The 218,353-nt window shown below is 45.1% G+C and overlaps 6 protein-coding genes across 10 annotated transcripts; 3 read left to right on the top strand and 3 right to left on the bottom strand.

The window, feature by feature from the left end:
* Positions 1-6,181: 6,181 nt before the first annotated feature.
* LOC309516857 (receptor-interacting serine/threonine-protein kinase 3-like) lies at positions 6,182-27,047 on the top strand. The gene is made up of 12 exons (XM_082195806.1): positions 6,182-6,387; positions 7,978-8,335; positions 10,749-10,909; positions 11,299-11,348; positions 12,714-12,887; positions 13,853-13,935; positions 14,842-14,914; positions 16,202-16,287; positions 16,739-16,802; positions 19,920-20,002; positions 21,976-22,057; positions 23,355-27,047. Exons 1-12 carry the CDS (start codon positions 6,242-6,244, stop codon positions 23,462-23,464), a joined length of 1,470 nt encoding a protein of 489 aa, XP_082051932.1. The 5' UTR covers positions 6,182-6,241; the 3' UTR covers positions 23,465-27,047.
* A 12,087-nt stretch (positions 27,048-39,134) lies between these two features.
* On the top strand, positions 39,135-114,034 carry ADCY4 (adenylate cyclase 4). 3 transcript variants are annotated; one of them, XM_082195753.1, is made up of 26 exons: positions 39,135-39,310; positions 66,821-67,294; positions 70,993-71,190; positions 72,422-72,583; positions 73,645-73,794; positions 74,824-74,978; positions 75,134-75,245; positions 75,969-76,096; positions 78,952-79,110; positions 79,961-80,093; positions 81,290-81,472; positions 85,553-85,596; positions 86,730-86,816; positions 87,537-87,606; positions 88,602-88,699; positions 91,012-91,096; positions 92,309-92,446; positions 92,556-92,663; positions 92,905-93,089; positions 93,900-93,984; positions 97,555-97,713; positions 99,529-99,678; positions 102,030-102,137; positions 105,952-106,066; positions 110,229-110,353; positions 111,776-114,034. In XM_082195753.1, the coding sequence occupies exons 2-26, from the start codon at positions 67,124-67,126 to the stop codon at positions 111,926-111,928; spliced, it is 3,261 nt and encodes a 1,086-aa protein (XP_082051879.1). In that variant the 5' UTR covers positions 39,135-39,310; positions 66,821-67,123; the 3' UTR covers positions 111,929-114,034. The 3 variants fall into 3 exon arrangements, with proteins under 3 accessions (XP_082051879.1, XP_082051878.1, XP_082051880.1); XM_082195752.1 differs by lacking the exon at positions 39,135-39,310 and adding an exon at positions 63,678-64,123; XM_082195754.1 differs by lacking the exon at positions 39,135-39,310 and adding an exon at positions 63,679-64,123 and having other exon boundaries at positions 99,532-99,678.
* A 675-nt stretch (positions 114,035-114,709) lies between these two features.
* LOC309516867 (leukotriene B4 receptor 2-like) lies at positions 114,710-140,233 on the bottom strand. 2 transcript variants are annotated; one of them, XR_014213051.1, is made up of 3 exons: positions 123,926-124,217; positions 115,123-117,607; positions 114,710-115,082 (listed from the first exon to the last, which is right to left on the bottom strand). XR_014213051.1 is itself a non-coding variant. In XM_082195816.1 (2 exons), coding segments are annotated over exons 1-2 (1,146 nt in total). In that variant the 5' UTR covers positions 139,738-140,233; the 3' UTR covers positions 135,512-136,070. The 2 variants fall into 2 exon arrangements, 1 of the variants encoding a protein (XP_082051942.1); XM_082195816.1 differs by lacking the exons at positions 114,710-115,082; positions 115,123-117,607; positions 123,926-124,217 and adding exons at positions 135,512-137,214; positions 139,736-140,233.
* A 4,348-nt stretch (positions 140,234-144,581) lies between these two features.
* On the bottom strand, positions 144,582-171,183 carry LOC309516906 (immunoglobulin superfamily member 1-like). 2 transcript variants are annotated; one of them, XM_082195864.1, is made up of 10 exons: positions 170,936-171,183; positions 168,209-168,247; positions 167,322-167,618; positions 157,030-157,326; positions 153,743-153,859; positions 150,982-152,725; positions 148,419-148,715; positions 147,163-147,459; positions 146,054-146,154; positions 144,582-145,020 (listed from the first exon to the last, which is right to left on the bottom strand). In XM_082195864.1, the coding sequence occupies exons 1-5, from the start codon at positions 170,964-170,966 to the stop codon at positions 153,750-153,752; spliced, it is 774 nt and encodes a 257-aa protein (XP_082051990.1). In that variant the 5' UTR covers positions 170,967-171,183; the 3' UTR covers positions 144,582-145,020; positions 146,054-146,154; positions 147,163-147,459; positions 148,419-148,715; positions 150,982-152,725; positions 153,743-153,749. The 2 variants fall into 2 exon arrangements, with proteins under 2 accessions (XP_082051990.1, XP_082051989.1); XM_082195863.1 differs by lacking the exon at positions 170,936-171,183 and adding an exon at positions 168,597-168,664.
* Positions 171,184-173,739: 2,556 nt separating this feature from the next.
* On the bottom strand, positions 173,740-183,782 carry LOC309516472 (vomeronasal type-2 receptor 116-like; the record flags this gene model as incomplete). The annotated part of the gene is made up of 5 exons (XM_082195238.1): positions 173,740-174,893; positions 176,085-176,211; positions 178,292-178,501; positions 181,008-181,299; positions 183,568-183,782. The coding sequence occupies 5 exons, from the start codon at positions 183,780-183,782 to the stop codon at positions 173,992-173,994; spliced, it is 1,746 nt and encodes a 581-aa protein (XP_082051364.1). The 3' UTR covers positions 173,740-173,991.
* A 2,548-nt stretch (positions 183,783-186,330) lies between these two features.
* LOC309516870 (vomeronasal type-2 receptor 26-like) lies at positions 186,331-198,094 on the top strand (the record flags this gene model as incomplete). The annotated part of the gene is made up of 4 exons (XM_082195821.1): positions 186,331-186,469; positions 193,228-193,455; positions 194,134-194,260; positions 197,196-198,094. The coding sequence occupies exons 2-4, from the start codon at positions 193,387-193,389 to the stop codon at positions 198,092-198,094; spliced, it is 1,095 nt and encodes a 364-aa protein (XP_082051947.1). The 5' UTR covers positions 186,331-186,469; positions 193,228-193,386.
* Between the last annotated feature and the right edge of the window lie 20,259 nt (positions 198,095-218,353).

Raw genomic sequence — 218,353 nt, 5'->3', positions numbered from 1 at the left:
AACATGCTCCCAGAGCACCTGCCCAACTCCTGGTTGCCTATGTGCCAATCCTACATGCAAATCGGTTGATTCATGCCACCGGGATGGTTGGTATAGGGAAAGGAGGCAGGGAGTTCTTGCGTAGGAATGCCTGTGGCTCTTCTAGAGTCACGGAGTCATGGAATGATGCTGATTGTGGTGGCAGCCACGACTGCTGTGGCCTGGTTTGGGATGTTTAATTTTTGTGCATGTGCATTTGCTGCCCTGGGCTTCTTTGCGGGGGAAAGGATTGGATATGAATAGTGATAATCAGAACTGGAAATTGCCAGAACTCATCCAGCACCTCTCAGTTGGGCGCCATTGCCATTCTAAGAGAACGAGGGAGGTGTTTGTGGGGAGTTCCGGCATCTGTTTTTCTAGCAAAATAGCACTGATGATGATAGTGGAATCTCAGTCAATTCATCGGGCTTGGAGAGGTGCTCTGGTCTGCAACGCGGCTGAAGGAAGACTAGTTGAGATGATGGGGGTGGGATTCAGGAGATGGACAGTGAGGTCTTCTTCTACAATGTCTATTTCAGGGGTCAGCAAACTTTTTCAGCAGGGGGCCGGTCCACTGTCCCTCAGACCTTGTGGGGGGCCGGACTATATTTTTTGGGGGGGAAATGAATGAATTCCTATGCCCCACAAATAACCCAGAGATGCATTTTAAATAAAAGCACACATTCTACTCATGTAAAAACACACTGATTCCCGGACCATCCGCGGGCCGGATTTAGAAAGCAATTGGGCCAGATCCAGCCCCCATGCCTTAGTTTGCCTACCCATGGTCTATGGGCTGAAGGTGCACAGCACACCTGATGTGGTGTAGTGTTTCACTTGTAACAGACTAGGGAGGCCTGGATTTAAATCCTCACAAAGTCCACTGGGTAGCTCCTGGGCCAATTCGTACCTCTTTGCCCAAGGCAGAACAGCAAATGACATAGCTTTATCTGTGCTCACAAGACACACATCAAAGTTCACAGCTGGTCAGATTTTGGCACCTGTGGCGCACCATGTGTGCCTCTCTTAATATGCATCATCAACAACTTAGATAACTAGCCATTGGCTGCTCTTTCACAGCATCCAAAACCAGCTGCCTGCAATGGGCACCTCTGCCCAATGTTAGGGCCGGCCCTGTGAGCAGACTTGTGGTGATGCTAAAAGTATACTGCCCTGAGCTCTATAGAGGGGCAGATGAGAAAGGACCTCAATGGACAGCCCAGTAGCCTGGGAAAGAGTTTATCCCCTATACATGTTTTGATATCAGCGGATTCATACCTTTGAAAACAAGATGCAAACCAAAACACAGCCGCGTTTTGAAATTTCACTTGTCCAAATTGGGCAGTGTCCTTTTTCAGATAGGTACTGTGCACAAAGGTGTATACATTAATGCAAAGTGAATGTTAGTGAAAATACCACGCAAAAATACATCAGGGAAACACGTTTTGCAAAAAAAAAGTGTATATTAGGGGAATTGCATAGGAAAATGTGTGTTTTAGGAGAAATTAGCAGATGATTTTTCCTGATTTTTTTTTTTTAATAATAAAAATTCAAACTGACGTGGAAATGTGGAGAGCCTGAAAAATGAGAAACTCACGAGGAACCATCACACTGACATATTCACCCATCCCTAGCAATGAGACATGTATTTTCTATGTATGTTCTACGGTTTTGAATTCATGCAGCACAGCACAGTCGTCTTCTGTTGATATGCCGGTGAAGGCTGCGCTGTCTACGAGGAGCGAGGGGGAAGAATTGCTCAGCTGCGCTGCCCAGGCTCTGGCTGAGAAAAGAAAGCGCTCTCTGCACAGGCTCAAAGCCACGCTCTCCTTTCCTACCACCGCCCGGGTGCTGAGCTCCAGCTCTGATTTCAAAGCCTGATCTATTCTGTGCGAATCTTTTTGAGTCGGAAGGTACCCAAGGGGTCAACTAGGGTCCGACCTCTTGCAACGCAAGAGACGAGCAGCACTGGAACCTGGCTTTTAAATACTGGGGTGGAGAGCGGCTGTCCACTGAACGCGCCCTTCCCATTTATTCGCTGCTTGGCGTCATTAGCCGGAGATGGCAGGACTTGAACCTGGGACCTGCTGCGCGCTGAAGCTCGAGGTTGTCTGTCCTGAGAGTATCCTTCACAGCGGGGAGGGGAAGCGGAAAAGGGGGAGAGAACAGCAAAGAGGTTGTGAAACAGAAAGTAAAGGGGAAGCTCCTGGCAGCGCTAAATCTGCTCCTCGCCCGGAAGGGAAGTGGGATTAAGCTTGCAATGTCTGCCGAGGGTGAGGCCTGAAATTGAGAGGTTTCCCTGCCGCAAGGAACGCTTCCAGAAAAGAGAGAGAGAGAGGTAACGGAGGGAAGGGGTTTGAGTTGAGTGGGCTCAGTCTACCTGCAAAAGGAGAGGCAAAAGCGAGAGAGGGGAGGGAGAGAGTTTGGATCCTCAGACTGGTTTCTCCCTGCACCCCCGCCAGCCCATAATGATCGCTGCGACTTGGTCCAGGATTTCCAGTAAACGTGGCTGTCTCATTCTCAGTCCTGGGCAGGTAAGGTCTCCAAAGCCACCGAACACGCCTGTGCCTATATATACCAGGAAATAAGGCACCCACGGGCTTCTCCCGCGTGTTCCCTTACTCTCAGACAGCCCTAGGCCCATTGCACTTGGTCACGGCTCCAGGTGCCACCCAGATAACAAGCATAGGATGCTGCCCTATCCTGAGTCCCCCTTTCGCTCAGGTGCTCATTGTGTGATTGGCACCTTTCTATCCCATTTCTATCCCAGGAGTTCCAGGTGGTGTGCCTGGTTTTCCTCTTCCCCATCCTCACAACAACCCTGTGAAGTGGGTGGAGATGTGAGTGAGTGGCCCTAGGGCAACCAGTGATCTTCATGGCTGATGGGGGGGGAGGGCGGGATTTGAACCCAGGTCTCCCAGGCCCAACCGCTGTCTCCGTTGTGTAAATGCAGCAGAAATCCTAGGGCAGTGTTTCCCAACCGGTGTTCCGCGGCACACTAGTGTGCCGTGAGACACCGGCTGGTGTGCCGTGGGAGGGAGGCGGGCGAGTCGGGCGGCGAGAGGCGGCGGCGGCGAGGATCCGCGTCGAGCCGGGGGCGGCTCCGCGGTGGTGGTGCCGAGCGGCGGGGCAGCGCGCGCAAAAGGGAGGAGCGCGAGACAGCGGAGGAGGAGGAGGCCGGCATGTCCGGGCAGCAGCAGCAACAGCAGCAGCAGCAACTCCCGACGACGGCTCCTCCTCCGCCCGCTATCGCCGCCACCACCACAACAGCCGCCGCCGCCTCAGCTGCCGCCGTCCCTCAGTCCCTCGCTCTGCTGCCTCCTCCCACCCCGGCAAGGGGAAGGGAAAAAACGTTCACTTTTGTGCGTCCCTCTCGGCGTGACGCTGCGCGCTGACGTCACGGGGCGGGGCTTTAATGGTGGTGTGCCGCGAGATTTTTTTCCGGTAAACAGGTGTGCCGTTGCCCAAAAACGTTTGGGAAACACTGTCCTAGGGAAAGTGCCAAAAGAGCTGAGCCCTCTCCAAGGATCTCAAACTGCCAAAAATTCAACAAGCATCCCCAAAAGGTGAAGGAGGGAAAGGGCAGGAAACCTTTTGAAGCTCTAGTTAGAGCAGGGCTGGCCGACGCAGGGTCCTAGAGTCCTCCCACCTAAGTTTTGGGAAGGAGGTGGGAGGCAGTGTTTGAAATTAGCCAGGCGCCAGGTGCATTTCGCGCCTGGCTATTGACCACTTGAGACCAAGTGAGGGATGCCTACACGCTAGGATGGCGCCTGACACCTTCACCATCTGAAGGTGTGTGCCTGGGGATCCTTGAATCTTGACTGTTTTCACACACTAATCCTCGTAGGAATAGAGCAATATGTAAGTGGACTGTCCCTGGATCGAGTGACTTTAAGTTCTCAAAGCTCTTAACCTACCTCAAGGTGTTATTGTCTGAACTAGCCAGACATTTATCTGAGAATCAATCTTACCCCCAAATGGCAACTACACATTCCTTTTTGGCAACTGCAACCTTGGTTTAAGGATCCATTTGGCACATAGATTACACAGTGGTACCTCAGGTTAAGTACTTAATTTGTTCCAGAGGTCCGTTCTTAACCACGAACTGTTCTTAACCTGGAGCACCACTTTAGCTAATGGGGCCTCCTGCTGCCGGAGCACGATTTCTGTTCTCATCCTGAAGCAAAGTTCTTAACTCAACGTACTATTTCTGGGTTAGCGGAGTCTGTAACCTGAAGCGTATGTAACCCGAGGTACCACTGTATATCTGAGTTTCATACACTGGTGGGAGGGCTCTAGGACCATGCTAGAGCCTCACACTTCCCAGTGCCTCTGGGAAGGTAGCGCTATGACTTGGGGTGTGTGTCAAATTTTGGCTTTGGTTCCCCCCATCACCAGCCTGTGCAGCCTGTGGGTTCCATGTCAAAGCAGTGGCGTAGCGTGAGGGGTGCAGGGGGGGCTGGCTGCACCGGCCGCAACATCTGGGGGTTAGGGTTAGGGGGCGCAAATCCACGGGTTAGGGGGCGCAAATCCACGAATTAGGGGGCGCAAATTACTTGCCTTGCCCCGGGTGTTGACAACCCACGCTACGCCACTGTGTCAAAGTACTCTTGCGACTCACTTGGTATGAAAAGTTGGACTGCCTTGGATTAGGGTGTGGGATGAGGTCCTTGTAGACCAGGTTTCAAATCTCCGCTCGGTCATGAAGCTCACTGGGGTGACCTTGGGCCGGTTGCTGCTCCTCAGCCTAAACTACCTCACAGGGTGCATGTGGGGATTGAATTGCACATGCCATCTTGAGCCCCTTGGAGAGGAAGGGTGGGTTGCATATGCAATAAATAAAATATAAAATAAAAATAACCCCACACCATTGAATCGTGGATGGGTAGGGATTCAAACTCACACTTGCCACCTTATCTCCTCTTCATTGCCTGCCTCTGCCTTCCCACTTGCTCTCATGAGGGCTTGGGCTAGACCAGGGGTCAGCAAACATTTTCAGCAGGGGGCCAGTCCACTGTCCCTCAGACCTTGTGAGGGGCCGGACTATATTTTGTGTGGGGGGGGAATAAACAAATTTCCATGCCCCGCAAATAACCCAGAGATGCATTTTAAATAAAAGGGCGCATTCTACTCATGTAAAAACACGCTGATTCCCGGACTGTCCTCGGGCTAGATTGAGAAGGCAATTGGGCCGGATCCGGCTCTCGGGTCTTAGTTTGCCTACCTATGGGCTAGACGGACATGTAAGCACCTGGATGTTTTTAGCCCAGAGCTGGAAAGAAGACAAAGTCCCTACCAGAGAAGAGTGGCAAACCAAGCTAATGGACTATGGCAAGATGGCAAAGCTGACTGGAAAACTCAGAAACCAAGAGGATAAAAACTTTATAAAAAAATTTATAAGTTACTTAGGAGACCACAGTAAGCAGATGGAGACAAAAAGCGGGATTTTGATTCACTTGTAGTGTAAAAATCACTGTGGACAATATCGTTTGATATAAAAACCGGAGTACGGATGAATATGCAGTTGTGGATGTTTAAAATGAGACCCCATGGAGGGATGGGGAGAAGTCTCGAGATTCGGAGAATCTCTTTACAGTGGTGCCTCGCAAGATGAAATTAATTCGTTCCGCAAGTTTTTCCTTCTTGCGAGTTTTTCGTCTTGCGAAGCACGGTTTCCCATAGGAATGCATTGAAAATCAATCAATGCGTTCCTATGGAGACCGTCCGGGGACAGAGGGGACCTGTTTTTAAAGCAAGGGAAGGGGTAGCGGGGAGAATCGCTTCTCCCCGTTGCTGCCCCTTGGTTCAACAGGGGTCCGGGGACAGAGGGGAAGGCGCGCGCGCGCCTTCCCCTCTGTCCCCGGAGATTGCGGGGCTGGCAACGGGGAGAAGTGATCTTCTCCCCACCGCCCCTTGCTTCAAAAGAGGTCCGGGGTGTGGGGGCAAGCTTCGTTTTGCGAAGCAAGCCCATAGGGAAATTCGTCTTGCGAAGCAACTCGAAAACGAAAAAACCTTTCGTCTTGCGAGTTTTTCGTCTCGCGAGGCGTTTGTCTTGCGGGGCACCACTGTATACAGCTATGTTTTTACTAGTTTGTGTTTATTTGTACTTTGTATTTGTAAAACCAACAAAAATGATTTCATTAAAAAATCCCCCTTTGCAGGCCTTATAGCATGAGTCACTGCTGAGTGAGCTTCGCTGCTGGCAGATGACCCTTCGGGAAAGATGGCTGCTCCAAACAAGTTCTATGAGGAGATCACCGACCAGCACCTGAGGGACTGGCAGTGTATTGGCCGAGGAGCCTTTGGGACCATCTACCGAGCTCGACACGAAGACTGGAGGATCGATGTTGCTGTGAAGATTCTCAACAGGTACTGGGAGCAGGTGGAGGTTGGGTGGGTGAGGAGCGAGCGAGTTAGCGAAAGGAGGTACTGTTCCTCTCTCCTCATACGGTGGAACCTTGGTTGTTGAATGTAATCCGTTCCAGAAGACTGTTCAACTTCCAAAATGTCCAACAACCGAGGCGCAATGGGCGGTCAGCAATATCCACTGAGAAAATGGAGACACGCACCTCGGAAACAGTTTGACATCTGAGGTGCATTCAAAAACGGAAGCATTCACTTCCGGGTTGTCGCCGTTCGAAAGCTGAAACGTTGGACATCCGAAGCGTTTGACAACCGAGGTGCCACTGTACATGAATTCTACTACGGTAGATAGAATAAAAGCTTTTACGAATGCAAGTCCTAAATGCTACGGATGAGGAATGTCGGCACTGGGGGGCAAAATGTGCCCCCCCAGCCCTCTCTATGAGGCCCTTGGGACTTTCCCCAGACCACATCCTGTGTGCAAATCCTATTCTAGAAAGATTAAGTTTACATTTGTTTCCCAGGCTACTTTTGCCTCTGTTTCCCACTCCTTCTTTAAAGCAGATATTTCTGAAGGCCGTGCAATAAATAATGGTGGACTGAAATGATGATGGTGATCCATTAGAGAATTCTGATTTGTGACAATGCAATGGACATTCTTTTTTCCTTATCTAAAACCTCTCTCTCTCACACACTACTGTTAGACCTTTTTTGGGGGGGGCGGGGGGTTGGACATATTGGTACTATTCAGATACCTGTGTTTATTTCTCCACTAGGGTTTGGTTGGGGTGGGGTGAAAAAAGATTTTAAATCCAGAAAACGGCATGGGGGAGAGGTATAATTTTCCCCTTCCTCAGATACCGCTGCTCTGATCAAAATCTCCCCACCCCCAATGAATTTTTAAAATAAACAAGGTGGTCTTGCTCCTCAAGAGCAGAATAGGTGGGAAGAGGAAAGAGTTGAAGGTTCTCCCAACCTCGCTTTCTCACCTGAGTCCATTTAACAGTTCAGCAATCACTGGAGAAATGCTTAATTGAAAGAAGACACAACAACAGAGACAGACACACAGACACACACACCACCTTGCAGGGACCACAAAGTCGGTTAAACTAACTCCACAACTGTGGAGCCAGATCATAGCCATTGTGGCTCGTGGGCCCATCAATAGCTCCCTCTCCCATGAATTTGTCCATTCCTCTTATAAAGCCATCTAAGTTGGTTTTTCAATCCAGCCTCCTGTGGGAGCGAGTGCCATAGTTTAGCTTCCTTTTAGCTCCATGCTCAACTTAATTCTAAAGAAACTCTAAACTGCCTTGAGGCAGAGACTGAAAAATTGAGTCCCCTTTTTTTCAGGGGAAGAAGCCTTTCCAGAGATTGTAGGATTGGTTTCATCACAGCACACTGAACAGTCCACAAACAGCCACCCCTCTTGTGACTTCAGTCTGGACAGGTTCAGGGGCTGTGAGATTTATGAGGTCGGTAATCCCAGTTTGAAGCCATTCTCAGAGTAGGTTCAGTCTCCAGACCCTTTCTCCTCTTGCTATTCTACCTTCACTTTTGACTCTTTTACTCCCCCCCCCCCGCCATTTCCTGCAGCAATACATCGTTCACCCAGGAGGAACTCCTGAAAGAAGCCCGGGCCATGGAAGAGGCACGGTTTACCTACGTCCTGCGTCTCTTTGGCCTCTTTGTGGGCAGAGTGGAAGCGGACACAAAGCTGGCGGGCTTCAGCGGTGCTGCTGGTTCGAATCTGGGCCTCGTGATGGAGTTCATGGAGAACGGCACCCTGTCTGCCTTGAGGTACCGGGTCCCTTTTGTGCCTTGGGCCCTGCGAATCCGCATCCTCCACCAGGTAGCCCTGGGGATGAATTTCCTCCACAGCCTCAAACCCCCGCTGTTACACCTGGACCTCAAGCCAAGCAACGTTCTACTGAATGAGGAGCTCCACGTCCGGGTGAGTTGCATCATTCCCATTCCGTAAGTGGAGTGGGCAGTTCAGAGTCATTGCCTGTGTGCACACTTAGAATCATAGAATCATAGAGTTGGAAGAGACCACAAGGGCCATCGAGTCCAACCCCCTGCCAAGCAGGAAACACCATCAGAGCACTCCTGATATATGGTTGTCAAGCCTCTGCTTAAAGACCTCCAAAGTAGGAGACTCCACCACACTCCTTGGCAGCAAATCCCACTGTCGAACAGCTCTTACTGTCAGGAAGTTCTTCCTAATGTTTAGGTGGAATCTTCTTTCTTGTAGTTTGGATCCATTGTTCCGTGTTCGCTTCTCTGGAGCAGCAGAAAACAACCTTTCTCCCTCCTCTATGTGACATCCTTTTATATATTTGAACATGGCTATCATATCACCCCTTAACCTCCTCTTCTCCAGGCTAAACATGCCCAGCTCCCTTAGCTGTTCCTCATAAGGCATCGTTTCCAGGCCTGATATTCTGGGCAGGCTGATATTCTCTGCTACCTCTGAGTGAGTTTCAAACTTTCAGTGAAGCTTACGGAGTGGTACAAAAACAAGGCAGAAGACCTGCATGGAATATAAGGACTAAGAACATGTTTTGTTGCAGCCGAGCCATCCAGTTGTGCTGTTGTAGATGCACCATGGACTGCTTTGGAAAGTGGAAACTGCGACTCATTTCTCATGCCAGAGGAAGACAGATAGGGCGGTTTGCTCTTAGAGAAAGTGATGCTTATAATTGCTACAAACTTTAGCAAAGTGATCCAGACCGGGGATTAGACGTTTACGAGGACCATCAGTTGACTTCCTGTAGGGTGGGGAACTTGTGAACTTCCAGATGTTGTTGGGGTTGTTGGGCCCCAGTCAGCAAGACCCAACAGCTGGGGAACATGGGAGTTGTAGTCAAATGACGTCTTTGGTGGAAGAGGCATGGGTTCCCTGTCCTTGTCTTAAGGGGACAACTGTTTGACATAGAGCAGTGGTTTCCAAAATCCAATCTGCAGAACTCCAAGGTCCCTCAGAGGGTTAGCAAGAGTGCTTCAAATACAGTGGTGCCCCGCAAGATGAATGCCTCGCAAGACGGAAAACTCGCTAGACGAAAGAGTTTTCCGTTTTGGAGGTGCTTCGCAAAACGAAATTCCTATGGGCTTGCTTCACAAGACGACAATGTCTTGCGAGTTCCTGCTGGTTTTTTCCCCTTTCCCCCCTTTTTCTAAGCCGCTAAGCCGCTTATCAGCTGATCCGATCAGCAGATAAGCTGCTAAAAGCTGCTAAAAGCCGCTAATAGCGCTAATAGCGCTAATCCGTCAATGGGCTTGCTTCGCAAGATGAAAAACCGCTAGACGAAGAGAATCACAGAACGGATTCTTTTCGTCTTGCGAGGCACCACTGTATTTTATTTTATTTTAATTACATTTATATCCCATGTTTATATCCCACTTTCCCCAAATGTCATCCTTGTAATGACCATGGCTGGCTGAGTGGGGATTGAAACCTTGGTCTCCTAGGTCCTAGTCCAAACCTCTAACCACTAGACCACACTTAGCTCCCTAAGGTCACTAAAGAGACAAGTAACAGCAGCTTGCTTTAATATATTCAGGTGGGAGCCCTTGCCATTATAAGAGAACAAGGGAGGTGCTCATGGTGTGTTCTTTTTTAAATAGAAAAATAGCACTGAGTATATTGCATTACAGTATATTGCACTATATACTGCACTGGTGGCGCTGTGGGTAAAACCTCAGCGCCTAGGACTTGCCGATCACATGGTCGGTGGTTCGAATCCCCGCCACGGGGTGCGCTCCTGTCGTTTGGTCCCAGTGCCTGCCAACCTAGCAGTTCAAAAGCACCTCTGGGTGCAAGTAGATAAATAGGGACCGCTTACCAGCGGGAAGGTAAACAGCCTTCCGTGTGCTGCGCTGGCTTGCTAGAAGCGGCTTAGTCATGCTGGCCACATGACCCGGAAGTGTCTGCGGACAGCGCTGGCTCCTGGCCTATAGAGTGAGATGAGTGCACAACCCTAGAGTCTGGCAAGACTGGCCCGTACGGGCAGGGGTACCTTTACCTTTACCTTTATATTGCACTACAAAGGCTTTTGTTTAGTTTAAAGCAATATACTAGCCTCATAAATCAAATGTCTTCTTAGCTTTTCAATTGGTGGAAGTGATTAGATTGTTCTTATTTATTTATTTTATTTTATGAATTGCTTCTGCATGAGGCATCCCAGCTATCACGTAACAGAAGGTGGAGTCGGTCTTCTGCAATGTATAATTGCGTGGGTGGATGACTCAGGTTGTTTCCTACAGGTTGGATGACTCAGGTTGTTCCAATTTCTTTCTGTGAAATGGGTGCATCTCATTCTCCAGCCACTGCTTACGTCACCTCCCCCCCTATCTTTTTGGTTCAGGTGGCTGATTTTGGGCTCTCCAAGTTCAAGCGAGGGACCACTCGGAACGCCAGCATCAGATCCAGGGAAGAGGAAGAGTATGGCGGGACTCTGGAGTTCATGCCCCCTGAGGCTTTCACCAATGTGAACTACAAGCCGACCCCAGGCACAGATGTCTACAGGTGAACATGGGTTGCATTGCCTGTGTCGGGCAACAGGGGGCACTGCAATTACGTGAGTGACATAGAGTTGAGGGTCATTTGGCATGACAAGCCAGTTTCTGAATGAAAGCTACTGATATCTACATGGGGTAACCCAGTAGTCCCATAAATTCTACTGTGCTCTTTTCCTTTCTGTCTGGCATTGGCTACCAGCATTCAGTGGTAGAATCTCAGCCTGTTTGACCATAGCCCTTTAGTGTGCGAGCTCCCTGCTCATAAACGCTGGATAAGCTTGTGAGATGGAGCAAGGAATGGGGCTATGGAAAAGGTTGGTCTACACAGGAAGAGGATCTTGTGCAGGGCAGTCTCTCCCGAGTTCCTGATTCTCTTGTTTCTCTCTCTCTCTTCAGCTATGGGATTCTCATGTGGTCGTTGCTCACTGGCGAAGACCCTTACTCAAGTGAGTCTTCTTCCGGTTTCTTTCTACCTGTCAGAGATTTCGCAGACTACTGGGAAATTATATTTATTGGTGGGAACAGGCACCATCGCAAGAAAGGAAAAGAAAGCAGCTGCCTAACAGAGCGCTGCAAAGTGTGTGTGTGATTCAGCCTATCCAGTGATTAGACAGGATTAGCTAAGGCAGCCTTTGCCAGCAACAGTCCATATGTTGCTCACTGTCGTAGGCAATATGTTTCTGTATACCAGTGAGGGGACTCACAAATGGGAAGAGTGCCATTGCGCTCAGGCCAGGCTATCTGACTTCCCATAGGCATCTGGTTGGCCATTGTGAGGATAGGATGATGGACTTGGATGGGCTCCCAGTGTGGTCCTTCTTATGTTCTTCACCTGCATCCCTGAGATGCCAGCTGGATTCAGGGGAACATCCAGATAGGGTCCCCACCCCTGCATTATCATGTGGTGCACTCTACTGAAGAGGACTGTACCACATGCTTTTTTCCTCAGCTGTTAAATTTGGCCCTTGACGGTGTCTGACGAAACCAGGGGAAGCCTTTGGGAAAGAGCAATAACCCAGTAGTAGAGCATCTCCTTTGCATGCACAAGGTCACAGGTTCAATCCCCAACGGGATCTCCAGGTAGGAGAGGACCTTGTCAGAAATCCTGGAGAGCCATTGCCACTCAGTGTAGACAATGCAATGAAGCTTTTTCGTTTCCACACTAAGGTGCCATGTGCCATTTAAATCCCCTCCCTTCAAACTGCTCAAAATTTGGCCTGCCCCCTCCCCAATTAATCCGCAAATTGTCATGTCTTATAAAAGAGCCGGGATGGAGTAGTCAATACTAGTTAAAAGGTAAAAAGGTAAAGGACCCCTGGACGGTTAAGTCCAGTCAAAGGCGACTATGGGGTTGCGGCGCTCATCTCGCTTTCAGGCCGAGGGAGCCGGCGTTTGTCCACAGACAGCTTTCCCGGTCCTGTGGCCAGCATGACTAAACCATTTCTGGCGCAACAGGACACCGTGATGGAAACCAGAGCAGCGCACAGAAACGCCGTTTACCTTCCCACCTCAGCGATACCTATTTATCTACTTGCACTGGTGTGCTTTTGAACTGCTAGGTTGGCAGGAGCTGGGACAGAGCGACAGGAGCTCACCCCGTTGTGGGGATTTGAACTGCTGACCTTCTGATTGGCAAGCCCAAGAGGCTCAGTGGTTTAGACCACAGCGCCACCCATGTCCCTAGTCAATACTACTGGGACTCGGACTCCAGAGAACTGCATATGAATTCCTCTATTATACCGGGCCTTGTGCAAATCTCCATGGCCTATTCAGAATATTTTGCATACAAATGTGTTTCCGTGTCTGATTAGATGTCCCCCCTGGAAATATGAGCTCCATCATCAAGTCACTGATCCCCCAAGGCCAAAGGCCCAGTACTGAGGAGCTGGAGAAGATGGTAAATAGAGTGTTGAAACTAGAAGAATTGATCAGGCTGATGAAACTCTGCTGGCATCACAACCAAGACCAAAGGCCGTCCTTCCGAGGTAATAAATGCGACCCTTTCCCCCCGCCCCACAAGAGTGCTAACATTGTGGAATATAATGTTTACATTTAATTTGAAAAGGTGATAGTGGTTTACGACAGATAACTTAGTCAAAATGGGAAACAGTACCAGAAATCACATCAGTTCATATGTCCCTTTGCAAACAGGAATAGAAATCAGGTATTCGAATACAAGTAGTATTCACTGTTATCAATCCCCCCCCCCCAAGTCCACTATTTGCTGTCATTCCACACCCACCCACCCAGTACATTACTGATGACTTTACTCTCTGCTCCATAAGAATGAATGGTGTGGAATTATATAGCAGTAATGTAATGGATTACATTATTAAAATTGGCCATGGTGAACAAATAACATCTTTGCAGAACCTGAACTGCAGTGGAATGGAAACAGCACTGCATGCATTGGGTACTAGGGAGAGGGCCTTCTCAGTGGGTGCTCCTAGGCTTTGGGGCTCTTTCGCTTGTTCTTCAGCTGGCTGGTAAAGACTTTTGCACTGGCAAAACTAGGGTGCTTGTGCTACTTGTAACTGTGGTGTGATTCTGAATGCACAGCTCCCACCCTACCCGTGGATGCGTAAATGGCTTGAGATCTCTGCAGGTCCTTCTCTCATTCTCTTTTTATTATACATACACACATTATGTTGTTTTTTGCACAAATTTTCCATCGTAACAACTTCATAACAAATCTTTGGCTATCACAGCCTAAGACTTCCCTCAACTCCTTCTAATGGTTTTCTAAATTCCTCTATATTTTTGCATTTTATAACTGTACTTATTGCTCTAAATCCTCTTTTACATCATCTACAGTATTTTTAATCCTTTCCACAATAATTTATAAAGTCCTCCTTACAAAACTTCTTGTAACCCTACAAGCAATGTTGAATAATTACAATTGTCTTTCAAAGTCCTTCCCTCATTCTCACCCCCCCCCCATTTTGCTTAGAGTGCAGCGAAAACACAGAGGATGCATTTTCCCAGTACAAACGTCACATTGTGGCCGCCGTGCGCAAAGTCCAGGATTGCTTGGTAAGCTGCACTTTTTCAGACAGCCACCAGGTGGTAGGAGTCCTCTATTTTTACCTTGCATAGATAATACTGAGGAGAAATAATAGAATCATAGAGCACCGGGGAACACGAGGATTATCTCGTCCATGTCAGGTCGCTGTTGCTTTTAAATTCTCCCTTGTTATATCCCCTCAGTAAGCTGCAACAGACAATCATTTTAAACACACACACACACACACACACACACACACACTGTCTGCCTGGTCTGTGGTAAAACAGCTCCCAGTTGCGACAATGTGGACATTCCCCTTCCTTGGTTAAAAAGTCCATTTAATCAACAAAACAATCATTTTTAAGAATAATTTTATTGAAATTTTCTCAGACAAATGAGAAATACGTAACAACAAACACAACATACATAACAATACTTGGCTGTGAACTTAGTCCTGGCAATACTTGTGCAGAAAAAATAAAAGTGATACAACAAGAGGACAATAATAATACCGAAGGTATAGAAACAGCAATCTGGAAGACCTAAGGAAGTAATTTATACATTTTAAAGGTAAAGGTCGAAAATGGTTAGGTATAATACCAGCCCACAGTGCTTTTTTCTGGGGGGATGCAGGGGTATGCACACCCCTAAGCATTTTGTTAATCTTTGTACTTTTGTCAATTTACTGAATTTATTTCCCCCAATTTGAACTATACAGTGGTGATTTTCTTGAGTCAAAATGAGAGTACTCCTAAACAATTTTTTTTAAAAGAAAAAAAGCACTGCCAGTCCATAATGGGTGATGAAGACTGGGGGGGGGGGACGGGACTGCCCTGTCAGAAACCAAGTATGGTACCTGAGAATGGTGCTTTTGGATTTAAGCCCTTTAAATTGTCTGTCACATGGTGTTTTCTCTCCTCTGGTCCCATTTAAAGATGGCGAGCTCTCCTTCAAATGAGGAGCAGCTTAGGACTTTGAGACTGGAAGAGTTTCCACACAGACAAAATGGTGAGTGGGGTTTGTGAAATGGGTCTGGGAGCATTTTCTACTTCTAAAATAGTAATTGACTAAGGGAAACTTCAGCACAAATCTTGCTGAGGTAATGGGTGTGCAGAAGTGAGAAAGAGTTTTATTTATTATTATTCTCTCTCTCTCTCTCTCTCTCTCTCTCTCTCTCTCTCTCTCACACACACACACACACACACACACACACATTTTCAGGTAGGTAGCCGTGTTGGTCTGACACAACTGGAAAAAATTACAAAATTGTCCCGTAGCACCTTAGAGACCAACTAAGTAGTTCTGGGTATAAGCTTTGGTGTGCATGCACACTTCTTTAGATACACAGGCTTCTTCAGATCTGAAGAAGTATGCATGCTCAAGATAGCTTATACCCAGAACTACTTAGCTGCTCTCTAAGGTGCTACTGGACAATTTTTTTCTATTTTTTTCGACTGCATCAGACCAACATGGCTACCTACCTGAACGTGTGAAAACAGTAAATGCTGTCCTCTTCCTCACCCCCAAGTCAAGGTGAGGGCCAAGGGTAGCCTTCCTGTTTGGGCACCTGGGGTAGTCAATGCAGCAAGTGCCTCTTCCTGGCTGTAAAAAACACAATAATAAGAAAAAGGACAACCTGCTTCCCTTTCATGAGAACAAGTAGCAGCCACCTGAGACATTCACCTCCCTCTTCCTAAAGGAAGGGGGCTAGCAGGTGCCTTTTCCTGCACACAAGGCTTCAGAGCAAAGGCAGAAATAATGGCTCTTGCTCTGAATTGGATTGTTGGTGGCACTGTAGTATGCCCAGGGTTTTGCCTCGTCTCTGCTTGCCCCTCTGTCAAAATTCTCCCTAATTTTGCATCCTGGAGGACAGGAAGTCCTCATAGAAAAAACTGCAATGTGGGGTATGCGTGGGTCAATGGAGATGAAGAGCTGGCACAACAAACCTCAAGTCTCTCCTCAGCCAGCCCCACCTGCCTGCCTTACACCCAGGAGGTAGAACTACCTGCCAGCTTGCTTCTCTTTTGTGATGTTTTCCTTGTAGGGAAAAGGTTGGGGGACAAAACTAGAATTAGGTGTCTGTGCCTGCCATTGTCTGTGGTTCCAGCTACTTCCTTCCTCTCCACCAGCCCCAATGGGCACCAGCCACTGCTGGCCTATGTGTGGATTTAGGCCTCATCAACACTGCCCTTTTGTCACAGGCAAATCATGAGGGAATGTCACCTTGTCCTCTTCAAAATGTACTGTGTTCACTTGCCTTTATTCCCACCCACCCACTTTTCCTTTTCCTTTCAGAGGCTGTACCCATGAGAGACTTTTCCAAAATAAACCGAGAAGGGAAATCTGGGCTTCACCGTAGTCACAGCGCGCGGATCATGAAAGTAAGGCCACTGCTATCAATGTTACCCATCGAGGCTGAGGAGAGTTGGATGGGTTGGGCAAATGGAGTAGAGAGAAGCCATTGGTTGGGGTTGCTGTGGGAACTGTTGGGTGGAAATGGACAGTGAGGGCTCAGTGAGGGACGGTGAAGGGCCACCAGCTCTGAACTGGTTTCTGGCCAAGCTCTTACACAAGCACGAAAGGCTTGTATCCCCTGCACACACATGCAGGGGCTGTGTCACTCATGTTTGATCAAATCCAAAATGGCAGCTGTGCTGGCATCTGCCCTGCCAACTCACCTTGGAAGGATCGACTGGGACACCAGCCTTTTCTTGACTGGGAAAGATAGTTAAAACGATTCAGCAAGTCACTGGTGTGAACAGAATGCTTAGGGGTCTCAAATGTGGGGCCACTTCCAATTACGTTAATGCTTTACTCTTCAAATTTGCTGAGGACCCGAGCTATGGATCGCCTCCTCACGAAGGGGTGAAGATTCGAAACTGGCCCAGGCATGCAGGTAATTTTTCTGCCTTTCTAAAAGGGAGTAGATCTTCTTTCTGCTGTAGCAGGGGTGGGGAACTGTTCTCACCCTAAGGGCCCATTCCCTACAGCAAAACCTTCCAGCGGACAGATGCCAAAGGCAAATGTGTGTGTGGTGGTCAGAATCAAAATGTGGGCCAAGCAAGGGATGCAGTTCTTACCTTTGTATGGTAGCCTGCATTCCAGCTATTCAGGTATTCAAAAGCCCCCCAAAGCTCATACACCCCTCAAACAGGGTTCATCTCACACTATCAAAGTCCCAGGACACATTCTAGCCATGCCAAAGTACTTGAGGTGGTTGAACATTTGGCCCAGTGAGAGGTGCTGCCTCAGGAGGAAGCATCATTTGCAGAGAGCTCCAAGGGCGGTTAGGGAGGCCTGGAGGACCACATTTGGGGCCTGGGCCTGGGGCTCCCCACCCATGTATTACAGGGATACAGAGTGAAGATAAGATACAGACATGCCACCACCTTTGGGCAGCAAATCCACTTCACAACCACACTCACTTCATTTAGGCAGGTATACAGGCTTCCAAAGTGAATCCAACTCGTTATGGGCATCTAATATGTCCTCTCTCCAGGAGTTGTTGTTTTTTAAAATCTATTCTATTAAATTCTCAAAAGTTGAACATTGTACACCCCAAAATAAAATCTCACAAAATGAGAAAGTAATGCAAATCTCTCGAGACCATTGGTAAACTCTGAGAATTGGCCATCTTCCACATGACAAAGACTGCACCAGCAAAAATCACACCAACAAAAACAATCTCTGACATTATTATTGTGGAATATAGCAGGCTGGCAGCATAAAACTGAGGATGCCACTTTTCAGGACTCCAATACATCATGAATTTTTCTTTCATTTTGTTGACCTCTCAACCTATTTTCCATGGGGGTTTTTTCCTCCCCCTTTGCTGCACCCTATCCTTCTATCTTTTATATACCATAACAACAATACAATAATCTCTCATTCCTTCTGTGACTCATAATTTAAATCCTGCTTGCAAGTTCATCATGCTATAGTATATCTTTAAATAACCCCCCCCAAAGCTTCTATTCTTCGACAAAACAATCATAATTGTTCTCTTATTTTGGCTGCTAGCTTTGCCAATTCCGCATAGTCCAAATTGGCAAGTGCTTTTGACCTGCTTGGAGCTCTGACTGCCTGGACTTTCTGACAACTGCGAAGCCATCTCCCTCCCACCAGTCCAGCCATTTGATTCTGGGGGGCTTGTCCAGTGAATGGGAAGGGGTAGAAGTCTGTACTGGAGCCAGAGCAGCCAGATATGTGTGTCATTAGAAGAGTAATGGTGGGAGAGAAGCAAAAGCTCATCCCACTTTTTTTTTGGGGGGGGAGGGGAAAAACACCACACCTGTTCCTAGTGGGAAGTGCATCTGTCATCAGACTAGCTTGGCTGGCTGCTCTCATTTTAATTATCACTTGCAGTCCCCAGGAAGTCTCTGCAGTACCGCTGTGGCTTTTTGCTCCCTTTCAGAAAATTAGGTGCAGCCGAGCGCTTCCTCCTTGTAAAAAAAGGGGATTTTAAAAGGGAAATGCCTTGGGGAATGAAGGTCAAGGTGGATGAGAATTAGAATTGTGTGTAACTGGATGTAGCACTGGCATGTCTGGAAGAGAAATTTGACAGCTCCTTCCAACTTTACCTCCCTGTTCATAAGCTGTGAAGTTGGGAACTGGGACATTTTTTAAAGGGATTGTGTGTGTGTGTGCAAGGGCACGGTGAGGGGCAAAGCATAGGGCAAATTTAGCAGCAGTGATCACATTCCCTGTTGTTGGAAAGCGCTTCCCCACTCCACAATGCCCCACTTGTTCCCCCCCCCTTTTACCCACAATGCTCCACTGCTGCTTCTAGAATCATCTAAAGTGGATTTTAGAACCTACAGCTTACGGCCACCCCCACATTTTGTACTGATGAGTTCCTCAAATTATACACTGCATGGCAAAGCTTGTTCTTGTCCTCCAGCCTTAAAACGTCCCACCCAAAAGTTTCATGAGATGAACCCAAGTTCTAATATGATGAGGGACTTCCTGCTTTAGGCAAAGGAGGGAGAAAGCTTGGAACCAAAATGAGGCACAACATGCTGTGAACTGGGTTTTTCCACACTGGAGAATGGTTTGGGGCTTTGCATCCCATAAGTGGAGGAACCTATCAAGGGAATATAGCAAGTCTTGTAGAAAAACAGGCCAAACTTCACCTTCCAGTTGTAGTTTGTGAACAGTTTGTCCTTGAGAGCATAAGAAGAGCTTTTCTGGATCAGATCAAAGGCCTATCTAGTCCAGAATCCTGTTCTCACAGTGGCCAGTCAGATGCCTGTGGGAAGCAAGTTTCTGCAACAGAACAGAAAAGTTGGCGGGGCTGAGGTTTTCCCCCACTCCAGTTTACACCAGAACCTTTTTTTAATCTTCAATTAATTTGAGCGTCAGGGGATGGGGAGAGGACAAACAAGTTTATCCTTCAAGTCCCGAACCCTTGACTGAAAGTGGGGGGAAGGGGAGTTCCAGAGGAAGCACAGATAAAAGGCTTGTGATGGCTAGCTTGCTGCCATGGTCCCCGCTCAGCCACATATATGGCGTCCATGTAAAGAAGCTGTGTGCCCATAGGGCTCTCCTGTATGAGGGGGAATCCTGAGCGAGTCAGGAACTCCACTCACGTGGAGGAGCACCTACAAATGTGTGTTGTGATGCACATGCAAGCTCTTTATGTGGACACTGAACGTGTGGCCTGGAAGTTTGTGACCTGTTGCTGTGGCCACTAGACACCAGAACCTCGTGAACCCTTCACACAATGCTTTCAGTGTCTGAGGGAGTTTATGTTAATCCCCGTCTTCAGTCAGCTCTCAATGGGGCACTTGCCAAAAGGCCTAATGACGACCTAGCATGACGTGGGCCAACATGGCACCTTCAAGGTGTTTTGGTCTACAACCTCCATCATCCCCCAGCTAGCATAAGCAATAGTTGTGGAGGACGCGAGTTGCAGTCCATACATCTGTGGGATACTGTGTTGGTTGACCCTGGTTAAGCATAGGAAACTACTTTCTTAAAGGGAAAAGTGAATAGCTTTCTTGTCTTTTTAAAGAACCCAAGCGTCGCCCCCTTTCAGACTCGTTTACCGTCCCATCGTATCCACCCTACCTGCCTGGATTCTGGCCACAACCTCAGGTAAGGGAACTGGGCGATATAGGGAGGTAATAAGAGTAGGAGAATGGTTGGAGGGGGGTTGGGGTTGGGAAAGAGATGAAAGGATTCCTTAACCCAGGGGTAGCCAGCGGGTGGCCTCCATATAATAATAATAATATTTTTATTATTTGTACCCCACCCATCTGATTGGGTTGCCCTAGCCACTCTGGGCTGCTTGTGACAAATATTAAAGCTTAATAAAACACCAAACATTAAAAACTTACATGAAAATGTAAAAATAATAATTGTGTACTACAATTCCCATCAGCATCAGCCAGCGGTGGTCATGGGTGATGGGAGTTGGAGTCCACCACATGTTGACTCCTCCTAAACTGCCTCATATGTTGGATCAGTCCATTTCGGCTGGAGCCACTTGGCTTTGAGTGGCAGCATCTCTTTTGGCAGTGAAAATACAATAGTGATAAACTGAATACGTAGCAATCTACTGCTGTTCCCCAGTGCCCACCATCAACTGCTTCGCTCTGCTTAATAGTAGAAATGCCCCTAGTGGACTGTTCTGGGTAAAACATTGGACAGTTGGGACATATGACCTTATGACTCACTTAAGTCCAATGCAGTCGCAGCAGCACCCAGCCAGCCCAACAGAATGATCTCTCCAGGGTGCCAAAACCAGAAGGTTTGATCAAGCCCTTGGCAGGCCACCAGATGTAGGTGGTGAGCCTACTGGTTGTACAGCCATTGCTGACGTCATGTTGCGATTGACCAGGTTTATATGGTTGTCCTTTTTAAGGCAGCCATGACTAATTTAGATAATGAATGGCCTGGTCTGTTTTCAGGGACCACTTTGTTCTCCAGGCACTAGTCCAGGGCTGCAACGTTCCCAGCTATCTCTTGGCCAAGGTCCTTGGACTGTTTTTACGGCATCACTTAAGCAATAAGGGGTTGAGAGGTAGGCAGCTTCTGTACTTGGATGAGGCGAGATCATCGATTGCGTTGGGCTTGGAGAAGAAAGGATGATGATGGATGTGTGCTTCTTGATAAATCCCCTGCGGGAGAGGAAGACTGACAAGCACGCTTCTGGCTTTCCAGAAGACACAGCAGAAAACATTACCATGTTGTTTGGATGGTAGAATATATAACAGATACTTGCAATGGCTTGAAATGGTTTTTTAAAAAACAAATACAAACAAACAAGATTTCAAGTTGGGTGCTGAAGGGGGTGCAGCCCTGAAAACAGCCCTGTGTAGGGAAGCTTTTTAAGGTTTAATGTTTTATTCTGTTTTTATATGTGCTGGAAGCAGACCGTAGTGGCTGGGGCAACGCAGTCAGATCGGCGGGATACAAATAATAAATTACTGTTGTTGTTGTTACATCCTAAAGGTAGTTTGCTCCAAGTTGATTCCCTCTTGACATTTCATGTTTATTTATTTGACAAGCATTATTTATCCCACTCTTCAGCCAAAAAATAAATAAAAAATGGAGGCTCGCAGAGCCAGTGATAAGACAGTCTTTGCCCTCAGTCTTACAGTCTAAAAGATGTAGCAGAAAAGGAAAGGGGATTGGGATGGAGGAGTGGAGGGGAAACAGACTCTTTCCCCCTGTTTTAGATGCACCATACATCTGAAGCACATCCGACAAACGTTCAAACCACATGGCTCCCTCCGAAGTGGGAATTGTAGCTTACTCCTCACAGCTAGGATTTGCAGCAGCCTTAACAAACCGCAGTTCCTGGAATTCTTTGGGGGAAGAATTGTGTGCATTGAGTGTTTGTTGCCTGTGTTTCAAATGCATGGTATTGATCAGCTAGAAATGGAAAGCTTTCAAGGAGGAGGAGCCCTACGGTGCTGGTCTTTCATCAGAGGTGATGGAAACACCCTGCAGGGATATGTTTCCTTCGGGGGGCACTGTTTTCTCTCTTTCCATACTCATATGCCCATTTATTTATCTCTCTCTCTGCCTCTGTCTCTTTTTCTCCTCTTGGCACTGTGTTCCAGTCATTCTACCAACCCCAGCAAGGTGTATCTCAGGGCCACACACTCTTGCCACACGTTATTTCTCCTAGAGCTCCACAGGAATGTGAGTACCTAAAGTAAATGACAAAACCCAACCGCACCATTCAGCAGTACAACCAACTGTGGCCCAGAATAGAGCAGTTCAGCACCTGCCTGAGTGTTCTGAGTATCACAACCTCAAACAACTTGAATCCTGATGTCTCTTTCCATATGCACCTCCCCACAAATTTGAGGTCATCTGACGAGTTCCTGCTTCAGATTCCATCTTAGAAAACGTATTTAGAAGACCTCTGAAGGTAGCCCTGTATCGGGATATTTTTAATGTTTGATGCTTTTTAATGGTTTTTTTTTTTATATGCGTTGGAAATTTGCCTGGAGTGGTTGGGGCAACCCAGCCAGATGGCCAGGGTATAAATCATAAAACTATTTTTTAGTTTTATAAATAATAAAACTGTTATGATCATGAGGATTTCAGTGGTGTCAGAATGCCATTGCTGATAGATGAGTTTCTGCATATAAAGTGGTACCTCGGTTTTCGAACGCAATCCGTTCTGGAAGACCGTTCAACTTCCGAAATGTTCAAAAACTGAAGCAGTTACTTCCTGAAGCATTTACCGTATTTTTCGCTCCATAAGACACACCGCACCATAAGATGCACCTAGTTTTTGGAGGAGGAAAACAAGAAAAAATAATCTGAATCTCAGAAGCCAGAACAGCAAGAGGGATCGCTGCGCAGTGAAAGCAGCAATCCCACTTGCTGTTCTGGCTTCTGGGATAGCTGCGCAGCCTGCATTCGCTCCATAAGACACGCACACATTTCCCCTTACATTTTGGGAGGGAAAAAGTGAGTCTTATAGAGCAAAAAATACAGTACTTCTGGAAAACTCACTACAGAAGTCAAGTGGCACATTTGACTTACGACAAGCATTCGAAAACTGAAGCAGTTACTTCCGAGTTTTCGGCGTTCGAAAACCGAAACGTTCGACTTCCAAAACATTCAAAAACCGAGGTACCGCTGTAATTGAAATCTTTCGGAATACTGCAATTTTTTTGGAAGGATGTAGTTTGAGATGCAGGTTTCTGAATGCATATGTGAGGACTGGAGCAAAGACCCCCCCCTTAAACAGGAAGGAAAAAAGATAATAGGGAATAGACTTAAATCAAGACAGAAAAAGACAGACAGGCAGAGAACTCAAGAAGAGCCGTGCAGGATCAGGCCTGCTGCCCATCTCTTCCGGGTCTCTCACTGGCCCGCCAGTCAGAGATTGTGATCCTCCTCTCTCCCTGCCTTGTTGGAAAGTCACCCCTGTTGTTGTTAAGGTGATAACTAACAGCCTCTTTTTCTCTCTCCCCCCCCCCAGATGGTGGAATCACTATCACAGGCCATGGCATCTCAGGAATCCAAATTGGAACCCATAACACCCTGGTCCTGGAACAGGTTCATGAGAGCAAACCCAGGAATGAGCATTAATCGATGCCTGCTGAGTGTGGGGAAGTTTCTTATGGACAATTCCGTTTCCTCCGCTTCAAGGGACAAATGCGCATTCCAAGCATAAGAGTGATCTTTCTTCTCTACGCAATTCTCATCAGGACGCAAGAACTAGAAGCATGCTGCGAGGCCTATACACACCCTCACCACCTAATCCAGAAGCGGCACTGCTTTTGACTTGGTAGCGTAAACCCAATCTGGGATGGATTGATGAATGAATGAATGTTTATTTGCATCAGCCCATTGGCCATAGCAATAAGACAACAATGCAATATACAAAGAATAGAAATAAACGTCAATTATATAAGATACATTTTGGGATTTTGAATCAATATTCAGATGGTGGCTCTTTTTCTGATTGCCCCAGCTAAAACCTTGCAACCTTTGCTGTCATCTGCTCATCTTGATCTGCCAAGAGAAAGGACACTATGGCAGTGGTTGGGCAACCCGGAATGGACAATAAAAGAGGGACGATAATCTCATTCCTCAAGTCTTTATAAAGAGTGCAAGCCAGCCACCAATTTGGGGCTGCTAAAAGACACCTGAAGCGAGTTTACTGCAAATCTCCCCCCTTATTTACTGCATATGTCTCTCTCAGACAGAAGTATAAACTTCTGAGAAAATGGGAAAAACAGAAAGCAGAAAGAAATGCTTGGAACATCTTAATAAAGGCCTTGCGCAATAAGGACACCTCCCTCTTCTGGCATATTATATCAGGCCTTCTGGAGAATGATCGCAACATGCCAGTCTGTAGTATTGAAACCAATTTGGAAGTTCAATGCCAAACTTCATCTCACCAAAACAGTCTCGCTGGGTCATTGCCCCCATTCACTCAGCATCCTGCCTGGTGTGTGGTAATGCTCAGGGACGGAGGTTTTGGGGAGCCAGGTACCCAAAAACGCAGACGCAAGAATAGAATTGAAATCACTGTATTATTCCAATGCGTGTGGATTCTGGAAGGCAAGCTTATAAATTGGAGTCTTACGTTAAGGGGCAGAGATGCAACAAGAATTAAGGCGGACACTCGTAGGTGTGGAGCCCCTGTTAATTCTGCCGACTCAGCTCTCCCCTGCCTCCTGCGGGGGGCCCAGAATCACAAGAGCAGGCACAGAAAAACCACGAAGCCAGCCAATGACTCCATACTTATTTCATCTTTCTTCTTTGGCGATCACTCATAGCCGAGTAAAATTGTCTTCCATAAACACCGTTTTAAAAATGAGTCCGTAAGTGACTGGGGGCCAATCCTGGATCCACACATCCTTCCACAGTGGGGACATAGGTTTGATCATGGTGAGAGTTTGCCAAGCGTGCCTTCCTCTTAGTGTGTTTCTCCCTTTCGTCCTGAGTTCGAGTGTCTTCAAAACCCATGACACCTTTGGTAAAGGCTGTTCTCCAGTTGGAGCGCTCGCAGGCCAGTGTTTCCCAGTTGTCGGTTTTTATACTACATTTATTTCATATATTGTGATATATTGGTATATTGCGATGTCCCCCCCCCCAATAATATATCACAATGTTGAAAAGCAAATATTATCCAGCCCTAGTGGGTGGGTGTTTTCATCAGATGTTACCCCCCACCCAGTGTCCTAGGATATGGTTACCAGATTTTTTTCAATGAATCCGGGTACACCTTTTTTTTTTTTTTTAAGCTGAGTAGCAACAGGGAGTCAGTAGTGGGGATGGTGAGGCAAAAGACACATGCATATTATATAAAGGTGCAAAGCCCTTCTTTCGCACCCTGTGAAACATAAATGCGCAGAGTTTTTTTTAAAAAAAACTGGGCAATGGCACACCGCCTACCCATGACTCCTGAGCCTTCCCCGATCTCCTTCCCCCTTCCCCCTTTGTTTTGACAGATCAGGGAGGCTTGGGAGTCCCGGGCGGGTGGCTGTTGCCCAGGAGGGGCCAGCCTGGTAGTGAAGTTGGCTCTAGCTGGCTTCAGGAGCTTCTCGCTGCCATGGCACAGGAAATATGGTGGATGCCACGGCAGCGAGCAGCTCCTGAAGTCAGCCAGAGCCAACTGCGCTACCAGGCTGGCTCCGGGCTGCTGAGGCTGCCGCTGCCATGTTTCCTGGGGACACATTTGCAAATCTGGGGACATTCCGGGGACAGCATTTGCAAACCCAGGGACTGTCCCCGGAAACCGGGGACATCTGATAACCCTATCATAGGACATATCAGGAACAGACAGTCCAGTCCCTGTAGCATCTTGGGTGGTATCTGATTAACGATACTCTCCCAGGAAAAGTTTTTGCTGGATGGCTAAGCAACACCTTAAGTCAGGGGGAATTAAGTTTTTATAGCCTGAGGGACTGCATTCCCTTTTTGGGGACCAAATGCCAGGCCATGGTTGCAGCCAGGAGAAAAAATGAGTACAGCAACCAATGCAGATTTTGCCTTTGTACGTTAGGCTTGCTTGACATCCATGCACCCACACACCTCTACCAAGGCAAGAAAGACACATGAGCAGAGTTCGAGGGCACGTTCCAGCCGGCCAGAATCATTCTGCTAAGGTGCAGTGCAGGGCAAGTGAGGGGAGTGGTGAGATTCAGCCACACACAAGCAAATTCAGGTTGCAGTGTTACAGTCACTAGGGTGTCATTGCACCACAGTGCTGCTTCTCCAGAAATCGGACATTTTTTGCAGGAAAGAAAGTGATGGGGAAAAGTGTGGAGTAGCCACTCATTTATCGTAGGTGTTTTATTACTTTTCCAGTTTCTTGCAATTAAGATCCTGGCTGCTACTGTCATGTACATAAGGGGTCTAGTTTCTTTTTTGATTTCTGGTGGCATTATACCTAGGAGGAAGTTTCAGGTTTTTTCTTAAACGAGAACTTAAATAGCTTTTTTAATTCATTGTAGATGTTATTCCAGGCAGGTCCAAATGATAGAATATCTGCAGCTGGCTATGATGACAGGAGAGTCAGAGGTTATCCAAAACAGAAAGTACAGAAAGGATGGAAAATCTTTAAAGAATATCTGAAAATCTATTGTAACAATAAACATCTCCTGGCAGAACTAGAACGATTCTTGTAAAATAAGAAATATAATGTTTTTGGTGTCTGATGAAAACAAAGTAATACAGTAATCTGGAACTGTGTGGGGGGGAAAAATAGAAAAAATAATACAATGAGTCTAATTGGAAGTCAAATGTGTTTATTTTTTCTTTCTTTCTTTCTTCTAATTCTTTCTTTAAATATATCTCCCCCCCTTTCTTCTTTTTCTTTCTACCTTTTTTGGGTCCTTTTTCTTTTTGATCTGCTAAGAAAGAGATAAAAGTTAAATATGAAAATTTGAGCAAGTTAAAGTGATGTTCTGTAATTTTTCAGCTACTGTTAAAGATGGTCAATTGTAATGAACTGATGTAGTCGTTACTGTGGATTTTTTTGTTATCGTTGAATCTTAAATAAAGTATTAAAAGAAAAGGAAAGTGTGGAGTAGCAACGGCTCGATGCAATGTTGTGTAACCTCCCAGCAAACAGTGAATGGAATGAATGCTGGATAAGCAGCCAATGTTGTCTGAAATCCCTGAAAACTCTGTGCTCAATAAAACGGGTTATCTGGAAGCAGCCATTGCCTCCTGTGATTTCGCCGCTTGAAATATCAGGAAAGGATGTTTAAGTGTGCATGCAAGTGTGTGATGTACCTGCTGGCTGGAGCTTCATTTTGCTGTTTGAAATGCCAGGCTGGAGCATCTCTCTGTCATCAGAGTTCCTCTGTTTTGAAATGGCACCTGGGGTGCTTTGTCCTCTTTGTAAATATTTAGTCTACAAATCTGCCAAGAGAAGCACACACTCCCCAGAAAGCCACGGGTGGCACTAACACCTTGTTGCTAGCATCCGTCTGAACCAGGAGAAACATGGCAACCATTGTTTTTGTTCCTTTACCATCTGAAATTTCATTTTTAAATTTTTTTTCAAAGTTTTTTTTTGGGGGGGGGATGGGAGAAAGAACAACATGTTTCACACATTATAAAAAGAACAGTTTTACTTTGGCCACCTCATGAGAAGAGAAGACTCCCTGGAAAAGACCCTGATGTTGGGAAAGATGGAGGGCACAAGGAGAAGGGGACGACAGAGGATGAGATGGTTGGACGGTGTTCTCGAAGCTACCAACATGAGTTTGACCAAACTGTGGGAGGCAGTGGAAGACAGGAGTGCCTGGCGTTCTCTGGTCCATGGGGTCACGAAGAGTCGGACACGACTAAACAACAACCACCACCTCTGGTTAATAACTTAATTCGTTCCAGAGGTTCGTTCTTAACCTGAAACTGTTCTTAACCTGAGGTACCACTTTAGCTAATAGGGCCTCCCGCTGCCGCCGCGTGATTTCTGTTCTCATCCTGAAGCAAAGTTCTTAATCCGAGATACTATTTCTGGGTTAGCGGAGTCTGTAACCTGAAGTGTCTGTAACCTGAAGCGTCTGTAACCAAGGTACCACTGTATGTTGTGGATGTGCCCTGTGGTGGGTCCTGAGTAAACCTCAGCTTAAAAAAAATTAAAAACCTGCTTTTTAAAAAAATATTAATTAAACGAATATAGATTTACAGAAGTATGTAAAAGCCCTGCACTGTGAAACAAGTGCTTTTATGTATACAGTGGTGCCTCGCAAGACGAAATTAATTTGTTCCGCGAGTTTTTTCGTCTAGCGAATTTTTCATCTTGCGAAGCACGAAATCCCATAGGAATGCATTGGAATTCAATTAATGCGTTCCTATGGTCAAAAGAAGTCCAAACAAAGCCAAATTTGGTACAACAAGAGTTTATTAAGTGCTCTTTAAAGTCACACATACTGTAAAGAGCATTTCAAAAATTGAAGGAACAATAAATTAAGTTTCTAAACATGACAGAAAAACATTTAAAAATCAACAAAGTGTACAGTACAATTTCTAAGATTCTGGGGGACAACTCGAAGAAGGTTCCTCTTCCACTCTTTGCTTCTTGCTGAAGAACCCCCTCCTCAACTGTTCCCCCAGCCACCCACCACACAGAAATTCAAATCCAGATTTTTTTAAAAAAACAGCAGAGTGGCCCAATGGTCACAGAAAATCATAAAAATTCAGAAAAAACCACACAAGCTTCCAGATTCTTGCAAACCCCTCCCCAACACCAAGTCCTTGAATTCCAAACACCCCAACCCAAAATCCAAAAACCCCCAAAAAAGTTTTAAAAGTTTAACTTACCAAATGGCTGCAAAAGAAGTTTTGGAAAAGCTTCAGAAATCACCAAAGTCTTCAAAAAACCTCAAAAAAGGCTACCACACCGCCTGCTATGAGTTGCTCCTCGAAGTCAAGTTGCAACTGCACCTCTTCAAGCAATGCACCTTGTATTACTGTAACGGTTTTAAGAAAAAGGAAACAAACTTGCAAGACGTTTTCGTCTTGCGAAGCAAGCCCATAGGGAAATTTGTCTTGTGAAGCAGCTCAAAAAACACAAAACCCTTTCTTCTAGCGAGTTTTTCGTCTTGCGAGGCATTCGTTTTGCGGGGCACCACTGTAATGCAATCCTATGCACACCTCCCCTGTTTCGCTAACTTGAGTGAAGCTTTGGTTATGTGGACACCACAGTTTAAGATTCGTTCATTGCCATCGGTAGGCTGTACACTTGGCACCAACCCCGAACCAGATGTATCCTGGTATACGTTTTTTCGCAAACTAGTTTGGGTGCCAAATGATATTTTAAAACTGGATTCACCCTTCAGCCTAGGTGTGTACAAATGAAGGTACTTGCGAAAAAGAACCTTTCTTGTGAGGTTGTGCACACAGGTAAACAAATACTTGCGCAAATGCCCACAATGGTGTGTGGAAAAGTTGGTCCATTCCAACTCCACAATTCTGTCAGTCCCTGATGTGAATATACCCAGCTGCATGTACTGGTAGCTGCAATATACAGTAGCTCCTCCTTCAGCTATCATTGTGACACACATGTATGAACAACTGCAAACAGGGAAGGCTGCTCTATGGGGGCAAATGGGGCACTGCCCACCGTCCAACCAAAATCTGCTGTCAGCCAATCCCCACTGGCCTGCCATCTTCCTTACAATCAGCCCAGAAGGTAGAACTGCTTGTCAGCTTCCTCCTTGCCCTGTTAAAACTCGTTGTGAGGAAGATCTATAAAAAGCAGCGCCAGTCCTACCATTGGACAGACTGAGGAAGCTGCCTCAGGCCGTAGATGCTGCAGGTGTTGCTGCGCTGAAAATTATCCCGTGTTCCCGCCACCAATTTTCCCACCAATTAATGAGAAAACAAACTCATTTGAAAACTACCATAGGAGAAAGAAAAAAGAATTGTGAAATTCTCATGAGCAGGGGGAAATGATTGGGAATTGTAGTTTGTTAAGGGTGCTGAGCTACCAGAGCTACAATTCCCAGCACTCGCAACAAGCGACAGTTCCCAGAATTCTCTGTGACTATTAAAACGGTATAAGAACAATTTAAATGGATAGTGTGGAAGTGAGCTTCGACTGCAACTTATTGAAATGGTGTGTTGTACCTTTATGGAAAATAGTTTGGGAAAGAGATGGGAGAGGCCATATTTTTCTGTAACTCCCATTATTGTGAAAAAAGAAAGCGACTGGGTTTTCCTTCCCTTCCCTTTTTGCGACACTTTGCAGGAGCAGAGTTTAGTTTGTTGCAAGCACAGCTCTGTCAGTTAATAAAAGAAACCTGTGTTGGAGAATTCAAGCTTCCACAAACCATCATTCCTAGTAAGACAACCTTAAAGGTAAAGGGACCCCTGACCATTAGGTCCAGTCGTGGCCGACTCTGGGGTTGCAGCACTCATCTCGCTTTATTGGCCGAGGGAGCCAGCGTACAGCTTCCAGGTCATGTGGCCAGCATGACTAAGCTGCTTCTGGCGAACCAAAGCATAGCATGGAAACGCCATTTACCTTCCCGCCAGAGTGGTACCTATTTATCTGCTTGCACTTTGACATGCTTTCGAACTGCTAGGTTGGCAGGAGCAGGGACCAAACAACGGGAGCTCACCCCGTCGCGGGGATTCGAATCACCCACCTTCTGATCGGCAAGTCCTAGGCTCTGTGGTTTAACCCACAGCGCCACCCATGTCCAAAGACAACCTTAGGTGTTGCAATAAAACTTGCCAATCTGGTCAGCTTCCCTATGTGGAAAGTCAGTGGGCGGAGAGGATAGAGTCTTGCCTTTTGCTTCAGGCAGCAAAAAAGTGTCCTGGACCAGACTTGACTAGAAGGGAACAGCTTCAGCCTGCTGCACCTGCCTTTGATAAGCAATGATCTGGGGCAGAAAAAAAATCACCCTTCCCATCCTTTGCAAGGAGCAGACATTCAGAGAGGGTGGGTGCTGGATCTGAGTGTACATATGATCTCGATCAGGGGTCAGCAAACTTTTGCAGCAGGGGGCTGGTCCACTGTCCCTCAGACCTTGTCAGGGGCCGGGCTATATTTAGAAAAAAAAAAATAAAACAAATGAATGAATTTCTATGCCCCAAAAATAACCCAGAGATGCATTTTAAATAAAAGCACACATTCTACTCATGTAAAAACATGCTGATTCCCGGACAGCCTGCAGGCCGGATTTAGAAGACAGTTGGGCCAGATCTGGTCCCTGGGTCTTTCTTTACCTATCCATGATCTCAATGATGATGATGGTTGATCCATTAGGGCATTTTGCCCCCAACCAGCCCTCCCCTGCCCACCACCTGAGCAGTCAGGGGTTGTGCTCTGCTTGTCACTGCTGTTGACACTTTACTGCCGGTCTCCCTGCCTTCGCTGCCAGCCCCAATGAGCACCAGCTTCTGCTGCTAAGACATTTGTACCCCACTTTTCTTCCAAGGAGCTTTCCCTCCACTTTTTCTAATTGTCACAGCAACCTTGTGAGGTAGATTGGGCTGAGAGGTTGCAATTAGCCAGATGTCACCCAGGGACGAATTTCGCCAGTGAGCTTCAGCGGGAAATGTGAACCCTGGTCTTCCAGTCCCAGCACTCAAAACCACAACACCACACTGGCATCCACTGTGAGAGGCAGTGTGGTGTAGTGGTTAGGCAAAACACTGGAAAGATAAAAATACACCAACTAAAGATGAATGGGTAGTCAAATTGTGTGAGTACTTGGAGCTTGCGAGGCTGCCAGATGCAATAAGAGATAAACCTAAAAAGATGGTGAAAGAAGAATGGGAATGTTTCAATAATTATCTAGGGGATAAGTGTTCATCAATAAAGACCTGGTTATGTTTAGAATGATACAGCATAGGGAAATGTTCTCTGATACCAAGATGAGGGATTCTAAGGAATGCAGATAGAAAGAATTGATAAGAATAATGATCTGTTGTGACCTTAACGGAAGTGCACAATAGACGAACCTTCTTGTGGTTTGACTCATTTCCCCCTTTTTCTTTTCTCTCTCTTTCTTTCTTTCTTTCTTTCTTTCTTTCTTTCTTTCTTTCTTTCTTTCTTTCTTTCTTTTTCCTTCTTCTTCTTTCCTTTTCCTTTTTTCTTCCCCATAATGGCTTATGTTCTATGCCATGTACTTTGATATTTTTTGTAGCTTTTTCGCCTTTTCCATTATTATTATTAAGGATTTTTCTTTTGTAATTTTGGTTGTTTACATTTATCTGTATTTGTTTAAAGCTGTGTGTGTGTGTGAGAGAGAGACTAGTATGTGGGAGGCGAGGGTTCGAATCCCTGCTTGGCTGTGGGGACCTCGAGCCAGTCACTCGTTCTCAGCCTGACCAACCTCACAAGGTGGCGGCGGAGATTAAATGAGGAGGCAGGGAACCACGTGTGCTGCCTTCAGCTCCACAGAAGAAAAATGTAGGCTTTAATGTAAAAAAATAAATAAATAGGCAGTTCTTCCTCCACTCCTTCCAGGGCTCTTCCCCAACATCTTTCAAAGACCTGAAGAACAGGCGGGAAGAAATCGGAAGCGCAACTGTGCAAATCTCCTGCCTTGGCCCTTGCTGGGGGTCCACTTTTCTTCTTGGTCATTTCAGCCTGCCCCACCCCCTGCGATTTGGCTCTTCAGACAGGAAAGCCTTCATTGTCTCAATTCCTCAGCCCAGGCGCTGGGTCAGCCTGCAGCTTGCCTTGGGCTGGGCTACAGGAAGGAAGTGTGGAGCCTTTGGTCTGTACAGCCCTGGCCGTTCACGCCAGAGCCAAGTGAATGGGAGAGGCCTTATCTTCTGGCGAAGGCTTTCCTGTGATGCAAGCAGGGGGCGGCGGGGAACGCTTCTGTGTTGGCCAGTGAATCTCAGCCCACAAATTCCACACCGCCCGGCTGGCATCCTCCCCTCGCTCCTGAAAGGGAGGGCACACATTGGATCACAGGCAGAAATTCAACGAGTATGGTTCACTTCGGTGGTATCCCGCAGAAACTCTGCACCTGTTGATCTCTCCCTTCACCTGTCAGGCAGGGGTGCCAAAATGAATAAAATATTTGAAGGGGGTAGATAACCCCCACATAATCACACAACACAGTGCATGCACGCCATTTGAATGACAATGCCCATCCGCAAAATACTGGAAGACTCAAGATTTGCCCACTCTGGAAGAATGGCAGATGCAACTGATAGACTACATGGAACTGGCAGAAATGACTGGCAGAATCCGAGACCTGGGAGAAGAGACAGTGGAAGAGGACTGGAAAAAATTTAAGGACTATTTGCATAAGTATTGTAAATTGTATGAATGTTAAATTGATGCAGGATATTAAAATAACATGGCATTAGTAACCTAGCAGAAAAGAGTATGAAAATAACTGAACCATAAGAACAAGGATTTAATCCGAATAATATTATGTCGAGCCTAAACATTTTGAATATTTGATAACAAAAAGTAAAAGTAAGAGACATAATTGTTGAAATGCACAAATTTAAACAAATTTTGAGAGAAGGTGTAGTATTGCAGGACATGATTCTCTAACTAAGAATACAGAAAAGGGTGACGTGAGGGAGTCATGAAAGAAGGCTATGGAAATAATATTTAAGAAAATGAACTATTTTTTCTTTTGTGTTTTTTTAATGTATTTTTTATTTGTATTTGTGTAGGTTTTCTATGTTTTTCCTTTTTTCTTTTTCTATTGTTGTTTTGATTTTAGTGTATTGTTTAAACTGTTTAAAACTTTCAATAAATATTTTATTAAAAAAAATGAATGACAATGCCCATCAACTTTCAGGGGGCCCAGCCCCCTCAAATATTTTATTGGGGGAGTGAAGGGACCTTGGCCCCTAGTAATTGGTTCCTATGCCATCAGGCAGTTGTTTATTCTTATTTTAATTGTCTTCTGAGGAGGTCAAGGCGGCATCCATAGCACCTCCGCTCGCAACAACCCTGTGAGATGGGTAAGCTTGAGTTTTATCAACTGGCCCAAGGTCACCCAGCAAACTTGGTTGCTAAGGATGGAGAGGAATCGGGCTCAGAGCTCTCTGGTCTAAGTCTAACATCCTGATCCACTACAGTTCAACTTCAGACTGTCCAAGATGCATAGAGTCTAGACTAATGGCTAGACTAGACTAATTGGCTAGACATTGGCTAGACATCTAGACATTGGCTAGACTAATGTTGCCTACTCTGATTGCCAGAAGCTCTACACAATCTCAGGCAGAAGAGCTGTGCTCCTCCGGATCTTGGGGTGAACTTCAGTAAGTGACCTTGAACCAGCTGTTTTCTTCCTCTCAGCCTAAAACCCATCACAGGAGAGTTGACAGCATGCAGTGGATGGCAGAGCTGTATTTCCCCACTTACATTTAGCAAAGCTAAGGCCTCTAAAGGGACGCGGGTGGCGCTGTGGGTTAAACCACAGAGCCTAGGGCTTGCCGATCAGAAGGTCAGCGGTTCGAATCCCCACAACGGGGTGAGCTCCCATTGCTCGGTCCCTGCTCCTGCCCACCTAGCAGTTCGAAAGCACATCAAAGTGCAAGTAGATAAATAGGTATGGCTCCAGCGGGAAGGTAAATGGCGTTTCCGTGCACTGCTCTGGTTCGCTAGAAGTGGCTTAGTCATGCTGGCCACATGACCCAGAAGCTGTATGCCGGCTCCCTTGGCCAATAAAGCGAGATGAGCGCCGCAACCCCAGAGTCGGCCACGACTTGACCTAATGGTCAGGGGTCCCTTTACCTTTACCTTTACCTTTAAGGCCTCTAAAACTCAGACGTGGGGGCCCTCCAAGCCTTTTGATCTGGTCCTCAGGACTCATCACGCACTGCACACCTGCTCCCCCGCCACACCCCTCACGGGCCTTTTGCATCATGGGCATTTTTGCCTGGCTGGAATGTGCCATTGAATCCTGATTATGCCTCTTACTTGCCTGGATGGAGGACAGAGTCAGGCTTGTGTGTGTTTGCGTATGAACTAGCCTACTGTACAAAGGTAATGCTTGTGGTCCATGCCCCACCTGATTTTATCTCTGATGCCATCCGCGTGGCCCCTGGAAGAAGGGAATGTGGCTCAAACAGGTTCCTCACCCCTGCCTTAGTCCACACTTTGGATAAGCCTTCCTGAGCTCCTTGGAGGAAAAGTACCAAGAAATAGCATGCAATCATATAGCAAGTCAATAAAGCAAGTCAATAAACTTGAGACTTTTCGTCATACAGCATACAGGCTTTACCTCTGAGCTCCTGTTAAATTCCTGCCAGGGGGAAATAATAATAATAATAATAACCTGGCAAGTCTATTTCTCCTGCCGCTGCCCCCGTGAATGCACAGATGAGCCGTTCTGACGTGTGTCGGTCCTCCTGACCACCGGTCCTGGCGAGCAAAGGGTTAACTCCAGGCCCACTGGGGCTGGTGATACACGCCAGCCTGTGAAGGGCGGTTCATTAGAGAGCCTCATTAGCTCCTGGAAGGGCAGCCAAGGGGAACTCTCTGGGGCCTGTGTGTGGGCAGCGAGGAAGCTAATTAGCGACACAAGAAGATGGGTGATTGATGGGAAAGGAGAGAGCGTGGGTGGGCGCGAGAAAGGAGCAGGCAGGGATGGGTGGGAGGCAAATCTGTTGAGGGGTGAACCCTGCTCCCTACTTTAGCAACTATGCCTTATATTTACATCATTCGTTGAATAATAATAATAATAATAATAATAATAATAATAATAATAATAATCCTGCCTTCTGGGCCAGAGGCGATTTTGACATCCAGCTGGCATGCTTCTTATCGAAAAGTTCATACCAACTAAAGAAGCTGAAGTGGGTATTGTGGGAAGCTGTCTTCGGTACATCTAGCCATTATTGTTTACACTGACTGGCAGCAGCTCTCCAGGGTTTCAGAAGGGGGCAGTCGCAGCCCTACCGGGAGATGCCAGGGATTGAACCTGGGACCTTCTTGCAAGGCTCTACTACCTCATGGAGGCGAGGGCTGTCGATGGCCATTATCCATGATGGTAGAAAAAGGTAAAGGACTCCTGGATGGTCCAGTCAAAGGTGACCATGGAGTGGTGGCACTCACCTCGCTTTCAGGCCGAGGGAGCCGGCATTTGTCCACAGACAGCTCTCCGGGTCATCTGGCCAGCATTACCAAACCGCTTCTGGTGCAACGGAACACCGTGACGGAAACCAGAGTGCATGGAAACGCTGTTTACCTTCCTGCCAGAGTGGTACCTATTTATCTACTAGCACTGGTGTGCTTTTGAACTGCTAGGTTGGCAGGAGCTGAGACAGAGCAACGGGAGCTCACTCCGTAGCGGGGATTTGAACCGCCGACCTTCCAACCAGCAAGCCCAAGAGGCTCAGTGGTTTACACCACAGTGCCACCCGCGTCTCTATATAAGGTGAAGGATCCCCTGGATGGTTAAGTCCAGTCAAAGGCGACTATGGGGTTGCGGCGCTCATCTCGCTTTCAGGCCAAGGGAGCCGGCGTTTGTCCACAGAGCTCATTCTGTCACGGGGATTTGAACCGCTGACCTTCTGATTAGCAAGCCCAAAAGGCTCAGTGGTTTAGTACTTTTCCCAAGAAACCAGAAGCCTTTCTCTTGGGCATTGTCGGCCAATTGGTGCCAAAGAAAGATAGGACTTTTTTTATGTACGCTACCACAGCAGCAAGAATTCTCATCGCAAAGTATTGGAAGACACAGGATCTACCCACTCTGGAAGAATGGCAGATGAAGGTGATAGACTACATGGGACTGGCCGAAATGACTGGCAGAATCCGAGACCAGGGGAAAGAGACGGTGGAAGAAGATTGGAAGAAATTCAAAATTTATCTTAAGAAATATTGTAAAATTAATGAATGCTAAAATGTTGAGGTTATAGAAAAAAGGGGATTACAGCTGTAAAAGAAAAGAAAAGAACAAGGGAAAATTAGTTAAAATCAAGGGGGAGGATTTGCTGAAACAAATTTGGAAATTGGGATGCAGAAAGGGGAGGTACGGGGAAGTCGGTGAAGTAAGGTTTAAGAAAAAAGGACTTGAAATTATACATGTTTGTTTATGTGTTTGTTTGTTTGTATTGTGTATTGTTTGTGTTTATATAAATTGTGAAAAACCAATAAAAATTTTATAAAAAACACACACACAAAAGGCTCAGTGGTTTAGACCACAGTGCCACCTGCGTCCCAACAGGATGACCATGTTCTGTCTCCACAGATGGAGGCAGCAATGTTTCTGAAGACCAGTTGCTGGAAACCACAGGAGAAGAGAGCACCCTTGTGCGCCAGTCCTGCTTGCTGGTTTCCCACAGGCAACTGGTCGGTCACTGAGAGAACTAGAGTCTGGGCCTGATCCAGCAGACTCTTACATTCTTAGGTTCAGGCTAGATACTCCATGCAACCAATGAAATGCTTGGCTCAGGGGCCTCCAAGAGATGGCCAACCGAGTGGCAATTTGCTATGTGCTTTCAGCAACTCGGCAAAGAGCAGCTGCGGCCACCACAGTAGCTGCCGGCCCTATCTTTGACCATTGGTTCTGTCTGTACCAGATAGTTTACTTTAAAATTTTTGCCTCTGAATTTCTTTCTGCGGTGGCACAGGCTCTCTCAGACCCAGAGTGCTTCACCCTGAAAAGGGACACATAGACACACACACTCCTTGGTCTTTCCTAGAGCAAGTCATCCAGGAGGTGGAGGGGCTGGCAAAAAGATTTGCCAGGTGGGATGGGCAGTTGGCAGCAGTGGCAGGCAGTGGTGGCTGGTGCCACAGGGCACTGGCGTAGAGGGGAAGGCCAGGGGCCCAAATGTAGGGGGCACCAGAGCCAATGAAAGAGGGTTCTACAAGGATAATACTGAGGCTAAAGAGGAGGAGTCTGGCAGCAAGGGCCACCCCCTGGAGATGGGCAGGTCGCAGCGGACTGAAGGCAGACTGAAGTTGGTGGAGCTTTGCCCCATTCCTAACAGACCACTCAGCCTGGCAAAACCATGAGGCAAGCAAGGCCTAGGGGCACAAATTGGCCACAGCTCTGCAGTTGCTGCCTGAGGCAATTGCCTCAGCTTGTCTAATGAAAGGGCCAGCCCCACAGCCAGGGACAGAAAAGCCTATGGCCCTCCAAGTTGCTGCTGGACTACAGTTCCCATAATTCCTCCTGCCCATTGGCCACGTTGGCTGGGGCTGATGGGAGCTGGAGTCCAACAACATCTGGAGGGTACCACGGTTGACTGCCCCTCCTTTAGACAATGTTGAGCTAGATGAACCAATCATCTCACTTGGTGGATACAGTGGTACCTTGGTTGGACTCGATGGCCCTTGTGGTCTCTTCCAACTCTATGATTCTATGATTCATTCTAAAACCAATGTGTGCTTTACAAAAGAAAGTAATGCAAAATGGATTCATCTGTTCCAGACTTTTAAAAACAACCCCTGAAACAGCAATTTAACATGAATGTTACTATCTAACGAGACCACCGATCCATAAAATGAAAGCAATAAACAATGTACTGCAGTCACACAATCAATCAATCAGTAGCTGAACTGGGTTCCACACGGTCACGAAAACAAAACAAAAGGAGTCTCAAAAATGCAAAATAAATAGCAAAAATAGACAGCATAACACTCAAAACAGAAGTGTGGCACTCAAAATGGAGCATGTTCAACTTCCGAAAAAAGTTTGCAAATCAGAACACTTACTTCCGGGTTTGCAGTGCTTGGGTTCCAAGTGGTTTGAGTACCAAGGCATTTGAGAACTAAGGTATCACTGTAATGTCAGCTTTCTAATGTCAGAGAAGGTGCAGTAGGAATTTGTGGAGGCACGGTGGTTCTCTGGATATGGCTTGGCAGTGGCGTAGCGTGGGGGGTGCAGGGGTTACTGGTCGCACCGGGCGCAACATCGGGGGGTGCACTCGCACTCACAGCTCTCTGCCCCTACTAAAATCCACGGGTTAGGGCTGCAAATTACTTGCCTTGCCCCGGGTGCTGACAACCCACGCTACGCCACTGTGGCTTGGTATGATGTCCCCATGTCTTCCAGAGTTTATTTCTCTCTTTCACCATTCCACAGCAGAAATCCAGGTTGTGTTTGCTGATCTCCCACTCAGGCACTGATCAGGTCTGAGCCTGCGGAGCTTCTGCAAGTTTGCTATATCCGTTGCTCTCTGACCTTGCCCTGGAGCCAAGTCACCCAATCTCATGTGGTGGTGGTGGTTTCTCTCTGCAGGAATCCTCCAGCCCCTCTCCTCCGTGGGTGGAACTTGCCAAACAAGCTCTCCTCACCTCAAGGCCCCCTTCATAGAACCAGGGCAAGGGCATGAAAGGGAGCCTGCCTCTGCTTCCTACTCCTCCCTCACCCAAACATGCTGCGTTTGTGTTGTCTAGTGAGGGTTACAGCGGAAGCAAAGAGGAAAGGAATTCGAGAGGGAGAATGTGGCTGAACAGAGCTGCTGGAGAAGGCAGGCGTCTCCTGGACTAAAGTCCTAGTGGGAATACAAAAAGCAGGAGAACAGGAGGTAAGAGGCTGTCGTCTGGTGGTCTTTGGGGCAGTAGGGTGGGGGACATGCCCTGAGTGAAAACTCGTTTGAGGGGAAAGGGTGCCTTCTGTCTTCAGGTCACCAGCCTGTCCCCTCCACGCTTGGGGCATCCTGGAAATGCCTGCGTGGGCAAGAGAGAAATACAGTGGTACCTCGGGTTACATATGCTTCAGGTTACATACGTTTCAGGTTACAGACTCCGCTAACACAGAAATAATGCTTCAGGTTAAGAACTTTGCTTCAGGATGAGAACAGAAATCGTGCTCTGGCGGCGCGGTGGTGGAAGCAGCAGGAGGAGGCCCCCATTAGCTAAAGTGGTGCTTCAGGTTAAGAACAGTTTCAGGTTAAGTACGGACCTCCAGAACAAATTAAGTACTTAACCCAAGGTACCACTGTACAGACCTAGAAGAAGCTTGCGGATTTGGCAGAAATTCTCTTATTTGACTCTGCCAACAATCTCGCCGTAGGCAAGGGATTCTGGGAAGCTAGGGAGATGATACAGGAAGGCGAAGAGCAGGTGTTTCACCTTCGCTGTGCTTCTAATTGGTGTTCTGCATTTTGAGCTGGCTGAATCCGATGCAGGTTGCAAAATGAGGACAAACTCTTACCCTGCCAATATACTTCTGCAATGCTTCCAGCCTAAGGCGGCGATGTCTTTTTAGCATAGCACAGCGATGCCCTGAAGGCTCCCAAATTATGAGCTGGCGGAGGGACTGTTGCCTGGCCTTGCTTCATGGAGTGGGGGACCTGTGGCCCTCCAGATATTGCTGAACTCCCATCATCCCCAGCCAGCACAGCCAAAGGTCTGGGATGATGGAAGCTGGAGTCCAGGCACACCTGGAGGACCACGGATTAGGTGCTCCTCATCTACACAAATGAAAGTTCAGGGCTGGGGTTTTCCAGTTTAAAAGGCTATGAGAGCCACGAGCATGCAAGCCAATGTGGGCTTGCTAGTTTTGTCCCTGTTCCTTAGCTGTTTTCATTGTAATTGTGGTTTTTTTTACAGCGCCTTGTGACATTTGTGACTGGGTGGGGCGGGTGATCTCCACAGAAGCCGGTGCCTGGGGGGGGGACTCATAATTTTGCACCCGGAGCCACAGCCCCACCCCCACCCCCATGCTATGCCAAGTGTCCCTATTTTCCAGGGAGATTCCCCGATTTACAGAAGCCATCCCAGTTTCTGATTTCATCCAAGAATGTCCCGCATTTCCTTAGGAGGTCTCTATTTTCACCAGAGAAATACAGGAGGGTATGGAGTACAGTGGTACCTTGGGTTAAGTACTTAATTCGTTCTGGAGGTCCGTTCTTAACATGAAACTGTTCTTAACCTGAAGCACCACTTTAGCTAATGGGGGCCTCCTGCTGCCGCCGCGCCGCTGCAGCACGATTTCTGTTCTCATCCTGAAGCAAAGTTCTTAACCTGAAGCACTATTTCTGGGTTAGCGGAGTCTGTAACCTGAAGCGTATGTAACCTGAAGTGTATGTAACCCAAGGTACCACTGTAATGCAATCCTCAAGCCAAGGAGACAGGTAACTGCAACCTTTAGAAGACATCTGAAGGCAGCCCTGTATAGAAAGTTTTTTAAACGTTTAATGTTTTATTCTGTTTTTATATCTGTTGGAAGCTGCCCGGAGTAGCTGGAGCAACCCAGTCGGATGGGCGGGGTATAAATAATACAATTATTATTATTATTATTATTATTATTATTATTATTATTATTATGGAATTGGTCATCGCTATTGTCATTTGAGAAATTTTGGAGTGTATGGGATCATGAGATCTACTCTGTATGCTGCTACATGTGTGTACACTGAGAGTGCAGAACCTCAGGAATGGAGGCTGAATGTGGCCCTCAAGGCCTGACTATCTGGCCCTCAGAACTGCCCCATTCCCCCCCCGGCTGGAATGTGTCATTGGATTCTGATACTGCCTCTCACTTGTTTGCATGGAGGATAGAAAGAGGTGTGAGACTAGGTGTAGAAACTAGCCTGCTGTACAAAGGTAATGTTTACATTTGCTTCTCAGCCTACTTTTGAGAGCCAGTGTGGTGTTAAAGGTTAAGAGCGGTAGACTCGTAATCTGGTGAACCGGGTTCGCGTCTCCGTTCCTCCACATGCAGCTGCTGGGTGACCTTGGGCTAGTCACACTTCTCTGAAGTCTCTCAGCCCCACTCACCTCACAGAGTGTTTGTTGTGGGGGAGGAAGGGAAAGGAGATTGTTAGCCGCGTTGAGACTTCTTAAAGGTAAAGGTAAAGGGACCCCTGACCGTTAGGTCCAGTCATGAACCTCTGGGGTTGCGGCACTCATCTCGCTTTATTGGCCGAGGGAGCCGGCGTACAGCTTCCGGGTCATGTGGCCAGCATGACTAAGCCGCTTCTGGAAAACCAGAGCAGCACATGGAAACGCCATTTACCTTCCCGCTGGAGCGGTACCTATTTATCTACTTGCACTTTGAGGTGCTTTCGAACTGCTAGGTTGGCAGGAGCAGGGACCGAACAATGGGAGCTCACCCCGTCACGGGGATTTGAACCACCGACCTTCTGATCAGCGAGTCCTAGGCTCTGTGGTTTAACCCACAGCGCCACCCATGTCCCTTATTGAGACTCTTTAGGGTAGCGATAAAGTGGGATATCAAATCCAAACTCCTCGTCCTCCTCCTCCTCTTCTTCTACTACTACTACTTTTGCCTCTGGCCCCGCCTACCACTGGCATGTGGCCCTGGGAAATCTGCCTAGAAAGGATTGTGGCCCTCAGGTGGAAAATGGTTCCCCACCGCTGGTATAGGCTCTTCACCGGAACTTGCTGCATGTAGGCTACAGATCAGATCTTGCAGGAATTGGTTCATAGACCTCAGTAACAATAACCTCTGTTTCGCTCTACTCTTCTGCGTCCTCAACCCGCATTGGCACTTACAGTGTCCAAATTTAGTTCCGATAATTATCTCTTCGGCTATGAGCGATTGACCTTAGGGTGGGATTGCCTGGTTCAACCAGTCGACCCAGCCTACTAGTTTGTTCTGGAACCTGGCCTTATCAGTGGGCACCTTCTAAAAGGTGAAAGGACTTTGCATCGGTATGCCTGTGTCTTTGGGGTACGGAGGGAGGAGGAATTTGAACCCATCTGCATTTGAAGGTGAACCTAACCTGGGGAGAAAAGTAAAGTAAAGACCTGATGAAGAGAGCACAGCTGAAGTTATATTTTCTGAGAAACCTCTGGAAAAATAATCTTGCAAAGGACCTGTTGATAGCATTTTACCATTGTCCTGTCCAGAGTGTGTTAACTTATGGTCTGTGTGTGTGGTTTGGGAGCTGCACGGTCAGGAGGAAAAAAAATGCTGTCCAGGGTTGTAAAGATTGCAGAGAGAATAATTGGGTGCACGCTTCCTACCTTGGATCAAATCTGTGCTTCTAGGTGTCACAAGAAAGCTGCAGAGATAGTGCAGGATAGTGCGCACCCCGGAAATGATCTCTTCCAGGTTCTGCCTTCTGGAAGAAGGTACAGGGTTATAAAGACTAAGACCAGCTGCCTGAGAAACAATTTCTATCCAAATGCGATTTTGGTTTTAAATGCAGTGTAAGGTGCTACAACAGCAGCAAGAATCCTTATTGCTAAGCACTGGAAGACCCAAGATTTGCCCACACTGGAGGACTGGCAGACGCAATTGATGAACTACATGGAACTGGCCGAGATGACTGCAAGGATCCGAGACATGGGAGAAGAGGCAATGGAGGAGGACTGGAAAAAATTTAAAGACTATTTGCAGAAGTATTATAAGTTGTATGAAACATAAGACGTCGTATGATTGGGAACGTTAGCCCCAGCAATGAAATTTTATTATCTATGAAACTGACAATATTTATGAAAGAATCAAAGTTTAAACGGGTAAAAAGGATATTATGTTATATTTTTAGAGTAATTGGAGAATAAGAGATTTAAACTTAAATTGCAACTGAAAATGTAAAGAAACACATGAAATAAGGGTATAATTTGCTGGCAAATTTTATTATCAAGAATGCACTCATGTGGGAGATGTGGGGAAGTCCAAAGGAAATTTGAAATAAGTTGTCGAAATGGTTGAGATTTTCTGTTTTTTCTTCCTTTTTGTCTTTAGCTCTGTCTTTTTTTTTTGTTTTCTATGTAATTTGGAAAAAATGTAATAAAAATTATTATAAAAAAATAAATAAATGCAGTGTAAGGTAGTAAGGGACGCGGGTGGCGCTGTGGGGTAAACCACACAGCCTAGGGCTTGCTGAACAGAAGGTTGGCGGTTCGAATCCCCGCGACAGGGTGAGCTCCCATTGCTCAGTTCCTGTTCCTGCCAACCTAGCAGTTCGGAAGCACATCAAAGTGCAAGTAGATAAATAGGTACTGCTACAGTGGGAAGGTAAACGGTGTTTCCGTGCACTGCTCTGGTTTGCCAGAAGCGGCTTAGTCATGCTGGCCACATGACCCGGAAGCTGTACGCCGGCTCCCTTGGCCAATAAAGCGAGATGAGTGCTGCAACCCCAGAGTTGGCCATGACTGGACCTAATGGTCAGGGGTCCCTTTACCTTTACCTTTAAGGTAGTCTCTATGGAAGTATATTGTATTTAATTATGGGGTATCAGAGTTTCTAGTGGGTTAACCAGGCTGGGATAGCTGAGGCAGCAGGCTTGTTGGTTTTTGAATGTCTGATGTAGATTTTTTCAATTTCATTGTTCTGTATGGGACAATGACAATAAAGTTTATCGTATCGTATCGAACCTGCCTACTCCACACTTTCCAACGCAATGCAAAAACAGAAACACAGCCGTTCTTTGAAATTCTCATTTCTCCAAATTTGGCAATGCCAAAATCTATTTCTGGCCAAGTAATGTATGCAACATTTAATATACTAGGTAGGGTGATGTGTTGGCTAATGCATGTATTGGTGAAAATGACATACCCCCAAATGCATTATTTTAGAGGAAACAGAACATGACGGATCAGGCCAATGGTCCCTGTTCTAACAGGGTCCATTTTGATGACTCTGGGGAACCTGCAAGTGGGACCACTTCCCCATCTGTGTTCTCAAGCAACTGGTATTCAGAGGCATTCCTGACTTCAGCTGCAGAGGTAGATCATAGCCATGATGGTCATTGATAGCCTTCTCCTCCAAGTATTTGTCCAATTGCCTTTTAAAGTCATGCCTCCTGTGGCAGCGAGTTCCGCTGACTATACGCTGCATGAAGAAGTACCTTTATTATCCTGAATTTTCCAACATTCATAGGATGTACATGTTCTCGTGTTATGAGAAGGGGGGGTGGGGTGGGAGGAATCCTCTACACCCATTCTGCATGCCGTGCATAATTTTGAAAACTTCTAATGTGTCACCTCTTACTTAGAGAAAACTAAAAAGTCCCGAAAGCGGCAACTTTTCTTTGCTGAGAAGTTGCTCTGTCCTCTTGATCCAACTTGACAATATCCAATTTGTGGGGAGGTGACCAGATCCGTACACAGCATTCCAAATGCTGTTGCGCCGTAGATTTGTACAATGGCATTATGATAGTAGCAGTTTTATTTAAAATCCCCTTCCTGAGGATACAAGCTTTTCACAACTGCTTTGGGGGGGAAAATCCATGCATTAGGTAAGATTGCGTATGACTCGCACTTTCCACCACCCAGGCCCAGGCCACAGGAGAAGCTGGATAACAGGGAGGACCAAGACTGCATACAGAAATAAGTAACTCAAGAGAGATTCACATTCAAATGCTTGCGAATTTTCACGAGTTTCATTTCCCTCGACGTTGCTGTGGAAATAGAGTGGTACCTTGGGTTAAGAACTTAATTCGTTCCAGAGGTCCGTTCTTAACATGAAACTGTTCTTAACCTGAGGTACCACTTTAGCTAAGGGGCCTCCCGCTGCCACAGCGCCACCAGCGCACAATTTTTGTTCTCATCCTGAGGTAAAGTTCTTAACCTGAAGCACTATTTCTGCGTTAACAGAGTCTGTAACCTGAAGCGTATGTAACCTGAAGCATATGTAACCCAAGGTACCACCGAACAGTCATACCTTGGGATAAATACACTTCAGGATAAGTATTTTCGGGTTGTGTCCGCGGCGACCCAGAAGTACCGGAGTGTGTTACTTCTGGGTTTCGCCGCTCGTGCATGCGCAGTCAAAATGTGCAGATGCGCTGTCGCATCTTACGTTCTCTTCAGGATGCGTTCTGTTCAGATGCGCTGTCGCGTCTTACGTTCTGTTCAGGATGCGTTCTGTTCAGATGCGCTGTCGCGTCTTACGTTCTGTTCAGTAACTCAAGAGAGATTCACATTCAAATGCTTGCGAATTTTCACGAGTTTCATTTCCCTCGACGTTGCTGTGGAAATAGAGTGGTACCTTGGGTTAAGAACTTAATTCGTTCCAGAGGTCCATTCTTAATCTGAAACTGTTCTTAAGTTGAGGTACCACTTTAGCTAATGGGGCCTCCCGCTCCCGCCGCGCCGCAGGAGCACGATTTCTGTTCTCATCCTGAGGTAAAGTTCTTAACCCGAGGTACAATTTCTGGGTTAGCGGAGTCTGTAACCTGAAGCGTCTGTAGCCTGAAGCGTCTGTAACCTGAGGTACCACTGTATGGAGAACTTAACTTCAGATTTGGGAAGAAAACGAGAAACCCACAATTGACGGATTCGCTCACGCCTGGTTGGGGATGTGAGGCCAGTTTCCTCCTCCAGGTTAAAAAAGGAAGGTGATCCAGGATGGGGGCGGCGAAGCAGCATCTTGTTCCATTACGGAATTCCCTGGGCAGCGAATTTCCCATCAGCCCTTTTAGTATAGCTATTCTGCGGTTCCCCTTCTCCGTCGCCTCCAAGCTGGCTGGTTTCTCCGCAGGTCTCCGTCCAAGAGCAAGCAGCTCTGGCGGCCCCGAAGCACTCGGCTACGACTCGGAGTCAACAGTGTAGTAATAATGAGTTTTCTGGGCCTCGGCCAAGAGCCTAATGGCATCTGCACCGTGGCGTCTTTATTGACTGCGATGAGTGCTGCTGACTTATATATAGGAATGGCGGGGAAGGCTGGCAGAGGTGAAGAGAGCTGAGCATTGGGGGAGTTTGGAAGAGGAGAGAGGAGGGCGAGGCTGGAATTATGCAAGGCGGGTGGAAAGGGGTGGAAAGGGGCTGGGATCTTAGCCCTTAAGTTCCTTCTTTGCTCAGTTTAGGCCATAAGAGCATTCTCCATCAGATGTCAAAATACTGCCGTCAATAATCTTTAGTCCCCACTCAGGCCCCATAAACCATCACTGGCAGCAGCAGCAGCAAAGAGTTTTTGGAACCATGAAGACCAAAGCAGAACTGCGGCAATCTCAGGTTAAACGCACTTCTCCAGGCCTCTGTTTCAGCCCTCCAAACTCTCCTCAGGCCGCTACTTTGACAGGCCCTGATTTAAGCCCTTCTTGCATATTTCTGCCAGCCTGGAATGTGTCCTTGAGCCCAGTTCATTCCTCTTGCTTCCTTGGATAGAGGCTCAAGAGGAATACGTGAGTGCGTGGGGAAGCTAACCCACAGTGCAAAGGAAAAATTACATTTGCTGCTCAGCGAGCTTTTGTCTCTGGCCTCATCCAACTGCTGGCATGCAGCTCTCGTAAAAATATACGGCCTTTGGGCTGAAAAATGTTTCCCCGCCCTGGATAACAGCACAAGCGTTTGTGGAAGCAAATAGTCTAGGGACTATATTAAGGGATTTGAATGCGCTATAAACATGTAACACTAGACTGCGCCAGAGAGCAGGAAATTCTAAAACACGATTTTCCATAGGGATTTTTTTTCTTTTGTTAAAGCGATCTAATTTCTGACTTATTTATAGCATTTTACCCACCTGTGTTTAGATCCACCCTAGCTTTAACACATGCATGAATGGCTATTGGGATTGCGTCATATATCTCTGAGGAAGTGGGCTCATGCCCACAAAAAAATGATGCCGTAATACATCACACTTTCTAAGATTTCAGTCTGTGTTAGGAGGATTGCTAGTTTGTGCTTTCAGAAAGCGCTTGTTTAGTATGTAAACCTGGGAGCAGCATGGGAGCTTTCCAGTGGGTGAGGAACCAACCCGGCCCCTGCATTTATCATCTGAGGCCCTTCTCACTGTGTTCCCTCCGAGGGAGGGAGGTGCAGAGTGTGTCAACAGAAGAACATGCCTTCTCAGTGGTGGCTCCTTGCTTATGGAACACTCCCCAAGGAAGCACATCTGGCACTATCACTTTAAGGGCCAGGCAAAAATTTCACCAGGTCTTGGCTCTTAATTATCTGTGGCCTCCTTCAGTGAGTGGGATGCATTAGTCTTGCGTTTTTACAAATACATTTTTAGCTTTTACTCTCTTTTAGTTTTACCTTGGTTTTAATGTATGCACTATTTTTGAGTTACTTTAAATAAAAAGTGCAATAAGTAACAAGAACAACCACATGCCCTCCACCATGTCTCCGATGAAAATAGGGATGTCCTATTCCATAATACTAATAATTTTACTATTTAAACTTCACACATCTGACCGGGCTGCCCCAGCCACTTTGGGCAGCTTCTAACATATAGAAAAACATAATAAAACATTTTAAAAAACCCTACCCTATACAGGACTGCCTTCAGATGGCTAGGGGGTGTGTGTGTCATATAACTCCATACTCTCCAACATTTCTCCAATGAAAATAGAAACGTCCTAAGGAAAAGTGGAACATTCTGGGATCAAACCAGAAATCAGGACAGTTTCTGTAAATCTGGGATTATCACTGGAAAGTAGGGAGAATTGGAGGGTCAGCAACTATCTCAGGCATGGAGACCAAGTGTGACCCTCAGGCCTCTCAATTTGACCCTCCTCCTTAGCCAACCCCACATCTCTCCCAGCCCCACTTTTGCTCACCCTCCTTGCATGTTTTTGCCTGGCTGGAATGTGTCCTTAAACTCTGAGAATGCCTTTTGTTTTCCTGGATAGATGGAGAAGGGCGTGCGAGTGTGAACAGAAGCTACCCCTGCAAAGAGGCACACATCCCAGGGCAGGTGGTGTAATCTTTCTTCTCGGAAGGTTTAGGCTTTGTCACTTTTTGATTTAAAGGCAGAGTCTTGTAGAAGGACCGGACCTAGGGTGAGAGCCAGTGTGGTGTAGTGTGGTGTAGTGGTTAAGAGCGGTAGTCACGTAATCTGGGTAACCGGGTTCGCGTCTCCGTTCCTCCACATGCAGCTGCTGGGTGACCTTGGGCCAGTCACACTTCTGTGAAGTCTCTCAGCCTCACTCACCTCACAGAGTGTTTGTTGTGGGGGAGGAAGGGAAAGGAGAATGTTAGCCGCTTTGAGACTCCTGAAGGGGAGTGAAAGGCGGGATATCAAATCCAAACTCTTCTTCTTCTTCTTCTAGGGTGAGATGTTGATTTCTCCTCCTGCTGCTGCTGTTGTGAATCAGCAAGGAAAAGGAGGGGCAGGAAATATCACAATTTCCTCTCTCATCTCAGGCAGCTTCAGCAGGGAGAGGGGGCTGGGGTCGGAAAACAAGGGGCAAGAGAGTGGGATGCAAGCTTCTTTGGTGTGAGTTTAAATATTATCATTAATTTTTTCCTCAGGAGGGAAGGAGCAGTAGACGCTGCCCCACCACCTACTTGTTTTTTACTCACAACAACCAGCACTGCCTGTCAGTTTCCTCCTCCTCAGGCTGTGTACACACGCCAGAGTGTCAATGCACATGTGAGTCACACAGATCTGATTTTCCCCACGTGGGCTTTTGGGGAAGTTTGTCCACACAGGACCACTTTCCATTGAACTCTGTCTTAATGTATCCAGCCCATGCAAGTAGGCAATGCTTGATGGGTTGCCATCAGTGCTAGATATTATGTATAAGCTAAACCAGTGTTTCCCAACCTTTTTTGGGCAAAGGCACACTTGTCTCATGAAAAAAATCTCGAGGCACACCACGTTACAGCCCCGTGAGGTCAGCGCGCAGCGTCACGCCGGGAGGGACGCACGAAGGAGGGGGGAGGGCGAGCGGAGGCAGCGGCGAGCCCCGTTCCTCCCCATCCGCCCCTTTCCGTGCAAGGAGCGCGAACAGGTGTGAGAAGGGGATCAAACCTGCGGGCCGGCGCCGGGGAACCTCCAAGCTTTGGGGGTGGGGGGGGAGGAGGCAGCAAAGCGAGGCAGGAAGGAGAGCGCGGCTTGGCTGGGTGAGCTTTGGCAGGGGCAGGGAATGAGAGCCGCGAGGCGGGCGCTGCGGACGGAGGTGCTGCCCGCCGAGCTCGCAGGCAGCCAGGCAGGCAGACGGCGAGAGCCCCGCGCTGGGCGGCCTCTCCTCGCCGTCGCCGCCCCGCCTCTCGTCGCCCGACTCGCCCGCCTCCCTCCAGGGACGGCGCCCCAATCGAAAATTTGACTTAAAAAAAAATCTTTCGAATTTTTTAATTTTTCTCACGGCACACCAGGCAACATCTCGCGGCACACTAGTGTGCCGCGGAACAGTGGTTGAAAAACACTGAGCTAAACAAGCTATAGCTTACAGCCCCACTCTCTTGGGGCCCCCAAAAAAATTTAAAGGGGAAAAACATTGGATGTACATTTCCAAAATATAAGATTTTTAAAAAAATACTTTGATAAAATACCGTACATACCTCAGGTTAAGAACTTAATTCGTTCTGGAGGTCTGTTCTTAACCTGAAGCTGTTCTTAACCTGAAGCACCACTTTAGCTAATGGGGTCTCCTGCTGCTGCTGTGCCGCTGCTGCACGATTTCTGTTCTCATCTGAAGCAAAGTTCTTAACCCGAAGTAATATTTCTGGGTTAGCAAAGTCTGTAACCTGAAGCGTATGTAACCTGAAGTGTATGTCACCAAGGATACCACCGAACAGTCATACCTTGGGATAAATACACTTCAGGATAAGTATTTTCGGGTTGTGTCCGTGGCGACCCAGAAGTAACGGAGTGCGTTACTTCTGGGTTTCGCCGCTCGTGCATGCGCAGACAGTCAAAATGCGCAGATGTGCTGTCGCATCTTACGTTCTATTCAGGATGCAAACGGTGCTCCGGAACGGATTCCGTTCGCATCCCGAGGTACCATTGTATTTTGCTATGTGCAAATGGGTTTAGATACCTATTAGGTCCATAAATTACCATTCAACACAAAAAAACAGTGACAATTTGTTGTTGACAAAGGACAGCTGGGCATATAAAGGGCCCCATTAGCTTCAGTGGCTTAGGGCTTCATCAAACCTAAATCCGACCCTGGTTGTGACACCACTTTATGGCTCCCCCCAAGTCATTCTGGGGGCTGTGGTGTGTTAAGGGTGCTGAGAGTTAAGAGGCCTCCATTCCCCTCACAGAGCCACCATTCTCTTTGCCAATTCATTTCTAGGTTGCTAATTCAAGATGCTGACATTAGGGTTTACTGAGGCCCCAAATCTCTGGAAAACCATCTCCTTCCCTACAAACCCTCTAGATGCCTTCAGAGGCTTGGGGTGGAGGCAGCAGAAGAGGGCATTCTCTGTTGTTATAAGGGGGGAAAACTGCTCCTTTTCCCTTATGGGGTATCCAAAGGCCCATACAGAGTCCTTAAGTAGGTTCCCTATTGGTAGGAGACAATAATAGAGGCCAACCAGAGTCTATTGAGAAGCAAAGCAGCGAGTAAGCCTGATCTTTATTGCAATAGAGAAGTACTGTTCAACAGGGTCCCCACTCCCCCCACACAGGAGGGAAGAGAGAACCCAGCGCAATGGTGTGGAAGCCCTTATATAGTCTTTTGAAATTGCCTCCCCTGTAGCCCAAGACTACCCCCCTGAAACATCATACATACATCACAGAATGAGGTGGTCTATAGCAGAAATCCTGTTTGCCAGGATACCTGATAATGGTCACTGATTGCTTTACCTGGGCAGCCTGGCCGTTCTTTTGTGATGGTAAATACTTTAGTTCCTGAATCCAGGTCACAGGCTCACCCTATCCATACACAAATACTCCCTTAAGACAGGATTTGTAAGCAAAAGGCAATGGGGAGGCTTTCCCATTTCCTTCCCCCTTGCAGAGAAATATTTGAGGTCAATTTGGGAGAGTCAAAATGGCTTCAGGATTGCTCTCATGTACAATTTCAGACATGTGGTTCATCTACTTATGTATCTGTTTGCCTTGTACACTTATTGTACGTTGTTTTGAACTGTATTTAATTGTTGCAATCTGCCCTGTGACTTTAGGATGAAGGGCAGGTAAATAATAATAATAATAATAATAATAATAATAATAATAATAATAATAATTCACAAGGGGTCTTAACAATCAATCCCTCTTCCCAGGAGCCTATGGAAATTGTAGCTCTGGGAGAGGAATAGGAGGTCTCCAAACAACTCTCAGCATCTTTAACTAACTGCATCTCCCAGAATTCTTTGGGGGAAGCCATGTCTGCTTAAAGTGGCATCATAGTCCTTTAAATGTATGGTGTGAATTATGCCTCTGTGTTGCTGTGCCCTCTCCTGAATTTGTACTTGTTCACCCTCCCTGAGTTCTGGAAACCTGAGGTCTATTATGAGCACCCACACAGGACTGTTTACCTGTCTGTGTGTCCATTTAAGTGAGGCATAGGCAAACTCGGCCCTCCAGAGGTTTTGAGACTACAATTCCCATCATCCCTGGCCACTGGTCAGGTTAGCTAGGGATGATTGTTGTTGTTTAGTAGTTTAGTCGTGTCTGACTCTTCGTGACCCCATGGACCAGAGCATGCCAGGCACTTCTGTCTTCCACTGCCTCCCACAGTTTGGTCAAACTCATGCTGGTAGCTTCGAGAACACTATCCAACCATCTCGTCCTCTGTCATCCCCTTCTCCTTGTGCCCTCAAATCTTTCCCAACATCAGGGTCTTTTCCAGGGAGTCTTCTCTTCTCATGAGGTGGCCAAAGTATTGGAGTCTCAGCTTCAGGATCTGTCCTTCCAGTGAGCACTCAGGGCTGATTTCCTTCAGAATGGATAGGTGTGATCTTCTTGCAGTCCATGGGACTCTCAAGAGTCTCCTCCAACGCCATAATTCAAAAGCATCAATTCTTCGGCGATCAGCCTTCTTTATGGTCCAGCTTTCACTTCCATACATCACTACTGGGAAAACCATAGCTTTTACTATGTGGACCTTTGTTGGCAAGGTGATGTCTCTACTTTTTAAGATGCTGTCTAAGTTTGTCATTGCTTTCCCCCCAAGAAGCAACCAATTAAGTGCCTGATTAAGTGGGGGTTTTTTATGCCATACCAGGCTTCATGGAATCCAGCTACCAACTGGATGAGGGCAACATTGTGTGGATGAACTAAGCAAGATGCAGACACGAGATGCATCAAATCCACTTTAAACTACTTCATGTACACAGTCTTGGTCTCAGGTTTCCCCCTTGTACAACTCAGCAGGGAGGAAGATGGGAACAAAACTAGAATTAGCTAGCCCTGCGCTTGTGGTTGGTTTTTGGCTCTGCCTGTCACATTCTCGGGCTCCACCTCCTGTTGGCCTCGCAAGCCTTTCCAATTACCTGTCCCAATCCAGCAGCCACCGCCACTGGGAGCTGGCTAGGAATTGTGGTGATTCCTTACCTTGGCTTGTCACCGTGTTCTATTAAGCCCCAGTTCCAGCATCATCAGATGCAAACGAGGGTGACCAGATGCAAAGGAGGCTAGGGCTCTCTCACAATAACCTTTCATTATTGTGCAGAAGAGGGGAAATGTGCCAGGTACGGTTTGCCGTAAAGGTCAAAGGTGAGAGAAGCCTGCTTCTACTACAACCCTTAACCGACTCATATTCTTGTGTATGTATAGGAAGGCTTGGCTTTGTCCCTCTGAGTTTTTTAAAATAGAGTTTCAGGTTTCTAGTTCTCAGGGTTGCAAAGAATGACAAAGACAAAAAAACCCCACAGTCCCCCCCTTTTAAAAATTTCTTTCTTTCTTTCTTTCTTTCTTTCTTTCTTTCTTTCTTTCTTTCTTTCTTTCTTTCTTTCCTTTGTTTTCAGGGAAGATTTATTTATTTATTTATTTATAGTTTTCAAGTTTATACATTTCACTAATTATATACCTTTCACTAATTTTACAATCATTTCGACGTTTCAAAACTTGACTTCCCTTCCCCCTCTTTCTGCAGTTCCTTAAATTTATTTTTTAATATCTTCTGCATATCCAAATTAACTTAATTTACTCATTTATTCATCTTCTTTAAATATATGCTCTTAGAAAACTGCAGGTGCCAATGTTTTCATCTGTTTATAATTTATCTGTAGATATTCAATAAACCATTTCCATTTTTTAAAAAAATGTTATCTGGATCTCTTATTCTTCTGGTAAGTTTCACCATTTCTGCATGTTCCATAAGTTTTTGTATCCACTCCTCCTTTGCTGGGACTTCTGCTTCTTTCCATTTTTGGACAAGTAACATTCTTGCCACTGTAGTAGCATACAGCGGTACCTCGGTTTAAGAATAGTCCAGTTTACGAACGATTCAGTTTTCGAACTCTGCAAAACTGGAAGTAGTGTCCTGCTTTGAGAACTTTACCTCAGTCTAAGAACGGAATCTGAATGGTGGAATGGCACCGACGGCATGAGGCCTCATTAGGGAAAGCTTGCCTCAGTTTAAGAACAGTTTTGGTTTAAGAACGGACTTCTGGAACGGATTAAGTTCATAAACCAAGGTACCATTGTGTACACACACACACACACACACACTCATCCTTCCTCAAAAAATGTCAGAATGGCATAGATGAGGACATGTTCTCATTTTAGCCTCGTAACAGGTTGCTCTAGTGTAACTGAATCCAACCATTACATCCCATCAGCTTCCCTGTTGGTGCCACCTCTGTAGAGAGATGTAACTGCAGTCTTGCAGGATACTCCTTGCCATCGGGGTGCTAAGAAAAGTTTCCTCTGTTGAATTTCTGCTATTACTAGCATTAATTCTTGAAAAATATATATCTAGAATTTGAATGGCAGAGCCCTCTAGATTTGGCGGAGCTCAGAACAGGTCGGGTGGGGGAGGACGCAGGAAACAGAGACTAACCATTTAGGGGCGGATCTGAAGCTAGGATTTGTTCAAGCTTACGTGGTGTAGCTCAGTACAAAATCTGCCTGTTTACCAGCAGTTTTTCTTTTTAAATTCTTTTTTTCAAAGCAGAAACTGCATGGTCACTTTATCAGGGATGCCGCAGTGGTGGGCTTCCTTCATCGGCAATAGCCTGTACCATATGATTTGTGGGTCCCTTTCATCCCTAACTCGAGATTTTTATGTGACTCTAAGCTTGGTGGTATATTTCTAGCGACGCATATAATAAGAATGCAAGAGCGCAGTCACGCGGCAGTAGTTTGCATGGCTGCCAACAGGTGGCGCTGTGAACCATAGCAGCTTTGCTTCTCCTAGCCCTCTGCTGTGGGAGTGCAAATGGCTTCATTGGCCTGAAGTGGTTGATATGAGTTCCGGAAGGAGGAGGGTGGTTTGAGCAAGCTATAAGGGAGGCAGTTGGTAAGGGGGTTGGCCAGGGGAGTGAGCCGGTGTCAACACCTCCCCAATCTCTGAGGAATGAGAGACTCCATGGCTTCCCAGGTTCAGTTTCCTTGGAATGAAGGTCAGCAGATATTGTGAGGTCTTTAGGATATACGTATATAGAACCAGAGCATAAGATGGAGGGGCTCACAGCATCAACACCTCAAAAGGTCTTGCTTCCCCAATAGCTGCAGCTTTAGTTGCAGCACAGATCAATGATGTCTCTGTGTCTCCAGCTTCTAGCATGCTTTAAGCTCAGTTCTCCACACGCACTGCCTATTTTTCTTCTATCTACCCGTCACATGAGGTTGGGCAGCGTGGGAGAAGGCCCACCCACTTGTTCTATGGCACAGAGAAACTCCTTTGGTTATGGAGTCGGCAATATTTTTTGAGGCCAGTCTTGTCCACTCCCTGGCTGACCTCTCGGTGGGCCGGAGCGCGTGTGCCCAAGCTACCGTATTTTTTGCTCTATAAGACTCACTTTTTCCCTCCTAAAAAGTAAGGGGAAATGTGTGTGCGTCTTATGGAGCGAATGCAGGCTGCGCAGCTATCCCAGAAGCCAGAACAGCAAAAGGGATTGCTGCTTTCACTGCACAGTGATCCCTCTTGCTGTTCTGGCTTCTGAAATTCAGCATATATTTTTTCTTGTTTTCCTCCTCCAAAAACTAGGTGTGTCTTGTGGTCTGGTGCGTCTTATAGAGCGAAAAATACGGTATTTCTGGCACACCTTCGGGTTGTAAGAGCGCCAGAAATAGAGTGTGTGTGTGCGCACAGGCGCTCCTCTGTCCCGGAGGTGCGTTGGAAATAGTGTATGGGTGAGGAGCACCTGTGCGCGTGCACATACACTATTTCCGGTGCTCTTCCAACCCAGAAGTTGGTCCCCGATGTGAGAAAAAAAAGGTGTCGCGGAAAAAACCACGGAATTCCCATGCTGATCCATGGAATGGCTGTGGATTGGTTCCAGGAAGCTCATGGGCTGGAACCAGCTCATGGGCCTTTGCTTGCAGACCTCTGTGCTAACTTATGGCACTTAACTAGCCAGCCACAACCTATTGCCTAGTGACAAGCACTGGCTGGGTGACCTTGCTCTCATACCTTCTGCCCTCACAGAAACAGGGCCCCAAGAAGGGATTCAGGACATCATCTGGACCAGGGGTCAGCAAACTTTTTCAGCAGGGGGCCGGTCCACTGTCCCTCAGACCTTGTGGGGGGCCGGACTATTTTTTTTTTGGGGGGGGGAATGAACAAATTCCTATGCCCCACAAATAACCCAGAGATGCATTTTAAACAAAAGCACACATTCTACTCATGTAAAAACATACTGATTCCTGGACTGTCCGTGGGCCGGATTCAGAAGGCGATTGGGCCGGATCTGGCCCCCGGGCCTTAGTTTGCCTACCCATGATCCAGACTGACCCTGCAAACCTACACCAATACTTTTGTAAGACCATCATGGCTATACCTGGAGTTTTAGAAAGCAATGAAAGAACAGAGAGACAAATGATCGAATATGAAAGCCTGGCTGGAGACAATATTAAAAATAACACGAGCCACGGTAAACCGTGTAAGAAAACAGCAGAAGAGAAGAAAGACAGGCTCTAACACGGGGAAGAGCTTCCTGATGGTGCCAGCTGTTTGAGGGTGGAACAGCCTGCCTCGAAAGTGGTAGACTCTCCTTTGTTAAGCTGAGGTTGGATAGCCACTTGCCAAGGGACTCTGTGCTAGATTTCCCTAGCTATGGACATTGGAGCCCTGCGGAAGGAAAGAGGTGGCAGTATTCCTTAAAGCTTAAAGGTTCTTCTGTGAGTTTGCAGGGCATCAGTTGAAGAAGGAGCAAAAAGGGTTTTCTTGTGTGTGTGTGTTTCTTGGTGGCTGATTAGCTGTTTTCCCTGTGTAAAGGTCAGAGGGGGCAGGGTTTCTGTTGAGGCAGGGGATTAGCTGTGGGAGGAGCTTATCAGAGTTTGCAGGGCAGCGGCGCGCGCAGTTAAATCCATCTTTTAGATTTAGGGGAGCTAGTCTCAAACGTTTGTTGGGGGAGATCTAGGTGTTTTTTTGTGTTATTTGTCCTGTCTTCAAGCTTTTTATGATGGAGGACCTCTGTAGCCAACCCCAACGACACGATCTCAAGATGGAAGGGGAGGGAACAGCTGCAGTCGCCTGCGATTCCTGCGCAATGTTTGCCATCTTGCCAAAGGTTGCAGGCAGCTTTACCTGCAGCAATTGCATGTTGATTGCCCTCTTAAAAGACAAAGTCCAGCAACTGGAGGAACGTGTAGCTACGCTCCAAAGAATTAGAGAGCTGGAGCTCTTCTTGGAAGCAACAGAGCACACCGTCTCCACCAAGGAGGAGACAGGGGACTCCCCTGAGAAGGAGTCTAGTTCACCAACACAGGAGCCAGATATATGGAGAAACGTGACTCAAAGAAGTAGGAGGCCCAGGGTTCACTCTGATTGCTTAGAAATACACAATCGCTTTGAGGTCCTCTCCCCTAGCATGGAAGACGAAGAGCAGACTCCATTTGAGGATCTCTCCCTCATTACAGTCGATCAGGTATATGAAGACGAGCAGCAAAGTCAGTCCTCAGGGAATGTGCAGGCGACCTTGGAACGGACAGCTCACAGAAGAACCCCGACCAAACCCAAGAGGAGGCGTGTAGTGGTGATAGGGGATTCCCTACTGAGGGGAACAGAAGCAGTGATCTGTGGGCCTGACAAGATGTCTCGGGAAGTGTGCTGTCTCCCCGGGGCTAAGATCCAAGATGTAACTGAACGACTGCAAGGAATCATAAAACCCACTGACAAATACCCCTTCCTCTTGGTTCGTGTGGGAACCAATGACACTGCAAGCAATAGCCTCCAGAAGATCAAAAGAGACTACGAGGCTCTCGGCAGGAAATTGAAGCAACTAAATGCACAAATTGTCATCTCATCTGTCCTCCCAGTTGAACGACGTGGCCCAGGGAGAGAGGGGAAAATAGTGGAATTGAACAGCTGGCTTCGCAAATGGTGTAAACAGGAACGGTTTGGATTCTTAGATCACGGACTGCAGTTTCTTGAAGATGGACTTCTGGCAAGTGATGGGATGCACCTCACAACGGTTGGGAGAAATGTTTTTGCCAAAAATCTCAGAAACCTCATCAGGAGGGCTTTAAACTGACTAATGTGGGGGAGGGAGACAGTGCTCCTGAAGGTAGGAGTTTATCAATTAATGAAGATGATCATCCAAATGTCATAGACCAAATGGAGCAAACAGCACACGGACCTAGTGGTGGGAGGAAAAAATCCTTAAATAAGAGACACGGGGGAATGATTAATGGTCTTCAATATCTGTACACTAATGCGCAAAGCATGGGAAATAAACAAGATGAGCTTGAGCTCTTGGTACAGCAAACTAAATATGACATAATAGGCATCACTGAAACCTGGTGGGATAAGTCCCACGATTGGAATGTAATAATGGGGGGATACAATCTATTTCAGAGAAACAGACCAGACAAGAAAGGAGGAGGAGTGGCGTTATATGTCAGGGATGTGTATACCTGTGAAGAGATCCAAGATTTAGATCCTCAAAGCCAAAGTGAGAGCATTTGGGTCAAAATTAAGGGAGAGAAGAATAACAGAGACCTCATTGTGGGAGTTTACTATAGATCCCCAAGCCAAACGGAGGACATAGATGATGCCTTCCTGGAACAGATGGCCAAGCATGCAAAAGGAAGGGAGATAGTAGTAATGGGGGACTTCAATTACCCGGATATTTGTTGGACGTCAAACTCAGCCAAGAGCATAAGGTCAAACAGATTCCTCACTGGCCTTGCAGACAACTTCATTGTCCAGAAAGTGGGAGAAGCAACAAGAGGAACAGCCATTTTAGATCTGGTCCTAACCAATGTTGATGACCTGGTTAGTGGGGTAGAAGTGGAAGGATCATTAGGCGCGAGTGATCATGCTCTTCTGAAGTTTACTATACAGCGGAAAGGAGCAGCCAAGCATACTAGGACTCAATTTCTTGACTTTAAGAAAGCCGACTTCATAAAACTTAGGGAAGTGCTGGGTGAGATCCCATGGACAACAATACTAAAAGGAAAGGGAGTTCATGATGGCTGGGAGTTTGTTAAGAGGGAGATACTACAAGCACAACGTCAGGCAATACCAATGAGACGGAAACATGGAAGGTGCCTAAAGAAGCCAGGGTGGCTATCTAAAGAACTTTTAACTGAATTAAGATTAAAAAAGGATGTGTACAAAAAATGGAAAAGGGGGGAAACCACCAAAGAGGAATTCAAACAAATAGCCAGCACGTGTAAACACAAAGTCAGAAAAGCTAAAGCACAGAATGAACTCAGGCTTGCTAGAGAGGTTAAAAGCAACAAAAAAGGCTTTTATGGGTATGTTCGTAGCAAAAGGAAGAACAAAGAAACAATGGGGTCACTCAGAGGAGAAGATGGTGAAATGCAAACAGGGGACACAGAAAGGGCTGAACTACTCAATGCCTTCTTTGCCTCAGTCTTCTCCGATAAAGAAAACAATGCCCGACCTGAAGAATTTGGAGCAAATGATTCAGCAAAGGAAACACAGCCCAGAATAACTAAGGAGATAGTACAAGAATATTTGGCTAGTTTAGATGTATTCAAGTCTCCAGGGCCAGATGAACTGCATCCAAGAGTATTAAAAGAACTGGCAGATGTGATCTCAGAACCACTGGCAGTCATCTTTGAGAATTCCTGGAGAACAGGCGAAGTCCCGGCAGACTGGAGGAGGGCAAATGTTGTCCCTATTTTCAAAAAGGGGAAAAGAGAGGACCCAAATAATTACCGCCCAGTCAGTCTGACATCAATACCAGGGAAGATTCTGGAGCAGATCATTAAGCAAACAGTCTGTGAGCACCTGGAAAGGAATGCTGTGCTCACCAAAAGTCAGCATGGATTTCTGAAAAATAAGTCATGTCAGACTAACCTGATCTCGTTTTTTGACAGAATTACAAGCCTGGTAGATGAAGGGAACGCAGTGGATGTAGCCTACCTTGATTTCAGCAAGGCATTTGACAAGGTACCCCATGATATTCTTGTAAAGAAGCTGGTAAAATGCGGTCTTGACTATGCTACCACTCAGTGGATTTGTAACTGGCTGACTGACCGAACCCAAAGGGTGCTCATCAATGGTTCCTCTTCATCCTGGAGAAGAGTGACTAGTGGGGTGCCACAGGGTTCTGTCTTGGGCCTGGTCTTATTCAACATCTTTATCAACGACTTGGATGATGGACTCAAGGGCATCCTGATCAAATTTGCAGATGACACCAAACTGGGATGGGTGGCTAACACCCCAGAGGACAGGATCACACTTCAAAACGACCTTGACAGATTAGAGAACTGGGCAAAAATAAACAAGATGAATTTTAACAGGGAGAAATGTAAAGTATTGCACTTGGGCAAAAAAAATGAGAGGCACAAATACAAGATGGGTGACACCTGGCTTGAGAGCAGTACATGTGAAAAGGATCTAGGAGTCTTGGTTGACCACAAACTTGACATGAGCCAACAGTGTGACGCGGCAGCTAAAAAAGCCAATGCAATTCTGGGCTGCATCAATAGGAGTATAGCATCTAGATCAAGGGAAGTAATAGTGCCACTGTATTCTGCTCTGGTCAGACCACACCTGGAGTACTGTGTCCAGTTCTGGGCACCACAATTCAAGAAGGACACTGACAAACTGGAACGTGTCCAGAGGAGGGCAACCAAAATGGTCAAAGGCCTGGAAACGATGCCTTATGAGGAACGGCTAAGGGAGCTGGGCATGTTTAGCCTGGAGAAGAGGAGGTTAAGGGGTGATATGATAGCCATGTTCAAATATATAAAAGGATGTCACATAGAGGAGGGAGAAAGGTTGTTTTCTGCTGCTCCGGAGAAGCGGACACGGAGCAATGGATCCAAACTACAAGAAAGAAGATTCCACCTAAACATTAGGAAGAACTTCCTGACAGTAAGAGCTGTTTGACAGTGGAATTTGCTGCCAAGGAGTGTGGTGGAGTCTCCTACTTTGGAGGTCTTTAAGCAGAGGCTTGACAACCATATGTCAGGAGTGCTCTGATGGTGTTTCCTGCTTGGCAGGGGGTTGGACTCGATGGCCCTTGTGGTCTCTTCCAACTCTATGATTCTATGATTCTATGATTCTATGAAACAACTGTTTGTTGGTTGTGTATGGAGAGGGGCCTGTGTTTGGGGAAATTGATGGGCCATCTAAATGGGACGAAACTGTCTTGCGACTGCGAGGGACAGGATGACAAGCGTGAAATGACATTAGCTGGACAGCTCATTAGTGGCTCTAAAGCCGTCAGGAAGCTGCCGGTTCCCTCTGGTCTCATAAGCAGCCTGGTTCATGCAAAGGTTTATTATTATTATTTTGCTTTCCTGTTTCTAGCCTACTTTCCCTTTCTTCTGGCCCCCTTCCTCCTCACCAGCTTCCTGGTGGGATCGTCGCAAGCACACACATACACTACAAAACCTGTTTCAGCAGCTAAAATGGGCTCTGCTATCCAGTATTGGTTTTTCCTTTGTTGCAAAGAACCAAGGCAGGCGGAGGAAACAGATGTTTTTGACGTCTCGGCTCCCAAAGGGGGCTCCAAAATGATGAAGAGGACTAGAATTCTGAGCTGAGAGTAAACAATGGGAATTCCGCAGACGATTCTGTGACTAAGCTTCTGTTGGGTAAATGGGTGCAATTCAAACACTTGATTTCTTTGAAGGACTGAATTGGAAAAGAACAGCTGAGACACTGTGTGACAATTGCGTCATGAGTTACATGGCGGTTACGGACAATACAGCCTCCCTTCTAAGTGTTTTGTCGGAATTGCTTGGTCTTTGATGTGGGACAATGCGGAAAGCTCTAACGGACGTTTGTTTGCTTCTTGGGATGTGAGTCAAACCTGCATTCTATTTCAGGCACGGTGAATGTAGCTCGCAGACACCAGTCCCTGCTCCTTTCTTTCCCTTGGTCTAGGGCAGAGGTGGAGAATCCTTCTCAGCCTGAGAACCATGTTCCCTCATGCAGAATCTTCCAGAGGCCGTATGCCACTGGTGGGTGGAGCCAGAAGCAAAAGTGGGTGGAGCAATAGCTGTGTACAGGAAGCTGCATTCCAGACATGCAAAAGTCAGAGGTCTCTGCACTCAGACCTCACAGCTCTCCAACTGTCGTCCAGAAAAGCGGGAGGTGTTAACACAGTTCAAGGACACATTTCAGCCTCACCCAAATGTTCAAGGAGGGTGTGGAGCAGGACTAATGTAGCCTGGAGAGGGGGGTATCCTGGAAAAGGTGAATGGCCTAGCAAAAATCTCGAGGGCCAGAGAGAGAAAGATCTGAATGGCCACAGTCAGGGCCAGCCCACATGAGGCAAGGTGAGGTGACTGCCTCAGGCGACAAGATCCACCAGGGCAGCAGATGCTGATTGTGATCTCCACCCGCCCCACGTGCTCCTGATGTAAATCTCCCCTCACTCCTTTTTCTTTGGCGGGGAGCGGGGTGCCATTTTGGCATTTTGGTCTGAGATTCCCTCGCACCAACCTAGGCCAAACCCTGCTGCCAGGGAATTGTGATAAACCCTGTTTAATAAGCCTGCTTCGTTAATAACGCCTACACATGGAGCCTGAATGATGAATCTGGGGTCAGAACAGCACAAGAGATACTTATAAGAGGGTGAAGCTGGTTCACCAAGTGGGAAGAGAGTCATGAGGATCCGCCTTGGATTTTGTTCAAAATTAAAGCACCCTCAATTAAAATATGCAATAAAACAACCAAACAAAAATAAGGCGGGATATAAATTAGTGCTGAGAAGAATGTCAGCGTAATAATTTCGGCTGGCCTGATGGAAAAATCTCTCCTCTACAGGGGCTGCTCTGGGGCGGGGTGTGTGTTTTTGTGTGTGTGTTTCTCCCACCCCACAGAGACAATTGCAGGGAGGGAGTATTGCTCTAGTCTAGCAGAACTTGTTGCATTGGTTTGTGGAACTATTTAGTTAAATATGGCTCTTCCCATTAAAACAGGGGGTGAAGGAATGCAGTTTAAATGATAAAACCATAAGTTCATTTTAAAGGTATGCTGATCTAAACGTGTATGTCTTCAGGAGCGAGGAGTAAGTGTTGTTATAAGTCTCCAGTAAAGAGTTGGATGAACGTGTAAAGTAGGCATTGGGGGGGGGGGGAATCCCCTGCTATGTTTTAAGAATTTGAAGGGAACATTTAGAAAGTAAAAGGCTAGGGCTTGTGACAGTTTACTGCTGTGGGTTTTATGAGGTCCAAAGATGGAAAATTAAAACAAAATCAAGTGCTCTTGTTCAATGCAGTGTTCTTCAACCTTGGGCCCCCAGATGAAAAAAGCCTCCACTTGACAACGGCAAAGGCAAGAAAACTGAGCTCCTTTGGATCAAGGTCCTGCATGGGCCATAGTGAATCTCAAAGGGCTCCCAAGGTGTTGCCATTTTGAGGTGGGATTCCATTGCATAAGAGCAAATCCAAGTTGTGCCACTAAAAAGGATTTCACACACTTGTGACACAAACCCTACTCCCCCCCAAAGGTGGGTGACTTCCAGCTGACCTGTTTATTGAGCATTCAACCTGATTTGTTTGCTAGGAGATCAGATGATGTCAGCTATTTTAACAAACATTCAGTCTGTTGTTTTTTTTTTTTTTGCGGGGAGCTTAGATGATGTTGTATCAAGCAAGTGCTATCCCACACTTGCCGGTGCATTTTCTCGTCCCTTTCCTTATTGCAAGAAGTCCAGTCTTTTAAGAAAGCGGGTTTGTTGCAGCCAGCTTTAATTGCACAACCTGGATTTGTCGCTATGTGATTGACTCCCACCCACCCGCAGATTGCGACACTCAGGAAGCACAATCAGACTTTTTACAGATAAGGAAAGCAAGGGGGAAACGCACAGGAAAGTGCCGGGTAGCCAGTCCTTGATGCTTCATCTTTGAACCTCCCTGCAAACATATTTGAAGCAAACATATTCAGTGCATAGCTGCTGGTGTCCAGCCTCTCTGCAAACTTTGCGCAGGCAAATCTGGATGAGTGCTGAATAGAACAGGCCACCTGAAAGCAGCCCAGGAGGACTGTGCCTCCCCTGGCCATTGAATTCCACCCCCTGCCCCTTGGGGATGAAAGTGTTAATCTTGCCGGGGAGTTTCTAATCTCAAGTTGAGCTGGCTGGGCTGTGGGGAGGCAGGCGGACTGACTTCCTGCAGCTGCGTGAGAGAAGTCGGAGCATGGTGAGTAACGGGAGAGATTTCAGGCTGCCTGCTCCGGTGATGGAGCTGCCGGTGGTTGTTGGAGCAGGTAAGAAGCGCCCGCTTCCTTGGCGTTTGGGTACTTTGTGAGGTGGCAGCTGCCTGTTGTGTGTCCAAGGCAGGGAAGGCTGCGCAGGGGAGAGATGGAAGACGGAATGGGTTTTTGCATCTTGCCTTTTAAAAAAACGTGATGATCGGTGGAGAGGCAAGAGGGGGTGGTCAACTAGGCTTGGGAACAGCAACCCATCGTTCTTGGTTATTTCTTCACCTGCACAAAATGAGGGAGGTGAATATTTGTGGCATGGGTGAGTCCTGGATTTTGTGAAATAGCACTTTCTTAGAGGGAACTGTTCAGAAATATATGCGCTCACCAACGAGAGCGTGTGGGAAGTGTTTGCATTTATACTCTACAAAGGAGCACAGCAGAGGTTGACGGATGCTTAATTTGTTGTGGCACTTTGACAGTTTATATCAAAGCTGATTGATTTCCCAAGTGGGCAAGATATCTATCTATCTATCTATCTATCTATCTATCTATCTATCTATCTATCTATCTCTATCTAAAATATTTATTTCTGTGTGTAATGGAGGGAGAGGGGAGAGAGAGATGTATTTCACTTTTTGTTATCATCCTTGAACATCCATCCACCTGAATCGGTTATCATTTTGTATCCCTAGAACTTAGATCTGCCTCATCTATCTCACATGGGCTACGTGAAGAGATAGTCAAGTTTGGTTTCGGCAGAGGTAGCTCTGAATTCAAATTCCAGCCCAGCCAATAAAGCTCTCTCCACTCCTAGCTCCACTTTCATGGGAGTAAGCCCCACTGAATTTAGCAGGACTTGCTTCTGAGTAGGCATGGTTAGGATTTCACCATAATCTACCTCAGAGAGTTGTTGTGAAGCAAAAAATGATAGAGCTCATTAGAGGAAGGTGAGATAAAAATATGGTAGTTCATGTTTTTGAGGGGAAGAATACATAAAATTTCTAGTTGCCAGCCTCATGTCTTTTAGTCAGCCATCTATCTTCTTCTCTTCTCTTCTCTTCTCTTCTCTTCTCTTCTCTTCTCTTCTCTTCTCTTCTCTTCTCTTCTCCTACCCTCCACACTTTATTTTATCTCCAAACAACTTTTCTGACTTTTCTATCCATGCTTTCTATCTGACCATCTCTGCACTCATTCACTGAGGATGTGAATTCACACGAATTCCAGCAAGGCTGTTTTGCATATTATTAATATATCACTTGCCAGAGCTCATAGTTTAGATGATGAGAGGTTCTTTCTTTCTTTGTTTCTCCTTTCCTTTCCTTTCGAGGCAACAATTATCACATCCTTGTGTTCAAAACAGTCCTTACAATAATTAATAATAATGGTTGTGGTAGTGATGATGATGGAATTACATTTATATCCCACCTCTCAAAGCTCAAAGCGAGCCATGGTGCTTCTCAGTCATATCCACACAGTATGTTTAAAGAACATTTGAATCACACAGATTTCCCCAAAGATTCCTGGGAACTGTCGTCTATTCCTCACAGAGCTACAAACCTGAGAATCGTGGCGTGGAGATGACTCCCATTTTTGTCCTCACAGCAACCCAGTGTGACAATTCAGGCTGAGAGAGACCCAATGTCATCTAATGAGCTACATGGCTGAGTGGAAATTGGAACCTTGGTCTCCCAGGTCCTAGACCGACACTCACCACAGCACCATACAGACTTGGCAGATGATGATGATGATAATGATAATAAAAACAAAAGCCGAAGGCACCAACTTTCAGTCCCCAGATGTTGTCAGACTACAGTTCTCATAATCCCCAGCCAATTTAGCTGATGGTCAGGTGTAATGAGAGCTGTAGCCCAATGACATATGTGGTCCTAAGGCTGAAGAATACTGATAACTCCATTGGTAGAGCATAAGACTCTTCATCTCAGCGTGGTGGGTTTGAGTTAAACATTGGGTTAAAAAAATAAATCCTGCATTGCAGTGGGTTAGACTAGATGACCCTCGTGGTCCCTTCCAACTTGACCATTCTATGATTCTATGACAAGATTTGTCTTTTCCCGAATACTTATGCATTGGATGTAGCTAAAGAAACAGATTGTGGAATTATAGAGTTGGAGGAGACCTTGTAAGTCATTTACTCCAACCACTCTGGGGTTCAATATATGAAGTTCAGAGCTAGAGCGCCCCCTACAGATGTCCCTTCAGTTTCTGCCTGAAGACCTCCAACAAGGTGGAACCTTTGTACCCATTATTACTAAGGAGGAATAACCAAGATAACAATTCTCTGGCATTTTCAGTACTAAATTTATATTTCGCATTTTAGAATATTCACTTAAACAGCCTTAACATATCAGTGACTTCCCTCCCTCTCTTTCCATGGTTCATTTTACACAACATAAATCCCTGAATATTTTATATAAACTAAACCCTTCTGTATTCCATTATAACATTCATCAAAACTGATTTACGCTGTTGAATTTATCTTAACGCTGCCCACTTTTTCAAATATACACCATTTTCCTATATTCAATAAACATTTTACAATCTTCTTCTTGTTCTCTTATTCTACATGTTAGGTCTGCAAGCTGCGTATATTCCATCACTCTAAGTTGCCATTCTTCTTTAGTCTGTTCATTTTCCATTTTTGGGCTAACAGAACACGAGCAATACTATTGAAGTATTCCATATTAGGCTATGAGTGTGAATAAGGACCATTTGTTACCTACTTTTAATTTCTTTCCCCAGGGCCTCGTGTTTCAGACTCTCTGCACTGACGATGCCCGCTTCACCTGACTTAGCTGAGAACATCGTTCCACATTGAGATCATCCACCCCAGGTTTCATGCTCCCTGCTCAGTTGGATTGCCCCATGTCCCCTGTCTGGATTAATACACCTATTTTTTCAACAATGGGGCTTTGCATCCTTGAAGTACAAATGGGTACCCTCGACAGCTGCAACAAGAGGTGCTGATTGACTTCCCCTTACTTTCCTTGGGAGGAGTGAGATCTCCTCCCCTCTAAGGCGGGAGTTTGTGGGAGCAGGAAAGCCATGCCCTGCCAGCGTCGCCCGCAGTCAACCAGCAGCGACACCCCACGGGAGGACCTCTACTATCAAACCTATTACAGCTTGAGCCAACAGTACCCCCTCATCCTCTTGCTCCTCTTCATTGTGTTGGGTATCTGCGTGGCTCTCATTGTGACATCCTTTGCCAGTGGCCGGGTAAGCATGTTTGCAAGGAGAGAGAGAGAGAAAGATGGGGTGTCTATGGGAATCAGGACAGAATAAATTTGCTCCCATAAAAGACCACCAGTGGGATGGATTAGACAAATTCACAGAAGATTTAGATATCAACAGCTCTTGGCTCTGATCATTTTGTTGCATGTCCTTTTTCAGATGTATTGTGTTTCTGAATACCAGTTGCTGGAAACCACAGAAAGGGGAGAGTGTTGTTAAATTCAGGTCCTTCTTGTGGGTTTCCTGCTGTTGTCCATGGTGAGACTGTTCGGGACTAGCCTGATCCAGGAGTCCTGTTCTTAGGTTCTAAGAATGTGATGGCCTGGGAATCCGATTCAGAGGCTGAAACGGAGGAATCCCAGCCTGCACAGGAGTCCCCGCCTCCAGGGCCGGCTGAACTGGGGCAGAGGCTTGATTCTGAAGCACCTGCACCTGTGCCAGATCCTCAGGAGCAGGCACCAGGTGAACCCACTCTGGCTCCGGAGGTGTTTGAGGACTCAGTGCCTACAGGTGAGTCTCCCCCTGGGTCCAGTAACCCTTCAGCCTCTCCTGAACTGCAGAGGCTCAGGGCAGAGAGGCGAAGGGAACTGGTTTCTCCCAGGAGGAGTGCTCGCCTTAAGGCCAGGAGAGGCGGGTCTCCTGGGGGCTGGGACCGCCCCTGGCCTCTGAGAAGATAAAGGTCAGTCAGCCCGGTCCCAGGTTGCAGGAGCAACGTCATTGAAGAGCTGTTTCAACCAGCATCCAGTCCTGTTCCCTCAGAGTTCCTGTCCTTGCCCGGCTTCTCGCTGTGGACCCCGCTTCACCCGAGGGGGACTGTCTGCCGACCCTCAACTCAGGTCCTGGACCTTGCCCCATGGTAACCTCCCCCCTGGACCAGCACAAAGAACTTGGTTATGGGTGGGAGAGCTTGTGGCCTTCCAGATGTTGTTTCAACTCCCATCATCCATGCTGATGGGTTTTTGGAGCCCAAGAACATCCAGAGGACTACGCAGGTTCTCCATCCTTAGATGAGGTGGTTGGGAGAATAGTTGAGTTTGGTGGAGGGACCATAGCTCAACAGCAGAAAGTCCTCAGTTCAGTCCCTGGCACCTCCAGTTCAAAGGATCTGGCAGCAGGCAATAGAAAAAGTGGAGTAGATCTTGGTGGGCAGACTTTAGGCTTGCAAGATCTTTTTTGGGTCCCTCCAGACATCCTCTTTATTTTCCATGATTCGTAGTCATGATGGTTCCAGGAAGGATATATGTCATGCTGCTTTCATTTTATTATTATTATTAAGTTTATTTTACAACACATATACACACACACTGATAAAAATGCACAATCAAAAACAAATAATGAAATACAAATAAAACATAATAACATGTGCAAACTTACACAGGTCAAATAATCAACAGAATATATATATATATATATATATATATATATATATATATCATATTTCAATTCTTCTTTTCTTCCAGTTGACTTCCTTCATCCTAAACACGGTTCTCTTTTCGTTTTTGGTAAACTATCTCCTTAGTTTATTATTACCCCTTTTTTTCTTTCTATTTTTAGCTTTTATACTATAATTTATTTCGCAGAAGTTAGTTGAAACAAATCAAAGTATTAATTTGAGGACACTGCTTTTTCAGGTATTCTCTATATTTTCCCCACATTTTTTTTAAATTTTTGCTTGGGCTGACACCTAATGGCTCCTGTCAATCTAGCCAATTCAATATACAGTAGACCCTCCAGATACGGACCCTCCAGATTCATCCTGGGGGTCCGTACTTACCCTGAAAAGTCTGTATCTGGAGGCGCCACTTCTGTGCTCGTGAGCACCTTGATAGAGCTCTTATGTGCACAGGGTGAAATCTGGAAGTATACACTTCCGGGTTTGCCACGTTCGTAACTCAAAATTACGTTACCCGAAGATAACATAACCCAAGGTACTACTGTAGTCAAATAATTTATCCTGCCACACTTTTTTTGTTGCTATGGTTTCTTTTTTCCAATTTTCTCGCAGCCCCTGTAGCGTACAGGAATATTCTCTTGTTTTTTTCTGGCTATATCTGTGTCTAATATCCCCAATAAAAAAAGCTTCTGTTTTCTTAACAAAGTTTTGTTTAGCTCTTCATACACCATGCTGTCATGCTGCTTTCAGTACCATTAGTGCCTGCAAAGGTTTTGAGGCAGACAAACTGCTTTGTTTCCAATTGGTGCATGCCCCCATGACTTCCTGCTGTAATCCTCTAACTCAGGGGTCAGCAAACTTTTTCAGCAGGGGGCTGGTCCACTGTCCCTCAGGCCTTGTGGGGGGGGGGCCAGACTATATTTGAAAATAAATGAATGAATTCCTATGCCGCACAAATAACCCAGAGATGCATTTGAAATAAAAGGACACATTCTACTCATGTAAAAACATGCTGATACCCAGACTGTCTGCGGGCCGGATTGAGAAGGCAATTGGGCTGGATCTGGCCCCCGGGCCTATCCATGCTCTAACTTCTCATATCACGAAAGATCGGGATTGTTGTTGTTCCCAGTTCCACTTTTGTTGCACTACGGCTCTCAGCACTCTTAACATACTGCTCCCAGGATTCTTTGAGGAGAAGCCACGATGCTGCTTTAAATGTGCAATGCATTTGGGGGCCTCGTTTCCCATCAGTGCATGTCCTGTAACTTTCTTCTGAAAGCTTCCTGGGCTTTGGGAAGGATTGTGCCAGTCCTCTGACAGGATGCTGGAGCCCTGCTGCCTCCTTCCTAAAGTCGGGCCAGATTTGGGAAGGTGGAAGAAGGGCTCCTGGCCCTTTAGGGGACTAGCCTAGTCCCCTTAGTCCACAAACCGCACACCCAGGGCCAAATTTTGGTTTGATGAGGCCCTAAGCTACTGAAGGTAATGGGGCCCTCTTATATGTCCAGCTGTCAACAACAAATTGCCACTGTTTTTTATGTTGCATATATGCTATATGGTAATTTATGGACCTAACAGGTATCTAAGGCCATTGCACATAACAAAATATGTATTTTATCAAAGTAATTGTTGAACTGAAATACAATTAAAAACATAGCTGTCAATGTTTCCCTTTTGTTAAGGGAAATTCCCTTATTCCGAATAGGATTCCTCGCAAGAAAAGGGAAAAGTTGACAGCTATGATTAAGAAGAAGTATATATATATTTTTTGGGGGGGGGCAAGAGAGTGGGGCCCTAAGCTATAGCCTGTTTAGCTTGTATGTAAATCAGGCACTGTGCACACCAGTGAGATTAAGAGGAGGAAGCTGACATGTGCTGCCAAACTCTGGACTGTTTGAAAGTACAGGCAGCTGTGGGATGGCAGACTGTGGTGATGGGCACCGTTTCCTTAGCCTCCATTGAGCCGTAGCACAAAGTCCAAACCGCCAGCTGCACCGCTCTGTTTGCTGCTGCGTCGAACATACAGAGCTGCATTATACTGTGCCTGAGCACTCCTGCATCTGCCCGGGAATTCTGTGCTCCATTCAGAGTCTCTAGCACTGATGTTTCCCATCCTGGTGTTCTGACTCTCTGACAGGGGATGCTGGCCTAAATTTGAGATTATTCCTTTTTTGCGTTCAAAGCATTTGCTCTACTATTGAGCGCAGTGCCCCCCTAGTGGTATAACTCAAGCCAATGCTGCAAACCAGCACAAACGGAATTGTTCGTTTAATTCCCCTTTTCTCTCCAGGATTTCTCCTCCAACCTGGGCTTCCTGATTACATTATTCGTTGCCCTGGCAATCTTCAGCCTCATCCTGATCCTCGTGTGCATAGAGAGCTTCTTCCAGCAATGCACCCGGATCTTTTCCGCCATCATCTGGACCTGCCTGATGACCATGGGCTATGTCTTTGTCTTCACCGGAGGGGTGGTCAGCGCCTGGGATCAGGTGAGGGGCCCAGACTGCATCCTGAAAATTAAAATGACGAAGAGGAGGAGCCTTCAGATACCTGAGTGTAGGCTTGAGGGGGCCTCAGCGTAGTGCTCTTTGAACCTATCCCCCCCTTCTGCATTGGCAGCCCTCTTCTGATTGACATCTGTGTAGAGCTGGGAGCATGCTGTTATACCGTACTGGCCTGAATATAAGCCTCACTTTCCCCCCAGATTCTGACCGTGAAAAGTTAAAGTGTGGCTTAAATTCGCGACCTTACAAAAATTGGCTTTTACCATATCACTGCTGAAACAGGCATACGGTAAAACGGAACGGGTGTGAGTGCCTGTGAAATTTTAAGGGCGCGGCTTATACTCAGGTATTACAAGAAAACCAAAACACCAAACCGGCTTGCAGATATAAAGGACAATTTTACTTAGTTCAGCAAATTAAAGTGCAACGTGTATATCAAAGCCTGGAGATACTTATAGACATACAGTCAACTAATAGCACAACTCTGCCAAGAATGTATATAAAAATAGTGTCATAGCACAGTTGAAACAAGCAAATCAGTTAGTTATCTACTGGAAGCACAAAGTCATGTAAGGTTGCAAGAAAGGGTTCTTCACATGGCCATATGTAGAGGCAGGGGCCATGTTCAAAGAACATCTAGACAGGAATTGTGCACCTGGGACTGGGCAACCGGGGGGGGAGGGGCGCCGGGCGGATCTTTACACCCCAGCGCCACATATGCTTAAGACAGCCCTGCCTCCATTTGCAGCCCTGCTTGTAGATTGGTGACTGATATGGAAGAAACAGATGGATATTATGTGTGGAAAAACTGGGAGTAGGCAAGTTCTTTACAATGGGTCTGAGGGATGCTTGTTCCAAAGTCAGCATGAACGTGGCAGAAACCATTTTAGCAGATTCTGGCCCACGTAGGACCAGTCTGGATAGTTAGCCTTGGTGAAGACTTGATGTTTTCATCCCCCCAAAAGTTTTTGAGTTTCTGCTGAAATGAGGTTGTATTTTAACCTTGTTTTTAAGTTGTATTTCAACAAACTTGTTTTATATTTGGTGTTAGCCACCCTGATCCCGGTCTTGGCTGGGGAGGGCGGGGTATAAATAAAATTATTATTATTATTATTCCCTGACCCCCAATTTTCTTTTGCCGACTAGTGGAATTGACACATTCCTAATTTCCCTCCTGTCACGTGGAGAACTGACGCCACATTCTTTTCTCCCAAAGGTCTCATTCTTCCTCTTCATCATCTTCACCGTCTACACCATGTTGCCCGTTGGCATGAAAGATGCCGTGGCTGCCGGCTTGGTCTCCTCCCTCTCCCACATCGTCGTCCTGAGCGTCTACCTCTCTCTGGGGCGCGGCTCACGGTCGGAGCTAGCGCTGCAGGTAAGTGGGGCCTTGTCACCCCATCCGTGCTTCGCATCACAAGGTGGGCCGATGGGATATTCCTGGGAAATCCTGTTGTGTGTGGGGGAATTCCCTTTGAGGGACGCTCACAGCAAATTCAGCATGAGTCTGACCTCATTCAGTAACGCATTACCGGAGTCCAATGGAGTCTGTGAGAGCATTTCCATTAGCACACATCATCCTAGCTGCTTCATCCTCTTAGCTGTACATCATCTTAGCTGTACATCATCTTAGCTGCTTCATCCTCTAGCCAACCAGCTTCTGCCACCCTGGCATCTCGCCATCTCTTCATCCAATCACAGTCTTTGAAATCGCTTATTCAACCCAAGCTTTTTGCTGTACATTCAGTGCCTTCCTTGCACTTTGTCTGGAGTTGCTTTTCACTCTAACAATCAGCGTTGGGCTCCTCTTAAACCAGATCTGTGGTCAGGCTGCACTCTTGCGTGGTGATGCTGGCCTTACTGATAACGGGCCTTGCAGAATTTCTACCCTGAGGTATTATTACATTTGTATCCCACATTCTGTCCAAGGAGCTCTAGGTTGTAGACATGGTTCTCCCCTTAAACCCCACAACAACCATGGAAGGCAGGCTAGGCTGAGAGTCAGTACTGGCCCCGAGGTCACCAAGGGAGTTTTGTGGCTGAATGGGGATTTTAACCTTGGTCTCCCACACTCCTATGTCTCATCCAGACTTCCTTTTGTGCCATGATTTCCATGTCTAAACAGGGTTTTGTTTTGTTTTTTGGTCCCTGTGCTTTCGCTGGGAAAACCCGCATTTTACTGCTGAAAACCTGACTGTGATTAAGCAATGAAATGTGGACTTTCCCAGGGACAGCTTTGGGTCCAAATAAAATAAACACAGAGCTTTAAAGCCCAGATCTGGGCCTAGAAACATGGAACAAGAGGAAGTTGGATGAGCCCCTCGTCTGACACGCAAAAAAGTACACCACACTGGCTTCTCTTACCAGCACTGCACTGTGTCACGATCGCCTCCCAGTCTTTCTTCGCCTTACATCTTCTCTTTTTGTACCTGCCTCCAGCTCCTGGCCAATCTTGTCATCTTTGTCTGCGGGAACCTGGTGGGTGCCTACCATAAGCACTTGATGGAGGTGGCCTTGGGGGAGACCTTCCACGAGACCTTCAACCTCATCCAATCCCGAGTCAAGCTGGAGTCTGAGAAGAGGCACCAGGTGAGTACGGAGAATGGCTTTGCGCACAGAAGGTTCCATTCCAGGTAGGGCAGGGAAAGGATTCCAGCCCAAAGCCTTGGGCAGCAGCTGCCAGTCTGTGAAGACAAGCCTCTCTCAACCTGTGGCCCTCCAGATACTGCTTGACTACAACTCCCATCAACCCTGACCATAGGCTGTGCTTGCTGGGGCTGATGGGATCGTAGTCCAAAACACCTGGAAGCCACCAAGTTGGGGAACATTGTAGATAATATTGAGCAGGATGGACCGACCATCTGACATGGTAGAGTAGCTTCCTATCATCCTATGTCCTGGATCAGGACCTTCTGGCTTGCATCCATTCCGTCAGGCCTTTGATTTACACACAAGAGAGATGTCAAAGCTTAAACCTTCCTGGAGGTTACCAGTAAAGGTTGGACGTTCTTCTGCCCATGCACAGAGGAGCTATTTTCCTCTCTAATCATAGACAAAGAAAGGCCCCTTCGAACTCATTGCACGGGGAACTCCCAGGTTCTGACACTTGTAAAAAGTGTTCAGCAACAAACCAATTAATGCTGAAGGTAGCATAGCATTCATTCAGTTCAGTACTGGAAGTCCCTAAACTGACTTAGGGATACGGGTGGCACTGTGGGTTAAACCACAGAGCCCAGGACTTGCCTATCAGAAGGTCGGCGGTTCGAATCCCCACGACGGGGTGAGCTCCCGTTGCTCGGTCCCTGCTCCTGCCAACCTAGCAGTTCGAAAGCACATCAAAAGTGCAAGTAGATAAATAGGTACCCCTCCAGCAGGAAGGTAAACAGCGTTTCCGTGCGCTGCTCTGGTTCACCAGAAGCGGCTTAGTCATGCTGGCCGCATGACCCGGAAGCTGTACGCCGGCTCCCTCGGCCAATAAAGCGAGATGAGTGCTGCAACCCCAGAGTTGGCCATGACTGGACCTAATGTTCAGGGGTCCCTTTACCTTTACCTTTTTATAAACGGACTTGGTTGTTCCTAATTCCTCCTGCCACCACCTTGCTGTGCTGATCCTCCTAGGAGCATCTGCTTCTCTCCATCCTTCCTGCCTACATTGCCTTGGAAATGAAGGCCGAGATCATCGAGAGGCTCCGGGATGGAGGCCAGGCCCAGCACCATCACGAGGGCACCAATAATTTCCACAACCTCTATGTCAAGCGCCATGAAAACATCAGGTACTTGCTTTTGACTCCATCTGTCATCTACAAGATTGCCCAACCTGATGTATGTGGATTAGGGCTGAACAACTGGGAGGTGGTTGGGTGAATCCCAATCCATCGCATGGTTCCACCGAACATCTTTTGTTTTTCTCTGCCTCGCCCTCTCGCAGCATCCTATACGCCGACATTGTTGGGTTCACGCTCTTGGCCAGCGAATGCTCCCCAAAGGAGCTAGTCCTCATGCTCAACGAACTCTTTGGCAAGTTTGACCAGATTGCCAAGGTGAGTAAGAGAATATCTTCCCTCTATAAATACCCTTCCCGTGCCTTAAAACAGTTTGTTCTCCTTAGATTGGAGTCGGGGAACCTGATGTTGTAGGAATACAGCTCCCATCACCCCTGGTCATTAGCCAGGGGCTGATGGGAGGTGGAGTCCAGTGACATGCAGGGAAATCTTGTACACAAGAAGCTGGTGTAAAATTAAGTTAAACTGGCATAAGAGTGTGCTATATCCAAACGCCAATCTGGAGCCGATCTGCTGGCTGAGCTGGACTAAGCTTTGCAGAGAGAAAACAAGCCTTTAAACAGAGTTAGAACACCCTTTTTTTGCAGGGTTAACTTATACCAGGTTCCCAGGTTACATGACCCAGGTGAACAGGTTTAGGATGCAGCCTAAACCCCCTTTTCCAGGATTTATGCCAGCCCCCTCCCCCAAATCCTGGGTGGTGCAGTTGTTAAGGGTGCTGCGATTTCTTAGAAGACCCCCCGCTTCCTATTCCCCTCCCAGAGCTACAATTCCCAGAGCGGATTAACAATCAGTGCCTTTCTTCAGGGAAATTTGGGGAAATTGTGCTGTGGTGGCCATAGAAACATTCTACCCCTCTGTGCAGAAATGGTACCCTAGCTGAGCAGCCCTAAGCCAGTGAGTCACGATGTGCACGTTGCCAAGGAAACCGAGATGTTGTCTCAGGTGGCAAACTTCATCCTCAACCCTGTTCCCTCTCAGGATAACGAGTGCATGAGAATCAAGATCTTGGGCGACTGCTACTACTGCGTCTCTGGGCTGCCTGTGTCGCTGCCCAACCATGCCCGGAACTGCGTCAAGATGGGCCTTGACATGTGCCAGGCCATCAAGTGAGTGGAGTGGGGGAGGCACCTGGCAGGTGAAATGAGAGGGTGGGGGAGGAAAAATTGGGGGAAGGATCCCAAGTCATGAATGAGGTCTGAGCAGCAGCAACATTGGAGTGCTCTGGTTTGGTACATGTGTCATTCAAGATCTACAACTCTATCCTTTAATGTTATATAACATATTGGTGAGATGCGGGTGGCACTGTGGGTTAAACCACAGAGCCTAGGACTTGACGATCAGAAGGTTGGCGGTTCGAACCCCCGTGACGGGGTGAGCTCCCGTTGCTCGGTCCCTGCTCCTGCCCACCTAGCAGTTCGAAAGCATGTCAGAGTGCAAGTAGATAAATAGGTACTGCTGTGGTGGGAAGGTAAACAGCGTTTCCGTGCGCTGCTCTGGTTCGCCAGAAGTAGCTTTGTCATGTTGGCCACATGACCCAGAAGCTGTACGCCGGCTCCCTTGGTCAATAAAGCGAGATGAGAGCTGCAACCACAGAGTCAGTCACGGCTAGACCTAATGGTCAGAGGTCCCTTTACCTTTACCTAACATATTGGTAAGCTATAATGTAAGCTATATATGTTTAAGGAAGTTTTTAATATTTAATGCTGTATTGTTTTAAACATTCGATTGGGAGCCGCCCAGATTGGATGCAGAAACTCAGCCAGATGGGCGGGGTATGTATATATAAATAAATAAGTAAGTAAGTAAATAAATAAATAATTTCCACAGATAATTCACCTTTAAAGTCCTAAATGTCCTGGGCCCAGGTTACTTCAGGGACTCTCTCTCCCAGTATGAGCCTGCAATCTCTAGATTAGTGGTCCCCAAGTTTTTCAGGCCATAAACTCATCCCTGGTGCTCCCCTACCCTACAAAAATATATTATTTAGAATAGTGCTTTGCATGGCCTACTAAGGAAGACAGTAACACAATAAAATTCAAAACAGTAACAATGAATTGCACGTTTATTCAAAACTATTTAGTTTAATTAATTCAACAAAATCAGTGAACTCGATACAGCGATACCAGCCATGACTAATGGCTACCTTTGAACAATTTAGAATTGTACATACGAATGTGACCAAAGGAAAGAGCTCTGGAAGCAACAAGAGCCATAAAACATTGCATATGAACAGAGGAAGGTGTTTTGCTCTAGCTCTAGCCTGGCCAATCATGAATAAGAGATCAAAGCACTGGGAGGGACCCACCTCCAGTGCCCCACTGCCATCCCTTGCCTCTTAGTGCCCCCTAGGTAATCCCACCTCCGGGGTGGAGACAATACCACCCACTTTGAGAACTGTAGCTCTGGATAAGACTTCTTCAACCTGATGCCCACTTACTCATCTCAGATCTTGTTGGACTCCAACTCCCATCAGCCCCAGCCAGCATAGTCAACAGGCAGGGTTTATGAAAGATGTAGTCCAGCAACATAGAATCATAGAATTGTAGAGTTGAAAGGGAGCCCAAGGATCTTCTGGTCCAGCCCTCTCTGCCCAAGGTGGGGCTCAAACTCACAACCCCAAGATTAAGAGTCTCATGTTCTACCAACTGATATTTAATCACTCCCTGACCTCTGATATATACTCAGAGTCGCAAAGTGATTTCATGCTCTTTATTCAGCTCATAGTGGTGAGGAGGAATGAATGAAAGTCCCCTCAAAGTATCTGCTTTATATACATTATTTACACAATGATTGGCTAATTCTGGAATTCTACTGTAAGCCAATCAGGTTGTGGATTCACTTATATCTGGAGCATGATTGGGTGGTTCCTGCCAACCAATCATACTGCTGCATTGTTCTAGGACCAATCAGACTGCTTCAGTTTGGATCCTATTCAACTCAGTACATAACAACCTCTTTTAAAACAGGCTAGTAGAATGTTACTGACTTGACAGGGATCTTGGGCTTGGCAATTGGAAGGTCAGTAGTTCGAATCCCCACAACTGAGTGAGCCCCCTTTGCTCTGCCCCAGCTCCTGCCAACCAAGTTTCAAAGCACACCAGTACAAGTAGATAAATACAGGAAGGTAAACGACATTTCCATGTGCTCTGGTTTCTGTCATGGTGTTCCGTTGCACCAGAAGCGGTTTAGTTATGCTGATCCGTAACCCGGAAAGCTGTCTGTGGACAAACACCAGCTGCCTCGGCCTGAAAGTGAGATGAGCACCGCAACCCCATAGTCACCTTTGACTGGACTTCACTGTCCAGGGGTCCTTCACCTTTTACCTTTTGTGTTGTTGTTTAGTTGTTTAGTCATGTCCGACTCTTCATGACCCCATGGACCAGAGCACGCCAGGCACTCCTGTCTTCCACTGCCTCCCGCAGTTTGGTCAAACTCATGCTGGTAGCTTCGAGAACACTGTCCAACCATCTCGTCCTCTGTCGTCCCCTTCTCCTTGTGCCCTCAAATCTTTCCCAATACCAGGGACTTTTCCAGGGAGTCTTCTCTTCTCATGAGATGGCCAAAGTATTGGAGCCTCAGCTTCATGATCTGTCCTTCCAGTGAGCACTCAGGACTGATTTCCTTACGAATGGATAGGTTTGATCTTCTTGCAGTCCATGGGACTCTCAAGAATCTCCTCCAGCACCATAATTCAAAAGCATCAATTCTTCGGTGATCAGCCTTCTTTATGGTCCAGCTCTCACTTCTATACATCACTACTGGGAATACCATAGCTTTAACCATATGGACCTTTGTCAGCAAGGTGATGTCTGACTTGCTATTTTAATTTCTGAAATACTGTACGGAGGTGTGTCCCCCCCCCACACTTTTAATCGCTTCCATTTAATTCTTTACTAATTTGGATCAGGCATTTTTAATAAAATGCAAACTTATATTGTCCTGTTTGTCCTCTCACAAATAGGAAGCTGCGTGATGCCACTGGAGTGGACATCAACATGAGAGTTGGAGTCCATTCGGGGAACGTCCTGTGTGGGGTGATTGGGCTCCAGAAGTGGCAGTACGACGTCTGGTCCGATGATGTGACGCTAGCGAATCACATGGAAGCAGGAGGTGTGCCAGGGTGAGGGAAGCGACATGGTGAGAGGGAATGATCCACTTTCGTCCAGCAAAGCATTTGGTTCTTGCGTATGCAAGATTGGATGCTGCCCCCTAGTGGCCTAGCAAGGAATCTCAGCAACAACCCAACAAATACAGGGGTACCTCCGTTTATGAACTTAATCTGTTCCGGAGGTCCGTTCTTAACCCGAAACCATTCTTAACGTGAGGCGCGCTTTCATTAATGGGGCCTCCTGCTGCTGCCACGCCGCCGGCACCCGACATCCCCTCATATTCTGGGGCCAAGTTTGCTACCCAGAACACCTACTTCCGGGTTAGCGGAGCTTGTAACCTGAAGCATTCGTAAGGAGGATGGTACGTAACCCGAGGTTCCACTGTAACTGATGATACACATTTTTTACTGTGTTGCTATTTGTGGGACAGCGTGCCCCTGAGTTATTGTATAATGAACAAGTGGCCTCTGTCCGTCCATTCTGTTGTACGGTGGTACCTCGGGTTACATATGCTTCAGGTTACAGACTCCGCTAACCCAGAAATAGTACCTCGGGTTAAGAACTTTGCTTCAGGATGAGAACAGAAATTGTGTGGTGGCGGCACAGCAGCAGCAGGAGGCCTCATTAGCTAAAGTGGTGCTTCAGGTTAAGAACAGTTTCAGGTTAAGAACGGACTTCCAGAACGAATTAAGTACTTAACCAGAGGTACCACTGTATACATAGATAGGACTCCATCTGCCATCTGGGGTGACCTCTAGTGGTGCGTGCTGGGAAATGTCCTAAAAGGGGGGAACTGTACCTCTGTGTCCTTGGCTGCCCTCTTCTGTATCCATCTACATTCCCATCTCTTTTCGCTTTCAGGAGGGTTCATATCACGGAGGCCACGTTGCTGCACCTGGGTGGTGCTTACGCTGTGGAGGAAGTTTGTTTCTGGCCACGAGACTCTTACCTGAGGGAGAACAAAATCAAAACCTTCCTGGTCGTTGACCCCAGGGTGAGGAGATCTGCTTTGAAACTGGAGGTGGTGCATCCACTTTTTAGGGGAGAGGGAAAAAAGGAAAAAAGCTTCACCTGGACTTCCTAGTCTGTGATACATAGTTATCAGCCAGTTTCCATCACTTCTTGGGAAAGAGATTGAGATGGTTGTGGTGGAGCAGCTGCAGGTATACTTTGGTGAAACTTACTATCTAGACAAACCTTTCCCAACCTCAGGTCCCCAAATATTGTTGGAATACAACTCCCATCATCCCTAGCTAGCAGAAGCAGTGGGCAGGGATGATGGGAGTTGTAGTCCAACAAGGTGGGACCCATGGTTGAGAAAGGCTGGTGTAAACCCATATTAATCTGATTTCAAACCTGGTCGCCGTTATCAATGATCTCTACTACGATAAGGACATTCTTGCTTCTTTTCCTGGATCTCCCCACAGCTTTTGACAACACTGGCCTCGGTATCCTCCTGGATCGGCTTTGTGAGACAAATGTTCTAGGGCTGCCATACATCCAGGATTTCCTGGACATATCTTGGTTTGGCCATCGTAAATAGCGTTCAGGTGGAATGTGTGAAAATCAGTAAAAATGTCTGGCCACCCATATGGTAAATTTCCTTTACCATAAAAGCTCAAAAACTTCAATTATTTTGGAGAGTTTGCAGAAAAAGCCCAGGAACTTTGCCCTCCCCCCCAAAAAAAGCTCAGCACTTTTGAAATATGGCAACCCTATTGGCAGGGGTGTAGCTAGCTGCTCTGGCACCCAGAGCGGTGGGGGCGTGGCGAGCCACCTACGGGGTGCTGCGGCGAACTGTGCACGGGGGATGCCGGGGCGATCTATGCACGGGGGCAGCGTGGTGATCCGCCAAGGGGGACCGATCTCAGGGCACACTTTTGTCCCCCATGCTATGTAGCATCGATGTGAAGCCGTTAGGAGCTGTCATTAAGGGATATGGAGCAAAGTGTTGCCGGTGTGCTGCTGACACACAGTTCGATTTCTCCATAACACCTGAATTGGGAGTGGCTGTGCAGGCTCTAGACCAGTGTCTAAATACAGTTGTGGGTCCCTCCACCTCAGGCAGTGCAATGTGTTGGCCCTCAGTGCGATTGTGTCATTGTATGTAGTCCTCGATATATGGATGCCTCTGGCTGGGGTTTGGCACTCAGGACTTCCACTTGCTCCTCTGGTTCCTGTTGTCTTTAGGCTGAAGAAGAGACCTCCAGTGGCACCCTCTCACCTGCGCCAGGTGAGGGCTACAAGATGAGGGCCCCAGCGCGGATGACTCGCTACCTGGAGTCGTGGGGGGCAGCCAAACCCTTTGCCAACCTCAAACACCTCGACAACCTCCCCGCAGAACCAGCAGGGTTTGTCAGGAGCAACTACTCGGTACGTCCAGCAGGTTGTGCTCATGTCATTGCAAGGACATGTGCCGAGAACCCTCAAGCCATTTCAGCTGCCCCTTTTCTTTTTATATATATTTATTAATTTTTTAAACATATCATTTCCAACAATCATTTAACATAATTTCATATCATATACAGTTTTTAGACTTCCATCAACCACATCTGAAGATTTTTCAATCTTTTTCACTTGATTTACATTTCTTAATTTCTCTATTACCTTTAATAATCTTTAACTAATAACTCTCTTCATAATCTTCCTTGCAATATTTCATATAGTCCTCCTTACAAAACTTCTTGCAGTCCTGCTAGCGTAATCTGCTGATTACAGTTGCTTTTCAAATAGTTCACATATTTATTCCAGTCTTCTGAGAATCTCTGGTCCCGCAGGTTTCGAATCCTTCCTGTCATCTTATCTAATTCTGCATAGTCCATTAATTTCACCTGTCATTCTTCCTTCGTCGGTAATTCTTCTTGTTTTCTGAGCTGCCCCTTTTCAGCTGCCATGTTTATTTTGGCAAAACGAATTACGGAGAAGCTTCTACTGCTCTCTCTGGTCCATCTGAGCTTACGTGTAAAGGTTCAAAAGCATGTTTTTGGACAGGATAGCAGAAATGAGATTATCTTATCAACCACACTCACACGGCTTTGAAGCAAGAATCAAAATGCAGTGCGTGTTAAAAGCTCACAGGTTTCTTATTATCATTGTTTCATTGCATACCTATTCCTTCCTTCCTTGTTTCATTGCATGCCGGTGTGGTGTAGTGGTTAAGAGCTGTAGACTCGTAATCTGGTGAACCGGGTTCGCTTCCCTGTTCCTCTACATGCAGCTGCTGGGTGACCTTGGGCTAGTCACACTTCTCTGAAGCCTCTCAGCCTCACTCACCTCACAGAGTGTTTGTTGTGGGGGAGAAAGGGAAAGGAGAATGTTAGCTGATTTGAGACTCCTTCGGGTAGTGAAGGAGCTCAATGTGGCATGCATCGTTCATCTCCTCCCCATTTTATCCTTACAACAGCCTTGTGAGGTAGGTTAGGCTGAGAGTGAGTGAGTGGCCCAAGGTCACCCAGCAAGCTTCATGGCTGAGTGAGGATTTGAACCTGTATCTTCCACATCCTGGTGCAGCACTCTAACCACTTGTGGGCCAGGACTGACAGACACAAAGTGCTTGTCTGCTATTTGCAGTTCTGCATTCAAGCACCAAATGTAGGGTTATAAAGGAAGGGGGCAGGGGAAGGTGTTGGAGTTCACAAGTACTTTTTACATGGGGTGGGTATTGATAGTGGAGGATAAGAAAACCATCTCACTGCCGCACATGGTTTTCAGAAGCATGTCTTAAAACCACAGTTGCTTTGCTGGAAATGTCGCTCTTTGGGGGGGAACCCAGCTGCCACAATTTTCTTTTCAGCGTTTTGAAAAAAATAGGGAGGAGAAGGTAAACGGCAGAAGTTTCAAAGCACCTTTCCTACGGCCATTGAGCTCTGGGATAAAATAACCTCCTCACCTGCTCATGTGCTTCTGGGAACCTCTGTTTTGGGGGGGGGGGAGTGCTGTAGCTCATCTAAAGGGGAGCACATTCAACCCCTGGCTTCTCCAGGTAGGGCTGGGAGACACTCCTGTCTGAAGCCTTGGGGGGCCTCTGCCACCCACTGCAGACAATACAGTGGTACCTGAGGTTATGTACTTAATTCGTTCCGGAGGTCCGTTCTTAACCTGAAACTGTTCTTAACCTGAAGCACCACTTAAGCTAATGGGGCCTCCTGTTGCTGCCGCGCCGCCAGAGCACGATTTGTGTTCTCATCCTGAAGTTCTTAACCCAAGGTACTATTTCTGGGTTGGCGGAGTCTGTAACCTGAAGCGTATGTAACCCGAGGTACCACTGTACTGAGCAAGATGGACCAATGCTTTGACTCAGTATAAGGCGGCTTCCTAGGTTCCATTTAAGTACATGGTGTAAAGACAGAACAGGGGGAAGCAGTTGTGTTGCAGATTCAAGGTGGAAATGGCAGAGACTTCAACTAGAAACATGAATTGGACCCAATGTACCGTATTGGCCCGAATATAAGCCACACTCCCCCCCCCCCAAATTCCAATCGTTAAAAGTTAAAGTGTGGCTTATATTCTTGACCTTATGCCGCCAACAAAGCGGCGCAGCTCCCCCTCCCTGAAAGCAGCCTTGGGAGCGTAGGGCAACGATGCCTAGCTTGCCCGCCGTTCCCAAGCCTCCCCATAGCTGTCAGAACGAAGGGGGGAAGGGGGGGAGGCTGCCGGCAAAGCAGTGCAGCTCCCCCCCCCCCGAGCAGCTCAGAAGCGCAGGGCAATGGCGACCATCCAGTCCACGGCTCCCAAACCTCCCCCCAAGTCGCCAAATTTTTAAGGTGCAGCTTATTTGCCGATGCGGCTTATATTCGGGCCAATATAATCGGGTATTTGCAGGAAGTGTGGAAAATGAGGGAGGAGGTGCGTTAGAAGTGTCTTTTTCTAGACTCTCACAACCCCCCCCCAAAAAAAAGTCAAAGGCATCCACAGAAAGCTGCCCAGATTTTCCAAGGACAGGAATTTCGCAGGAGAAAGTCTGGGACAGCAGCTGTTTCCGGTGAACATTGTATGGATAAGGGGGGGGGATTAAAAGGCACATGAGGGATATGCATTTCACATTAAGTGGAGGTGTGGACGGGCCCTTAGTCGTCTTCTTTCTGTTGCTAGATGCTGCCAGTTGCATGAGAATCAGGGCCTAGCTAGATGCCATGCCCTAGCCACATGAGAGAGCATCCACTTTGCTTCTGAAAGGTCCCTCCCCAGCTTTTCCTGGTGGGTCTGGTAATTTCCCCAGCCTGAAACCCCAGAGATGCATTTCCAGTCAGTGTCAAGAACCCCGATCTAGGTGAGCCCCATAGTCTGACTCAGTATAAGACATCTTCCTGTGTGGGCCAAAGGCATCATTAGCAATGAGGTCAGAGGAATTTGCAAATGAATGGCAAGTGTGGGCACCCATCTCCTGCTGCAGGAGGAAGGACAATGGCTGAGAGGTAGAACATCTGCTTTGCACGCACAAGGTCCCAGGTTAAATCCTCGGTGTCCCCAGATAGAAATGGGAAAGATTCCTTGTCTGAAACCCTGGAGAGCTTTTTCCAGTCAGTGTAGACAGTATTGAGTTAGATGGTCTGACTTAGTATAAGGTAGCTTCCTACTTTTCTAAATCCACTCTCAACTAAAGGAAGAACCTTTAGCAGTCCCTCTGTAACAGGAACCCCCAAACTCGGCCCTCCAGATGTTTTGAGACTACAACTCCCATCATCCCTAGCTAACAGGACCAGCGGTCAGGGATGATGGGAACTGTAGTCCCAAAACATCTGGAGGGCTGAGTTTTTTTGGGGGGTGCCTGCTCTATAATACGAATGTGCTCTAGCTGTGAGATGAATATTGCAGGCTGTCCATTTGGCAGCACTGTCTAAGGGAGCTTCCAGGCTGTCATTTCAATCACAAACCATCAAATTCAGGTTTCCAAATTAAAGTTGATCTGGAGGATTTGCCCCACAAACCTACTCTCCCCCTCCACAAAAAAAAGAAAAGAAAAAAGGATTAAAGGATTGTATTATTTTGCAATAAGGAAAGTGATAGGAAATTGCACCGGAAAATGTGGGATAAGGTTTGCTTGATTTAGCATCCTCTTGTTTCCCTGCAAACAATTTGCTCAATAAATACCGTATTTATTGCTCTATAAGACTCACTTTTTCCCTCCTAAAAAGTAAGGGGAAATGTGTGTGCGTCTTATGGAGCGAATGCAGGCTGCACAGCTATCCCAGAAGCCAGAACAGCAAGAGGGATCTCTGCACAGTGATCCCTCTTGCTGTTCTGGCTTCTGAGATTCAGAATATGTTTTTTCTTGTTTTCCTCCTACAAAAACTAGGTGGTCTGGCGCATCTTATAGAGTGAAATATACGGTATTTGACACTGTCTAGCTTCCATGCAAACAAATTTGGATGGATGTTTGGCTCCCTGGGAGCATTCAGGCTCTCAGCTGTGTCCCTACAGTTGAAGGCAACAAGTGTTTCTGTTTCCTTGCAGGAGATCTCTCTGGGGTCCTTGAACCAGCAGAAGACCTTGGAACGGTAACAGGGGGGGTATCTTGTTTAGAGGGGGAGAGGAGGAAGAGGCCGACAAGCAAATAGATTACTGAGAAAAGAATGGGGTGGTGGGGAGAGGAAGAGATAGAGCAAAAAGTACATTGTGTCTGGTGTTATCACACTGTGGATTAGAGCCAGGATGTTGCGGTCTAGCTTCCTTCTGTGGGTACTGTGATGTTCTGCAGATCTGTGGGGCTAGAGTTCTTCCATGGCTAGAATTGCATGTTAGGCCTGTGGCTCTGACAGCTGAAGAGCCACCAGGGGATGGAATGGGAATCTAATGGAATCTGTCACAATTCCTTAGGCTTCTGTTGTCAGCTAGGTAGGTCTCTCAATGTATGTGAGCCCTAGAACTAGGCAAGGGTGCTCTGGGGCCACCTAAACCACCCCTCGTCTGCAGTAAGTTTAGTGGCACAGTGGAGAGCTGCAGAATTAATCTTGGGAGGGGAAGCAGTGGAAAGCTGGCAGACAACTGGGTGAACATCCTGTATTGACCAGACACCTCATGGTGTGTGTGTTTTGGAGTGGAACCTAATGCTGGTGTTGGACCATTCTACACCTCACCTGATTCTGAGATGCTAAGCCACCCTTTCCCAGCAGTGATGAGCTCCAGAGGTTTCTGGACTCCAGCTTCCTTCATCCCTGGCCACTGGCTATGCTGGCTGGGGCTGATGGGAGATGGAGTCCAGTAAAACCCAAAAGGTACCAGATTGTGGAAGGTTGTGCTAAACACTTCCTAAAGCCCCTCCTATTTCCTGCTGAGTTGAGGGGAGGAATGTTGTTGTGACTTAAGAGCCCTGCCAGAAGTGGGGTTTGCAAGATGTGCGGACCAGTGTGCCATGGTGATGCCAGGTGACGGACAAGTGAGTGGCCCCACCCATCTCTCAAGATATGGGGGTTGGGAGAAGTGAGGACCTGGCCTGCCAGCTGGTAAAATACCCCCCACTTCCCCATCTTAGATGAAGAAGTCCAGTTGCTTACTCAGTCGTGCCCTCTGCTGTCCATTTGTTTTATTCTCTCTGTTGTGCTGTTTGGGCATTTCACGCTGCGTTTCTTTGATTTCTGTGTGATTCCTCAATTCTCTGCTCACTCTTTCTCCTCTCCTGGCTGTCTTACAGGGGGCGTGCCCCCAGGAGCCCAGATGAAGACCTGGAAGGAGTGGACGAGAAGTTCTTTCAGCTCATCGAACAGCTTAACTCGCAGAAGTGCGTCAATGAGACTGTGAGAGGGATGGGGTGGGGAGAGGAAAACGGAGGCACAGGAGAGAAGGGGGGATAATTACAAAATCAGATGCAACAGAGGAAAGGCCTAGCATGAAATAATGGCACACAAGAGGACATTTGGGTGAGTGCAGCTTGTCACGTCATTGCATTGCAGGAATAAGAGGAGCTGCATCTTCAAAGTTTCTGCTTCCTGCACCACTGCTACAGGAGTCCTGTTTCCTGTGGCAGTGGATCATACATAGCAAGAAAAGCAAAAAAGTAAAGAAAAGGAGCAAAGGAAAAGGAGAGAAGAACCTACCTCTTCTCCCCCAGTCACAAACAGCGCGAGGAACCAGTTCGCCTGCTGTTTGTTTTTACTGAGTTTTTGATATTTTGTTGGCAGCCTCCCAGAGTGGTTGGGGCAACCCAGTCAGATGGGCGGCATATAAATAATAAAATTATTTTATTATTAAATCGTTACTATTAACTGTTTCCCAAGCCCTTTACCTATCTACTATTACATGAGATACCCAACGCCTCCCGTATGCTACTACTGTAAAACAACCATGCCCGTCTCCCTGTTTGACTATGAGTTTGTGGGTTGCAAAGGAATCTGGGGCCAAATCTAATCTCCATTTTAAGGAGAGGTACATGGGCGGAAGCAGGTGGGAATGTTGCCCAAGGAAAAATCTCCCATTTCCCCCCTACACTTCTCCCCTGCAGGCAATGGAAGGAATCAGAAGATTTGAATCGCATCACTCTGTACTTCAAGGAAAAATCCCTTGAGAAGGAGGTAAAGGACTTGGGTGTTCTTTTGTTTGTTGAACGCTCCAATATGAAGTCAGGCTCACCGCTACCATTAGGCAGAGTGAGGCTTCAGGTGGCAAACGTAGGAGGGAAGCAGGGGCAGCCCTCCTGTTGTTTCTTGGTACTGAAATAAGATTTGGGATTCACTCCCGCTGGATGTAGTGATGAACGGCAACCTGAACGGCTTTAAAAGAGGATGAGGCTAATTCATGGAGGATGAGGCTAAGAGTGGCTACTAGCCATGACGACTACAATCTGCCTCTGCAGGAGGCTGAAAATGTGGGATTGTAACATTAGCAGTCAAGTACAACACTTCCTGTTTGCCCTGAGCAGACACACAGGGGGAAGTTGCTGTAGCCAGGAGGACTTCCTGTCACACCTGTCTGGAGCATCCTCTCCCTGCTTGTGACCAGGTAGATGGGTGTGACCCTGGGTGGCCCCATAAAAGGGCTGGTCACGCAGCCATCTTCCCTTCTTCTTCTCTTGATGCTGTTCTCTTGATGATTTTGCTGTCTGCTGGATCTCAGCCAGCAGCACATGGGCTCATTTCCCTACATGGGATGAACCCACTCTCTTTTCTGTAACTACAAGCTAAAGTCTGCCTTCAGGGAAAAACTGTGAACTGAATGTAAGTAAACTTCTTATCATTACTTTTAAGAAAAGACCGTTGTGTCTTTGTTCTTTTCGAGAGGGAACAAAGGGAATAAACCCAATCTGGACAAACCAGGTTGAATTGCTTAAGTAAAGAGATTCAAATGAATCTACCAACTAGCTTCCTGCAATATACTGGGGAATGTACTCTGCTACTGACTCACTAGCGTGAGTGAGGAAAGGTAGTATTTCATCAATATATCCTCTCCTACTATCCACAACATTCCCACAGAAAATGATGCAGAACAAAGTGGGAATGTTGTGCAGAGCAGCCCTTGCCCCTGTTTTCACAGTTGCTCACCCTGGGTTCTCTCTCTTTGCCTTCTCCAGTATCGTCTCTCTGCGCTCCCATCTTTTAATTACTACACAGCCTGCACCTTCCTGGTTTTCCTCTCCAACTTTCTCATCCAGATCCTCGTGGTTTACAAGTAAGCAGGAAGAGGGTGAGGAGAGGATGGGTGGGTGAGATATTTATGTAGGCAGGACTGGACCCCAAAGCATGTGAAGACTTTGCCTTTTGGGGTTTTGCAAAGCTGGTTACTTTTTTTAAGGGTTCCCCTAGATGACCTGTTTATTGAGCATTCATCCTGATTTGATTTCACAAAGCTTATGCAGCGGTTAGACTACTTGGCCCACCCGATGCCTCTTTTAATTGTGCATTCATGATGCTCAGGGTGGTATTGGGGTGGTTATATACTGTATTATCCAGCTTTCAATACTGTCTACACCTGCAGAAGTTTGGGGGGAAGAGATACTGTATTGTTTTAAACTGATGCATGTCCCATAACTTTCTGAAATCACGTGTGATTTTAAAATCATAACTGCTCTGGTTTATTTTTCGTACTGCTTTTTGTTGCACAAGAATTCCCCTCCAGGCAGCAAAGGCTGGGAAAGCATTGCAGAACATCTCACAAAGTGAAATGATGTCTGGACCGTCCAGTATAAATCCACCATCAATGACTTGGGGCAACACCTCACCACCCCAGCAGTCCAGAAGGACGCTGCATCCAATTATTATTGAACATTTGTTTTGATTAGTTTGTGGTGGCATTTATAAGACAGTAATATTTGCTTGCAGGGTGTTTAATCATTCGTCCATCCCACAGTTTTCAATGCATTTCCCAATCACTTTCCTAACCACAAAAAGTCTGTTTTTATTTTCAAAGTGGATTTCTTGGGCTTGGGTGACAGAGCACTTTAAACCACTTCCACTGCGCAAACCTCTATTTCCTGGTATGTGCTTGAATTCCTCCCCCAAGCCATAGAAGGGCTTGACTTGGATTGAGACAGGAATGTGATAAGAGGGGGAGATATCACCCTTTGCTCCTATTGTGCCTGCCTGCCTGGCTGGAATCCTCCCCCCCCCCTCACATGCTTTTTGCAGTGGGATGAAAATGGTGTGCAGGCTTTCAGGTTCATCAGAGCTCTTCTTCTGCTTCAGTGATAGCTAATGGTAAACCAAAGCAAACTCCCCATGAAAGTTGTAGAATGGAGATTGTAGAAAAGAGGGTTGGAGGGGAGATGTTCCCTCTGGGCACAATGGAATTCCCCATCTGTCACTTGTAACGGCCTTAATTTGGAAAGAAGGAATTGCTTTTCTTTTTAAGTTGGGCAGCATACCCATAAGTTGTTTACTTGGATATTATGTGCGACAGAGATCTGTGGGGTTTACCTTCTAGTAAGTATGTTTAGGTGTTCACCCCAAATTTGATTAGACCAGGGCTGGGAGCCTGTGTGTTTCCAGACATTGGACTACAACTCCCATCATCCTTGGACCATTGGCTGTGTTTTCTGGAGCTGATTGATGGGAGTTGGAGTCCAACAGCATTTTCTTGGGCTAGACTATTTGAGGCAAAAAGCTGCCATGCGGCTGCAACGATCAAAGCCTTGCTTCCCTGTTAAAACATCAAAGCAGGCAGTTCATTTGAATCTAGCACTGACTGGAACCAAGAATGAGTTTCTAGTCCTCATAGAGGCACAGATAAGTCTGGAAACGGTGAGCAGTGCCTTGTGGGAAATGACACACTTGTAGGATGCTGAGTATGCCAAGGGGTGCAAAGCACACTTTAGTACTTTTGTGAATGGGGTCAGTGGCGTAGCGTGGGTTGTCAGCACCCGGGGAAAGGCAAGTAATTTGCACCCCCTAACCCGTGGATTTGCGCCCCCTAACCCTAACCCCCAGATGTTGCGCCCGGTGCGGCCGGCCCCCCTTGCACCCCCCACGCTACGCCACTGAATGGGGTTCCAACTGCAAGAAAGGGGATTTCAGCTAAACATTAGAAAGAACTTCCTGACAGCAGGAGCTGTTTAATAGCAGTGGCAGACAGCTTTGGGAAATGATGGACTCTCCCTTGTTAGAAATTTTTTAAGTAGAGCATGAATGGCTACCTATCAGAGATGGGGAACCTGTGGCTCAGTTGGTAGAGCATGAGACTCTTAATCTCAGGGTTGTGGGTTCAAGGCCCACACTGGGCAAAAAGATTCCTGAATTGCAGGGGGTTGGGCTAGATGACACTTGAAGGCTGGGGCTTGGAGAGCAACACTTGGAGGGCAACAGGCTCTCTATCCCTCCTAACAGCGCATATCCTGTGTCTGAAAGATGCTGGATGACATCTTCTGCATGGTCCATTCCAGCTCTATGGGTCTAATGCCTGGCTCCTCCCCAGAATCAGCAGAAAGGGAACAAAAAGTTTAAATGCAAAATGCATGTTTAGTTGCCTTGTCTGCTCTTTCCATCCAGGACAGAAGCATTGGGGATATCCTATGGAATTTCCTTCTTCCTCTTTTTCCTCCTCCTCCTCACCTGTTTTGCAGGCCACCTGGCAGTAAGTCACGCTGATTTTACTTCTCAATCCCCGCACCCCCCCATTGTTATGTACTGAAGTTCTCACCCTGGGCCAGCAGAGGGATACTGTAGATAGTTCAGTTCCACATATGCAAAATAAGGGATCGAAAGTGACGTTCAGTGATTGGATAGTTACAGAAAGTGGTTACAGTTGCGTTGTAGTGGAGCTCTATATAAGCAGGCTGGCTGAACCCTTCAGTTCAGTTCTGTTCTGACCTGTGAATAAACAAGAGCTGTTTGGAGAATCGCTGTGTCGTCTGATATGTTCACCCACAACCTAACACCCATCATGCAACTTTCCCAGCATCCCTAAGGAATGTGGGATGCAGCCCATCTAGTCAACCCATTGGCCCATCTAGCTCACTATCGCTGGCACTAGCTGTCAGCAGTTTCAGCTGGGGCGTTTTTCTCTGGATGGAGGGAGGAATAGATGGATGCCATGGAACAAATCACAGGACCTGAGCTATGGCCCTTTGCCACTTCTCTTTTTTTTTCTGGGCTGTCAGAGCATGAATATGACGAAACGTTGTGGTTGGAGGATTCCTGGGGCCCTGCTGCTGCTACAAGGAGCTTGGTAGCCCTGCTTGCAGGAGTTATTTATAGGGTTGAAGTTTGGAACTGTATTGTCCATGCTAAGAGAGGACACCATTGAGAGGAAGCAAAATGGCTTGACCTCAGCTGTTTTCTGCCAGCAGGATTCTTCGATCAAAATTAGCCGCCTGTGAAACCAGCAGAGCGGAAGAGGTTTTAAGGTGCAAAAGCAGGGGGTGAGGGACTCCTCTGTTTGCTGCCCACACTGTGCTTTGTGTCACCTTACTGCAGAGTTGGGGAACCTCTTTTTTTTTTAAGCCCACCTCCCTATCCTCCATCCAGCAGGAGGCGCTACCAGAATGCAAGGACACAGCCAGGCAAAGCGATGCATCTGGTTGGCCACTGCGAGAACAGGATGCTGCGCTAGGTGGGCGATTGACCCGATCCAGCAGGCTTTTATTATGCCCTTAATAGAGCTTATGAAATCGTCACAACCCAATTTTGCTCCATTATGTTTAGGTGGCTCCTAAGATGCAATAGAAACTCATAGCTATCTGATTAAGAATCTAACGTTAGGAGCAATTAGAGGGTGGAGAAATAAGAAAACGGGACAACAGATGTTCTTGACTATTTCTTCGCCCCACTCCTTCTTTTGCACCAGAAGTGCTTCCTGAAAGGTCCAAAAGTCTTATCCTGGGTCCCGGCCATCTCAGACAGCATCTGCACCCAGCCGTGGCTGCGAGTCTCTTTGGGCATCACCACTATCCTGGTGGTCCTCACCATGGCTGTGCTGAATTTGGTAGGAGACATTTTTTGGCTCAGTGCTACTCATGTGTCGCCAACCTGTGCCTCGCCTTATCCCTTCTAAAACTCTCCTTCTCTCTCTCCTTTCCTGGGTGGATTATTAGTTCTTCATGCCAGAGACGTCCTGCTTTTCGAAAGCTCAGAATTTGACTACGGGGGGCTTGAACGCCACGCAAGAGTTTGCTCGCTTTAACTCGCTCTTCAGTGTGCCAGTAAGTATGTAACCCAGGTATAGGCAAACTGGACCCTCCAAATATTTTGAGACTACAATTCCCATCATCCCTGACCACTGGTCCTGTTAGCTAGGGATGATGGGATTTGTAGTCACAAAAACACCTGGAGGGCCAAGTTTGCCTTCGGATGCAATTGTTTATCCCTAGCTGTTGCTGATGAGGTTTAGCCCTCTATTTGAACCACTTTGTTTTCTACTGCCCTGCTCTCCTCCCCCTCCAGTATTACATCTACTGCTGCATCTTGGGGTTCCTCTCATGCTCCCTCTTCCTGCACATGAACTTTGAGCTCAAGCTCACCATGCTGACCCTCTGCCTCGTCGTCTACAATGTGCTGTTCCTCCACACCCACTCGTGGCTCTCCGACTGCTACGTCTCCCGCCTCTACCCCAACCAGACAGCTCTCAGGTAACTAGTCCTCATGGAACCGGCCTGGCATAAAGGCAGAAACCAAGTGGAGGCTACCCAAGCCATTTGCAACGTTAGCGAGGATCTTTTTTGAGTGAGTGTCATGGGTGCCGCTCCCTCTGGACTCCATCTCCTCCCCCTCCCCCAGAGTAAGAAATAGAGAAGAGGGGTGCACAGTGCTTTTTTGGGGGGACACAGGGGTACACATACCCCTAAACATTTTGTGAATCTAAGTTTGGCCTCATTGAGGGGCAGTATTTCAATATGAGTAGGGAAATGAGAGTACCCCTAAACATTTTTTTTTGAAAAAGGACTAAGTGTGCATATACACTCCATCTCTCCAATTGATCTGGGTTGGTTACGGCACGATCAGTCTGCTTCTTGATGAACACATGAGAGCTGAAAGAGGGAGTGGGAAATAGAGCCACTCTACCAACTTCCTCCTTCAGCTCTATGTACTTTTCAAGGGAGGAAAAAGTCGCCACCTCAAGGGGCTGTATGTGCTTGTATTTAAAAACTTTGCAGGCACCAGGGGAAAGCCTTAAAGGCACTACTGCATCTGTGGGCACCGTCTTGACAACTCCTGGTGTAATTTCTCCAGAAGCAGCCCCTCCCGACCGACCCTAAATAAGATGACTCGCCCTTGTTCCTGTGAATCATGCCTGAGGAGAGTGCTTCTTATTGTAGCTTCCCACTGACATATTTGGTTCAGATGTGAGACCTCGAGGATTATGGGAGAGGGTTGACTCAAGAGTGATGTTCTCTTCTTCCCCTTCTTCTTCTTTTTAACCCCCCCCCCCCCGCCTCTAGACCTGGGGTGCTGAAGGAGCCTAAGGTGATGGGAGCATTCTCGTTCTTCGTCTTCTTCTTCACCCTCTTGGCTCTGGCCAGGCAGGTAAATTGGTTTCCTATCAGCCCTGAAGAAAGCGAGTGTCCATTTCAAGAAGAGCTCATTTGTCTGTCCTTCATATGTTCTCCACAGTTATCAATGTATACAGCTTACTATTAACTTTTTTTTAAAAAAAGGAGATGTGGAGATCATGCTCTATACTGCCAGGCTTCCAGTCAAACAAGACAACAGCAGGAAAGGGAAATGGATTGGGAGGGATGAGGAAGTAAGCAAGCTCAGGTTCAAGTTCTTAGCCCAAGCTTTCAAAGACTGGGTGGAAAAGTTCAAGGAGGTTTCCCAGTTGTACTGTTAGGGTGGTCCTTCATCCCATCTACCTCCCTCCCTTACTGCAACCATAATGTAATAACTTATGCTAGGTAAGAGTTGGTGGAGGGTGGGTTCTGGCTTTCTGGCCAGAATTGCCTGCATGTCTTCCATGGAACAACTTGTGCATTGCAGAGGATTGTCTGTGCGATGTCCTATATGGGCTGTGAGGCATAAGCAATTTTGCAGACGAAGGATGGCATTATTTAGGTATTGCATCCTTCACAACCATCTGCTGTGGGTTGGGTGCCTGTTTGCTTTGCTGTGCCATGCAAGAAACCACTGTATCCTGTGTTGCCTTCTAGGTCATCTCTCTCTTTCTCTTCTCCCCCCCCCCCCCATCTCAGCCCCAGCAACTTCCCCTTCTGATTGTGGTTTGATTGTTTGCGGTCCATGCCTATGCTAGTCAAGCAGGGTTTGACAGCATTTTTCTTGTGGTAGAAGTGGGAAAGAACAGTGAAGGAGGCCACATCAGCACTATGCACTTAAATCACTAAAATGCTACTTTAAACACTCATGGCTCCCCCCTGAAGAATCCTGGGAATTGTAGTTTTCTAGGGGTGCTGAAAGTTGTTAGGAGACCCCTAATCTCACAGAGCTAAATTTCCCAGAGTTCTCAGAGTTCCTAGAGTTAGAGATAGTTAAACTACTCTGGGAATTGTAGCTCTGTGATTAATTGTAGCTCTCAGCACCCTTAACAAGCTACAGTTCCCATGATTCATGGAGGGAGGGTTATTTAAAGTGGTGTAACAGCATTTCCATGCGCTGCTCTGGTTTGCCAGAAGCGACTTAGTCATGCTGGCCACATGACCTGGAAGCTGTACGCCAGCTCCCTCGGCCAATAAAGCGAGATGAACACTGCAACCCCAGAGTCGGTCCTGACTGGACCTAATGGTCAGGGGTCCCTTTACCTTTACCTTTAACAGCATTTTAAGTGGAAGGTCCAGGTAGAGACTCTTATCTTTCTGCCCAAGGTGTGGTTTTCTCACTTTGCATATTTGATTTGGGAAAGAAGTGCAGCTCAATGGAATTACTTTTCTTCATGTGATTTTGTTTGTTTGTTAGGGAAGGGTTTTTGCAGCAAGCCAAGATTCACTCTCTGATATCTTCAGATGGGACTGGGAAAGGTTTCCAGCCTAGAATTATGGTGAGCGGTTGTCAGTCAGAATTTACAGGACTGAAGTAGATGGACTGACTTGGAATAGGCAGAGGTTTAGTGGTCTAGTGTCTCAATAGAGTATCTTCTAGGAGAACCTTTTAGCCACTGAGAATAAATCTTTTCACCATTTGTGCTGAGCCAATCAGAGCGAAAGGAGGAGAGACAGCCACTCTGGATTGGCTCCTAGGGTCACTCTGGAGGAGGCATGTAGGAAGCGACTTGTTCCGTATGCTCCAAAATTGAGCTTTCGGGAGCAATGAAAAGACACAGTTCTTCCGTTTCAAGAGAATGGTGTGCAAGTTCTGAAGCTTCAGGTAAACCACAACTTAAATCACTCCAAAAGAAGATATTGAATATGATAGCCATCTTCAAATATTGAAAGGGCTGTCACATGGAAGTTGCAGCAAACCTGTTTTCTCATGCTCCAGAGGAAAGCATCCGCACCAATGAATCCAGATTACAAAAAGGAGATCCTGACTAAACATTCAGAAGAACTTCCTGACAGCCAGAGCTGTTCAAAAGTAGAATGGACTACCTCGAAAGGTGGTGGAATGTGGATGGCCATCTGTCAAGGTTTCTTTAGTTGTGCTTCCCTTCCAATTCTATGATTCTCTTCTCTTCTGTTGCATGTGGAGTGTTCCACATAATTTCCCTGTGTATGTGCACAGATCTAGCTGAAAGGCAACATGTGAGGATCTGTGTTGATTATTGCAATGCATCACAAATTATTATTATTATCATCATCTCATTATGAGAATATTGTATACTCCTAGAAGGGTGTGTGCCAGTGGGCATGTCTGTGACTAACACGAAGGGGCACTTCACTTATGAGTTTGCTGCTACACTAAGGGCCAGCCCACCCAGCGGGCAAGGTGAGGCAACCGCCTCAGGCGGCAGGATCTACAGGGGCAGCAGATCTGGCCTCCAAGGAATGGATTGCTTGCTGCTGCTGCTGTGGTGACAGAGATGCCAGCTCTGCTACCTCTTTGGCAGCCTCCCAGTGCCATCTCTACAGTGGCCTCTTGGTGAATAGAAGACACTCCTGGTCCCCTCCTGCCCTTGTTCACAATGTAGATCTTCACTCGCCCCTTCTTCCCTGGTGGCAGTGGAGAGGGGGGTGCGTGCCATTTTGTGGTGTCAAAATGTATAGGCCCATCCCTGACTACACCACTGGGTATAAGGCAATTTCCTATGTTTCTCTGTAGCACTGGGTGAGGTTTCAGGTTTACTCCATATTTAAAAGTGAATTAAGCTGGCACGACTTTTTGCTGAGTGCTGGGAAGCGCATAGCAAACCTGAAAGAGCGTCTCCACCCCCATCGTTCAGCCCAAACACTGAGATCCAGCTCTGAGGGCCTTCTGGCAGTTATCTCCCTGTGAGAAGCGAAGTTACAGGGAACCAGGCATATAGGGCCTTCTTGGTAATGGCACCCACCCTGAGGAATGCCCTCCCATCAGATGTCAAAGAAATAAACATCTGACTTTTAGAAGACATTTGAAGGCAGCCCTGTTTAGGGAAGTTTTTAATGTTTGATGTTTTAAAGGTAAAGGTAAAGGGACACCTGACAATTAAGTCCAGTCGCGAAGGACTCTGGGGTTGCGTGCTCATCTCACTTTAAAGGCCAAGGGAGCCGGCGTTTGTCCGCTTCCGCAGACAGTTTTTATGGGTCATGTGGCCAGCATGACTAAGCTGCTTCTGGCAGAACCAGAGCAGTGCATGGAAACGTCGTTTACCTTCCAGCCCGAGCGATACCTATTTATCTACTTGCACTGTGTGCTTTCGAACTGCTAGGTTGGCAGAAGCTAGGACTGAACAACGGGAGTTCACCCTGTCGTGGGGATTTGAACTGCCAACCTTTCAATCAGCAAGCGTCAGAGGCCCAGTGGTTTAACCCACAGCGCCACTCGCATCCCTATGTTTTACTGTGTTTTTAATACTCTGTTGGGAGCAGCCCAGAGTAGCTGGGGAAACCCAGCCAGACAGGTGGAGTATTAACAATAAATTATTATTAATAATATCATAGGGGTATCCTTCAGCTTTCCCCTCCCTTCCTAATCCCCCTTTGTCTTTCTCTCCCCATCCCTGTCTCTCAGAACGAATATTACTGCCGCCTAGATTTCCTCTGGAAGAAGAAGTTCAAGGAAGAACGTGAGGAGATTGAAACCATGGAGAACCTCAACCGTGTCTTGCTGGAGAATGTGCTTCCCGCTGACGTAGCTCAGCAGTTCATTCGCCAGAACCGGCGCAATGAGGTGAGTCTTGAAGCTTGATGGCCAAAGACCCAAGGGGAGACGACTTGTGAAAGGAGGTCTTACTAAAGGGCCCACTCTGGGAGAAGAAATAAAGGGGTGTCTAAGCCAAGGACCAGAAATGCTTTGGTACTGAATTAGTCCAATCCAAAGAGAAAATCAGTGGAGGTATTAACCCTCTTTGCTGTATGAGTGACTAGGTTGCAGAGCTTATCACTGCATTTCAAGAGGAGGTCGACGAAAATTTAATATTTAGGTCAATTGCAAACTTACAGATATCGAAACTCTGCATAACCTCAAAAAAATCACTCTGTGATAATTTCCAAAACTTCAGACTGGGTCCTGAACAAATAAAAAATGAAATTTAAATATTATTTTCCTGAAGATAATAAATGAGGTGAGGACCCAACTGCAGCTTGTTTGTTTGTTTGTTTGTTTGTTTAGTTGGCAAGATTGAAGTGTCACTGTATCAAAAAAAATCTATGTGGTTTGCATGAAATAGTTTAGAACAGCCATTTAAAAATAGCTTTTGGTTGTCACTAGAATGACAGTAACACAGATGGTCTTTTCCATTGAGAATTCAACTGGCAAAATTGTATCTGGCATTGATGGAGAAGCTGACTCATAATGTAAGCAGACATGTATGGAAATGTGTGGTTTCCATTTCTGACTTAAAAAAAGATTCTACCTCTGAAGCTTTAAAACCCTCTGCTTCATATGCTGGTTTTTTGAAGAGGCTCTGTGAATTGACATGACTTGTTCCTCTTTTTCTTTTCATGAATTCTGTATACAGATACGATACATAATCTCTGTACTTGTATGATTTTCTTTCTTTCTTTCTTTCTTTCTTTCTTTCTTTCTTTCTTTCTTTCCAATTTTCCAATTTCATTGAAAAACTATAGAGACAGATCTATAGATACAGATATAATAAATCATATCGCCAGATACAGAATTTCACAATAAATCTGATTTCGGAATTCCATTAAGCCATAGCATTTTGTCAGCATTTTGCCTTCAGTGTATTCAATGCAATATTTATTTTATGTGATAAGAATTCACATATTCTGTATGTTGCCCCCTGTTACCTCCCACTACTCACCCTAGAGGAAAGAGTTGGTTATTATAAGGTTGCTTGAGACCACTACATGCCCAAATGCTGGAGCAGTGGCTGGAGTATAGGACTTGGGAGACGAAGGCTGAAGCCTCCACTCTAGGGCCCGTCACTCAGTCTGACCTACCACACAGGGCTGTCGAGAGGATAAAACGGAGAGAGGGGAGAATTATGTTTTGTGCAACACCATGAGCTCTTTGAAGGAAAAGTGGCATAGAAAAGTAATTTATACTTCAAACTTGAAGTAATATTATGTTTAAACCAAGCAGTTATGTATTTGACAAAAATATTTAAAGTTTGAGGCATAATATATGAGAATTATAAAATAAGAATTGAAATAAGGTAATAAATTGCTGTGTATAACTTTATTATGGAGAACACAGGAAAGGGAGATGTGAGGAAGTCCAAAAAGTCATGAAAAAATGATCTATGAACAGCTGTGATTTTTTTTTTTATTCTATGTTTATTTCCTTGTTTACTTATGTTTTCTTTTGTCTGTTACTTCTTGGTGATGGTAGTGTATATGTCTGGTGATTTCTTTTTGTTTAAAATTTGCAATAAATATTTTAAAAAAATAAAATAGAAAAGTAATTTATAAATGAACAGATTGGGTGGGTGGGGAATTTGACTCAGTGTCATGAATTTTTAAGGGTTGTCCTGCCTGCTGAGGTCTGATAATGCCCTCCACCCCCACCTTTCTCCCCTAGCAGGATCTTTACCACCAGTCTTATGACTGCGTCTGTGTCCTCTTCGCCTCCATCCCAGACTTCAAAGAATTTTACTCTGAATCGAATGTAAACCATGAAGGACTCGAATGCCTTCGGCTACTCAACGAGATCATAGCCGACTTTGATGAGGTATCAGGAGTTATAGTCTTCATTTAAATGTTGTTGCTATTGTTGCTTAAACAGCTTTCCTTTTCTAAATTTTTTAAATTTGATTTTACAAGTGTAGAGTTACAACAATATGAAATAGATTTCCTATATAGAGATTACTCCGAATCTCTGGGCTTCCCACCTTCCCTTCCATGGGTCCTATTGTCAACCTTTTCAACTGCATATTCTCCAGTAATCCATATTTTATGCCTCTCCATTTTGTACATAATATTTGCTATATTACAAGTGCTATTGCAATCCTGCTAATGTCTTCATCTGCTAACAGTGGTCTCCCAGGTAAATTATATTCTGCCTGCCCCTTCCACTTCCTAGCTATCATAATTCGTGCAGCTGTCAATAAATTTGTGAGCAAGTCCTTCATAGCCTGCGAACCTTCCACTCCATCGTAAATTGATAATAATGCTACCTCTGGACTTTTGGGCAGCTTTAACCCAGTGATTTCTGTTATCTCCTTGAACACCCTTTGCCAAAAAAAAAAAAAAAATGTACATATTTACAGCCCCACCACCTGTGAACATAATTTCCTGTTTCCTGGCATCTCCTCCAACCTAACACCGAATATCCCTTGTTTATTTGATTTAATCTGACTGGTGTTAAATACCATCTCCAAACTAATTTATAATGATTTTCTTTTATTCTTATAGACAAACATTTTCAATGTACGTTTCTCCCATATGGGATGTGGGAATGTGCTCTAAGTGACCCAAGCATCATAACATTGCCATTCTCTTCTTTCTCCTTTACGTCCTATGGTGTGGAAGTGATCACAGACAAAATTCTGGACTAGATGGAACAGTCTTCCCCAACCTGATGCCATCCAGATACTGTCAAACTGCAGCTCCCATCAGCTCCAACCATCAGGGCTTATATGCTGCCTATACGCCAAAACTTCTGATTGTAGAAGTTGATGGGAGCTGACATCTAAAATGCCCAGGGGAAAAGTTTGCTGGGGGAGATTGAGAAAGACTTTTGATGTGATCCAACAAGATGTTGAGATGCCTCCACCTGCCTGGAAGTGGGTGCTTATGTTTCCACAGTAAAAACAGAGTTTCATGTCCAACCACAAAAGTTACAGACTTTCTGTTGACAAAAAGGATGTGCCACTCGATAAGCAACTTTTGGGAATAGGATAAAAATATGTGTTGAAGTGCCAAATACTTTTAGTCCTGTTGTGGGATAATTCTTATATTGGTTGCTTTTGTCATACAACCTGCATATATTAAAAAATAACACTTTTTCTTCTGTTTTTTTCTTTCAAAGAGGAAATCTAAAAGTTCCCTCTCCCTCCCATATATTATGTTTTTATCAGCATTGCTGGAAAGATGATGAGAATGGTTAGGAGACCCCTCCCAGAGTTACAATTCCAAGTGCCCATCCCAAACTACAGTTCCCTGAATTCTTTGGAAGAAATGCATGACTACTAAAGTGGTATAAAAGTGTTTTAAATAATGCAACCTGTTTTACTGCTCTTTGCCACCTCTGCTACATTAAAAAAAAAACGCCGTCAGCCCCAGAGGATGAACATTTGTAGGAACTGCAAACAACCTATCAATTCCCTTTTCCCTATGGCCACTGCTCTGATCAAAATCCCACACACACCCTGCCCCTCCGCCAAGTGAAGTGTTTTGCAATAAACAAGTTGTCTGGGTCACCAGGAGTGGAACAGATGAGGAGAGAAGAGAGCTGAACCACCTCTCATTCACACTTTCCCACCTGAAGCCCTTAAAGTTGTCCCTCTCCTCAGGGTCACTCCCAACACTACAATTCTATGATTCTTTCACAGGATTGAAGGTGTGGATGTGATCGTGACATTCTGGACTAGATAGATTTTTCCAATTGGTGTCCTCCAGATATTGTTGTCCGCATTAGCACTCGTTAGCCCCAGTCATCATAGCTAAGGGTCAGGGCTTATACAGTGGTACCTCAGGTTACATACGCTTCAGGTTGCATACGCTTCAGGTTACAGACTCCGCTAACCCAGAAATAGTGCTTCAGGTTAAGAACTTTGCTTCAGGATGAGAACAGAAATCGTGCAGCGGCAGCAGGAGGCCCCATTAGCTAAACTGGTGCTTCAGGTTAAGAACAGTTTCAGGTTAAGTACGGACCTCCGGAACGAATTAAGTGCTTAACCCGAGGTACCACTGCATTCTGCTTTTACGCCCAAATGCCTTCCAATGATAGCAACTGATAGGAGTTGCCATCTAAAATGTCTGAGGGGAAACCGTGTTGGCAAAGGCTGTTGTGATCCAGCAGGAATGTTCTCAAGTTGATAACCATTGAAACAAGCATTCTTCTTGTCTCTGTTTCAACAGCTCCTCCTGAAGCCCAAATTCAGTGGTGTGGAGAAGATTAAGACCATTGGCAGCACTTACATGGCAGCCACTGGCTTAAATGTGGTGGCTGGACAGGATAACCAACAGGTGAGGCCCTCCTTTCTTTGGCATGACTCTTTTGTTCACAAATCTGCCTGTGGCACCCTGATCCCAAACTCCTCAACCCAGTCAGATTGGGGGGGGGGAATACAACAACAACAACAACCTGTCCTGGTAACTGGAAACATCCCATTTTTTCGTAGAAGAGCATGGCGGCCATTTTGGGGCACTGTGCTCTCAGGCAATAGCATGGTCCCAAAGAAAGCACATCCTGGGGGCTGCAATCTTGCAAGGGTCATGTGACTCACATGGGAGCGCACCCCCAGAAGATGTGCATCCCAGTTTTTGACACTTCCAGGTTGGAGGGTATGTGTTCCCATGGCGTGGCTCCGCAAGACCAATTACACTCGTGTTAACTATGTACACAGCGGGTGTGGCTCTCATGAACCCAGTAGTGCCATTGAGGTTGCCCTTCAATGTGCATGAACCCTCCCCTGCTCTTTCGTTATGAAGTTGTGAGGGTAGTTACCTCTTCGTCCCTTGATAGGTACATCGTAGTGCTGAAGGAGGAACTTGGAAGGCTGACATTCTTTCCCATTGCCTCTCTGAGCTCCATGTACTTTTCAAGACATATTACAGTGGTACCTTGGGTTACATACGCTTCAGGTTACAGACACTTCAGGTTACAGACTCCTCTAACCCAGAAATAGTACCTTGGGTTAAGAACTTTGCTTCAGGATGAGAACAGAAATCGTGCTCCGGCGGCGCAGCGGTGGTGGGAGGCCCCATTAGCTAAAGTCTGCTTCAGGTTAAGTACAATTTCAGTTTAAGAACGGACCTTCGGAACGAATTAAGTACTTAACCCGAGGTACCACTGTAATTCTGTTGGATCTGGAATCTGTTGGATAGAATCAAAGAATCATAGAATTTGTGGGAAGGTTTACTTTAGCAGAGTTAAACAAACCTCTTTATAAGTTTATGCAGTGATCAGCTTGTTGCTGACTCCTCTGAGTTCTACTAATAAAAATGTGTTCCTGGTTAAAAGTCCCTTTGAATCCCTCTTAAAGGGTACACACATGAATCTGATTCATGTTAATATAAAACTATTTTACTCTCAGATTCATTCAGGTTTACAGAACTGTACCTGAAGGCAGGCTTAGGTTACATAACAAGCAAATAAAACTATACCAGAGGGAAGTTGGTCCTGAGGTGACTGCAACTGAGCAGTTATCTTTCAAAACTACCAGCAACTGACAAACTGGTTGTCACAGCAACTGGTTAGAACATGGAGGCCGTTAGTCCTCTGTCGGAATGTTGCACTTGACTGCACCTTTACATCCCACATACCCCTTCTCAGGCAGTACAACATTAACAAAAGTAAACAACTTTAATAAATCACCCAGAGTCCCAGCTTTACACATAGATTCTGGAAACTTTCTTTTGGCAGGGGCTTTGTCAGGCTGTCTTTGGTGCTGCAATAAAATAGTTCCACAAGTCCACTCTGAATCATTTCACGAATGTAGTGGTACTTCACCCCAATATGCTTAGTTCTTGTGTGGAACTTCTCACTCAGAGATAGCTTCATGCAACTTTGATTATCCTCTAGCAGCTTAACAGGTACCTTGCTCACCAACCCAAAGTCCTCAATGAGTTGATCCAGCCAGGCAACCTCTCTGCATGCTTCTGTAGCTGCAATATACCTTCCCACAGAATTGTAGTGTTGGAAGGGATCTTGAGTTTCAGCAAGTCCAACCCCTGCAATGAAGGAATCTCAGCTTGATCATACATGACAGATGGCCACCTAATATCTGAAGAAGAAGAAGAAGAAGAAGAATAGTAGTAGTAGTAGTAGTAGTAGTAGTAGTAGTTTGGATTTGATATCCCGCCTTTCACTCCCTTTAAGGAGTCTCAAAGCGGCTAACATTCTCCTTTCCCTTCCTCCCCCACAACAAACACTCTGTGAGGTGAGTGGGGCTGAGAGACTTCAAAGAAGTGTGACTAGCCCAAGGTCACCCAGCAGCTGCATGTGGAGGAGCGGGGAATCAAACCCGGTTCACCAGATTACGAGACTATCGCTCTTAACCACTACACCACACTGGCTCTCATCTGCTTAGATTCCGTAGAAAAGCAAAGTGACCAGAGTTTGTAACACCAGTGGCACTTGTTTAAAAATCTAAAAGTGCTCATAGGCCTCAGAAGACAGGCCTCCTGACAAGATGAACATCTTCATTTCATTGTTTGGGGGCTAGAGAACCCCCAGTTTTCTAACGCTTCCACAGCTTTCCTTGGTCCTTGGTCCCTTGATTGATTTTATATACTTGAGTTCACTGCAACCAAATTCCAAGGTTGTGTTGTCTCCCTCCTGCTGGGAAGTTAGTGTCTTTGTTCCCACAGCTTAATGAAAATAATGAAAATGCAGTTTCATGTCAAACCACAAAACCGGCTTTCCGCTTGACACAAATGATGTGTAGCTTGGTAAGTAACTTCCGCAGATATGATCAAAATATGCTTTGCTGTACCAAAACCAATAGGCGTTTTTGTGAGATGATGATGATTTGTTGCCTTTGTATGTATTTGAAATAATGTGTGTGTGTGTATGATTTTTTTACACCCCTCCCATGCATCACAACCCGTATCAATCCATCAATCAAAGAGAGTTTTAACCAAATGCTATAACAATTTCCTTACCATTTGACAAACTGCAAATCTCAACGTGCAGCATACAACAATTACACAACACAAGATGTCAAGGGTTTAACACAAGGGAATCAGAGTTCAAAAGTATCATCTGCTAACTCATCCCCAGCTAAACTTCCGTTAGACCTCTGAATCTCCAGCACAACTTCTTGCATTATTGTCTATCTCTCCCTTTGTTATCTTTCTTGCGACCAGAGCTTTATACCTCACGAAACAGTTAGTGTAACCCAGAAGAAAGTGAGCTGTTTCTGCCGTAGTAAACCTGCTTCCAGGAATTAGTGAAGGTTTCAGGAATCAGTCCCCTATGCAAAGGGCAGATTAACAAGGAATGTGTAATGTCTTCCACCTGCTGCTGGCCACATATACAGATTCTGTCATCATATGAAACCCTATTTTAGCGGCCATCCAAGACTTTTGTGGGTATCATCTGAAATGCTCTATTTTCAGAAATGGGCACCATGGTGAGAATATGGCTACATTGCTGGATCACAGTGCCATATCAGCATTGACACTACATACACAAACACCCCCTCTTTTTCTGTTTTGCAACAATGCATGTTTGCTGAATTGGTTCCTGTTCTGGAGATAATCACAAAGAATATGAGGGTAGTTTGTTTTTTTGTTTTTCTCCTGTCGTTTACACTTCGTTTTTTCTTTGGGCCATGCTATACAAGCCTGTCGATTCAACTCTGCACAAACTGCCATTGACAGGGTTCACACAAGTCCCTGAGCCAGTCCGTACCCATGTATGAAATATCTCATGCTCTTCAACCCAGTGCTGGCGATGTCTGAGGAGTGCCTCACTCGGCACCAGTCTGTCCTGTGAACGGCACGAATTGGAGTGGGCCTTGCTGCCTCTCTCCTGATACAGCCAATTGGGATGGCCGCCAATGGAGACAATTCCAGAAGGGGAAGAAGCCAACAGCTGTTAGTTCCAGCCGGTCCAACAGCTTTGTTGTCTCAAGGCCGAAGACTTACTTCTTTCTCCGAGTCGGAGGAAGCCAGGTGGAATGTCAGTCAACTTTTCTTGTCTGAATTTGTATGGTCTGGTTTTTTTAAACACTGTATCAGTGAGGCTCCTCTTAGTAATTATGGGCTGCATCTTTAATTTTGCCTTCACCTATTGACACATGTTTCTCTTTTCTTTTCTGGGTGGTCCCTACAGGACACTGAGCGGAGCTACACCCACCTGGGGACGATGGTGGAATTTGCCATGGCTCTGGCGGCCAAGCTAGACATGATCAACAAACACTCTTTCAACAGTTTCAAGCTTCGTGTGGGTGAGTGAGACGAGTGGGAGCTGAGAAGACTCCTCTTCAAATATCACCTCAGTCAGAGGCGCCAACTTGTGAGGGAGGTTGGGGCAGGGGCAACATCGCGTGTGTGGCATTGCATGTGATGTCAAATGCATGACATCATGACATCGTGTCAGGACATCGGAGGAGCCAGGGGGCAGAGCCGAGCATGGTTAGCAGTATGCCTTCAATGGCCGGAGGTGGCTCCTCTTTCGCCTCCTTCTGCCACCTCCACCGGCCTTGGGCTGCTTTCCCCTCCTTCCCCTCTGTGGCAGGAGGAGGAGGAGTTGACCACTGATGCCCTGCCACACACAGCTCTGCACCTGGCCCTGATTTTTTTTAGAAGAAGAAGAGTTTGGATTTGATACCCCGCTTTATCACTACCCGAAGGAGTCTCAAAGCGGCTAACATTCTCCTTTCCCTTCCTCCCCCACAACAAACACTCTGTGAGGTGAGTGGGGCTGAGAGACTTCAGAGAAGTGTGACTAGCCCAAGGTCACCCAGCAGCTGCATGTGGAGGAGAGGGAAGCGAACCTGGTTCCCCAGATTACGAGACTACTGCTCTTAACCACTACACCACACTGGCTCTCAAGGGCGGTGGGACAAACCAGAGGGCCCCTTCTGCCAATCTTAGCCCCTCATATGATCTGTAGGGAAGGGTCTTTCGAGTCTTGGGAATGGTTCCTACCATCTGAATCACAGTTAGAGAACCTGTGACCTCCCAAGTGCTGTTGGCTCCCTCAGCAGCAGCCAACATGAACAGTGGTCAGTGTTAAGTAGATCTACTCTGAAGTAAAAATTATCCAGGGACAACGAGGATCCTCTGGGACTATAGCTTAATGCAGACATCTCCAACCTGCGGCTCTCCAGATGTTTTGGCCTACAATTCCCATGATCCCTAGCTGACAGGACCAGTGGTCAGGGATGATGGGAACTGTAGTCCAAAATATCTGGAGAGCCGAAGGTTGGGGATGCCTGGCTTAATGTATAAGGAAGGTATAAACTTACGGTAATAGTCTGAGATAACAAGAGTCATAGTCAGGCAACACATGGTGGTTCCCCAGCCTCGCTCTAAATACTAGACGTTTCGTGAGCCAGCACTAATACAAAAAACACACCCAGATTATGAGACTACTACTCTTAACCACTACACCACACTGGCTCTCTAACGTGGGGGGCCTGGCCCCCCAAAATAATTATTGCCCCCCAAAAGGGTTGAACCCCAGGAATTTGCACCCCTGACCCCAGCCATGAATTCAGCATGAGGCAGAGATAAATTATTACGTTTGATAAAGAAAAACATTGTGTGTGTGTGTGTGTGTGTGTGTGTGTGTGTGTGTGTATGCACTTATTTTTCTCTTTGATGAGTTGTTGTTGATTTATTTATCATTCACTCTCCGGTCCCAGAGAGGGTTACAGCACTAAAACCAATCTGCAGCAATTTACAACCATACAATCAGGTGGCTCCTAAAAACATACACCTGCAAGCGTGGAAAGCCAGGGTAAAGAGGCATGTCTTCAGCATTCTCTGAAAGCTGTATAATGAAGGCTCCAGATGCACCGCTGTGGGGAGGGAGTTCCACATCTATGGGGCTGCCACAGAGAATGTCCTCTCCTGGGCTGTCTTGAGGATAGAGGAACTACCAACGGGGTTCCCTCAGTCAAACTCAACACCTGAGAGGGTCTTCAGGGAAGGAAGCGGTCTTCCAGATATTTGGGGCCCACATCGTTTAAGGGATTTAAACATCAACTCTAGTACAGTGGTACCTCGAGTTAAGTACTTAATTCATTCCGGAGGTCCGTTCTTAACCTGAAACTGTTCTTAACCTGAAGCACCACTTTAGCTAATGGGGCCTCCTGCTGCCGCTGCGCTGCCGGAGCACGATTTCTGTTCTTATCCTGAAGCACTATTTCTGGGTTAGCGGAGTCTGTAACCTGAAGCATATGTAACCTGAAGCGTATGTAACCTGAGGTACCACTGTACTGGGGTGAGGAACATCTGGCCCCAAGGCCCATTTGTCCTGCCAGGCCATTTGACCAAGTCACAACCACTTTCCTCACACCTCTGAGGTCTGTGGCAGGTAAAGTTTTGGCTGGACCAAGAAGGGTGAATGCAGCAAAATGATTCAAAGTCCAGATTATCAGTTGACTTTTGAGGCTTCAAAACTCCAACAATCATCAGTGGTTAGAGAGAAACCTGCATAGGCAAAGCCCCAACCACCCGATGGGATCAGCTGTGCTAGAGGATTCCCCATCGGAAACCCCCTTGTGCAACTGAGGGGGCTACAGGAAACATTCAAAGAGCTTCCTCCAATGCTTTGAGTGCAAGCTGCTTTCTCAGAAAAGGGGAGGAGTACTGAAATCTCCCCCCCCCCTCCACAGAAAGCAGTTTCCATTCAAAGCACTTCCCCCAGGGCTTAGAATGCAAGCTGTTCTTTTCTGCAGAAGGAACAACGTTCTGCGTTTCGGAGCATTTCCCTCTCTGCTGACACTTCAAACTGATTCCTGGAACTGCTGATCAGCAACGACAAGGAGCCTCTGTGAAGATATGCTCTCAGCAACAATCAGCTTATTGGCGCAGAAAGCGCATTTCTGGCAGCATTTGCTGCGACCACCAGTTGGCTGATCGGCAGCTACAGCAACCTCTTTTGAACCGTGTCAGTCACCTGACATCATTATGGTATCAGGTGACTGAAAGGTGGGTGGTTTGCTGGCCGCGTCCAGGTCCAGTTCCCCGATCCCTGTTCTAGCAGAAACTGGCTGCGTGCACAGCACTTACTGGCTGGTGCCTATGCTGTCACCAAGAAACCTCCCTTCCCCAACCCAGCGCTGCAAAGTAAAGTAATGAATAAACTGCTAAACCAAGGGTGGGTTTTGGGAAAGTGCAGCCCTTCAGAAAATGGAAGGGAGGCATTCCATACACAATATGGAGGCTATAAACTGTTTTGAACATTGCTCCATAGGCCTGGTATAACCTTTCTCCAACCAGGAGCCCTCCAAATGTGTTGGACTATGGCTCCGGGTGGTGCTGTGGGTTAAACCACAGAGCCTAGGACTTGCCGATCAAAAGGTCAGCGGTTCGAATCCCTGCGACGGAGTGAGCTCCCGATGCTCGGACCCTGCTCCTGCCAACCTAGCAGTTCGAAAGCACGTCAAAGTGCAAGTAGAGAAATAGGTAAACGGTGTATCTGTGCACTGCTCTGGTTCGCCAGAAGCGGCTTAGTCATGCTGGCCACATGACCCGGAAGCTGTACGCCGGCTCCCTTGGCCAATAAAGCGAGATGAGCGCCGCAACCCCAGAGTCAGTCACGACTGGACCTAATGGTCAGGGGTCCCTTTACCTTTTATGGCTCCCATCATCCCTGTCATTCTAGTTTGGGCTGATGGGAATTCCGATTCAACATGTGGAAGACCGCTACTTCCCCACTTCTGTCCAAACACCCACAAAGCGATCTTAAGGATTCAAGGAGTGTTGAGGGGAGTGTTCGGGGAGTGTTGGGGAAAGGGCAGGATGAATAGCTCAAACAGTGTTTGATTGGCTGGCACACCTGCCTGTCATTTCAGTTGTGAAGGCAATGGAGGAGGCAGCAGCAGATGTGTAAAGGTAAAGGTAATGGGACCCCTGACTGTTAAGTGCAGTCGCAAACGACTCTAGGGTTGTGGCGCTCATCTCGCTTTACTGGCCAAGGGAGCCAGCGTACAGCTTCCAGGTCATAAGGCCAGCACGACTAAGCCCCTTCTGGCAAACCAGAGCAGCACACGAAAATGCCGTTTACCTTCCCGCCGGAGCAGTACCTATTTATCTACTTGCATTTTGATGTGCTTTCGAACTGCTGGGTGGGCAGGAGCTGGGACCGAGCAACGGGAGCTCACCCCATCACGGGGATTTGAACCGCCAACCTTCTGATCCGCAAACCCTAGGCTCTGTGGTTTAGACCACAGCGCCACCCGCATCCTAGCAGATGTGTAGGGCCACACAAAAAGCCAAATTATTACAATTGGTCCAGAATGACCCCCCACCCCTTGCTGAATTCCCACCAGGCCCCCCCTTAAAAATAATTAATTAATAATACTTGCTGACCATAGGTATGCAGTCTTTAATCCACTGTATATCTGTGTCCCCAACCTCTATGTTATCTTTTTCCAGGTATAAACCATGGACCAGTTGTGGCGGGCGTGATTGGAGCCCAGAAACCCCAATATGATATTTGGGGGAACACAGTCAATGTGGCCAGCAGGATGGAGAGCACGGGAGTGCTGGGGAAGATACAGGTAGGGCTGTTAAAACACAGCCTGCGGTTTCTTATGTGGTCCCCGGCGCCACCTGAAGCTTCCCTGTGCTTCGCTTCTATCAGTGTTCCTCACCTATTTTTTTTTTTAAAGTTTCCACTTTCTAAGTAGTTTCTGAATGATAGTGTTTTATTTGGATGGATTGTTGGGCGGCGGGCAGCAGGGGGTGTGAGTTAGTTCCTGGTTATATGGCTTGGGATAAAAGATGTTTTTCCCCTAGCTTGTGTTGGGCACTGAAGTCAGAAAGGAAATACATCCAGTTGTTTTTCAGAATAGTAGCTGGCTGTTGTCAGCTACGGCAGGTGTAACAACAACAACAACAACAACAACAACAACAACTTATTTGTTTATTTATACCCTGCCCATCTGGCTGGGTTTCCCCATCCACTCTGGGCAGCTCCCAACAGAATATTAAAAATATGATAAAACATTAAAAACTTCCCTAAACAGGGCTGCCTTCAGATGTTTTCTAAAAGTCAGATAGTTGTTCATTTCCTTGACATCTGGTGGGAAGGTGTTCCACAGGGCAGGTGCCACTACCGAGAAGGCCCTCTGCCTGGTTCCCTGTAACCTTACTTCTTGCAGTGAGGGAACCGCCAGAAGGCCCTCAGCGCTGGACCTCAGTGTCCGGGCAGAATGAGGGGGGTGGAGACACTCATTCATATATACCGGGCCAAGGCTATTTAGGGTTTTAAAGGTCAGCACCAACACTTTGAATTGTGCTCGGAAATGTACTCACTGGGTTCTGGGGGTCTGGAATGTTCTCTAGTGATAATGTGCCAGCCAGTTGCTCTGTCTCTGTCTCTCCCTCTTCTTCTTCTCCCATTATCTCTCAACTACTCTCTTCATCTATGTCTGAGCTGACCTCAAATCACTGTTGTAAATCTACACTGTCCCTCTTCTCTGGAAGGTTCAGGAGGAGGAGGGGGAGGCGGTCTCCACCATTCCTCCTCCGATGTCCACTCCCTGACACACACCTGTGTGGGAGAAAGATTTGGCCCACCAGCAAATATCTGGTACCCACCCACCCCAATGAAATGAAATCTCCATATTCAAAACCAGTGTGACTTTGCATAGCAGTCACTGGGAGCCAAGCAGCAGGAGAAAGGTTTGTCTTTTAGTATATGCACCTTGACCGAAGAGGTGTGAGGGAGAAACCCTGTGTCATTTCATCTCAAGTAGCATATTGTCTTAAACGTACACTGGAATAATAACCTGTCATGGGTTAGGAATTATGACATCCACTAGTAAAGGACTACTAATGAACAAAATTAGGGGAGTATTTTCGTTGTGACCATTTTTACCTAAGCCAACCAAGAGCAACCAAGTTTTGACCAGATTTTTGCATGTATCCCTACCAGGCCATTCTCTTTAATGGTCTCCTCCTCTCTTCTTTCCACACAGGTCACAGAAGAAACAGCCAAGGCCTTGGAGACACTGGGTTACATTTGCTCCCTTCGTGGGGTTATAAAGGTGAAAGGCAAAGGTGAACTTCGAACATACTTTGTCTGTACAGACACGACCCGGCCTGGCCCCCAAGCACCTATGCTGAGCTGAGTTTCTGGGAATGAAACTGTGACAAGCACCGGATTTTTTTTTTGGGGGGGGGGGGGTTCCCTGGAGACAGCTGCAGGTGCTTCATCCAGCCACTTGGGGGCAGCAGGAGGCTTAACTCTAACTGACCCCTCTAGCACTGGATTTCCTGCAAGTCTTTGTGCTCCACGCTTGGGGTTCATGGGCTCTCACAAACTATGTGTGTCATAAATGGACTGGCTGTTGGAGGAGGATTGAACCCTGGAGGCTGGGGAAAGACCCCCAATGACACACCACACATATAAAAGTACTGTGAGCTGGGAAAAAGTTGCTGAAGTACATTTGCCCCTTTTGAAAAAACAAACAAAACCGAAACCCTACCTCTGCAATCAATGACCAATACACCTCTGTGTTTTCCTGCTGTGACAAAGACACACACCTTGCTGTTGACTCACCTAGAACTCTTTAAGGGCACCTCAGATGGCCAAGTAGGGCTTTATCCCACTTCACAGAAGGAAGACAGCAACTCCTCGATCAAGTTGGACACTTCCCAAACCTTATTTGAGGAACCTTCAGTCCACCTGCTTGATCTAAACCAGTGGTCTAAGGAACACCTTCAACCCTCCTAAACTAAACTAAGCTCAGCTCAGCTCCCAAGCCCAAAACATTGTGTCCAGTCATTTTATGAAGGTGCTTAATCCCCACCCAGTCTGTTAAGCAGGGGCCAATCACAGTGTGGCTTCTTGAAACCATGGGGTTTGGCAGGGACTGGGTGTGGGTTGGGAGATGTCTGAACAGGCATGCCCTGTATCAGCAGTGGGAAGCTTTCATCCTAGGGGCCCAATCAGACCCACCAGACCTCCCCATTTGGCCTGAGAGGCTGTTTCAGCCAAGCTGGACACAGACTGGCAGATGTCCGAACATTGAGCATTGCCCCCATCACTCATCTGGTTTCTTTAGGTTGTCACACAAGAAACCAATATTTCCCCAGTTTCTTTCTAGGCCAGTTTCTCTTCTGCCCTGTCCTGCCCTCTTCCTCTCCTGATTGTGGCATGTGTCTTTACTCTCCTTTTCATGTGCAGGTGCTGCAGGGTTTGAAAGCGACATCATGTCGGGGAACAGCCTCCCCCTTTTCATTCAAGGAATGGATTCTCACCTGTGGTCAGTTTTGATTTTGTGGGAAGGGAGAGGGAAGCATACAGTACACAGTTTAAGGCTTTAGACCAGAGACCTGGGTGGGATACAGCTGTTGCCAAATAGCTCAGAGGGGGCCAAATTCAGCTCTCCTCCCCAGTCACTTTACTAGTTAATGAGTCGACACTTCAACCATGCTTTCCGCCAAATGGGAACCCTTTATAGTATGCACTGCATTTCACACATTGCTCTAGTGTCGCACTGGAAGCAGCATGTGTGAATCAGGTGGGGATACGTCTTGTCCACAGGCCAGATGTTGCCCTTCATGTCTCTCCATCCAGCCCTTGGGACTTTCCTTGGGCCACGCCCCTCTGGCCAGGCCACACCCCTCACTGGTCCTGTTCCACACCTTTGAATGCTTTTGCCTGGCTGGAATATGCCATTGAACTGTGACCAGGTCTCTTGCTTCCTGGATAGAGGAAGGAGAGATTTAGGGGATAAAGGGAATTTAGAGTGCTGTATAAGGGCAAGAGTCTCACCCATTGCTCCACCCACTGTTGCTCCTGGCCCTGCCCACCACTGGTAGGTGCCCGTCCAATGAAGGTTACCCACAAAGGAACGTGCTCCTCAAGCTGCAAAACATCCCATGCCCCCTGTGTGAATCCTATTCCCCAGGATCTGACCAAAACCAGAATATCTTGCAAGTCCAAAGGCATGGCTGAAAATCCTCTGTGAGGTTGCAAGCGATTGTGGACTGGACTGGAGCGATGACTCGTCAGGCCATCAGGTGCCTTTTCAAGAGATGAGCTGCTCCCTTTCTCCTTGCAAGGAGGAAGAGGTGCAAGTGGAATCAGAGCCGACCTATTTAAATTCTTGCAGAAATAAACAGCGTGGTATATATTTTATTTGTAAATAACGGTGTCTCTTAAGCGTTTCTTTTGTTGGCTTTGTTCTGCTCTTTTAAAAGAAAACACTGGCACTTTCAAAATTCTAAAATTTTGTCCTGGTGTTAATTTTTGATCCTGCCTGCCACTATTGAATTCCCAAACAGTAGGGCTGGAGAATCTTAGAGTACAGTGAGATAAGCTGAGCATGCTAAGAGGAATAATAGAACAAAATCTGCTGGGAGTAGAGCAGAGCCATAGCTAGGTGATCTTGTGCTCCCCAGCCACAGACAAATTAGCTCTTCTTTCTGCCTCTCCTCTAACTCCCCCCTCCATCCATTCAATTCCTTACGCACTTCACCTTGTAATGAATTCTTTCACAGAAAATCCAATACTTAATTATATTTCTTAGCTGATTTTGCACCCCCCTGCCTGTGCCCCTGGTGGGGTCCTTCCTCACTGCCCCCTAGCTACAGCCCTGGGGTGGAGTCTTCCTTGCCTCTGAGAGGGCTGGAAAGGGCTTGACTTTTCCAAGACTCTATTGCCACCTTTTCAATGTAGGGATCACATTTTTGTGAAATTTTGTGAAATCTGTGAAACGGGTTTTTGTTGCATGTACCTTTCTTTCAATAAGGGATAGATGAGAAATTTGTTCATTCCATGCTTTTAAGTGAACTGACCACCACCTTTCCTCACAGATTAATAATATGGATATGCAAATACTTATTTGTCAGAATTTGCACCTCTCCAAATTTTGCGACACAGATAGCAAAAAGCCCATCGAAGCTTGTTTTAAAATACATATTTTATTATAAAATGTGTTCAACAGTGTGTACACTGAGATAAAATATGTATTTAAATATGTATTTTTTTGATATAATCATATTTAAGTGTGTATTCAAATACAGATTTCCATACAGACTGGTTGCTTTTTTTAATGCCGATTGATGCAGATGCAGCATAGAAAGGATTTATGAATTAGCACATGTAAAACTGAAAACAGACTCGAAATTAATGGTTCCATCCATTCTTACTTCAAAGGGATTGAGGGCTGCTTGTGAGTGTCCCTGCTTTCATTCTAGAAATCCACTCTCTGGTGATCTGCAATCTATAACCTCCCCAGATGCCAGCAGTTCCTAAAAGCCTTGTGATGCCCTCAGCTAGGCTTTCCTCTAAATGCACAAAGCAGAAGTGGCTCACCAGGTGGAACTATGCATAATTCTGGGCAGGTGCATCACTGTTGCTTATGAGGAAGGAAAACGGGGAGGAAGTGAGACAGTCAGGGCAGTGCAAACTCCCTCCCAGTCCCCCGATTTTGCCTTATATACAATAAATACAGTCACATAGGACTCCCTCTCTGTGGTACAATGGGAAAACTGGTTTTCCTAATGGTCTTGAGTATTTTCTGGGGCTGCTATACACCCGATATTTCCCAGACATAGCTGGGATTTGTCTTTCAAAAATGGGTGAAATTTTCGCAAAGCAGCTGAAATGTACGGGGAAACAACTTTTCTGTCCAAATTTTCACTTTTGGAAATATGGCAAGTTTGAAATAATGTTAAGTCTCCATCAGATGTACTGCACTGAATTTTTTGTACTTCTGTTATGCCTATTGAATTGATGATGATGATTTAAGAAAAGCTTTTATTGAAGTAAATCAAACAAACCTAACTTTTATTCAGCGTAGACTCACTGGAATTAACAAATACGACTAATTTAGGTCCATTAATTTTAATGGGTCTGCTCTTAGTAAAGCTTAGTTAATACTACCCACAAATACATCTTTTCACCTTTCACTGTTAAGGTAAGCTTGACCCTCCATATACCCACTGAAATCATAAATTCTAAAGCACCCTGAGGATGAGATAGAAAAACTGAAGCATATTTTGTGAGGTAAGAACAACTTTTAAAAGATTGGAGGCCAGGTTTCAGCATGTGCAAAGAGAGAGGAAGTGCAATACAGCAATTCGGGTTTGTGACCAATTTGAGTCATATTCAGAGTAGACTCATTGAAATAAATGAGCATGGCTAATTAAGGCACCTTCGTTTCAGTCGGTCTACTCTAACTTAGAGTACAGCTACAACCCCTAGATGCTTAGGTGGGCTAATGTGGTATGTGAGACACTCCATATGTTCAATGCCCTCTCTTTGGCTACCTGTAGACCTTGCTTTTTAACCAAACTGTTTCCATTCATGGTGCCTAAATGTTTGTACTGAATAATCAAAAAGTCCTATGTAGTTTCTGTAATGCATTTTCAGTTAGGGCGTCACAGTTTTGAGGTGCTGGGCACGCAATATTTCAAGGAAGCTGGTTGCTAGGCCTGAGAGCGAGCGCTTTGAAGGAAATCTCAATACGACAGCTGTGTGCCTCCAAATGAAATCTTCATGCCACACAGCAGATTACAGATGTGTGGGACCTGCGTATCTCATATAAAGGGTAACTGGGGGAGGGATGGAAAGAGAGGCCATTTCTAGCACGCAATATGAAACCACGATGGGTCAGACAATCCATTTGTGCATGTACAGAATCCACGCCACTCCACTAAACAGTAGGCTTTCAAGGCGACTTGAGAGGTTTAAAAGTATCTTCATGTTCTCGAGATGATCCATTCTCCACTGGGTTAGTAGACATGGTCATAGACTCGGGACTCACATTATTTAAGGTGGCCAACTTGGCGTCTGCCTGGTACTGATGGTCCCGGCTGGTACCACGCCTGTAGCTGGACACTTCTGAGGCAGTTCCTTCAAAGAGTTTGGCCATGAATCCGAAGCCGGCTGATCGAATGAAAGAGCTGCCGCTGAAGGCGTAAAGGATGGGGTTGACGCTACTGCTGAAGAAGGCGAGAGCCACCAAGGTCGGCCTAGCCATCTTAGCAGCTTTCTTGACATTTTCAGAGCCGCTCCACACAGCAGCCACATCCAGAAGGTTCACTATGTGATAAGGGAGCCAGAAAATAGTAAAGGCCAGCACGATAAGTCCAATGAGGTGGTTTGTACGGCGTTTCCGACGGAAACGGGTCTCCTTCAGCCGTAGGCCGATGTTTCCGTAGCTGTAGAGCACGGCAACAAAAGGCACCACAAACCCAGTGATGGTTTCGAAGAGATTGTGGAAGACCAAATGATTGGTTGTGGGATGAAGGATTAAACAAATATACCTATTTCCCCAAAAAATCACCTTTCTGTAGAAAAGTACAGGGATGGCCAAGAAAACAGCAGCCAACCAAATTGCCAAAACCAGAAGCCATGTGGTACGTTTGGTGCGTATCTTCTGTGAGATGAAGGGCTTGGAGATAGCTAAGCAGCGGTCCAAGCTCATGAGGGCGATGAGAAACACGCTGCCGTACATGCTGACCCCACAGATGTAATGGCAGGCTTTGCAGACCGCCTCGCCGAATTCCCAGTTCCCAGCGCTTAGAAACCGCAGGAATACGGGCGCCGTGAGCAGCACTGCCAAGTCAGCTATGGCCAGGTGAAGGATGAGGAGGCATGTGACCGTACGCTTGCGGACAACACAGCCTGCGCTCCAAACCACAAAAGCATTGCCAGGGAAGCCCAGAATGAAGGCGAGAGAGAGCACAGTTAGGCCAACTGCCGCGCCTGGCAAGGGCGATAGCGCTGATGTTGCATTCTGGGTGATGTTGGAAGTGCTCATGGTCCTCTTGGGTGGCAGACAGCAGTGGAGGAACTGTGTAGGGAAGAAGAAGGGAGAGAAACATCAGCAGAATTTTATGACTGCGGGCACACATTTTATTCTCGAGTCAAACTTGGACCAGAGCTTGATTAGCATTTTTCTCATCTAGCAGCTTTGAGACTATTTTCCCTTTCGCACAAAGCGGCTGTTAAATGTAACCATGCACATGCTAGTGTTACCAGACAAAAGTCTGTTTTCCTTGGTTCCCAAAGCCGGTTAAGGATGCACAATGAGTGGAAAGGTTCGAGTCTTTCTTGCTGTAGCGATAGTGGCTCAGTTTGGTTTGCTCTCCAAAAAGACTGAGCAAAACAACACTCGAGGCATAAAACATTTCTACAGGGTTGCAGAGCATGACCACACCCATGCCTGATTCCCCCCACTGCTCCCGAACTTGCTCTTGACACCAGGTGCTAATTGCTGATAAGCTAAAAGGCTTGCCTGAAGCCCTATCTGATTTGGTTGTTGCTCTCTATTTGCAGAGCATTGCTTTTAATATGAACTTTCAGCTTGCTGATGGGCCGAACTGGTGGCGTTTGGGCTGGAACCTGAGAAGTTATCCCCCTCGATAGAGCCAGACCACTGGGTTCACCCAACCTGGTGGTGTGCACACTGACCAGGAGCTCTCCATACTTCAGAGCTAGGATATTTAAACAGGAGCTTCCTTGAGGTTTTGTAGCCCTGTTTAGGGAAGCTTTTAATGTTTAACAGACTATTGTATTTTAAAATTCTGTTGGAAGCCACCCAGAGTGGCTGGGTATAAATTATTATTATTAATTATTATTATTATTATTATTATTATTATTATTATTATTATTATTATTATTATTATTTCTTTTATCATGGGATGGTCAGGGGGGCATTGCACTAGCTCTCTTGCAGATGCTGCTGTTGCTTGCTGCCTCTCCTTAAGCTATTTCACTCTTTGATACTGACTTCTCCATCACAAGTTCATACAGAGTTCACAGGGAAGGGAGAGTTGTCTCCTTATTCCCTGGGTGTTAGCAGGCTAATCAGAGTACCCAAGGGGGCACTTTTACTTCACCTGCTGCCAGCCAGCCAAGCCCAGGAGGCCAGGGACTTGTGGGATGGAGGCTTGATGCTGTCCAGTGGGGTGTCGCTAGAACGTCGGATTAGGACCTGGGAGATGAGGTGTTCAAATCCCTGCTCAGCAGGGACAGCCGAATATATTTTGGCACCTAAGGCGGACCACAAAATGCAAATTCCCTCCCTGCCAGGGATGAAGGTGTGAATGAAGTTGTACAATAGGATCAAGCAGGGAACAAAGATCTACACTGGGATCTGCTGCCACCTGAGGCGGTTGCTTCACCTTGCCTAATGGGTGGCCTGGAGCTGTTCCTCAGGCATGAAGCTCACTGGGTGTGACCTCAGGTTGGTCACCACCCCTCGGCCTAACCTAATTCGCAAGGTCACTTTGAGTATTAAATGGTGGGGAGGGAAGAACCATGGATATTACCTTGAGCTCCTTGAAGAAAAGGTGGGACAGAAATGCAATGCATAGAAATAAATAAGTAATAGAATTTCCCGTTGATCTGCTCTTTCTGCTATACTTGGAGCACAAAACTCTTAAGCCATTGAGCTTTGCTTCAAGGGGGCAGGCTTCAAATCTAGCGGAGCAAAATATTTCGTGATTGCTGCCCCCATCCTGCAGCAATGGACTTTCATAGAGGATGTGCCACCTGAATCGACAGTGACGTCCGATGCTCCCTTCGACTAAAAGAACAAAGACTTCTAGTTTCTTTAAAGCCCATGAAGCAACTTCCTTGCAGTTCTTACATAAATGGTGAGGCAACTGTTTTGCGATGGGAGAAAGGGGGAAGTGTGTGTGTGTGTGTATGCACAGGAGTGCATAGGGGTGTGTTTATGCATGCCCCTCTACCAAGACTCTTCTTGGAGAGGAGCTCCATCGTTTCCCATTTCCCTTTCTGTGTTTGCCCTGCAACAATGGAGCAAAAACGTTGCATCAGTGGTGCCTTTTCCACTCGGAAGTTAAAAGCAGCTGCGGGGGGATCTTGTTGGGTATAGATAACCCATGGATAAAAGATTAAGTGCAAACACCCATTCTGATCAGTGCTAGAACCTCAGTAGGTGTCTCTCTCTCTGTGTGTACAGACAGATAAATACAATAGACATAGATTGTATAACTATGTATCACATTTGTATCATATTTGATTTGCACCATAATGGTTTGTTTGCTCATAGTACCAATGTTCCAACAAATATGTTGGGTTTACCTTGATAAGGTAAAGGACTCCTGGACAGTTAATTTCAGTCAAAGGTGACTATGGGGTTGAGGCGCTCATCTCGCTTTCAGGCCAAGGGAGCAGGCGTTTGTCTACAGAAAGCTTTCCAGGTCATGTGGCCAGCATGACTAAACTGCTTCTGGCACAACGGGACACCATGACAGAAACCAGAGCGCACATAAACACCGTTTACCTCCCTGCCTCAGCAGTACCTATTTATCTACTAGCACTGGCATACTTTCGAAGGGCTAGGTTGGCAGAAGCTGGAACAGAACAACGGGAACTCACCCCGTTTGTGGGGATTCGATCTGCTGAGCTTCTGAAGCCCAAGAGGGTCAGTGGTTTAGACCACAGTGCCACCTGCATCCCTGGATAAGGGCTCCATGAGACATAGCATGAGACAAACACATTCAGACAAACACAAGGCATTATCAGAGCCCAAGGCCACATTCCAGCCAGATCAAAGTGCTCAATGAGGGTTTGAAGCAAGATTGGTGTGGTGTGTGTCTGGGAAGGATGTGTGGCCTAGAGGAGAGTATTTGGGCCCAATGCCTGAGGTTGCCCGCCCAGGAGAAGGGTAGTGTACACCAAACACCTGTAGCAGAACTCAAAAGCGGGTTGAATGCTGTTTCTAAGGTCTGTCTGTCCCAATGCTCTATGAGTCAAGACTGCTCTCTAGCTGTTTGCTGGCAGGAAAATTGTAGTATTCATGGCAAGTAAATTCCCTGGGGTTACGGTATGCCACGTCATGTGGTTCTTATCACATCCGTTCTTCTTTCTCCAGAATGTGTGGGCTTTGTGGTTTCTCCATGCAAGAACCAAAAATTCAGGGCATCCTCCCTCACCCCCAAATGATACCTGTCAAAGCTGAAACTGAATCAGGTTATTGTCACTTAGAACCTGCTTTTAGAAAGGCTAAGCCTTGCCCCCCCCCTGTGACGAGAGTGCACTAAGCATACACAGATGGCCTTTGCCATCTCCTATTTAACACACGGGAGTACTTCTGATGTGTATTCCTTCATGTGAAAATGCACATGAATATGTTGGACTTTAAGTGAGGTGAGGTCAGACTATGAATGATATTGATGGTCAGTTCCATGTAATTACTACTACTACTACTACTACTACTACTACTACTACTACTACTACAGGCAAAGGGCCTTCTTGGTAGTGGTGCCTGCCCTGTGGAACACCCTCCCATCAGATGTCCAGAGAATGAACAATGATCTGACGTTTAGAAGACATTTGAAGGCAGCCCTGTTTAGGGAAGCTTTTAATGTTTGCTGTTTTATTGTGTTCTGTTGGGAGCTGCCTAGAGTGGCTGGGGAAACCCAGCCAGATGGGCAGGGTATGAATAATAAATTAGTATTAAATTATTATATTATTAAAAAGAAAAGAAAAGTAGCTTCTGAATTAAAAGCAGCCACTTCAATTAAAAGTGGAGGGTTGAGAGTTAGTAGACTTCCTTTTTACCCTGGCTTTTGACAGCTGAGATGTGTATATTTCAGGACCCACCCTATTTTTGTGACTATAAGTTGTATTAATTGTTGTTAGCCCTCTCTGGGACCTTAGGGTGGAGGGGAAATATAATAAAAACACAAACACAAACAAACAAATACAGTCTAGGGATGGGAGCATGAGATTTCACCCATTTAGGAGTACAGGGATGTGACTTTAGTAGCATGCCAAATACTCTCCAAGGACTGGCCTGAGAGGAAGACAACAAGAAAAATGGGTGAAGACAGAGAGCTGCTGTGTCTAGTTCTGGCGAATTAAGGAAGAGGTAGACAAATTGAAATAGCTTCAAAGGAGGGCAATAAAGATTGTCAGTGGTATGGAAACAAAGTTCTCTGAGTTAAGGGTGACAGAACTGAGCTTATTTAGCCTGGAGGAGGGAAGACTAAGAGGGGAGAGGACGGTACTCCAGATCCCTGAGGGTCTAGGGATGAAAGGGAAATCCAATTTGGTTCACCTTTAAATCTGAATTTATCACATTGACACTTTCTGAAATAACATGAGAAGCAAAACACAGCCAAGCTTCAGAATTCTCACTTACACAAAATGTTGTTCTCCAACTAAAGAACATTCACAATAATGCATACAGTACGTTGGGGGGAAGTATAGAGAAGAATGAATATATTAATGAAAACAAGATACAAAAGTGCATCAGGAGAATTTGCTTGCAGACATGAGTGCATTAGTCAAAACTGCATACAAATATGTTTATTAGAGAAAAATTCACACTAAAATGCTGGAGAATTTTCACGAGGACTTAGTAAAAAGAAATAGCAAAATTGAGGGGGGTTGGGGCGGGGAACCCTGAGAAACTGAGAAAAGAGAATCTGACAGATCTTTCCACCTGTGCAAAGGAGAGGTTGTTCTCTGCTAGTGCAAGAGGCTGGAGCTGGATTGACATGTGCTTAAAGTTTCAGGAGGATAGATATCAGTTGAATATTAGGCAAAACCTCTTAACGGCTTAGAGGGGTGATGAGTGAATATGTAAATTTTTGTTTCTTCCAGTTTCTCATATATTTTTTTCAGTCTTAAGGTCACTTCTCCACATTTCCTTGTCATTTTACAATATATATTTTTATCCTGCCCAAACGAAGTCCTCCTGAAAAATTTTCAGCATTCTTGTCTGAATTTTTCAATCTTGCTTAATATTCACATTTTTGCAAAGCAATTTCCCCCAATATGTGTGGGGTTCATGAATATAGGCACATTTTATCCAAGCACATTCACCGACGCACACATTATGTAGCTGGATAATGACCTTGCTAAATCTGAAGAGGTGTGAATTTTGGAGGATGATTGTGTTTCAGTCTGCATATTGTTTCGGAAAATGAAAATTATGTAAGTTTGGTTTTAAATGGAAACAAATGAATTTCCCCACCACCCCATCTCAGAGGCATGTGTCAGTGGTCACATCCACACCATCCATGTAAAACACATGGACTCCTGGGAACTGTAGTTTTGGCTTCACACAGAGCTACAATTCCCAGCACCCTTAACAAACTACAGTTCCCAGGATTCAAGGTGTGTGTGTGTGAAATCATGTGCTTTAAATGTATGGATGCAACCCAGTGTTTGCTGGGGTTAGGGTATATAGGACTGAAGCCACAGTACAGATTAGAAACAGGTACAGCTTCAGATACTTAGCCAATTCATTAAACCACAGATTAAGCCACTGAAAATAGTGAAAAAACCCACAGCAATTAAATTTAAAATATTTTGGTCAGATATATTCTGGTCCAACTAACTGAGCAGCAGATGAATTTGTCAAAATTATGGTTCTTTAATTTTCCAGGTGATGAAAACTACCGGGGGGGGGGATCTAGCATGCTCGTCCCCACAACCCCTTACCCAAACCACTACTTTATTTAAGCAATGTAAGGGGGGGGGAGCTGAAAAAGGACTAAGGAGAACTATTCTAGTGAGTTGTGGTGGTAAAGTGTTTCAGATCCCTACATAGCCATGGGTCTTTGTCTCAGCAGGCTGTCCAACCACACAGGGTTGTGGTGGAGATAAGGATGGGAGACTATCTTGCACACACCCTTTGTGCACTTGGAGAAAAGGTGGAATAAACAGTCTAATCAACCAACCAACCAACCAACCAACCAACCAACCAACCAACCAACCAATAATAACATGCATGCCAGACATGGTCAAAGGAACCCTTCATTTTTTGTCATGGCTTCACATCTTCCAGAACCGCACCTGCCATTGAGAAAGGTCCCTGTAAATTCCCACTGCAGCGATTCTGCCTGGCTTAAGTTATGCCCTGTTAAGGATGCCTCCTGCTTTTCACTCTGATTGTTGTCCCATTACAGGGACACCAAAGGAAACACTGCCTTATACTAAATCAGACAATCTAGCTCAGTCGGCTCTCCACGGACTTGCAGCCTCTTTCCAGGGTTTTTGGGACAAGGGAGTCTCTCCTATCCCTACCTAGAAATTCCAATGGATTGAACATGGGACTTTGTGCACGCAAAGCAGCTTCTCTGCCATTGACCTACAGTCCTTCTCCAAAGAACCCGCCAGCCCCTCTTACCCTTTCGGACTTTGAAATCTCTCTGTCTGCCACCGACTTCTCCAGCTGTCTGTGCCCCGAGGCTCGTCTCGTTTCTATATTTGCATATCACCACTTGCGGAGGTGGTGAATGTGGGTCTGTTTGTTTGTTGCCTCGCTTGCTTTCTTAATGACTTCCACGGACCCCCAAGAGGAAGTGAGCTGACAAGTTTCACAAGAGTTGAGTAAGTGATGGGAGGAAGCGCTTCTGGCGATGGGGTTAGCCACCGGGCTGGAAAGGTGAAGAAGCGAGAGGGATGGAGGTAGAGCCACCGTCTTCCACCTCTTTGGGGTGCCATTTCATTCCTCCTGCAAAAGAACGGGCTCGCAATCTTAGATCCAGCTTTGTGACTAGAGGATCAGGCAGCCTCAGTTATATAGTGTCCATTTCAGCAACTTCAGCTGGGGCTATTTCTGGGCACAATGATCCACATTCTGGTAGCCTCCAGGTTAGATGACTGCAGTGTGATCTGCATGAGGCTGCCCTTGAAGATGATTATTATTATTATTATTATTATTATTATTATTATTATTATTATTATTAAATTATATTTATTATTTATACCCCACCCATCTGGCTGGGTTCCCCCAGCCACTCTGGGCAGCTCCCAACAGAATATTAAAAGCACGATAAAACTTCAAACATTAAAAACTTCCCTAAACAGAGCTGCCTTCAGATGTCTTCTAAAAGTCAGATAGTTGTTTATTTCCTTGACATCTAATGGGAGGGCGTTCCACAAGGAGGGTGTCACTACCGAGAAGGCCCTCTGCCTGGTTCCCTGTAACCTCACTTCTCGCAGGGAGGGAACCTCCAGAAGGCCCTCAACGCTGGATCTCATATTGTTTGTCTCACTATCTGCTGTGGAAAAAATACTTCACCTACATAATTATTTGTGTCAGTTACTTTGTCATTACATTATTCTGCCCAATTCATTACAACGCAAACACGATGCAAACTTTGGGAGTAATCAATTATGCATCATTTGCAGACTGAAAACAACAGCAGCAAGTGCTGATTGTGTTCAGTAGGTTGGTTTCTGTTCTGGACTTGGGATGAATAAGAAAACCTTGGCAGTTTCTGCTCATGTTTCTGTTTTATCAGATTTCTCTGGCATTGCTATGCCTAGGGCAGCAAAGAATAGTTTTGGGTCAGCCCTGCAAATCTGGATAGCATCAATGAACTGTAGAACAGAATACAGTGCTCTAAATAAAATAGCGCTTTCCAACGTCACTTATGCTAGAATGTGCTAAAAATTTGCGACAAAACAGACACAGCATTAGGCATTTAGATGTTATTGGTTGACAATGTTCCTTATCAGTTGCTAACATACCTGAGTCAGATAAGATAAAATGTTTCCAGAGCAGTTTGATTAAAAAGGGCACAGTTAGAGAGCCGTTGTGCAAAACATGCTAGGCAAGTGCAGGAAATAAACAGCAGTCAATATAAGGCATGCTAAATTGCAGAAGTGTCAAAACAATAGGTTTCTTAAGCACAGCAGCTGGTGCAAAGAGTCTGGGAGTTTCCAAATCTAACACATTCTTGAGGGTAGGGCCTTTTAAAGCAACCAGGCCTCTCGGCAGGGGCTCCAATTACCTAGACTGATCCTCCCCTTCTTACCAGGTGGGGTTGATGGGAGTTGTAGTTCAAAGCATCTCAAGGGCACTAGGTTGGCAAAGGAGGTAGCAGTAATATCCCCATTTCTAATGAAGATAACAGAGCACATTTGCTTCACCGTGGTATTAGCAATTGAAGAACGGGGGCTATTAGGTGTAAAGTCTCTCTGCCTGTGTTTTGTGAATGCTGTATGGAAAAGCACATGAAACTGACCTTTGAAGAATTTGTAAGTAAACCATTTTTTTTAAACTTCCCAAACATGTGGTCTTTTTCTCTGCTAGGGGAAGAGGGGAGTTTTGGCAGGAACTTAGATGGGCATATTTTAAAGATCTAACGGCCTATATTTCCATACTTTGCTGTGCTGCATGTTTTGTGATTTTAAATCTCTGCTGGGGTTCTCTCACCTGGATTTTGGCATAGTTTTTCCCTTGCCACCAACACCTTTAAGTTTGTATTATATTCCAGATTACACTGAAGTGCAAACTAGATGTGATGTCTTGTTTTTTATTTATTTAGTTTTGAAAAATAGCTACTTGGGGTCTAATATTGATCAAAATGGGGTGTGTGGCTTTACCCTTACCATTCCAGTCAGATGCACCCCAACCCAGCTGTTATTCTCCCTCCAGAGGAAAAAGCACCCCTTGTCCAATACTTTTGCCTCCATTGTGCAGGACAAATTAAAAAGAAAGAAAGAAAGAAAGAAAGAAAGATGCACTCCTCTCCAAGCAGAAACTTCTAATATGAAGTCCCTTGGTAGAGCCAGATGTTGGCGGCAGTGGGGGCACACTGACAACCTTTGTATGGGGGGGGGATTCTAAATCTTCCAGTTAAAGGCAGAGCTACAAAGCTAAGCAGCGGAGCCTGGCACCTCTTGAGTCTGGTAGGGTGGAAGGCCCCGAAGCCCCCAGTAGGTTGGGCCAGAGTCCATGACAGGCACGGCCAAGTAATTCCAGTTCTGCCCACATCCTCCTCCCTATGGGCTTCTATCATGACAACAGTGGGATTAAGGAAGAGGAAGTTGACAACCAGTCCCTGGACTGGGTGTAAGTAAGAAAGCAGGCAGGTGAGGGCCGGCTGAGGGCAGTTTGATGTTGGTGGTGCAGCCAACATATAGCTAAAATAATATGAAGTCTGTGCCTCACACCAACTGCTCTTTCTCATTCCACCGCAGTCTCTACAGGTTCTAGCAGTGTTACGGGACACGGTTACACCTGTGTGTGTGATTTTGTCAGTCTCTTTCCATGCCCCGGATGTGGAAACGGTTCCCTTTGCAAATTCCTGCCTGTGAGGCAATATATGTATATATTTAGGCCACCCAGATTGTTTCAACGGTGTGAATCTAATTCCTCTTTTTGTCACACAAGCCTTTAGGCAATAAAGATTAGGAAACATTGTCCCTAGAATGACCCAACCTTGAAATCCCTTTGCTGCTTGCAGCAACGCAACCCGTTGTCCCTCCAGACGCTTCTACTACAGCACCCCCTGGTGTTGTGTCGGGTCTCTGCCAACAAATACCTGACTCACGGCTGACTCATTTCCTGTTCCCTTGGCAAGAACTCTTGGCAAGAAATCGAATTTTGTTGTGATCCAAGCAGGTTTATTGCCTGTGGAGAATTCTCCTGCTTTCAAGTGACCCCAGAATCTGAGAGCCAGAAATCAATGATGGGATCTGCTGACATTTTCATCTTTAGCTTAAAGATGCTGGTGTAATTAGGCAATTTTAGTCTGGATCAGGGCTAGAGTCAGCACCTGGTACCTTAGGGCAGCTCCTGGGGGTCCATTTTTGGGGAAGCTTCACCCCTAACTCTTAAGATGGACCTCGACTGAAACTTTTTGTAGTGCTCTGATTAGTGCTCGATGGAGGAGTCTAGATGCCATTATAATCCCCCATAGTACCACAGTGGCATTATATTGGAGGTCTTGTGAGAATTCATGGTGGGCACTAGACCAAAATCTTGGTGATGCTGAGAGCACTAGGACACACTAATAGAAGAGAAGGCCCACAAGACTGCCCTGAAGAATGTAAGAAGAGCTCATTCAGTCTATTGTCTGTTTTATTGCATTTATATCTCACCTTATCTTAAAGGAGCTCAACGTGGTACACATGTTTCTCCCTTTCCACATTTAATCCCCTAGACAACCCTTTGGGGTAGCTTAGGCTGAGAGGCAGTGACTGGCCCAAGGTCACCCAGTGACCTCTGTGGCTGAGTGGGGCTTTGAACCCATTTTTCAGGTCCAAGTCCAATACTCTAACCACTATACCACACTAACTCTCTTATTTATTTATTTTTTTAAAAAAAAAACACACAAATTTGATTTGAGTTTACAAAGAGAAATACAAAGATACAAATATTCTTTTTTTGGGGGGGGTTTCAAACTAAAACATGAATCCAGAGGCATAAACGAGAAAGAGAAGAGAGAGGAGTGAAAGGAGAGAGAAAAAGAGATAAAGAAAAAGGAATTAAAAGAGAGAAAGAGAAAGAAAGAGAGAAAGAGAGAATGTGTGGGGAGGGAGTTAAGAAGCTTAAATAATTTTTGATTCGAAGTTTTGATGGCTGTAATAATGGAATACTGAATGGTTTAGTTTATATAAAATATGCAGGGATTTATGTTATGTAAAATGAGCCATGGAAAGAGAAGAAGGGAAGTCATTGGTATTTTAAGGTTGTTTAAATGAATATTCTAAAATGCAAAACAGAAAATGTAATAACTTTCAATTCTTCGTCTGTCCACTATATATAAACATTATTCATGGATAGCTCAGTTGGTAGAGGGTGCAAGTCCTAATCTTAGGGTCATGGGTTCAAGTCCCGTGTTGGACCGGCTGTACTTGAGGGGTGATTCCAACATATTCCACACGAGAAACGTTTATGTCCCTGTGGAGATGGCAGTACTGAATCGGTGGCACATGCCCTTCTGGCTTGCACTTGACTTGAGGAATGAGATTATCGCCCCTCTTTTATTGTCCATTCCGGGTCGCCCAACCACTGCCACAGTGTCCTTTCTCTTGGCAGATCAAGATGAGCAGGTGACAGCAAAGGCTGCAAGGTTTTTAGCTGGGGCAATCAGAATAAGATCCACATTTGACTATTGATTCAAAACCCTAAAATGTATTTTATATAATTGACTTTTTCTTTCTATTCTTTGTATATCGTATTGTTGTTTTATTGCTATGGCCGATGGCTGATGCAAATAAAGATTCATTCATTCATTCATTCATTCATTCATTCATTCATTCATTCATTCCCATGCTGGGCAAAAGATTCCTGCATTGTACAGGATTGGACAAGATGACTCCCGTGATCCCTTCCAACTCTACAGTTCTATGATTCATCCACTCCGGTATAACGTCCAATAAAGGCACACTGACCCTGTTCTCACACTGGCACTCCTCACTCCGCAGTCATCCAGATGCTTGCAAAGAGCCTGCAAGCAGGACGTGAGTGCCACAGCGCCCTTCCCACTTGGGATTCCCAGCAGCTGGTATTAAACGCCAAGCTGCCTTCACCAGTGGAGTTAGAATATAGCCATATGCAGCCTTTGTGCATGTACCCACCATGCACACATGGGACAACACTCCTTCTTGCAAACTCTCACTGATTTCCTCCAAGCCTCTTCTCCAAGCACCAGTTCACCAGCTCACATTTGAGAGACTCTGCAAGTGCTCAGCCCAGTGAGGTGAGGCTCCTTACAGGCGCATTGCTAAAAAGAATGCAAATATTTGGCTGTGCCTCATCCCTGCTAGGGATGGGGGAGAAATCCTATTCAGTTCACATGAGAAAACAAACTTACTTAATTCATATGTTCCAAAGCAAGAAGCAGATCGCAAGCCAGTCTTCAAAATTTGCTCTTTTTTCCCTGAATTTTGCAGTGAAGTTCTCCAGCTACATTTAATGTAAAGGTAAAGATAAAGGGACCCCTGACCATTAGGTCCAGTCGTGGCCGACTCTGGGGTTGCGGCGCTCATCTCGCTTTATTGGCCGAGGGAGCTGGTGTATAGCTTCCGGGTCATGTGACCAGCATGACTAAGCCACTTCTGGCGAACCAGAGCAGCACACGGAAATGCCATTTACCTTCCCGCTGGAGTGGTACCTATTTATCTACTTGCACTTTGACGTGCTTTCAAATTGCTAGGTTGGCAGGAGCAGGGACCAAGCAATGGGAGCTCACCCTGTGACGGGGATTCGAACTGCCGAACTTCTGATCAGCAAGTCCTAGGCTCTGTGGTTTAACCCACAGCGCCACCCGCGTCCCACATTTAATGTACATTTAATGTACAAATGTGCATATATTGGGGCACTGTTGCCCAGAAATGCACAGATTAATGAAAATGACATAAAATCGCATTATCTTTGGGAAAGCTGCTTTGTGGAAATGTGCACACACGTATTGGGCAAAACTGCACATAAACATGTGTGCATTGTCAGCAATTTGCGCTGAAAGTTTGGTGAATTAAAAATGAATAAATTTAAATTGATGCTGCAATGTGGAGAACTGAGCTTCAGGCTGCAAAACTTAGAGAAACTGAAATCAACATCTTTGCCCAGCCCTAGTTGTAGCACGGATGTATTGCTTGTATTTCATCACTCAGATTTGGATTAGGGTTGAAATGTAAGGGCCCTAGGTGAAACCAACAAACCCCAAGTAGCTGACTCAATCCAGTTTTGCCAAATCATACATTCCTCCCACCCAACCACATGCTTTTAAAGTAGCCAAGGGAACAGATCCCCCATCAGTCTCAAGGGGACCTGCAATGGGGAGAACGGGTAGCATGGAAGCTGAAGGAGTTCTGTAGATAGAGACAGCATCAGATCAGGCAGACCCTCAGCTCAATGTAAGGCAGTTGCTTAAGCTTTGCTAGAACATGCCAAAGTCCTGTTTCCTACATAAGCCAGCAAGTCACCTAAGGGAAGCCAGAGCATGAATGGAACCACCATCCTTTGTCCTCAATAGCTGATATTTACAGATATACTGCCTCTGTCCCTGGAGGTTTGCTATATGGCTATTTAATTGCATGCTCTAGGGACGCGGGTGGCGCTGTGAGTTAAAACACAGGGCCTAGGACTTGCCAATCAGAAGATCAGCGGTTCAAATCCCTGCGGCAGGGTGAGCTCCCATTGCTCGGGTCCTGCCCCTGCCAACCTAGCAGTTCGAAAGCACGTCAAAGTGCAAATAGATAAATAGGTACCGCTTCGGTGGGAAGGTAAATGGCGTTTCCGTGCGCTGCTCTGGTTCACCAGAAGTGGCTTTGTCATGCTGGCCACATGACCCGGAAGCTGTATGCCGGCTCCCTCAGCCAGTAACGCGAGATGAGCGCTGCAACCCCAGAGTCGGTCACGGCTGGACCTAATAGTCAGTGGTCCCTTTACCTTTTCATTTTAACTATAGCTTTAAGCTCCTCTATATGCATGTGTGTGTGTGTGTGTGTGTGTTGATGGGATATGAATCTTGACAGGAAAAAATGGGTAACGTTGATGGGCATACCTTCCATAAATGAGTCTATTCCTCTCTTATGAATAATCCCTTTGCAACTGAAGTACGTCTGTTCAAACTCTTGAGCCCAATAAATTGTGATCTGTGCCAGTTGCAACTGGAAGGTCTGAAGAAATTGAGGCAAACAGTAGGTGGCACCAGAGTCAATGGCAAGCAGAGCCAACTCCTACTAGTTTTATATCCATTCTCCTACCTGCTGAGTTCTACTTGGGGATCAACGCTGAGACTCAGGAGGAAGAGGCTGACAGCCAGTGTCACCCACTGGGCTGAGCTGGATGTAAATAGGAAGGCAGACAGTGAGGACTGGTTAAGGGCAGATTGAGAATGGTGTAGCAGTACCCCATTCAGTCTAACAAAGCAGCCTCCACTTATTTCAGTTAAAGCTGTCCAAGACATTTTGCTGCCTGAGGCACACTGCAAGGTGACAACCCTCCCTTCCATGTACAGAGGTACCTTGGTTCTTGAACTTAATCCATTCTGGGAGTCCGTTCGACTCCTGAAACTGTTCAAAAACCAAGGTGTGGCTTTCAATTGGCTGCAGGAGCTTCCTGCACTCTTGCAGAAGCCAAGTCGAATATTTGGCTTCTGAAAAACGTTCGCAAACCAGAGCAATTACTTCCAGATTTGCGGCGTTCGGGAGCCGATTTGTTCAGCAGCTAAGCCGTTCAAGTACCAAGGTACCACTGTACAGAAGTTGATCAGACTGACAGCCGAGTCTTACACTGTCAACAGTACCTGAAAGCATCTGCCTCACTCTGCCTAACAGTAGGGCTGACCCCAATTCTAATATCATCCGTATTTTTTTCTCTCTCTCACTCTGCTTACAATACCTGAAATTTTCACTGACGTTTCATTTAAAACAACAACAAATGGGCACATCTCAGCAATTCACAAGAAATCTTTCATTTATTATTGCAAACAATCCGACACAAATAAGGATGGACTATTGATGTACTTTGGATTTTTACTCCTCTTCAGCATATGGAAAGGAGGATTCACATGCAGAATAACTGTTTCAAAAATGAGACCTGCGACAAAATGTGTGGCACGGAGTGCTGCTGTTCACATCCAAATTCTAATTTCTTCCTGTCCTCTAGCAATGAGCTGGCATTCCATGGCCACTGAGCATGCTTAGTCCTCATTGGACTGATTTTGGAGTTTCCCCACTTGGAGTTTCCCTTCTAGCCCTTCTGAAAACCTTGGATTGCCCCCTGCTTGTTGGCAATAGCTGCATCTTGGCTGTGCCCATTCGGATGCAAAAGCAATGATGCTCACAGCATGAACTTTGGAAATAGAGATGTGTTTGTGTGTAGAAGCCCCTACTGGATCCTGCTGCCTTCAGAAAACAAGAATGAATTCACCGCTCTTAACTTCTAAAAATGGGCGCTTGTGCTGCAGGCAGATAGTGAAGGAACGCTATGCAGGTTTTGTCACAGTGGATCTACAGATCTCTTTCCTTGTGGGCACACCCTAGCCCATTTTAGCTTATTAAAAAACAAAAACAAACCTTGCTGTAAGGTTAGAAATATTCCACATCAAGATGGATAACATGCCAATTTAACATACAAGAGAGGCAGAGGGAGAGAAACTGTACAGGAAACAACATAATTTACATTGAAATATAAAAAATATCAGTTCATCCAACCACCTTTGGTTTCCTAAACACACACACACAAAAACCCCCTCAACAACAACGACTTGGTAAAATATAGCAACCTTAGTTGAGTCGCTGATTAGAAAACACTGATCTCCTTCACACCATAGCAAACTTCAAAAATGTGGGGTCTCCTTTGTCATCTTTGTGACCCCAGCCCCAAGGAGCAAAGAAAGCTTAGAAAGGGGCTTAGAAAGAGAGATGGCTTTAGAATTAAGGAACATCTGGGCTCATCTGAGCTGAGGAATTTGTTTTCAGTACCAGAACTGAGCTCACATTTCTTTTCTGCGCAAAACCTGTTGTTGGTTCCAGTGGCGTAGCGTGGGGGGTGCAGGGGGGCCGGCCACACCGGGCGCAACATCTGGGGGTTAGGGTTAGGGGGCGCAAATCCATGGGTTAGGGGGCACAAATTACTTGCCTTGCCCCGGGTGCTGACAACCCACGCTACGCCACTGGTTGGTTCCCCACCTGCCCCAAAACTTTCCTCATTTCAGCAGCCTATTCAAGCCTGATTTCATCAGCCAAATTTGGGGAAGGGCTGTAGCTAAATGGTGGAGTATATCCTTTGCTTGCAGAAAGTCCAGGACCCCCAGCTTCTCTTGGTAGGACTGGGAAGAGACTTCTGGTCTGAAATCCTGAGGAGCTGTTGCCAGTCAGTGTAGACAATACTGAGTGAGATGGACCAAAGTCCAAGGCCGCTTTCTGTGTTTCCTGAGGTTCCCCATGATCTAACTCAGTATAAGTCAGCTTCCCATGTTCCCATTTTACTTAAAACTGGTCTGGAAGGTCCAGCTGGTGCGAAATTTCAAGGCTAGACTTAAAAGTTTGCACTGGTTGACCATATGCTAGTGGGCCAAGTTCACGGTTCTTGGAGTAATTTACAAGGCCTTTAGCAATTTGTGTCTACGGTACCTCAAGAACCATCTGATACTTTACATGCCTCCCTGATCACAGAGATCTTGGAGGGAGCTGTTGTTAGCAACCCCTCTCCCCCATGGCTCTGCATTCAGCATTGTGTATCCATTTCTGCAGAACTTCCTCCTGACTGACAGGCCCCTTCTCTTAGTGAAGCATTTAGTGAAGACTATTTTAGCAGGCATTTTGAGGAGGCTATGCTGATTTTATGGTTAATTCTGATCGACCTTGTATATTTCCTAACCTTGTTGTAAAAGCCACAGTGCTCATGCAGTGGGGGTGTAAGAAATCTAAAGAACATTGAGGGAAATAAAAAGGATGTTAAGGATGACCCCCCCCCAGATGTTCCTTTTGGGTATAATAGAGGGTGAGATACCTCTAAGAATGTATTGAATCTTTTTCTTTAAGCAACTGCTGCGGCCAGAATAAGGTAAAGGGAAAGGGCCCCCTGACCATAGGTCCAGTCGTGGCCGACTCTGGGGTTGCGGCGCTCATCTCGCTTTATTGGCCGAGGGAGCCAGCGTACAGCCGCTTCTGGCGAACCAGAGCAGTGCACGGAAACACCGTTTACCTTCCCGCCAGAGCGGTACCTATTTATCTACATGCACTTTGACGTGCTTTTGAACTGCTAGGTGGGCAGGAGCATGGACCGAGCAACTGGAGCTCACCCCGTCACAGGGATTCGAACTGCCGACCTTCTGATTGGCAAGTCCTAGGCTCTGTGGTTTAACCCACAGCGCCACCTGCGTCCCGTGACCAGAATAGCCTATGCACAAATGTGGAAGGACAAAAACAGTCCAACAAAAGAGGATTGGCAGAATAAGTTAATAGAACACGTGGAGTAAGCGAGGCTGACTGCAAATATAAGAAACCAGGATGAACGTACCATAAGAGAGGAGTAGGAAAACTTCCAGTAGGACTGGATATAGGAACAGCAGCTAAATCAGTTAGAAGGTGTAGAAAGATATGTAGCACAACTAAGAATAAAAAGGAACCCATGGAAGGGTGTGTGGGGAAGTGGAATAATGTAGAAGGATAATGAAGAATATTGTGAAATGGATGTACCAATTTACTGTTAAAGCACAAATACAATGGAAAAGAGAGCAAAGGCCACAGTGCTAAGTGGTATATTAACTCTTGTAATAACAGAATGATAATAATAATTTGGAATAAGAAAGGCTGTTGCTATTGTGAAACAAATGGAACTCAGAAAACCTTGTTGATCTACAGCAAATCTACCAGCAGTTCTTCACCGACGTTTCCCCCACTTCTATACTATTGCCCTCCAACATTTCCAGAATAGAAGTTGTACTTAATTTAAGAATTGAGAGGTGTAGCTCTTCCCTGTCTCTAATCCCTCAGGTGTAAATTATTTATTGAGGAGGGAGACACTTTGTATATGCCCAGAGTCACCCTTTGTTTTACAGTGGTACCTCAGGTTAAGTACTTAATTCGTTCCGGATGTCCGTTCTTAACCTGAAACTGTTCTTAACCTGAAGCACCACTTTAGCTAATGGGGCCTCCTGCTGCTGCCGTGCCGCCAGAGCACAATTTCTGTTCTCACCCTGAAGCAAAGTTCTTAACCTGAAGCACTATTTCTGGGTTAGCAGAGTCTGTAACCTGAAGCGTATGTAACCTGAAGCGTATGTAACCTGAGGTACCACTGTATAAGTTTCACATCTGGCCCTGAAGGCAAAAACCTTGGATTACATACGCTTCAGGTTATATATATATATATATATATATATATATATATATATGCAGGTTTTGGTGTCTTCGGGTGTCTTCCCGTGTAAGAGTCGGGGTGTCTGTGCGAAGACACCCGAAGACACCAAAACCTGCATTCCTATACCCGTGAAAATCTACGAAAGCATATATATATATATATATATATGACTAAGCTTAGTGCACTGAGTATCAGATTAAACCTGATTTGGGTTGAAGGAACAATAGCTGTGGAAGTAGTTTAGCAGCTTTGTAGTGTGGACATGGTCTCAATGAGTTTCCCAGAAGCCAAGTTTCCCCAAAAAGAGTAGCTAAGACAGCCAGGCCTAGCAGATGGAGATGGAGATGGCTCAGCAGTAGAGGACATGCTTTGTGTAAAGAAGGTCCCAGGTTGAATGCTGAGCATCTCTCATCCGGGCTGGGGAAACACACTGCTTTAGACCCCAGGGAGCTGCTCTTAGTCACTGAGCTACTGGTCTTCAACTGGTGGGTCAGGCCCCATTAGTGGGTTGTGGCTCGATCCAAGATGGATCACACCAGGAGCACTCCCACCACGCAAATCTATGCAAAAGGTAAAGAAACGGGTCCCCCAATGCATGTTTGCATTATAAGTTGGTCCTGAGTCTGAAAAGGTTGAAGATACCTGGTGTAAACAATACTGAGCTGGCAGGACTGACTCATAAAGCATAAATTACATGTTGTGTTGAAACCTGGCATGATTCAGTCTAGGAGTGTCTGTATCCGAGTTGCTCTCTTGTGCCACCAAGCCCCGGCCCTCCGTCCTTGTCCAGCCCGTCACAACTCTCCAGGGGCTGCTGGTCCATGCCCATGGCAGCTCCTGCCACCACCACCAAGTCTTTGGCCAGGTTTTTGTGGGACTGGGATCTTCTGCCGAGCCCATCGGATGCCCCCTCAAAGAATTGGGCGATGAAGTTGGCCCCGGAGGTCTTGATGAGGTTCCCAGCCACGAAGACATAGAGCACAGGGTTGATGCTGCTGCTGAGGAACGCCAAGGCTGTGGCACCCGCTCTGCCACTCTTCCAAGCCTGCCCCAGTCGTTCCGCCGTCCACCCTGACGACAAGTTAGAAGCTACCTGGAGCACGTTGACGATGTGGTAGGGCACCCAGAGGACAGCAAAGCAGATGACAATGGCGACAATGAGCTTCTCGGTCCGAGCCCCCTGTCTCCGCTTCACTCCCCTGAGGCGGATCAAAACGGCAGAATAGCAGCCGACGATGATGGTGAAGGGTATCACAAAGGCCACCACGGTTTCCAAGGTGAAGTGGAAGATGGTCAGGCTCGGCCTGGGGTGGCAGGGCTCACAGATGTACCTCCCTGAGGGATCCTTGACTACTTGTCGGAAAAGGAGGGCCGGGATGGATAACAAAATGGCCGCCACCCAAATCCCAGACAGGATCTTGACCACCAAGTGCTTCTTGCGAATGGCTTGGGAGAAGTAGGGCTGGTTGACTGCGAGACACCGGTCCACGCTCATGAGGGTGATGATGAATATGCTGGCAAACATGTTGATGCAGCACAGGTAGTAGACCCCTTTGCAAACTGCCAGGCTGAATAGCCAGTTCTTGAAGATGAGGAAGATGATGAAGAAAGGAGTGAGGAGAAGCACGACCCCATCGGCCACTGCCAAATTAACGACTAGGAGGCAGGTGACTGAGCGGTGACTCGGCTTCATCTTCCAGAGGATACTCCAAATGACAAAGAGGTTTCCAGGCAGCCCGATAAGGGCAGCCAGGAGCAGGAAGACAATGCCAGTCACACTGGAGGTCGGGGAAGACAGGAGGGTGCTGTTTCCAGAGGTGTGGGTGCAGTTGTTGGTGGCACCACTGGAAAGAGGGGCTGGGGACTCCCTGTCAGGAAGGAAGAAGAAGAAAAGCTTGAGCCAGGAGGAACTGAATTGCGCCTTAACCCCTGTCCACCTTGGCTGCCACAAATTGCAGTCTATTTTGCTCACAGCCATCTCGTGCTTTATCTGCATCTCTCTTTCCTGCTGTGGTCTATCACACTCCCTGAAATTGATACTGTAAGCTCACTGGGGCAGGGGCCTCTCTCTTTTATGTACGCACTGTAACTTTCAAAATGTTTTGATTATTGAGTGTATTTGTATGGCTTGCAGTGCAGAGTCCCGGGTTCCTTTAGGAAGAAGGGCATGACGACGACAATTATAATATCAATAATATTAATAATATTAATCGCCAGAGCAGCGTTGTCACGCTGGCCACGTGACCCGGAAGTGTCTCCGGACAGCGCTGGCCCCCGGCCAATAGATGTGAGATGGGCGCACAAACCCCAGAGTCTGGCAAGACTGGCCCGTTCGGGCAGGGGTACCTTTACCTTTACCTTTATGAAGTGATGAGGGGAGGCGGGTGGCGCTATGGGTTAAACCACAGAGCCTAGGACTTGCCGATCAGAAGGTCGGCGGTTCAAATCCCTGTGATGCGGTGAGCTCCTGTTGCTCGGTCCCTGCTCCTGCCAACCTAGCAGTTCAAAATCACATCAAAGTGCTAGTAGATAAATAGGTACCACTCCGGCGGGAAGGTAAACGGCGTTTCCGTGCACTGCTCTGGTTTGCCAGAAGCGGCTTAGTCATGCTGGCCACATGACCGCCAGCTCCCTCGGCCAATAAAGCGAGATGAGTGCCGCAACCCCAGAGTCGGCCATGACTGGACCTAATGGTCAGGGGTCCCTTTACCTTTACCCATGAAGTGATGATGGTGATGTTTTTACTACTCCATCAATAGGGAAGAGTGACAACTAGAGGAAAATGTTCCTGTCCTGAGGAGATTGCAAATTGGATTTCGGCAAAGCTGGGGCAACAGAAGGAAGGGAGGAAGATGATCTAAGCAACTGCCAGTGAAGCTTCAGAATCAGGGATAATGATTTGGTGTGTGTGTGTGTGTGTGTGTGTGTGTGTGTGTGTGTGTGTGTGTTAGAGAAGGCCAATTGTATTCTCCTCCCTCCCCCCTATCCACGGGTCTCTGTGCCTGAGCTGACTGGGCTGCGGAGGATGGAGCTGAACTGCTTCTCTCCCGGCCGATTTTTTTCATTGACTTTGTGGGTGCCTGGCCTCCACAATTATATTATTGTGGGTACCCAAACACCCACAGCTCCCTTATGCTCCTATCCCTCCCTTGGTTCTGCCTTCTTCCTTTCAGCTGTGTCCTAGCCTTGCATTTTATTCTGTTTATGGTATTATACCACACAACAGCTCCCACCCTCTAGGCAACATGGTCCACCCCTTTCACCTGCACCCCTGTCCTTGCTCCCGTTTCTTGGTCACACCCTATGCAAGAACATAAGAATGATCAGGTCAAAGGACCACAGAGTCCAGCATCTTCCCTCTCCCAACACTGCCATGGCAGATGTCTTATGGAAGCCATCAATCAGGGCAGGAAGACAACAGCCCTCCCTCATGGTTGGATCCCAGGAACTGTTATTCAGCTGCCACCGAACATGGAAGCTCCATTTAACCATCAAGGCTGATAATACCAATGGACAGACCCATCCTCCATGAATTTGCACCATCCCCATTTCAAAGCCCCCTGAGGATGCAGCCCAGTGTCACTCCATTCTGTGGCAGCAACTTCCACTCAAAAGTCATCATTTGAAAATGCTTTCTCCTGCCTTTCCTGAATCTCCTGCCAATCAATGTCAATTGATTCCCAAGCTCCCCAATTTCTACTGCAGAGAGAGAGAGAGAGAGAGAGAGAGAGAGAGAGAGAGAGAGAGAAAGCATGAGCATGCCTCTCTCTAACCACATTCCCCAGAGGGTGCAAAATATTTTTAAAAAACCTCCCTCATGTTTTCCCTCCCTTAGTGGCTTTCAGTCTTCCCTCAAAGGCAAGATGCTCTACCACCACATTCCCTAATCATTTGAATAGTCCTTTTCTGTCCCTTTTCCAGTTTTATGATATCCATTTTCTCATCAGTCGGCCACAACTATAGACAGGTTTCCAAGTGCGGCTTCCCCATGGATTTGTATGAGGGCATTATCACCCTGGGCAGCTTAACTTTCAGTCCCTTTTCCTGATAATGCCTGGAATTTTCCACTGGAATTTTCCAGAGCGGTGCAATGTTTCTGTTCCTTTATTTTGACAACAACCATCATGCAAAATACGCAAAACAATATTTTGTCTTGTGTAACTCAGGGATAAAGAGTTGCGGGTGTGTTTTTTTTCCTGGCATCCTTCTCACACATTGCCACACATACTTCCAAACCGCCAACCTTGATTTCGGTCTATCCCAGATCTGGGCTACTTCCTACCCACTTTATCTTCCTCAAACTTCCAACCTGAACTATCGCAATGTGGTCTTCTTCTGGATCTGCTTATGGTTCTTCGCCCTGACTGAACCTGCAGTGCAATGACTTACATGGGTGAGTTGGTCTCTGACTGGAGCCCAGCGAAGCTTCTCTTGCTCTGTCTGCCTCTGTCTTCCCTTCACATCCTTTCCCTGGGCTGCGAATTATCTCCTTCTCCCAGAGCTTCTGAGCTGCTGCTCCTATTGCCGCTTTGCACGTCCAGACTGGAAGCTGGAATGAGGTTGAGTAATGGAAGAGGAGGGAGTGGCAGAAGGACTTGCCTTCTGCACACAACCCCCCCCTTCTTCGCTAGATCTCCAAGTTGGGACTTGCTGGCACTGAGGAAGACCACACCCAAAAACATTTGTGCCAGGAGGACCCTGGTTTTCTCCGTGGTGTTTCTTCCCTTACTCTCTCCCCCTTGCCTTCTGGCCCCTCTGCCATCCTTTTCTCCTTGTCTCATCCTTTCATTCAAAGAAATCCGCCTGGACGTTGCTTAAAAAGGAAGCAGTTAGATGGCACGAAGCTGGCTGCGGAGCACAGATAATGGAACCCACAAAGCCTCTCGAGGAAGAAAACCTCACATTAAGCAACAGCAACTCCTCTCGCAATTTTTGTTTCTGCAGGGGGAGTGACAGAAACATCCTAGAGTGGCTGATTCTTCTAATTTACCTACACAATCTCTCTCTCTCTCCCCCCCCCCCGTGCCCCACAAATAGGAAGGCAGGAAGCTGCCTTATAACTCAGTCCACACCTAGCTCAGTAATGTCCACATGGACTGGCAGTGACTCTCCAGGGGTCTTTCCAATCCCTTACCAGAAATGCTGAAGACTGAGACAGGGACACAAAGCGGATGCTCTTACCACTGAGCTACAGCCCCTTTCCTTCTTAAAGCTCATTCTGTTTGACGCTAAGTTCTTGGCCTACCCTGGAGTGGTTACTTTCTGAAATGAAGTGCAGTGGCGTAGCGTGGGTTGTCAGCACCCGGGGCAAGACAAGTAATTTGCGCCCCCTAACCCATGGATTTGTGCCCCCTAACCCTAACCCCCAGATGTTGCGCCCGGTGCAGCCGGCCCCCTCTGCACCCCCCACGCTATGCCACTGATGAAGTGTACTGGGATAGGAGCTGGTTTGGTGGAAGTTACCCGCTCTGGTCTGGGAGTGCCTAAAGGGTTCCCTTTGAGCTAGGTCTTCCGCTCAGGAGCCAATTCTCTTTCCAAGTTTGCAGATATCTAATTTTTAAAAAAAGGGGGGATCAAAGAGTTGCATATGTAAAGTGCCTTTAGCTTACAGAGAAACAATAACCCATTGGGAAAATCCCATAGTGGGACTGAAAGCTGCACCTCTTGATTTTCCAGCTGCCATGACCAGAAACTGAGCCTTTTTGGGGGAGGGGGGAATGAGCCAGCAGAATAGTTTTCTATTTTTGACATTTTGCATTGAATTGGGTAATGTTTCTAGCATGAAAAGTGTGTGTCTTTCTCCACCAGCAAATGGGGTAGCAAAACAAGATGACTTCTGCTCAGTGCTAGGCCTGTGCTGTGCCGTGAGGTTCATATCAAAGGTCCATTGAATCCAGTATCCTTTTCCCAATAGTGGACACTCAGACACTGCCACAAAGCTCACCAGCCAGGCATGAAGGAGATACCCACCCACTGTTGCTTGTCCCTTGCCCCCAGCATCTGGTGGTCAGAGGTATACTGCTTATGAACATGGAAGTTCCTTTAGTTGCCTGTATCTGTTTCAAATGTGTTACTTATTGCATTTATATTTTTAATGAGGTTTTGTGTGTGTGTGTGTGTGTGTGTGTGTGTGTAAAGGTAAAGGTAAAGGACCCCTGGACGGTTAAGTCCAGGTCAAAGGCAACTATGGGGTGTGGCACTCATCTCACTTTCAGGCCGAAGGAGCTGGTGTTTGTCCAAATACAGTTTTCTGGCTCATGTGGCCAGCATGACTTAACCGCTTCTGGCACAATAGGACCCAGTGACGGAAACCAGAGCACACGGAAACGCAGTTTACCTTCCCGCTGCAGTGGTACCTATTCATCTACTTGCACTGGCATGCTTTTGAACTGCTAGCTTGGCAGAAGCTGGGACAGAGCAATGGGAGCTCGCTCCATTGTGCAGATTCGAACTGCCGACCTTCTGATCGGCAAGCCCAAATGGCTCAGTGGTTTAGACCACAGCGCCACCCGCGTCCTATGTTTATATAATGTTTTTTAAGATGATACCATTATGTATATTTGTTTTAATCAGGCTGTGGATTTTAGTTGTGCTTTATTTCCAGTTTTCTTTGTATATCACTCAGAAACATTTTGATCAAGTGGGTTAGTGATTTCCCCCCTCTAAATAAATACATTTACACCTCAAGCTTCATCAACCATTGGTAGCACTCTCCCCTGTATAAACCCTCCTTTATGTGGGGAACCAGCTGGTAAGATGACTGCCTTCTCTTCTCTGCCCTCCCTCCACCAATCCTGATTGCATCCTGCTGTGTTTGTTATGCAATACAATTTGCATTAGTGAAATCGGAGAGATGACTGTAAGGCGTGACCTTGGATGGGGATTCTTTTTCTGCTTCATCATGGCTCTAGTCACACTCTTGAGACACGGCTGGTTCCAGTGTCACTGTCTATCTCCGTCTCAGAAAAAGGACTGTGAGCTGTCCGTCTGCAGGCCGGCCAAAATATCACAGGCTTGAAAGGCAAAAGGGTGCATTGGAGGTCAACTTCTCCTTCAAGGCAGGTAGATCCATCTGCCACCCGCTCAACATACACCACCCAGATGGTCAATTTTGGCTGAGCAGTCTATTATTTCCCTCCCCTCTCTGAGATCTTAGCTCTCAGTGGTGGTGGACCTAGCTCAGTGTGGCTCTGCCACTGGTAATGGGGGGAAGCCAGACCAGACCCTTCAGCAAAACAGGAGTGAACTCCTCCCAAGATGTAGCCCGGCTAGCTCAGTCGGTAGAGCATGAGACTCTTAATCTCAGGGTCGTGGGTTCGAGCCCCACGTTGGGCGAAAATTTTGTTTCCTGCTTGGCAGGGGGTTGGACTCGATGGCCCTTGTGGTCTCTTCCAACTCTATGATTCTATGATTCTATGTACTTTCTCTACAATATGTTGAAAGCTGTCTGTTTCACTTTTGTGTGGGCATCTGAAAGTGAAGCTGGGTCAAAGTTCCCTCTCCCTTCTTTTGGAGGACCATTAGTTTCCTTCAAAAGTGGTACTCGGACATCTTGGCTCCTGAACAAATTGGCTCCCAAACTCCGCAAACCCGGAAGTAAATATTCTGGTTTGCGAACGTGCTTTGGAAGCCGAACTTCCGATGTGGCTTCTGCTTGAGAGTGCAGGAAGCTCCTCCAGCTCCTGCAGCCAAACTGGAAGCTGCATCTTGGTTTTTGAACAGTTTTGGGAGTCGAACGGACTCCAGGAACAGATTCAGTTTGAGAACCAAGGTACCACTGTATATGTGTGTGGCAACTTTTGGCATTGCCAGCAAATTTCAGGTATTTTCATTTTACCTTAAATACATGGTGGCCAAAGCTGCTTTCTCCTCCTCCTCCTCCTCCTCCTCCTCCTCCTCCTCCTCCTCCTCCTCCTCCTCCTTTTCCTTCTCTAGACAAACAAAACAAAACCTGGCTGCTGCTTGAAGGCCGCATTCTTGGGACAGAATGCCCTCGGGAAGGATGCTGAGTCACACATCCAGTCCCAGGAATGTGGACAGAGCAGCCAAACTGCCACTTGGACTGACCCGGTCCTACCATTGGACACAGATAGGTGGCCAATTCAGATGGCAGGTCTGTGGGGGCAGCACTGACAGCACCCCCAGAGACCTTGCCCATTCCTCTCTGTTGTCACACATCTGGACCTGGACTTCATATTCTGGCATGCTTTTTGAGTTGAATTCATATGCAACTTCCAGTGTGGCTAGTGTCAGACTAGGACCTGGGAGATCAGGGTTCGAATCCAGATTGGTGATGATGCACGACCCTTGGCCCAGACACATTCTCCCAGCTAAGTCTACTGCACACATTTGTGGTGAGAAACATTTATGTCTCCTTGAGCTCCTTGTAGGAAAGGTGGGATATACCGTATTTTTCGCTCTATAATACGCACCTAGTTTTTGGAGGAGGAAAACAAGAAGAAAATAAATTCTGAATCTCAGAAGCCAGAACAACAAGAGGGATCACTGTGCAGCCTGCATTCGCTCCATAGGACACACACACATTTCCCCTTATTTTTTAGGAGGGGAAAAAGTGAGTCTTATAGAGCAAAAAATACGGTAAATGAAAAAATAAAATATAAAAAAACTATTGCCAGTCAGCTACTGGAGACAGAGGCGTCATCTTATCCTTTACCTCAATCAGCCGAATGTCTTGGGTTGGCCCTGCGTTTGAAATAGTTGTTTTTAAGAAAGATGGACTGCATCTTTAAGCTAAGTCAAGAAAAGGTGTGTGTGGGGGGGGAGGCATTTGCCTACCTCAAAGGTTAATTCAGTCACAGAGAGGCATTCTCTAGCCCATGTCATTCTGCGAAAGCACTGAAACAGCTGGTTTAAACATTGTGACTCAGCATTAGCTGAAGTCCATGACTCAGAATAGAGCCATTTCAATGAAGGAACATGACTAATGTAAGCCCATTGAATTAAATGGGTCTAATCAGAGCACTCCTTTGTTGGAGACAACTTTCAACACATGACTTGGTGGCCAGCATTGCAAGTCATACAGTGGCTCAGAGCAGTTTCTCCCTTAGGCACAAACCAGCCTTGGCTTGTGAAGGATTTGCAGGGGCAGAGAGGAACCCAATAGGAATCCTGACAAAAGTGTGGGACATCTGTCTGTTTACACTCTTTCACCCACCTTGTGATGGGAAGGGGTTAAAAACTGGATCACCAGTGGCAGCCAGGAATGTATCTCTGATTGTGGAATACAAACTGTATTTATTAGTATGCAGATTTAGAAATAATTCATTAAAAAGAAGGGTTTGATTGAAAGAGAGCATGCTAGTTTCCCATAACAATGCTCAAAATCTATTTTAATTGAAACTACTGTGGTGCTGTTGATTTTTCCTTTCTCTCTCTTTTTAAAAAGAATATTAAAATTGTTTTGCTCAAGTTAATGGAATCTGTAATATGTGTTTACAAATGTAATAATGTCCGTAAAATGAAACACCATCAAAACAATCTCTTTTCATGATGGGAGGAACCAGGTTTTCCCTCTGTGAAATGTGATTTGTGGGGGAAGCCAGTTCATTTGACGAATGAAGCAATATATCACAATCTGATTGAAGAGAAGCTGATAAGGGTAGAACTGCAATCAGCCAGGCAAAGGGGCTATTTCAGTCCTCTGCAGAGGAGACCTGAAAATGATTTTTTAAAATAGCAAGTGATGAGAGATTTTCCTGGATGATAACATCAGAGCAAAAATTCAACCCAGGAAGACCCTTTCCTTCCCCGACTCCAAATCCTGTGACATTTATAGTGGAATGAGTTCAGAATCGGACCAATTCAGACAGATCTTGACTACACACAGTAGCAAAAATAATAACTTGAAGCGAGAGAGAGAGAGAGAGAGAGAGAGAGAGAGAGAGAGAGAGAGAGAGGGGCTAGTTTGGAGCCTGTGGTTTTCCAGCTACAGCCAAACCTTGGATCCCGAACACCTCCATTTTGGAACAGTTTGGCTCCCAAACGCCGAAATCCCGGAAGTAAATGCTCCGTTTTTTGAACGTTTTTTGGAAGCCGAACGTCTGACGCAGCTTCTGCTTGAGTGCAGGAAGCTCCTGCAACCAATTGGAAGCCGCGCCTCAGTTGTTGAACATTTCGGACGCCCTATGGGCTTCCAGAACAGATTACGCTTGACAACCAAGGTTTGACTGTATTACTGGGTTTCATCAGCCCTAACAACTGGCCATGCTGGCTGGGGGTTGGTGACAGATGGAGTTCAATTAGATCTGGAGGGATTCCAGGTTCCTCGCACCTGCTTCAGGGCTCTCCGCATCAAGACCGCCACTCTGAAATGGCCCTGGAAATGAAGAGGCGGCCACGGGAGACGAGACAACGCCACGCTGTATCCTTCCTATCAGATAACAATCTGGCTCCTATGTTCTGAAGCAACTGTTCCAGACACCTGGAAGCCAGAGTGCAGTTTCCAGACTCAGTAGCACGTGCTACAGTGATATAATCTGGATGTTACAAAGATCTGAATGACTGTTGCCACGTATGTGTGTGTGTGTGTTTGGACTGGGGTGGCAGTGACGCCATTCTCTCCCCCGCCCACCCCAACCATAAAAAATGTTTTGGGCCACACCTGTCCCAAAGTACTCTTCCTAAAGTGTGGGGGGAAAGGAAATCCTTTAATCCATGGAGATTTTCAGCAGAAAGTGTATTACTTACCATACCTGTGGTTTAAAAACAATAGTGGGAGATGAGGAAGATGAAGCTGTTGATGGTGAAGAAGGATCCGCCAATAGCCAACATCCGTTCCCATCTGGTGCCTAAGTAGACAAGGGGAAAAAGAGCTGTTGGCTACAGAGTACAACGAAAAGTTGCCACATTTTGCTGAGTAGGTCGGGTGCCATTTTTTCAGAATCAGATAAGGCTTCGTAATTCCGGTTTGGGCCTCAGAATGCCTATTAGTCATTTTGGCAGACTCCTATCAGTGAGATTGTTATTGAATTGCCCTGTGTGATTCATTGTTCCTATCTAATCCTGATCTCAAAACCTGAGAATTACATGAGCATGAGAGATAGCATTACGCATGCTTTCCCCAAAGACTGCCTGAGAAATTCAAGCAGCGGAAGGGAAGCGTTTATGAGGAATTACGATTCGGTAGGAGCTACTCCTTCCTCCTGGATGGAACATGGTCACCTGCTCTGCTCCTGGGTCTGATCTGGGGAGGGTAGATTGTTTTTTGGGAGGCCAAAGCCACCACTGACATAAGGAAGGGAGGAGGGTAAATGCATTATATGAATATGAATATTATTATTTATCTGTGTAGTGAAAGCCATCATGAAAAAATACAGAAAATGAATGCATTACAAAGAATAAAATACACTGCACAGTTAAAATAACTATTAAAGGCAGGCGTTCTGCCAGAAAAGATTTTGCTCCCTTGAAGAATTTAGCTTACCTGTCCCACAAGCTTTTTTCCTTAACACTGCCACCCTAAGTGTGAAACAAGCCCTTTTTTAGAGGTGTAGGGGGACCTGTCCCCTAATAAACAGCTAATCAGATGCCTCTCACCTGGGATATTAAAATTTTTGAATAAGGCTGCTCTTAAGTCCTTGTAGATTGGGCAAACTACATTATAAGAGCTGCAACATTAGGAGCGTTTGCTTAAGCTTGTTTTCCCCTTCTCCCTCCCACTCACCCCCTTTTAAATAGGTAAGCCTGAGGGCAGAGGGGGTATTATTACTGTCCCCCCTGCCTTCCAAGCAGCTCTGAGAGTTTTATTGGCAAAAGGGTGAAAATGCCATAAATAAATAAACAGACCCAAAGATTACCTGGTCCAACGACAGTGACAGGGTTACTCTTCTTCGAAATAACTTTCCGTCCAGAAAGATGCACTATGTATCCACACCTGAAGAGTCCCACATTCTTGAGCTTCATGATGCTCATATTGTAGATGTAGATGTTGCCGTATGAAGCCACAGCTGAGACGCTAATCCAGTCGCCATAAAACTGGAACTCCTTGAGATTCTTCGTTTCAGGTGGAGCTGAGCACACAAGGCTGACCAAATCTCCCAGGTTGTACTTGATGAGGTTGGGGTTCAAAGAGAGGGCTGGGGCTCCCGGGGCTTCTGGGAAAGAAAGATAAACACTCAAGGTTGAGATTCCTTTATGTAACAGAGCCAGCAGCTATACTAACTCCTCTATCCTGAAATATGCTTGCAATGGTTGGGTGGGAAGAGAGAAATTGAGAGAGGATGCAGATTCAGATGTCTGTTTTTAGGTTAATTTTTGACAAGATGAAAGGATGCAAAGGTTGGGGAAGAAATCTCATCCAATTGCATTTTCTGAAACCACACGCTAACCGAACCTCTCACACCCGTTGAAATTTGCAATGCACTTTTGCAGCCAGATAATCCATCTACATTCAGTTAATGGCTTGCACAAAAGCAGGCCTCTCAAATAACTTTACAGACAGGGAACTGTCAAAATAAGCACAGAGACTGCATAAATTGGTATTTTCTGCTACCTGGTGTGGTTAGGATTTGCTGCTGTAGTCCATGAAGTTCTGGCCAGGTTCTGCTGATCAGAGTTAATGCAATGGCTATAGCAGAGCATCCAGAGTGGCCCAAGACAAATTGGCACCTGAGGCAAACCACAAAATGGTGTCCATTTCTCTAGTCCTAGTGAAGATCTACAAAGGGAACATGGATGGGAACAGCACCTCCTATTCACCAAGAGACTGCTGTAGAGTTGGCATTGCGAGGCAGCAGCCAAGTAGGCGGCAGATCCAGCCCACAAGGGGGACACCACAGCTGTCATTGTGGACGCAGCAGTGGCTGACACTTTCTTGGAAGGCCAGATCTGCTGCCCCTATAGATTCTGCTGCCTGAGGGAGTCACCTCACATTGCCTCATGGGTAGGCTGGCCCTACAGAGCACCTCCTCTGAATACAGGTTGAATCTCCCATGCAGATCGAAAACTTTCCCTAGAACTGCTTCCCTGATGAAAGTAGAAGTCGGAAACTAATATATGCCCAAAGGGGTTTTCTGGCACAAAACCACTGATGTCCTAGGGACTAGAAACCTACCCTTCACTTGTAGATAGATGGAGTTGCTTCGGGCAGATGTGACCTCTGTGTCAGCTTTCCCCATCCAGGAACCACAGCTGTAATTTCCCGTGTTGTTTGCTTCAGCCCTAAAAACCAGTCTGCCCTTTTGATAAGGGTCGGCAGCCATTTTGAGAATCTGTTGCCTGTCCTGATTGAAGAACCTGTATCCCTCCACCGTCTCGTTTGGGGAAGCTGAGCATATGAGCACAACCCTCTCGCCTTCAAAGTATTCGGGATAATTTGGCTGTACCGAGAGTTTGGGTGGTTGGAGAGCCCCTGGAAGAAAAGCAGAGGGATCTCAGTGGCAGGCACAGAAGAGGAACCTGAAATGAATTGTCACAGTGTGGGGTGCTTTGTTTTATCCTTGTTCTTTTCCAAGTTACTCCACCCCCCCACATGCTTCTTTAAAATTCTGCAAACCATGAGATGCAGACCAGATCCCTTACAGAATGCTCAATTCCATTTCTCCCCCTCGTGCTTTTCCTGAAATATTTTATTATACTTCTGCAAACGTGAGGTTCCCCCAATGCCTGCTGGTAACTTCCCTTTTCTGGTGTCGTTTTCGCTATATTAGGACCCACACATGGAGAGTGAGATCACTGAATTCTGTTACAATACATAAGCTGTCCTGGGAATTAGAAGCTTTCTACAGTCTCTTCGTGGAAAGTTGGAGCAACATTGCACAAAAATGAGGAGGAAGACTAAGGTGGTGGGATTCGGGACTGTACCACTTCAGACTACAGGTGTGGGCAGTGATATTTTGGAATATCCCCTGTAAGAACTCACTGAATGTACTCATCAGAATACAAGAGGGAAAACTGTGGTAAACCAATTGAGCATCCACCACACTTTTCCTCACCTCACAACAACCTTGTAAAGGTCAGGCTGAGAGTTAGTGCATACCCCACAACATTTCTCCAATGAAAATAGGGACATCCTAAGGAAAAGTGGGACATTCCAGGATCAAATCAGAAACCAGGACAGCTTCTCTGAATCAGGGACATATCTGGAAAATAGGGACATTTGGAAGGTTTGTTACTGATTGGCCCAACATTACGCACTGAGCTTCACGGCTGGAGAAGGAATCTGAACCTGGATATCACAAGTCCTGCTCCAGGGGGCAGTGGGAAACTTTCTGGCATCACAGGCCAGATCTTTATCAGTATCAGCCTTGTGGGTCACATTTGACAAGTGGAATTTGATTTTCCTCGCAGTGTGATTTTTGCAATAAAAATGTTAAAATTTGCTACTTTTATGCTGTATGATCAGCAGAGGATAATGGAAGTTGTCGTCTAAAACAGCTAGAGGTCACCAGGTTGGGGAAGTTGGCTCTAAGAGTTGAACAAAAGGCGCTGCTGTCAATCCCTCACTGTTGTTGTTGTTGCTTGCTTGTGCAGCGATAGTGGGTGAACGCTGGCAGTGATAGCAAGGCAGAGGAGGACCAGGCATGCTGAGCCCTAGAGAATGTCAAGTGTAAGAGGCCCCATAGCCCCCCCTCTCTTTCTCTGTGTGTTTATTATTCTGACAGAAAGGATGACGAGGGTAGAAATAACAGACTTGTATATTTGCATACATACCATGACATAGTCCAGGATGAAAGATGAGCATTTGTGGTTACTAGTTGCTTCTCATTACTCAGCTGTTAAGTTCTGCTTCGCACATTTCCACATCTGTTTCTAGCCCTCCCCCCCCAATCCTCATGAAATTTCAGCAGTATTTTAGTTTCTCTTAATATGCAGCATTTTCTGTATCCAATTAACTTAATATGCCTTTTTGTGGAAAACGGTTTTCAATAATATGATGCATTTTGCATGATTCCCCCCTCCACGTATATTTTTATATACATGCATTCATAAGAAAGCTTACATGCATATTGCACGCATGTACTTTTGCACGCATAGCTTGGCTGCAGAACTGCCCTTCAAAATTTGGAAAATGTGAATTTTGAAGGATGGTTGCGTTTCTGTTTCATGTCTTGTTTGGGAACATGTGAATTAGGTCGGTTCACCTATTAACATGAACTGAATTTAAATTCTCAGCTATTGCTAGTGAGGATGCAACTGAGAAGTCTGTTTGCCCACCTTGGGTGGCCTGGCACTGTATCTCATTTGTTAACTGGCCTCTAGCAGGCTGGATCATCCTCTTGCTGCCGTAATGGCCAATTTAGGGAGCAGGAATTTAGGGGGCATTCCGCTGAGCGCAGTGCCAACTGGCCAGTAGTGACACTTGGCGCTATGCCCAGGGAAAGCTTAAATACCTGCAGGGCCGTGATATTGTGCACACACACCACTTGAATGGCAATGCCCATCAACTTGGGGGGGGTGGCCCCCTCAAATATTTTGTTGGGGGGGTCCAAAGACCCCTCACCTCCTAAGAGTTGGCTCCTATGGGTCAGAGCGTGTTCTCAGCAATTGCTAGCCCTGAAGCCAGTTTAAAAATTTATCAAGATGATTCTTTTATGATGGATCAAAGCAGGAATTAAAATCCAGGAGAAAGGAGTGGTAGAAGAAGAGGTTGGGGGAGAAAGAAAGTAGCAACATACCTAGCATGGGAACCAGAAGAATAACCTCCATGTTGAGAAGGATCTCTCTCCACCTGGATTGCACCTCCTTGGAAACTTGGTATCGCCAGTTTTTATATCACCCTTCCTCTCCAAGGCAGACCCTTAAAGTGTCTTTACAGGAGGGTGGAGGAACATCAGTGAAGCCCGTATTTGCATAATCGCCCAGAGGGGAAATGCAGTCATTATTGGGGAAAGAGCCATTGGACTGAGGGACTTTGCTGCCTAAAATAGAAAATGGAAATAGGTCTGGCCAGACTAGAGGAGTCAGCACTTGACCTGCTAACTGTGTTGATAATTCCTGTTTTGTTCGTATGCTCAACACATGATCTGCTCCAGCCAGCAGAAATGCAGAGAGAAGAGGTTTTGTTGCAGGAGAGAACTGGAACCAGTGGAGGCTGGTGCATTGGGGCAAATGGGTCACTGCCCCACCAAACGTACCTTGCTGTTAGCCAGGCTCCACCTGCCTGCCACCTTAGTTCCAATCAATCCAGTGGGAGATCCATTTTTGATAGACTAACTCAGTCTGACACTTCCAAACTTGCTTGTTTCAGTCCAGAACACAACCCCCCAGTCAGATGACACATTTCCCCAGATTTTTCTTGAGTGAGTGTGTGTGTGCATAGCAGACAATAGTGAGATGGACAACGTAGTATTTGGTGGAAAGTGAACTGCTGCAAAATGCTAGCAGCGCTGAGTGTGATGAAGACAGAGCAGGCATTACTTTTTAAACCTTTTCATACACAATGAAAAAGGGGAGTGAAGAGTGGATCACCAAACAGCAGCAAGGAATATGTCTCTGATTGCAGAATACTATCTGTATTTATTAGTAGGCATTGTAAACCACCCTGGGATCTTCAATGTTAATAATGTTAATAATATGTTAATAATAATAATAATACTTAGAAAGAATCCAGAAAGAGACATGTTTGTTTGATAGAGAGCATGCTCATTTCCCATAGTGACACCCTGTCTAGTTTCATTGCAACTATTGTGGTACTGATTTTTCTTTCTTTCTTTCTGTTGTTGTTTTTAGCAAAATGATTATAATAATAATGTAAAAATTGTTCATGTATATTGAGGGAGTGAAATATATTTACAAATGTTAGGGCTGATCTAGGTGTATCAGACAGCCACTAATACTGAGAGGAGAATGTTGAAAAGAAAAGTACAAGTTTCAAAGCAATTGTCCCAAAGTTTGGAAGGACCTGAGTTGTTGTAGTCATTGCTTTCAATGAATTGGCTTTTGTTTTTGTTTTTTCATTTAAAAAAAGGAGGAGGGTGGGAAGCCGCATGTTAGAGCAGGGATCAGGAAACTGGCTGAAGCTGATGGAAATTGAAATTCAACAACATTGCAGGGCCAGAAGGTCCTCATTCCTGTGACAGGTTTACACAACAAAATGATTGTTCAAAGCCATCAATTTCCCCCCCTCCCCTGAAACAATTGCTGCAGCAAGTCACTTATAATATGTGATAAAGCCTGTAGAGACAGAGCAATCAAAAAGATTTCCACTGCAAATGTCATGCCCCAGAACTTGGTTTCCACCCCACAGCCCTCTGTGCTCTTTTGTGGAAGATGGATCCAGATTTCTCCTCCTGGTTATGTGATTTATGGAGGAAGCTGGCTCATTTGGTGAATGAATCCACAATCGGGTTGATGAAGAGCTGAGGTCAGACTGCCATCAGTCGGGCAAAGAGGACTATTACAGTCACCTGAAGAGGAGACCTAAAAATGATTTAAAAAATAGCAAGAGATGAGAGGCTTCCCTGGATCATAACTTCAAGGCAAAGATGCAACCCAGACCAACCATTTCCCTCCCTAACTCCCAGTTTTGTGATGCTTAAGGTGGAATGTTTTGGGAATGTGACCAGTTCGGATAAATAAATATATAAATAAATAAATAATAAATAATGTGAAGTTTGCTAGAGAGGTGGTGGGACCCAGGCTGGTTTAGATATAAAGGTAAAGGGACCCCTGACCATTAGGTCCAGTCGTGACCGACTCTGGGGTTGTGGCGCTCATCTTGCTTTATTGGCCGAGGGAGCCGGCGTACAGCTTCTGGGTCATGTGGCCAGCATGACTAAGCCGCTTCTGGCAAAGCAGAGCAGTGCACGGAAACACCGTTTACCTATTTATCTACTTGCACTTTGACGTGCTTTCAAACTGCTAGGTGGGCAGGAGCAGGGACCGAGCAATGGGAGCTTACCCTGTCACGGGGATTCGAACCGCTGACCCTGTGACTGGCAAGTCCTAGGCTCTGTGGTTTAACCCACAGCACCACTCATGTCCCAATGGTTTAGCTATAACTATCCCTATGTCATGATCCTGAATCCTTTGCCACACAGAAAGCCGCAGAGGCAATGCCCCCACTCCCCGCAGCCTCCACAGGTGGTGAGAAAGTGATCCTGGAATGTCATGGTCAATCGAGGAAGACATCTCTGGGCTCTGTCAGGGATGGATAACCTGTTGCCACCTAGATGTTGCTGGGCTTCAACAGCCAGCAAAGCCAATAATCTGGGATGGTAGGGGACATAGTCCAGCAACAGTTCCTCATCTCTGCTTTGCATGATGGAAGGCTCAAGTCTTCGAAGGCCTCAAGGCCACCATCACACATCTAACACCACAGTGGTTTTCAGTGAAACTGAATCATCTTAAACCCTTACTTCAACCACAAAAAATGTATTGGGCCACACCTGCTCCAAAGTACATATTAGAAAGGAAATGTTTACTCATTTCACTTACCTGTGGTTTAAAAACACAAGTGGGAGATGAGGAAGATGAGGCTGTTGATGGTGAAGAAGGAGCCACCAATGGCCGCCATCCGTTTCCAGCTGGAAAAGTTGTCTAAGTTCCTGTTGACTAAGAAAAAGAGTTTCTGGTTACAGAGTGTAATGAAAAGATGCCACATTTCACCGAAGTTGGGTTCTCTTATTCAGAATCAGAATCTGGACATCCCCAGATGGGCAACATCGAAATCAGATTGATTATATTCTCTGCAGCCAAAGATGGAGAAGCTCTATACAGTCAGCAAAAACAAGACCTGGAGCTGACTGTGGCTCAGATCATCAGCTCCTTATAGCAAAATTCAAGCTTAAACTGAAGAAAGTAGGAAAAACCACTGGACAGGTAAGATACAATCTAAACCAAATCCCTTATGAATACACAGTGGAAGTGAGGAACAGGTTTAAGGATTTAGATTTGCTGGACAGAGTGCCTGAAGAACTATGGATGGAGGCTCGCAACATTATACAGGAGGCAGCAACTAAAACCATCCCAATGAAAAAGAAATGCAAGAAAGCAAAGTGGCTGTCCAACGAGGCCTTACAAATAGCGGGGGAGAGAAGGCAAGCAAAATGCGAGGGAGATAGTGAAAGATACAGGAAATTGAATGCAGATTTCCAAAGAACAGCAAGGAGAGACAAGAAGGCCTTCTTAAACGAGCAATGCAAAGAAATAGAGGAAAGCAACAGAATGGGAAGAACCAGAGATCTGTTCAAGAAAATCGGAAATATGAAAGGAACATTTCGTACAAAGATTACCATAATAAAGGACAAAAGTGGTAAAGATCTAACTGAAGCAGAAGACATCAAGAAGAGGTGGCAAGAATACACAGAGGAATTATACCAGAAAGATATGGATGTCTCGTACACCCCAGGTAGTGTGGTTGCTGACCTTGAGCCAGACATCCTGGAGAGTGAAGTCAAATGGGCCTTAGAAAGCACTGCAAATAACAAGGCCAGTGGAAGTGATGGTATTCCAGCTGAACTGTTTAAAATTTTAAAAGATGATGCTGTTAAGGTGCTACACTCAATATGCCAGCAAGTTTGGAAAACTCAGCAGTGGCCAGAGGATTGGAGAAGATCAGTCTACATTCCAATCCCAAAGAAAGGCAGTGCCAAAGAATGCTCCAACTACCGCACAATTTCACTCATTTCACATGCTAGCAAGGTTATGCTTAAAATTCTACAAGGAAGGCTCAGGCAGTATGTGGACCGAGAACTCCCAGAAGTGCAAGCTGGATTTAGAAGAGGCAGAGGAACCAGAGACCAAATTGCAAACATGCGCTGGATTATGGAGAAAGCTAGAGAGTTCCAGAAAGACATCTACTTCTGCTTCATTGACTATGCAAAAGCCTTTGACTGTGTTGACCACAGCAAACTATGGCAAGTTCTTAAAGAAATGGGAGTGCCTGATCACCTCATCTGTCTCCTGCGAAATCTCTATGTGGGACAAGAAGCTACAGTTAGAACTGGATATGGAACAACTGATTGGTTCCAAATTGGGAAAGGAGTACGGCAAGGCTGTATATTGTCTCCCTGCTTATTTAACTTATATGCAGAATTCATCATGCGAAAGGCTGGGCTGGATGAATCCCAAGCCGGAATTAAGATTGCCGGAAGAAATATCAACAACCTCAGATATGCAGATGACACAACCTTGATGGCAGAAAGTGAAGAGGAATTAAAGAACCTTTTAATGAGGGTGAAAGAGGAGAGCGCAAAATATGGTCTGAAGCTCAACATCAAAAAAACGAAGATCATGGCCACTGGGCCCATCACCTCCTGGCAAATAGAAGGGGAAGAAATGGAGGCAGTGAGAGATTTTACTTTCTTGGGCTCCATGATCAGTGCAGATGGTGACAGCAGTCACGAAATTAAAAGACGCCTGCTCCTTGGGAGAAAGGCGATGGCAAACCTAGACAACATCTTAAAAAGCAGAGACATCACCTTGCCAACAAAGGTCCGTATAGTAAAAGCCATGGTTTTCCCAGTAGTGATGTATGGAAGTGAGAGCTGGACCATAAAGAAGGCTGATCGCCGAAGAATTGATGCTTTTGAATTATGGTGCTGGAGGAGACTCTTGAGAGTCCCATGGACTGCAAGAAGATCAAACCTCTCCATTCTGAAGGAAATCAGCCCTGAGTGCTCACTGGAAGGACAGATCGTGAAGCTGAGGCTCCAATACCTTGGCCACCTCATGAGAAGAGAGGACTCCCTGGAAAAGACCCTGATGTTGGGAAAGATGGAGGGCACAAGGAGAAGGGGACGACAGAGAATGAGATGGTTGGATGGTGTTCTTGAAGCTACTAGCATGAGTTTGATCAAACTGCGGGAGGCAGTGGAGGACAGAAGTGCCTGGCGTGCTCTGGTCCATGGGGTCACGAAGAGTCAGACACGACTAAACGACTAAACAACAACATTCAGAATCAGATAAGACTTTGTGGATATTGGTTTGGACAACCCAATGCTTCTTAGTCATTTTGGCAGACGCTCCAAGTGTTATTTCTACAGAATCTCGCCATGTGATTTCCATTTCTTATCAATTCCTGATCTCGCAACCAAATCTATGGAAGATAGGTTTGCAAGAGAGATAGCATTGCCCCATTCCCTGCTTTCCCCACGGCCAGCTGGAAAAACCCAGTCAAAGGTTTGTGCATCTGTGATGGAAGGGAACCATTTCTAGTGGGGATTGTCAAATGCAACTCAAGCAGCATGTCTGGGAAATAACTGTGTGGTAGAAGCTGCCCTACCCTCCTGGCTGGCCATTGGCTCTGCTCTCACATGTGATCTGTGGAGGAAGAGTGCTTCAAAACAAAGTGTGTTCTTTATCAACGAGAAGACAACAAGGAGTCACCAGTGAAGAATTCCTTTTGTTAACTTCGCAATAAGATCTGCAACTTTAAGAACTTTTATTTCAGCTTGCATTTTCCTTCTCCCTCTGACTCCCTTTTTCTTTGCATGTCATGACTTTTTTATTTTTGGATTGTAAGTCTGAGGGCAGGGCCCACCTTAATATTGATCTCCCCCCCCCCAAGCAGCCCTGAGAGCCTTTATTGGCTAAAGGCAGGTAAATAAATAAATTAGATAGATGACAGATGGATAGATAGGTGATGATGATAGATGATAGATGGATGATAGATAGATAGATAGATAGATAGATATAGATAGATAGATAGATGATAGACAGACAGACAGACAGACAGACAGACAGATATAGATAGATGATAGATAGATAGATCTGGAGATTACCTGTTTGAGCAATGGTGACAGAATTACTCTTCTTTGAAATAACTTTTCTTCCAGAGAGGTCCACTACGTAGCGACACCTGAAGCTCCCCACATCTTTGGGTTCCATGATGCTTATGTTGTGAGTGTAGACATTGCCATATGGAGGCATAACTGATATTTCCTCTTTGTCGCTATAAAACTGGAACTCCTTGACTTCCTTTCTTTCAGGCGGAGCTGAGCACACAAGGCTGACATTATCTCCCAGGTTGTACTCAAGGAGGCTGGGGTTTAAAGAGAGGGAGGGGGCTTCCGGGGCTTCTGTGAAAGAAAGATAAACGCCCATGGTTGAGATTGCTTCGTGTAACACAGAGACAGTGGCTAGCTAAACTCCTCCACCCTGAAGTATGCTTGCAATGGTTGGGTGGGTGGAGAGAGAGGGTGGGAAGAGAGAGAGATAGGGTGAGGGCAGGGAAGCATTTTTAGACATCAGATTTTAGGCTTGCATTGAAATAATTGAAGGGTGGAGGAGAAATGTGATTTAGTTCCTATTTAAAGGTGAACCTAACTGATTTGCAATTTCTAAAATGACAGAAAAACTAAAACACAGCCACACTTCTCTAAATTATGAACTATGCAGAACTGGCCAAACTGACATACAAACTGTGAGATAAGGACAACTGTGACTTTAAAGAAGAATGGGAACTTTTCACAAATTACATAAAAAGACAACAAAATGAATTGGACTTCTTGGCAGATTTTGAATAAACATACATAGATTTACTGATTGATAACATGGTAGATAGATAATGTGAGGATTTGTATAATTTTATAACATGCAGAGAATAATATGGGTTGAGAAATCAGAGACAGGAGCTGAGGGAAGTCGGGGGGGAGGGAGGCTTTGAGGGGGGACAGGGGGGAAAATAATGAATATGATATGTTTTGATATGTTGTTATGTTGAAATTGCTAATAAAAACATAAAAAAATAATTAAAGGTGAACCTAACTGATTTGCACTTTCTAAAACTACAGAAAAACTAAAACACAGCCACACTTCTCTGAATTTTGAAATGTGGTTCTCTAGGCAAGGGATGTGTACAAAAATACATAGATTAGGACAAAGTGTGCCTAAAGATGCAGATAAAGACCAACATCTTGGGTCAGGATGTCACCAACACTCCATGCATCAGCACTGGTGACTATACACTTGAGATAGTAGACAGTGTTGGATTCCACTTGGGTTCCACCGTAATCAGCGTATTGGCATGGCAGCTATGGCAAAGGCTCACCTCTCCGAAAGGGTATGGGAGAATGTGATGCTAGCGTCCGACACCAAGATAAAGGTCTATCAGGCTTGAGTGTTGAGAATAGTGCTTTATGGAAGTGAGCTGTGGGCAACTTATAGCCATCAGCAGTGGTGCCCCAAGGCCTTCCACATGCACTGTGTCAGGTATTTTGGGTATCACATGGCAGGATAAAATTCCAAACAAAGATGTGCTCTCCCAAGCCCACATTCCCAACATGTTCACACTCCTGTCTCAGAGCTGCACTAAAATGTTGCTATCCAACTTTGTACATACGATGAAAAGGATCTGAGGGTTTTATTCAACGCTAGCACTACTCAGAATAGCTAATTAACACGGCTCATTTGGGCTCATTAAATAGTTTGCAAAAACCCGGAAATTTGAATTTGAAGCTTAGCAGGAAAAGAGTCAAAAGGAGCATTCAGGTTGCATAACCTAGCCTTTGCTGCCACTTAGTGGTTTTGCTGCTCCTTTCCAAATTTTCCCAACAAGTTTAGTTTCTTTTCACCAAAACTGATAACTAAGAATGAAAGCAATTGCCTAAACATTTTTTATTTGGGCGGCTGGGAAACTTCCTGCAAACTTGGTTTCTCTTCTCTGCAGTAAAAAAAATTGAAAACATAAAAAGGGCTAATATTCAACTAAGTCATACTCGGTGTACAGAGGTCATTGAGCTGTTCGGAGATTGTTCCGGTTTCGAAGCATATATATATATATATATATATATATATATATATATATATATATTTGCTTTCGTAGATTTTCACGGGTACAGGAATGCAGGTTTTGGTGTCTTCGGGTGTCTTCCCGTGTAAGAGTCGGGGTGTCTGTGCGACGTTTCGACGAGGTCTCACTCGTCATCTTCAGGCTGGTGCTTTCGGCTTCTTGTTACTGGAACAGAGCAGAATCTGGTGTTTGAGTTCCTATAAATACTGTTGAGGGGTGTGGTGTATAGCCTCCAACGTTCTGGGCAGAGAGGAAGTTCCTAGATTAGTGTGCCTCTTCTTCTTTTGTTCCTTAATTACTTGAGGGATATCTTGAGTGATTTCATGAGTGATATTCTGTTTTTTTTTTGTTTTTTTTTTTAAATAATTTTTATTACATTTTTTCCAAATTACAAAAAGAACAAAAAGAAAGGCAGAACAAAGGAAAGAAAGAAAAAGAAAACAGAAAATCTCAACCATTTCAACCACTTATTTCAAATTTCCATTGGACTTCCCCACATCTCCCACATAAATGCATTCTTGATAATAAAATTATCAGCAAATTATACCCTTATTTCGTGTGTTTCTTTATATTTTCAGTTGCAATTTAAGTTTAAATCTCTTATTCTCCAAATACTCTGAAAATATAGCATAATATCCTTTTTACCCATTTAAACTTTGATTCTTTCATGAGTATTATCAATTTCATAAATAATTAAATTTCATTGCTGGGGCTACCATTCCAAATCATACGACGTCTTATGTTTCATACAACTTATGATACTTCTGCAAATAGTCTTTAAATTTTTTCCAGTCCTCCTCCATTGCCTCTTCTCCCAAGTCTCGGATCCTTGCAGTCATCTCGGCCAGTTCCATGTAGTTCATCAATTGCGTCTGCCAGTCCTCCAGTGTGGGCAAATCTTGGGTCTTCCAGTGCTTAGCGATAAGGATTCTTGCTGCTGTTGTAGCATACATAAAAAAAGTTCTATCCTTTTTTAACACCTTCTGGCCGACAATGCCCAGAAGAAAGGCCTCTGGTTTCTTGGGAAAGGTGTACTTGAACACCTTTTTTAACTCGTTATAAATCATTTCCCAAAAGGCCTTCAATCTTGGACAAGTCCACCAGAGGTGAAAGAATGTCCCTTCAGCCTCCTTACATTTCCAACATTTATTGTCAGACAAATGGTATATCTTAGCAAGCTTGACTGGAGTCATGTACCACCGGTAAACCATTTTCATAATGTTTTCTTTCAAGGCATTACATGCCGTAAATTTCATACCGGTGGTCCATAACCTTTCCCAGTCTTCAGACATAATATTGTAACCAATGTCTTGAGCCCATTTTATCATGGCTGATTTAACTGTCTCATCCTGAGTGTTCCATTTAAGCAGCAAGTTGTACATTCTCGATAGTACCTTGGTCTTTGGTTCTAGCAACTCTGTCTCAAGTTTCGATTTTTCCACCTGGAATCCTATTTTTTTATCTAGCTTAAAAACCTCATTAATTTGGGCATAGTGTAGCCAATTTTGCACCTTATCCTTTAGTTTTTCAAAGCTCTGCAACCTCCAATTACCTCCAATGTTTTCTATTATTTCCCAATATTTCGGCCAATGTGCCTCCATATTGGCTGTTTTCCGAGCTTTGGCCTCTATTGGTGAGATCCACCTCGGAGTTTTACTTTCCAATAAGTCTTTGTATTTTTTCCAGACCATATATATTGCTTTCCTGACAATATGGTTTTTGAACATTCCATATGTTTTCCCCTTGTCGTACCACAAATACGCATGCCAACCTAACGAATTGTTAAAGCCTTCCAGATCTAGGACATCAGTGTTTTCCAATAAGATCCAATCTTTCATCCAGCAGAAGGCCGCAGCCTCATAATATAACCTTAAGTCCGGCAGGGCAAACCCCCCTCTCTCCTTTGCATCAGTTAGTATTTTAAACTTTATTCGGGGCTTTTTGCCCTGCCAGACAAACCTAGAAATATCCCTCTGCCACTTTCCAAAACATTCCACTCTGTCCACGACCTGCAAGGCTTGAAACAAAAACAACATTTTTGGCAAAACGTTCATTTTTATAACTGCAATTCGGCCTAACAAGGATAATTTCAATCTTGACCAAATTTCAAAATCTTTTTTAACCTCTGACCAGCATTTTTCATAATTATCTTTAAATAGATTCAAATTCTTAGAAGACAGATTGACCCCCAGGTATTTCACTTTTTTAACAATGTTTAGTTCTGTTTCCTTCTGAAACCCCTCTGTTTCAATAGCCGTCAAATTTTTCCCTAACACCTTAGTTTTTTGTTTGTTCAACTTAAAACCCGCCACCCGACCAAATTTCTGAATCAATTCCAAAACTCTTTTTGTACTAGGTTCTGGCTCCTGTAATGTTAAAACCAAATCATCTGCAAATGCTTTCAGTTTATATTGTTTCGCTCCGACCCGTATTCCTTGTACCTGCCGATCCTCCCTTATCATATTCAGCAAAACCTCCAGGACCGAAATAAACAACAGAGGGGATAGGGGGCACCCCTGGCGTGTTCCTTTTTCAATATGAAGTTCTTCTGTCACCACATTGTTCACTATCAACTTAGCTTTTTGTTCTGAATAGATTGCCTCTATTCCATTCTCAAACCCCCTTCCCACTCCCATCCCTTCCAAATTTTTCTTCATAAATTTCCAAGAAATGTTGTCAAAGGCCTTCTCCGCATCAATAAAGATTAACACTGCTTTGGTGTTAATGTTTGTTTGTAAAAGTTCCAGAATATCGATAATGTTCCTGGTATTGTCAAACAGATGTCTACCTGGGAGAAAGCCTGCTTGGTCCTTATGAATTACTTCATTTAATACTTTTTTAAATCTATTAGCTAAAACATCCGCAAATATTTTGTAATCCACGTTTAGGAGTGAGATGGGTCGGTAGTTCTTAAGTTGAGTCTTTTCGGTTTCCACTTTAGGTATCAGTGTGATGAATGCTTCTTTCCACGTATCTGGTGCCCTCCCTCCCCCCATAATCTGGTTACAAACCTCCATTAATGGTTGTATCAAGTAGTCTTTTAAGGTCTTATAGTATTTGGAGGTGAGTCCATCAGGGCCTGGAGATTTGCCTAGCTGCATATTCTGAATGGCATCCTCAATTTCCTGTTGTGTTATTTTACAGTTCAAGATTGATCTCTTTTCTTGTGATAATTTTGGAAGGCCGTTTTCTTTCAAAAATTGTTCTATCTCAGTCGCATCCTCGGATCCTTGTGTATACAGTTTTTTAAAATATTTCTGGAAACACTTTCTAATTTCTCCCGGTTTCTGAATGTTCTTTCCTTCAACTTCTAGATTGGTAACGTAATTTAATTTTTGTCTCTTTTTCAACTGCCAAGCTAGCAGTTTCCCACATTTATTCGCCGACTCAAAAGATCTTTGTTTCATCTGTTTAATCTTCCATTCCACTTCTTGATTAATCAATTTCGCATATTGTGACTGGTGGAATTTAATTTCTCTTAAAGTCTCCTTTGATTTTGGGTTTAATCTTAATTTTTTCTCACCATCTCTTATCTTCTCCAATATCTTATCCTTTTTACCATTCCAGAACTTTTTCTTGATCGTATTCTGTTGTATCAGGAACCCTCTCATAACAGCTTTACTCGCGTCCCAGATTGTTCTTTTTTCCACCGAGGTATTCAAGTTAATTTCAAAGTAGTCCTTTAAAGCTTTTTGGGCCTTCTTTACAATCTCTTGATCTCTTAACAGGTTGTCATTCATTTTCCATCTGAAGGAATCGGCAGTAGTAAGTCTCATTTCCATTTTCAGAGCGTTATGGTCGGAGCATGTCTTTGGGCAGATTTCTATTTTTATAGTCTTAGGTGCCAGCCCTCTAGTTGTCCAAATTTGGTCGATTCTTGTCCATGACAGATGGGCCTCAGAAAAGAAAGTTCCTTCTTTACCAAGGGGGTTTCTCGTCCTCCATAAATCAATTAAATCCATATTGTCAGTTAATTCAAAAAAGGTTTTTGGTAGTCTTCCATCTTTGGTCAAATTCTGGTTCTGTGACTTATCCATAAAAGTAGAGACAACCCCATTCATATCTCCCATCATAATGATGTTAGAATAGTCCAGATAGTCCAGTAATGTCTCATGCAGCTTCTTGTAAAATTCTGATTTCCCCTCATTTGGTGCGTAGATTCCTAATATCAAAATTTTTTCTCCTTGGGTCGATATTTCAATAGCCAGGATTCTTCCTTGTTCATCTTTAAACAAGAATTTTGGTGAAAGATTCTCCTTGGCGTAGATCACCACGCCTCTCTTTTTAACTCTGTCTGATGAAATAAATTCTTGGCCTAATCTTTTATTTATTAACACCTTCTTGTGTAGCCTGGTCACATGAGTTTCTTGCAAACAAATTATGTCCAAATTCTCTTTCTTTAGAATATGGAAGATCCTTTTGCGTTTTTCTGGGGAATTCGCGCCATTAATGTTCCAACTATACAGCTGCAGAGACATCCTGTATCGATCTGTTGTTACTCTTTATTGGGTGTCTTCTTTTTTATCCGGGTCCGAAGGTGGTAACTCTTTCCCAAACTCTGGTGGTGGCCAAATAGCTGCTGCTCCTTTCTGCAAATCTTCTCCGTTGTCGTGTAGGAACTTCTGGCTGTCCTCTTTCGTTTTGATTTTTATCTTCTTTCCTTTGTATTTGAACATGAGTGATATTCTGAATACCACTGGGTGGGTCATTAAGTGTAGATTAGTTGCTAAAGCTTTTGTGTCTTGACCTCTTGAGCTTGTGAAGAGTTTTTCTGAGAAGATGGCTGTGCTGCATTTAGTTGTGCTCTGGCTTGGCTTCGTGTATAGGGGCGAGCTGTGGTTTTGTGCCTTGTGCCAGCCAGATCTGTGTAGGGATTGCAGGGGGGTGCAGCATCCGGAGGTGCCACTATAGTTTGGCTACTGGATGGAGTCTGTAATATGTCTGTGGAGAGGGTCTGGGTTTGGGTCTGGTGTGGTTGATTGGTGACGGCGTTCTGTGTGCCTCTGGTTCTGGTGTCGGTTTTTGTGGGGAGGGCTAATTTCCAGATGTCTGGCAGGCGGGACGTGTCGTCACGCTTGTTCATGTTGTGAGGGTGTTTCTCTATCTCGATGGCTTCCATGATTATTCTCTTGTGGTGATGTTCCATGTTAAAGAGCAATTTGGAATCTGCAAAATTAATTTCGTGTCCTGTTTCTTTCATGTGTTGGAAAAGAGAGGAAGTTTTTTCTTCTTTTTTGACGGCATTCTTGTGTTCTGCGATACGTGCATTTATTCGTCTGTTTGTTTGTCCAATGTACGTGGCTGGGCAGACTTTGCAGGGTATTTCATAGACCCCTTGGTTTTCCAGCTGGATTTTGTCTTTTGGGTTTCTGAGGATATTGGCTATTTTTTGGTTGGTGCAGAAGGCTGTTTTGATATTGTGTTTATGGAGGATTTTGCTGATTTTGTCTGTAGTGCCCTTGATATAAGGAAGGAGGGCCATGCCATTGTTTTCTTCTGTGTCTTGGTTTTTGGGGGGTGTTTCTTTTTGGATTAGCTTCGTAACCCTGTTTTTCTGGTATCCATTGGCGATTAACACATTTGAGAGATTCTGTAACTCAGTTGTCAAGTGGTCTTTGTCAGCCAGGCGTTTGGTTCTGGAGATGAGAGTCTTGGCTACGGAGTTTATTTGTGCAGGGTGGTGGTGTGATTGTGAATGTAAGTAGCGGTTGGTGTGTGTTTTTTTCTGGTAGATAGTGTGTCCTAGGGAGCCATCAGGTTTTTTGTAGATTAGGACGTCAAGAAAGGGGAGTTGGTTGTTGTCTTCTATTTCCATAGTGAATTGTATTTTGGGGTGTAGGCTGTTGAGATGTGTGAGGAAGCTATCTAGTTTTTCTTTCCCGTGTGGCCAAATTACAAAGGTGTCGTCAACATATCTGAGCCAAAGTTTGGGTTTGTGTTCTGACTTGTCTAAAGCATTGGTTTCAAAGTGTTCCATGTACAAATTTGCGATGACCGGTGAGAGGGGTGATCCCATAGGTGCTCCTTCTATCTGTTTGTATCTTTGTCCATTGTGGATGAAGTACGTGTTGGTTAGGTCTATGAAATACCCTGCAAAGTCTGCCCAGCCACGTACATTGGACAAACAAACAGACGAATAAATGCACGTATCGCAGAACACAAGAATGCCGTCAAAAAAGAAGAAAAAACTTCCTCTCTTTTCCAACACATGAAAGAAACAGGACACGAAATTAATTTTGCAGATTCCAAATTGCTCTTTAACATGGAACATCACCACAAGAGAATAATCATGGAAGCCATCGAGATAGAGAAACACCCTCACAACATGAACAAGCGTGACGACACGTCCCGCCTGCCAGACATCTGGAAATTAGCCCTCCCCACAAAAACCGACACCAGAACCAGAGGCACACAGAACGCCGTCACCAATCAACCACACCAGACCCAAACCCAGACCCTCTCCACAGACATATTACAGACTCCATCCAGTAGCCAAACTATAGTGGCACCTCCGGATGCTGCACCCCCCTGCAATCCCTACACAGATCTGGCTGGCACAAGGCACAAAACCACAGCTCGCCCCTATACACGAAGCCAAGCCAGAGCACAACTAAATGCAGCACAGCCATCTTCTCAGAAAAACTCTTCACAAGCTCAAGAGGTCAAGACACAAAAGCTTTAGCAACTAATCTACACTTAATGACCCACCCAGTGGTATTCAGAATATCACTCATGAAATCACTCAAGATATCCCTCAAGTAATTAAGGAACAAAAGAAGAAGAGGCACACTAATCTAGGAACTTCCTCTCTGCCCAGAACGTTGGAGGCTATACACCACACCCCTCAACAGTATTTATAGGAACTCAAACACCAGATTCTGCTCTGTTCCAGTAACAAGAAGCCGAAAGCACCAGCCTGAAGATGACGAGTGAGACCTCGTCGAAACGTCGCACAGACACCCCGACTCTTACACGGGAAGACACCGGAAGACACCAAAACCTGCATATATATATATATATATATATATATATATATATATATATATATATAGCAGAACTTCCTCCCCTCCATCATATTGAAGGGGGCACTTTGCAGGCACAACACTTCTACACAGTTTTTTTTCTGCTGAAAATAGCCACCTGAAGCTATAATTTCCCCAAAAGGTTATTATTATTTTTTTGCTTTATTTTTGCAGCAAATGAGTGCATTTGCAATACGTTTGTTCATTCTACAGTTTCAGGGCTACAACAGTACAGAAAAGGTCCTCCTTATAGTGTGTTAGATAACAGTGAGAGGTTCCCCCACCCGAAAGCTAATAGCGTATATGTGTGTTTGCCTGATTTTTGCTGAGATTGTTTCTAGGGAGGGAAAGATTAAGCTGATGGCTGCCACCTCCCACCCAAGGCATTTATTTTGTTCTTTATTTTAAAGCTGTGATTTGCTAATCATGTCATTTGTATTCTGCATAGTTATCCACCCCTACCCCACCCTGGGTCTAAACCACAGAGCCTAGGTAGGGCTTGCCGATTGGAAGGTCGGCAGTTCGAATCCCCGCAACGGCATGAGCTCCCATTGTTGAGTCCCAGCTCCTGCCAACCTAGCAGTTCAAAAGCATGTCTAGTGCAAGTAGATAAAGGAAGGTAAAGGGCGTTTTCATGCGCTGCTCTGGTTCTCCAGAACCAGTCTTAGTCATGCTGGCCACATGACCCGCAACCTGTCTGTGGATGAACGCCGGCTCCCTCGGCCTATAGAGCGAGATGAGCGCACAACCCCAGAGTCATCCACGACTGGACCTAATGGTCAGAGGTACCTTTAGTTTTACCTTTACCCCACCCTGAGCAAGGCTGTAGGTTTCTAACACTGGGGTCCCCAGACTTTCTGGGTCCAGGCGCACATTCGGAAATGACAATTTCTTAGTCATGAGCAGCAACAACAACAGCAAATCACATTTCACAGGGGAGGAACAATGTCTAGAAACTCTATCCCCCCCCCCAAGCCATGCAAAATATCTACATATGTACCAAAACAAATAAAGCACAAACTAAAGAAACAGGCCACCGGCTAGCAACGAGGACACCCCCAACCAAACAACCCACTTAAAAAAGAAAGAATGATAAAACTGGGAGGGCATGGGCCCTTGTCAGTCATCAAGAGGGGTGTCAGAGGACATCAAATTGGGGATGCCAGATGTAGCAAGTAGCAGAGGAGAAGAAAATGAATTGGACAGACCATCCCTTAAGCATTGGAACAGGCCACCAACGTTCCAGGAACTCAAAACCTACCTTTCACTTTTAGGGAGATGGAGTTGCTTCGGGCAGATGTGACCTCTGTATCATTTTTCCCCATCCAGTAATCACAGCTGTAATTTCCCATCTTGCTTGTTTCAGCCCTAAAAACCAGTCTGCCCTTTTGATAAGGGTTGGCAGCCATTTTGAGAATCTGTTGCCCATCCTGATTGAAGAACCTGTATCCCTCCACCGTCCTGTTTAGGAAAGCTGAGCATATGAGCACAACCCTCTCGCCTTCAAAGTATTCGGGATAATTTGTCTGTACCGAGAGTTTGGGGGGAGGGAGAGATCCTGGAAGACAAGCAGAGGGATCTCAGTGGCAGGCAAACAAGTGGAACCCGAAACAAACTGTCACAGTGTGGGGTGCTCTGTTTTAGCCTTGCGTGTTCCAGGTTACTCCACCCCACCCCACATACTTTTAAAATTTATTTGTGTGTTTCTGCAAACTGTCTTATTCAGCCCAGCTCTGTTTCAGGACTTTTCATTCCACCCCCTCCCCATATATATATATATTTGTACTTCTGCAAACCTTGCAGTTTTCCCCAAGCATGCCAGTAACTTTGCTCCTAAACATGGGTATATGTTTCATTCTACCTACATAAGGATTCACACTTGGAGTGTGACTTTACTTTTATAATGCACAGTGGTGTTGCAAAAGGGGGGCGGAGGTGGCACTGGGATTTGTAAGTTTGGTACAGTTTGCTCCTGGAAAGTACCCAGGTATAAGAGTGAAGTTACTAGCATACTTGCGGGAACCACAAAGCAGCTGGAGGGGGAGCTGGGTTGCTAAACAATAGCACTAAAGAGACACGGATTCTCCTCTAGAGACACTCTGGTCTTCTCCACATAAACAACTCACTGGGAAGAAGTTGGAATGTTACCTGCAGATGATGCTGGCTGAGGAACAAGAAGCAGGAAAACTGAAAGAGAGAAATAAAAAAAGGAGGGATGGAACTGGTTAAATAAGCCTGGAAGTTTGAACTGATTTGATCTGAAGATTATTTACATATTATATTTGACTCAAGGGAGCATATATTAGGTAGGCTCCCATCCAAGCATTGACCAGACCCCAGACCTGCATAGCTTCAAGAAGGCTGCAACAATATATCCCTTTAGACCTTAGGCTTAGATCTTCAGCCAATGGGTCTGTACCCACAGGTCGGCTCCACGGCCACGCCAGGCGGGCCACAGAAAAACTGCCATCATCACACAAATCCTTCAGTCCAACCTGGAGGCTGCAGTCTTTTATTCCCCTTTCTTATGTCTTACCTTCCAACTTCTTCCGATGCAAAACTGGAATGTGCATCTTCCAGGACCTGTTCCTGGGAGTCTCACCTGACATGCGCCTCATGAGATATTGTACAGTGCCTCCAAAGCATGAATTTTGGGGAGCTGTGTGAGGTTGTGGTACCAGGAAAAGTGTTCCTTTGAGATGAAAGTGTGACAGATCACGACACCCAAAATGGCCGCAAAGGTCATGTGAGAAAATACGGGATGTGCCTCTTTTTCCAGGGAGCTTGGAAGGTATGTTATGTGAGAGAGTTCCCTCTTCATTTTGCACCAGCCCAGCCATGCTCCCACATAGTGGAAACATGCTGCCTGGCTTGAGAAGAGGCTATTTACCCAACTATTGCAGCCTCGCTGAATCACATAAAGCTGGTTGTGTTGTGAAGCCTAGAAGCCACTGGACTCCTCTGCATAGAAAAGAAGCGCCGGAATGGCTGCAGCTGTTGGTGGTGAAACACTCAGGGAGGAATGAATCCAGGCAGCCCCGAGTCTAGAGATGTGAGGGTTTATTCACCAGTAAGGACTGCTATTCAACAACTTCTATTTTCTTGGAACAGAAGGATTGGGCTGGGGGAAATGATGTGGGGATTCTAGCTGAACTTAATGGGCAAACATGCCTAAAATACTGGATAAGATGAAATTGTTGCTTTGTGTAGCTATGTCTGAACTCTACCTATGTTCAGTCCTGTTGAGGTTTTTATATCTCCTCCCCTCTCTACTTCTGACTGTATTACGTTCTGAGGGTACTGAGAGAGAGAAAAATCTGATTTATTTTCTGTACATCTGAGTTCAGGAAAGTTGAGAGATGGAGAGGGCAGGCAGACCGGCAGTTGTGAGAAAGGGGAAAAAAGGCATCCACAGAAGGTGTCAAAAAGAAAATAAAACTTACAGAAAAGGGAAAGGAAATGCAGCTGACCAGGGAAAGAAACCTTAGTTAATTGTAATTAATTAGCATGCAAATCCTATGCTTGTCTACTCAGAAGTAAGACCCATTTATTTTAATTGGACCTCTTCTCAAATAAGTTTGCATCTTTAATATTTCAGTGTTGATTTGGAATCAAGGTTAGTTTTATCTAGTTGCTTTTAAAAAGAATTATAAAATGGCATTATGTAGAAAAAGGGAAAAAAAGCTTTTTGTTTGTTATGGAACTACCTGAATATGTTGCTTCAGTGTAGCAGAATCTGGGAAGTTTCCTCAAACTTCAACCAAGGAGCAACAAATAACAACTGCCGTCTGTATTGGGTGCTGAGGGTGATGAACCTTCCCCGAAACCCTGTTCATTTTTATTTCAGGAAAGCTGATATTAGGAGGGGTCCTAAATGACAGAGAGGTGAATTAAAGGCAGCAGTGAAGATGACATGAGATGGAAGAAAGTGAGCAAAGGAAGAAGGGAAATGAGAGGGAGATAAAAAGGCAATAATGAGCAGGTGAATTGAAGTAGAAGGCTGAAGTACAGAAAAGTTTGAGAAGGTAGAGAGAATGTAGAAAACAGTATGAGTGGAGAGGAAGTGGAAACAGGAAGATTGTGAAAGTTGAGATGACCGTAAGTGACAACAGAGAAAGAACAGGAAAAGTGGAAGGTGAGAGGAGAGAGAAAACAAAGACAAGGCAGGCGATGAAGGACAGAGAGTGAAAGATATGTAAAGAGAAAGATGACAGCAGTTGACAGAGAAAGAATGGAAGTGAAGAAATTTATAAAAAGCAATAGAAAGCATTTTTCTGATAACAGAATGCAAGCATAAATGCTGACAGTGACTTTTTCTCTTGCTCAATATAAGCCACAGCTTAATTCAAGAGAAAACCTCCAGAAATCAAAGAGAGGATACTACAAAGTATAATTAAGAAATGAACATGTGAAAGCTGGTCCCATGTTCCTGGCTCGGATTTTTCTATCTGGACTAGTTGAAGACCACTTCTTAAAATCATGTCTTGGGCAATGTATTTGTTGGCAAAAAAAGCCCCACACCATATACAGCCAACATTAAAGAAAATAAATCATTGTAGTGGTGAAAAACATAAAAGCAACAATAACATTTCATTCCTGAAATAAGTACAAAATGCATCGCAAATCAGTAGCTCAGATTAATTATACATCAATTTAGATCGCACACATACTTGTCTGGCCACAGTGATGAGTTTTAAGCATGCAACTATACAAGGCACCACTGCCCACACCCTTTTCCTCTGAGGCAGCTGGTGTGTTTGTTGCTGCCGTTATCGCTCATTCTTGCCAGTGCTTCTCTATTCAAATATGGTAAGTGGACAGAACAGAGCAGAGCAGGACCAAAGGCTGGGGTTATCAGAAAGTAGCAAGACATACCTAGCACAGGAACGGGAAAAAGAACTTCCATGTCGAGAGGGATCTTTCTCCACCTTGATTCCACCTCTTTGGAAACTCTCCTTCGATATCTCTAGCTTTGAATATGGTCTTCCCCTCCAAGGCAATCTCTACAAGAGTCTTCTACAGAAGCTCAGAGAACAAGCAGGGAAGCACGTCTTTTCACACTCACCTTACTGGGAAGTCTAAACTGATCTCAGCTGCTGGACCATGGGAACTTACTGCTCAAAAGAGAAAGTGGAAATGGTTTGCCCAGATTGGAAGAGTCAGCAGACAGTATGAGCTGTCAGCCACTTTAGTATTTCCTGTTGTATTGCTACACCCAGTAAATTGGACATTGCTCCACCAAGCTCAGCTTGCCATCAGTCATTCCCCACCTTACTTCCAGCTGACTGTCACTGGCTGTCAGCCGTTACCTCCTTAGTCTCTCAATGTAGTTATCTCCATCTATTATTGGCTCTGGCACCTCCAGCAATAGACTCTGACTCCACCTACTGTTGGTCTCCTTGCTTTCTCCTTGCTTTCTGCCCGATCAGCCCCAATGGGCACCAACCTTCACCTTTTACATACCAACTGTAGATCCAGGGCATGTGAGAATATCAAAGTGCTGGATCAGACCAAGGTCAACCACACCTTGCACTTTGGAATGGAGTAGGAATTCGTTTGACTTGTTTTCCATAGAGGACAGCCTTAATCCTATGCTTCCAAACATGCTTGTTGTGGATCAGAAAACAACCCCCAGTCAGATGATGCACTTCTGCAGACTATGGAATGTATTTTCAATGCACAAAACATATAGAAGATGCATACAAAATGCCTGTTTTAATGGTGAATGCTTTGAAAAGTGTATACCTTGAAGCTACTAGCTGTGAGGATATGCAACTGCTTTTACATGCTTTAATTTGATTATTTTAAAATCTGTGTTGTTTTATCTCTGTGTTGTTTGCTGCCCTGGGCTTCTTTGGAAGGAAGTGCAAGAGAAAAAATGACCAACAGTGGGAAGAATAATAAACAGGGATGCTTAAGGGGAGGATAATAAGCCGTAACAGAAGCCCCACCGTAAGACTGCAGCAGGGACGTCTGCAGAAGGAAAAGGCACCTAGAACCTGTCTATTTCACTATAGTCATGCTTTGGGACTGCATCAATTTAAGTGCTTTGAGACCCGAGATTTGACTTGAGACCTTGTTGGACTTCAAATGAGATTAATAAATGTACATATGAAGAGGAAGCCCATCACACACACACACACACACACACACACACACACACACACTCTTAATACCTGGCTGTCAGTCTTTCCCTGCTTGGTCTTCTACTTTCTATTTTATGTTAGGATCCAGATTCCTCCCCCACCTCAGGTTCTAACACAAATTCTTTGGGTCTTGTATGGTTTGGCTCAGACAGTATTGCTGTAGGTTTGGAGGGGTGAGTCTGTATGATACCCTGAGTTCCTTGGAATTCTTAGGGTCTAGTATCTAGTAAGAGTTAAAAGCAGATAGAGAATTATATTGTTAAACCAATGGTCATTGCTGGCCACTTAAGTACCTTCATCAGCATAACCAAAGAAGTTTCTCTGTGCCATAGGGCTTTCCCCCTCTCACTTAACTGCCAGCTGGAGAGAATTTTAGGCGAGTGTGTTGTGAGTGAGCTGAGCAGAGAAGCTGGAGAGGCAGAGACATGCTTGATCTGTGTTGTCATCCCTGTATCTTGGGAGACAATGGATCCAACGCTGTGACTAATCAAGAAGCAAGATCTGTTGGGGTGTTAATGCTGAGAGCTCTTCCATCTTAGCTAGGGTTGCCACCTGTCCTGTGTAATACAGGATTGTCCCATACTGCAGTGTAAAATGCTAAGTCCTGTATTGATGGAGTTTTGTTTTGGGGAGCCAAGAACAGACAGAGTTACAAATTCTCGTGTGTGTGTGTGTGTGTGTGTGTGTGTGAGAGAGAGAGAGAGAGAGAGAGAGAAATTCTAGAGGGGCCGTCCTGTTAGAATGCCACAGACTGTAATGGATTGCTTTGAAGTCATTTCAGCACAAGATGGAAATAATAATAATTGTTTGTTAATTATTAGGGTTGCCATACTTTCAGAATTTCCTGGACATAGCCGGGATTCAGCTGTCGGAAACTGTTTGGGCAGGACTATATGGAACTGGCAGAAATGACTGGCAGAATCCGAGACCAGGGAGAAGAGTCGGTGGAAGAAGATTGGAAAACGTTTAAAGACTATTTACAGAAATATTGTAAAATTAATGAATGTTAGAATGATGTTGGATAGAAACTAAGTGGTTTATAGCTGTAATGTTATAAGGGAATAAGAGAAAATGAACTATTAATAGGTAAAAATCTAATGTTACAATATTTTAAGATTGAAGACTAGGATAAACAAAGAGGGGAGGGATTTGCTGAACTAACAAACTGAACTGGAATACAGAAAAGGGAGGCGTGAGGAGGTCCGGGAAATAAGCAAATGAAAGATAAGTCATTGAAAGATTTAATCGTTTTTAACTATTTTTATTTTGTATTTTTCTTTTTTCTGTTTTTATTTTGTAATATTTTGAAAATCTTAATAAATATCTTTTTTTAAAAAAAAAAGGAAACTGTTTGGGCAGGAATTGCTGAGATGTCCAGGAAAATCCAGACATATGGCAACCTGTGTTGGTAGTGTAGATTTGGGCGAATTTCCATCCAATTTTGTCTCCAGTCCTGCTCACCACTGAGAAGTGGCCCCCAAGAAGGAGAGCAAATGAGGGAATATGGCCCCCCTCCATTGTGCTTTAAAGTTAGCTTATGAAGGTTAGCTGACAATAAACTGAATAATACCAAATTTGAGAGGGCACCATTGGCTCCCTTGGTCTGCCCTAGATTGCTAAAAAGTGAAAACCTCTGGTACCAGGGGAGGAAAGTCATCACAGACTGCCTAATAGGGCTATAGTCTGGGGCACCTTCTCTTGGTGCTGTGCCTAACTGCAGTGTTTTTGCACCATGCTTCTTTCTGTGTGAAGACATGACAAGAGACAGGTGGCACTTCAGGTCATTTATTTATTTCTCCTTATTAACTGTTGTCTATTGTTCAGCTCAGGCCTCATCATAATGACAAAGCATTTGGGGAAAAAGATACAGCTCAGCAGTCCAGCCCCAGAGGCCAAAATGGAGAAGATCTCCACTGCCACCATGTATTTCCCCTTAGTGCTCAGGTAGGTTGGAACAAAGGATACCCAAACACTGCAGAAAACCAACATGCTGAAGGTGATAAATTTGGCTTCGTTGAAAGCATCTGGAAGCTTCCTGGCTAGGAAAGCCAAAGTGAAGCTGACGACAGCTAGCAAACCCATAAAGGCCAGTAGACAGTAGAAGAAGGTGGCATAGCCTTCATTACATTCAACTATGACCTCACCTGCCAATGAGTGCATGTCAAAATCTGGGAAGGGGGGAGCCGATCCCAGCCATGCTGTCGAAATGCCAACTTGAACAAGGGAGCAACAAAGAACGATGGAAGTTGCTAGCCTTTTCCCCACCCATTTGCTCATCCTGGAACCTGGTTTAGTGGCCAAGAAGGCAAGAAGCACTGTCATGGTTTTGGCCAAGACAGACGAAACAGCCACAGAGAAGGTGATGCTGAATGATGGTTGCCTGAGCATGCAAATCACTTTCCCAGGTTGGCCAATGAACAGCAGTGGACAGAGGAAACAGAGCAGGAGGGAGACGAGGAGAGTGTAGCTGAGGCTCCGGTTATTGGCTTTGACAATAGGCGTGTTCCGGTGTTTAATAAAAGTTCCCAACACTAAGGAAGTTACCAGGGAAAAAGAGATGGCAAACAAAGCCATGCTGATCCCCAAAGGTTCTTCGTAAGAGAGGAAACTTACAATCTTAGGGATGCATCGATTTTGAGCCTCATTTGGATGCTGATCTTCAGAGCACTGGAAACAAGAGTCTGTGTCTGAGAAAAGGAGGAGTTGATAAGTCTCAGTGACAATTCATATATTTACATATTTGTAGAGGTGACCAGGGACTTCCCTGGTTGTTACAAGCATAGCTGTAGGGTGACTGGGATAGAGTGGGAATTCCTGCCTTCCTGCTAACTTGATAGATACCTTGTTAAATCCAGCAGGATAAGTCCATGCCGGAAGAACTATCCAATTGCCAGTGGTGTGCTTACATTGGTTGATTTGTAAAATCCATATAGAAAGAAATCTCGAAGTGGTTTACATGAAATATAATCAGGACGAGGCGGAATCAAGTCATATTAAAATACAACAGCAATCAAATAAAACTTCTTAAATGAAAACAGAGTGCCAATATTTACTTTAGATTAAAAAAAAAGTTTGAAATGAAGGAATCTGACTCCAGGAAAGCCTATGTAAGCATATATGCTTTCAAAGAAACATTTAAAGCTGATTACTGTAGCTGCTTCTCAAACCACTCAGGGGAGGGTACAAGGGTAGGTGCTGCCACCACGAAAGTCCACTTCCGTGTTGCCACCAAGCAGCGCTGGCCCAGCCATTAGGCAGGGTGAGGCCGCTGCATTTGGTGGTAGAAGACCCCCGGGTGGCACTTCTATGGGTGCCCCACTTGCCTCACTGCCCTTGCTAGCAGCGGAAAAGCACCACCACCATTGGTGTCGATTTGGGGCCAGATTGCATCCATTTGGGGTGAGATCTCATGCAAACCGATGCTGCCTGGAAGGCCACACAGCAGCAGTAGAGTGGGCAGTGTTGGCAGCACTTCCCGCTTCACCTCTAGTGGCAAAAGAGGACACTACGCCCCAACCACCAAGTGACAATCAGCATGGTTTCCTTGGAAGGATGAACTTGGTCTGACTGGCCCTTTAGGTGTTGCTGGACTACAACACCCATCACCCCGACCATTGGCTGTGCTGGCTGGGCCAGATGGGAGCTGGAGTCCAGGAGGATCTGGAGGGTCACAGGTTCCCCATCCCTGCCTTACCACATGTCTTCTCACAATGGTGGCTCTAATTTGACAGGTGGGAATTCTGGGGTTGAGGAACAGTAGCTCTCTCTATGCAGAGGTGAGATTTGAGTGCCTGTTCAAAGTTCAACTCTCATTTCTCTGGACATCTTTGGTTCTCACTTTTCATTTGCTTGAGAATACCGTGCTCTTTGTCACTTACCCTCCAGAGCTGAAATCTTCCCTTCTTGGCATGGAGAACAGGTGTAGCAGCAAGATGGTGCACCCTCCTTTGTGATCTTCTGATAACCAGGCTGGCAGCAGTCATTGCACACCGAGACGGGGGGCACCTGTCCATAAACGACAGAAGACTGGGGAAAATTGTATTTTGTTTTCACCAGCTGGTGTTTATTGGTGTGTTTTTTTAAAAAAAATATTAAAGATTTCTTGGTTTACAAAAGTATATGCAATGTCTCTTTTTCCATGTTACATTTTCTACAGATCAGTTTCATTTGCTGAGACATTAGTGGTACATTAGGAAGAAAAGGGGAAAGAGGTGGGGTGGGGTGGGGTGGCAATGCTTCTATTCTACTTACTGTATTTTTCGCTCCATAAGACGCACCTGACCATAAGACCCACCTAGTTTTTAGAGGGGGAATGCAAGAAAAATATATTCTTTAAAGGGAGTGCTGAGCAGAGCCTGTCTGCATCCCAGGCTCTGCTCAGCGCTCCCTTTCACGAGCCACGTGGACCGTGTGTGCGGATCTTTGGGGCTTTTGACAGGCTGCCCTTCTCCCTCCTTGGGGAAAAGCCCCCAAGAGCCGCACACACGCTCCACACAGCTCGTGACAGGGAGTGCAGCTCTTGGGGGCTTTTCCAGGAGGTGGGGGAAGGGACAGAGGTGCTAAGCCAGAAGCTAGAACAGCAAGAGGGAGCGCTGCGCAGCGATCCCTCTCGCTGTTCTGACTTCTGGGATAGCTGCGCAGCCGGCATTCGCTCCATAAGATGCACACACATTTCCCCTTACTTTTTAGGAAGGAAAAAGTGCGTCTTATAGAGCAAAAAATACGGTAGTGTTTGTGTGGGGTTTTGTGTCAGTGTCGCTTCTGTGGGTCCTTTTTGCTATTCACTTGTATTCCTTTGGTGGTGAGAGAGGTTAAGCAAGTGAACTGCTGCTATGAAATGATGGCATTTTATCTTTTCTGGTTGGTAGGTCAAATGGTTATTTCCCCACTCCTAGCAGGCCAAATGGGACAGGGTGACTCTCCATCTGTCCATCAAATGTGGGTGCGACTGTCCATCTGTCAATCATCTAACATCATAGCGATATCAGAAGCTGATGCTTCTTGTCGGGACTATGAAGTACAACACGGGGATGTTTGAAACCCTTTTGCAAACAGCCTCACTCTGTTCCTTTAAACCTCCAAATTATTCTTTCTAATCCTTATTGATGCTTTTGAATTATGGTGCTGGAGGAGACTCTTGAGAGTCCCATGGACTGCAAGAAAATCAAACCTATCCATTCTGAAGGAAATCAGCCCTGAGTGCTCACTGGAAGGACAGATCGTGAAGCTGAGGCTCCAATACTTTGGCCACATCACAAGAAGAGAAGACTGCCTGGAAAAGATCCTGATGTTGGGAAAGATGGAGGGCACAAGGAGAAGGGGACGACAGAGGACGAGATGGTTGGACAGTGTTCTCGAAGCTACCAGCATGAGTTTGACCAAACTGCGGGAGGCAGTGGAAGACAGAAATGCCTGGCGTGCTCTGGTCCATGGAGTCACGTAGAGTCAGACACGACTAAACGACTAAACAACAACAATCCTTATTACCTTGTAGTTCTCTTCATGATCATCACCGCTAGTTGCCGCCACAACATTCTGTACTACTTAATTTCAAAAAACCCCAACAAAAAATATTTACCTGGCAAAGGATGAATAAATGCTTCATTTCACCCACTTTAAATCTGTTGTCCACCCATTTTACGCTGTAATTCTCTACTCACGGACCTGAGAATGAGCCCCATTGAACTTGGACTTAAATCTGAATAGATACATAGATTGTGTTGCTGGTGGATAACCTTTATTTTCATAATAAAATAAATTCCTTCCAGTAGCACCTTAAAGACCAACTAAGTTAGTTCTTGGTATGAGCTTTCGTGTGCATGCACACTTCTTCAGATACCAACACGGCTACCTATCTACTACTGGAACCATGGAAGGCACCACATTGAGCCGCATGAAATGGAAGTCCATCAACCTATCTGAAGAAGTGTGCATGCACACGAAAGCTCATACCAAGAACTAACTTAGTTGGTCTTTAAGGTGCTACTGGAAGGAATTTATTTTATTTTGACTATGGCAGACCAACACGGCTACCTATCTACTACTTTATTTTCATATTAGAGAGGGAGTGTAGCTATTGTCTTACTTTGGTGAATTCTCCATGCCACTGAATTTTTTCCTCATCAATGGTGAACACTTTCTCTGGAGGAGCCTGAGGATCCAGACTTCCTACTTTGATCCTGACATAGGATTGATTTGGGAAAGTGATCAAGTTGGTAACATCAAAACCGGCTTCTAATTCTCCACGTTCATTAAATCTAATTTCATCTCCAGCACTGTTGTTGAATGAGATCCTCTGAAGAAATGAGTGGAGCTTCGCATGAGAGAATTGAAGAACTTTTTAAGTCTTGGAATACACTCAATGATCTATTTACCCCCAGATAATTTTGCAACATGGCATGCTAGTCATAGGGATGGGAAATTCAGTTTAATTTGGGTGTTAATGCGAACCTCCCTAAATCGCACTTCCTAAAATAACATGTGATTCAAAACACAGCTTTTCTTCTAAATTTGCCTTTCCTTGAATTTTGCAATGCGGTTCCTCCCATAATGTGTGTACATTAGGGGAAAGTATATGCAAAAATGAATATATTTGTGTACATTACATACAGAATACATTCTGCCAGGGAAAATCATTTGCAAAAAAGGGGGGGATGCATGCTAAAATGCTGATGAACTTTCATGAAGACTTTTTTATTATTGCAAACTGATGGTGAATGGAACTTAAGACTGGAAAAATGTGCATCTGAGAAAAGATGAAATTGATGGATTCTCCCATCCCTAAGCTGAACATTTCACACCAAACCACATGACATTCAGGGACACTGGGGAGACATTACCTTCCAGGGTTCCATATTTAGATGTGTCAGGCTACCTCCATATTTCATTGCTCTGTGACTGGATCTAGAGCTGTACATACTATGTATGGCACGTGCCAGGGCATAGACTGCATTGTAGATACTGTAGCTGTGGCCAGTCATGCTCATTTCAAAATAAGGTGCAGGAAGATTCTCCAGACTCTCTTCTCCGGTACATGTGTCAGTGATGTTTGGTGACTCAGAGGAGTTTGAAACAGAGCAAATAAATGCTTGTTCCCAAAAATCCTTGATAAAACCATCTCCGTATGCATAATAAGGGTTTGCACCCTGAACAAATTCTTGGAAGCCTTGAACTTCCATAGAGTGAATTGTGAAGGAGATTGAACCATGGAACATTTGCATATCAAGAAACCTTTGGAAAGGACTAAATGTGAAATCGATTTGGGCTGTTGTAATCCACACCTTTCCTGCAGAATACATCTCTACAGAACCAGGACGTATTAGAGGAATAAACTCCATCGTCAACCACACAATAGTTGCCACCGCTTGCATGGTGGTAGATTCTCCATATACAACAATGGCATTGGCTTTGCTTTTCATGAAAAGTGGGGTATTATTAAAAATGTGCTCGAAAATTTTTTGTACGCTGGTCATCCTCATATTCTTTTTAATTCTTTCTGTGAAGGCCAGACAGATTCTTAAATGGGAAAGAACTGGTTCCAAAGCATCCAAGAAATGTTCTCCACTGTCGTCATCTATAGTGATGAGACCTACCCATCTCCACCCAAAATGCAAAAGTAGGTGGGCAATTCCCTGATATTGAAGTGCTTCATTGGGAGCCATGTGGTAAAAGGAAGGAAAATGAGATTCACCACTCACTCCTGGTTCAAATGAGCCATATGACAGCTGGGCAGGGAGGGCAGGGGAGATGACAGAAATTTCAGAGGTGAAATAGAAGAAACACCTCATCACATATTATACTTTTAATTATTTATTTATTTATTCTTATTACTCTAGTTTTTAAATAGAGCCATAAAATGATGGTGGAGGCTCTATTTTGGTGATGCCAAAATGGCTGCATTCACACACAGGAAGGAGATATTAGCAGGCTTGGAGAGACTCTGTCAGGAGTGCGTGCAGGAGCCAGGCCCTGTGACTAGTAGGGCCTCGCAGGACTGGGGCCTTCCTGAGTTTGGCCTGGAAGGGCAAGGCGTGGCCACACAGGTGAGGCTTGGCAGAAGACTCATAGCACCTGGTGGCAAGGGCCGGGAGGGGTCGAAAAGACCAGCATTTCCCTCTGGCTCTTTGCCACAGCAACACGCTACCCACCTATGTGTGCTTCAGCTTCCTGACTCCTGGTATCCTGACTCTTGGACCCTTGGCGTCCTGACTCCTGGTTTCCTGATTTGTGGACTCTTGGCTTCCTGACTGGACTGCTGATTCCTGCTTCATGACCTCTACCCTGGTCCCGACATACCAAGCCAGGACTCCGACGGCCTGTAACCCGGACCGTGACAGACTCCAAGGTTTACAAAAGAACAAAAACCTTCAGGAAAAGACATATGATGGTGGGAATGAGGAGCTTACTGTACTCTGGCTCTCACATTGTTCCAAGAGTTGCAGAGCAGAACGCATACAACCCCGGAATTATTATTATCCCTTATCCGTACTCTAGAGTAAGCATGCATACTGCAGCCTAAGTTAACATCAGGGCAGCAAATTTCAGTTTGCCATGAACCTCTGCCAGATAAAGCAGGCAAGACAGTTTTCTGGGATGAATATGGATATTAAACAGGCAGCCTTGAGATCCCCTTTATAAAGAGATATATGCTCAAAGCTCCATTTTGTACCTCTCTGCAAATATCTCATTTTCTCTCAAACCCCACGCAGCATTATTCTTCCTCCTCCTCCTAATTAATGAGCATGCTACCAGAAAGAAAAGGGTATGAGATCAGGGGAAATCCCCACAGCCGAATGCCCTACCTGGGGGGTCTTGTAAAGGCTCAAGACCTTCGCCATGTGTGCGGTCGTAGCAGAGCTAAGTCCTCCGATGACGGCCACAAGCTTTTTCTGGATGCCACAGTTATAGTTTGGGAAGAACTGGAGTGAATTGCAGAGCAGGTCCAACGTGGCCCGGTAGGTATTCCTTGCAATGGAATTGCTGTCATAGATGTGGAACCCAAGAGTGACATTAAGCAAGATGCTGGGATTTTCATTGATCTCTTCTACAGCAAAAACCATGGCCAGGATGTGCTGGTAGAATTTTGTCACCACTCTGTAAATAAAGCCATACAATAACCATGGTATCACAGAAATGGTTCATTGTGCCGCTAATACACCCTTTGCCAGCCTGATGCCCTCTGGATGCTTTGGACTACAGCTCCCATCAGCCTCACATAGTATGGTCAGTGGACAAGGGTGGTGGCAGTTGTAGTCTGGAGGGCACCAGGTGCCTGAACCTAAGGAGGTGATGAAATGTAGGAGCATCGTTGAAAATGAGGAAAAGGGACAATGGTCATCTCCTGCTCAGTTGCCCATATAGTTGCATAGTGTGTGCCGAACAGTGTGCTTTTGTGCAGTAAGAAACAACAAATATTATTTATAGTGGAGTTTGCTTAAAAATAATAATCCCTGCCTCCTCCTCCTTATTTTGAGATTTGCCAAGGCTGTACCCCTAAATGGGAAGAATCCCAAAACGTGTTGCATTCAGAAAGTCCACTCCCTAACATCTCCAGTCTTAACAGCATTGAAATTTTCTGTTATCGCAAGGCACCTTGAATATCTGCTGTTGGGCAAAAATATGACACTTTCTACTGACTAAATAATCAAAGGAGTGGTTACTGATTTTCCATGCATTTTTTTTTTGAAACCCCAACTGGAAATGAGATAGCCCCAACCTACTGGATCTAGCCTGCTTTGTGGGTAGGGGAAGAAAAAATAAAAATATGAATTCCTCAAAACGTTCCCCAGAGAGCAGTCAGTGTAATTCTTAAGGAAAGCTTTTGTAAGTTATTGTTCTTAACCCCATCAAGTCATGACCATATATAGCAAGTGATGCCTATAGGAGGTGCAAAGAAGCAAATGCCTGGTTGTAGAATATTCTGGATGTATCCTAAAATCAGAATTTTTTTTGGGGGGGGTGTACAATAACTGACATTAAAGTAACAACAAGTTACCAATGGACCCTCTAACTTTGTTATTTGGATATGATAAAGATCTTGCACTAATCATAGAATCATAGAATCATAGAGTTGGAAGAGACCACAAGGGCCATCGAGTCCAACCCCCTGCCAAGCAGGAAACACCATCAGAGCACTCCTGACATATGGCTGTCAAGCCTCTGCTTAAAGACCTCCAAAGAAGGAGACTCCACCACACTCCTTGGCAGCAAATTCCACTGTCGAACAGCTGTTACTGTCAGGAAGTTCTTCCTAGTGTTTAGGTAGAATCTTCTTTCTTCTAGTTTGGATCCATTGCTCCGTGTCCGCTTCTCTGGAGCAGCAGAAAACAACCTTTCTCCCTCCTCTATGTGACATCCTTTTATATATTTGAACATGGCTATCATATCACCCCTTAACCTCCTCTTCTCCAGGCTAAACATGCCCAGCTCCCTTAGCCGTTCCTCATAAGGCATCGTTTCCAGGCCTTTGACCATGTTGGTTGCCCTCCTCTGGACATGTTCCAGTTTGTCAATGTCCTAATAGAGGATTAGGTATTGTCACGATAACGTTCAGCATAACATAAACCCTTTTTCATTACTCAGAACTTCAATGTGCTCTATTTGATTTTGGTACGTAGGTAGCAGCAGAGGTGTGGCAGGTTGGGGAAATGCTACCCCTCTCCAAACAAACAAACAAACAAACAAACAAACAAACAAACAAAATGAACTGTCCCTCCCACTCGCCTTCTTCTATTGCTGGGCTCCTGTCATTAACATATACTACTATTTTTTTCTTTCAGAAATGTTAATGGGGGGGAGGGGACTCACACACCTAGAAATATACCGTACTTGTCACTGGCGATTTTGTTGCTGATTGGTGGCTGTGTCAAGTGCTTTTTACTGGCTGGTGCTGTGGAAATTGGGTGGGTGATTGGTTGCTGCGGCAAGGGTTGCTTCGGATTGGCTGCTTCTTCAGCAAGTGGGCGTGCGATTGCCGTCTGCTGTTTGTGAGGGCAGGCACATGTTGGCTTCGTCGAACGATTGTCAGTGTTTTTCATTTGGGTTAGTTATTTTCGGCATACCCCCCCTGAAAAAAGCTCGACAACTCTGCCCCCCCATTTTCTTAAATTTGTGTCCCCCAAAATAGGGGGTGTATTGTACATGGGGGCGCATTATACATGAAAAAATACAGTACCGGTACTTTCCTGGTCCCACCACTGATGGGTTATGGAAACCTGTTCTTTGATTTCAGTCCTGAATATCTGTTTTCTTATCTTTTGACATTTGTTAATTTATTCATGTTTTTCTTTATTCTATATCCTTATTTTTTAAAATAATAATAATAACAACAATAATAAGAAGAATAAGAAGAAGAATCCTTACAACGGAAATTTAACCCAGTCTTTAGAAGGGTGTTCCTTGAAGGACACATTGGGCAAAATGTAAACTGTGTGAGAGGCAATCCCACCGATGAGGATTTCGCCAGGTTGGTACCACTCCGATGGGACATGAATGGGATTGTTTCCAGCGCACTTCAGAGAGTGTCCTTTGTGCACCATCTGAGAAAGCAGCAGCAGCAACAAGAACAACAGCAACATCGCAGAACCTCAGCTTCCTGGTGGTAAAGGCTCCTGTAAGATGTGGCGTCTGTCTCTCAGGACAGCATCACGCTGGATTGAAATTACATGGCTCGGAGGACAGCTGATTCGGCCAATACATGTATTAAAATGGCATGTATGTGCTTTACTTTGAGCGTCAACTGGAGAACAGAAGCACACATTGGATCCTAATCTAGTGACACTTATCTGAAGCATGACCTGTCCTACTTAAAGGAGAAACTGCCCAGTTCAGACAGACAGAGCTCTGCCAAATTTAGTCCCTGGAACCATAGCCCCAAGTGACACTGTTGGGGGTTTATATAACAATTTCAGATTTGTTTTCAGATAATTTTTTATGTGCTGTAAGCCAGATGGATGGGGTATAAATAATAAAATTGTTTCTTGCTTTCCCCCCTTTTCTTTTAGAGATGTCTGGGGCTTTGCCCTGGCAAATAAATGACAATGATTTGGATAATTACAGGGGTGGTAATAGCTAACCCTGATGGTTATGTTTCACTTCCACTGTCAGGCCCCATCTGCACTATGTACGTAAAGTGGTATCATATCACTATAAACAGTCACGGCTTCCCCCCCAAAGAGTCCTGGGACCTGTAGTTTGCTAAGGGTGCTGAGAGTTGTTAGGAGATTCCTGTTTCCTTCACAGAGCTACAATTCCCAGAGATCTTGTCAACCACAGAATTATTTGGGGGAAGATTGTTTCGAGTGGTGTAAGGTAAAGGTAAAGGGACCCCTGACCATTAGGTCCAGTTGTGGCCGACTCTGGGGTTGTGGTGCTCATCTCGCTTTATTGACCAAGGGAGCCGGCATACAGTTTCCAGGACATGTGGCCAGCATGACTAAGCCGCTTCTGGCGAACCAGAGCAGCGCACAGAAACGCCGTTTACCTTCCCGCTGGAGTGGTACCTATTTATCTACTTGCGCTTGATGTGCTTTCGAACTGCTAGGTTGACAGGAGCAGGGACCAAGGAATGGGAGCTCACCCCATCGTGGGGATTTGAACTGCCGACCTTCTGATCAGCAAGTCCTAGGCTCTGTGGTTTAACCTTCGAGTGGTGTAGTACTGCTTTAGATCAGGCATAGGCAAACTTGGCCCTCCAGATGTTTCGAGACTGGCAACCCAGTCAGATGGGTGTGGCATAATAATAATAATAAAATACAGTCAAACCATGGTTGTCAAACGTAATCCGTTCCAGAAGCCTATTTGGTTTACAAAACGTTCGACAACAGAATCACTGCTTCTAATTCATTGCAGGAGCTTCCTGCACTCAAGCAGAAACCATGTCGGATCTTAGGCTTCCAGAAAACATCTGAAAACTCAAGCATTTACTTCCGGGTTTTACTTCCCTAACCGAATCATTCAAAAACAGAGCCGTTCAGGAGCCAAGGTTTGACTGTACAATGATTTAAATAGAAATACCACACCCTCCAACATGTCAGAGGAAAATTGGGATGTGCGTCTTTTGGTGTCACGCTGCCGAAGTTTTGTCAGTGTGCTGAGAGGGGCAGGGGGCAGACAGCAGCACACTGACTGGTGGATGAGAGTCAAGAAGAGGGATGGATATAAAAATAGGAAAAGGTGTACAGTGGTAATACAACCTAAGCTTCTGGTAAACAGCTAAAGACTCCAAATCTCTATGGCTCAGAACTGTGCCACTCTGACTCTTAGCCATTCAATGATGAACCCCCGCCGCCTCCTCTTTTATGGCACACTTTTGTGCTGAGACAGCGGAAAGCCAGTTTTTCTTTTTCCCCTTTAAAATCATTTTTAATCAAAAAAATTCAACATAAAATACAAAAAAGGCCTACCTAATCTAAAGAGAAGGAAAGAATAAAGAGAGAGCCATAGAAAGCATTGAAGAATTGAATAAGATAACAAAGGAAGAAAAAATATATAACAGAAATAAAAGAAAAAGGTAAAAAGGATTTCCAACTATCCATCTGTTAGTTAAATATACAATAGTTCTTCAAAACAGTTAAATGTTCAGTCCAAATTAATATTCAGATGCTCCTCCTCTGTTAGGTAATTCGCAGTCTTTGATCCAGGGTGCTCCAGTTCATTATTCTTTTTCAGTGTGAAGTCCAAGTAAAATTCTCCAAATAATATTATAATAGTCTACAATAGTTCTCCTCTAGTCCCACGTCACAAGGTTACCTTCAATATTAGGGAACATTCAACCCGTCTTATTTACTCCAAGACTTCTTCACTGTGTTTATGTATTAGAGCACCAGTCCATAATTATTTGAGTATTATACAGCCCTTAATCCACACCCAAATCCATTTATCCTAGTCTCTTTTCATGACAACCTTACTTATCCGTCCTTACTTGAAAAATTCAAATTTCCAGTTTTTTGATCGGAGGCCGGGAGTGCCAGGAGTGGTGTTTGGTGTACTTCCACATTGGGGTGGGCAAGCATCAGGGAGAGGCAGGCAGGGGGCCAAGGGGAAACACCCACATTCTGTAGTTGTAATGAGAACATGCTGATGGAGGGGGGGCTGACATGATGGGGTAGCGTGGAAGACAGGCCTTCCCAACAATAGTGTTGCTGCAGGACAAGACAGGGCAGTAGTGAGATGGGGCAGGGCAAAGCTGGCACTCTTGACAGTTTGCCCGTGCAGCTGCAACCTTGCTGCTACTCTGCCCTATCCCACCTTCATCCAGATAAGGGTAAGCAAAGCTATTATTAGGGTGGCTCTGGACACTACCCTGCCTTGCCATCTGCTCTTGGAACACACAGTTTTGCTAAATCCTGTACTAAATCCTATACTGCAAACTGCCCTGTGTTCCTCAAAGGAAGGGTGGTATATAAAACAAACAAACAAACAAACAAAATAAATAAAAAAGGGAATCTTCCTCTTCCTCCTCCTCTTCTTCCTCTTCCTTCTTCCTTCTTCTTTCTCCTTCACTGATGAATTTTCCAAAGCAGTGAATTAAACAAGGCTGGGAATTAAAATAAAAACCCGTCCTCTTTTTAAATTATTGTTTTATTTTTATTACATGCTTAAATGTGGAGAAATGACAAAATGTCAGATATTTGCATAGTTCCCTCCACTTTTAGCTTGGAGAAGATATGAAGATAGCCGTCTTCAAATATCCCGAGGCCTGTCACATGGAAACTGGAGCAAGCTTGTTCTCTCCTGCTCTGGAGGGTAGGACTTGAACCAATAGCTTCAAGTTACAAGAAAGGAGATTCCAAATAAACATCTGGAAGAATTTTCTGAGAGTAGGAGCTGTTTGAAAATGGAACTGATTTCCTTGAGAGGTTGTGGACTCTCCTTCCTTGGAGGTTTTAAGCAGAGGTTGGGTGGCCATCTGTCATGGATGATCTAGTTGAGATTCCTGCATTGCAGGCGGTTAGACTGAATGACTGGGACACTTCCATAGTCAAAGCCAACAATTGCAACCTCTCATACACTCTCCTCATCTCCCTCTTGTTCTCCTTCCTTTGTGCTTTCCTAGTCATCGGTCGACCTGAGAAAGTGACATGTCTCCTTCGACAAACAGCTTTTGGCATCATCTTTTCAGTGGCAGTTTCTTGTGTATTGACAAAGACAATCATTGTGGTCCTTGCTTTCATGGTCACCAAACCAGGGTCCAGCATGAGGAAATGGGTGGGGAAACAAGAGGCCACCTCTATTGTTCTTTCCTGTTCCTTGATTCAAGCTGCTCTTTGTACTGTGTGGCTGTCAACCTCTCCCCCATTCCCAGATTTAGACATGTACTCAATGTGTTAATAATTGTTCTGCAATGTAATGAAGGGTCAGTCACCATGTTCTACTGTGTCTTGGGGTTTATGGGCTTGCTGGCCATTGTCAGCTTCTCTGTAGCCTTCCTAGCCAGGAAGTTACCTGACAGCTTTAATGAAGCCAAGTTTATCACCTTCAGCATGCTGGTATTTTGCAGTGTGTGGCTGTCCTTTGTTCCAACTTACTTAAGCACAAAAGGAAAATATTTGGTGGCTGTGGAGATCTTCTCCATCTTGGCCTCCAGTGCTGGGTTACTAGGCTGTATATTTTCACCTAAATGTTATATTATTATGGTGAAGCCTGAGTTGAATAGCAAGGAACAACTCAGAAGGAAGACTTGACATATCTAAAATTCAGGGTCCCTCATCCATGTCATATTTTAATTAGAAATGGGGTCTATGTTACTTCTGTGTTTTTTTTATTTCCTCAGCTAAATGCAAATGTAATTTAAGCTGTCAGTGCCATATAGGAGTAATCCTTTTAAAATCTGTGATAAATTCTTGTTAAATTCTCCTCACCAAATAAAATGCAAAGAGAGGAGGTGTGCATCTCTTAAAAGGGGTATTCCAGGGTGTGACGGCATGGGGTGAGGCCAGGAGGGACACACCTGTTTCATGCCTCTTGTTTAGTTACATGAGATGGTAAACCCATGAAACGTATGCCAGCAAAAATTGTCATGTAAGTAGACTCCAGTTCCCCATTATCATCACACTTTTGTAATGGGAGATGGGTGCTAGGAAAGACTTCTAAGTAGTGTGCCTCAGCCATTGCTGCCACTGTGGCAGCAGCGGCAGGTGATGTATTCTTTGGGTTCCAATTCTGCTTCCCCTGTGAATCCTGCCCTTCGAGGCACTTGCCTCACCTTGGCTCATGGGTGGGCTGGCCCTGACTCAACCAGAGCATCAAAGTAATGTTAAGGCTCTTAGTAATTTTATTGAAATACAGTTGATGAGGATTATAGCTTCATTGTTATTCTGATATGGCACAAGACTTGGTTTCAGCAAAAACTCTTTACACAGAGATGATAAAACTCTCACTTCAACACACAGCGGAATAAACTGATTCCCCATAGAATGGCTATTCTCTTTTCTTAAACCAGAAACCCACTCCCAGCCCCTTCCAGGAACTTTCATAATCTACGTTGCCTTTCCTAGCTAACCCATAATAAAGCCCTTTTCAGGTCCTAAAGTAATCCCTGTCTGAGCCATATCTGACAGTTAAGACCTATCTAAGGGCTTTCCAATTCCTATTTGATGGTTTAACTGTAAGAGTCTAACTTTTAACTCTCCATTCCTTCTTGACACACCAAAATAAAAATGCAATAATATTAATGAATGCATGCATGAATAAATAAACAAAACGAAAACTTTCAAGGCAACTGTGGTTTCTATTGTTGTACTCTTCTTTTGAATATCTCATTATACCGAAGTCTTTTACTCTGGATGTCACATAATCATACAATTGTACACTGGAAAGGGACCCCAGGGGTCAATCTGTCAGTCCATAGAGGCATCAGTATCTCTTGCCAATCCAGTGAGCTGGATTATAGTTTCTTCTGCAATGTCTCACAGCAAGTGTAATTCTGAATAGGTGATTATCTCCCTTATAATTATCCAATTAACTGTGATTACATGCTATTTCTTCAAGTCCCAAGTAATCATGAGTAAAAGTACAAGACAGTGTGAGTCTATAACTACCCCCTGGGCAACTCAGTGCTGGAAATTAAGAGGGTGAGGGCTTTGTAAATCTGACTGGACATTTCAGATGGTACAGTCTGAGTCACATATCATTCTGGGTGAGGCCGTTCAAATTAAGTTGTGAGACTCAGCACAGAACCCAGTAAGGTATAATGTGGAGGCAAGAGAATAGGTGTGGAGAAGGAATTCTGTCATGGAAGATAGTGGCATTTGCAGTTGTCCTTTTGCCTCTGGTGGCATTCAAGACGCCTGACATCAAATGCAAAGTCAGCAACTCTCTTCCTATTCTTCACAAGTTTTACCAGCCTGGAGACTTCATCATTGCCAGCATTATAGCTCAGATATATAGATTTTACATTCCACTAAGTTTCGCAAAGCGCCCTTCTAATGACATCTTTGAAGACACAGTGTAAGGCTTTCTTTCTTTTTTAAAAAAGTTATTTTGCAATGCCATGTATTTGCCCTAGCTACACCACATTACCCTTCGGTCTTGTGATGATCATGCTGTTTTATGCTTAGGAGTATTGAAGAATTTTCTGGTTGTAAGGAATAAACTGTGAGAGAGCAGTGACGGGAGTTAAAGATTAATTTTTAATTTTGGTCCTTATTGGTTTTAAGGCAATGGGGTGGAACAATATTTCATCATGCTTACCTAGATCAGAACCATTGTACTATAGTGTATTCGGTAATAATGCATTGAACTGAATGAAAGTATATGTCATATTTTGTAGTAAATACACTGTCATACTGCATGCAACTCTAATTGCAGGGTGGTGACCCAGATCTACCAGCATATCCTGGCCTTGATATTTGCTGTAAAGGAGATCAATGAAAACCCCCAGATTTTACCAAATGTCACCCTGGGTTTCCATATCTATAATAGCTATTTCACTGCAAAATGGACCTATCATGCCTCAATGGAACTCTTCTCTAGACTGGGCAAATCAGCCCCCAACTTCAAATGTGATATTCAGAACAATCCAGGAGCAGTCATTGGGGGACCTGTCTCTGAAGTCTGTCTCTACATGGCAGATATTCTGTCCATTTATAAGATTCCACAGGTAAGATGTAAGCGTGCAGGAAGAGAGGTTAACAAGCCATTTGCTCATCCCTTTCCTGGTACACTTTTCTTTTTATCAGTTTTATTTCCAATGTTTTTTTCCCCAGAAGCTCCAACAATAAAGTATTTGAGGTTCCTGAGATTTTTCTGTAGCAGGTTCAGGGTCTGCCTTTTTCTCAGTGTCTCTGTACTTAGATCTTGCAGCAAGATCATGTTGTTGTTGTTGTTGTTGTTGTTGTTGTTGTTGTTGTTGTTGTTGTTGTTGTTTTATACACATCCCCCACTTTCACATTGACGGCTTTCGTAAATTTGCCATTAATGAAAAATCTGTCAAAGCAAATAATAATATCATGGGAAAATACTGCATTTTTATTTGTTTTGTTGGGAGCTAGATGACAATGAACAATTTTTATGTCTGACTATTAGGAGGACTTCTGGCATTTCTGTTGTCCATCACGTTGGTAAGAAATTTATTATATCTGCAGGGTCTCAGAATTTTAAATTCAAAGACGTCTCCTATTTTCTTTGTCATCAAGTAAGTTAGTTAATGGTTTCTGACATTGTAGAAGGATTGTGTGTTTTTTCACACTCAGTTCTGTAGCTGCATTTGGAATGTTTCCTATTTTTTGTGTTTTCTGGGTTAATTGTTCTAGATGATTTTTAATAGCAGTAAAGGCTTTTCCTAACTCTGAAAATAAGAAGTGTGGATTTTGTACTTTGCCATTAACTGCTTCCATCATTGTTGTTGCAGAGGTGATCTGTGTTCAGCTTTCTCTTCCTTGGCGACTATTTTGTGCACATTGTTCACAATCTATTTCTCTGTATAAGATTATAGCAAAACTTACAGGAAGAGGAGACTCATATTTTTGATGTTTGATGTATTGGTTGGCAAGAACAAATAAATCCTTAGAAAGAGTTAAAGTTTTGTTTCATTTGATGAAATCAGTTATAAAGACAGGAGTCAGAGCTACTTAGCCAAAGTCTGGTAGTACTAGATTTAAATTAAGCAGGAGAGCAAAGGAGAAAGAATTCTTTTCCTATCAGACAGCTTGTTGAACATTAATATATGCCATTCAAGAACTCAAAATAGAGCAGAGAAATTAAATCAAGGGAAAACTAATGCCTTAAAGGGAGCATAGGGACAGATTGTGGGAGTGTCAGGGGAGTGTCAGTGAAGCCAGTCTGCTACAAAAGCAATGGTCGGAGTGTCATATTGATTCCACCAAGATATTTGGAGTGTACAGACCTCACTGCTGTCTCACCCCTTCCACTCACCTTTCCAAAACATCAATGAATCTCTGAACACACTTGCCCTACCCTGCTGGCCACTGTTGGCAGCATCATATGTCTTCCCTAGAGAAATTATATGTGATTGGTACCAACCCCCCTTAACTTTTTTTAATTTCCATTAGATCATGTATTGCTCTGCTGCGGCACTAGATAAGAAAACCCAAGCTGCTTTCTATTACAAAGTGTTCCCAGATTTGAAGCTTCAATATAAGGCAATTCTCTGGTTACTGCTATATTTCAAGTGGACATGGACTGGGATTATTTCTGGACAAAATGATAATGGAGAGAGGTTTGAACATAATATTATTTCCATGTTTGCCCAGAGAGGTATTTGCTTTGATTTCATAGTGAGAATTCCCAGAATGTCTTTTTTAAGTGATTTTGATGACTTGATGGGAGAGGTATTTGAAATGAATGAAATTATTATGAGGAGCACTGTCAATGCATTGGTCATTCATGGTGAGATCGAGACCATGATCATCCTGAGGATTTTTCCCAGGGCTTCAGCATATGATCTTATATCAACAAAGAGAAATAGTAAGGTGTGGATTATGACAGGCGAGATAGATTTCACTTCCATTCCTGTTCAAAGAGATTGGGACATAGACTTCCTCCATGGTGCTATATCTTTTGCCATTCACTCCAGTGAGGTTGTAGGATTCCATAAATTTCTTCAGGTGAGAAACCCCACCTCGGAGAAAGCAGATGGCTTTGTTAGAGTCTTCTGGGAACAGGTCTTTGGGTGTTTGTTCCCCAACTCCATGGTAGACCTACAGGATGAAGACCTCTGCAGTGGAGAGGAGAAGCTGGAGACTCTTCCTGCCTCTGTTTTTGAAATGAGCATGACTGGCCACAGCTACAGTGTCTTCACAGCTGCCTATGTGGTTGCACATGCTTTGCATGCCATGCATTCAAGTAGCTTCAAAAAAAGAATGAAAGTGGATGAAGGAGTAAAATTCAAGAATGAACAGTTATGGAAGGTAATGTTCTGAGCAAGCTAAAAGTGGAGTAGAAATGGTGATGGGTCAGTCCAAAGGTTTCCCAAGGCAGCCAACATGATACCTGTGCTCAATCAGGACATTATGACAACAGGTCACTCCCAACAATCTGGTGTTCAGAGGCACGATGCCCCTTTTTCTGGAGCAAGTATATAGTCATTGTGGCTAATAGATATAGATATCCAATTTCTTCCTTGACTTTGTCTAATCTCCACTGCTCACCAGATGCAAAGGAATAAACAGAGAATCTAGATTCTTTGGAAAGTCCAAAAGGTGATAATGATAAGCATGGAACAAGCTTTTTTTTGTGCTTCTGCCCTGCACCACGTCACGGTTGTAAATGTAGTAGTGGCTATACTATTCTGACCTGCTCCACTGCTGCCCAGTCACTTCCTTCATTAGTACCACTGTTACATTTTATTATTGTATTTTAGTAGTGTATCTGTTCATTGTTGTACGTATCTCTCATTGTTCCAGCAAGGGCTCTTTCCCTCTCCATATCTTTTTTTACTTGGTATAAAGCTTTTATACAGTTCAGTATACAAGTGGGAATGATGATCAGTCTTTTGTATATCCTTATGCATTGGCTTTCTTTTATTTTCTTTTTTGTTCTATCCATTTTTTTTCTAAACAGCTCAACCACTTTGTTAAAAGCATCTCATTTAATAATAGTGATGGGGGGAAAGTTTCCTTCAACCAAAATGGAGAGTTAGAGTCTGGATTTGATATTATAAACTGGGTTACATTTCCAAACCAGTCCTTTCGGAGGGTGAAAGTTGGAAAGATCGACCCCATGGCTCCCCAAGAAGAAGTGTTCAGCATTTGTGAAGAAGCCATTGTGTGGCCCAGCAGGTTTAACCAGGTGAGATAAATTCATATTTTGTAGCCTATCCAGCACTTCTAAAATGATTTGTGGTTCAGATACTGACCTAGCTCTCTGCTATGTTCGCCCATGTGCTCAGTGCAGGAGTGAGGGCTTGGGTGTGCAGATCTTCCATGTTTTGCCAGTTAAGTGACACTCATTACATCCACTATTGCACTACTACCACCAAATTTACTACTTGGAAAAAAATAAAACTTGATAAATTTACAGAGGGTCATATTCATGTGGGGGAAGGCAGCATAAGGGTTCCTTCTATCACGATGGGGCTTGCTTGTTTCCTTCCCTACCCAAAATTGTAAAATATGGCTCTGCTTTCCTTTGGACCACATCAATGAGGTCGGCAAGGGTGTCTTTTTGTCATGGCAACCCAGTGCTCGATGCACAATGCCCAGGTTTCGTACTGCTAATGTATCAGTTCAACTTCTCCCCCAGAGGTGCACTGCATTGGATGACAATAACAACAAAAGTTGCCTCCAACTGTGGAGAAGAACCAAAGCCATCAGGGCAAGTAGCCCTTGATTGCCCTTTCCTACTTGTCTCTTGCCTCTTCCACCATACTGTAAAAGGAGATAGTTCAGCAAGTTAACAGAATATAATACATTGTGGATATACAATATTGCAAAATAGAAAACATTATCCTCTTACATTTTTGGACAGGCACAGCCCCTTTCTCTTTGCAATGCCAATTGTCCTTTGAGTTTTCAAAAAACAAAGAAGGAAGGGAAACCGTTTTGCTGCTATGATTGCATTATATGTCCAGAAGGGAAGATTTCCAACCAGACAGGTAAGAGACATCATGTAAAGAGCCTTTAAAACATACTAACACTAATATATTCTGACACTCCCATCCCTTGTGGTTTTCAGTTATTCAGACAATTCAGGAAAGTTGTTCAGAATTCAGTGAAGGTTGTGGTTCCTGATATGAGGATACAGCATGATATATTCAATAATATCAGTCCAAGCCATTGACAACTGGTAATTATGTACAATATATATATATACCAAGCAAAACTATCAAATCTACTCCAAGACCCTACCTACCAACCTATAAAAACAGATCCCACCACCTATCTGGAAAAAACCACCAAATCCAAAATAAAAGCCTCTCCTATCAGTGAAGAAATCCAGCTAAGAATCATCCCCAGAGAAAAATCATCCAGATGCCCCAAACTCTACGGTCTCCCCAAGATACACAAAGAAGGAACACCACTCAGACCAATAGTCAGCTCCATAGGCTCACCTCTACAAAATCTCGCTAAATTTCTCACTAAGCAACTTCAGCCCTATGCAGAATCCATCGCTTCACACGTTACTAACTCCTTCCAGTTCATAGAAACAATAAAGAAGCAATACCTACATCCCGATGACCTTCTTGTGAGCTTCGATGTTGTATCTCTCTTCACTCAAGTACCCATTAATGAAGCCTTGACAGCCATCCAAAACAAATACAATCCCCCCAAATACATCCTGGACCTGACCAACCACTGCCTAACCAACACGTACTTCATCCACAATGGACAAAGATACAAACAGATAGAAGGAGCACCTATGGGATCACCCCTCTCACCGGTCATTGCAAATTTGTACATGGAACACTTTGAAACCAATGCTTTAGACAAGTCAGAACACAAACCCAAACTTTGGCTCAGATATGTTGACGACACCTTTGTAATTTGGCCACACGGGAAAGAAAAACTAGATAGCTTCCTCACACATCTCAACAGCCTACACCCCAAAATACAATTCACTATGGAAATAGAAGACAACAACCAACTCCCCTTTCTTGACGTCCTAATCTACAAAAAACCTGATGGCTCCCTAGGACACACTATCTACCGGAAGAAAACACACACCAACCGCTACTTACATGCACAATCACACCACCACCCTGCACAAATAAACTCCGTAGCCAAGACTCTCATCTCCAGAACCAAACGCCTGGCTGACAAAGACCACTTGACAACTGAGTTACAGAATCTCTCAAATGTGTTAATCGCCAATGGATACCAGAAAAACAGGGTTACGAAGCTAATCCAAAAAGAAACACCCCCCAAAAACCAAGACACAGAAGAAAACAATGGCATGGCCCTCCTTCCTTATATCAAGGGCACTACAGACAAAATTAGCAAAATCCTCCATAAACACAATATCAAAACAGCCTTCTGCACCAACCAAAAAATAGCCAATATCCTCAGAAACCCAAAAGACAAAATCCAGCTGGAAAACCAAGGGGTCTATGAAATACCCTGCAAAGTCTGCCCAGCCACGTACATTGGACAAACAAACAGACGAATAAATGCACGTATCGCAGAACACAAGAATGCCGTCAAAAAAGAAGAAAAAACTTCCTCTCTTTTCCAACACATGAAAGAAACAGGACACGAAATTAATTTTGCAGATTCCAAATTGCTCTTTAACATGGAACATCACCACAAGAGAATAATCATGGAAGCCATTGAGATAGAGAAACACCCTCACAACATGAACAAGCGTGACGACACGTCCCGCCTGCCAGACATCTGGAAATTAGCCCTCCCCACAAAAACCGACACCAGAACCAGAGGCACACAGAACGCCGTCACCAATCAACCACACCAGACCCAAACCCAGACCCTCTCCACAGACATATTACAGACTCCATCCAGTAGCCAAACTATAGTGGCACCTCCGGATGCTGCACCCCCCTGCAATCCCTACACAGATCTGGCTGGCACAAGGCACAAAATCACAGCTCGCCCCTATACACGAAGCCAAGCCAGAGCACAACTAAATGCAGCACAGCCATCTTCTCAGAAAAACTCTTCACAAGCTCAAGAGGTCAAGACACGAAAGCTTTAGCAACTAATCTACACTTAATGACCCACCCAGTGGTATTCAGAATATCACTCATGAAATCACCCAAGATATCCCTCAAGTAATTAAGGAACAAAAGAAGAAAAGGCACACTAATCTAGGAACTTCCTCCCTGCCCAGAACGTTGGAGGCTATACACCACACCCCTCAACAGTATTTATAGGAACTCAAACACCAGATTCTGCTCTGTTCCAGTAACAAGAAGCCGAAAGCACCAGCCTGAAGATGACGAGTGAGACCTCGTCGAAACGTCGCCCAGACACCCCGACTCTTACACGGGAAGACACCCGAAGACACCAAAACCTGCATTCCTGTACCCGTGAAAATCTACGAAAGCATATATATATATATATATATATATATATATATATATATATATATGTACAATATATATATATATGAGAAATGAATCACCACTCAGATGATGGAGGTATCAAAAGTTTAAAAAACAGAAACCTTCAGAGATATGAAAGAACCTTAAGCCTTTCTTAAATGCAAGACCCAAGAATCATGTTTCCAAATTCAGAGAAGCGCTAAAACTGAAATACAACCTTGCTCCAGTCGACATATTAGAATGGGAAGTTCAAATCATGTTGGGATGTTAAAAAATGTGAACAAGTAAAATCTGCTAGAATCCTGACGGTAAATGATAACATTGAGCTTCAGAAGTTGAGTTAGGTCCTAACATCTGGGGGTGGGTGGGAATTGAATATTGTATGTTGCTAATAATATAATTACATGAAAAGTGTGCCAAATTGTTTTTTTCCATATTTCAACATGGCAAACCCTTATTTAAGGTTTAATTTTCATTTTGATCATTTTAGTATTACGCATGTAGTGGTGCTCCTATGGCATTTCTTTTTCAGACATGGATGAATGCTTTCAGTGCCCACCAGATCATTACCCAAATGTGGAAAAGGATTCTTGCCTGCCAAAGAACATACAATTCTTGTCTTATGGAGAACCACTGGGAATCTCTTTGGCCTGTTTTGCTCTTTCCTTGTCGTTCCTTACAGCTTTGGTGCTTTGGATTTTCATTAAGCACCGGGAAACTCCCATAGTCAAAGCCAACAACCGCAACCTCTCCTACACTCTCCTCATCTCCCTCTTGTTTGCTTTCCTTTGTGCTCTTCTATTCATCGGTCGACCTGAGAAAGTGACATGTCTCCTTCGACAAACAGCTTTTGGCATCATCTTTTCAGTGGCAGTTTCTTGTGTGTTGACAAAGACAATCATTGTGGTCCTTGCTTTCATGGTCACCAAACCAGGGTCCAGCATGAGGAAATGGGTGGGAAAACAACAGGCCACCTTCATTGTTCTTTCCTGTTCCTTGATTCAGGCTGCTCTTTGTACTGTGTGGCTGGCAACGTCTCCCCCATTTCCAGCTTTAGACATGCACTCAATGAGTAAAGAAATTGTTCTGGAATGTAATGAAGGGTCAGTCACCATGTTCTACTGTGTCTTGGGGTTTATGGGCCTGCTGGCCATTGTCAGCTTCTCTGTAGCCTTCCTAGCCAGGAAGTTACCTGACAGCTTTAATGAAGCCAAGTTTATCACCTTCAGCATGCTGGTATTTTGCAGTGTGTGGCTGTCCTTTGTTCCAACTTACTTAAGCACAAAAGGAAAATATATGGTGGCTGTGGAGATCTTCTCCATCTTGGCCTCCAGTGCTGGTTTACTAGGCTGTATATTTTCACCAAAATGTTATATTATTGTAGTGAAGCCTGAATTGAATAGCAAGGAGCAACTCAGAAGGAAGAATTGACATATCTAAAATTCAGGGTCCCTCATCCATGTCATATTTTAATTAGAAATGGGGTCTATGTTACTTCTGTAGTTTTTATATTCCTCAGCTAAATGCAAATGTAAGTTTAACTGTTCGTGCCATATTGGAGTAATCCTTTTCAAATCTGTGATATATTCTTGTTCAATTCTCCTCACCAAATGTAATGCAGAGAGGGAAGGTGTGCATCTCTTAAAAGGGGTATTCCAGGGTGTGGCGGCATGGGGTGAGACCAGGAGGGACACACCTGTTTCATGCTTCTTGATTAGTTACATGAGCTGGTAAACCCACGAAATTCATGCCACCAAAAATTGTCATGTAAGTAGACTCCAGTTCCCCATTATCGTCACACTTTTGTAAGGTGCGGAGGTTGCTGTGAGAGAGGTGGCAGATCTGACCTCTAAGGAGTGTGCCTCAGCCATTGCTGCCACTGTGGCAGCAGTGGCAGGTGATGCATTCTTTGGGTTCCAATTCTGCTTCCCCTGTGAATCCTACCCTTCGAGGCACTTGCCTCACCTTGCCTCATGGGTGGGCTGGCCCTGACTCAACCAGAGCATCAAAGTAATGTTAAGGCTCTTAGTAATTTTATTGAAATACACTTGAAGAGGATTATAGCTTCATTGTTATTCTGATATGGCACAAGACTTAGTTTCAGCCAAAAACTCTTTACAGACAGGTGATAAAACTCTCACTTCAACACACAGTGGAAAAAACTGATTCCCCATAGAATGGCTATTCTCTTAAACCAGAAACCCACTCCCAGCCCCTTCCAGGAACTTTCATAATCTACGTTGCCTTTCCTAGCTAACCCACAATAAAGCCCTTTTCAGGTCCTAGTGGTTAAGAGCGGTAGTCTCGTAATCTGGGGAACCGGGTTCGCGTCTCTGCTCCTCCACATGCAGCTGCTGGGTGACCTTGGGCCAGTCACACTTCTCTGAAGTCTCTCAGCCCCACTCACCTCACAGAGTGTTTGTTGTGGGGGAGGAAGGGAAAGGAGATTGTTAGCCGCTTTGAGACTCCTTAAAGGGAGTGAAAGGCGGGATATCAAATCCAAACTCTTCTTCTTCTTCTTCTTCTTCTTCTTCTTCTTCTTCTTCTTCTTCTTCTTCTTCTTAAGTAATCCCTGTCTGAGCCATATCTGACAGTTAAGACCTATCTAAGGGCTTTCCAATTCCTATTTGATGGTTTAACTGTAAGAGTCTAACTTTTAACTCTCCATTCCTTCTTGACACACCAAAATAAAAATGCAATAATATTAATGAATGCATGCATGAATAAATAAACAAAACGAAAACTTTCAAGGCAACTGTGGTTTCTATTGTGGTACTCTTCTTTTGAATATCTCATTATACCGAAGTCTTTTACTCTGGATGTCACATAATCATACAATTGTGCACTGGAAAGGGACCCCAGGGGTCAATCTGTCAGTCCATAGAGGCATCAGTATCTCTTGCCAATCCAGTGAGCTGGATTATAGTTTCTTCTGCAATGTCTCACAGCAAGTGTAATTCTGAATAGGTGATTATCTCCCTTATAATTATCCAATTAACTGTGATTACATGTGTCAGAGCTGCTAGCCGGCAATACTGTATAAAAGTCTTTATTGCGTTACAGTTTCCATTTTCAAGCCGCAGCGTGCAGCTCTACGTCTTAGAGGCTAGACCGGCGAAGCTCCGTCTGAGTCTCCGCCCCCTGTACACCAACTTAATACCCTAGCCTTACTCCACCTCTTCCGTCTTTCCTTTCTTCTCTGGGTCCCTCTGCCCCCCCTGGGTCTCTTCCTTCCTCGACTCTTCTGACGCTGACCCCCCGGACCCTTCTCCCTCCTTGCGGCGGGCTTTGGGACCCAGCTCCCTTTCCGGGCTGCTTACTGTGCCGCCTTCCTGTGTATTTGAACTTGGCGCGCACGCCCAACCTTCCACCTTCCTCTTGACCGTTTCCTCACTCCCCGACGGAGGTGTGGCCAGTCCTGACTCATGCTCTCCCTCCTGCTGCGAGCTGCCGGATCCCGATACCTGGCACCCTTCCTCCCTACTGCGCTCTGTTGGGGAAGCTGGCCCCGATTTCCAACTGCTGCTCTCTGAGTCCCCTCTGGTCCCTTCTTCCTGGGGCGTCCCCCTAGGTCCCCCCTTTGCTTTGACCACTGGCGCTCCTTTCTGTGAATCTTCTGATTCACTGGAAAGACTCGGAGATCTCGGGCCGCTGTCCTCGCTCATATCTCCTTCTGATTCCTTCCCCTCGCTCTCTGTTTCCTCCCTTTCCTGTGCCTCTGCTCCTGAACCCCTGACAACATGCTATTTCTTCTTCAAGTCCCAAGTAATCATGAGTAAAAGTACAAGACAGTGTGAGTCTATAACTACCCCCTGGGCAACTCAGTGCTAGAAATTAAGAGGGTGAGGGCTTTGTAAATCTGACTGTGGACATTTCAGATGGTACAGTCTGAGTCACATATCATTCTGGGTGCGGCCGTTCAAATTAAGTTGTGAGACTCAGCACGGAACTCAGTAAGGTATAATGTGGAGGCAAGAGAATAGGTGTGGAGAAGGAATTCTGTCATGGAAGATAGTGGCATTTGCAGTTGTCCTTTTGCCTCTGGTGGCATTCAAGACGCCTGACATCAAATGCAAAGTCAGCAACTGTCTTCCTATTCTTCACAAGTTTTACCAGCCTGGAGACTTCATCATTGCCAGCATTATAGCTCAGATATATAGATTTTACATTCCACTAAGTTTCGCAAAGCACCCTTCTAATGACATCTTTGAAGACACAGTGTAAGGCTTTCTTTATTTTTTAAAAAAGTTATTTTGCAATGCCATGTATTTGCCCTAGCTACACCACATTACCCTTCGGTCTTGTGATGATCATGCTGTTTTATGCTTAGGAGTATTGAAGAATTTTCTGGTTGTAAGGAATAAACTGTGAGAGAGCAGTGACGGGAGTTAAATATTAATTTTTAATTTTGGTCCTTATTGGTTTTAAGGCAATGGAGTGGAACCATATTTCATCATGCTTACCTAGATCAGAACCATTGTACTATAGTGTATTCGGTAATAATGCATTGAACTGAATGAAAGTATATGTCATATTTTGTAGTAAATACACTGTCATACTGCATGCAACTCTAATTGCAGGGTGGTGACCCAGATCTACCAGCATATCCTGGCCTTGATATTTGCTGTAAAGGAGATCAATGAAAACCCCCAGATTTTACCAAATGTCACCCTGGGTTTCCATATCTATAATAACTATTTCACTGCAAAATGGACCTATCATGCCTCAGTGGAACTCTTCTCTAGACTGGGCAAATCAGCCCCCAACTTCAAATGTGATATTCAGAACAATCCAGGAGCAGTCATTGGGGGACCTGTCTCTGAAGTCTGTCTCTACATGGCAGATATTCTGTCCATTTATAAGATTCCACAGGTAAGATGTAAGCGTGCAGGAAGAGAGGTTAACAAGCCATTTGCTCATCCCTTTCCTGGTACACTTTTCTTTTTATCAGTTTTATTTCCAATGTTTTTTTCCCCAGAAGCTCCAACAATAAAGTATTTGAGGTTCCTGAGATTTTGCTGTAGCAGGTTCAGGGTCTGCCTTTTTCTCAGTGTCTCTGTACTTAGATCTTGCAGCAAGATCATGTTGTTGTTGTTGTTGTTGTTGTTGTTGTTGTTGTTTTATACACATTCCCCACTTTCACATTGACGGCTTTCGTAAATTTGCCATTAATGAAAAACCTGTCAAAGCAAATAATAATATCATGGGAAAATACTGCATTTTTATTTGTTTTGTTGGGAGCTAGATGGCAATGAACAATTTCTATGTCTGACTATTATGAGGACTTCTGGCATTTTTGTTGTCCATCATGTTAGTAAGAAATTTATTATATCTGCAGGGTCTCAGAATTTTAAATTCAAAGACGTCTCCTATTTTCTTTGTCATCAAGTAAGTCAGTTAATGGTTTCTGACATTGTGTGTTTTTTCACACTCAGTTCTGTAGCTTCGTTTGGAATGATTCCTAATTTTGTGTTTTCTGGGTTAATTGTTCTAGATGAATTTTAATAAAAATAAAGGCTTTTCCTCATTCTGCAAATAAGAAGTGTAGTTTTTGTACTTTGTCATTAACTGCTTGCATCATCGCTGTTGCAGAAGTGATCTCTCTGTGTTCAGCTTTCTCTTCCTTGGAGACCATTTTATGCACATTGTTCACAATCTATTTCTCCGCATAAGATTATAGCAAATTTTACAGGAAGAGGACACTCATATTTTTAATGTTTGATGTATTTGTTGGCAAGAACAAACAAATCCTTAGAAAGAACTCAAAATACAGCAGAGAAATTAAATCAAGGCAAAACTAATGCCTTAAAGAGAGCATACGGACAGATTGTGTCACAAACGACATAGCAGACTTTCCCCTTTTATTACAAAAGCTGCTTAAATTTGCAACTTGGAAAGAAAGTGCACTGTACAAACCTTGCAGCTGCCTCACTCCTTCCACTCACCTTTCCAAAACACCACATAATCACTGAACACTACTGGCAGCATCATATGTCTTCCCTAGAGAAATTATATGGGATTGGTCCTCTCCCCCCCTTAACTTTTTAAAATTTCCATTAGATCATCTATTGCTCTGCTGCGGCCCTAGATAAGAAAACCCAAGCGGTTTTCTATTACCAAGTGCTCCCAGATTTGAAGCTTCAATATAAAGCAATTCTCTGGATATTGCTATATTTCAAGTGGACATGGATTGGGCTTATTTCTGGGCAAGATGATAATGGAGAGAAGTTTGAACATAATATTATTCCCATGATTGCCGAGAGAGGTATCTGCTTTGATTTCATAATGAGAATTCCCAAAATGTCTTTTACAAATGATTTTGATGACGTGATGGGAGAGGTATTTGAAATGAATGAAATTATTGTGAGGAGCACTGTCAATGCATTGGTCATTCATGGTGAGATTGAGACCATGATCATCCTGAGGATATTTTCCAGGGCTTCAGCATATGAGCTTATATCAACAAAGAGAACTGGTAAGGTCTGGATCATGATGGCTCAGATGGATTTCATTTCCATTCCCCTCCAAAGGGATTGGGACATAGACTTCCTCCATGGCGCTATATCCTTTGCCATTCACTCCAGTGAGGTTGTAGGATTCCATAAATTTCTTCAGGTGAGAAACCCCACCTCAGAGAAAGCAGATGGCTTTGTTAGAGTCTTCTGGGAACAGGTCTTTGGGTGTTACTTCCCCAAGTCCATGAATGAAGTCCAACAGGATGAAGACCTCTGCAGTGGAGAGGAGAAGCTGGAGACTCTTCCTGCCTCTGTTTTTGAAATGAGCATGACTGGAAACAGCTACAGTGTCTTCACAGCTGCCTATGTGGTTGCACATGCTTTGCATGCCATGCATTCAACTAGACGCAAAGGCAGAATGATAGTGGATGAAGGAGTAAAACTTTCAAATCAAGAGTTGTGGAAGGTAATGTATTGAATATAGCTTTGGGACACCCTGAAATAGAGGTTTTTTGCAATAGAGTTCTCCCACACCCCCCCCCAATGCCTGGTATGCAGAGGCATGATGTCTCTGTTTCTGGGGAAGGAATATACCGTAACTGCCTTGAATACTAGATTTTGTTATGTCTCCATGAATTTGTCCAAGCCCCAGGGCTCAGGAGATAGAAATGAGTAGAAAAAGAACTCTGTGGAAGTTGCAAAGGACCTGATGATGAGCAGGGATTATTTTATTTTATTTTTTGATGTCCCTGCCTTCCACCACAGCAGGTGTGAATGATACAGCTGTGGATGCAGTGGCGGCTATTCTTCCCTGTCTTATTCTGCTGCTGCCCTGCCAGGGTTAAAATTGCTTTACTAATTACTAGCTCAATGTGGCAAATGCACATCTTCCACTCTCTCTATCCATGATTACCAGGCATAAAGCTTTGCAAGGGTTCTGTAACCAAGTGGGAATGATCACCAACCTTTTAACATATCATTAAGAATTGCCTTTGTTTAATTTTATTTATCCCCATCCCTTTTTCTTTAGCTCAACCACTTTGTTAAGATGATTGCATTTAATAATAGTGGTGGGGAAAAGGTTTCCTTCAATGGAAAAGGAAAGCTAGAGACCGGATTTGATATTATAAACTGGCTCACATATATATATATATATATATATATATATATATATACACACACACATACACACACACACACACACACACACGTGTGTGTGTGTGTGTGTGTGTGTGTGTGTGTAAAGGTACCCCTGCCCGTACGGGCCAGTCTTGACAGACTCTAGGGTTGTGCGCTCATCTCACTCTAGAGGCCGGGAGCCAGCACTGTCCGGAGACATTTCCGGGTCACGTGGCCAGCGTGACGAAGCTGCATCTGGCGAGCCAGCACAGCACACAGAACGCCGTTTACCTTCCCGCTAGTAAGCGGTCCCTATTTATCTACTTGCACCCGAGGGTGCTTTTGAACTGCTAGGTTGGCAGGCGCTGGGACCGAGCGACGGGAGCGCACCCCGCCGCGGGGATTCGAACCGCTGAACTTTCGATCGGCAAGTCCTAGGCGCTAAGGCTTTAACCCACAGTGCCACCCGCGTCCCCCACATATATTTACAAAATGTAACATGTGATGGGTTAAAGTGGCATAAGAGTGCTTTACAAATATGGTGTGAATGTAAGGAATGTAAGGAGAGTGAACATATTTCATTACATGTGTCTGCAGCTACATCTTTGGTGATCAAGTGTCAGGGACTGGGCAGAAGAGGAATGGTAGAGACCCTCTTTCTAGCCTGACCCTTCCAGAGAAGAAGACAGTTCAGAATTGCAACAGGGGTTTGAGGGAGATCATAGCTCAGAGGCAGACAAAGGGAAAAGCTGGGAAATAATGGGAGAGAAGGAAGAAGCAGCAGCACCAGAGTGGGGACAGCTAGTAGACACAGTGTCTTTAGAAAGCATTCCAGAACCCTCCTCTCCCAGAACCTGGCAGGCATTGAAAGTAGGAGAGCAGGGAGCTCAGAGACAGAGGGCACATGTCAGTACCCATAGTGATGACACATAATAGGAGAAAGGGAGGGGGTGGAGACTCGGAGCAACGCCATTATTCTGAGAGACCATGTTCCCAAGCCTCTCTGTGTGAATATTGAATAAAAGCAGATGGTAAGGACTTCTATCCATTCCTGGCAACCTGCCATGGGGGTTGGTTCCTCCGCTACCTGACATCAAGGTGTTATATGGTTCTCACACTGTCCAAACTACTCCATAAGACATTGACTTTCTGTATAGGTTTTGAAGTATTTCATGTTTGAAAACAGGCTCAATATGAGTACAGTCATACCTTATGTTACGGCTGCTTCAGGTTATGTGTTTTCGGGTCGCGGACCAGGTAAAACCCAGAAGTACCTTAATGGGTTATTTCCAGGTTTTGCCGCTCGCGCATGTGCAGAAGCGCCAAATTGCACTGGTGCCTGCGCAGATGCGGCACTTTAGGATGCAAACATTACGGGTTGTAGACATGCCTCCGTCACGTATTGCATCTGCAACCCAAGGTTCCACTGTATGTGGAACCAGTATGGCACCAGATGGCGCTGTGGAGTTCCATTTTTGCCAACACTATTCTCACAAAAAGTTTACAATGCATTTTCCAGAAATGCTTCTTTGATGTGTCTAGATGCAGCCTATGTCATGATAATCCAGTAATTACTGCTCAGTCTATTGTACAACCCAGGGTTGCTGTGAGAATAAAATGGGAAGCAGGAGAGTGATGTAAGCCACCTTGAGCTCCTTACAGGAAAAGAGGAATAGAAATGCAATAATGCAAACATGATAAATATGCAATGTACCGAATGCTGAAAACTTTTGGTATTCTATTTCTATGCTTGCGGGTATGTTTTTAAATTCTTTCTTAAATTCTGTTTGAATTGTCATAAATATTCTTCAGAGTATATAAACATTTCAGCTTCCACAAAAAGCAATATGGAAAAGAGCTTTCTTAAAAAGTCTGATTTATGCAAGGCTTATGATTTCCACATCCATTGGGTGATATTCATCTTAGTCCTGCTCAGAGTGGAACCAGAAAAATATATGGACCTAAGTACTGGTAATTCGTATTGTTAGGCAAGCACTCTCCTGAACTGAATTTGTGAATTTATGGTTTTAAGTGTTTTAACTATCATGCTTTTAATTGTTCATGTTATTGTACACTTTCATTAAGAATGTTCTAGTGTTGTTCTGTAGTATTATTATGAATTGATTTTAAAGTTTTAAACCGCTTGGAAGCCATTTTGGCATTTAAGTGGTATATAATTAAAAGTAAATAAATTGGCAACTTTTAAGGCAAATGCAGACTTCTTTTGTGATACTTTTTCTTCTTAGCTTTTCACTATTCTGAAGGCTTTTTTAAAAAGTCATTCATTATATCTCTTGCCATCCAATTTAGGTGGTCTAGAAGCAGATGTGATAAACACTGTTATTTCTGCAATGTCTCTGAGTGTGTATTTCCAAATTGGTGATTATCTCCCTTGTAATTAAATCATTAGTCATGATTACCCTACTACTTCTTCATGTTTCAAGGGAGCTGTAGTAACCACCAAGGCAAAAGGATGCTATTACTATGCTCTTTGCTCTTCTTACATGGAGCTGAAGACAGTGAGGGCTCTGTCAGTCTGATCATGCACATCTTAGTCCACACAGTGTGAGACACACATCATACAACAGTGTGCAGCCCTTCAAATCAAGCTGTTCTGGTCATCACAAAACTCAGCGAAGGAGGATGTGGGGACAAGTGAATGGGTGTAGAGACAGAATTCTCTCAGGGAAATTGGTTGCATTTATAGTCCTGCTTCTAGTCTTTTTGCCTCATATGGTGTGCAAGATTCCTGACATCAAATGCAACTCACTTCCCATTCTTCACAAGTTTCATCAGCCTGGAGACCTCATCATTGCTGGCATTATGTCTCAGATATACAGATTCTCCAGTCCAATGGCTTTCACAACATGCCCTTCCAACGACCTATTTGAAGATACTGTGTAAAGTTCTTTTTTGTAAAAATGTTATATATCTGTCCTCTCTTACTCTACCCTTCAGCATTGTGATCATGATAATGTTCTCATTTTAAGACTCTTAAATATTTAAGAATTTCTTGGTTGTAACAAATGCAGCAGGGATTGGAGCAGGGAAATTCATTTGTCATTTTAGTCCTCAATGACTTTTGGATTACTATGTTTATTGCTTTCTTTGAGTAGTTCCTCCTCGCACTGGACATATGTTCTCAACAAGTATTGATAAGGGGAGGGGCTGTAGTTTAGGAGTAGAGGATCCGGTTTTAATGCAGAGAGTCCTAGGTTTAATCTCTGACTCCTCCAAAATCTTAGAGAGAAATTGGGATGAGGAGTATTTCAGAGATGTACTGAATACTGCATCAGTACTGTGCTAGTGAACACAGAGGACAAAACTGCTCTACGTAACAATATTTCATCATGCTTACCTAGATCATGTGTTATTCAAGAATGCTTTGAACTGCATGGAAGTAAATGTCATATTTTGTAGCAAATGCACTGTCACACTGCATGTCACTCTAATTACAGGGTGATGACCCAGATCTACCAGCATATCCTGGCCTTGATATTTGCTATAAAGGAGATCAATGAAAATCCCCAGATCTTACCTAATGTCACTCTGGGCTTCCATATTTATAATAGCTATTTCACTCCAAAATGGACTTATCATGCCTCATTGGAAGCCATCTCTACACAGGGCAGATTCACCCCCAACTATAAATGTGATAGTCAGAACAATCTAGTAGCAGTCATTGGGGGACCAATCTCTGAAGTCTCTCTGTACATGGCAGATATCCTGTGCAGCTATAAGATTCCACAGGTATGATGTGTGCATGCAGTAGGAAAGGCTAACAAGCTATTTGTCCATCTCTCTCCTTTTAAACTGTTTTTAAAAGTTGCATTTGCAATGTCTGCACCTTTGAGGCTTCCAGAAGTAAGAATGAGTGTGTGTGTGTGTGTGTGTGTGTGTGTGTGTGTGTCAAAAGCCTGTCTAGTCCTGCATTCTGTTCTGAAAGTGTCCAACCCAAAGCCTTTGGGGATTCCTCAAGCAGGACATGAGCACAGCATCACTCTCTGCACTTGTAACACCCAGCAATTATTATTCAGTATCTAATTCAAAATGCTTCCTGCTTATACATAATGGCCTGTGTTCTGGTGATCAGCATAGGCTGCTGTCTTGTAGAAGTTTAAGGCTTAAGCCGAGGATACACCTTTCACGCAAGAGTTTGCTAAATGTTAGAGTTCCTCCCTGTTTACAAAAGAGCATACAACAATACTTTATTGTGGTCCAAAGACCTACAAAACAATTTCAAAACTAGATACATTTAAAATGACCAGACATACAGATGGGACAAACCAAGGCAGTCCTTTGGTTTTATCTAGGGCATAATGATCTTTGTTTCTTAATAACCTCCGAAAGAAACTTTGCCACGGCGAGTGTAATATCATTTGACCTGCCTTCCAAAAGATATTTAATATGGGAGGCTTCAGATTTTCCCGGCAAATTTGCCAGGAAGGGTTTGATCAGTTGATCCCTTAAAGAACATAAGGAGAACCTGCTGGATCACCTCCCAACCACACCTGAAACTCGATCTTGACTAGTTGGATGGAAAACATTAATAGACAAAGAAAAATTAATGAATGAAGTAGGTTCTAAACTCTAGGTCAACATTCTGTGGTCATATCTATTCTGCTGAGGTATCTCTGCTTGTAGAACACCAAATAGTATTGGTTAGGTGGGATGTAGTCTTTACCTGACCTTGCCAGACTTCAGTGAACCAGGTAAGTGAGGGGTTTGGTAGCAGCACCTATGGAAGTACCAGATTGACTCCAACAATCTGCTACACTGATGGTTAATGGAATCAACTTTTGTCTTCCCTGGAGTAATGATAAAATAATGGTCTTTCCCCCCTCATTTAATTTTTAATCATTTCCTTTAGTTCATATATGGTTCTGCTCCAGTGATAGATAAAAAAACCCAAGCTGCTTTCTTTCACCAAATGTTCCCAAATTTGGAGCATCAATATGAGGCAATTCTCCAGATACTGCTATATTTCAAGTGGACATGGATTGGTGTGATATCTGGGCATGATGACAATGGAGAGAGGTTTGAACAGAATGTGATCCCCATGTTTGCCCAGAGAGGTGTCTGTTTTGATTTCATAATGAGAATCCCCAAAATGTCATATTCCAGTGAAATTGGTGACATGGTTGAAGAGGGATTTGAAATAAACAAAATTCTTATGAGAAGCACGGTTAATGCATTGGTTATTCATGGTGAAATCGATACCATGATAATCCTGAGGGTGTTCCCCAGGGTTGCAGAACATGAGGATATACCAACAAAGAAAAATGGCAAGGTCTGGATCATGACGGCTCAGATGGATTTCATTTCCATTCCCCTTCAAAGAGATTGGGACATAGACTTCCTCCATGGTGCTATATCCTTTGCTATTCACTCCAGTGAGGTTGTAGGATTCCATAAATTTCTTCAGGTGAGAAACCCCACCTCGGAGAAAGAAGATGGCTTCGTTAGGGTCTTCTGGGAACAAGCATTTGGGTGTTTGTTCTCCAACTCCACGGTAGCCCTGCAGGATGAAGAAATCTGCAGTGGAGAGGAGAAACTGGAGACACTTCCTGCATCTGTTTTTGAAATGAGCATGACTGGCCACAGCTACAGTGTCTTCACAGCTGCCTATGTGGTTGCGCATGCTTTGCATGCCATGCATTCAACTCGCTTCAAAAAAAGAATGATAGTGAATAAAGGAGTAAAATTTAATAATGAACAGTTATGGAAGGTAATGTCCTGAGCATGCTAAAAGTAGAGTAGAAATGGTGATGGATAAGTCCAAAGGATTCCCAAGGCAGCCAACCTCTGCTTCTACCCTCCACCACGTCATGGTCATAAATGTAGTGGTGGCTATACCATTCTGACATGCTTCACAGCTGCCCAGTCACTTACTTCATCAGTGCCGCTATTACATTTTATTATTGTAGTCTATTAATATATCTGTTTATTGTTGTACGTACGGTATCTCTCATTGTTCCTGCAATAAGCTCAAGGTGGCCTATAGGGCTCTTTCCCTCTCCATATCTATTTTTACTTGGTATAAAGCTTTTAAACAGTTCAGTAAATAAGTGGAAATGATGATAAGTCTTTTGTATATCCTCATGAATTGGCTTTCTTTTATTTTCATTTTGGTTCTATCCTTTTTTCCCCTAAACAGCTCAACCACTTTGTTAAAAGCATCTCATTTAATAATAGTGATGAGGGGAAAGTTTCCTTCAACCAAAATGGAGAGTTAGAGTCTGGATTTGATATTATAAACTGGGTCACATTTCCAAACCAGTCATTTCAGAGAGTGAAAGTTGGAAAGATCGACCCCATGGCTCCCCAAGAAGAAGCATTCAGCATTTGTGAAGAAGCCATTGTGTGGCCCAGCAGCTTTAACCAGGTGAGATAAAATCATATTTTGTAGCCTATCCTTCATTTTTAAATGATTCGCAGTTCAGATACTGACCTAGCTCTCTGCTATGTTCACCCATGTGCTCAGTGTAGGAGTGAGGGCATGGGTGTGCAGATCTTCCATGTTTTGCCAGTTAAGTGACACTCATTACATCCACTATTGCACTACTACCCCCAAATTTACTACTTGGAAAAAAATAAAACTTGATAAATTTACAGAGGGCCATATTCATGTAGGGGAAGGCAGCATAAGGATTCTTCTATCACAATGGGGCTTGCTTGTTTCCTTTCCCTACCCAAACCTTTGAAATATGGCTCTGCTTTCCTTTGGACCACATCAATGAGGTCGGCAAGGGTGTCTTTTTGTCCTGGCAACCCAGTGCTCGATGCACACTGCCCAGGTTTCGTACTGCTAATGCATCAGTTCAACTTCTCCCCCAGAGGTGCACTGCATTGGATGACAATAACAACAAAAGTTGCCTCCAACTGTGGGAGACAGAGCAAAGCCATCATGGCCAGGAGCCCTTGATTGCCCTTTCCTATATGTCTCTTGCCTATTCTAACATAAAAGGAGAGTTCAGCAAGTTAACACAATATAATACATTGTGGATACACAATATTGCAAAATAGACACCATTATCCTCTTATATTTTTTGACAGTCACAGCCCCTTTCTCTTTGTAATGCCAATTGTCCCTTGGGTTATCAAAAAACAAAGAAGGAAGGGAAACCGTTTTGCTGCTATGATTGCATTATATGTCCGGAAGGGAAGATTTCCAACCAGACAGGTAAGAGACATCATGTAAAGAGCCTTAAGGATATACTGGCACTAAGATATTCAGACACTACTTCAATTGTTCAAAAATTCAGGAATGTTGTTCAGAATTCAGTGAAGGTTGTGGTTCCAGATATGGGGATACAGCCTGATATATTCAGTAAAATCAGTCCAAGCCATTGACAGCTGGTAATTATGTACAACAAATAAATAAAATAAAATGAGATGAAGGAGGTATCATAAGTGGGGGGAGGGAGGACAGAAAACTTCAGAAATATGAAAGAACTTCAGGGAAAAAGCTAAGGGTGCAACAGCCTCTCTCTCTCTTAAAACAAGACCTAAGAACCAAGCCATTGACAGCTGGTAATTATGTACAACAAATAAATAAAATAAAATGAGACAAAGGAGGTATCATAAGTGGGGGGGGGGGAGGACAGAAAACTTTAGAAACATGAAAGAACTTCAGGGGAAAAGCTAAGGGTGCAACAGCCTCTCTCTCTCTTAAAACAAGACCTAAGAACCATGTCTCATAATTCAGAGAAGAGCTAAAACTGAAATACCAATGTGCTCCCGACTACATATTAGTCTGGAGGTTCAAATAATGTTGGGATGTTAAAAGATGTGAACAAGTAAAATCTGCTAGAATCCTGACCATAAGTGGTAACACTGAACTTCAGAAGCTGAGATAGGTCCTAACGGCTGGGGGTGGGTGGGGGTGGGAATTGAACCATTCCTGAATATGGCATGTTGCTAATAATATAGTTACATGAGAAGTGTGGCAAACTAATTTTTTCTTCACAGATTTCAACCTGGCAGCCCTTCTTTAAGGTTTTGTTATTTTCATTTAGATCATTTTAGTATTATGCATGTAGTGGTGCTCCTATGGCTTCTCTTTTTCAGACATGGATGAATGCTTTCAGTGCTCACCGGATCATTACCCAAATGTGGAAAAGGATTTATGCGTGCCAAAGGACATACGTTTCTTGTCTTACGGAGAACCACTGGGGATCTCTTTGGCCTGTTTTGCTCTTTCCTTGTCCTTCCATGCAGCTTTGGTGCTTTGGATCTTCATTAAGCACCGTGAAACTCCCATAGTCAAAGCCAACAACCGCAACCTCTCCTACACTCTCCTCACCTCCCTCTTGTTATCCTTCCTTTGTGCTCTTCTATTCATTGGTCGACCTGAGAAAGTGGCATGTCTCCTTCGACAAACAGCTTTTGGCATCATCTTTTCAGTGGCAGTTTCTTGTGTGTTGGCCAAGACAATCATTGTGGTCCTTGCTTTCATGGTCACCAAACCAGGGTCCAGCATGAGGAAATGGGTGGGGAAACAACAGGCCACCTCCATTGTTCTTTCCTGTTCCTTGATTCAAGCTGCTCTTTGTACCGTGTGGCTGGCAACCTCTCCCCCATTCCCAGATTTAGACATGCAATCAGTGAGTAGAGAAATTGTTCTGCAATGTAATGAAGGGTCTGTAACCATGTTCTACTGTGTCTTGGGGTTTATGGGCTTGCTGGCCATTGTCAGCTTCTCTGTAGCCTTCCTAGCCAGGAAGTTACCTGACAGTTTTAATGAAGCCAAGTTTATCACCTTCAGCATGTTGGTATTTTGCAGTGTGTGGCTGTCCTTTGTTCCAACTTACTTAAGCACAAAAGGAAAATATATGGTGGCTGTGGAGATCTTCTCCATCTTGGCCTCCAGTGCTGGTTTACTAGGCTGTATATTTTCACCAAAATGTTATATTATTGTAGTGAAGCCTGAATTGAATAGCAAGGAGCAACTCAGAAGGAAGACTTGACATATCTAGAATTCAGGGTCCCTCATCCATGTCATATTTTAATTAGAAATGTGGTCTATGGTACTTTTGTGTTTTTCCTTTCTTCATCAAAATGCAAATGTAATTTAAACTGTCAGAGCCATATTGGAGTAATCCTTTTCAAATCTGTGATATATTCCTGTTCATTTCTCCTCACCAAATGAAGTGCAAAGTAAGGAAGTGTACATCCCTTAAAAGTGGTGTTCCGGGGTGTGGCGGCATGGGATGAGGCCAGGAGCGACACACCTGTGTCATGCCTCTTGCTTAGTTATATGAGCTGGTAAACTCATGAAATTTATGCCACCAAAAATTGTCATTTTTGTAAACTCTAGTTCCCCGTTATCCCCATCAGAGGTCACCATAAAATTGCCAGCTCCATAATACTACTTTTGTAATTGCTGTGAAAATGTGCTATGTTAAATAGAAAAGAATTATGGCATGAATGCTCTTTGAGAAGACAACATTGCTGAACCAACTTGCAGTGGGCAAGCACCCTCTGACTTTTTAATACCTTGTTTTCTCAGCCACATGTTTGTATTGCTTTTCTTTACCATCCAAACAATAAATAGATATTCTAAATCCTCATAATTTTTGTCTGTTTACTTAGAAAGAAAGTGAGCAGAATAATGTGTGGATCTGCATCTTAGATTTAGCCCTTTTCATAAGGAGCATTATACTTTCCATCCTCTTCAATGCAACAAACTGTGTTGCTGAGTTGTCCCATTCTCCTTTGCTGTTTAATTAAATCCCAGTAATAAAAATATTAAATGATAGAATGAAATTTTGCCATAACTTCAAAAACCCAGAATAAATGCTTAGTCTTCTGCTTTCTGAAGCACATTTCAAGCATACTTTCACATGACTTGCAGGTGGAATTTTAATGTAATCAAAATTGAAACGTATAGTGTCCAACATCTTTCACCCCTATTTTATGAATTCTAAACCCCTGTATGGAGAGACAAGAAAAATGTTTTGATATAATGTATTGTGTCAGTAAATCCCAATACTGAGCGATATCCACCAAGATTATCTAGATGTCACTATGCAGATTGCAGTCTCTCATTACTCTCAAAGGTAACAACTATTCTGTTTCCTTTGGTGATGCTTTTAACATTCCCATGTCATGAAGACTAATGAGATATACATGCAGCCTAATCCTGCTAACAAGCACATTGTATCTAGCAAGCCTCTTGTGTTATTCTTTCAAAGACCTGCATATTGACCCCTAGTACAGCTTGAGATATTGTTGTTAGCATATGAAGGTAAAACCCTTAGCGACTTGAAAGCCAAACACTTAAAGGAGTACCACTCCCTTTATGAATCTGTTAAGAATGGAAAATCCCTTTCTTGTTTTCCCACTGTTGGAGGAAGATCATTCTGAGGTGATGTGTGACAGGTCTTTCTCAGAATTGCAAACTAGGTTGTGAATATCAATGCCTCCAAGCACTACTGGAATGACGAATGTTTATTTATTTTTTGTTAAAATTACCCCTTTACCCACCCCACTGCAGAAGTTCAACAATGATCTGTTTTGACATAATGGACCTATGATTTCAGCACAGGCAAGATGGAAAGGAATGGACAATCCATCCCTACTCAGTTGTTTCTCAGTGACCACTGAAATTTGCATATGTATATTTGTGAATTGACTTAATTTGCAACTTTTATGACACCAGCAAATACAGTGAGTTGGACTAGAGGCAACTTCTGCTGAGATGTGATAAATATGTTTTCTTTTGCAATATCTCATAGAAACAGAAAGAGATTAGCTACCTTGTAATTATCCAATTAGTAAGGATTACTCTACTTCTTAAGTCTCAAGGGAACTGTGGTAACCACCTACAAAACAACAAGGCTGGATGTGATTTTTAATACCCCCCAGTATCACTTCAAGCTGGGGCTGGAGACAATCACACTGGGTCAGTCTGATCACTGAGACATAGCTGGAGACATAGACCAACTGAGAGCCATTTAAGTTAGGATTCAGAGAAGGATAATGTGTTGGCAGGTGTACTGGTGGGCAGAAAGAATTTTTTTATGCAAGTTAGTAGCATTTGTAGTCTTGGTAGTAGTTTTTTTGCCACAGGTGGTGTCCAAGATTCCCGACATCAGCTGCAGCCGCCGTGACCCTCTTCCTGTTCTTCACAAGTATTACCAGCCAGGAGACCAAATAATTGCTGGCATTATGTCTTATATATACAGATTTTCCAGTTCAATCGAATTTAGAGAATGTCCCTCTAATGATATATTTGAAGAACCCATGTAAGTTTTCTTAGATTAAAAAAATGCATAGCATACATTTGCCTCAATTTCCCCCCCTGTCTGTCAAATGGTAGCTCCAGTGGATGGGAGAAGATTAATTACATATTAATGTTTTATGTTTAATATATGTTTTCCATTTAAACTGAATGCCATCCTTTCCCTTGCCATATGCCACATGACTTTTTTGCTTTTGGGCAAGGATGTCTTTTGACTTCCTTGGGTTACCTGAGATTATAAATTCTTGCAGCTGATCATGGCTAACCCACTGCACAAAATGTGGTAAGTTGGAAGAGGTGGAGATCATCTTTCGTAAGCTACCTAAATTTCTTCCTTTGAATTTAAACTCCTATTCCTCATAAACCCCACATCTACAATTTATTTACAGAAGGACAGCATACTTCCAGAAAAATAACAGGGCTATTAGTTTTGTGTTTTCAGCAACTGCTTGTCGTTGTGAAACGTCACTGGGCATGTAAGCTCTGACTGAACTGTCACAGCCTGTAACCCCTTCCCTTTCATCTAACTAATATCTGCACTTTGTGTGTTCATGTGTGAAAGAAAGAGAGCAGGAGGTACAGAAAGAAAGAAAGAAAGAAAGAAAGAAAGAAAGAAAGAAAGAAAGAAAGAAAGAAAGAAAGAAAGACATGGACAAACAAACATTACTCCTTATGCATCTTATGAAATGGATGAAAGTTTATCCAAATATTGCCAAATCAATTGTTTAAATCAAGCCTGAAAACTTCTAAAATGGAGAAATTCTGGTTCTTATTTATTCCTCTTCTTATCTCATACCTTCCTTAGTTTGCTAGAAGCGAGATGAGTTCCGCAACCCCAGAGTCATCTGTGACTGGACCTAACGGTCAGGGGTCCCTTTACCTTCTTTATCTCCTGCTTCTACATACGTTGTTGGACTCCAACTCCCGTCAGCCCAAGCCAGCATGACCAATGGTTTGGTGAGTTATAGTCCAACAACAGGGCAGCAGGTTGGGTGTCCTAGAGAACAAAAATCGAGAGTTCATGGTCTAAAAATGTGGTTTTTATATGATTCCAAATGAGCTTACTTGTATCTGAGGAAGGTCCCTTAGATCTCCTCCAAACATGCTCGTTGCAGGAAATTTGAAATCCAATCTATTATCTTCTGCTGACCTGCAGCTAATCTTTTTTAACAACAGCAAAAACAATACACCATACAGTTTTTATGTGTTTGTGTGTAAGAGAGAAAGTGAGAGTGAGAGAGTGAGAGTGAGAGATTTGACCCATCCTTTTGATGTCACATATGCCTAGCTTTGATGTATTAAAGCAGAAAAGATGCAAAAATATCAAGGACCAGCAAGCCATGTTTAAAGACAGTAATGTATGCACATTCCTACAAAATAAAAATCTAAAGAGAAAATGTTACATACTAGGTTCCTTGTGTTGGTTTCTATTTCCCTCACTGAGCAGCAACTGCAGTCCTGTCAAATGTCCAATCCAGGTTTACCAGGACAACAAAGCATGTTTGGCTTTGCTGAATTCTTAAGGTTGTAAGCAAAGCACGAAGCACTTGCAATTGAAGTTGCAACATGCTAGGGAACATATTCAGAAGGGACTCGTAACGATGTCCTATATGCCAGGTAATGAAATTCCTGCTGATGTATTGTCCAAGATTGTATCAAGGCATCAACACTGTACCTATGTGCAGAAGTTGGGTTTGTACTGATACTGTATGAACATGCTGCCCAGTGATGTTCACAGAAAGGGGGAGGATGTTGGTTTCTATTTCCCTCACTGAGCAGCAACTGCAGTCACAAGACATTGTTTTGCATTCCACAGTCAGAGTTACTGTTGGATTCCCACGGGAATGGGAGACTGGATGTGACGTACACTGGTTTCCTGTTTTTCACTGTTCTCTTGGTGTTCTTTGTTTTCCGAGAGGAGTTGCTTCTCTGCTCTCACAGAGGCAAGATGCATGTTTGTATTCTCTCAGCATAGAGTGGAAATAAAGTTAAGAACGTGGCACATACTGCTTATCCTTCTGTGTGTGGACTACTCTGTTTGGGCTCAAGCTGAGACGAGCCTGTATCACCTTGGTCCCAATTTGGAAAGAACGCAGAGTAATTCAATTATATAAAATCTTGATGGAAATGCTACAATCCTAAAATAAATTGGGATAAGGATAATTTCAGAGACATCCTTACATTAACAAATCTTTCAAAACATTACTAGAATTGTATTAGAATTGTGCAGGTAAACAAAGATGAAGAATGCCAAACTCTGGCAACATTTCATTATACTTCTGCGATGTTTCTGTTACTGAATGCCATATATTTACTTTCCATGTACCTAACTGAAATGAAGTACATATCAAAATCTGAATCAAATACACCATTACATAGCATGTAACTCTAATTACAGGGCTATGATCCAAATATACCAGCATTTCCTGGCCTCAATATTTGCTGCAAAAGAGATCAATGAAAATCCACACCTCTTACCCAATATTACACTGGGCTTCCATATCTATAATTGTTATTTCAGTCCAAGATGGACCTATCAGGCCTCATTGGAACTCTTCTCTACACAGGGCAGATTCATCCCCAACTACAAATGTGATAGGGTGAGCAATCCAGTAGCAGTCATTGGTGGACCTACTTCTGAAGTCTCTCTCTACATGGCAGATATTCTGTGCATCTACAAGATTCCACAGGTAAAACGTGTGCATGGGGCAGATCAGTTTTTGAGACACAGTTTGTCACATCTCTTGCCTTTAAATGTGGCTTTGCACATTGAAGATAAAATTTGTTTCCAAAGTATCATATTCAGCATGCTTTTTTGGGATTATTGTGCATGCTATGTTTGGGTGGTGATGTTGTGAAGAAGCACCAATG

Source organism: Podarcis vaucheri, assembly GCF_965113315.1.
Source record: "Podarcis vaucheri genome assembly, chromosome: 13".
Taxonomy (NCBI): Eukaryota; Metazoa; Chordata; class Lepidosauria; order Squamata; family Lacertidae; genus Podarcis; species Podarcis vaucheri.
Note: the sequence above shows the minus strand (reverse complement) of the source record. Positions and strands in the feature narration are given on the sequence as shown.

Bases quoted from the DNA above. Each gene is read 5' to 3' on its own strand.
- LOC309516857 (XM_082195806.1), top strand. From the start codon at position 6,242: ATGGCTGCTCCAAACAAGTTCTATGAGGAGATCACCGACCAGCACCTG. The intron at 11,349-12,713 runs GTGAGTCTTCTT...GTGTCTGATTAG, and splicing joins TGGCGAAGACCCTTACTCAA to ATGTCCCCCCTGGAAATATG. The intron at 16,803-19,919 runs GTAATTTTTCTG...GTCTTTTTAAAG, and splicing joins AAACTGGCCCAGGCATGCAG to AACCCAAGCGTCGCCCCCTT.
- ADCY4 (XM_082195753.1), top strand. From the start codon at position 67,124: ATGCCCTGCCAGCGTCGCCCGCAGTCAACCAGCAGCGACACCCCACGG. The intron at 88,700-91,011 runs GTAAGCAGGAAG...CTTTCCATCCAG, and splicing joins CAGATCCTCGTGGTTTACAA to GACAGAAGCATTGGGGATAT. The intron at 106,067-110,228 runs GTGAGTGAGACG...ATCTTTTTCCAG, and splicing joins CAGTTTCAAGCTTCGTGTGG to GTATAAACCATGGACCAGTT.
- LOC309516906 (XM_082195863.1), bottom strand. From the start codon at position 168,633: ATGCACATTCCAGTTTTGCATCGGAAGAAGTTGGAAG. The intron at 168,248-168,596 runs GTAAGACATAAG...TCTCTCTTTCAG, and splicing joins GCATCGGAAGAAGTTGGAAG to TTTTCCTGCTTCTTGTTCCT. The intron at 167,619-168,208 runs GTAACATTCCAA...CTTGTCTTCCAG, and splicing joins TCAGCCAGCATCATCTGCAG to GATCTCTCCCTCCCCCCAAA.